At 39.0% G+C, this 288,358-nt stretch overlaps 4 protein-coding genes and 1 long non-coding RNA gene across 7 annotated transcripts; 2 read left to right on the top strand and 3 right to left on the bottom strand.

The window, feature by feature from the left end:
• Nucleotides 1-13,416: 13,416 nt before the first annotated feature.
• On the bottom strand, nucleotides 13,417-13,913 carry LOC143883678 (uncharacterized). Its single transcript, XR_013252477.1, has 3 exons — nucleotides 13,813-13,913; nucleotides 13,636-13,704; nucleotides 13,417-13,519 (listed from the first exon to the last, which is right to left on the bottom strand). It is a non-coding gene; the product is annotated as an uncharacterized LOC143883678 (long non-coding RNA).
• A 4,627-nt stretch (nucleotides 13,914-18,540) lies between these two features.
• On the top strand, nucleotides 18,541-42,349 carry LOC143885308 (myosin-binding protein 1-like). The gene is made up of 4 exons (XM_077389417.1): nucleotides 18,541-18,778; nucleotides 19,465-20,919; nucleotides 21,987-23,507; nucleotides 41,809-42,349. Exons 2-3 carry the CDS (start codon nucleotides 19,566-19,568, stop codon nucleotides 23,480-23,482), a joined length of 2,850 nt encoding a protein of 949 aa, XP_077245532.1. The 5' UTR covers nucleotides 18,541-18,778; nucleotides 19,465-19,565; the 3' UTR covers nucleotides 23,483-23,507; nucleotides 41,809-42,349.
• Nucleotides 42,350-48,976: 6,627 nt separating this feature from the next.
• Nucleotides 48,977-183,959, bottom strand: LNO1 (Nuclear pore complex protein). Of its 3 annotated transcripts, XM_077389413.1 has the most exons (18): nucleotides 183,884-183,959; nucleotides 183,475-183,693; nucleotides 182,921-183,129; nucleotides 181,585-181,753; nucleotides 177,001-177,147; nucleotides 174,631-174,755; nucleotides 133,711-133,823; nucleotides 113,992-114,131; nucleotides 112,766-112,931; nucleotides 111,608-112,574; nucleotides 82,404-82,556; nucleotides 81,207-81,264; nucleotides 72,684-72,817; nucleotides 72,482-72,603; nucleotides 66,705-67,056; nucleotides 52,138-52,369; nucleotides 50,490-52,040; nucleotides 48,977-49,284 (listed from the first exon to the last, which is right to left on the bottom strand). In XM_077389413.1, the coding sequence occupies exons 2-18, from the start codon at nucleotides 183,686-183,688 to the stop codon at nucleotides 49,169-49,171; spliced, it is 4,968 nt and encodes a 1,655-aa protein (XP_077245528.1). In that variant the 5' UTR covers nucleotides 183,689-183,693; nucleotides 183,884-183,959; the 3' UTR covers nucleotides 48,977-49,168. The 3 variants fall into 3 exon arrangements, with proteins under 3 accessions (XP_077245528.1, XP_077245529.1, XP_077245530.1); XM_077389414.1 differs by having other exon boundaries at nucleotides 72,684-72,793; nucleotides 183,475-183,924; XM_077389415.1 differs by lacking the exons at nucleotides 182,921-183,129; nucleotides 183,475-183,693; nucleotides 183,884-183,959 and having other exon boundaries at nucleotides 181,571-181,589.
• Nucleotides 103,358-105,675, top strand: LOC143885307 (uncharacterized). Its single transcript, XM_077389416.1, has 2 exons — nucleotides 103,358-105,170; nucleotides 105,254-105,675. The coding sequence occupies exons 1-2, from the start codon at nucleotides 103,499-103,501 to the stop codon at nucleotides 105,427-105,429; spliced, it is 1,848 nt and encodes a 615-aa protein (XP_077245531.1). The 5' UTR covers nucleotides 103,358-103,498; the 3' UTR covers nucleotides 105,430-105,675.
• Nucleotides 183,960-240,247: 56,288 nt separating the features above from the next.
• On the bottom strand, nucleotides 240,248-256,148 carry LOC143882949 (uncharacterized). Its single transcript, XM_077386326.1, has 8 exons — nucleotides 256,040-256,148; nucleotides 255,888-255,924; nucleotides 255,449-255,575; nucleotides 250,653-250,733; nucleotides 250,294-250,602; nucleotides 241,055-242,368; nucleotides 240,768-241,007; nucleotides 240,248-240,505 (listed from the first exon to the last, which is right to left on the bottom strand). The coding sequence occupies exons 1-8, from the start codon at nucleotides 256,146-256,148 to the stop codon at nucleotides 240,248-240,250; spliced, it is 2,475 nt and encodes an 824-aa protein (XP_077242441.1).
• Nucleotides 256,149-288,358: the final 32,210 nt, after the last annotated feature.

The raw sequence follows: 288,358 nt of genomic DNA, 5'->3' as shown, positions 1-288,358 counted from the left end.
TGCCCTCAACACTTAGAATTTCTAAATTAAGCGAAATCCCTGAGAAATTCTAAATTTAGCAGGTTTTCCAAAATTCAGGAAATCATTCATAATCTCTCAGACATATTTCGGGGATCAAAAGAATTATACAGGAAAAGACCAAATTACCCAAGGTGCTAGAATTTGGCAAGACTAGGGAAAACCTTGAGAAATTCCAAAAATAGCAGATTTTCAAAAATTTATGAACGGACTCAAGATTTCTTAGACACAACCTAGGGACCAAATATGATATATTGGAAATGTCTAAAATACCCCCGAAGTGCAAGACTAAGAGAAAATCTTGAGAGATCTAAATTTAGTAGGTTTCCCAAATCTTATGAAATTACTCCTAATCCATCAGCCGTACCATCGAGATGGTTTTGGATATATGAGAAATGATTGAAACATCCATAAGATGATGAAAATGTGGAAGCCCCATGAGTTTCTAAAAATAGTAGCTTTTTCAAAATTCATGTAATCGCTCAAGATCTCTCGGACACAGCTCGGGGTTCAAACGGGACACATCAGGAATGACCAAAATACCCATGTAGTGCAAAATGGGCAAAAATGAGGGAAACCCTGAAAATTCTAAAAATAACAGGTTTTTTCACTTGCTTGGAAACTTGATTTTACATCTTTCGGAGGCCAAAGGAACGCCCTAGAGACCTTCAGGATCACGAATCAACTTCAAAACTCACATAATGAGGTGAAATCTACCCTAAAATGCATGGATGCCTAATCTAATGCTGAATACGGACTCAAGACTCGATGATACTACCGAATCTTTCACTTTTTAAAGCGTAGAAAAATGGGGGTGTCTACGGGAATCCTGAAGTTACCAAGTGGATAGAATTCATTGCGTTTCTTGGATAAGTTAGGAGGAAGACAACTGACAATGGAATGAGTATTCTATGTACATACTCACAAATAGAAAGGCGGTCGCCCAACTATTTCTGACCTGCAATCAACTAGACAAAGGGCATCACATTATTGGATTACAAGCGACACTAAGTTATACTGTTTTAAAAAAATCTTGCTGTAGATTTTACCTAGCTGACGACCGTGAATGTAGGAGGTGGTCAACATCAACTGTGGGTCTCCTGATCGGATCATTTGCGCACCTTCGTTTGTTGTGGCCAAGTTGACCACAATTAACACATCTGTTATGTACTCCAGAACTAAACGCTGATTTTATTCTCTTTTTCTTCGGCCTTCCAGGAAGTCTTTCAAATTTTTGCGGATCGATGGCAACAATATACCTTCAAGTTGTTGCCACTGCAACCTATTTAGTGTTGTGTCAAGCACTTCTCTATGCATATCACTTAGAGTTTCCGACCAGTACCATTTCTCAGTGAAGTCAAACACATAAGCTTTTCTAAAACCAATGGCTGCCATAGCATGAGCACATGGTATCCTGAAAGTTTGGAACGCACGATGAAAAACCGATATAGGGGGTCCCAAGTTATAATAGAGATGGCAACTATGAGGAGGGAGAATACGGTTGTTTAAGAAAACTAGAATTTACCAATTTGAAAAACTTAAACCGATTAAGAGATCAAAAACAATATTTTAAGCATACAAGTTAAATCTAATGGTGCAATGCAAATGAAAGAGCAAAGAGATAGAAAGAGTGCACCCGAGATTTAAAGTGGTTCGGTCCTCAAACCCGAGGCCTACTCCACTCCACCAACCAAACCCGTTGATGGCTTCACTATATGATCTTCTTAACCTTGGCGAAGATCGGTGCCAATTACAATTGCTTTAACCTTGGTGGCAATCCTCACCACGGAGAAAAAAAGGCTCCGCTTCTCCGAATACTCGCCCGAATACAAATCTTGAAAGATGAAAGAAAGAACTAAAAAATCCCTTCACAAGGGTTACAAAAGATGTACAATTGAGAGCCTATGATCCAAATCCTAGAGTTGGTGATGAGAGGCACAATTGAAGCTTGATTCACTCTTGGGTATTCAAATGAAGTTTAAGAGTGTTAGGATTGATGGTTTGTATGTTTAGAACACCCATATTTATAGGAAAAACAAAATATGACCGTTCAGTGGCATTACGGTAATTCCAGCAAAATTCCAAACGGCTCTTTTTCAGACCGTTGGAGTGTTCTCGGAGTTCCGAGAATAATTCTCGGAGTTCCGAGAATTCTCGGAGTTCCGAGAAAAAATCTCGGAGTTCCGAGAAGCCATACAGAAATTGGAAAAAGTCTACTGGACCATTTCTCGGAGTTCCGAGAATATTTCTCGGAGTTCCGAGAATAATTCTCGGAGTTCCGAGAATTCTCGGAGTTCCGAGAAGCCATACAGAAATTGGAAAAAGTCTACTGGACCATTTCTCGGAGTTCCGAGAATAATTCTCGGAGTTTCGAGAATTCTCGGAGTTCCGAGAAAAACTCTCGGAGTTCCGAGAAGCCTATGCAGAGTAGATTTTCAATTCTGTTTTTGGGCTTCCAGTTCTCAACCAAGATGGGATTGCTATGTGGTGTGTGAGATTACTTTAATTATGCCTCTAAAAACCTAATCTAGGTTTGGATCAATTACATTAAGAAATGGTCTTCAATATTAATTTCTTCATGTCTTCAAGTCTTCATGACTTCTTGCTTGATGACTTTGGCCTTCCAATTTGTGGTCTAATGTGGGCTTCTTGGCCTTCAATCCAAGCATCCTTGATCTTACTTTATCAAGATCTACAACTTAGACAAAAAAACACATTAGTGATAAATGATCACTTGTGTATTGGAATCATCAAAACAAGATGGGAATGCCAAGGTAAAAACCATTGGGCTTACAATCTCCCCCTTTTTGATGATGACAAGCACAAGAGATTTACAAATCAAAGCATATACTCTTTTCACATTTTTCTTACACTAGAGACTTTACTCTAGATTCTTCTCCCCCTTTGTCATCAACAAAAAGAAGGGGTAAGAAAAATAAGGGTTTAAAATTTACAATTTTAAAGCTCCCCCTTTTTCAAAGAAAAATTCAATTTTAACTCCCCCTAGTTAAAATAATTTTACAATACAAGAGGGGTTATAAAAAAAACATACAAATGAAATATATTCAATTTTAAGTTCAAAAAACCCCTAATCTACACAATATGAATATCATCATATGGGGGTTTTGGGAACCCAAGATTTCTTGGTCCCACATCTAGCCCTACTCTTGGATGCACATTGGAATTGGTAATGACCATTCATTCCACAAAAATGGCATCTAACAAGAGGGTTAGATACACTAGTCCTATCATGATAAGCATGTTGAGGTCTAAGACTAGTTTTACTTAGAATTATGTCAATAATTTTATTTCCATTTAGAAATCCATGTAAACATAATCTAAGTCTTTCATTTTCATTATGAAGATGGGATGTTTGAACTAAAAGCTCATTTCTTTCATCTTCATAAGAATTGGAGGAGCTTGCCATATTTTGAAATTTTAAAAGTTGGCAAGTTTTCTCATCCAAGCTACCCTTAAGGGTATTAATCTCAAGTTTATGATTTTCAAGTATAACTTGCTCTTGAGATATGGAAGAAGATAAATCACTTTTCAAAAATTCAAGTTCTTTTTCTAACTTTAAAATGGATTTTTTAAGAACTTTGTTTTTGGAAATTTGGGTATGCAAGGTTTCACATAATTCATCATAAGGTATACTATCACTTTTACTACTAGATGAAGAATATGTGGGGTTAGAGTTTACCTCAACTTCATGGGTGATTGTCATGAAGCAAAGATCATCTTTTTTATTTTCTTCCCCTTCACTTGAGCTTTTGCCCGATGTGCTTAACGCATCCCAACCGGCGGCAAGAGCCTTATGCTTCTTCCAATCCTTCTTACCCTTGTACTTAGAGGAAGTTGATTTTAGAAGTGGACAATCCGGTCTTTTGTGTCCAATCTTCTTGCAATTGAAGCATCTTAAGGCTCTTTCAACATCACTTTCCTCTTTCTTCTTCTTATCTTTCTTATGCTTCTTTCTCCACAAGCTCTTGAATCTTCGTAAAGCTTCTTCTTCGTCACTATCCGCTTCACTTGATGAGTCTTCCTTGGAAGCCTTGAGTGCTAGGGATCTAAATTCCCTCTCCTTCTCCTTTGGCTTCTTTTCCTCTTGTCGGCTAGTAAGGAGCATCTCATGGGTGATGAGAGATCCTACAAGCTCCTCTATGGTTAGAGTCTTGAGATTTTTTGACTCTTGAATCGCGGTCACCTTTGGATCCCAATGGGGAGGAAGAGACCTAAGTAACTTACTCACAAGCTCATCGTTAGGATAAGATTTACCAAGATTAGCTAGTTCGTTAGAAATAATAGAAAAACGAGTATACATTTCCGAAATACTCTCGTTTGGACTCATTCTAAACATTTCATACTTGCTCTTTAACAAGTTTATTTTGGAATCCTTGACTTGTGATGTTCCCTCATGGGTAGTTGCAAGGGTATCCCAAATAGTCTTGGCGGAATAAAAAAGAGCAACTCTATTAAACTCCTCGGTAGCTAAGGCACAAAACAAGGAATTTATTGCTTTGTAGTTCAAATTAGCTTGCCTTTTCTCTACCACATTCCATTCTTCAAAAGGATTGGAAGATACATTGTATCCATTTTCAACAATGTACCAAAGTTCCACATCTATCGAAAGAAGATAGATGCGCATCCTTGTTTTCCAATGTCCATAGTTTGACCCATTGAAGAAAGGAGGTCTAGTTGTGGAATGGCCTTCCGGAAGTCCGGTTCCAATTTGGTGTGCCATTTCACAATTAGAAGTTGCCAAATAAAATCTTTCCCTAGTTAGATTTGGAAATAACTTTTACAAAAATTTTAAAATCTTTTAAGAGCCAAGGCTTTGATACCAAGTGAAAAACCGATATAGGGGGTCCCAAGTTATAATAGAGATGGCAACTATGAGGAGGGAGAATACGGTTGTTTAAGAAAACTAGAATTTACCAATTTGAAAAACTTAAACCGATTAAGAGATCAAAAACAATATTTTAAGCATACAAGTTAAATCTAATGGTGCAATGCAAATGAAAGAGCAAAGAGATAGAAAGAGTGCACCCGAGATTTAAAGTGGTTCGGTCCTCAAACCCGAGGCCTACTCCACTCCACCAACCAAACCCGTTGATGGCTTCACTATATGATCTTCTTAACCTTGGCGAAGATCGGTGCCAATTACAATTGCTTTAACCTTGGTGGCAATCCTCACCACGGAGAAAAAAAGGCTCCGCTTCTCCGAATACTCGCCCGAATACAAATCTTGAAAGATGAAAGAAAGAACTAAAAAATCCCTTCACAAGGGTTACAAAAGATGTACAATTGAGAGCCTATGATCCAAATCCTAGAGTTGGTGATGAGAGGCACAATTGAAGCTTGATTCACTCTTGGGTATTCAAATGAAGTTTAAGAGTGTTAGGATTGATGGTTTGTATGTTTAGAACACCCATATTTATAGGAAAAACAAAATATGACCGTTCAGTGGCATTACGGTAATTCCAGCAAAATTCCAAACGGCTCTTTTTCAGACCGTTGGAGTGTTCTCGGAGTTCCGAGAATAATTCTCGGAGTTCCGAGAAAAAATCTCGGAGTTCCGAGAAGCCATACAGAAATTGGAAAAAGTCTACTGGACCATTTCTCGGAGTTCCGAGAATTCTCGGAGTTCCGAGAAGCCATACAGAAATTGGAAAAAGTCTACTGGACCATTTCTCGGAGTTCCGAGAATAAAACTCCGAGAATTCTCGGAGTTCCGAGAAAAACTCTCGGAGTTCCGAGAAGCCTATGCAGAGCAGATTTTCAATTCTGTTTTTGGGCTTCCAGTTCTCAACCAAGATGGGATTGCTATGTGGTGTGTGAGATTACTTTAATTATGCCTCTAAAAACCTAATCTAGGTTTGGATCAATTACATTAAGAAATGGTCTTCAATATTAATTTCTTCATGTCTTCAAGTCTTCATGACTTCTTGCTTGATGACTTTGGCCTTCCAATTTGTGGTCTAATGTGGGCTTCTTGGCCTTCAATCCAAGCATCCTTGATCTTACTTTATCAAGATCTACAACTTAGACAAACAAACACATTAGTGATAAATGATCACTTGTGTATTGGAATCATCAAAACAAGATGGGAATGCCAAGGTAAAAACCATTGGGCTTACACACAACATGAACAAGTCTTCTCTCCTAACTCAACTCTGTCTTGGTGCAACTTGGAGGACACTTGAAAGAGAAGCGAATCGAGAGAACTAACATTCATCCTCCTTCCCGCATCACTGGCCGATTGGATGATCTTAACAGCGTACGAAGTCAGAGGACCTTTCCAACGATTACTGGCTTCTCTACGTTTTGCAAATGATTCAGACGCCTTCCGTCTCGTGTGCTCTACTAGTGTGGCAATAGGATATTCTCTAGCATTCTTCAGGACATCATTTGAGACCTCACATGCATTTGATGTATAAATATTGAATCTCCTCCCCTTCAAAAAGAGACTAGCCCAATTTTGCTTATCAATCTTGCATATCCATTCATATGCTTTTTTATTGGCTGCTTTTATATCAGCCATGGTCATCCGAAAAATATCCTCTCTTAAGGTAGTTCCTGCCTTCCAGAATTGATCCTCCACATATTCGTCCTTAAAGTGCTCCTTAATGTTCGCTTGGATGTGCCTAAGGCAATAGGAGTGATATGATTCTGGGAACACATCATTCACTGCTTGTATTATCCCTTTCTGCCAGTCGGAGACAAAAGTGATGCCCCATCTCCGATGTGGTTCATAGACTCACACGAAGCTGGCACAAAAACCAACCCCACGTCTCGATATTCTCTTTCTCAACAGCATCATACGCGAACGAAACTATCCCATTATTTCCATCCATCCCGCATGCAGACAACAGTACACCGGGATACTTCTCCCTTAGTTGAGTACCATCCACGGTGATAACGGGTCTGAGTGATTTATTCCAAGCCCGAATACAAGGACTGAGTGCCCAAAATAGTTGGCCGAATGAATCATCTCCGCTAGATAGCTCAGATAACTTGTAAACTTCCATGAAACTGCCAGGGTTTGCACGGCGAAACTCTAATGCATATGCCGATAGTAGGCAGTAAGAGTCCTCATGACTTCCAAGGAAATGTTGAGCAATCAATTCCTTCGCAATATGTACCTTTCGGTAACTCAGCGTGATACCCCATTCGGCCTTCAAGTAGTCAATAATAATATTGGCTTCTATTGGTCGACCAAATTTACCTATACAAGTCTTAGCTGCCTAATCCGATGTGGCTTTAGGATGATCATGTCCAGGTAGTTGAGGAGTACAAGTATGTTCGTCCACGAATGTTTTGACCTTCGCATTACCGTTCCACAGGGTTGCTCTTATTCTCCAGGGGCACTCTTTTGTTTTACACACAATTGCATACTTCTTTGTGTTGCTTACAACAACATAGAATGAGAAGCGCAAGCGTAGTGCATACTGGGCGACTGCTTTTTTGAATGTCGTGAGACTTTCAAATATGGCTCCAGCCTTCAATTCTTATTCCTCACTTCCAAATGCATCACCAAGCTCGTAGTTGACCATGTCATTGTCATCATATGCGTTCGGGTTGGAACCGTCATCATTGTGTAGAGATGAATAACATAACTGAGCATTTAGACAGCCTCATTCCCAGTCCCATTGTCGTCTTCGTCGGTCGCCTCATCTACGCCCACCTCAAAACCCATATCATACAAGTAGTTCATGCCATCATTACCGAGGTCAATTGCATCCCCCGTTGGATTATAATTAGCATCGAAAACTATAGGAGATGCCTCCTCCGCCACATATTCATTCAAGTCAAACCTATAGTAAGAACATATAAAACATCATGATGAGAGAGATTCCATTCCTAAGATGATACCTGCAAAAATAGAAATTATAATGAATCATGATATTTCACCTTGTAGCATCATCACATGCATACGAAATTGGGAGAATGGGACTGCTTGAATCAGGGAGGGATGCATCGGGCATCAGATTACTATCCTCCGGAAGATTAGGGCTTCATTTCAAATAGCTGCAGCTTACATTACAGAGTGGAGGAGAAGTATCCTCTTGCACATTGGGGCAGCTGCGGCGCACATGATAGACATTGGCCGATAAGTCTCCTCTTGTACATTATTGCTGCTTACGGTATAAGTATCATCTTCTACCGGATGATCTGGCCGGTAAGTCTCCTCTTGCACATTATTGCTGCGTACAGGATACGCTGGCTTATAAGTCTCCTCTTGCACATTATTGCTGCGTACAAAATACGCGGGCTTATAGGTCTCCTCTGTCACATTATTGCTGCGTACATGATACGCTACCTGATGAGTCTCCTCCTTCACATGTATAGGGGACACTGCATGGCTTGCAGCCACCCCAGTTATATATATATATATATATATATATATATATATATATATATATATATATATATATATAATGACAACATTCAACCCTTACATGTGAAACATCATTTTCCCTCGTTCGAATGATATTGCAGATTGCAGATAAAAATCTAGAGTATCGAACTCTGCGGTCTATGACTACCCGCCTTCACAGTACCCCCAATGTAATCAAACGATCCATCCTCCCTCAAACATCCATCATAGTATACCATAAGAATAATTGTACCCCCTCAATCTTCTTAACCCTGATTGTCAAGATTCAGTAGAACAGAAGCAAGGGAAAACACAACAATAACTCACAATAACAAATATGCCAGTGATGTGTAAAGAACTGTGTAACTTAAAGCTTTAATATTACTGTTCATACATAATAGAGAGCTTCAAACAGAAATTCAAGAGAGTTTCAAAGAGAACTTCAAATACCTTCTAACTCTCTGGGATGGAGATCAACTTTGATCGCAAACAAACTTCAAGGAGAGCTTCTTCAAGTACCCCTCTTACCTAGTTTTATCCATCACCACATTGCAAATATCTTCTTATGGAAGACTTGTAAGTCTAAGGAGATGTGCTTTTGTTTGCTATGCTTCACGTCACTATCAATGATTTCAAATTTGGCGCTCTGTACCTGTAAGCCCAATGGTTCCCACCTTGGCATTCCCATCTTCTTTTGATGATTCCAATACACAAGTGATTTTATATTACTAAGGTGTTTGAATGTCTAAGTTGTAGATCATGATTGTGTTAAGACAAGATTACTTGGATTGAAGCCAAGAAACACTCACTTGACCACATTCGGAAGGCCAAAGTCGTCGGAAATCCAAGACTCTAGAAGACTTGAAGCATTGCAAGTGAAGACCATTTTAAGTCTTTTTTAGTTTGTATTGATCCAATCCTAGCTTAAGTTTAAGAGGGATAAATAAGTATCCACACACCCTAAATGCTTAAGTGGTTGTCCTTGTGGTGTTCCAACAATTTGGAACCCTCATAACAATCCCACTTGGTGAAGATTTGGAAGCCCAAAACAAATAAGAAACAAGAATTGAAAATCTGCTGGAAATAGGCTTTTCGGAACTCCGAGAGAATTCTCGGAGTTCCGAGAGAATTCTCGGAACTCCGAGAAATTCCTCGAAGCTCCGAGATTTGGTCCAGTAACATTTTCCATCTTCTGTTTCAATTCCCGGAACTCCGAGAGAAATTCTCATAACTCCGAGAATTTCTCGGAACTCCGAGATCACTATAACGGGAAAAAATATATCCGTTGGGGAACTTTGCTAGAATTACGACTATGCCCCCAAACGGTCATATTTGGGTTTTCTATATATATGTGGGTTCTAAACTTCACATCTATCAATCCTAACACTCAAAAAACCTATTGGAACATCCTAAGAGTGTATTAAGCTTGTTTATGCCTCTCATCCTCTAGAAATTAGGATTTGGATCATAGGCTCAAATTTGTACATCTTCTACAAACCTTGTAACCCTTGTGAGGGATTTTTTTTGTTCTTTCTTTCTTTATCAAGACGATTGTATTTGGGCGAGTGTTCAGAGAAGCGGAGCCCACTCTCCGTGGTGAGGATTGCCACCAAGGTTAAAGACAATTGGAATTGTAATCGGCACCGATCTCCGCCGAAGTTAAGAAGACCAAATAGTGAAGCCATCAACGGGTTTGGTTGGTGGAGTGGAGTAGGCCTCATGTTGGAGGACCGAACCACTTTAAATCTCGGGTGCACTCTCTCTTATCTCTTGCTTTTCTTTTATTGCACTTAGGATTTAACTTGTGTGCATAATTTTTATTTTTGATCTCTTAATCTTCAAATTGGGTTAGAGTTTTCAAAAGATTAAAACTTGTTAGAAACCTAATTTTACTTCCTCATAAGTTGCCAATAGAATAGTACTCGGGCCTACCCTTGGAATTTCAGTACCTTTTCTGGACATTTTTTTATCATACAACCGCCGGCGTACCAACAAAGACGCCGGCGTATCTAAGTGAACGCCGGCGTCCTGTATAGGTATGTCAGCGTCTACGTTGGAAACGCTACCTTTTTTCCTAAAAACGCCAGCGACTTAAACATAGAAGCCGACGTCTAGTTATGGACGTCGGCGTCTATAAATGTACGCCAGTGTTTCCCCTTCTACTTTGTACGACGTGGATTATGCAGCACGTCGCCGCGCCATGCATTAATGAGGATGAGATGCGCATTAAATGCAGCGCCATTTTTTCCCGAAGAAGTGTATTTTTTTACTGAAAAAGCTAACTTCGAAGAGAATGACTGAGGTGCTGCGGAGGCAAAATAAGAAGAGTCCTCTTGTTGTCAAAAGGGTATTGGGGTCTTTTTCCCACCCGATTTTGAAGCTTAGCCATTTTTTAGTTCTTGTTTTAATAGGTGCCCGTGATCCGTATTTTCACGAAACATGGGCCCACATTCCGTACTTTTCTCTTCCCTAGGAAAGAAAAAGAGGGGACAAGGAGTCAATGTCACCATAGAAGCAATCATTACAAGAGTGGGATTAAAAAAAGGAACAATTACCAATGGGGGACAAAAATTAGGCGGAATTATCAATAGGACCCATGCTTTTCAGAAATTATCATCGAGGGACAAAAGAGGTCTTGTTATTAAAAGTTGGACGAAAATGCCCTTTTCTTAAGCAACACGTTTTGCTTTTCCACTTTTCCCTCTTCTCTCTTTTTTTCCTTTTTTTTTACTTTTTCATTTTCAACTTTGTTTTTTTTACCTTACCAGTGATCTTCTTCATCATTTAGCCACCATTGGAGGCGGGAAAGCTCAAAAACTTGAAACGTGAGTTCATTCCCATCTCTCTCTATATCTAGGTTTTGTTTTTCATTTCTTTTAAGGTTTTGCATTTCTGGTTCTCCCTTTCAATGGAGGATGAGGAAGATGAATCGTAGGATACAAAGAAAAAAAACAGTGAAAATGAACGAGTGAAAAAAAAGGAAGTAAAAACGTGTTCATAAGGGACTTGATAAGCCCATTTGGAATTTGGTAACCCCATTTTGATACTGGATAACCCCAACTCGAGAGACTTGCAAACCCCCTTCCAAAACTCTAGTACCGTTGGGCAATTTTAAGGGACTTGATAAGCCCATTCGTAAATTGGTAACCCCATTTTGATACTAGATAACCCCAATCCCAAATACTTGAAAACCCCCTTCCAAAACTCTAGTACCCTCGGCCAATTTTCAGAGACTTGATAAGCCCATTTGGAACTTGGTAACCCCATTTTAATACTTGATAACCCCAATCCCAGAGACTTGAAAACCCCCTTCCAAAACTCTAGTACCCTCAGCCAATTTTCAAGGACTTGATAAGCCCATTCAGAAATTGGTAATCCCATTTTTTATACTAGATAACCCCATTCCCAGAGACTTGAAAACCCCCTTCCAAAACTCCAGTACCTTTGGCCAATTTTAAGGGTCTTGATCACCCCATTCAGAAATTGGTAACCCCATTTTTTATACTAGATAACCCCAATCATAGAGACTTGAAAACCCCCTTCCAAAACTCCAGTACCCTCGGCCAATTTTCAAACACTTGATAAGCTCATTCGAAAATTGATAACCCTACTTTTGAGAGTTACTAACCCCCTTCCAGAGAGTTGATAAACCCCTTCTGCTACAAAACCCCATGTAGGGGTGGACATGGTTCGGTTCGGTTCTGGGATAAACCCAGAACCGAACCACCAACGGCCGGTTCCCAGGTTCTGGAACCAGAACCGAACCAGGTGAACCTGGAACCGGACCAGAACCAGAACCGAATTTAATCGGTTCGGTTCGGTTCGGTTCGGTTCTGGTTCTGCAACAGTAACAAAAAGAGACCATGTCACTTAGACAATGTAGACTTGTAGTCTTGCTGCAGTTATCATTTGTAATAGTAATACAGTTTAGAGATTTTATACTGTGTATGGCAGCACAAGCATGTGCTAGGCAAAATAAATAGTGGGGCACACATTATTTGGGTGATCTAAACCGTTCATTTGTTGGACCATGATGTAGATAGGGTGTGCCACTGTGCCCAGAATATCTTTTTTTTTTAAGATTCTATTGAGTTGTTTTAGCAGTTCACACTTCACAGTTTATATGTGCCCCCCGTAGGATGATAGTAACCATTGATCCGTGCAGGTTTTTATACTCTTCCGTCAATTTTAAAACCCCACAAATCGAAGGGCTAGGAACATCCTGTGGAGAAGATTTTTTGGGCACACCCTATCTACATCATGGCCTAACAAATGAATGGTTTGGATCACCTAAAAATGGGGCCCAATTGTTTTTGGGGCTGCATGTGCCTGCACAGACGTCCACCATATAATTTATCTGCAATTTAATAGTGTCGGAAGTGCCATTATCAGAATAAGTGTGTGCGGCATCATTTGAAACGGCCCCCAAAACCAAAGGAACAAAATCCGTGTTGTTTAGTTAGACATATTGAAACCAAATTAACCTGAAATACATCCTCATGGCTCATACTAAGCACTTAGACATATTGAAAGAGACCATGTCATTGAAAGGTTAAAAAGGTTAAAAGAGACCAACCATGTCAAATGCCACATTTATACAAATACAAACCTATTAGAATTCAAGAGATAAGCCATGTATATCTAAACCACCTTCAGGTTTGATTAATGTACAAACCTGTTAAAGAATAGAAACCAACCATGTAAAATAGTCAATGACCAACCAAAGGCCACCTTTATACAAATACAAACCTGTTAGAATTCAAGAGACCAACCATACAAATACAAACCTGTGAGAAGTACAACAAAATCCAAACCATCCAATTTCCAAACCACTTAAGACCCAAAAATAAAACAAGATACAACACCACCACCTCTTCTCCACCTAAAAGAATAGTCAAGACTCAAGATATAGTCACAACCCAACATAGCATCTAAAGTCTAAACATCCCAAGCCATCAAACTTCAAACTTCAAACTTCAAAGTTGAAACTTGAAACCACAAAAAGATATAACATGCACATGATCAAATCGAAAAGAGGGAAAAATAAAAAGAAATTCCATCCAATCCTCCAATGTCCAAGCTCACACTTCTTTGCATCATTTTTTCCTCGGATCCATAGATATTCTGAAAAAATAACATAAATTTAGTATATTAGTATCTGAATAATAAATTAAATATTGCAAGATAAACTTTCTGAAGCAATAAAATTATTTAAATTTAGTTATGTTGAAGCCATTTACCATAAAAAACATGAGTGAAGTGGCATTTCGACTTTCAAGGTCAATCCAAAGAAAATTCCGTACTATCAACTGCAAAGGTATAATATAAATCAAATGTTGATGAAAATGAAAATTTTTGTGAGCTTCCTACAATTAATTATAACATAATAATTGAGTTAACATTAAAAAAAATGTTACCTAATTCAAATTCTTCAAGTTCATCTAGCTTTTCTTCTATTTCAATAGGGAGTGGCGAAGCCCGTAACCAATCCTGTCCACAAATCAAGCACTCCACTAACTTAGGGGTTAGAGAACTGCGAAACTGATCAAGAATACGACCTCCGGTGCTGAAAGCAGACTCCGAGGCAACAGTGGATACGGGAATAGCTAGAACATCTCTTGCTATTTGGGAAAGAATTTTGTATCTAGAACTATTCACTTTCCACCAATTCAATATTTCAAATTTTGGGTCTTGAGTTTCACATCCTTCCTCTAAGTATCTATCCACCTCAGACTTAGCATCCTCACTCTCCTCTTCTTTTAAGAATGCAACAAACTCTGAGTCAACAAACTCCGATTCAACAACCTCCATGTCATTTACATTCTGAACTGTACTAGTAGTGGGCGGTGTGGAAATAGATTTGTAATGCACAAAAAGACGATGTAATGCTCCACCTACTCTATTAGTGAGTGCACTAACCTTATCCGAAGTATAAAGTCTAGAATAACAAAATTTAACATACTTCAATTTAAATCGAGGATCCAACACCACAGCAAGCAATAACATCATGTTTACTTTATCAATGTTTCCCCATTACTTATCAAATTTTTCCTTCATTTTGAAAGCCATATTGCTCAAAAAAACATCTTCACTTTTCAACAACTCATACAACTAACGTTCAATTTTAAAAACTTCATGAAAGTATGAGTTAGATGTAACATGCAAAGATCCAGATAATCGTAGAGTAGCCTCGTAGAAAGTTTTCAAAAATGAGTCAACACTCGAGCATTATCCCAATCTTCAAAAGTAGGAGACCCGTCTTTCAACTCTGTCACAAAAAGTACATCTTCATCTTCAAGCCTTTCAAAAGCTTTTCTAAATTTCAATGCAGTTTCCAACATAAGATAAGTAGAGTTCCATCTAGTTGGGACATCTAGGCAAAGAGAACTCTTACATGAGATTCTCTCTTTCTCCACACAAGACTTGAATCTTCCCAATCTAGATGGAGAACTCCTAATGTACCTTACTGCCCCACGAATTCAAGAAATCGATTCGATGACCTCATTTATCCCATCTTTGACAATTAAATTTAATATGTGTGCACAACATCTCATGTGAAAGAACTCACCATCTAAAATGAAACCATTTCTATTAGAAATTTTTTTCTTCAAATATCCAACAGCTGTATCGTTTGAACTTGCATTATCTACTGTAATTGTGCACACCTTTTCTATACCCCATTGTATCATGCATGACTCGACAGCTTGTCCTATTGCCTCACCCTTATGACTAGAAATGATACAAAAGTTTATTATTCTCTTATGCAATTTCCAATCATGATCAATGAAATGGGCTGTAAGGCACATATAGGAAAGATTTTGTAAAGAAGTCCATGCATCTGTTGTCAGGGAAACTCTTTGGTTTGTTTTATGCAACAAGTCCTTCATTTTTTTTTCTCACTGGCATACAATGCCAAACAATCTCTAGCCACTGTTCGACGGCCAACTAACTTAAATCTAGGTTGCATAACACTACAAAAATACCGGAAACCCTCTCGTTCCACAAACCTAAAAGGCAATTCATCAATTATGATCATCCTAGTGAGTGCCTCTCTACACAATTCTTGATCGAATTTCCATGCAACAAGACTACTATCTCCTCCCTCTTGTGACACTGATTGATATGAGGAAAGAAGCTTTTGCCTCTTGTCTTGAAAATTGGGATACTTAGGACAATTTCTAAAATGCTTCCATAATGTACTAGTCCCATAACTACTACTATATGTATAAGCACTTTTGCAATAATTACATATTGCCTTTTCAGGTTTCCCCTCTTCCGTATTCAGGACTTTAGTAAAGTGCACCCACACCTCAGATATAATAGCCTTTTTTTTAGTGGGGCATACCTTTGTAGATTGAGAGCTGACTTCCTCAGTAGGATTTGAACCTCCACCAACTTCGGCATTAGGATTGTAGGTGTCTCCCATACTTGACATCTAATAAGAAATAAAAACAATAAAAAAATTAATATCCCATACATGGGTACTACATAGTACATACAATGCTAGACAGTCGGTGTATGATCAATTTACCAATATGTGCACATTTTTTTCTGCAAGCATCACTTATAAAACCCTAAACTAGGATTAATAATGGTGTGACCTCAACACAAAACCCTTTTAGATTAGATGCAAAAGGGTTTGCAAAAGGCCCTGTTTTAGATTAGGTAATTTAACGGGTTGTGCGAAGTTGGTTCTGGAAGAAGATCGTAGTAAATGGGGAGAGGAGACCATGTGGTCACTGGTACCAGTGTCAATAATCCAAGAATGCGGATTTGAAGAAGTAGAACAACAAATGGACGTACCTGCAACGTGTCATAGGCTGTGCATTACCCCCATTAAGCATTGAGAAGATTTTGCTATATTGCTCGAGCATGAATGAAGCCATAACCAAGTAATGATGATTGATAAAATGATCAATATTCAAATAAGATTCAACGGAAGTGCGCTTGAGACTACGAAAAAGCGTGCCGTAAATGAGTCCGGAACGACGAGAATACGTCTTAATCTCCAGCCAAGTTGTCGAATATTGGTGTTGCCCGTCAAAACTGGATGATGAAGCGATCACCGAAGGAGACGATGAAATGACCATTAATGATGATGAAGCGATCACCAAGGAGATGATGGAATGACCGTCAATGTTGATCAATCGATAAACAAAGAGTAATGAGATCTCTTGGATGAGCAGCAGCGGATTGGCAATGCGTGACCAAAAGAAAAAGGAGATGGGCTGCACCTATCAAGATTGCAACATCAAGTACTGGATGTACCAATATGAGGATTAGCCGTGACACACCCAAGAAGGGAGAGGACGATGTGAATGAGAGGCAAGATTGAGAAAAAAAAGAAGAGGTCAGGAGCTTTGTCACTCTGATACCATGAGAAATTTTGGATGGATTGTTTCTTCTTGAATTTTATGCCTATGTAAAACTATACAATACAATGTGTAGAAGAAGAAATTGATATCCTGAAACAAACAGGGCCTTTTGCAAACCCTTTTAAGAAATAAAAGGGCTTCAATGTTTTAAAAATCAAAGAAAAAAAGGGGGATTTCAATCAGTTCTCAAAATCAAAACAAAAATTAAAGGTAGTATCATTAATCGGTTCTCAAAATCCAAAGAAAACAAATAGGGTTTCAATCGGTTATCAAAATACAAAGAAAACAAAATAGGGTTTCAATCGGTTCTCCTAAATCCTAATGCAAAGGAAAAAAAGGGGGTTTCAGTAGGTTTTGCAAATCCAAAGAAAAAAAGGGCTTCAATCGGAGGAAATGTAAGAAGAAAGAAAAATGAAGAAATTGACACATACCTTCCTCTTCTTCTTCTTTTTCTTCTTCTTCTTCTTCTTCTTCTTCTTCTTCGTCTTCACCACGCCGGTCGGACGGACGGAGGTGGGTGGAGGCGCAGCAGAAAGTCGAAAACTGGAAAGGGATGGGTTTTGCAAAAAAACAAATCTAGGGTTTTCTTTTGTCTAACACTCTAACTTAATTTCTTTTGAATAATATTAGCCTCAAAATTGATATCAACAACCCCCTTTTTGGTTAAAGAATTAACAAATTCTTAGCCTAAAAAATGATATCAACACCCCCTTTTTGTTAATACTAAAAAATGATAAATGAAGTGCCGGTTCGGTTCGGTTCTCGGTTCCTGGTCCCCAGACCAGAACCGAACCGAAATCCATCGGTTCCCAGTTCTGGGAACCAGAACCGAACCGAACCGAAGCAGCCGGTTCGGTTCGGTTCTTCGGTTAAAACCGGAACCATGTCCACCCCTAACCCCATGCCTATAGCAACTCTTCTAATGGCATTACAAATATGCTCATGATAGAAATAGCAAAAGAAATTGATGTTGTTTTCATTAAATGTGCTTCATGTATTACATCCCAATTTGTGTATTACAAAAAGAAATTTAAGTAAATAAAAAAATGTGTACCCATCCATTCATGTATTACATCAACTTTTTCTTATACAACCACTTGTCTTCCAAAAAAGTGAGTGAAGCCATCCATGCATTATCTCTAGAACACACCCTAAAATACAAACCGCTTAAACCCTAAACGAGATAAATTAGAAACAGTGGAATGAAAAATAGTGCAAAACCCTAAAAAAATAGAAAAACAAAACCTAGATGTAGATGGTAAGAACTAAACATTCAAGTTTTCAAGATTTACCAGCAACAATGGTGGCTGAACAAGGAGGAAGATGACTAGTAGGGTAAAAAATAAAAAAGGTGATAAGGGAAAAGTAAAAGAAGAGGGAAGAAGGAAAAAACAAGGTCAAAATGTGTTGTAACTGCCAAGGGCATTTTCATCCAGCTTTTACTGACGAGACCTCTTTTATCCCTCGTTGATAATTTTTTAAAAGCATGGGTCCGGTTGATAATTTCGCCTAATGCTTGTCCCCCGTTGGTAATTGTTTCTTAAAAAAATTCTACTGCTAGAAGGCAACCAAACATAGGATGGGACCAAAATTTTACTAAAAACTTCCTGGGACAAAAATTTACTGGCAACGAAACAGAGTTTAGAAAAAACTCCCGTCAAAGGATTTTGAGACAAGGACGTTTCGGTAATTCCCGTTTCGTTTTTAGACAAGATGTACACCTCAAAATCTCATTACCATTTCTCTCCTCTTTTCCTCATGGAATGTAATAAATTCAAAGCTTTATAAGGTTCTCTTTTGTTCCTTTTGATTGAAAATACAGTATCCACTTTTCGCCTTTCGGTTTTTCGTCGGTTTCTAACAACCGACTTTCATTTGTCGACATATGCTTTTTGAATTTAAGTGGAGATCTGGGTGAAAATTCCAACTTCCTTGGTTTGTCTCTCTCTTGTTCGAATTTCGCCCTAGAATCTGTTACCTGTAATGTCAGAAAGGAGAATAATCAAAGGTACCTTTGACGATCTGTTCTTCTATTTTTCTTTGTTTTCCTTTTTTCTATAATTGAATCTAAGGTTGGATTTATCAGTGGAACAGGTCAGAGTATTATTGCCTTTTCATTGATTTTTGTTTTCTTTGAATATTATATAATCTTTATTTGGCGCACTTGGGGTGGAATTTTGAATATTTTGATCTGGATTTGTTCTAATTGGGGCTCTACTAGGGGTTTTGATCTGGGTTTTTTTTTTGAGTCATGTTAAAAGGTTAGGTTTATTGTAAGAAAAGCACTGGTTTTATTGGGTGTATTCCCCTTATTTTCTATGTTGCTCTGATTCACCCTTTTAAGGATTTTTTATAGTATGTATTGAATAAAGGTTAGGTTTATTGTAAGAAAAGTACTGGTTTCCTTGGGTACCCTTATGTTGTTCTGATTCTCACCATTTAAGGATTTTTTATAGTATGTATTGAATCAAAGGTTTTGTTGTAAGAAAAGTACTGGTTTTTTTTTGTGTTTCCCCTTTTTTCTATGTTGCTCTGATTCATCCTTTTAAGGATTTTTTATAGTATGTATTTAATGAGTTTTTTTGTTGCCTTAAAAATCATTTTGGAGTGAAGAACAAAAATCTAATATTTCCCTGGTTATCGTTTTACCGAGTCATAATCTGTTTCTGTATTTAAATTGTTGGATTTTGGCAGAGAATTCCAATTTTGTAAGTTTGGGGAGAAATTGTGTTTAGGGAAGATTGGTGTGTATTTTGCTATCCTACTTTGTCAATTTGCTCCCTCACTGTGGGGGCATGGCTGCGAGAAGGAATTCTGTTCGAATACGAAGTGATTCCCAAAAGTTCACATCTGTTTTGGTGTCAGCTGTTCTCGAATGGCTGTTGATATTTCTGTTGTTTCTCGATGCTATATTCTCGTACTTGGTGACAAAATTCGCTCATTTTTGTGAATTGCAAGCCCCGTGTCTGTTATGCTCGAGGTTGGATCATATATTTGGTAGTGAAAAACCAGGATTTTATAAGGATCTACTCTGTGGGGCTCATAAATTGGAGATCTCATCATTGGGTTATTGCCGTATTCATGATAAACTTGCAGATGTCTGTGGGATATGTGAAGGTTGTCTCTTTTCGTTTGCGACGGAGAAAAAATCTAACTCCGAAACATACAAATCATTGCTAGGTAAGTTGGGGCAGGAGATTGGGTTTTGTGCTGATGATGACCATCATAGTTGTCTGGAATTGCCTGCAAAAGAGCCTTCACTGAAGAATCCTACTCTTGATTCTCGACCCAAAAGGCACTGTTCATGTTGCAATGAGCCATTGAAGAGTAAAACATATACCCATAGAGTTCTTGAGAGAAAATCAACTAGTCCGGAGGTTGCTGAGCTCGATTTTCCTTTATCGGGTTCGATGGGAGATAGTCTAGATGACTTAAAGAAAAGGAAAAAATCATCTGGGTCATCCGCGGTTTCTTATTTAGGAAATTCTGGTTTTGATCCCTTGTCTCATATTGGATACACTGAACTCAAGATTACATCAGATTCCGAGTCAGAGGTTATGATCTCAGATGATGAAGGTGGAAGTCTAGCTCGTGGAACCAGTGATCTCAAGCAACAGTTCTTAGCTCAATGTGAATCCTTCACCAGTAATCCAAACATTTTACCTAAAACACTTAATATTGATTTAGCTCTAGAAAAGTTGATCCATCAAGCTCCTATCTCTGAGTCTTCAATTTCAATTTCACAAGAGCTACTTAACATAGTTGAGCCTCGCGATGTTCCAAATTTAGAATCTGGTGTAGCTATCAGGCATGGTTTCGAGGAAATTAACTGGAATAAAGTTGAAGAAGGGACCAAGTCTCCTTCATTGTCTGGACTCATCTCTCCAACTTCACGTCCCTCATCACCCACTGTCAGTGAAGCTCCAGTTAAACTATCAGAAGAGAAACGTGAGCTTCACATAGTTGAGCCTCACGTTGTTTCAACTTTAGCATCTGATGTAGCTGTCGGGCATGGTTTGGAGGAGCTTAACTGGAATCGAGTTGAAGAAGTGGCCAAGTCTCCTTTGCTGTCTGGACTCATATCTCCAACTGCAATTCCCTCATCACCCCCTGTCACCGAAGCACCCGTGGAAGTATCTGAAAAGAAACGTGAGGTTTTTTTTTTTTTTTTGCCCCTTAGCATATGGTTTTTTGTCCAATTCTACGTCACAAATAACTTCTGGTATTTTCAAAATATCGTTTTTTTATTGCTACATTTTAATAAAACGACAACATCCTGAAATAATCTTAGAGATTTTAAGAAGATAGAGATATTTTCATTTTTATCAGAAAATATATCGCGATATCATTGCAGAATTTCGTTGCAAGAAGAAAGGCATTCGTTATCAGAGTGCGGGGCTGTTGGCCATTGTTCGCGTGGCCGTGCTCCGCCTAGCGGTCATTGCTAGCTTGGCAGTCGTTACCAGCTTGGGAGTACTGTGCGGTGTAATTCCTTAAATTACACCAAAAAAAATCGTTTTTTGGGTAAAATTCCTTAAATTTCGGCTGAAATTTGGGGGAAATTTCGAAATTTCGGTCAAAATTTTATACCGTTTCGGGTATACCCGATTTTGGTTTCGGTCTCGACGGAAACCTGAAATTTTGGATTTCAGTCAAAATTTAAAACCATGATGAGGAGCTGCCATAACGACAAAATCCCGAAATAATATAGAGATTTTAAAAATATAGCGATATTTTCATTTTTATCAGAAAATATATCGCGATATTTTTTTTGAATGGTAATACGAGTGGTCTTACTTATCGTGATATTATCATGATTTTTTATGATATTTTTAGGGAAATGATACCAGCACTGCAGTGTTTTGATATTTCCGCAATAGCTTCTTGTCGTTTAGTATTTAAAGGGTTTGTGAGAGCTTTTTGGGAACTTTAATGACCATTTTGACAGCCCTTTAAAATACTAAATGACAAGAAGCTTCCGCGGAATATCAAAAGTCAAAACATTGTAGCGCTGATATCATTTCCCTATTTTTATTTTATATTTTCCCTATATTTTATATTTTTTAAATATTTATCAGGTTTTTCCCTATATAAACTCGAAAAAATAAAAAAAATTAATATATCCCGGGATTTTCCCTTGCCAAGAAATTCCCGAGAACGATTTTTGTGACGTACAATTCTGTTGATATTCTATTGTCTGACATTGCTCTTTGCAGTAGATGTCATTGAAATTGGTGATATGGAACATGTATCTACTACTGAGAGCAGGCAAGTCTTCAAGCCAGAAAGTGACTTGACTTCGATCAAGTCGGTTTTAAAAGCGAACGAGACTCTAACAATCCCTGGTCCGTCGGTGCCCAGTTATATGGATCTAAATGATGCTTACAAGCTGGCTGTTGGTGATAAGGGAAGTCATCCATCTGGTAGCTTCACAGAACTATTTGGTGGGAAGGACTCCTCCAGAGTTCACGAAGATCTGAAAGTATTGCTGTCACAAATATCAGCTGCTCGAGGGTTTGAACTCTCATGGAATGATATGAGTCCCCGAGTACCACCAGCACTTGGCGATGACTCGAAGGCCTCTGACACATCTGGCTCTATTGATTTGCAGATGCTTCATAAGAGGCTTTCCATCGAAAGAAATGAGTCCGGCATAGAGTCTTTGGATGGTAGCATCGTTAGTGAAATCGAAGGAGAAACTGCGACCGATCGGCTTAAGAGACAAATGGCATTGGATAGGAAGTCCATGAGGGCTTTATATAAAGAATTGGAGGAAGAAAGGAGTGCCTCTACCATTGCGGCAAATCAAGCAATGGCTATGATTACTAGGTTGCAGGAGGAGAAGGCAGCTATGCAAATGGAGGCGTTGCAATACCAAAGAATGATGGAAGAGCAAGCAGAGTATGACCAAGAAGCACTGCAGAAATTAAATGACGTCCTTGCCGAAAGGGAAAAAGAAATACAAGACTTGGAACCAGATATTGAAACATATAGGAAAAGATTTGAAACTGAATCTATGGAGAAGAAAGACCTCCATGAAAGTAACACTGACTTTTCTTCTAATTCACCCCTTGTTAAGAAATCCGTTAGCAGCAACAATTTTGAGCAAATGGATGGGGATCGTGAAGGAAATAAAGTGGGGATTCTAAAGGATTCATTCTTAGATTTTGAAGATGAGAAGGTGTATATTTCGAAATGTTTGAAGAGGTTGGAGGAGAGGCTTCACCTGTTTTCTAATAATGGGGTTTATGTTGACATATCAAGGAGCGGTGCAGAGATAGATGGATTCTCTGATAAAAAATGTGATGATATTATGCACAGGGGATCTGATCAAGAACAGGACCAGATTTTGTTACAAGATAATATACCCGGAAATGATGGACCTTCTCGAAAGGAAGGTCTTAAAGGAAATCACATGGAACAACATCATTGGAATGAGCTGGGTCAAGGAAATAATCAGATTGAAGGGGAGGATTTTGATGGGAAGTGCCCGTCCATGGACTTTAAAGGGGAAGATTTAGTCTCTATTGAATGTGAAGTTTCACAGCTGAGTGAGAGGTTGCAAACCCTTGAGGCAGACCAAAATTTTCTCGAGCACACGATGAACTCGCTTAGGAATGGAATTGAAGGGATACAATTCATTCAGGAGATAGCTAGTCACCTACGAGAATTACGAAGGATTGGGATAAGAAGAGACCAACATGTTGCATGATCCTTCATCTTGTTTTAGCTCGAAGGTATTTATTCTAAAGACCAATCTAGTCAGTGTTAAATGTTTATAGTTTCTCATGAGTAAGCTGCCATTTTTTTATTTTGGTGTTCGATTTGACATGCTTCAAATTATTCTAGTGATTATTATTTATTTGACCACCTGCTAAAAAATTACATGGTATAATACGTTAGTTCGGAACTGCTCTCTAATGTAACTCCTATGCTATATCTACTGTCAATTTAAATATGATCTTTCCTGATGCACTTCTTGCCTATGCTTTGTAATATCTTGTCAGGCAATGACATTGCATATAGTTTGTTCTCATGAATCTATATTTTACACATTTCATTTGATAAGCTGGTATCATTGAATTCCGGAGCTAAAATACTTTATTTTTGTTAGGTAAGCTGGGATTGAACCCCTGCTAAAATACTTCCGTTGCATACAGTTCCATACAGAAAAGTCACAGATTTGTGTTAGAATAGTTTATCTCAAAAAAAAAGAAAAAAGAAAGAATAGTTTACGAATTGGCCATGCAAGAGAAATGAAAGTTATTGCTGCGATTGCTTTGGAGTTATGATTGGACCTATCATTTAAGTAATTAAGTTGTTTTTTTTTAAAATGACAAATAATAGTAAATTGTTATTCAAGTTTGTTAACTAATTAAGTAATTAAGTTCTTATTCACATTTGTTGAATAATATATAAGGGTAGATTAGGCATTACTTGTAGTGTAGGGGGTATTATAGTCATTGTACCATGATTGCCCTAATTGGGCCTACATATACATCATTTACATGAGGAGCTCCGTTAGTGGAGACTCTCCATCCTCTCTACTCCTCTTTTTCTTCCTCCCTTCTAACCCTAGCCTTAATTTCTAACATGTTATCAGTGCTAAGATCCTAGGGAAAGAAGGAAAGAAGAAGAGCCATCCCACGCATATATATATATATATCTCTCTCTCTCTCTCTCTCTCTCTCTCTCTCTCGTGCGGTTTGTGGGTGTTTACGGCAAACCCACAAACCCTATTTTCCCTCACCCAAAGCCCTAAATTCTCTCACGTCAACCTCCTCACTCTTGCATCCTTACTATTTGTTTCTTATTTTGGGATTTTGAGGTTTACGGCAAACACCTATTTTCTCTCTATCCCTAAAATCTCTCTTTCAATCTCTCGAACCTCATTATCTCTCTCTCTCTCTCTCATAATCTCTCTTTCTATTTTTGGCTGCGTGAAACCTTCGCCCTATTGTCTCTCCCTCTTATCGCAAATCTCTCTCTCTCTCTTGCAAATTTCCAGAGATTCTCTCTCTTCCCGTATGGCTGCCCCCCATTTGCACACAACCCATTTGGGTTTCCGTAGTCCCATACCTCCCTTTTTTTGTCGTCAAAACAAAACAACAACAAAAAAAAAAAAAAAACCCAACTCTCCTCTTGTATGTTTGCTTTAACCCCTATCCATTCTCCTCTTGTCTGTTGCTGTAAATCTCATCCATTCACAATGGCTTGAAAATCTCTCTCTCTCTCTCTCTCTCTCTGTCCCTTGCCGAAAAGCTAAAAAAACCAAAAAAAAAATATCCCACTCCTTTGCCGTATTCCAATCCATCCAAGACCCCCAATCTCCACCCCAAATCTTTTATTTCTCTTTTCTATATTTTTTTAGCTTCTATGGCCTTTGTCTTCGTTTAGATCTATTCCCCAAAATCCTTTTCCATTCCCAAAACTCCACACTAATCCTTTATTTTCTCTTTTTTATATTTTTTTCGCTTATATGTCCTTTCTCTTCATCTTTAAGGTGCACCCCAAGTGTTTGATGAAATGTCTAAGAGGGATTTTGTGCCTTGAAAGTCTTCTTTTCTTTGCAAGACGGGGGAGTGTTGTCATGTTGTCTTGGTATTGTCTTCTTTGTTGTCTTTTTTTGTCTTGTTATCTCCGGTCTCATGTAGTCTCGCCCTAGGGGGAGTGTTGTTGGTGATTCCTTTATATTCTTCGTCTTTCTTCATGCTGTCTTCTCTCTGTCTTCTTCGCATTGTCAATTATTCTTCGTGTTGTTTGTCCTTCATATTGTTCTTTACTTCTTCGCATTGTTAGTTCTTCATATTGTTCTTTACTTATTCGCACTGTTACTTCTTCATATTGTTCATTGTTTCTTCTTCACGTCTTTGGAGTTATTCTTGGTGTAGTTTTACTCATTCATCATGGTTTGCGTTGCAATCCACTTTTTATTGTTCGGCTATATGTCCGGTCGCTATCAGCCTTATCTCTTCAGGCAATGTGCTGTTGTTGACCTTGTCTTTTGATAATGGTGTCCCCATCGTTGGTTGGTCATCTTCAGGTGATGCTGTCCCCCGTCGACCTTGTCTCTAGACGATGGTGTCCCCATCGTTGGTTGCTTATTTCCATGAGGGTCTTCTTTGGTGGAGGATATCAATAAAATACTATTACACTATAATGTATTCCAACATATCCCCCCCACCCCCCACATCTCTTCCCTCCCTATCAAGTTGGAGAATGTATGTCATATAGTCATAGCTTGAAGCGTGTCCCCGACAAGACCAAGGTCCTGTTCGTTTAAGATTATGAGAACCGATTGTGACTCCCAAACCTATTATTGGACTCAAGGAGGGAATAGATTGAATGGGCTAACCCGTTGGAGAGATTGGAGTGAATAGTAGATATTGAGGCTAGCCAGGGCCTCCTCAATTCTATCAGTATCAGATTCAAGGTGTGGTGGTATCTGCATCTACCCGCCTTCGAATCCACTATATTTTATGTCCAATAATAAGTTTGGGAGTCACAATCGGTTCTCATAATCTTAAACAAACGGGCCTTAGTAAATAAATCAACTGGTTGATATTCAGACTTCAAAAAGGAGTAAATACATCTCCAAACAAATCAAGTAGTTGATCTTCAGACTTCACAAAGGCAGAAGATATATCTCCACTCATGGCTTTCTCTTGCACAAAATGACAGGCCAGTTCAATATGCTTGGAATGCTAATGAAACAGTAGATTGTAAGCAATGTGCATAGCTACCTGATTGCCACAAAACAACTACATAGGTGGCTTCATTGGAAATCCTAGTTGATCTTCAGACTTCACGAAGGGAGAAGATATATCTCCGCTCATGGCTTTCTCTTGCACAAAATAACAGTCCAGTTCAATATGCTTGGAATGCTAATGAAACACTAGATTGTAAGCAATGTGCATAGCTACCTGATTGCCACAAAACAACTACATAGGTAGGTTCATTGGAAATCCTAATTCCTGTAATAAATGCTTCAACCAAATCAAGTCACATGAAGTGTAAGACATAGCTCAATACTCAGCTCCAACACTAGATCATCCAACAAAACTTTAGTTCTTACTTTTCTGGGTCACTATTTTTTTAATGGCTTTCCGGGTCACCAAATCAACACCTAGAAAAGTGCAATAACCAGTAGTGGACCTTCAATTAGAAGTAGATCTTACCCAATCAGCATTTGTAAATCCTATAATATATAGGTTCCCATAAGTCTATACAGCAGACCACGTCCAAGGGCTCCCTCGAGATACTGTAAAACTTGTATTACTACTTCACAATGAGAAGCTCGAGGAGATTCCATAAACTGACTCACCTTGCTCAATACAAAAGAACTAACAGGTTTGGTAATGGTCTAGTAATTCAACTTTATTACTAAACGTGATTATCTACTTGGATCTTCACTTAACTCTCCTTGATCAACAGTGAGGTTAAATTTGGATACATTGCAGTCTCAAAATGATCCGGATTCGAGTGGAGACGATTTCTCCCTCCAAACGAACCTACCCGGATGTCGATCAAATTGCAAAAACAAATGGTTGTTGTTACTTATGAATGCACAAACTGATCTTAGGAGAAATACTCGTCACACGATTGACTGGTATGTAGAGAAACAATGCGGAAACTTGCTGCTAGTACACTACTGACTTCATTATCTTGGGAATGTTTTAAACAAATTAAAACCATATAAAAAATGAAAAGAGAGAGAGAGAGAGGGAGGGAGGGAGGTGAAACTTTTCTTCTCCCACAATGGAATAAAAAAACAAACCAGAAACTTCTTTGTTTTACACAATTTTAATCTCTCTATTACAATCTCCTACCCAAAACCCAAAACTAGACTCTTTTTCAAAAAAAAAGAAAAAAGAAAAAAAAAAGCATAATTGAAAACTCCCTGCTTCCTAACGATTTGCTCTCTTTTACAAATAGAAACAAGCAACAAAGAAATAGAAAACTGCTATAGCTATTCCTGTTATATATTTTTCCTTCCTAATATAACTATGTAGAATAAGTACACTTGATTATCAAGTTTCCATTTGGACAAACCATGGATTATCCAGTTTTTATTCCCTTCGTTTTCCTGAAGCTAGGTAGCTTCTAGAAACCCATTAGACCCTCTTTCACATAACCTGCTTGGTATATATAGCCAAGGTAAGTTGCTGCCCATGTTAGCAGCTGAATACTACTTACAATAGAATGATATGCATCTTCCATGTCCAATGTTGCAGTCCTAGCCACAATAGAAACCAGCAGCTTCACCTAGCCACCTCATACCTTGAAAATGGCAATTTGTCATGTACCTTGAAACGGCAATTTGCCATGTGGTGTCCAAAATTCAAAATAGTAATTGCACCAACAGCTAGCACATATGGTTGCTGTCCAAACTAAATAATATATGCACTTTTCAGGGGCTATATAGCCCGCCCATTTTCCGAATTCAAAATAACTGATGTGGGCCTTTGTCGCCCCCAAATGAGTCCCTTGTTCTGGAATCACATAGCCAAGATCCAGCCGGATCACAACATGCCTCGACCCCAAAACCTCTAGCAAGTCCAAAACATACTTCTGTAAAATAAGTTTAATCCAGTGATAGATTGAGCAACTTCAAAACCAAGAAAATACCAAGCTTTTCATAGTCGTTGGTGTGAAATCTATGTTGAAGGAATTTCTTCAAATCTACAATACTGTTAGCATTGCTATCCGTTGTGACTTTGCCATCGACATCTACCACTTGAATAATCATGCCAGACTTTAAATCATTACAAAACACAGAGTGATCAGATTGCCGCCTTTTCATTCCACATTCTAGTGCAACATCACTAAACTTGCCAAATCAGGCACGAGGAGACTGTTTAAGGCTATATATCGTGTTAGGTACCTTATCAATATGCCAAAAGCTCCAGAGATGATGGAACGCATTATGCCAGGTCCTTTAAACTTGTCCCATACCAGGCTAGGTCCCACCCAGTCCCCTACCTAGGCGAGGCCCCACTCAGGACCATAACATTACACCGCGCTAACGCATCCGCCGTCCTCGGCAGCCCACTCTGTGACGGCTTTCACTCTGGCCGTTTTTTCCAGGTAGCCCTTTCCACAGGTCTCGCCTTCGCTTTTTTTTACTATGTGGCCCTTCAGGTAGTTCTCTCCACAGGTCGCCCCTTCCGCGACTTGAACATGGGACGTGGTGGCTGCTCTGATACCAAATTTTAGGTACTTTACCAATACGGCAAAAGCTCTAGAGCTGATGGAATGGTTATATATTCATGTTTATATAGACCATTGTGATGTGCTCACATGGTTTATTACCTCCTTAGTTGTGCTTAATTTGAAAATCTTTAGATCAAAATTAAAAAAAAAACTTCTTATCATGCATCTTACTTTGTTTTCTATTTTGATAAGCATCATATGAGCTATAATGACATATCATATACCATATATATAGCTTACATAAGCGATCATTAATCTTGACACCCCACTTGCACTTTCACTTGCGTATCCCTACTTTTTTGCTGTTGCCAAAAGGAGGAGAGTCTTGGGAATTGATTAGGTAGTCCACATTGTATATACACCACATGCTTTACATTATCATTTTGTACTTGTGCATATAGTGAGGGGGAGCATTGCTTCATGGTTTATAGTATTTAATGCTTATTCATCTATTTGTTTAATATCTCCTTCCTTCCTAATCAATTTGTTTGCCATCATAAAAAAGGGGGAGAATGTAAGCACAAGGGTTCCCATGGGTCTAATCATTCACCTTACCTCTTGTTTGGATGTTAGCAAACTCAAATTGATTAGCATTTATGGACTAATGTGTTGCTTTGATGTGTTGTGTTGTGTTGTATACATGAATTGCATGTCATAATCGCCATTACACAACTCTTCACAACACATGTCTTGTGGATCAAGGAGCAAAGGAACCAAGAGCTTGCACCTACAGTGAAGACATCCTCATTTGAAGATGTTCAAATCAAGAAGCTCATCATGAAGATTCCACAAGTTCCCAACAAGTGTCATGAAGGAGCTTGGAGTTGAACATGCCATCGGTGACACCTCATGTACCATGCAACATGCATTGAAGATTGGAGGAGAAGTCACAAGAGCCAAACAAAGTCAAGAAGTTCACTCACAAGCTGAAGAAGTCCAAGAAAGTGCAAAAGAGCCTATACATTCCAAGAAGACTCAAGGTTTACATATTTTAGATTGTATTTGGAGTCCTCTTGATTTTATGTTTAAATGCACTTTCAAATGGTTTTTATACTTAATATTTTACATCTTTGAAAACCATCAACATACCCAAAAATGTGTTTGAAAACCTAGGACTTAAGCCCAAAGACCATGGCCCAAAATCCCTGATTTTTAATGTTAAAATGAAATTTTACATAGGGTCGGTCGCCCGGTAGATCGACTGGGGGTCTACCGGGCGACCGTAGCAAGGTAGCTGGAAACCCAGCACTTGCAGAAATTTATCGGGCCGGTCGACCGCGGAGTATGTTCTGTTGAAACAAAACATTCCGACATGGGTTTGGGCGGGCGACCGCCGTGGGTCGGTCGACCGAGCTAGGTTTTTGAGCCGAATTTTTGAGCAAACAGGTTGACCTCGCCGGACAACCGTCATGGGGTCGGTCGACCGCAGCGGTAAGGAATTTGAAAATAAAAAAGGGCGTCCGATAGGGGCGGGCGACCGCAGTGGCTCGGTCGACCTCGATGGTCGGGCAAACTAGCTGTTGGGGCTTTCGCAGGTTGACTTTTTCAATCCAGTTTTTTACAGTTTTACCCCCAAACTATCATATTTTCAAATACACTATATATACATCATTAAAACCTATCTAAACAAGCTTTTGAACATTTGAGAAAGATCAAATCCCATTTCTCTTTGAGCTTCATCTTTTCAAATCAAAAGCAAAACCTCTTTGAGCATGCATTTCTACATCTTATCAAGAGGCACTCCATAGGGCTTTACATTTGTATTTTCTTGGAGTGATTGTGAGCTTATAATGTTGTAATCCGCCTATTAAGAGGCATTCAGTGTTTTTCAATTTCTTTGTTCTTCATTGAGAGTCTTCTCTTTGGCCCGTTAATAATTGTGAAGATGAGGGTCTCCGATTCGGCTCGTTAAGAATAGTGAATCCGGCATATGAGGGTGTGTCCACTCGCTGAAGGCTTCGTGCAGATGGGCTTGCGCTTTGGCCCTTGAGAAAGGAAAAGCTTTGTCATTGTAAATGGCTCATTGATTCGGCCTTGAAGGAGGATCGAGATAGTGGAACTCACGCGTAGACGTGAAGAGTGGAGTAGGTCTTGTGATAGACCGAGCCACTATAAATCTTGTGTTCATTGTCTCCTTCTCCCTTTCTCTCCTTCTCTTGCACGTGTGGTGATTGGTAAACTCTAACCCTAACTTGTATTTGTGCTTTTAGAATGTTTAAACTCTAACATTAATAAGGGTCAGTTAATGCACTTGATTAGAATGTTTAGACCTAATTGCATTATAATGTATATTTAAACAAGGGTTAGCAAATGTGCATGATTAGAATGTCTAAAACTTAGCTTTTATTGATATACCTATTTGAACAAGGGTTAGACTAATTAGTGCTTAATTAAATGGATTAATTTTCAATCTTTGCCTAATTAAGCCTAAAATTTCTAATTGACCAATTCACCCCCCCTCTTGGGTTGTCACACCTGTATTTCACTTTCTATTCTACAAAATTTCTCCTTTTCTTCTATTAGAAGTGTATGTGCCTAAGGGCACTTTGGTCTTTGTACGTTTCCCCTATATAAATACTTAAGTGAGGGGGAGCCACAACTCTCCAACTCACTCTCTTTCACCGTCTTCTCTTCTCTTCTCTTCTCCATCTCTCAATATGGTATAAGAGCCCTAGGGTTTTTGCCCCATAGGGACCACCATTGATTCCCGTTCCATTCTCCTCCTCCTCATAACCCTAAGGCCTCAACCCTAACCCAAACCCTAGCCACATCTTCCACGGTAGCCCTCACCATCTCCCCTTAGTGGCGGTAGGACGATGCTTTGATTCACACCCTCTGTGGCAGAGCATGGCCCCCCATGTGGCTCGCACGCTGATGTGCCTGCAAACTTCTAAGGCCATCTAGCACCACACTATTCTTTATTCTGGGGTTGATAACCTCACTCACATCTGCGCCACCTACTCGGAGTATGTACGTCTTCAACGTGGCTTTAACCCCAACTCCTCCTTCTACAGTCAGTTTGTGTCACTCAGTCAGTAGCTTGATGTCTTTATGCCCCTCGCGACTGACCTGGCCACTCTCACAGGGCAACGGGACCAGCTCCGTGTTGTTCACTTTCTTGACACCTTGGGTTCCGAGTTTCTACATCTCTAATAGTAGATTATCGGCTCCGGGACCTTTCCCTCCCTCATGGAGGTTTATTCTCGTGCTCAGCAGTGTCTTTTAGGGAGCTCCTCCACTTCAGTCTCTATTAATAGCTCTGCACTTGCAGCTTATGATAGCCGTGACTGCTTTGGTCATGGCGGTGGTTCTTTTGGCCGTGGTGGCGGCCGTCGAGGCCGAGGTGTTGGTGGTCGTGGCTGACCATATTGCACTCATTGTCAGCTTGAGGGTCATCATGTTGATACTTGCTATGCTCTCCACCCCGAGCTCTGTTCCTCACGCTCGGCCCACCTTACCGCCGGTGATCTCCCTGATGGTTTGATGCCCCCTCCACCATTCCAGCAGCCACACCCTGTGATACTTTTACCCTTTCTAGGGCGGACTATGAGGAGTTCCAGCGCCTCCGATTGAGTAGCCGACCTCCTACTATAGGTTTTGCATAGCCAGGTAGTTCGTTTGCCTCTCTTCTTACTAGCTCCAGCTCCTGGGTCATTGATTCCGGGGCTTCGAATCATCTGACTGGTAATTCTGCATCGCTTAGCTCCTTTCGACCTTTTCACGCTTTTTCTTATTCCATTGCCCTTGCTGATGGGACCGCTGCTCCCAACTCTGGTGTTGGTACTCTTTCTCCTAGTTCTAACCTTCATTTATCTTCTATTCTGTGTGTTACGAACTCTCCCTTTAATTTACTTTCTGTTAGCCAGCTTACCAAAAATCTTAACTGCCACATCACATTTTTTCCTTCTTATTGTCTGTTTCAGGATCTCTCGACTGAGAGGACAATTGGCTCGGGCCGTGAGGCGGATGACCTGTACCGTTTTGACTGCACCCCTTTGCATGCCTTTTGCATGCTTCACTCGACGCCTATCACTAGCATTGTCTTCTTAGTCATCCATCTATTCAGTGCCTTCAGTGGACATCCATTGTGCCTGGTCCTCTTCAGCCATTTTAGTGTGAGTCTTGTGAACTTGAGAACACCACCGCGTGTCTTTTCCCTCCAGAGTCACTACTAGAGTCTCACATCCTTTTGATTTGATCCACTCGGATGTATGTCACTTTCCGGATATAAATATTTTATCTTTTTTGAGGACGATTTCTCTTGTGTGACTTGGTTATTTTTACTGAAAGATTGCTCTCAGGTCTTCTCTGTTTTTCGCACATTTCATGCTGAGATCACTACCTGATATGGTTGTAATATTAAATGCTTGCGCACTGATAATGCTAGGGAGTACTTTTCCGCCGACTCTAGTGATTTTCTCTACAGCCATGGCATTGCCCATCAGTCCTCTTACGCATACACCTCTCAGCAAAATGGTGTAGCCGAGAAGAAACTACGATACCTTCTTGATGTAGCCCCCACTCTTGTCTTCCAGATGAAGGTTCCAAAATCCTATTGGAGCGATACTATTCTTATAGCTTGTTTCCTGGCTAATCGCCTTCCATCTTTTGTTTTAGGTAGTTCCTCTCCCTTCTCCATCCTACACCCTCAAGGGGATCCTCTTCCTCTCACCCACCGGTCTTTGGTTGTGTCTGTTTTGTCCACAACCTCTCACCTGGCCCAGATAAATCGGATCATCGGGCAGAGCGGTGTGTCTTTCTGGGCTACTCTCGTACCGAGAATGGTTACTGTTGTTATAGTTCCGAAAACGAAATGAAATCTTCAAAATTTCGTTTCGTCCGAAATTTCGGTCATTTCGTTCGAAATTGACCGAAATTCGGGATTTCGGACGAAATGGACGAAATTTCGAATTTCGTCCGAAATTCAAAATAACGGCTAGTTTGACTGGATTTTGCAGAATTTACGACAATGCCCCTGGAACGGCTCTTTTTGGTTTCAGACCATTTTAACCTCAAAATGTGACCGTTTATAGCTGTTGGGAAGGGTATTTTAGTCATTTTTAAATGCACAATCAATTAAAAACTCTATAAATAGCCTTTTCCCTATCTTCTTATCCTCCACCTTCACATAAGTGATTTTCTTTCTTTCTCTCCTTCTTTCTCTACTTTCACTTACAAGTTACATTATCTATTCTACTAAATTTCCTACAACTCAATCCAAGTCTATTTTGGAGCAAAGGGAAGGCAATCAAGGCATACATTCAACTTACCACTACAAGAAGTCAAGAACTATTTCCAAAGGCTTATTTCAAGTGAGTGAAGGCTGATTTTTTCTTCTTCTCCTCAACTCAAGTTCATCCTCAAGGTTCTCTTTATTTCTTTCCATTTCTTTTCTTTTATTTCTTACTTCATTTGTCCCCTTATACTTCATTTTTTTTGTAATTTGTTTCAATTTTCTTTCTTCTAATTCATTTTTCCCCTTCTTCTACTTCATTTCAGAATGAGTGGGTCGGGCTCGGGACCTTCTGCAGGAGCATCCTCTATTGGTTCGGCACCCGCTAGATCGGATGACCCGGCATGGGCTTACGGTACATTGGTTCTTGGTCAAAAAAATATAGTAACTTGCATATTCATTGGCAAAGTCATATCGGGTGGAGGTATAATCCGCTTGAAAGAACATTTAGCGGCTGTTCCTGGTGAAGTAGTATCATGCAAAAAAGTGACTGAAGATGTAAAATATCGAATGAAGCAACTTTTAGATGCAAAGAGAAAAGAAAGGGCTAGGATGAGCCTATCCAGAGCAGAGGTTGGAGATTTTTATGGCACACCAGATGAAGAAGAAGAGCGGGATGAAGAAGACATTGGCACACAATTGCCTCAAGTCCCTCAACGAAGAGGTAAGGAAGTTCTTGTAGAACCGAGTGGTACAAAAAGGAAGAAGGGAATCACAGGAGGGATCAGGAATTTCTTTGCAGCACGAACAACCCCTGTAGCCCAGCCAAGCATTAAAAGTGCTTTGGCTACTAAAGAAACAATGGATAGAGCAGACATGGTGGTTGGCATGCTTTGCTACGATGCCAATCTCCCTTTCAATGTTGCCAATTCACCTTTCTGGCAACCTATGTTTGATACTGTGAATGCCGTGGGTTCGGGTTATAAGGCACCTACTTATCATGCTTTAAGGGGTCCCATTTTGAAGAATACAGTGGATGAGGTAAACAACTACTCGGAGGAGATTAAGATGTCATGGAGATACACTGGCTGTAGCATTATGGCAGATGGATGGACAGACACCAAACAACGTTCCCTAATCAACTTTTTGGTGTACTGCCCTAAAGGAGTCATATTCCTCAAATCCGTTGATGCATCTGGCATAGTGAAGAATGCCGATGAATTATACAATATCTTTGCAAAGATTGTCGGAGAGGTGAATCCGGAATATGTGGTGCAATTTGTAACTGACAGTGAGCCAAGTTACAAAGCTGCTGGGAAAAGATTAGAAGCCGCGTTTGGTACATTCTTCTGGACTCCGTGCGCAGCTCATTGCTTAGATCTCATCTTGGAGCATCTGTGCAAACCGACTGTATTTCCTCACATAGCAACCACAATTGAGAGGGCTCGAACGATTACAAAGTTCATCTACAACCATGGAAGCCTCTTGAATTTGATGAGGAAGAAGTTCACAGGTGGGAAGGAGTTGTGCCACCCTGCTGCAACCAGATTTGCTACAAATTTCATTAGCATACAAAGTCTGGTGTTGAATCGGAAAGCACTTCAGCAGATGTTTGTGTCTGATAAGTATAGTACTAGTAGGTTTGTCCAACACCCACTGAGTGAAGGGGTAGTTAGTACTGTGTTGGATAAATCTTTTTGGGACCAATGCAAGTACATTCTAAACATCAGCGAGCCTTTAGTGAGAGTGCTGCGCTTGGTAGATCGGCAGGACAAACCGGCGATGGGTTACCTATATGGGGCCATGGATAAGGCCAAAGAGAACATCAAGGAAAGGTTGAAGAGAAAATCAGATTACAATCCCATCTGGAGATCATCGACCAAAGATGGGATAGGCAACTCCACAGTCCCCTCCATGCAGCAGGATATTTTCTTAACCCTGCTCTCTTTTTCACTCCTACCTTCTCTAGGCACAGTGAAGTAACCATAGGCTTGTTGGCATGCATCACTCGACTGGTACCTGATGAAGGTACACAAGACCTCATCACCAATCAGATTGAGGATTATCGAGAGGGTAAGGGTATGTTTGGAATGAAGCTTGCAATCCGCAACCGAACGAAGTTGGGACCAGGTATATTTGAGTTTTTTGTTTAATTAAGTATAATTCATTTTAACTTTCAGTTTCTCAACAAATAATGCTTTACTATTTGTTACTTTACAGTTGCATGGTGGAATCAATTCGGAGGTGACGTGGAAGAATTACAGATCTTTGCGATCAGAATCCTCAGTCAGACCTGCAGTGCGACTGGGTGTGAAAGGAATTGGAGCACCTTCGAACACATTCACTCTGCAAAGAGAAATATGTTGGAGCACCAGAGATTAGTTGACTTGGTGTTTGTCCATTACAATCTTAAGTTTCGAGAAAGGTATACAACATAATATAATGTTTTCAACTCTCACCTCATCACTTTAAGCTTAAGTTTAACCTTTGACATTAAACTTAATGTTTTCTTTTTCAGGGACTTGTTGAGGAAATCATCTACCACTAGTGACCCTTTGAGCATAGACCATCTGGATGTCATGATGGATTGAGTTGCAGAAGAAGAAGATGTCATATTCACGCCGGAAGACATTGGGTGGGAAAATCTTGAAGCACCTACTGCTGTGGTTGGGGCCGACGACGACGACGACTTTCTCATGCCTCTTGAAGAAGATGTCCCTACTGGTGGTCCAGGTGGTGATCACGGCGGCGACGACGACGACGAAGAAGACATTGGGTATGATCATCCGGGTTATGATGACTGAGAGTTGTTGCTACTAGCTATTGTCTATGTTTCACTTTCATGTATCTTTTTTTTTAATGTTTTTCTATGTATCAGACTATCAGTTGGACTTGTGTAAGACTTTATGTGTTTAAGTAATGAATATGCCTTTTGGGACACATATTTTGGACTATTTATTAGTTTTTCATCTTTTTCTATTGATTTTTTATTTTTTTGGATTTTTCTTATATTTTTTAATATATTTTTTGTGTGAACGAAAAGTTTCGACCGAAATGACCGAAATCCCACCGAAATTCTGTTTCGGTGGCCAAAACGAAATGACGACCGAAACGGAATTTACAACTATGGCTGCGACGCTTATTTGTCTCAGCTGATGTCACCTTTGAGTCTGTGTCTTTCTTTACTACTCTTGCGGACAATAGTCCCCTTTTCTCCGACCCTCCAGTCCCTCTTCCCCTTGCGACGCTAAATGTATACTCAGACATTTGGCATTGACTACACAGAGACTTTTTCACCAGTTGCCAAAATTCCTTCTATGAGAATGCCTTCCTTCATGACGACTTGACTGAGGAGGTCTATATGGAGCAACCTTAAAGATATGTTGCTCTGGGGGAGATGTCCTCCTAAGTGTGCCGACTGTGCAAATCCTTATGTAGGCTTAAACAATCTCCTAGAGCATGGTTTGGGAGATTCAGTGATGTTGTTATGTGATTTGGCATGACACTGTGTAGTTGACCACTCAATCTTTAAGCGATATGATTCTGGGCATGTCCTTCTCATAGTCTATGTGGATGTAATTATAATTACAGGGAGTGATACAACTGGCATACAGAGGCTAAATGCCTTCCTTCAGAAAGAATTTTCCACAAAAGACCTTAGGCGTCTGAGATATTTTTTGGGGGATTGAGGTAGCTTATCTGGTAGCTGTCTCTCCTTATCACAGAGGAAGTATGTACTAGATCTGTTAGATGAGACTCGCTCTATGGGTATAAAGTCCGCGGTTGTTCCCATGGACCCAAATACAAAGCTACATTCAGAACAGGGAGACTTGTTAGATGACCCTGGCAGATATAGATGACTAGTTAGGAAATCGATTTACCTCACAGTTACTCTCCCAAATATCTCATATGCAGTGGGGGTGGTTAGCCAGTTCATGAGTACACGCACCCTCACTGAGCTGCCGTGATTCAAATTCTTCGCTACTTGAAAAGCGCGCCAAGCAAAGGCTTGCTATTCAAGAAGCATGGGCATGAGAAGTTGGAAGGATTTTGCTATGCAGTCTGGGCAGGGACACTACCAGACATGATGTCTACCACAGGATATTGTACCTTTGTTGGAGGTGACTTAGTGTCGTGGAAAATTAAGAAACAAGACGTGATAGCCAAGTCGAGTGCAGAGGCATAATATCGCGCCATCTCACCCACAGGCGAAGAACTTATCTGGTTGCGCTATCTTCTATCTGATATTGGCTTTCCTTCCTCATCTCCTGCTCAGCTCTACTGTGATAATAGGGCTGCTATTCACATTGCCATCAATCCAGTGTTTCATGAGCGAACCAAACACATAGAGGTGGACTGTCATTTCATACGCCAAAGGATCCAAAAAGGGGACATATGCACTGCCTTCACTAGATCAGTCGATCAGCTAGCTGATATATTTACCAAACCCTTGAGTAAAGCCAAGATAAATGATATTTGTAACAAGCTAGGAATGTATGATATCTACATTCCAGCTTGAGGAAGAGTGTTAGAAGTGTATATGTGCCTAAGGGCACTTTGGTCTGTGTACTTTTCCTCTCTATATAAATACATAAGCGAGGGGGAGCCACAACTCTCCAACTCACTCTCTTCTATCTTTTCTTCTCTTCTCCATCTCTCAACATCTTCTCTCCTGTTCTTTATCTCTTTTCTCTTCCTTCTTCCTATTCTACTCGAATGAGTTAATATGGAGGCATGTTTATCAACTTGTAGTGAGGTTATGTGGCTTTGTGCTCTTCTATGGGACCTTGGTGTCAGCTTACGTCTCCCATTTAGGAATTGAAGATCCATTTGGAGTCTTCTATTTTGAGTTGGTCTTAATGTGTATTTGGGACCTGATAGGGTTCTCTTAGGTGGCCAACTACTTGCATGCTTGTTGTTGTCTTCTGCAAGATCCCTAATCACATACGTTGGTTCCTCTTGTTTGTAAAAGAAAACTCTATGTTTTTTTGTGTGTTTTGTTCATGGGGTTTGCACCAAGTTGTATGTGCTACCCATTTGAAGTAGAAGAAAATCTCACCCTCCGTAATTGTAGGCCAAATACCAAACCACACATTGTGTTCTCTATTATTTTCCTTTATTTCTGTTTATTTTTCTCGACTTCCGGCATAATTTTTCAAATCCTTGGCTAGAGAACGGCACTTGTTTTCTGTGTTGGATGCTTTGAATACTCCCTCTTGGATCCATACACGACACTACCTACTAATGCATAACCTTGATATGCTTATTCATGAAGGACTTCATATGATGTTCCCTTCTTACTTGTCTTAAGTTGAAACACCTATGTGCTAATTTGGAGTTGTTAGTATCATTGTGTCCGTACGGGCAGTCCATAACATAATAAAATTTGAGTAAAAATGCACCATTGCCTCTTCTTTCACTTGGGGGACTGCATTGTTTATGCTCTTCCCAGGCTTGTTCACATTAGCACGACAATTGTCTCCCAATGCCCCTTTTGTTGATTTCGAGTTGTTACCAATCAATAAACTGGCTGTGCATTGACAATATCTATATTCTACCATATTCATGTATTTGTACAACTGGAAGAATTTCTGTACCTAGATGACAGTCCAATAATTGGTTGCACACAGGGACAACGATGAAATGCTGAATAGCTTCTCACATTACGCCAGAGTAACATGTCTCTATAGTTTTGACATTATTGAATGCATTGGTTAGAAACTCTTAGTCAAAACCTATGATTAAATGCATTATGATTGGAAGTGAATGTCTCCATTGCCTGCCACAAAGGATTTTGTTTTGGGTTAGGAACAGATCATTTCATTCCTTATGTAAACATTGTGTCAACCTTTAAAAACACAGATTAATTTGCATTGGCTGTATTCCGATTGAATATTTGGAGGGATGTAATATTTTAAAGTTCTTAGCTTTGGGTCAGGAACAGATCATTTCAACCCTCATGTAAACATCGTGTCAACCTTTAAAAACACGGATTAATTTGCATTAGCTGTATTCTGCTTTTATATATGGAGGGATCTAATAAGTTGAAGTTCTTAGTTTTTGCCAACAAATAACTTTCATGTTCTGTATCTCTGTCTCTGTGTGTGTAGGGAAATGATATCAGCACAACCATGTTTTAATAATTGCACTAAGGCATCTTGTCTTTTAGTATTTAAAGATCTGTCATCCTTTAAAAACACAGATTGATTTGCATTAGCTGTATTCTTCTTGTATATATGGAGGGATCTAATATTTTGAAGTTCTTAGCTTATGCCAACGATAACTTTCATGTTTTGTATCTCTCTTTCTCTCTCTCTCTCTCTCTCTCTCTCTCTCTCTATATATATATATATATATATATATATATATATATAGAGAGAGAGAGAGAGAGAGAGAGATGAAAAAATGTTCCTGTGCTGCAGCGCAGGGAGCTCCCTGCGCTTTAGTGGCTTATAAAGCCTCCCATTCGTCACTTTTTCTCTTTTTCTGGACCCGCTATACGAACCAATGGGCGGCTTTATAAGCCACTAAAGCACAGGGAAGCTCCCTGCGTTGCAGCGCAGGAACACTTCTCTCTCTCTCTCTATATATATATATATATATATATATATATATATATATATATATAGAGAGAGAGAGAGAGAGAGAGAGAGAGAGAGAGAGAGAGAGAGAGTAGCTGACTTAGCTACTCCGTCGGCTTAAAATACAGTGGGGGCCCACATTGTTTGGGTGATGCAAACCATTCTTTTGATGGGCCCTCACATAGATAGGGTGTGCCCAAAAAAATCAGCTCCATAGGATCATCCCAACCCTACGATTTGTGGAGGCAAAAATGGATGTGTATAAACCTTCACAAATCTGTCCATTTTTGCCTACATAGTTTGAAGGGTTGGGATGATCCAATGGAGCTGATTTTTTGGGCACACCCTATATATTTGAGGGCCTATCAAATGAATGGTTTGGATCACCTAAACAATGTGGGCCCACTGTATTTTAAGCCGACGGAGTAGCTAAGTTAGCTACTCGATCGAGTAGCTACACTTTCCTCATATCCTCATATATATATATATATATATATATATATATATATATATATATATATATATATGAGGAAAGTGTTTCTACTCGGTCCCCTAGATAAGCTTATCTACTCCTCCCTTTAAAAAAATACAGTGGGCCCACGCTGTTTGGATGATCCAAAGCATTCATTTGATAGGTCTTAACATAGATAGGGTGTGCCCAAAAAATCAGCACCAAAGGGTCATCCTAGCCCTTCGTTTTGTTGGGCACACCGTGTCCAAAATGGACGCATATAAACGTGGACGTTTATATGTGTCCATTCTGGGCACCACGAGGCACTACAAAACGAAGGGCTAGGATGACCCTTTGGTGCTGATTTTTTGGGCACACCCTATCTATGTTAAGACCTATCAAATGAATGCTTTGGATCATCCAAACAGCGTGGGCCCACTGTATTTTTTTAAAGGGAGGAGTAGATAAGCTTATCTAGGGGACCGAGTAGAAACACTTTCCTCTATATATATATATATATATATATATATATATATAGGGAAATGATATCAGCACAACCATGTTTTAATAATTGCGCTGACCTACCTTTTCTTTTCTTTTTTAATTGCATATTATTTCAGATGATCATTACCAAAACAGCAAATGGATTAAAATATCAGATGATAAAAAGTTTTGTGTAGATCTGGGGACGAAGGGTGAATCGTCTGTCGTGAATGGTTGCTTTAGAGCATTCGCAACGGAAGTTGAAGAGAGACGGAAAGATTTTCTGTACAGTATTACAAGCTTGGTTTCTCACCAGCAATGGTATTCACTACAAGTTGACATATCATGTCTCAATGTGTTATTTTGGCTTCTGCGTATTTATTTGGACGAATTTTTGCATTCTAACATTGTTTTGCTCCCTAGATTGCTTTTCAGATTTGGGTGAGGTTTTGGTTTTTATGATTGTTTTTCTCAATGAGTGAAGAATTGTACAAGGGGTGATTTTTGTATGTAACAATAACTACTCTTTTCTTTTTCTTTTTTTTCTTTTTTTACATTGCAATGTTGCAAAGATAGGTTGGCTTCTCTTTTGTCCATTTGCTGATTTTGTAAATTTGAACAGATTCAGATTGGCTTGGTTATGTAATGAATGGAAGTGCAAGTGTGCTTTGAAAAGGATGGAACAACTGTTAGGTTCTTGAAAATGAACATGTTGCGATTTAAAAATGAAAACACAAGAAACTATGACATACCAATATCACCTAACTATTGTTTCTCACCCGCCTCCTGAAACTTAAATCTAGCTAAATTTTAACTTCTAAAAAAAATAATATTTCTCCTGAGGGTTGCTATGAAACGGGATCCTGTGTTGTATCCCCGGTGAAAATTGCCAAATCCATCTGTCCTATTCACCCCACGAATACAAAAAGAAACTGTCTATATGATACTCTTCCCTTAGAAACTGTCTACATTAGACTCTCCCCGGCACGTATGTCTTTACAAAATGTTAGAATTCTAACTCTTTCAGAGTGGTATCTCACTGTGGCTCGGCCACCCTCCGCAATGAAACCTTTTTTGTCATCCACTTAAGATGGAATTTTGGTTCCGTTACTTTGATCATAAATTATTTCAATAATAAGTAGATCATGCGTTCCTTTAATGAATTTTGATATGTTTTACGGGTCATGACATTTACATGTATTATTGTCTGAACTTAGATTATTTTTGCCCATGTTAGAGATGGCTTTACAGGAGTCTTTATTGTTTTGCATTTGGTCTTTCTAAAATGAACTTCCTACTTTTTCGTTTTTTGAATGACAAGATCTTTCTTAAAACATAAAGGCAGCAAACCCCAAGATCAAGCAAATCTTGGGGAGAATACATGACGAGAGATAAAAAAGCACAGATAGCAATAAGGAAATCATGGGGGAAGATAGACAAAAATTTCCAAGGACGTCCTGTTCACCCCCTCTCTCTCTGGCTAGATGATTCGCCTCACTATTAGCCGAATAACAAACATGTAGAAACCGGACATCGTGGCCGTCCACATGATCACGGATCTCATCTATCAAGTTCGCAAATCTCCATGGATATTGCCAGCTACCATCCATCCATCTAATGGTGTTAAGAGAATCTTCTTCAACTATCAATCTATCAAATAAGCTATCATCAACGATCCTCATGCCACGAAGGGCTCTTACCTGAACCTCATTGGCATCCTTTACCCCAAGGGGCCCCGAGAATTCACATTTGGTTTCCCTCTTCTCATCTCTAGGTGAACCTACTGTTTGAGCCAGTTTGGGATTTCCCATACTGATCCGTCAGAATTTAATTTGAACAATCCAGGATCGGGCGGCACTCAAGTAGGGATTGCTGAACTCTCTCTTTCTACCTTGAAGCATATCTCCTTCCAACATCTATTGATATCACTACTAGAGTAAAATTTGAAAGGAGGACGAGCTTAACCCAAGAAATAACGATGGAAATGATCTTTTGTAAATGTAAAAACAGTACCTTTGGATTAGTTCTTGAAAAGCCTGGCATTTCTCTCTTTACATAAAATTCATATTGAAGCAAGCAATGTCGATCTCCATAGTAATCTACCTTTGATCTTCCAAGGCACTGAAAACCATCTATCCCCAAGATTTGCCAATCTGAGGGGGACATTCCAAACTTGTCTAATATCCACCAGACCTCCTTTCCAAAGGGACAGTGTAGCAAAAGATGATCGATTGTCTCACCACTCCTCACCCATAAGGTGCAATGGTCAAAGATGGTCCAGCGTTAGGATCTCATTCTGAAAGGCTAACGATCCAACGACACGAACTCTAGGGGGACTAGGATGCTCCAAACCTTGGTGCTCCACATGTGATAGTTGGCCCAAAGTGGGACCACATGTGCCACGTGTTTGCCAAGTGGGCCATACGTGCGGGGGAGTGTTAAAGTATAAAAGATAAATAACGCCTTTCTCCAACAGCTTAAGCTTTTGGAGAAGTTGGTAAGTTAACATGGTATCAAAGCCAAAGGTCTCGAGGTCAAGCCTCCCGGATAGCAAAAATCCACATGCATTGGTCGGCCCAAAGTGGGACCACATGTGCCACGTGTTTGCCAAGTGGGCCACATGTGCGGGGGAGTGTTAAAGTATAAAAGATAAATAACGCCTTTCTCCAACAGCTTAAGCTTTTGGAGAAGTTGGTAAGTTAACACTTGGATAGATGAGAGGGATGAAAGGCATTTGCAATATGGGAATAGAAAGATCTTACAACAGATAAACCAGATGTGTTCCAGACCCAAATCCTTTTGTCACTTTGTGGAGCTGGTTTTTCAAAATTGGGTGTCTACACACTCCCAGATTTGCTAAGGTAACGTCCAACTCTCTATCAAAAAATATCTTCTAAAATTGATGTTCCAAAAGATGTGACCATCAATCTTATCAAAGCAACCTTGTACCACTCCTTTATGGAAAAATTGCCAATGGGTGACATCAAAATACGAGAATTGCCAACGGGGGACACACTTTTGAAAAATTGTTAAGAGGGACGAAATGGGGGTTATCAAGTCTCTAAAAGGGGGTTATCAACCCTCTAAATGGGGTTATCAAACTCTCAAAAGTGGGTTATCAACCCTCTTTAACAATTTTTCAAAAGTGTGTCCCCCGTTAGCAATTCTCGTATTTGATGTCCCCCATTGTCAATTTTTCCCTCCTTTATTCACCACCACGGCATATAAATTAGAGAACATATCCTTAAGAGGAACCTCAAAACACCACCTACCCACCACAATCTAACTCTGTATCCTTTGTGAACTATGAATCTGATTCCCTTCAAAAAAATTTCCTTAGTCCTCATGATATCTCTCTAAAGGGTTAAAGCGGTACTTCTATAAGTGTCGTCTGAGATCTAATTCCCACAAGTTGACCCATATTTGCTTTCTATTACATTTGTAAGAGTTAATCTCTCTCTTTCTTCTCCGAACCTCCACAACCGCTTGCCCATAAATGCAGTATTTACCATTCTTGAATTGCTAATTCCCAGACCACGTACCTGATTTGATAGGCTTGCACACATCCTCCCAACGGACTAAGTGTATCTTATTCTTGTCATCTGATCCACCACATCCTGTGGCGGAGCTAGGATTTATGCATAAGGGGGGCAAGCTTATACAAGCTTATACATAATGGGGGCAGGCCTTCAAATTTTAAAGGGGGCTGGGCCCAAGTAAGGATTTGGCCCAAATCAACAGGGGCAACTGCCCCCTTATGCTACATGTAGCTCTGCCCCTAACCACATCAGAAGTTTCTTTGAATCTGCACAATTCTCTTAACTACAGAGATAGGACATCTCAAAAGAGAGAGGTGGTATATATGTATATTTGCCAAGATTACTTTAATAAGGATAATTCTGCCCCTCACCCCCACCCAGAAAAAAAAAAACTAGATTTCTTTTCCACGTATATAATTTCATCTCCACTCTTTCGACCATCACATCTCAAGTCTTCTTTCTAGGATGACTCTCATACAAGGAGAGGTAAAGGTATGAGGTGGGAAGAGTATCCATAGAGCACCCTGATAATCTTGCCAAGCTATCCCTCTCCTCACCATTAGTATGAATGCTGCTCAATCTTGACTTAAGAAAATTTGGTCTTTAGCTTGTATTGATCTCGTTACATTTTAACACCGTCTTTACCTTTAACAAATTGTCCCTTTTAACCTTGCTAAAGATGAGGTTATCGTCTGTGAACTAAAGATGGGTGACTTCTACCAGACCACATCTTCTACCTTTTTCCATCATTCTACGTAAAGTCTTTGCTACAAAGCCTACAATTAGGAAGAGGAAGGGGGAAAGGGGATAGTTTAATGGAGGCCATGAGAGGATTTGAAAAAACCCTTGTTGTTCTTTGGAAGATCTATCTCGTGTCTGGTACTGCATGGTTCCACTCTGCAAGAACTCCGAATCATTCTCTTGAAGCTCGAGAGAACTGTTAACTAGGAATGAAAACCAAGCGGAGGAGATGAATATTTTGATCTAATTGCACCATCGATCACAATACCCTATCTAACCCATTAAGCAGTCAAGGCATTCCCATTCTACTCTATCTAAGCCTTCTCCATATCTAACTTGCACGCTACCCCTTTCCTTGTCAACTTAGAATAGAAATCGACTATCTCATTTGCTATTAGGGTGCTATCCAAGATTTTGCCTTCCCTGGATGAAGGCAGATTGGTTCTGAGATATAATCTTGGGCATGACCTTCTTAAATCTGCCTGCCAGAACTTTTGGTAGTGATTTGTAAAGGCACCCAACCAAATTAATCAGCTTGACTTCCCCAATTTTATCTGCTCTATTCACTTTTGGGACAAGCACAATAAAAGTAGCTACGCTACTGTGCCCTATTCAAGTACACCATTCCTTCATGGAATTTCTCGAAAAATTGCAGTAGCTACGCTACTATGCCCTATTCAACAAGATTGGAAGAATGCATGGCAAAATCCATTCAGGCCCGATGCGCGATCACGACACAAGGAAAATAATCTAGCTTTGATCTCTTCTTCAGTAAATGTTTTTTCCTGGTTGAATCTGTCAGTCTCCTTAATAGCTTCAAACTCAATACCACCAGGTTCAAGAAGACCCCCATTTCAGATGAATAAATCTCTTGGCAAAACTCTACTATCTCCTTTATCTCCTTTATAATGACTTCCTCATCCTCGCATTTGTGGTTATTTATTTGAAAAGCACTGATCATATTTCCTCTTCTAGCACTTGCTATTCTATACAGTGGTTTTATCCCTCTCTCTCAACCACTTTAACTCTGGATCTTTGCCTCCAATGAATTTCCTCTCGTTGGATAATTAACCGGGTGTATTCCTCCCTTGAACATCCAAGCTCAGTTAATACTTCCCGGCATACTTCACCACTAACGCAGAGGATCAAGCGGGAATCGCAGCCGAAGCGTACGATCAGGAATTTCACCCTAGAATCCAGTAGGGAGAAGGAAAAGAATCCTAGAATCCATTAGGAAAGAACCTTAGAATCCACTAGGAAAGAAGAAAGAGATGAGAGAGAGACTTTTATTCAATTCCATTGTTCCTTTTTACATACATGCTCTCATTATATTGAAAAACAAGAAACAAAACAAGAAACTAAATCATACTGAATCAACAATACATCCTTTGCCAACTTAAGATTAACAAAATGGGAAACTAATGTTAGAAAAGTAAAATTTCCTAAGAAAAATAATATACTAATCCTATTGAAAAAAAAATAATTTCCTAACAAAACGGGAAACTAATCTCTTCTTCACGGCACATTTCAGGATTCTATCAAACTTCCATTCTTTCCTTTCTCCTGATTGATAATTTTCTTTTCTACTCCTTAAGTTTATTTTTGATGAACCGAAACTTTTGATTAATGATCATATCTGCCAATCCCATAGGAGATATTTTATTCCACCACTCAGCTAGCTTTTCTTCCATTTTAAGAATTTCCAACCAAGCAATTTCAAATCTGAACGGGGAGGACCTCAAGACTCCAACTGGGGATCCAGTAAGATCGGATAATGATCCGAGGTAGGATAACTCAACAGGGAAGAAGGGAAAGAAGCAGTTTATTGATCAGGTTAGGGTCAATTTCATTCGAACAGCTATGTGGGTCAGGAAAACCTCTTTGGAGTCGAAGATCTTGTACTCTAGACCAGAATTTCTCATAGGCATTTGGGGAATATTAGATGGAAATTGGGGTGGATTGACAAGCAATTTAGAATTGGCTGGAAGGTCTAGTGGGATAATGGGCTACTTGAAAATATTTACACCGTATGTACTAGAGGCACGGATTGTTGTTCCGGCATAAGTCCATATTCCGGATGTGATTAAGATATTGAAATCAAAGCATGGTTATCTATTTTGGAGGCTGGAGGGATGGGAGGAGAGGGAGAAATGAACTTCCTGCTTACTATTCCTAAATGCTCATATAGCCTCCTTCCATGTGCATCGCACATTATTTTTCACTAATATGTAAATGAGGTTTTGGTGTCCTTTTCAATAGATCAATGAACAATTATGGTTTTTCTTAGGTTTTGGGCTTCACCCTCAAGTTTATTAACCGTGAAGATCTATTACAGTTTGAATGATTATTCAATTCTCCATTAATTTTCTATCTCTGATGAATTCCTAATTAACTTACTAGCATAAAATTTATGAATTTAGTCAATCAAGTTGCAATTTTTATATGAAATCCAATCAAATCGAAAAATTATGACCGGTTTAACGCAATCTAAAGGTGCAAGCATGTCATGGCTTTCTTCCCAGAAATCAGTCAAACAGGTTTTTGTACTATTGTTCAACAAGAGATCTCTGTTCCTTTCAGATGCTATTTAGCATAATGTTACAGTTAGGAACCACCCTTTGGGGGATCTAAGCTGTTCATCTATTGGGACCCACAATGAATAGACTATATCCCCAAAATCCCCCCTTCCCCCTTCCCCTCAATCTCCCTTCCTCCTCTTTGGATGGTTTGGGAAAGAATTTTCATGCTTCACGTACACAATTTTCTTCACTTAACAGATCACAAAGTTCATTACAAAAGGGAAAAAGTTCACAAGAGTGGAAATTATCTTTGTGCAATCTATCACCATACGCAGACTGCCCTATCAAACACTGGTCAACCGCAGAAAGGAAGAGACCTACCCGAGTGTCACCCAAACTTCTGAAGAAGGCGATGAGCCAATAAGCGTATACCGATCTAATAACATATACACCATTATGTGGTATATAAGCCATCCTCTTGACCCTTATCCTCCAATATTCCCGTCTCTAAAACACACTTACATACACTAAAATATGCGCAAGATGTAACATTATGTTCTAATAGAGATACCATACATCTTTTGTAAACCTATCAGAGTGCAATTTTGATTAAGACAAAAGTACAAGATCTCAGTCGATGCTCTATCCGTTTTTGACAGTAACAGTTTTCGATCTAAGCCGTTGATGAAATCAGTGAACTATCTTCTCATCTGCGTGAAAAGCTCTGCTGGTTTTCCGGTTGCCATGGCATTGCTAACCCCAAATGAAGAGAACCCACCACTAACTTGGTTGTTACTAAAGGCTCCAAATCCACCTACATGGAAATAAGAGTCAGAATCACTGTTTAAAATAGTGACAAATATATACCAGCAATCCTAGTTACATCATTGTTCAAGAACGTGGGACTCTGCATAGAAACCTGTCTCTCAAAAACTTAGTTGGATTGGATGAGTCATTGAATGTCTTGTTTGTTTTGTATACATTGGCTGAGTCAACATTATTTGAAAGAAAAAATATATCAACTTCAAAAACTGACTAAACTAGGAATTTAGTCTCGATTTCTGATCTCAACTCAGCCAAATATTGAAATTATAAATAGGAGTTCACTTGAACTTAAAGCTGCAAACCAAATTGGCTTGCCGAGTTCCAAGTTGATAGAGTTAGTGAAAATTGTGTACAATAAAAATTTTTACTGACCAAAATGGAAGACAACTAGAAAGCCGTCAGTTCTAGAGATTGAGAGGATTCAATGTTTCTGTCTATTTTTTTAAAGCAAAATCGTATAGAACAGACAAGTCCCACGTATGGTCAAATTTAATAAGGTAAGCAAATTATGATATAGCTGATATAGGTGAGACACCGATAATTGAACAGAGGAAAAAACATAAGCATTTTTTTAATGGGAAAACATGGGAATGGTATAAGCAGGTAAAAGTTACGATTGCAGCTCAGCTAACTTGTTGAGTCACCAACTATGTCACAAATATCATTCTCAGGAATTTCTCAGCAAGGGAAAATCTCAGGAGATATTATTTTTTAAAATTTTTTTTGGGTTTACATTGGGAAAAAACGATAAAAATAAAATTATTTAAAAATATATAAGTATATAAAATTTAAGAAAAAAAATATACAATAAAAATATCATAAAAATGTCGGGATAATATCATGATTTTATTGTGAAATTTTAATGTAAAAATGAAAACATCGCTATATTTTTAAAATCTCGAGATTGTTTTGGGATTTTGTCATATTATCAAAATGTCATGATAAACAACGATATTTTGAAAATATTGGAGATATTTGTGACATAGGTCACCAATACCTAGATTAAAATCAGGAACTGAAAAATGAGCAACTACAGTTAAATTGGCCCTCACGGCCTGACTAAAGTGAGTCAATGTCAACTTGGACAAATTCACATTCAGTGCAGCTTTAGGTGACCTGGTCAACAACACCCAAGTATAGTTGATTCAGGAGATGGCCAAAGTTGCTGAGCTTAAGACTTAAATTGATATTTACCTGATGAAGCTGTTCCAAATCTGGTGCCTGGAGCAACTCCGGCAAACCCACCAGCACCAGTAGCAGCACCTGCAAACCCACCAGCACCAGTAGCAACTCCGGCAAACCCCGCTCCGGTAGCAGCACTTGAAAAACCACCTGTAGAGGCAAAACCGACCCCTGGAAGACCAGAACCCAGCTGTCTTGACTGTCCAAAAGAACCAAGAGCAGATCCGAGTGCCTGCTGCCCAGCTCCAATCTGTGCGGGCTGACCGAACCCACTTGCCGTCAGTGGTCTAGCAGCTCCAATCTGTGGTGGCTGACCGAAACCACCTGAAAATACACCCTGACTCATTGGCTGAGAGGGTTGTGATGAAGTAAAACTAAAGGATGGAGGTCGAAACAGCTCCCCGCTGGGAACCGTCAAAGTAAATGGAGCGCTTGGAGGTGAAACAGCAAATGAAGCACCGAAAGGATTTGGTTTCGGGGCACTTGGTGCAGGGGCCGATCCAAGACCAAATCCGCCAAGGGATTCTAAACTTAGTTCAGTTGTATCTGGAGCTTCCTCCTCCATATCATCCTCTTGGGAAATAATATCTAAAGATTCATCTTTCCGCTCAGTTGTGGTGCTTGAAAGTGGTGCTTGGAACAGAGGAAGTGCAGGAGAACTGGGCTGGCTCCCAGACAGCAATCCATCTGAAACTTTCCTTGCAGGTGCTAGTGATATAGCTGATCCCGACCATGAACTAGGTTCACTAACAGAAGGTTTAAGCGGTGAGGGTGTAGCCTCTGTTGTTGCATTCGCAGGAGGAGATAGAGTGGTTGGTGGGGCTGGTGTTTTTTGCGACTGGAGAGCGAAAGAACTAGGAGGAGGTAAAAGGGATGCAATCAAAGACACTGGAGATGGAACAGTTTGGTTGGCATTTGTACCGAGTTTGGTAGTGGGTAATGACTCTCCAAAAGTCATGGAAAATGTAGAGGCTGGTGATGGGGATGCAGTCGATAAAGTGAAAGATGAGGAAGATGGGAAAATTGATGAAGGGGTAGCAAGTGAAAATGCTGGAGTTGCTACAGTTGAAACTATTTCACCAGACGGGCTTATGCTTGTTGGTATATTAGATTGGGAAGTTTTTCCATTTTCTCCACTCAAATTCGAAAGTTCAACAGCTTGAGGTGTTACATTAGCTGTTCTTTTTGAAGAGATAGACTTTGTGGGTAAAGTGGAGCTGATGACTCCTAATGATATTTGACTTGGAGGAGTTTTGGACTGCACACTAGATCTTGTTTCGGAAAATGAATGAGCTAAGATTGGGGAAGGACCAGACTGTGGAACACCAGTTAGTCCCATATCTGAACTCTCAGCAGAACCCAAATTCTTCTTCACATTATTCCAGATAGAGCTTGATGATGATGACAATGAGGATGGTGGTTGTACATTACCTCTCTGTATAACTGGGATTGAAGGTGACATTGATCCTCCAGATTCCAATGCCCCTGATTGGTCTTTAGCCCATTTGAACAAAGTAAGTGATGGAGATTCCAAGGCATGTATTAAGGGTTTCCTTTGACTGTCTACAAAATTTAAAAAAAATGTAAGGCATGTGTTCACTTGAGCATAAGAGAGTACATTAACAAATTTTTCTTAAAAAGGATGCATGTTCACCATTACCTTTGTTTTCTGGGTATAAGTTTGTCTTCTCATTGTTTACAGATGGCACCAAGGATGAGAATTTATGTGCTTCGTGACCTTTCAGGCGAGCAAAAGCAAATCTCTCTTCCATTTGAGAACTAAAAGACTCATTCGCTTTCTCAAGAGACAACTTACTTGCACTAACCCTTGGACGCTCCTCTTGCAACATTCTTTTCACAGTGGTTTTCTGTGGCTCAAAACTAGCCCAACTCTGCATAAAGACAAACACAACTGTTACACCCACTAGTGCCTTTAATACTTGGCACAAGTATAATTAACAAACAAAAAAATAGTAAAGTTAAAATGCCATTAGCCCACTAATTCAAGAACTTGAAGAATGAAAGGTTTGCATTATGCTCTTAATACTTATGACTTGGGCTTAACAGCACATTAGTCATCCACTATGCTAACTAGTCTGTGTTCAAGATTGAAGGATCATGAAGCAGTAGAAGGCTTCTACGCATCTAACAAAGGATTTAAAAGATGAGAGATATAACATACAAATTTTACGGGCCATTTGCAATTCAAATGTTGATAGTTGAATGGAAATCTACCTCCTATGTGATGCAATGAAAGTTTATGACGAAGCCCATAATTGAACAGAGATTATTCAGGGGAAAAAGGCGTCGAGCTAGACCCAAAAGTAAGCCTAGAGCCAATCGAAACATTATGCTAGCCTATAATTCAGCAGAGATGATCCAGGAGAAAAAAATCGTCGAGCTAGATTCAAAAGTAAGCCCAAAGACAATCTGCTAACATCAATAGAAGGCCCTACAAAGATCCATTCGTCACAAAAGTCGGCATGCTGGGTCAATATAATTTATGGGGATTTTAGGTATTTTTTTTATTGAATCTACTTATGGTAGATCCCTAGTAATTTTCATGCATTAACTTGGTATTAGAGGAACTTCAATTCGGGAAATTCTTTGGGGATTTACGATGGCACTGGAGAAGGCTATTGATCCTCATACAAGGATTGGTCAATTGGAGCAAATTCTCTAAAAGATTTCCCGAAGGCTATATCAATTCTAGTAGGTTGTGGATTCACCATGTGGAGGGAAACCAAGGAAGAAAGATGATATTAACGAGTTGAAAGATGGACGATACACTGACCACAACTCTTTTCATCGGTGCGGGACTTCAACATGTGAAGGTTAAGATCGAGATCGAGATAACCGAGAACAATGACGAAATTACAACAAGGATGGATTTGTTCAAGCGTAAAAACGAAATCTGGACTAAGAACAAAGGTAAGAATACCCAAATCTCATGATGAATTGCATGTAGAAGCTTGACTAAACGAGAATCATAGACGAAATGGTTCTCATACCAAAAATCAAAGTGGAGAGTAATTGCTTATTCAAAATACTTTGCTATTACATCTAAAGTCTAAAGATCATCAATGAAGAGCCATGTCAAAAAGCCAACATCTTCCAAACAAGGTGTGCCTCGAGAGGAGAACTATATAACCCCATCCAATGAAAACATCATTTCAAGGGAGATGGTGGGAAAATTATAATTGCAAGAAGAAAAGCAACGTCAACCTTATATGATACAATGATTCAAGAAGTGAGGTACTTGTGTCTACACGTTGCTTAGTTTCATTTTCTATTGGAACCAAGTCCAAAGAGGAAGTGCGGGGTGATGTAGTCCCAATGAATAAATGTCTCATATTGCTAGGGAGACCATGACAAAATGATTGAGGTGCAACTCATTGGGGAAAGAAAAAGACATTTTTGTGAAAGATGGAGAAATAAGAATACCCTTTCCAATGGAGGAACTTTTAACACAAGCATTGTAAAGTGGAGGATTCTGAATGTAAAGAATTGGGAATTGAACATACAATGTATTGTAATCAGTTAACATCGATTCCCAAGCCTACGATACACTTTTTAAATAAATAATTAAGATGAATTTCGTCAAGTAAATGGTGATCCCATCTATGATAATGATAGGGAAGAAAATATAGAAGACGGAAGGGGTGTGAATGAAAGAATGAAGTTACACAACGTTCCAACTGTTTCTTTTGAAATTAGTTCTCTAAGAATAAAAATGTTATAAAGTAGAGCATAATTTTTTGCAAAAAGGTATTCAAATTCTTATATGATGGATGCACATATGTTTCCAATGGAAAACAAGAACAGCCTATAATTACACGTAGGGCCCACTTCTTCGATAATTTAAACCATTTATCAGTTAGGCCTTGTTGTGGATATGCCATTGAGCAAAATCCAGCCCCATTAAATGACTAACCCTTCATTTTTTGAGGCTTTCTTGATGAATACAAACCATTTTTTTCCTTTTTATTCTCACAATGATTACTAGTATTAGGTATCGTTCCACTAGTGATCATAGTACCAAGTATTTTCTAAGGAGCTCTAAGTGATCAGATTTATAAGTAAGCATCACTTGTGAAATATGACATCACCAAATCCCTCTAGAGCCCAAGATTCCATTTCTCCTACTCGTTGCCCCCCCTTCCTTGGCCCATTTGCTCACAAACACGAAGAGTCATTGATCATATTCGTGGGTGTTCCTATGAGGAAACACTTGTGCTACTAGATGTTATGCCTCGTCGAGCATCTTATACTCAATGCACTTCTTAAGACCGAAGAGGCGAAGTCGAGCATCTTATACGATTTTTAAATTGGTTTATTTTGCAGCAGCAAATGCCTGGATGGATTTTGCTCCATGGCCCCCATCCAAATCATGGCTTTATAGAAAAATTGTTTGGACCATGAACAAGTGGGCACCACATATATTCTAGCCGCTCATGTTTTTACTTAGAAAGATGTGCACATCCATCATATAAGAACCCAAGGTTTTTGAAGAAGAAAATTCCATGCCTCGCGTGAATTTTGATTTTTCGAGAGCAGTGAGTTTGAGCGTCTTTTTAAGAAAGATGGAGTGCATTTCATATGGTTGGAACGAAGTGAAGAGGTTGATCTTTAACAATTGGGAGACATAGTAAAGCATGAGGGTAAATCCAAGATCAATAACTTCTTACCTATGCTTGGTTGATCAACCTTAAATAAATTTGCAACATCATTGCTTATGAAAGACAATTAGTTATCATGAATTGGTAAAACATGAAAGAACAAGGCCACAATCAAAGGTTATGGTTTTCAAAGGAGGACTTGTGGAAGTGAGGCTACTATAAATTGTTCGTAGTTGAAAATGCAAACTCAAAGGAAAGTTTTTCCAACCCAAGGAGAATTGATGCAAGTAGAGTTCATGAACAAGCCCATAATTCAGCAATGATGATTTGGGAGAAAAAGAGGGTAGACCTAGATCCAAAAGTAAGCTCGAAGGCAACTGAAAGATCTTGATAACATCAATAGTGGGCGTTACAAAGATCCATTTGTTACAAAAATTGGAAGACAAGGTCAATATGGAAAAAGTTTTAAGTAGGTTTTGGTGGTAGTAAAAATGTTAATAGTGTTTCAGGGATAAAAAATAAGGCAATGTCTATTTTTATTTTGGGTTTATATAAAATAGAAGTTGAGGTTTATTAAAATTGATTTTAAGGTGTTTTAAGCTGATATATATGTATGTATGTATATGCTGTTTTGATGTACTTTTTAGGAGGTCAATGAATAGTTACAAGTTGTCCTAAGATTTTACTGTACTCTGATTATGTTCTAATTAAATCTAGGGAAATGATAAATTCGCACCCTCTGTAGGATGATTCGCACCCCTAGTACACGTGAAAAAGCGTTAAAGTCTGTCACAATTCACGTTAAAAGGGGTGTGAATCGTCATACAGAGGGTGCGAATTTATCATCGACCTTAAATCTATTGAAATTTCATCTCTCTACGATTGTTTGTCAAAGATTTATTAAATTGTTGCGTGATTGTTCATTCTCTAGCTACTTTACTACTTTTGGTTGATTCATAGTAGTTTACTTGAATCACCAATCACCATGATACTTCATGAGTAAGGGTGCGACTCAGGTTGATTTTTTAGCATTCGGGTTGAGCTTTTACCATAAAATCGGGTCGGTCTAAGGTTGTTTCCAATTAATTTTTTAGCAAAAGCTCAACCCGACCTGAGTTGCTCCCATATTCATGACAAACAGATCAAATAAAAAGAAACAAAAAGTTATAAGACTGGTAAAGATGTCGCAATTGTGTATATCATCTGGTCTTGAGGATGGCATAAACTATCACGTAGGAACTATTAATCACGTCACCTCAACAAGGTCAAATCTATTGCCACATAAAATGTTGACTCTCACACGTAGGCACAAGATCAAAGAGTAAGAAGAATATCTTTCTGCACTATCTTTAAGTGTTATAAGCACCAAGCCGGACTGGAATTGGTCACTATCTAGTTTACTTTAACAAAAAAAATAAAAATAAAAATAAAAAATGGTAAAAAAGTAGGTCAAGACCAGTTCAACCAAACAAAGTTCCCAGTCCATTTAAACTCAGTTGGAACCAACAACTGATTACGACACCATAAAAGGAGGGATGCTACAACTCAAATGTTCTGAATGCTTTGAATTTTCATTCCAAAGAGTAAATAAGATGAGTTCTCTCAGTAAAACTCATAAGTTACACGGCCAAATACCCTGGAAATCTTCTCCTTTTGCAAGAGAATAATCATGTGTTCATGCCGTAGCTCCAAAGGTTCAAGGTCTAACGTAGATCTTTGAAAGCATTTTGGCAAAGAATTGTGTTCTTTTCGTTCATGTGACTATTGCTACTTACTGAGTTCTTTTTTTTTTTTGAGAGATTGCTATTTACTGAGTTCTGATCTCAAATCTCTTCTCCATTTTCATTATTTTTTCCTAAAATTTATTTTTCTGGTTCAAACACCGCTCTAACTCAAAATAGCAAACTGACTTGGACATTTCTTTGGTTGGACAAACTGGTCCAGGTTTTATGACATTATTCTTTTGCCTCAATAGATCTTGTTTCTGGGTTTCTACTTGTACCACACACCTTGCTCTAGGCCAAATTCTGAAAAGAAAACCCCCCATCCTTGTTTTCTTTTCTCTTGTTTAGCTATCTCGCTGATAGTTGCATGTCTGCTATGCATATGTTAGATTTCATTGAATGTATCGTGCACGCTCCTGTTAGTAGGAAAGTAAATTACGATTTTACTATAATAAATTTTTCCATCAAGAATGATCACTAGATTTTTTTTTAAGGTCTCATTATCTCAAATGATGTTGAAAACTGGGAGATCTCTAGCTCTCAAAACATGATCAAACATGATGTGCAACCCGCGCCAAGATGAGATGCAAGAAACATACACACAAGCAAGAACACAAGATTTACGTGGTTCGACAGGGTGCCTACGTCTAGAAGAAGTGAGTTTCACTATTTTGATTAGGGTTACAAACTCTTTCCTTTCCACTCGGCCAAGAAACACAAAAACTTCTCACCATGTAACCCTTATATGTGTCTTATATATTAATGCCACTACGTAAAATAATTTCCGAATACAAGCCATTTGTACAATAGTCTACCTTGGCTTGAATTTTGCTAATACATGAGATCAAAGACACTGTGTACTCTCTAGAATATAGCTCCACACCTCTTGCTTATGAGGTGCCCACCTCATTCCATGGGGTGCTCCGTCAATTATCAACATCTGCTGATATTGGGCAAGTCCAACCAATGCTTGAATTTAGTCATTGTAACCATGGTTTTAAATTTAGGCCGAAATACTGAAATTTCGACCGAAATTTTGGATTTCAGCCAGAAACAAAATTTAAAACCGAAACCCAAATTTAAAAATTTTGGCCGAAATTATAAGATTTTCACCGAAACCCACAATACCCGGATTGAAGTTACCACATGTGAAAATATCTCGCTGTAATCAATGCCCTCTTTTTGGTCGTACTCCTTAGTGACTAGACGAGTCTTGTACCTTTCTCCACCTGTATCAAAAGATGCCTCTTCCTTCCCGTATATCTACTTGCATCCAATTGCCATCTTTCCCTCAGGAAGCTTCACAAGATCCCAAGCATAATTTCGATGCAGTGACACCGTCTCATCTGTTATAGCCATAACCCACTTGTGGTTCTCCCTAAAACACCGAGGTTCTCCACTAGTAATAAATAAATTAAAAGAGACAAATTCTTCAAATCCATAGATGACTGTTGCTTAGTATTCCGCTTTAGCTTTGACCTTGTTATGCTATGTGAAGGTTCTTGCTTAATATGACCGCTACCTGACAAGCCTTCCGTGGAAGACTGTATCATGTCATCCCCATTATCGACTATATCATGTCATCCCCATTATCAGATAATCTTGAATCATCAATATCAAACTGTGCTGCATTATATTTTTCACATCTATATCCACTGATTCTTCTACAAGCGCACTAGTTTTCAACATACTAGTCTTATCGAATGTGACGTCCCGGTTAATCAATATTTTTCTTGCAGTAGTTTCCCATAACCTATACCCTTTCACCCTTTTCTCAAACCTGAGAAATGCACACTTTTTGAATTTATCTAGCTTGCTCTTCTGTGCACTCTGGATATGCACAGAATCTAGACATCCAAAGATAAGAAATGTAGAGAAATCAATTGACTTTCTAATCCACACCTATTCTAGAAGTTTGAAGTCAATTATCGTAGATGGAGATATATTTTTCATGTAACACGCCATATCCACATCTGTCCAAAATGTCTTTGAAAATTTTGCATTAAGACTCACTCATAGCCTTGTCTCTCTCAAGAAGGGTCCTGGTCATTCGTTTACCTACACAATCTGTTGTGAGGTATCAGAGTTAGTGAAGAGACACTTGGTTCCCCGGTCTTTGCAAAAGGCCAAGAAACCACCATCCCTGCATTCCATGCCATTATCAGTTGGTAGATATTTCAGCCTTTTTTTCGTCTGATTTTCAACTTTTGCCAACCATGCTTGAATTTGGAAAAGACTTCATAATTTCTTCTCACGAAATAACCCATACCTTCTTTGAATAGTCATCAATGAAGTCAATAAAATAATTCATTTTTTTAATGGCGTCAATAAAATAATCCATACCGCCTCCTGATCTCACTGGCGATAGTCCCCAAATATCTGAGTGAACATAGTCAAGTATGCCTTCACTTCTATGTGTTGTTGTCTTGAACATGAATCTGCACTGCTCTGTATACACAATACTCGCAAAAATCTAAATTATAATTTTGAACTCCATTAAACAACTTCCGCTTATGAAGTTCCATTACTCCCCACTCACTCATATGTCCCAGATGCAAATGCCATAACTGCGAATCATCCTCATTGGCCTCAACTGACACAACCTCGCCTATCACAGTGTTCCCTAGTCTGTAAAAGTTTCCAAATTTATGCTCTTTCATTACAATGAGTGCTCCGTTGACTATTTTCATTACTCTTGCTGCATTGTACCAGCAACCACTAATATCGAATGCCCCAGATTATTTTCACTAAAATTTGGAACATGCTTGCCTCGGATAAATTCTGCACAATCCTGTCATGCATTTTGATTTTCACTGTACCTAACCCAATAACCTGGCAAGCCACATCTCCGTTGTATGGTTTCTTAAGTATCAAACCAATCTTTGTTTGGGCACATATGATGGGAACATCCTGAATCAAGAATCCAGGTATTTTTGGAAATAAGCCTTATCTGTGAACACTGATAAAATATCCAATTTATCTTCACCAAAATTTTCCGCTACAACACTGGCTTAATTTTAGGAAACAATTCTGAGACCATCATAGTGAAAGTGCTGAGATGACCAAGCAAGCTTGCATTTTTTTCCATCTGAAGAGCATATAGCTGCTTCTTGAGACATAGTTTATTAACAATTTCTCCACGTAGAGACTCGAGTTTGCGCCAAATCCCGATTGTAGTCTCTTTGTCGATCACGTTGTACACAACCTCATCCGCCAAACATAGACAGATTACGTTAACTGCCTTCATATCTAGCTCTTCCCAATAATTTTTGCTCATATTTTTTCATTTTTTTGGCTTTGCCTAATAAAGCCTTCACCATATATTGCTGGGTAAGAGATCTCTCACCCTAGTTAGCCAGAGGCTAATATTGCCTGCCCCATTGAATTTCTCCACCTGGAATGTGGCATTCATCGATTTAGCCTCCCCTGGAAATCATGGGTTAGTTTCTGTTCGCTCCCTGGTTTTTTATTCCTTTTTTTGTTAGTTTGCTAATAGAGTATCCTCTGCAATGGATAAATCTGATCTTTGTTGCCTAATCCTTGCTCAAGTCCCTGATCCCAGCTCTGTAGAAGTAAACGAATCTGTTGTTGCAACCCTTGCAACTACTCTCAATGTTTCAGAAGCTAATATTGCTGAAGATGAAGTGATGCATAACTCTGTTAGTTCTGAACTCATCCTTTCAGACCTCACTGGTTCAAAAGTTAGAAGCAATGACTTGGTTCCCTGTGGCTTAAAGCCATCCCAACCGAGGATGATGATGATTCTGCAGAAGTGAAAGCATTTGCTAATCTGAAGAATTGGTCCCCTGGCCTCCCAGCTGAAGGTCCTTCCCAATCCCTCCAAGTACCTCCTGAGGATCCGTGAAAGTATCGACAATGGGGAGTTTGATAATCTTGAAGCATCAGTACATGAAAAAATGAAATTCCTGAAAGAAATTGAGAAAGAAATTTCTCATCCTTCATCATCTTCAGGGAGCTCATCTAAAAGAAGAAAGGGCTCTAGGAAAAAAATATAAATCTCACTTGAATCATCTGATTGATGATGAGAAAGGCCTCTTCTCCATGATTATCAACAAAAGGAAGTCATCCTATTCCAGAGATGAAACCTCCTCCTTGGATCAAAACCACCTGTCAGATTCTGATACTGTTCTTCCTTGTGTAAAAACCACTGCTGTTGAAACCATTCCCACCTCGAATTTCGATGAGTCCGGTTTTCCCTCTTTGGTGATGACTGATGACATCGAAAGAGGAACTGCTTTTAATGCTTCCAGTTCAGGTACTGCCCCTCTGATAGACTTCTCTAAGATTCTGATTAATAAACCACCTTTATTGAGCCCAATCCCATGCTCATTAAATTCATCTGAGAGTCTAGTTTCCCGCCCTTCTTTGGTTCAATTTAAAGAGAAGACTTCCTCTCCCACAAATCACGTGAATCCTTTGCAAAAGAAGCCAGCATTTAATGCTATGTCCCCATCCATAGCTGTCAAGGAAGTCAAATCAGCTTTCCCTCTAAAAAATTCTTCTTTGTCAATTGAATTTTTTTTTCTTTCCTGCGATCCCAAGCTGAAAGGGCAGCTAGTGGGCCCATTGAACCCCACTCATTCGACCTCCTCCCGCCCATCAGGGTTACAAAAAGAAACCTCAAGTCCTCTCCCTCTTCCTGGTAAAACCTCTGAGAGTACATCGTCTCAAATCCCCCCCTAATTTTCCAGCCCAAGATCTCACTCATGGAAAATGGAAAGAGCTTTTCAGTCAGAGTTCCACCAAATCTATTGACACATCTGTCCCTTTCTTTTCCCCTGTTACCACTGAAGATGGTATTCAAAAGGCTGCCTTCATGGAAGGAGACTTTAAAGAAGCTAAAGTCAAATGGGAAAACTGCCTCCTTGGGTACTTCTTGGGTCGAAGACCATATTACATAGCTCTAAAGAACCACCTATCCAGGATATGGAAATTAAAGGGAGATTTGGATCTCATTGCTCTCCCCAACAGTTTCTTCCTTTTCAAATTTAACTTGGAGGAGGACTGCACAATAGTATTAGAAACATCCACAACTTATGGAGGGAGAGCTCTCATTTTGCAAAAATGGTCCCCGGGTTGCACCCTAGAGAAGATGAAACTCTCTTCGATCCCAATTTGGATAAAATTCCCTGCCCTTCATCTCAAATACTGGATACCTACAGGTTTGGGAAAATTGGCAAGCATCATTGGTAAGCCATTATACATGGATACGCAAACGGCAGAGGCCTCTAGGCTTTATTATGCTAGGGTTTGTGTTGAAGTGTCTGCATCCAATCCTCTCCCAGATATTATTCATATCCAAACCCCCACAGGTGAAGAAACCCAGGAAGTTCAGTATGAATGGAAGCCTAATCCTTGCACTCTTTGTAATGATTTTAGCCACACTACTGATAAGTGCTCCCAATCTCCCTCAAGTTGCCCTCAGGATGCTCTCCTTGTCAAGCAGAAATGGGTTGTTAAAAGATCTAACAATGTTGTTGATGGGGTGGTGGTTGCTGGCCCAAATCAGCAAACAGCTCATCTCAGGGATGATGTGATCAATCAAAAGACAAACCAACCTGTCATCAGAGATACTGCTAAAGAAATTGACTGTGAAATCAGCACCCCAACTCGTCAAATTAAAATCCATAGCAACAAGTTCTCAGTTCTCCAAAATTTGGATCAGCCCTCTTCCAGCCTTGAAGATATTCCTCTATCCGGGAGGAAAGAATGTTCAGGCATGACTGAGGATCAAGGATCATGGCAACTGGTTCAAAAAAGAAAGACTAAGAACCCCCTCCTCTTCCTAGCTTCCACTTCTTGCAGGCTCCCTTTCATGCCCAAGAATTCATAAGCAGGATCATTCTCTTTGTTTGATTTGAGCTGGGATATCGTTTTTTCGGTTTTGAGCTTTGTGTTTGGCCTCTACAGTTGGGGTTGTTTATTTTGTTTTAAGGCTTGCCTTGGTGCCTCCTCTTGTTGAGGTTGTTTATCTTTTTTCTTTTTGAGCTTCATGTAATTCTCCATTTTTATTTTTATCAATGCATCTGGTCGAGGCCCTGCCTAACCCCAGCTTACCCATTAAAAAAAAAACGTGGCATTCATCATCGCTACAATTGCCAAAAAAAAACACCAATCACTTTGATACCACTTTGTTGAAAAACCGAGAGATCTCTAATATCTCAAAATATGATCAAACATGATGTGTTTCTAACAATAAGATGAGATGCAATAAACATAAACACACAAAAGCAAGAACACAAGATTTATGTGGTTCCACAATTCGATTAGCGTGACAAATTCTCTCTCTCCTCAGCCAAGAAATACACAAAAAAACCTCACTGTTTGCGACCCTAATACGTGGCTTGTATATTAATGCTACTACAACAAGAAATTACCAAAATATCCTTTTAGCGCAAACCGAGAATTAGATTTTCCTTCTGGGATGCTGTCCCTTGTACCCTCAGCAAGCTAACAGCTCAGCTGGACCAGTATGTGCGTCGCACACATTAGTCCGCCAGGGCACGACCATGCTACAAGACAACTGCACAACAAATGATGAAGGATGGTTGCAAGGACTTCAAGAAGATAAATGATTTCGAATTTAATAAACAATCCTAATTTGCTTCTGATAAGGATGACTTCAGCTAATTACTTGAAGGATGCTCATAGTTGCTTTAAATATGAACAATTCCAACTGAATAAATAAATCTAATGGAAGATGTTCAAATCAACTTGTATGAAGAATGGAATTATAACTAACATATGTGACGAAAGGAATGATAAGTTATAGAAATGGGGATTAGGTTAATGAGGAAGAAGAAGAAGAGTAGAGAGATGGAGAGTCTCCACTAAGGAGTCCTCCCATGTAAATGGTGTATATATAGGCTGAAAGTAGGTCAACCTTGTACAAGGACTACAATACCCCTCACACTACAAGTAATGACTAAACTACCCTACAACACTATTCAACACTCCCCCCTCAAGCTGGAGTATATATACTATGGAACTCTAGCTTGCTACAAAGAGAACTACAATAACAAACAACTAAGATTACCATATAAAAAAAAGATAATAACCTCATACACAGCCAGTTTGGTACAACACTCCCCCTCAAGTTGGTGTGGTGAATACATAATGTAAAGCATAATAATAAAAGGGAAATGATTTCAACGCTACCATATTTTGATAAGATGCGTGAAGCATCTTATCGTTTAGTATTTAAAGGGCTGTTAGAAGATTATTTCAGTTCTCAAAAAGCTCTTACCAGCCTTTAAATACTAAACGACAAGATGTGTCGCGCATCCTTATCAAACCATGGCAGCGCTGAAATCATTTCCCTAATAAAAAGGCAATGACCATAAGAGTACAATAGCGAGATCAACGGCCATAAAAAAAGAACAGCTCCCCCTGAAGCAGCACTACGGCAAGAGCGATCACAACATGGCCTCCCCCTGAATGAGAACACGGCTAATAAATCTACAGACCACAAATGATCGAATGAAGATGAGGCAGGGAAATAACAACGATCCATCGAGCAAAATAAGCACCGAAGGCGCGCACACGAACAACGGTGAATTACCACGAGCAGAGACATCAGCTAAGTAGCACAACACCAATAGAAGAAGAGCAACCACCGGAAAGGTGATCAGAACCAACCAACGACGGGGAACACTGTCGTCTGGATAGACAAGGTCGACGTCGGACAGCACGTCGCCTGATGAGATAACCAACCAACGACGGGGACATCGTCGCCTGGAGACAAGCCGACGGCAACACAAAATCACCTGAAAAGATAACCAACCAACGATGGGGGACACCATCACCTAAAGATAGATAACCAGCCAACGATGGGGCACACCATCGCTTGGAGAGACAACCAACCAACGACAGCGGACAACACGTCGTCCAGGGAGACAAGGTCGACGAGGGACACCGTTGCCTAGAGAGAACACTGACCAACGATGGGGGACACCGACGCTTGGAGATAACCAGCCAACGATGGAGGACACCATCGTCTGGAGACGAGGTCGATGGCAGCACGTCACCTAAAGAGATAACCAACCATCGTAGGAGCATTCTCCTTGGCTCAAAAGAAAACCCATTACCCCTTACAATACCCAATAGCCTTAATTGTATCGAATCCAACAAAAATGCCATATTGTGCCCCCCCCCCCACCAAGTCAAGATCGTGACCTGCCACGTCACACCGACTTCTCCACTACATCCCGAATTCGATTTTCAAAAATCCCGCTCAAAAGCTCAGAGCTATCGTGCGCCCTCACTACACGATGGCCAACCATCGAGCAACACTGGTTCTCCGACAGCCTCCACCTCAAACCACCACCAATTACATCGGTCACCACCTCTAGTCCTACCTCCGTTTCCTCCACAGAAAACATCTCCACCAGGGGAGTCTCAAGATCCGGTAACCACCATTGCCACTGGCCACTTGCCACCACGCCCATCCTCAGGCCACCACCCATGATCTTGATTCCGGAGACTACAGCCTCCTACAGCCAAACCCATCCACCCCATTGCTAATCCGGCAATCCACATCCTCTGGTAATCCTCGGCCTGAAAAATAAGATTGCTCTGCCTATAGCCGGCCTTCCACAACTCCGGATCTAGGAACCCACGGCCTTACACGGTCTCCGGCAACCTCCGCAGTTTTCCCCGGCTCCAAATCCAGCATCACAGCTTCCACAGCTCTAGATTCGGCCTCCACGGCTTCAGATCCGGCCTCAACGGCCCGTTGTTTTGAATAGTTGTGGTTGATTTAGCAATGTTTTGATTTCAATCGAAACCTACATGAATTCTATTTAATGTAGCATTGAAGATCAAAGGAATAAAGCAACCATATGTGATTAAAAAAACTAGAACACCGATTGGAACATTGGCAATTGAACTGGAGTCTTCATCAATCATAAACCCAACATTTTAGGGGATTTTGCCTTTTGAGCTAGCTTTATTTGATAAATAGACAAGTACATTTTTTAATAACAATCCACTGACATGGGGCTGGTAGACGAGTGACAGGTTAGTATGATTTTAATAATTTTTAATATTTATGGTGTTTCTTTTTCTTTATGTTATTTTCATGTGATAATATGTCTGTATCTGGCACTAGATCTGTCAAACTACAGTGCCAATTAGTAATATTTTATTGAACTGGGACTCTACTTATTTGCATTTTTCATTTTTTTGTATGTCATTCTTTTTCATTGTTTTCAAATAATATACAAAACATCGCAGATGCATCGATTTTCTAGTAGATTGACTCCATACATACATATCAGTAGATTATGATACTTTTATATTATACTTTATAGTATATAATACATATGACCGATTGACACTATTGTTATAGAAAGTTTACCACTTTGAATGAATGATGATAATTTGCTGCATATACTGTGTTCCTTCACTATTCAGTCTTCATGAATGATGGTTATTGTACTTAATAGTTGGTTGTGGGCATTTAACAGTGAAATTGACGAGACAAACTAGAGTTGCAAACTATGCATAAAACCATAACAATGGTAAGTATTAAACAATACTGTATACAATGTATCAACTATCACCTAATGGTCACTAGAAGTTCTATTTATCATGTTAAATAGAATGTTTTTGCATTTTCCTTATTTTTGTTTTTGATTTTTGTTTTTATTTTTGGATTTTTGTTTGAGCTTGGAAATGATTTGAGTGATTCATCCGAAAGACAGTCATGTTCCAATATGAAAGGGTTCTGGTTCCCCATGAGTCATATACCCCAAAACCAACTCAATTATACATGGTCCCAACATATAAATATCAATATGCACAGAATAAAATGCATATCTAATATAACAGCACCAAAGAATCAATCTAGGGAAAATTATTACCCTATCTAATGAGTCTCTCCTCCTCCTCGCAGATTCTGGTTCAAAACCTTTGAGAACATTAGATGTGTTTCTTCTGGAATGCTCCTTGATAGAGCTAAATGAAGATAATGGAAATTTCCTGAAGAAATCACGAGTATGGTCACATTTCTTTACGTCAGGTGATTGGGAAATTTCACCATCATAGGCTAAACCGATCGTTGCAAACAACTCTTTTGCTATACGCTGTTGTTTTACAGGGGGTGAGTCGATATTCAATACAGCCATCTGCTTTAAGAGGCTCTCCGATAATTGCTCAGCTGCCGCTAACTGTGAGTTCATTGTGTTGTACAAACTTTGTAAAGAATGAATTTGTCTGCAGAGAAACATAGGAATAGGTAAATCTATTCAACCCACTTTTAGCAACTCTAATGGTACTTAAAATCAACAAAAATGCAATTGCAACATCACAGTCTATGCATAATGTTATGCTGATAAAATATGAATTTTGTTTTCCCTGTTCTCCTACCAATCTCGTGCTCTCCCCACTCACCATCCCTCAAATTTCTCTTTCACCATCCATCTCTACCCTTCTCTAACATTGGGTAAACAAATATTCCATGGATTTTTTTTCACGACAATATAAACTCTCTTGTAATTGCAACATCACAGTCTCATGCATACTGTCATGCTGCTTCACATTTTGCAAGGTTAGAAACACTGTGCATATTTCATGGCAGTATCAACTCCTTAGTTATAAATTCCGTTCCGGTCGCCGTTCCGTTTTAGCTACTGGAACGGAACGTTTCGGTGTTTCGGCCGTTTCGTTCGGCGTTTCGTTAGAAACTTTTCGTTCCGCTCCGGCGAGGGGAATTTAAAATTAAAAAAAAATAGTTAAAAATATGAAAAAAATCCAGTGGGTATGGTAAATTTTTTGGAATTTTTGTTCCACTTCGGCGAGGGGAATTTTTTGGAATTTTTTGAATTTTTTTCTAATTTTTTGCAAAAAGACGAAAATAGCCCTCCAAACAGCACCTCCACCGTCATAAAACGAGGGTAAATATGTAAAATACACTCCCCAACAGCCATAAGGGCATTTCCGTAATTTTTTGGATTTTTTTTGAATTTTTTTTATTTTTCCAACTTTCCAACCCCATTCCGGCCGGAATAGGGGGTTTCGCCCATTCCGGCCGGAATTCCGGATTCCGCCGGAATTCCGGATTCCGCCGGAATTCCGGCCGGAATGACCGGAACGGACCGGAATCTGGACCGGAACGGGAAATATAGGCATTCCGTTCCGGAATCCGTACCGGAACCGGAATTCCGGTGCGTTCCGGCCGGAACGGAACGGAATTGATAACTAAGATCAACTCTAACTTATGAGTGAGGTTGCAAGTTCTAACTCATTGAGAACCAGACCTAGTTTGTTTTGTTTAGTTTTTTTTTTTTTTGGTATGTGTGTGTGTTGTGTGTGTGTGTGGGGGGGATTTAAGCAGACCTAGTTTTTGACAATTCAACACAATAATGCCCAAACATTTTCGGAAACTGGTTTCCTTGACAATTTATTTTAACATGTGTACACCTGGTATGGACAAATGGTACAGGAAACGCATCGGTCCTTTAGTTCAGAAAACTCCTTGTTGGTAATTATTACTCTCTAATCTAGATATGCAGCCTGGGATCAAACAACGCTCCTGCAAGCAAATTGGATACTACCAAAAGATGAGCTAAGAAATCACTGGAAGATCTGTCCTCCTTTCATTGCACAACATCAGATGGGAAAAAAAGCTGAAATGTTAACTAAAGGATTGATAACCTTCTGTTAAGCATATGGTTTATCAGACCTAAAATGTACTTTGAAGATGAATGAATAAATGCATAGAATGGTTTTTCCAAAGTTTTTCTTCACCAAGGGTATACTAGATAATGACCTGCTGTACATTGGAGGGGTATATTGGGAATTGTACATAATTTGTAATTATTTGAACATATAGGTGTAGATTAGTAATTCTTTATTGAGGGCTGCTAGCAAAACGGGAACCTGTTTTGGTAAAAAACGTGGGTTCGTATTATCGTGACACATGTGCAAGACAAGGAAGAGGGTGTCAATCGTTGACAGTAACTTCCAGTTTCCATCCAATGATGAAAATACCCTTATAAGAGGGTTAAATTTTCACAGTGATACCAATCAAGACGGTTTTACTGTACCGGCAGTCAGAAACGTACATTTAGGATTTTTTTCCAACTGCCGGTGCACCACTTGTCCCCGGACAAACTTTCCTCTCACATTACCAGGGAAGAGAGTTGGCGTTGGCTCCTTCGGACGGCCGGTTATAGCTGTAGTGGTGATGGCATTTCAGAAAAAAATTAGCCCTTTAAGAAGGGTACTTTCATTTGCAGTGTCGTCTTTTTTCCCCCGAACGGAGCCCCGTTTTTATTTTTTTTGAAAGATGACAATTTCATTGATATTAGAAAGGCATTGGGGACCAGAAGTCCCGCCTTGCGTTACAAAATATCAATAAGATTGGACCGGGCAGCACTCCCAGAACCAGTAGGGACAAGATGGAGGATTCTAAAAATGCATCAAGTCAATCCTATGATTAGGTTGCAAAAGTATCACCAAAAACTCATTAGGCGAACGACCATAGTCACTCAAGCCATAATTGAGGGCAACCTTCTATCCCAAAACCAAACCTACCCACTGATCCATCAGACCCAACTAAAACATTTTCAAAAAGAATCTAAAACCTCTTTACATAGAAACCCCAAAAGGACAATACAGAATTCCATCACCATCCAAGTCGTCCTTTCATTTTTTTTGTTTTACCGACAACCAAAATTTCCAAAGAATTCCTTCATACTCCTTTACCATCTTCACAATTTCTCGATCCAGACATATAACTCCCAAAAAGTGTTTTAAGACCTTTTGAATCAAAACCAAGGAGCCTATGGCCAACAGCTATCATGCACAATCTCCCAACTCCACCGATAGAATTCCAATATCTAGTTCCAGTTCCATATCTTCAGGCCAATATTCTAAAGCGAACTGCGGAAACGGGACCTTTTCCACGGGGTTCTTCCGAATTGAAATCAGATCTGCTATTTTTCGAATACAAAGGCTTTTCTTTGCCTCCCATTCTAACCGCCTTAGGTCATTTGCAAACTCCAAGTAACCTTGAAAGAAAGAGAATTTGTAAACTGGTATACAAATATTCTTTATGTTGGAAGTACTAGTGACAAGAAAAAATTCTTCAGCAACCATCCTATAATCCGCCTGGAATTGCCGCTATTGTCACTAAATTATCCTTTTAACCTGTTCCGGGATGGTGGGAGCTTCCACCGAGGCTTTAGTCCTATTATATTGCAAGCTACAAACCCACCGGCGGTGCTGATACCACTATGATAGGTCCGGGATCTCTCTCCTTAATCTCTTGAAAGTTCTAGAATTCGCAGAAGAAGAAGAAGCAGGCATTTTCCATAAGCTAGGTGATTACACTTACCCTTACTGAGGAAAGCCAAAAGACTAGGTAAATCAGACGGCATAACGATTAAGTTAGATAGATAAGTACCACCCTATACACGTAACCATAGGCCCACTACCAATTCTCGAAGAAATGGTTATATCGAGACTAGGTTAGCCCAAAAAAGTAATCATAAAGCCAATAACAAGGAATCGCCACCACCATTAAAAGGCAGAGGGAAGCCACCTGAACCAAAAACCGAGGGAGTAATAATTCCTTTCCTTACTTAATCTTCCCCATACGTCATATCTGACACAACTTTCCAGAGGCTAATCATATTAATACTATTTATTAAAGAAAGACTTCTCATCTCAATCACCGACCCTTGGGAATTCAAACTAAGATGTCCTTCCTTTGAGTATTATTAGGTCTTAAGATAGTTCTGTATCTTACTCGAGCCACGAGCCCTCATGAGTGTCCCTATTTCCTATCTCACTTTACTCAAAATAAATACACAAGTATAATCGTAGCTATACTTAGTGTTTCCACAGAAGACATATTTAACCCTCCATACCCCACCCGCTGTAGACCAGGAGCCAATTTTTAACTAGTACTAGGGCCTAACGTGCCAGATCTGATAATCCCTCATCCGCAGGTGACGAGGACATTATGATGATGAGTGATCTTACCAAACCTCCCGCCTTTCGATATTGGTGCTTCTACTCATTCTGGAATTGTCTCCAATGAGGGCCCTACCTTTTCCTTTCTTCTTAACAGTGACTCCTTATTAAGTTCTGCGACAACCTCTTTTTGCTGGTTTTTCCTTACAACATTAAAACCATTTTCCGGAAGAGATCTGGTATTCCCCTTTGTGGCAGTCCGTAAGTATTTCCTTCTCTCTGTAAAATGTCCTTTCCTTGACCAAGAGCGAAAAGGGATAGCATATCCTAATTGTCTTTTCAACAGTGAGCCCTTCAATTTTGACCTTTTCCCCTTAATAGGGCTGACAGAGGCAGGAGCCAAATCAGGCAAGGAGAGGGAGATTTGAATTTTGAAAACGATGGGGCAGGTCTCGAGGATCCAACGGCTCCCCGGCCAAGAACTTCCGGTAAGGAAACAGGAAACGACGCCGACACCAAATTTTACTAGATCCGGGAACCATGGTCCAAAGGGCCACAATTCGGTGGGAACCAACTCAAAGGTGTTGAGCCCCTACTGCCTAGAGGTTCAATGCCAATTATGTAGATTTGACCGGAGATTTGAATTTGAATAGATGGTGGCAGAAACATCCACCATGAAGCAAGGATTTTAGCAGATACAAAGGTCATATATTGGTTGTGTTTCCCTTCCATTTTTACTTCAAGTACACGACCAGAAAGATTACCTAGAGCTTGAACTGTTAATGTGGCCCATACATGAAGAGGAATGCCATAAAAGTTGACCCAGAATTCCTCCAGACCCGGAGAGAAATCTTTATTCCAAGGGTGGAGGGAGTGGAGTTGATCATCCCACACCTCATTGCCTTTGCCCAAGATTCCTGCAGCTTCTTCTTTCGACTCGAAGATGAATAAGAATTCATCTTTTGAGAGAAAACATGGGCAAGATAGGAGGGGAAGGTTCCAAACTCTCCTGGCCCATGACCATAAATCGTGAAGAGTCCCACACTTATCTTTCACTTTCCCTATTAAGCAACTTGAGCGAAGATAATCTTGACTCCACCTCCTTACCTGATATAGAGAGGGCCGGAGTGTCTCCCCTAGGGAGTATAGAGATCGTCCCCGAGTCTGGCCAGCCACCATCTATCTTAGCATCCATTTCGAGATTCAGACTGTTGGGTTCTTCCCCTGAAGGCTGAATCCTATCCTTTAATTACATACGACATCTCCGACATCTGTCTCTAGCTAAAATTAAGGTATTTACAGGAGAGACAACACCAATCGTCTAATCTCCTAGTTAGGTCCCCCTTTACGTTTCTTTTTTCGACCCACCTCCAAGACTTTAGGGGAGTAATTCCAGATACATACTCCTGGTTGTGATGTTTTTCCCACCGACAGGACCACCTCCATTTGAAGTTTCGATAAGTGCATACCTCACAGTACCCATCTCCCGCACCCATCTCCCCTTTCGATAAGTGCATACCTCGCAGTACCAATCTCCCGTTTTGAAAGTGGTTTCCTTCTTTATTTATAAAGTTGTAATGCAATTAAACCCAAAGTGTTATAGAGTTAATCAATTATTGTTCTCTACCAAAATTCTATTCATTTGGTTTGTTCAAAGTTATCAGTGTGCTGGTTATACTTAGCATTCTGTTTATGAGAAAATACAAGGCATTTTTCATACCTTGAGGGCTCTAAACTTCGAGATGTTTGCCGACCCACGGGAACTCTGCTATTTTCACCAAATTTATTAAGTTCAAGAGTGTTGAAGTGCCTTTCCAGTTCTATAAGCTGACCCATCAAATTCTGAAAAAAAGAAAGAAAAGGGATACATGAGTATCAACAGAGAAAAAAGTGTCATGAATAACAGTAAGTAGGTTGCTTACCTGGTGTACTTTGAATATTTGACGCCGCTTCAGTTCAAATTCAGGACTCAATTTCCGGAGATTCCAGAGCTCCCAATATTGGCTATTAGAAGCTTGCTCAACTATTGCTTCTGCATAGCATTTCCTCGCCAAAACTTAAGAATGAGAAGGAATAAAGAAATTGTGTTAAATTACATGATGATCATATCAAAACACATGTTGTTTAAGATATATATGCAAGGAAATTGGAATATGTGGGTTTTTGTTGATATGAGGGCTAGGCAAATGATGGATGCATCTTATGGCTTCAAAGTTCAAAGTAAACTATGCCTATCAATTGAAAGTTAAAAGAACTATGATCCTAGTTTCCATTTCACACAACTAATATAACAAAGATAACAAAAGAAAGGATGCCAACTTAAAACGCAATCAGTGTGCACTGAATCTGATCCCAAGGGACAACAAATTTATGTATTGTTTGTATCCATGATGCAACAACGAGCAGACACAAACACATAAATGACATGTAAAGACAATGCCCACCAATTAGATTTATTTTATAGGACTAACCATAGTTGCCAGGTCGGGAAACGAAAACGTGAAACGGAAATGTGAAACGAGTGAAAAACATTCTAGGGGAAACGAGAAACGGGAAATGATAGATAAAGGGAAACACACATTTCCTCGAAAACTTTTTACCTCTTTTTATCAATTTCAAGTGATATATAAAGGGAAATGATTCACCCCTTTTGTTTCCCGGAGACAGCCCCATCTAGTGTAAAAGAAGAGTCATAAATGCACTAAAGGGGGCTGTTCCAAGTAAAAAATTGGGGTGAAATATCACTTAGCTACATAATGTCTTTGCCCCTTTTGTTTACCGGGTACAACCCCATCTAGTTTTAAAAAAGGAGTCATAAAGACACTAAAGGGGGCTGTTCCAAGTAAAACAATGGGGCGAATATATAACTTAGACACATAAAATCTTCGCCCCTTATGTTTACTCGGGACAGCCTCATTTGGTGTAAAAGAGGAGTCATAAAGACACTTAAGGGGGCAGTTCCAAGTCAACAAATGGGGTGTATATAAAACATAGCTACGTAAAGTCTTCACCCCTTTTATTTAATGGGGACAGCCCCATCTAGTGTAAAAGAGGAGTCAATAAATACACTAAAGGGGGCTGTTCGGAGTAAAAGAATGGGGTGAATATATGAATTACCTATATGAACTCGTTTTTCAACCTAACGCTAATCGTGAGAGTGCGATTTCTCTCCCAGCCGCCTCTCACTCTCTTCTCTCTTCTCAACCGAACCCTAGTTGATGCCTCTCTCTCTCTCTCTCTCTCTGGCCGGCCACCGGAGAGTTCAAGAAGAAGAAGGGGAAGACGGCGTCTCTCTCTCTCTCTCTCTCTCTCTCTCTCCCGTAAGTTTCCCCGCCGTTTCCGTCAAGTTTCACAGGCGTTTCACAATTTATTTTGGTCACGTATCGTTTCCGTTTCGGAAACGCGATCAGACTCCATACAATAGACACGGAAGAAGGTACAAGACTTGGTATAAATAAACATTGTAGTAGATAGTTATAAATTGCAAGTAGATTCAGCGGACTGAAATAAGTTACATTTATTGTAGACTTGTAGTAGATGGTTATAAATTCCACGTAGATTCAGCGAACTGAAAGAAGTTACACGAAACATAATAGGAATGGATATCTTATGCTTTTTACAACTAGGATGCTGCAGATATTTTCTAAACTAAATCATGAAAAGGATAATATCCTCATGCCAAAAAAAAAAAAAAACGCAAACTGTTAGAAGGGTTAAGTAATTATGTTCCCATTTAAGGGTATTTCAGTCTTTCTCCTTGTAATATCCACACACATAGTTGTCAACCCGTGACTCGACTTGTGACTCGATTTCTTAATTTTATGACTCGTGACTCGACTCGACTCGTGACTCGTAAGAGTTTTTGAAAAGAGTAGAAATGTAGTTGAAAAAAATATCATTATATCTCAAAAGATGAAACATGTAAAAAAAATATAACCCAATTGCACATAGATAAAGCATTAAGCCAAAAATATCCATCTATGCATCCATCCATCCATAATATATACTAAGCATGTAACTTTCCAAATGTCATTCACCTTTTCCAGAAAAAGTTTTTCTTGGAAAGTATTTTCCCCTACATCATGTTTTGATCTTTTGATGGGGTGGGGTGGAGCCCATATTCTATACCCAAGAATAGCATGGGTAAGGTCCACTATTTTACCTTTGATCCGATGAGCCCGTCAACTCTATCCAAACCCATGCATACATCGTAGGACCTACTTTTTTTTTTGAATGGTTTGGACTAATAATTTTACACCTCATGGTATGATGGGGTGGGGTCCAATATTTAATGACCATGCTTAGGATTGGTGGGGCCCATTGTCTCTACCCAAACCAATGCAGAAAGTGGGGCCCACCATTTTAACCCTAATGTTATTGACAAGGTGGTGTCCACCATCCCTACCGGCCTACCCAAACCTATGCATTTGAATGGAGCCCGCCATTTTACATCTCATGTTTTGATGGTGTGGGGCCCACCACTTTACTAGTAAAAAACTACATGCTTGTAACTTACAAAAATAATTAAGTTTTAAGTTCCAACTTCCAAGTTTTCAACCATCAAAGCAAAAAAGCCGAGGCCCAACGACTCGATTCGACTCGTAAGAGTCATAGTTTTTTTACTCGACTCGGAGCGACTCACAAGAGTCAACAAATGACTCGTAAGAGTTTTCGACAAAGGCGACTCGCATGGGCGACTCGACTCGAAAGCTCGGTGACTCGACTCGACTAGAGTTGACTCGTAAGAGTTTGACAACTATGTCCATACATATATATACATAAATATGTATACATATATTTATATTAGAATTTATATGGGGTAAAGCCTTACAACAATAAGGCCCTTGTACGGTTGAGGTACCACCCTTGATATTTGATCCAACATCAGCTTCTCAAAAAGTGAGCTGCTGTTGGATCAAATATCAAGGGTGGTACCCCTACCGTATTGTTGTAAGGCCTCATACCATATAAAAACTCTCTCTCTCTCTCTCTCTCTCTCTCTCTCTCTCTCTCTCTCTATATATATATATATATATATATATATATATATATATATCATGTTTATGAGAGGTCAGACTTGGACTCCCTCATTTTTCCCAACCATCATACTTCATCTCTCTCTCTCTCTCTCTCTCTCTCTCTCCCCCCTCCATTGATACCTTGGTATCAGAGCTTTAGGCTAAACATTCTCCATCATCTTCTTCTCTTCTTCGTTACACAAAGCAACCAAAAAAAAAAAGGAAAGAGGGTTGAAGGAAATCGTCGAACCGCCCCTAGGGCAAGCCATTGCTACCCCTAGGGATCAATCGCCGCCCCTCGGGGGCTGGCCCTCCTCCACTAGGGCGTCCGATTGCTGTGGCCGCCATGTCATGAGGCTGCTCAAGCATCTCGTGGCCCGCCACTACCAGTCCGTTGCCGCCACCTTGATGTCGTAAGCCTCCATCACTGTTGTTTTGATGCCGTAAGTCTCTGGTTTGTCAGGGCTGCCATGTTTCAAAAAAAGGTATCTGGTTTGTTTACATGGTTCTTCGTTTGGCCCTATAAGTCTGGATATAGGGCTAGTTTGGTGCTTCGCCCACATTTGAATAACGTTTTGTTGGAGTTTACATGGCTTGGCACCCCCTATGAATATCTGTTTTGGAATAATTCTATGAAGTTTCTCTTGCGATTTTATTCGTGTTGGTTGTCTATTGTTGTGTCTGGTTTCTTGTGGTTATTTGAGGACGGTGGGTAACATGGCCGCCTCTACTGGCTCTTCAACCATGAAGATTCAGAATATTCAGATGGCATCCATTAAATTATGGATGGTCTAAATTATCCTCTGTGGCGTTTGACTGTTGAAACCTTTCTCCTTGCCCGAGGAAAGGTTGAGTATATCAAGAAGGATCCCCCCCGTTAGTGAGGATATGTTGTATTGTAAGTGAGGCAGGAAGATGCTGTGATTAAGACCCTTCTTTGCAATAGTATGGAAACCAAAGTTGCTGGCCCCATGATGTATCTCATATCATCCAAAGACATTTGGAAATGAGCTGAAACCTTATATTCAAGGGTAAATACCTTGACTAGAATCTGTGACGTGTGCTCGGAACTCCCGAATTTAAAGCATGGAGACACATCTCTTTCTGAATTTTATTGTCAGTATGTAACTCCATGCAAGTAGTTTGATATGTACTTGCCATTCAAGACTTTGATGCCACTGTCTTAGCCAAGCATCAACAAGATTTGTGTGTTGTTCAGTTTCTGGATGCTTTAGGGCCAGAGTTCCTATACTCGGGCAGAATGTCGGTTTAGGGTCTCTTCCCTCTCTTGATGAAGTGTTTTCTCAGGTGCAGAGGTCTTTGAGAGTTACGGGTTCGACTGAGCCTTCTTTTGAGCGTGACTTGGCTGCTCAGTTGGGTAGTAATCGTGGTGGTCGATCTGCTCGTGGCAAGGTTTGAAATTTCGGTAATTTAAGTGTAAATCTTAAAATTTTGCCCGAAATTCAAAACCATGGCTCGTGGTAGAGGCCACCATGGTCGTGGCAAATGACGTTATTCAGGGGAGGCCGTGGTACTAGAGGTCGTAGAACTCACTTCTGCACTTACTGCTGTATGGAGGGTCACTCTATCAACTATTGTTATGATTTGCATCCGGAGTTATGGCCTTCTCGATATGCTAATCATGCTTCAGTTTCTGCACTTGAGGTCTCGGTTCCACTGTCATCTGGACAGGATGAGCAAGATGATTCCCTAGTGGTTTCTCGTGCCGAGTATGATGAGTTATTAAGATCTAAAGACAAAGACAAGCAGCCAACTGCCAATATAGCTCAACACGGCAGCGCTTCCTCTTGTTTCCTTATTGCTTTTGAGTCATGAGTTATTAATTCAGGTGCATCAAACCATATGACCCCATAATCCGATATACTTTCTTCCTTCCGGTTACATTCTTCACCGAGTCATAGTGTTACCTTGGATGATGGGACTACATCTCCCGTCTTGGGATTATGTGTAGCTTCTCATTCAGGTCTCTCATGATCTTCTGTCCTTTGCGTGCCCAAATTTTCTTTCAATTTACTTTCTGTTAGTCTTGTTCTGTTTCTTTCTTTTCTTCTTATTGTGTTTTTCAGGTGAAGACAGGGACGAAGAATCGTTCTGGCCGTAAGGTGGATAGTCTTTATTACCTCGATCAGAAAAGGGAAAGTGCACCCCTACGAAGCTCTATTGATTCCATTCAATAACATTGCCGTTTGGGCCACTCTTCAGTTGAGAAGCTTCGGAAGTCATTCCTAGTGTCAAGTCTAATTAGTTCTTTTCAATGTAAGTCCTATAAACTAGGAAAGCACCATAGGGTATCTTTCCCTCTAGAGCAGTTAGTTGAGTCTCTTGTCCATTTAAGTTGGTCCATTCTGATATATGGGGTCCTTGTTGAACTACAACTATGTTTGAATTTAAGTACTTTATTATCTTTGTTGCTGATTACTCAAGAATGACATGACTTTTTCAATAAAGATTGTTTAGAAGTATTCTCTGCATTTCGTAATTTTTATCCTGAGATTTGCAATCAATATCATTGCTCAATTTGAGATTTACATACTGATAATGCCACGGAATATTTTTGCACTTGTGATGGGTTTCAATCCTTATTGGAGTAGCATGATATTCTTCATCATTCATCCTGCTCTTATACCTCCTAGCAAAACGGAGTGGCTGAAAGGAAACTTCGATATCTTCTTGATATGGTTAGCTCCCTCATGTTTCATACGAAGGTTCCGAAACCCTATTGGAGTGATGTTGTACCCACGGCTAGTTTCCTTAGGAATTGCCTACCTACCTCTCAATTGGATAATCACACTCCATTCTCAGTGCTACATCCTTCTGGAAATCCCTTTCCTTTGATCCCACGAATCTTTGGTTGTGTGTTTTGTTCACAAATTATCCCATGGCGTAGATACATTAGATCCTCATGCTGCAAAATGCATTTTTCCTTGGTTACACACGTACTCGAAAGTTAGCCTCTTCCCATTCTGTCTTCCTCTTTGGATGTTTCACCTTTTAAATAGTAGGTTTATACTTGCGGCCCTCAAAGGATTTGACAGACAAATCAAGGTGCACCAACCTCAGATCCTTCTTCACACCCCAATTGCCCTTCTAGTCTGACAGGTCTACCTCAGGTAATCAATCATCTACTATTCCTTTTGATTCGGTTGTTGATGATTCTCCAGTTGCTTCTCAGACTCGTTCCCGCACTATTACACATACTATTTCTAACTTTGCCTCCTATGACCGTATTTCTCCCTCATATCTTCAGACCTTTCTCTCTGCTTTGTCTTCAGTTGTTGTGCCTAAATCTGTTGCACAACTTTAGCTCACTCGGGGTGGCATGCCGCCATGGATAATGGGATTAATGCTCTTCATTCCAATGGCACTTGGTAGTTAGTCCTGCTTTCGTCTGGTGCTCAAACTGTAGGCCGTAGATAGGTGTTTTCTGTTACGTATTTTCCAAATGGAACCGTTGAGCATTTGAAAGCCCGCTTGGTAGCAAAGGGCTACTACACTCAGACATTTGGGGTTGATTATACTGAGACATTTGTTTCCTGTTGCTAAAATTCTATCTGTTTAGATTCTTATCTCACTGTGAACTACGGTTAGCTACTGTATCAGTTGGATGTGAAGAATGCCTTTTTGCATTGGTGATCTGACTGAGGAGGTCCAAATGGAGTAACCTCCTGGGTATGCTGCTCAGGGAGAGATGGGATCCGTATATCGTCTTCGTAAGGTTCTTTTTGGACTGAAACAGTCTCCCTGAGCTTGGTTTGGGAGATTTAGTGAGGCTGATATGCACTATGGTATGAAGCAATGGACTGTTGATCACTCAGTGTTTAGCTCTAACACTGATGTTGGATACATTTTCTTGATAGTTTGTGGATAGTATTGTTATTACCGGAAATAACAAGTATTTGTTGGGAGTTGTTGTGGCATACTCTTGTGATGGTCTTTCCTTGTCTGAGAGGAAATATGTGTTGAATATCCTAGAAGAGACAGGATCCTTGGGAACAAAACTTGTTGAGGTACCCATAGATCCTACTGTGAAGCTCTATCCATATCAGGGAAAGTTGTTTGAAGAACGGGCAAGCATAAGAGATTGGTTGGCAAGTTGATCTACTTGACTATGACACGTCCTACTATCTCCTTTGCGGAAGGAATAGTTAGCCAGTTTATGAGTTCTCCACGGACCTCCCATTGGAGAGAAGTTCTTCAAATAAATAAATACTTGAAGAGTGGAATAGTTAAATACTCAAAGAGTATTCCCGGGAAGGCCTTATTCTTTAGAAAACATAATCATGTGAAGTTGGAAGGATTCACCAATGCGGGTAGGATCTCCAGCAGATAAGAGGTCAACTACATGATACTATACCTTTATTGGATGAAATTTAGTACCATGGCAGAGTAAGAAACAAGATGTGGCGAAGGCAGAATATCGAGCTATGGCTCATACTTGTGGAGAGTTGACTTGGTTGAGATCTATTTTGTTGGAGATTGGAATTCATTCCTCATCTCCAACGTCATTGTACTGTGATAATAGAGAAGCCATTCATATCGCATCAAATCTAGTCTTTCATGAGAGGACTAAGCATATTGAAGTGGATTGTCATATCATTCATGAGAAGCTCCAAAAGGGAGAAATAAGTACCGTGTTTACCTGAACTGGAGATCAACTGGTTGATATGTTTACCAAACCATTTGAAAAGTCTAAGTTGAGTGATATTTGTAACAAACTGGGGTTGTATGACATGCACTATATATATATATATATATATATATATATATATATATATATATATGTGTGTGTGTGTGTGTGTGTGTGTGAAAAGTGTTCCTGCGCTTGAGCACAGATAGCTTATCTACGCTTGAGTGCAAAAAAATCATGGGGGCCCACATTTTTGGGGTGATCCAAAGCATTCATTAGGAAGGCCCTTTCCATAGATAGGGTGTGTACCAGAAATCCGATCCATAGGATCATCCTAACCCATCCAAAAGTGGAGGGAAAAATGAACAGACACTGTTTGTCCAAATATCTGCCCATTTTTCCCTCCACTTATGGATGAGTTAGGATGATCCTATGGATCTGATTTCTGGTACACACCCTATCTATGGAAGGGCCTTCCAAATGAATGCTTTGGATCACCCCAAAGATGTGGGCCCACCTTGTTATCTTCGCTCAAGAGTAGGAACAGTAAGCCCTATATATATATATATATATATATATATATAATGTTTATGAGAGGTCAGGCTTAGACTCTCATTTTTGTCAACCATCATAATTCATCTCTCTCTCTCTCTCTCTCTCTCTCTCTCTCTCTCTCTCTCTCTCTCTCTCTCTCTTCCCTTGTTTAACACAAACAAATAAAAAGGCACTTTCACGCCGCAGTCTACCACACAACATTTCTAGAACAATCTATAACATACCTTGCACAGTTTTATCTTGAAGATTCTGGATATCCCTGAGCTGCTTGTCCATTTTGCTCTACAAAGTCAACAGGAAAGTGAACTTGGCACTTATAAACAATGCATAAAAAAAAAGGATATTCAATGAATAAATTAAAGTAACAGAAATGCTAAACCTTAGATAAGTATATTTTGAATACCATCATTGAATTATGACAACCATTGGAGAACAAACATGCGCAAGTGCATAGAAACATTAACATGTACTATGTTTCAGTACACCATAAAGAAGGGGGATCAAATCCACATGTTAATCGTTTTAATTTATTTTTTGCAATATTTTTAAAATCTTTGAGAGACGTGTATGCATGGGATACACTTTTGTCCAAATCAAATAACTTCATCGAGAAAAGTGAAGAACTAGATGATCTCGAATGGAAAACTACAAAGACAAGGAAATCCCTTGTGAGTTCCAAGGTATTCCTTTAAAGGGATTCATCATTCAAGGGGAAGTCGAACACACTATACTTCACATTAAATTATGGGAAGTGATAAATCCGCCCCTTTTGATTACTTGGGACACCCAGCAGCAGTGTATCAATTACTGCAGAGGGGCCGATGTACTTCACGTCAGAAGGATTCAATGGGGTTGATTGCCATGTACACTGCTGCTGGGTGTCCCAAGTAATCAAAAGGGGCGGATATATCACTTCCCCAAATTTTATGTAAGCCATAATTGACTGATGAATAAGTAACCCATAAAAGAAACAAGTCATAAATACAAATGAGGTTGGACCTCACTAGAAATTTGACCAAGGACAAGATCTTTATGGGTTTTTTAGAGCAAAATCTGGAAGAGTGAGAACTAAATCTTTATTGGCCATTTCTTTTGTCAGATTGATACAACAAGAATTGTAGGGTTATGATTTTTCTCATTCCATCAGATACACCAAACATTTTCAACAGGGCTAATCATAGGTATACAAGGGATCATACACCTTTTTCAATGAAACAAAAAAACCACCATCACTGAAATAGAAAAACAATAACAATATACAAATTCTATAGATTTCAATGTACAAGTTATTGTAATATCAACAATATGATTAGTGTAAATAAAGCTAAAGAAGTAACTCTTTGAAAGGTTCAAAGCTTAAACTATTATATCAAATAAATTAAAAGCATGCAGTGAAGAAGCACAAAATATGAAAAGGATACCTTACACTGTGTGCAACTCTTCCAAAGGTTCTCTAAACCCTCCTCTAATTCCAAAACTGAACTACTCAGGCGGACAGTGCAGGCATCCCTGAAACCACCGTCTTCTTCGATGTATGATAGAAGGGTATCCAGTTCCTTCGCCATCTCAGTCACCTGAGAATAATTTGTAACATCTGAGACACTGACAAGGAGAATATACAATTTAAAAAATAATCACTTCAACCTTCGGCAGAAGTCGAATATCTGAATTTTGGGTATCCATAACGAGTAGTTAGCATCAAAATAACAGAAACCAGAAGGCAAAACTAACATTAATATTGTCTAAGTGAAAATAGGACTCCATGACTCAAATGAAAATTTGAATGCAAACCCAATGGATAAGGATAGGACTGATAAGAATATCACATGTAAGACAAACCTCTCTAGAAATTAATTCTCATTGCTAGCCTAGATGCATTAATAGTAACATGAAATAATCAGACTACTGTATACCAATAAACACACGGATGGAGGTGTCTGCACGTACAAACTGGAGTCCAGAAACATTGCACATGAAGTGTATGTTAGAAAAAAGCCACATATGGTTATTTTGGACATTTGCAACCTAGCATAAAAGTCAAGAAGTTTATGTTAGGAAAACCCACATAAGGGTATTTCGGTCCTTTGCAACCTAGCATACAGGTAATTGTAATCAAAATTTTGTAATGATTAAATACATTATCTCCTTCACGTGGGTTTTGCACTTCTCTTCGAATATTTTTTTTTTTAATGGTATTCTCCTCTTTGAATATTATCTCCTTGAAGTGAGACTAAATGCCAAGATCTAACATCCCAAAGAAGAACACCATCTCCTTCCATTCTATTGCTGTGTTTTTCTGTTTATAATAGAAACACCCACATAAGGGTATTTTGGTCATTTGCAACCTAGCATACAATTCATTGTAATCAAAATTTCGTTATGATTAAATACATCATCTCCTTCAAGTGGGTTTTGCACTTCTCCTCCTCGAATATTATCTCCTTCAAGTGAGTTTAGACTAAATGCCAAGATCTAACATCCCAAAGAGGAACACCATCTCCTTCCATTCTATTGCTGTGTTTTTCTTCCATTTCTCCTCTTCTTTCCTTTGAAACTCTTTCTTTTTTATCTTCCCCTTTACTTTCATCCTTGAAGAACACAGATACATCCATTTTGCTTCTCCAAAACCCGAAAGCACTCTTTCCAATCCAGAAATACTTCTGCAGAACTTCCACTAGTCCATCGCTGAGAGTTTTTTCTCCTTTTGTATTTCTATTCCTCTCTCACTTGTTAATGTGCACCTCATTTAAAGTTCATGTTCACTTTTAACTTAAATAAGAGCTTATAAATACTGGGCTTGGCCCTGTAGCTTAATGGTTGAGGTTGCAGGTTCAGTCCCAGCTTACCTACCAAAAAAAGAGCTTATAAATATTAGATAGGGCACACCTTCTTTTAAATTAGGTGCAATTTAGCTACACAATTAAGAAAAGGTGCATGTTAAAACCCAGTCACAAGTTTCAGCCTCAAACTCCTCTTCCATCAATTAAAAACCACCGAAACCCATATCCCAGCCCTCTTTCACTCGTCAATACTTTCAGCCTCAAACTCCTCTTCCATCAATTAAAAACCACCGAAACCCATATCCCAGCCCTCTTTCACTCGCCAATACCTATTACTCCTCTCCCCAAATCACAAATCAGCCCTTCTCATACACCATCTTCTCATCCACTATTATGCTACCTCCTGTTTCTCTTCCACAACCTCTAATTTCGCATCCATATATTTCCTGTGGCATCTCTTCCCTCTTCCCTTCCTCCTTGCCTATCAAATATGAGCACTCAATTCACTATCCTAACCCATCTTGTGCCCATAAAACTAACCAATGACTATATATATAGAGAGAGGCTGATTGTTCCCCATACAAAATCCTTTTACACCTACTCATATTCTCCCCTTTTAGAATTCCTCTCTCTCTCTCTCTCTCTCTCTCTCTCTCTCTCTCTCTCCACAAACCCTAACCCTAAAACCACTTGGTATAAGAGCATCAAATCGACCAAAACTTCATGGACTATCTGTCCATTCTTCTAGGATTGGAGTCCGACTGAGAGAACAGGTATCTGTTGATGTAGATCTGTCCACACCTTCACTTGTACGGTCAGATCTACTCGCACAACATAATCTATCCATATGGCTAGATCTATGGGATCTCAACACTGTATGCTGTGGATAGTTACAGCTGTATATAATTTACACCAGATTTTTAAAAAAAAAATGATTGTTATTTGTGTGGAAGATTCATTGTGTTGCAATGTATTTTCTATCCCTATTCCTTCGTCCTATAAGTGTCCTCGTATGATTAGATGCTTTCAACTTCAGTAAATCCCCTGTATGTCTGATAGTAGTGTTCTTAGTGAATCTCCCTTTGTTTTCAGTCACACGGGTGTATCACACATTAGCAAGCATGGCAAAACAACATGGGACTGCAGACTACACCAGTAGTGTTAGATGGAAGTAACTATTTGGAATGGGCACAATCTGCCCGGATGTTTAGGCCGGCCCTGTTTGTTTAAGATATGAAAACCGATTGTGAGTGCCAAACCAATTATTGGACTCAAATTTAAACATAATTTTGAGTCCAATAATCGGTTTGGCACTGACAATCAGTTTTCATAATCTTAAACGAACAGGGCCTTATTGGTGGACAAAGAAAGTTGGAATACAACAATGGATGACTACAACAACCAAGCAAGGTGGACCCCGTTTAAGAGAAATGCGGAGTAGAAAACTAAAATGTAATGCTGTGGTTGTTATGTTTGATATAGTCGACAATCAGTAAAGGTTTTCTATTCTTGAAGAGAGCAAAAGAAGTTGGGGACTTCGTAGACCTAATATATTCTCAGGTGGGAAACTTTTCAAGATTGTATGAGCAACAATAAGAAATCTGTCATTATCATCAGAGGGAGATTCCCTTAGAAGCGTACTATGATTACTCGCAGAGCATATGGGAGGAGTATGACCAGTACACTCTGGTTTGCCTTACTAGCGCAGCAGCTTGTAAAAATTTGGTGGAACATGGATATTTGAGTTTCTGCCTGGCCTAAATCAAGATTATGAGCATGTCACTATACAGATCCTTGGTCTAGACCCTCCCCCCACATCGTTAGGCCAGGTTTAGTGGTTTTCCCCTACATAAATAGTAAAGAGCATGGTGGTCTGGAATTATTTTACATCCCAGCAACCGTGCTAGACTCATGGGCTGGATCCATTCCTAAGCTATAAGTACTTTTCTTTGGAACCACCATTTTAAAAGAAAGAGGTTTCTCGTTTTTTATAGTTGGCTGTGAAAGACATGTATTGTATTGTTCAAAATAAATCGTTCTTTCTATACATTATCTATATCTATTCCATATTGGATGCTTCCTTCATATCAAGCTGACATTATCACTTCCGCTTCGTCCATACCTGCTCGCGTGGGAGCTTCCATCTAAGCGGAACGCTCCCCTACCGATGCATTTTTACATCCCACAGCTTCGGTAGATCGCTTAGCCCCATTCATCTTCGGCGCAAGAGCGCTCGATCAGTGAGCTATTAAGCAGCAGATCCATTTGCAACGCCTTTGGAAATATTACCTGAATGGTGCTTCTTTCCCGTATTTCAAATCCTCAGTACAATACCCAATAAGTCATTGGATGTTCTTTTAATGGTTTCAGTGCCAACGGGATTATTGACAGTACCCTTTTTGGAGAATGTTAATAAATTCCAAAATCCATTTCGTCGTCCAGTGGCTACAACAGTCTTTTTGATCGATACTACAGAGGAATAGATACTATGAAAATCAAGGGATTCAATTCTTCAAAAACATCATTAGAAACAAAGGAATGGAGTGGTTTTAAACATCGGATTGAAGCAAAGGATCCGTTTTGTCATTTATATGAATCAAATATTCTTCTTATGCTGACTGGATGAATTTCCAACCATTATGTTATGGAATGAATCCAGAGCACATGGAGCCATCTCGTTTTCTTCCTGTCAAGAAAATATATGGTGGACTCATTGATCTTTATAACAGTTGATGTCATTGGGAAGTGCATTAACATAAATACGGCAATAAGAAGAGGTAATACAAAAGTGTGTAAACTATAAAAACGGGTGAAAGTGGATGACCCACACTAGCACTTCCATGTAATAACTTTACCAAAGGCGATCCTATTACAGGAATACAGTCAGGTACGCCTGTCACGATTTTGACTGCCCAATAACCAATTTGGCAGCAGGAATCGGATTTTTTGAGGAAGTTATCGAGAGAGAATTTGATTTGGTTAGACAATGTGCGGTTGGTAAACAAGGATCGGTTTTTTTAGCAAGGTACAAAATGTATCGTCAAATATTCAATATGATTCCACAAGATCTATTTTCGTTCAAGTAACGAATTCTAGTCTTCCAATATCAATAGGTTGATTGTTTCGCTCCTGTATCTTCGAAAATGGAAAAAGATCTCTGAGAGTTGTTTCATGGATCCGAAAGAGAGTACTTGGGTTCCCCAATAACTAAAAAGGGGGTGGTGATTTAATGGCAGTAGGCGGCAAAGTCGCTTTGTTACCTATTCAATTAGGAACCGTAGATCTTTTGGTACATCACATTCATGCATTGACGATCCATGTGACTATATTGATACAACTGAAAGGTGTTCTATTTTCCCGTAGCTCGCGTTTGATCAGTGTTCTAAAAGGCGGCCTGGGCGGCCGCCTAGGCGCTGGGCGTGGAAAAAACGCACCGCCCAGGCCCTAGGCGTTTAAAAAAGCGGCCTCACCGCCTGGGCGTTATTAGGCGGCCGCCCAGGAGATGAGGCGGCCGCCCAGGCGATGTGCGTGGGCTTGGGCGGGGCGGGTTTGGGCGGTGTGATAAAAGAGGGGGTGTTTGAAGTAATAAAAGGGGTGCCTTTTTAGTTATTTTAATTTTTAAAGAGGGGTGCCTAAAGAAATAAAAGGGGTGCCTTTTTTAGTGTATTTTTTAGTTTTTATAACCTAAAACCTAAAACGTAAAACCCTCACCCTCTTCTCAAACCTCAACATCGACTAAAACTAAAAGTCTAAAACAGTAAAACCCAAAAACTTCAAAACCCTAAAGCTTTAAACCCTAAAGCTGTAAAATTCTCTCGGATGCTTAACAAAAAATGCAAGAAATTATGAAAATATATTAATATCTAAAAAAAAATGAAAAACGCCTAGAAACGCCTGGGCGCGGCCTGGGCGCTGGGAGGTCAGTCAGCCGCCCAGCTCCGCCCAGCGCTTTTTAGAACACTGCGTTTGATACCTGATAAAGTACAGATATGGTGCGATTTGATTTATTTATTTTTATTTATTATTTATGATTTACTATTTACCGACCTCAGTCTTACGAGAAAGAGACACGATTCGTAATCTAGGAAGCACGGGTACTCTCCCGGGGCTCCCGTACCTGTACCCAACACGTATGGGGTGCGGGTAGGTTTGGGTACGCCCCGGATACGTGCCCCATTTTTTTTTTTTTAAAAACCCCAATTTTGGTTGCTGAATGCGTGTCGGGTGCGCACCCACACGTACCCGACACCTCCTGCTTCTCTTATCTGGTGTAAATCCCTCATGTGCTTCTTCTCTCTCCTCTCCTGTACTTAGTATTTACATGTAAACCACTTAAGTAAATTACTTAAGATTTACATGTAAATAACGGAATACCCCCCATTTGGATTTATTAAAAATAGTTTCAAGACCCAAATCTAAATGGAAAAAAGTCAACTCTCCTGTTCTAGTACTAAATCCGAAGAAAAAGGGTCGGGTCAAAATTTTAACTTTCTTAACTTCCAAACGGTGGGGTATTTTTCAAATTTTAAAAATTAATAAAATCTATCATGTCCAAACATTATTAAATCCTAAAAGTTCGGTATAAAAAATCTCATAATTTGGTCTCTAAAACTTATTCATTTTGTCAGGCACTGATCAACACATCGGTCAACACACTGGTGACAAACTTTTTTTCTAACGAATGATGTATTGATGCCTCATGTTATGAGAAATATGGAACTTAATCTCTTATGAAATGAAGAGTAATATTAGAATTTTCCATTTTGGTGATGTTATTGTTATTTGATTGCTCTCTAATTATTTTTTAAAATTTTTATAAATATATAATAAAATATTAAAATATATTATTATATTCGGCATACCCGAACGTACCTGCACCCGGTTTTTTTTGGAAAATCACGTACCCGTGTCGTGCCGTACCCGCACCCCGTACCCGTACCCGTGCTTCATAGTTTGTAATACAAAGCGTTTCTAATTGAATCGTTAATGCGGTCTGGATTGAGGTAGATACACTTATTGGACGAATTCCACTTCTGTATCAGAAAGACTAGTTCAGAATTTTATATACCGAAATCATCATGAATATATGGCCCAATAGGCCAATATCATGGGACTCAATCTGCAGATCGAAGAAAGAGGGTGGGCTGGGAATTCACAAACTGAGAGATATCAATCAAGCTTGCCATCTAACGCAGTTTTGGCACCTTATTTCTCATCATAGAACCCCATGGATCGAGTGGATTGAAAATAAATATATGAAAGGCCCGAAGCATTTGAGACATGAACATGCCGTCCAATCCTTCATGGGGCTTTCAAAGCCTTATGCAAGTCCGAGACACTGCAAAACAGCACATCTGCTATGCAATTGTTAAAGGAGACAATCTCAAGACAAAACATTCATTCATCTGCTCCTAAAATCAGCCTCTGTCGCTAGTTTTCTCATTGATGGAGATTGGAACCCAATTCTGAGATCCTCTCAATACTCCCAAATCAAGCCGCTTCTTGCTGAAGCAATCCTTATCCCGGAATCGGAGGATCTTCCAATTGGAAGCCAAATCCTCACGGCGCTTTAACTTGTAGAAGTGCGTGGGAAGTCAGTCGAAGCCACCACCAAAATCAACACTGGTCCACTGTCATTTGGTTTCCGGGTAACATTCTGAGACAACCCTTCACTCTCTGGCATGCATTCCAGAATCGTCTTAGCACTAGAGACCGACTCCTCCTCCTTGGCGGTTGCAGAGAAACCATATGCCCTCTGTGCAATGTCTAAAGAGAAAGTTTGAATCACCTATTTTTCAACTGCTCCTATTCGGCTGGGTCTGGTCCTCTATTCTCCGGAGGTTCAAAAGTAGGAGAAAACCCAAAAAATCAATTCAAGAAGGGGAATGGATTGCGACCCACTTCCTAGGGAAGGCCAAACAACAGCTGCTATGAGACTTGCTTTAGGAGCCACTGTCTACTTGAGCGAAACTCTAGAATTCATGGAAATCCTCCCGTGCACAAACGAACTGTCCTAGAAAACATCCTTCAAGTTATTAGATCCGGCCTCCAATTCCTAAACCCCCGTGCGATCCATGTGGCAAACCAGTTTAATCTTACTCTGCTCCACGAGAATAAGCCTCCCAGAACATGCATTTGGTCCAAACCTCAACCTGGAATCGTCAAGACAAATTCAGACACCTCATTAGATGGAGACCAAGCTGCTATTGGAGGAATTCTTAGAGACCATAATGGAAAACTCTTGGGTGCATCTCCATCGAAATAAATCCGGAAGAATCATGGCCTATAACTCAAAGCTATCTACAAAGGAGTCCTTATGGCATACTCTATGAATGCAGAGGAAATCTGGATTGAATCAGACTCCCTTAAGGCAGTCAATGTTATCAAAGGAGTTTATAAATGCCCCTGGAAGAACCTGAAAACCTATGCCAAAATCAAAGAATCTCTCTCTAATTCTGCTAGGTGGAGCATCTCTCATATCTGGAGAGAAGCAAATTATGTCACTGACTTTCTCTCCAAGACCAACTGCCCATGCAAAGGAGAAAATATTCCTCCGCCTTCCTCCTGTCCTCCTGCATTGAGCTTATTGTAAATGACTCTTCGGGTCATCCTTATACTTGATTGTAGCCTTTTTATGCTTTTGTTTCTGGTGGGGGTCTTGCCTAACCCCAGCTTACTGATAAAAAAAATAAAAAAATAACCTAAAAGTCAGGACAATAACGATCAGTCCTTCCAAAAATATCACAGAGAGGTAATAGCCTAGAAGCAAGAATCGTAACTCATGGGTGCCGCTCCAGCGTTAGAACCGCGATTCGGCATTCATTGGAAGGAGCGACCAAGGGATGTGAAATCCTCCAACTTTTCAAAGTACTTCATTGGAGCAAGCACAAAGGCGTCTTCAGAGGCACGAGGAAAGAGGAAACGAAAATGAAGAATATTAGAAATTACTACCTTTCGATATACTTAAATTTTGAAAGATATATATAAAGATAGTTAGAAATTAATATTTTTTGATGTACTTGAATTTTGAAAATATAAAAAGAAGATATTACATAAACGCTCTCATGATGCTCCCAACCTTGGACTGTTCTACACCCCACGCTTCCTCGCCCCTGCTTCGTGCTTCTAAGGGTAATAGAGGAGGTGGAAAGAAGTTTGGCAAAGCTCCATATGAGAAGGATATTGGGCATCTTGACAAAATGAGGATATTGGGACTTGCATGGTCAGACAACTAAATTCAACAACAGATCAAATTCACTAAGAGGTCAAATATCATTGTTGCACACACAATCTCCACACTGTATTCTACTGGCCACAGTCTACAGTAGTATCCCAGGATCCATCTCATCAAGTCTCTAATCCTTCTAGGGATATGACAACAGTTGCTAAAGAAGATCTTGAGAGTTTAAGGCCTGTGATAAATCAACTTGAAGTATCATCGACTACATCCACCTCCACACTTGCTCACACAGGTACTTCTACATCATAATGTTCAGTAGCAACTAGCACACAATAAACCTCATCCACAATTGAATGAGCCAATAAGCGTTTAATATATACCCTTTAACATCACAAATTAGGTATATAATGGGATAACATATATCGAAGAATGAAGACTGTAATACCCCCGCCAAGGGTCGGTAATGTAAATAAAGAATTAAATAAAAAAAATGGCTGAATATCGGGTACGAAATTCCATTTAAGGGGGGTAGAATGTAATGCCCGACCCCGGGTCAATTGTATTTGCTAATAGTTAAATTTGACCATAGATCATCCGATCAACGGTTTTGATCGTAAAGATCTCCTTGATCAGAGATCGAAGGTCTTGATCTTGGTTCGGAGCCTTCCGAACCATTGGATCAATCTTTGGGTCCTTTAGTCATCTATCGAACTCGTGTAGATTTGAATCTTCTTTTTGCAGTGTCGATTTTCCCCTTGATCCTTCAAGATCAAGATATTGGGGAAATCAAAGGTTCGTATTGTATTTTCGTCATTTTGTTTGAAACCAAATCTTGAGGCGTCAAATCTTGTCCGTTTGACTTGATTTTGTCTCACTAGATGAATTTTTCAATTAACAATCCAATTGGCCCAAAATCATGCGATTTGGACACGATTTGACGAAGTTATGGCCCATTTATCATTACGGTACGGGCTTATTGCAGGATGTGTTTTAAAATTCTTTTTAGGCTTTCATTTAATCCCTTAAAATCCAAAAGTAATATATATATATATACCAAGAGATTTTCCATGAAACCTTTTTCTATGAATAATATTCACTTTCACCGTGGGCTGGGCAAATTTTCCCATCAGGGAAAGTTTGCCAATCATGGGATTTGCCTTAATGGCAAATCTCCCATAGGTTGACCCTCCTTCTGTTTTAGTAACTTAATATAAGCCTAAGGGTACAACCCTCTCTTGTTTTGCTAATGGCTTCTCTAGTGTTGTGATTTAGACAGGTTTCATTCATGTCAACACTTGAAGCTAGAAGAACAATGGCTAGTCTTGGAGAAAGTCAATTCTTGGTGGTCATCGTTCAAGCCGTACGGTGTATCGAAGAATCAAGGAAGCCACAAGTGCAAAAATGTATTTGAAGACTATCTCAACATAAGGAGAAGTTCACGCAAGCGCCCAACAAGATTGAAGATCAAGAAGACTCGAGGTTATAGTTTTAGAATGCATGGGAGTCCTCTTGGCTTTTAATGTTTGCATGTTTTAATGTTTTCAAATCACCCTTAAAGCTATTTTTCTAAGTGCATTTATGTATTTGAAAAAACATATTTAAAACCCAAAGACCATGGCACAAAGTCCATTCCACAAAATATTTAAAATCAAGTTTTTAACACAGGGCCGGTCGACCAGGCTAGGCCAGGCGACCGCGGGATGTAGGTAGAATTCTAGGGTATCTAGAATTTTATTGGGTCAGTCGACCGTGACAATACCGGTCGACCTCAGAATGATTTCTCAATTTTGAGAAATCATCCAGGTTGGTCTCGGAGGTCGACCACTACACCCTCGGTCGACCGCTTAATATTTTTGAACTTAAAACTCTCAAATCTTAAATTAATCTAGGGCGGACGACCGCGAGGGTTCGGTCGACTGCGATATTGTTTTCGTGCCAAAATATTTTTCGAACAGGTAGCCCTAGGCGGGCGACCGCGGTGACCCCGGTCGACCGCGGCGATTTAGAATTTGAAAATAAAAAAGAGGCGTCCGATAAGGGCGGGCGACCGCGGTGGCTCAGTGGACCGCGCCGATATCGTAAAAGAGCCGTTGGGGTCTGCAGAGGGTAGGGGCAACCACCCAGCTTTATTACAGTTTTGCCCTTGATTCTTCTCAAATGAACTAGGGCTATTTAAACCCCATCAAAGACCCTCATTTACACCTTTTGAATCATTATCAAACCCTAGAGCTTTTCTCTCTCAAAATCAAAAGGATTTTTTATTAAATCTCTTGAGCATTCAAACTTGTATTCATTTCTTGTCAAGAGGTACTTCCCTAAGCATTTAGTTTCAATCATTAGGAGTCTTGTGAGCCTTGAGAGTTGTGTTCGCCTTAAAGAGGCTTGAGAGCTTTTCATTTTCTTTCTTCCTTCTTCTATTTGTATTTGGAATCGGAAAAAGAAGTGTCTGGCTTCAAGGCGCGGTGCAACGAAGAAGAACGTCCTTGGAGGCAGAGTTGTAATACAAGGGTGTGGAGGCTGTGATCGCTTGTATAAGCTTTGTGATGCGGCGTGGAGGAGCCTTGGCATAGTAGAGAAAATCCCAAGGAAAGACCAAGTACTTGGGTAGTGGAGTAGGTCAAGTTGTGACCGAACCACTATAAAATCATTGTGTGGTCTCCTTGCTTCCTCTTCTCTCTCTTGTGGTGTGATTGGTAATCTCTCTCCATTTTCTATTTGAATATAATTTTGAACAAGGGTTAGAACTAACTAGGTTATTTTCATAAGCCCTAACTTTTGGAATAGAAAAATTTTAAAATACCCAATTCACCCCCTCTTGTGTGTTACCCATTGGGATTTCACTTGGTAGTAGAGCTAAAGGCTCTTATAGAGATTTTAGATCCTAAAATCTACAAGAGAAAGATCCAAGGCAACCGATCCTCCTCCATCCTCATCTAACCCCCTTCCTCCTCCGGTAGCTCCCTCGGGCATATTGAGGGTCATGCCTCAAATAGACCTCCGTATTTTAATGGACATAACTACGGATATTGGAAAATTAGAATGGCTTTTTAGTTAAAATCCGTAGATTTTGAAATTTGGGAGCTAGTCCAAGATGGGTACATTGAACCCACAACGGATAGGAAGGAATGGAGTCCCGCCGACAAGAGAAAGGCTGCATTGGATGCCAAAGGAGTGACATTACTATTTTGTGATCTATCTCCCGAGGAATTCAATAGTCTCAACTTGTAAGTCGGTTAGGGAAATTTGGACCACACTTGAGACAACCCATGAAGGGACAACTCAAGTAAAGAAATCTAAAGTTAATATGCTTATTAGTGATTTTGAGGCCTTTGAGATGCATGAAGGAGAGTCTATCTCCAACATGTTCACAAGGTTTACTAATATTGTAAATGAGTTGAATGCCCTACACAAATTATGAATTGGTCGAAAGGCTCCTAAGATGCTTCCCGGATTCGTGGGATCCAATTGTCACGGCAATAGAACAATCTAAAGACTTGGACACCCTAAGACTTGATGACCTCATGAGGAATTTAATCACCCATGAGATGAAGATGAAGAAGAGGGAAGGCAAAAGGAAAGGAAAGAAGGAAGAAACAAAGAAGAGGGATGTAGCATTCAAAGCCAAGGTTGACAGTGAAGAAGACGACAGTGAGAGAGAGTTAAGTATGGAAAACTTAACCTCGAAAATAGCTCCTCTCCAAAAGAATCTCTAGATTTGGAAGATTCAATCGGAAAATAGGAGCTCAAGAAGAAGCACCTCTCCAAAGAGAGATAAAGACAGAAGAAGAAAAGATAATGATGATGATCCAATTCAGTGCTTTGAGTGTGGCAAAAAGGGACACATCCGTCCCAATTGCCCATTATTCAAGAAGGATTCCGATAAAAGGAAAGGAAAAGATGACAAGAAGAATAAGAGTTTCAGCGCCAATTGGGATGGCTTAAGCGACACATCACAGAGCAACTAAAGTGGAGATGAAAAATCAAACTTTGTATGCTACATGGCAAGCGGTCCATCTCAACTCAATGTAAGCCAAATTCTAGACTATTTTCTTCCAAATAGTGATAGTGATAATAGTAGTGGTAGTGAAATTGATAATGAAAATGACCAACCTACCATAAATGAACTAATTGACACATGTCAAGAAGTCAAGAAAGCATTGCTTCTAGGGCTGCACATGGTTTGGTCCGGTTCGGTTTAAGGGAATTTCTTGAACCGAACCGATCCCATCGGTTTGGATTTTTTCCAAACCGTAACCGAACTGATTGGCAGTTGAACCGAACCGGTTTTAACCGGTTCGGTTTGGTTCGGTTCACGGTTTATCTGTATTTTACCTATAAGTAATGGGCAGTCATAAATAGAAAAAGACATAATGGATTACTATTGGATGAACCGTTTGATTTTGGGGATAATAGACAACTTTGGACCATTTGATTTTGGGGATAATGGACGAACCGTTTAAAGTTTGAAGTTGAACGGCAAAAAATACTAAAAAGAGATATCTGAACTGGTTCGGATCGGTTTTCATATCAATTGCGGTTCGGTTCGGTTTTGTGGATTAATTTTTCTGAACCGTGAACCGAACCGATTGGATCGGTTTTGTGAAAATCGTAACCGCAACCGAACCGGTAGATATAAAAACCAAACCGAACCGAACCGAATGGCCCGGTTCGGTTCGGTTTATCGGTTTGAGCGGTTTTGTTGTGTAGCCCTAATTGCTTCTTGAAGTTTCCAAAAATCAAAAATTGAAGAAATCTCTTGAAATGATAACCAAGGATTTTGGAAACTTGAAGAATGAGCTTGATGAAAAATCTACTACAAATGATAAACTTTTCATGGAAAACACATTGCTCAAAGGAAAATATGAAAATCTAAAGTGTAAGTTTGATCATTTAAAAGAAGAAAATGAAAAATTATATCTTGACATTGAAAACTTGTATGTTGAGAACAAAAGACTTACTAGTGAAAATGATAAACTTGTTCTTAGACATGCATGTGGAAAGGACAAACTTGATGAGATTTTGGCAAGCAAGGTTTCTATTGGGAAATAAGGTCTTGGTTACCAAGATTCCCAAAAGAAGGTTGCTCATAAAACCAAGTTTGTTAAGTCCAAAACCCCTTACAAGAATTTTAACACTTATTCTCCTACATGTTATTATTGCGGAAAACTTGGACATGATAATTATCAATGTAGATTTAGAAAATCATCTAACCTTGTTTGGGTAAGAAAGGATAAGTCTTTTGATACTAACAATGGAGGACCCAACATAGCTTAGATACCTAAGGGCAAGACTTAAATCCTTTTGTAGGGGTGCTTGAGCTCAAGAGCCACAACGGATAGATGGTATTTGGAAAATGGATGCTCAAGGCACATGACGGGAGACCCCACCAAATTCTCAAGCATTGTCGTGGGAGACCAAGGACATGTTACAATTGGAGACAATGGCAGAGGGAAAATCAATGGGAAAGGTACTATTAAATTTAAAGGCTTTAGTATAAAAAATGTTTTTCTTGTTGAAGGCCTATATCAAAACTTTCTAAGTATTAGCCAACTATACAATGTTGATTGTGAAGTTTTATTTAAAAACAACAAATGCATAGTTAAGAAAGAAAATGAAAGTAAAATAAAATTTGTAGCGGCTAAAGACGGAAGTCTATATTCTTTGGTCCTAGAAGAGCTAGATGACCAAGACGCTTTCCTCCTTGGGAGACAATTCATGGATTTGGCACAAAAGACTAGGCCATGCAAATATGGATTTAATGTCGAGGCTTGCTTTAAAAGAGATTTTTAAAGGTTTACCCAAGTTGAAATTTGAAAATGATCTTGTATGTAGAGGTTGTCAACTTGGTAAACAATATAAAGATTCTTTTAAACCCAAGCATGTCATATCTACTGCAAGACCATTACAATTATTGCATATGGATTTGTTTGGTCCCATGAAAACATGTAGTCTTAATGCTAGAAGATATATGTTTGTGTTGATGATTTTTCTAGATTTACTTGGATTCATTTTCTTGCATCCAAAGACGAAACCTTTGAAAAATTTTGTACTTTATGCAATAGATTACAAGTTGAAAAAGATTGCAAGATTTCAAAAATTAAGAGTGATCATGGAACTGAATTTGAAAACATCCACTTTAGTTCATACTGCAAAGAGCATGGAATTGATCACAACTTCTCAACACCTAGAACCCCACAACAAAATGGTGTAGTGGAGAGGAAAAATAGCGTTCTTCAAGAAATGGCTAGGTCTATGCTTCACGACAAAAAATGTGCCTAGAATTTTTTGGGCGGAAGCCGTTAATACGGCTTGCTATGTCATTAATAGAGTTATGATTAGGCCTCACACTCACAAAACACCTTATGAGCTTTGGAATGATAAAAAGCCTAATATTAAATATTTTAAGGTGTTTGGATGTAAGTGTTATATCTTGAATATAAAAGATAACCTTCATAAATTTGATGCCAAATCCGATGAAGGTATTTTTCTTGGATACTCTACTAGAAGTAAATCGTATAGTGTATTCAATAGAAAAACACTATGTGTTGAAGAAGCCATTCATGTGAAATTTGATGAACTTAGTGAAGAAATGAAAAGATCACATGACGATGAAGATTATAAGGTTACTCCCCGAAACACAAATCTAAACGAAATTGAAAATGAAGTGCCTGTTGATAATATTGGCAAAACCCTAGAGACAATAGAGCTAGAAAGTCCTCCTAAAGAGGTTGATGATCAAGGGAAAGGGAATCAGATTCTATCCGGTCACCCAAGCACCCAAATCATTGGTGATACCTCTCAAGGAGTCAAAACTAGGTCTCACTACAGAAATGTGTGAATTTGCTGCACTCTTATCACATATAGAGCCTAAAAGTATAGATGAGGCGGAGAAAGTTGATTTTTGGATTATTCCCATGCAAGAGGAACTAAATCAATTCGAAAGAAACAAAGTGTGGAAATTAGTTCCTAGACCTAGAGACCACCTGTGATTGGCACTATATGGGTCTATAGAAATAAGTTGGATGAATAAGGGGAGATTCAAATGAACAAAGTTCGATTGGTAGCCCAAGATTACAATCAAGAAGAAGGAATCGACTATGATGAAACCTTTGCACCCGTAACCCGGTTAGAGGCCATTAGGATGCTTCTTGCATTTGCTTGCCATAGAGGATTCAAGCTATATCAAATGGATGTCTAGAGTGCATTCCTAAATGGATACATAATGGAGGAAGTTTATGTTGAACAACCTCCCAGATTTGAAGATTTCAAATTCCCTAACCATGTCTATAAATTGGACAAAGCCTTGTATGGATTAAAGCAAGCTCCTAAAGCTTGGTATGATAGGCTTAGTTCATTCTTATTAGACAAGGGCTTTGATATAGGTAAGGTTGATAAAACCCTTTTCATCAAACGTCAAGGAAATAACATACTCATTGTACAAGTATATGTTGATGATACCATCTTTGGATCAACAAATGAGAGTATGTGTAAAGAGTTTGCTCAATGCATGCAAGATGAATTTGAAATGAGCATGATGGGAGAACTCAAATATTTCCTAGGTCTACAAATTCATCAATTGATAAATGGTATATTCATTAATCAAGAAAAATATACAAGAGAATTGCTTAAAAAGTTTGGGATGGATAGCTCTCCAACAAAGCCTACTCCAATGAGTACATCCACTAAACTAAGCAAAGATGATCTTGGCCCATCTATTGATCAAAATAAGTATAGGGGTAAATAGGAAGTCCACTATATTTGACTGCTAGCCGATCGGACATTATGTTTAGTGTTTGTTTATGTGCTAGATTTCAGTCAGACCCTCAGGAATCCCATTTGCGAGGTGACAAGAGAATATTCAAATATCTCAAGGGGACTCCTAGTCTAGGTTTGTGGTATGAAAATTCCAATGACTTTAATCTAGTAGGGTATTCGGATGCTGACTTTGCCGGATGTAGAGTCGATTGAAAAAGTACAAGCAGCACTTGTCAGTTCCTAGGTAGATCCCTTGTTTCTTGGTTTCGTAAGAAGCAAAATTTGATCGCCTTATCCACTACAGAGGCCGAACATATTGCTGCAGCACAAGTCCTTTGGATGAAGAACACCTTGGAAGACTATAGTCTAAAATTTGAATGTGTTCCAATGCATTGTGATAACACTAGTGCGATCAATCTAACCAAGAACCCTATTCAACACTCTAGGACAAAGCATATAGAGATAAGACATCATTTTCTTAGAGATCATTCACAAAATGGTGACATATCAATTGAATACATTCACACTGATGCTCAACTTGCAGACATATTCACCAACCTCTAAGTGAAGAAAGATTTTGTGATCTTAGAAGTGGTTTGAATATGTGGTCACTTCAACAGGTAAAAGAATTTTGAACTAGCATGAATATACATATATTCTATGTACTTAAATGGTTGCGTGCTATTGAATGCATGGTCATGATGTCAATTTAAGTTTAAAAACTACTCAATTGGTACTCTCAATCCTCTTACATAGTAAGATGGAGAGTGTACACTCACCTTTTAATTAAGACATCTAATCATTTGGCTCCATACCTCACCAAGACCATGAACATGTCTACTTACTTGATTAATACTATATTTACTTAGGCATGTATTCTATAAAACAGGGGGAGAAAAGGTTTTCTACAAAAGTTTTCTTTTTACAAAAAAAATAATAATAATATTTGGGGGATTTTCAATTGTTTTATCTTTCCCCATTCTTTTTTATGTAACGAAAAGGGGGAGAAGAATGGTAAATTGATTATGTATGCATGTATGCTCTCACTTGTTTCACTTTAGTGTTCCATGCATATGATTTCCCTAGTCACCATATTAGCTCTACTTATGCTTATCTTGTGCTCATTGTCATTTGTTCTAAATTGTGTCATAAGTCTTTTAATCTTCATATTTATGATAAGCATATATTGAGGGAGAGGCAAAATTTGCATAAATGTTTTACTAAGGGGGAGCCACCGCACAATCAATTTAGGTTTGTCATCATAAAAAATGGGGAGAATATAAGCCAAAGCGTCCATCCCTCTCTTGTTTTGATGATCAACAAATTGATGGTAGTTTGCTAATAGCTTCTCTAGTGATGTGATTTAGACAAGTTTCATTCATGTCAACACTTAAAGCTAGAAGAACAGGGGCTAGTCTTGGAGAAAGTTAAGTCTTTGTGGTCATCCTTCAAGCCGTACGGTGTATCGAAGAATCAAGGAAGCCACAAGTGCAAGAATGTAGTTGAAAACTATCTCAAGACAAGGAAAAGCTCATGCAAGGGCCCAACAAGATTGAAGATCAAGAAGATTCAAGGTTATAGTTTTAGAATGCATGGGAGTCATCTTGGCTTTTAATGTTTGCATGTTTTAATGTTTTCAAATCACCCTTAAAGCTATTTTTCTAAGTGCATTTATGTATTTGAAAACACATGTTTAAAGCCCAAAGACCATGGCCCAAAGTCCCTTGCACAAAATATTTAAAATCAAGTTTTTAACACAGGGCCGGTCGACCGGGCTAGGGCGGGCTACCGCGGGATGCTACCTGGAATTCCAGGACATCTCGAATTTTATCGGGTCAGTCGACCGTGACAATACCGGTCGACCTCAGAATGATTTCTCAATTTTGAGAAATCATCCAGGTTGGTCTCGGAGGTCGACCGCTACACCCTCGATCGACCGCTTAATGTTTTTGAACTTAAAACTCTCAAATCTTAAATTAGTCCAGGGCGGACGACCGCGGTGACCCTAGTCGACCGCGGCGGTTTAGAATTTGAAAATAAAAAAGAGTCGCCAGATAAGGGCGGGTGAGCACGGCGGTTTAGAATTTGAAAATAAAAAAAAGGCACCAGAGAGTAGGGGCAACCACCCAGCTTTATTACAGTTTTGCCCTTGATTCTTCTCAAATGAACTAGGGCTATTTAAACCCCATCAAAGACCCTCATTTACACCTTTTGAATCATTATCAAACTCTAGAACTTTTCTCTTTCAAAATCAAAAGGATTTTTTTTTAAATCTCTTGAGCATTCAAACTTGCATTCATTTATTGTCAAGAGGTACTTCCCTAAGCATTTAGTTTCAATCATTAGGACTCTTGTGAGCCTTGAGAGTTGTGTTCGCGTTAAAGAGGCTTGAGAGCTTTTCATTTTCTCTTTTCCTTCTTCTATTTGTATTTGGAATCGCAAAAAGGAGTGTCTTGCTTCAAGGCGCGGTGCAACGAAGAAAAACGTCCTTAGAGGCGGAGTTGTAATACAAGGGTGTGGAGGCGGTAATCGCTTGTATACGCTTTGTGAAGCGGCGTGGAGGAGCCTTGCCATAGTAGAAAAAATCCCAAGGAAAGACAAAGTACTTAGATAGTGGAGTAGGTCAAGTTGTGACCGAACCACTATAAAATCATTGTGTGGTCTCCTTGCTTCCTCTTCTCTCTCTTGTGGTGTGATTGGTAATCTCTCTCCATTTTCTATTTGAATATAATTTTGAACAAGGGTTAGAACTAACTAGGTTAATTTCATAAGCCCTAACTTTTGGAATAGAAAATTTTTAAAACACCCAATTCACCCCCTCTTGTGTGTTGCGCATTAGGATTTCACTTAAGTTAGCATTAATTTCAATTAGAAAGAATCTTAGATTTGAAAAGTTGAAAATAAGGGAGGGAACCCAAATAGGCAACACTTCATTGTTGTCTTATTCTAATCAATCAATCTAACGTAATTAGGGCAAGTGTATTAGTCAATTTTTTAAGGGGGAAAGATTTATATTAGGCTTAAAGCTCTCCTTAAGGGAGAGAAAAATCCGTCTCCTATCCCTTAGGAAAAAAGTGAGAGGGAGAAAAGAAGAAGAAGAAGAAGAAGAAGAAGGGAGAGAGAGAGAGAGAGAGAGAGAGAGAGAGAGAGGAGGCTTGTCACTTCTTCGACTTAAGGACTTAGCACTGTTCGGTTTTAGTCTTCATCCAAGTAGGTGCTGTATTATCCCCTTTTCTTTTGAAATTTTATAAGCAAGTGTAAATGTATCCAATGTTATTAAAATCGTACGATTTGCGATTCAAATCGTACGATTCAAATCGAATCGTATGATTGAATCGGTTTTAGATTGAATCGTACGATTCACACTTGAATCGTACGATTGAATCGTGAATCGTACGATTCAAGTGAATCGTGCGATCTATGATGGATGTATTTTTTTGGGAAAAAGTGGGCCCCACAGCAGTGTATAAAGCCCCAAAATCGTTTCTTTTCTCATTCTCACGAGACAAAAAAAAAACCCTCGAGCTGCTTTCTTCCCGACGAGTCTGGGTTTGCAGAAACCCTCTGCGAATAAGGGTTTGCAAAAAAATCCTCCGTACGGTCCTCCTCCTCCTCCAAAGAAGAAGAAGAAGAAGAAGAAGCTGACCAGGTATGTTTTGTTTTTTTTTTTTCTCCTCATTTCTGCTTTCTTCCTTTCCCCTTCTTTTCTTTTTCATTTTTTCACCGTTTGTTTTGGATTTTGAGAACCGATTGAACTGATTGTCCAATCAGTTCTTAAAATCCAAAACGAATAGGGCTGGGTTTCTTCCTTTCCCCACAGCAGTGTATAAACCCTCTGTTTTTTTTATAAATTGAATGGGCTCTGTTTTTTTTTTTTTTTTTTGGATTTTGAGAACTAATTTGGAGTCCAAAACTGATTATCAGACCCAAATTTACGTTTAATTTTGGGCCAAATAATCTCTTATGGACTCGCAATCTGTTTTCAAAATCCAAAACAAACATACCGTTAATTTTGAGATCAAAATCATCATTTTTTTGTAACTATTTTTGGGGCTATGTTTGTTTTGGATTTTGAGAACTGATTTTGTGTAATCAGACCCAAATTTAGGCTTTGTTTGTTTTGGATTTTGAGTACTGATTTAGAGTCCAAAACCAATTAAAAGCCTCTGTTTGTTTTGGATTTTGAGAGCTGATTTTGAGTACAAAACTGATTATTAGACCCAAATTTACGTTTAACTATTGGTCAAATAATCTGGTTATGGACTTACAATCTCTTCTCAAAATCCAAAACAAACATACCGTTAATTTTGAGATCAAAATCATCAGTTTTTTGTAACTATTTTTGGGGCTATGTTTGTTTTGGATTTTGAGAACTGATTTTGTGTAATCAGACCCAAATTTAGGCTTTGTTTGTTTTGGATTTTGAGTACTGATTTAGAGTCCAAAACTGATTAAAAGCCTCTGTTTGTTTTGGATTTTGAGAGCTGATTTTGAGTGCAAAACTGATTATTAGACCCAAATTTACGTTTAACTATGGGTCAAATAATCTGGTTATGGACTTACAATCTCTTCTCAAAATCCAAAACAAACAGAGCCCTTAATTTTGAGTCCAAAATCTTCAGTATTGGATTGCTTTAATGTGGGGCACTGGGGCTATTTGATTGCTTTAATGTGTTGCTGTTGGATTGGTTTAATGTGGGACTATAAGGCTATATTTCCTTTTGTCATCTATTTTTATTTCAGGCATTGAATTTACAAGTTTGTATTTCCTTGAGAAGTTTGAAGTGCAGTATAAAGAAGGATGGTTAAAGCTAGAGAAGTGGATGTGACATGGGAGCATTGTACGACGGCCGTTCCTAATAACAAGACAAGATTACGATGTAATTATTGTGGGAAAGAGTATTCTGGAGGTGTATTTAGAATGAAGCATCATTTGGGACGTACAAAACAGAATGTAGCTGCTTGTACACAAAATCCGGATGACGTTGTTGATAAATTTAAGTTACTATTGAAGGAAAATGAAGAAGAGAAGGAGAAAAGAGATGATGCAAAGTATGATGTGGGGCGGCCGGACTTCTATTATCAAGATAGAGAGGAAATAGAGAATGCACGTGTTGCTAGAGGGAAGAGGAAAATGGATGATTTTGTGGTGAGGGGGGACAAAAAAACCGGCAAGCAAGCAACTATCAATCAAATTTGGAAAAAAGGGGATAGGGATAAAGTTTGCCAAAACATAGCAAGGTTCTTTTACTCGAATGCATTGTCTTTCAACCTTGTTAAATGCCCGTTTTTTGACGCCATGGTTGAATCCATAACCTATTTTGGACATGGATTAAAAGTCCCAAGCTACCATGAGATGAGGAATACATTCCTTAAAAGAGAAGTAGAGAACATAGAGTCTATGATGGATGAATATAAGAAAGAATGGAAGAAAACGGGTTGCACGCTCATGTCAGATGGTTGGACGGATGGGGTGAATAGATCCATTACTAATTTCTTGGTTAATAGTCCAAAGGGGACAGTTTTTTTGAGATCAGTAGATACCTCTGATATCTCAAAAAATGCAGATAACTTGTTTGCTCTACTTGATTCGGTTGTGGAAGAAGTGGGAGAGGAAAATGTAGTCCAAGTTATCACGGATAGTGCGGCTGCATATGTGAGAGCAGGGGAGTTGTTAATGGAGAAGAGGAAAAAATTATTTTGGTCTCCTTGTGCCGCTCATTGCATAGATTTGATGCTTGAAGACGTTGGAAAATTACCAACCCATGCAGAGACCATCGCAAAGGCCAGGATGATCACAGTATACATTTACAATCATAGTTGGGTTTTGCATCTAATGCGTAAGCATACGAAAGGAGAATTGACAAGGCCAGCTGTGACACGTTTTGCAACGTGCTTCCTGACATTGAAGAGTCTAAGAGAGAGAAAGGCGGGCTTGATGCAGATGTTTGCCTCGGATGATTGGCAAAAAAGCCCATATTCCAAAAAAGCCGATGGGAGCAGGATATGCGGAATTGTGTTGGGCGATTCCACATTTTGGCCCAGTGTGTATTATTGTTTGAAATGCACATCCCCATTGGTGAAAGTCCTACGCTTAGTAGATTCAGATGAGAGGCCTGCCATGGGGTACATTTATGAGGCTATGGACCGAGCCAAAGAAGCCATTGCAAAGAATTTGGGCAACATAAAGAAGAAATATGAGCAAATTTGGAATATCATTGATGAACGTTGGGACAGGCAACTTCATAGGCCCTTGCACGCAGCGGGTTACTTTTTAAATCCGCGGTTTCAGTATGAGACTTCAAATGACGTGGACATTGAAATTAAGGTGGGGCTATTGGATTGTTTAGAAAGAATGGTTCCAAGTTCAAAAGAGAGGGTGTTAATTGGTAACCAAATTGATAAGTTCAAGAAAGCAGAGGGTCTCTTTGGACGGGAAATGGCAAAGTTAATGAGGAAAGAACAGTTACCAGGTAAATTCTTTAACTAAAAATTTTTAATTGAATTCTTATCTTATGTATTTAGAAATTATCATAATTATTTTTTGGAAAAATAGGTTTATGGTGGGACGCCTTTGGAGATGAATGTCCCGAGTTGCAAAAATTTGCAATTCGAATTGAAAGCCTGACGTGTAGTGCTAGCGGTTGTGAGCGCAACTGGAGCACATTTGAGCAGGTAAATGTTAGTAAGTCTACTTTTTTTATTCATATCTTTTTATTTGTATCCCTTTAATTTTTATTATTAACTTTTTTTATTTTAGATACATTCAAAAAGAAGAAACCGACTCGAACAAAAAAGGATGAATGCACTTGTTTTTGTCAAATACAATCTTCAACTTCGAGTTCGCAATTCAAAGAGGAAGGACAACAAAGGATTTGATCCTATTTCGTTATCTGACATGGATTCGGACGATGAGTGGATAACGGAAAAGGATGGACCTGTGCTTCCAGAAGACACGACTTGGTTGGATATGGGTGAATGTTTTGTGGAAGAAGCTACTGGAGATGAGACGGGCGCCGGCTCCAGCCATGCGTCTCAACAAAAGAAAAGACGTAAGTTATTTGTAATTTCTTTTCTTAGTAATAAAGAGTTAAAGACATGATTTATTGATATTCATTCTTGTAAATGTAACAGGCGTTAGAAACCTCAACAAGAGGAAGGACAAGCGCCAATTGCAAGATGAAGAAGAATTTGGTTCTGCTTCCGACACAGATAATGGAGATGAGGGTGTTAATATTGAGGGAAGAACTACCGATGCCGATGACGAAGATAATGATGAGGATGTGAATGGGATCGACGACATCCACGATCTATATTTTATACAATCATGATATGTTTCATGTTTTGTTTTGTGGTTCATATGTGAGACTTTAAGTTTTTTTTTATCTTTTTGAGATCGTTATAGAGAGAATGAATGGATTTTGCCATTTTGGTAATGAATGGTTAATTAATTTTAATCATGACAATCGGTTAAGTGGTTATCAAGCATTTCATGTTATTTATTTTAATGGTTTTGAATGGAAAATTGATAATTACTCTTTTTATTCTTATTTATAATTTTTCCTATTTTTTATTATTTTTTTCTGATTTTTATATATAAATCTGAAAAATCTTACGATTTACGATTCGATTTACGATTCGATACGATTCGACCCCTCTTACGATTTACGATACGATTCCGATTTTCAGAACATTGAATGTATCTAATCTAAAAATTTGTGGTTCAGATATACCTACATGGGAAAAGTGTTCGTGAGCTAGAGCTCATATAAGCTTATGTGAGCTAGAGCTCACAAACACAAGGGGGCCACATTATTTGGATGATCCAAAGCATTCATTTGATAGGCCCTCATATAGATAGGGTGTGCCCAAAATATCAACTTCATAGGATCATCCTAAACCTTCCATTTGTCGAGGTTAAATGGACGGGTATAAACCTCCATAAATCTGCCCATTTTAACCTCCACAAATAGAAGGGTTAGGATGATCCTATGAAGTTGATTTATTGGGCACACCCTATCTATACGAGGGCCTATCAAATGAATGCTTTGGATCATCCAAACAATGTGGGCCCCCTATGTTTGTGACTTCGTGAGCTCTAGCTCATATAAGCTTATATGAGCTCTAGCTCACAAACACACACACACACACACATATATATAGAGGAAATGGTTTGTGTGCAGCTGCACAGATAGCTTATCTGTGCATGGCTGCCACAAACCATGGGGGGGCCACATTTTTTTAGGGATCCAAAGCATTCATTTGGAAGGCCCTTCCATGGATAGGGTGTGTACCAAAAATCAGCCCTATAGGATCATCCTAACCCAATCAAAGTTGGAGAGGAAAATGGACAGACACTGTTTCTGCCCATTTTTTCCTTCCACAAATGGCAGGGTTAGGATGATCCTATAGGGCTGATTTTTGGTACACACCCTATCCATGGAAGGGCCTTCCAAATGAATGCTTTAGATCCCTCCAAAAATGTGGCCCCCCAATGGTTTGTGGCAGCCATGCACAGATAACCTATCTGTGGAGCTGTGCAGCTGCACACAAACCATTTCCTCATATATATGTGTACGTATATAGGTAAAAATACGTACATACACACACACACACATATATATATATATGTGTGTGTGTGTGTGTACGTATATAGGTATAAATATACCTAAATCTGTGGTTTTTAATCAAAAAAAAAAATATATATATATATATATACACACATAAAATATTTATAAATTCAGAAATTTTGGACCGATTTTATACACGTATATAGTGTATAAATCTGGACAATTTTGACCATTTTTTTATACACATACAGTGTATAAATCTGGAAATTTTGGTGCAGTTTTATACACGTGTGTACAGTGTATAAACCTGGAAAATTTTGACCCATTTGGTACACGTATGCAAGGCTGCGCAGATCTAGCCCTCCCCAGACCCCGCAATGGCAGGAGCCTCGTGCACTGGGCCACCCTTTTTTTTGGTACACGTATGCACAATGTATAAACCTGGAAAATTTTGACCCACTTGGTACACAATTATAGTGTAAAAACATGGAAATTTTGGACCACTTTTATACACGTATATGCGGTGTATAAATCTGGGAATTTTGAACCAGTTTTGTACACAGATATACATATACAGTGTATATACATAAGTAAACTATTTTGAAACTTTACAAGCAGAAAATTGTACATATGCCTAAGTATTATAAACCCAATATTTTTATCAGTATAGACTAGGACACATGCTTAAGGTATAAATCCAAGATCCTTATCTGTAAACACTTGTGCATAGGCGTAAGTTTATAAATCCAATATTTTTATCAGTATACTCTAGTGCAATAAACCTATGTATAAAGATCTAGGATTCTCGTCAGTATACTTGAGTGCTTACGTATAAGTGTAAAAATCCGTGATTTTCTTCAATGCTTATAAGAATAGACCTATATATATATATATATATATATATATATATATATATATATATATATATATATATATATGCGATTTTCGTCAGTATATTTATGTGTATATGAAGATGGAGATAAACTCCATGATCTTATTAGTTTACTTACACTCATATATATATATACATCTTCATATACACATAAATATACTGACGAAAATCACATATTAATATATACATATATATATATAGGAAAAGGATTGTACGCTCGAGCGTACCAAGCTTATGGTACGCTCGAGTGCCCAATCACATATGGGCCCACTTTGTTAGGATGATCCAAAGCATTCATTTGAAAGGCCCTATCATAGATAGGGTGTGTACCAAAAATCAGCTCCATAGGATCATCCTAACCCTTCTATTTGTGGAGGGCAAAATGGACAGACCACAAATCTGCCCATTTTTGCCCTCCACTTTTGGAGGGGTTAGGATGATTCGATGGAGCTGATTTTTGGTACACACCCTATCTATGATAGGGGCTTGGAAATGAATGCTTTGGATCACCACAAAAAATGTGGGACCCATGTGATTGGGGCACTCGAGCGTACCATAAGCTTGGTACGCTCGAGCGTACAATCCTTTTCCTCATATATATAAACTCATGATTTCATCATTTTACCTAGACGTACATATATATGTATAAAATCTGTGAATCCCATCAGTATGATTATAAACATATACTTAGGTATCAGTGGTTTTCATCAGTATGCCTATGCACGTATACTTACGTAAATTAATTTGAAACCCTATCAGTGTGTGTATATATATATATATATATATACATACATATATGTATAAGTATTCAAATTTGAAACCTTGGTCAGTGTATATATGAATACCTATAATGTGTATTTATAATCTGAAAAGTCTGGGATAATTAAAGTAGGGGATTCATGGGCAAATGACTTATATAACTGATAAAGCAGAACTTAAAGTTTTGAAAATAAATAAAGATCTTAGTATGTGTGATTCCTTACTCTCAGGTTGATCGCTCCTCACTCGCACTTAGGGGCTTTTCAGATTTCCCCACATCTATGGTTTGTTAAGGCAAATGACAACTAGACTTAAATCTCATATGGTTCTCAATAAAAGGGTAGATGCATGTAATATAGCTTTTCTTGTATTGATGCCATTACAAATGCCTAACTTTGGTAGAATACTTCATCTTGTTCATTTATAGTTTAAGCCTGAAGCATGTCAAGAATGGAAACCTGTTAGTTATCTTAAAAGAAAAGCAATGTTCTATCCTTCACATGATATTAGACTGTTAGTTCTCTTAAAAGAAAAGCAATGTTGTATCCTTCACATGATATTAGTCAACTGGTTGAAACAAAAGGATTTATCATTATGCTGATAATTTGAAATACAAGGAAATTGCATGGGCATAACTATATGGGATGGAGTTGGGTGGCCGTTGATGTCGTCCCAAGACTCTTAAGTCTAAAGCCAACACGAGCAACATGTACAGCCTTTTGTTGGTAATCTTCCGAGGGGAGTGGAGATCCCTGAGGCGGTAGGATCTGCCATAACAAGACCTCACGGTCACTACCTATGGACGAGGGAGTGTGGTAATTCGTGCAGGCAAAGGTAACAGGCTATGGAAAGCTGGAGGACTTTAGGTAGCCATTCCATATTTCATACATAGAATACATTGTGCACTTAGATATCCTGTTGCACTTAGCTTCTATACTGAACACTATGGTACTTCATGTCACACTGCACACTATTTACGATTCACTCTTGTTTATATCGTTATATTATTCTCTTGAGTTCTATTTATGCCTATCTCAAAACTGTTGCGCTCTCTAGTAAAATGTATTACAGAACCCAACTCTTTTATTGATTTATGCTACCTATCTAAGTCGCTGGAGGATCCTGCTTGGTCTAACATTGTTTACACCGCAGGTATTGCGACAGTGGACGATGAAACTAATGCCATGGAGAGACCTAAAAAGGGTGTGTGCAAGGACAAGGACAGTGAAGAGTCAATGGCGGACCACATCATCTTCTATCTAATTTGCTTTCTAATTATGTTTGATGTCAGAACTTAGTAGGACCTTTGAGTTTTAATGTTGACAGTTCATAATTCCAAAGAAAAGAATTGTTACACTCGTGAGTTTTATCTTGTTCCTTTTTGTGGTAGTGATTCAGATTTTGGGATTGATTAAAAAGAAAAAAGAAAAAAAAATGTCCGAAAATCCGGGTCATTACAAAGAGAGAGCAAACAATCATGGGAATGAACAGAAATGGCGGCCCAGTGCACGAGGCTCCTACCATTGCGGGGTCTGGGGAGGGCTAGATGTACGCAGCCTTACCCCTGCATTGCAGAGAGGCTGTTTCTGTGAGTCGAACCCGAGACCACCAGGTCACAATGGAGCAACCTTACCGTTGCGCCAAGGCTCGCCCTCAACCTTGGCAATGAACAATCAACCCAAAATGTTCCATCAGAGAAAAAAATGACTATAAAATACTCGTTTAGATTCCATAATAATTAAGAACTTGACATAATAATGGTCCCCCAAAATCATGGAAATGAACAACCCCAAAATCCTGAGTAAAAGAAGTTTGACTTCTTTGGTAAAGAGAGAATCAACAAACAGTTCCAAAATTGCATGGAAATAAGATAATCTATCGCAAAGTCTCCACATGAAGATGATAGTAAAATTATTTTTATACATATGAAATTCAAATGAAGAAATTATCCCCACTACAGATTCCGAAAACTTTTAGCTCTCTCTCTCTCTCTCTCTCTCTCTCTCTCTCTCTCTCTCTCTCCCTATATATATATAGGGAGAGAGAGAGAGAGAGAGAGAGAACAGCCTCTAAATATTTAACCATTAATATTCACGCACATAAAACACACCTGAATATTCGTACTTTTCTAGTAAGTGTGATGAATGTTGATGGCAACACAAAGAATTTGGACTTGTCTTCCAAAAACCATGTCCATGTAATGATGTAAAAAAACAAATTGGACAAACATTTTGATAAGAAATTCAACAAGCGCAATGAAAAAGCACAAAAAGCGGTCGAGAATTGTCCCAAGCCATCATGAAATTATTACATATGACATTCTGGCAGTGAGTGATACGAAGCAACAAAATATTAACAGAAACTGCAAATAATTATGGGAATTCCCCAGTGGTGGTAAAAACTTACTGCATATATTGGATGCTAACTAATATTAACAGCTGGGACAGCAAACAGTTTTAAAGCATTTGAACTAACCATAGTGGACGCAACGGGAAAAGTAACTGTAACAGCTTAATCAATATTTTATTAGTATTAGCTATTAATGAAACAAAACTGCATAAAGCCAAGATGATTAGAAATGGATAAAATGAAGATAACATAAAAATACAGTAATAAAACACTAAGAGAAGTAGAACACAACAGATCAGCATTTTGGTGCAAGCATGAAAAGTGAGATGTTATGCCTTACATTGAAAAAACTCTCCGATGACTCCAGATTGGAGCTTGACAACCCTGGATGTTGGTGAGCACTGGAATTTTTAGGCAGAGGACTCCTTTGGGAGCTGTAAGATTTTACCAACAGAGAATTGTCTGATGGTGAACTTTGATGGCTATGGATGGCAGACATAGAATTAACATTTCCTGGCACGGTGAAAGAAGTTCTCTGCCCTTCACTTTGAGTAGCTCTTCCCAAAGAAAACATTGAGTCCTTCAAACTCTTACCACCAAACTGAATAATAGATGGAGAGCTCTGGTGGGCAGGAATATATGAGGCATTTCCAGTCCCAGTACCAACATTTTTATACCCATGGGCTTGAGATGATCCGATAGAAGCAAACGGCGAAGATCTTGCATTATGTTCATTTGAAAATGACAGTTTTCCACTGGACTGTGATCCAGACGAAATACTGCTAAAGTTATTTGATCCAATCATTTCTTCGAATCCTTTACCCATCTCATCACTTTTAATGGAATCTTTATGACTTGGTTGCCTGGTGGGAGATGTCTCACTTGCTAAGACTCCTACCAAAGAGCCAGCATCCACAACCGTTGTGGTTGGAGAGAAAGAAGGCATCTGAGTTCCTGTTTTGGTGGCACCGCTAAATGTTGAACCAAGTCCCTGAACAAGAGATAAATTCATAGGCATTTCTGTTAAATTTGAGCTTTGCCTACCAGAAAGCCTTAATTCTTGACTACCAATGCCATGCTCTTGTCTTGTAGGAGAGGCCTTGTCATCTCCTTTATCTATGTCCAGTGGCTCTTCACTCATTTTTTTCAATTTACCATCTGAGACCACCATTTGTACCCCATCGTTCTCCACACTTTTGGACAACTCACATTCCAATGGCACAACAATAGAATAATCCTCTTCCACACCAGTTACATTGCCAGAAGAGCCAGAGTGAACTAGAGGCAGAGCCAAAGTATCTGACATCCTACAAAAGAAACTGATTTCAAGAACAAACATAGAAATATGATATGGTCATAGAAGATACTAGTCCAGTACAATCAGAAAACACATCACAGGACACTACAATACTTAAAAAATAAAAAAAGATTTCATAAAAAATGCTTAAAAGCATAGAGCATTTTAAAAAGCAATAAACAAAGATCCTTAGAGAACTACCTTGCAACATGGAACATTGAAAGCTTCCCTTCAGATGTTACACACATCAGAATACAATATGGTGAAAGCTCTTTAAACTCTCCATCACTAATTTTGATTTCAAGTTTCTCATATAAGGAGACTTTGTCGACACCAAACCCCACAATCAAATTTTCCTCCCCACTGGCTGAAATAAAGCACACATATTGTGAGAAAAACTTGCAACGATGTGTAAAGAAATATCACTCATGTTAATTGAAAGATAAAACACAGAGATACAACAGGAAGTTTTTATGTTAAGACTTTGTCAAATGCTAAGACAACCCAATTACAGAAAATCGTACTAGGTATACGCTAAACCAGTAAATAAATTAACTGAGGTTGCTCAGAGACGAGGAAGAATGTAATGTTGAGTGAAAACCATCATAAACTGAGGCATATTCAAAAGTCAAAAACAAAAAGGGAACACAAAAGGAAAATGGAAATGGGAAATACTTTTGTTCAACTACTCACTTGGAAATTGATGTCCAGAGGACATACAGCGAAGTTTTAGATACTTACTCAACACCACCAAATGGGTCCAAAAAAATATTAGGTTTTTATAATATAAATGCAGAAGCATAACTGAAAATGGAAGCAGAAACAAATAGCAGACATTTTATTTTATTTTAACCAATAATGATTTGAGTTACAAACCAAAAAAATATACAAGTCAGATGACCGAGACAGTCCATCACAAATGAAAACAAAAACAGCCTATCAAAAAAAAAAAATGAAAACAAAAACAGACACCAACTATATAATACAACAGAAGCCGACTTCCAACAACCAGATGCTGACAGTCCACTCCCTCCCTGGCTAAGGCATTTGAGACCTAATTGGCTGGTCTCAAAACATGAAATATCCAAAGATGTACATATATAAATAGCCTCCTAGATCTCAGTCACAACAACCAAGGGTATATGAGACCATTAGACATCTACCTATCACATTCTGGGAGTCGTTATTTCAATATTAAACATAGGCACTGCAAATATCCCAACGATTGCATTTGAAATCTTCATCAATTGTACAATGAGCCCATTAAACGTAACCCCATGGCTAATGCAATCGAAATCAGTTAGAAGCTTAAAATTAGTACAAATAGAACCAATAAAGTAATACAATGAGATAATTCTTAGTTTTAAACCCAAAGAAAAAAGAAATCAAGGGTGATTATCTTCAGTACATAGAGTTCATATTTGCACCTTGAAGCTCAATCCTCGGAACATCTAGATCGTGTTCGAACTCTACAGCCACTGGTAATCCCTCATTATCATCTAGCGACCACCCTATAGAAACAATGTGCTGATCTGTATTCCTTCGGTTGGCAGCAAGAGCAAGCTCCCTGTCATGAGAGGCAGAATTAAATATCAGCTATCAATTGCCAAATGGAACGCTGAAGAGAAGCACATGCATTGTAGAAATAGCAACTCTTTCGAAGTGCCCATTCCACCCATAAAGACCTAAGTAAAAGGGAAATTTGTTGCCAAACTTTACAAAAGGCAAACAAGACTGCCCAGTCCAACCCAGATTGGTAAGAACCCGTAGCTTGAGCAAATTGGATAGCTCCAAAAAAAGGTCTTCAATTTCTGGGAACTAGAAAGGCCACACTGGCCCGTTCTGTATTTATCGGTCAATACAACCTGTTAAATGCACACATACCGGTCCATCAAAATTTTCAGATGAACTGTATGCTAACAAAAACTATTGTTTTTTAAGTAGAGAGAGAGAGAGAGAGAGAGAGAGAGAGCCTCTTCCACAAATCAGGTGGCTTTTCAACATTCCAGTCATAAAAAGAAACCAAAAAGGAAAAGAAAAAAAATGCTTGAATATGAGATTCGTCTTATGGTTGATCAGAGAAAAGTAGTCTTTCCATGTTGTGTTGGTGGTGCTTTCAATGAAATCAGATCCATAATGGATAGACTTGGTCGTAGAAATTCGAGTCAGAACATGAGGGCCTATGCAGATTTAATTGCGAAAGTGAATTGATTGGGCGCAATTTATAATCGACCAGTTTCTTCTATGTCCCCTGTGGTTATCTTAGTTCCCAGAAGTTCGTCAAAAGGCAGTAGTCCATTCTGTATCGGATCACTGCCCCTTGCTTTTAGATCCTAGATTGGAATCCTGGGGTCCCTGTCCGTTCAGATTTGAGTTGGCATGGCTTGAGCAGCCAAAGTTAGACGATATTATTGGGAATTAGTGGGTTAGTCACAAAGTTGCCAGGCCGGCATATTAAGTAATTGGGGAAAAGCTTCATTTTGTAAAAAGAAGACCAAAGGTGTGGAATGTGGGAAGGCTAAAAGATTCCTCTGAAAGGAAGGTGTGGTTGCATAACAGAATAAGGGAAATTTCTTTGGCAGAAGAGAATGGGCCCGCATCAGACTTGGAGAGGGAAGAGATGGGGAGACTCAAAGAGGAACATAAACGCCTTCTGTTGCAGGAAGAGATTTCTTGGTGGTAAAAGTCTACAGTAAAATGACTAGAGGGGGACAAGAATACAACATAATTTCATGGCATTGCAAGTGCTATGAGAAGAAATAACAGAATAGAGGTTTTAGAGATAAATGGAAGACCCACTCAAAATAAAGAAGAAATCATCGGGGAAATAGTGAACGTCTATAGGTCGTTGTACTCTTAAGAAAGGATTGTTCGACCTGCTTTACAGGAGGTGGATTTCACTTCTATTGGAGAGAATGACAGAGAAGCTTTGGAGAAGCCTTTTGGGGAAGAGGAAATTGGGAAGAATGTTCTCTCCTTGAGCCGTGCTAAGGCCCGAGGCCCCAGATGGCTTTTACCAAGCTTTTTTTCAAAGTTGTTGGGGTTATGTAAAGGAAGATCTCATGAGATTCTTTGTGGAATTCCATGAGGGGATGGAGTTGGATAAAGGAACTGATGCAACTTTTATAGCTCTTATTCCCAAAGAGAACAGCGCAGTGAAGGTTTCTTATTTCAGTCCGATTAGCCTAGTGGGCTGTCTTTACAAGGTCTTGGCGAAGCGATTAAAGGTGGTTCTCCCAAAAATCATCTCAGTAAATCAATGTGCTTTTGTTAGTCAAAGGCAAATATGGGATTGTTCCTTTGTAGCAAATGAAGCGGTGGATTTCTATCTAGAACTGTAGACATGGGAATTGTGTGTGAAGTGGATATGGAAAAAGCCTATGATTGAGTAGAATGGCAGTGCTTAGATCATTTGCTAGGGAAGATGGGATTTGGCTCGAGGTGGCGAGGATGGATTAGAAGTTGTGTATCATCTGCTTGGTCCTCTGTTCTTATTAATGGGACACCAAAAGGATTTTTTAAATCCTCAAGGAGATTGCATCAAGGAGACCCTTTGTCTCCTTTCCTCTTTGTAATAATGGCTGAGACATTAAGTCGGCTGATGGAGTTGGGCCGATCGAAGGGTTTGGTTGATGGGTTTAAAGTTGGACAGAATGGATTAGAGCTCTCCCATATTCGGTTTGCAGATGACACCTTGTTATTTTCTTCTCTTCATAGTTTGAAGGTAACGAACCTTAAGGCGATTCACAGGTGTTATGAACTAATCACAGGGCAGAGATCCAACTTCAATAAGTCTAGAGAGTTTGCTTTGAATATGGGGGATTCAGAGGCGCTCGGTTATGCTACTTTATTGGGATGTCCTTTAGAGAAGTTTCCATCCACTTATCTTGGTCTTCCTTTGGGGGCGAGGAGACCTCATAAATCTGCATGGGAACCTATGGTGGAAAAAATTGATAAGAGGCTAGATACTTGGAAGCGAAATCTGGTCTCAAAGGGAGGTAGGGTAACGCTTCTCAACCTATATACATATTTCTCAGTTATCTTTGGTTAAGTGCCCTAAGAGCGTTGTGAAGCGTATAGAACAGATTCAAAGAAGGTTCTTGTGTGGGTTGCGGGGGTTTTGGCGCGGGGGGGGAGGGGAGAGATGTTGGTAAAAGAGGGATTCCTTTAGTAAGTTGGAAAGATGTTTGCAAACCAATTAAAGGTGGTGGATTGAGCATAAGGAAAATTAAGGAAGTAAACCATTCACTTTTGGGAAAAGGGTTATGGAGGTTTGGTGAGGAGCAATCCTAGTTTTGCGCCGAGGTGATTGAAAATAAATATGGGGCTGAGCCAGGTCATTGGAAAGCCACAGATGGTTTCAGAAAACAAGGAGTCATGGTTCGGCAGGATATAATGAGTATAAGCGATCGATTTAATCAAGGTATCAGATATAGAGTTTACTCAGGTGACAGAATTAGCTTTTGGAACGTGTGCTGATGTTCTCAAGTGCCGTTGAAGGAGCTATTCCCAAATTTATTCGTTGTTGCAGCTCATAAGGATGCTATGGTAAAGGATTGTTTTGAAAGACAGGGCCACAGGGTGATTTGGAAGCTAGCGTTAAGAAAGAATTTTTTCGATAGAGAAATTCCTTCGGTGGAAAGGTTGTTAGAAACACTAGAAGGAATCTACATTAGTTTATCGGGGGTGGATAAGAGGGTGTGGATTACAGGGGTCGTTACAGATAAATCATTTTATAGTCATCTGGTGCCTTTGTTGCATGGATTCTTTGCCCTCCTATGCCGAATCCGTGTCGGCATGTCTCCACATGCGAATCAAACATGGATTCACATGAGACACACCCGGATTCTTGTTGTAGCCGCGTTCCGCACGGATCCTGTTTTTTTCTGGCGAATCCGATTCATCATTGTCTCTTTTCCACACGAATCCTGTATTTTCGGGCGAATCCGATTCATCGTTGTTTAAAATTCGAATCCTATATATTTTCCCTTTAAATGTCGTTTCTTAACTTTGCTTATATGAAAGCACAACTCGTACTCTTTTAATAAAAACCCCAGTGCACAACCCCTTCATCCTTTGACACTCTTAATACAAAACTCACAGCAGCCCTCTACCCTCAAAATTTTCATGAATATATATACATATGCATACACACACACACACACAAACACACACACACACACACACACACAATATACATACATATTTAAATTTTTTATTTTGAAATTTTTATTTTATTTATTACCGAATCCGAATCTGAATCCTACTTTTGGGGGCTTGCTGAATCCAATACCTCGAATCCGTGTCGAATCCCGACACGCGAATCCGAATCAGTGCAACATAGTCTTGTGCCTAGTCTTGCGCTCCTTATTGAAGCAAAATTATGGAAGATTCAAGCCCCGCCAAGAGTTTGTATGTTCATTTGGGTGGCTCTCCGTGGTCGAATTCAGACAGTTGATTTTCTCAAACATCGTAAGATGTTGATAATTGATCATTGTGTATTATGTATTGCGGCGGGGGAGTCTGTAGATCAGATTTTTATTCATTCCAGAGTAGCTAGAGAGGTGTGGAGTGGTATTCTTTCCAGATTTGGAATTTCTAGGGTTTTCCCTTCAGCCTTGCAAGAGCTTTTTGAAAGTTGGTCAGTAGTTCCTTGGAAGAAAAAAGGAAAAGTTCTTTGGGCTTTATCTTTCCTAGCAACCATGTGGGTTCTTAGGAAAGAGAGGAATAAAAGAGTCTTCAAAGGAGGCTCAAAGTCGCCTCATTTTCTTTTTTTTTAAGTAATTGCCTTAACCATAGCTTGGGCAAAATCCCTTCATTTATCCCGCTTTGTATCGGCCTTTGACTTATGGGAAGGATGGAAGAAGATTTACTTCGATGTAGAGCGTCGGCCATTAATTGCGCAACAGTGGCAGAGGATGCTGGGAGTCTTGAAACTTTGATGGCTCTAGGATGGATAATCCAAGACCAGCAGGCATAGGAGGCGTCTATGAAGCACGGGTACGGGGTGTGGGTACGACACGACACGGGTACGTGGGTAAGTGATTTTCCAAAAAAACCGGGTACGGGTACGTTCGGGTACGCCGAATATAATAATATATTTTAATATTTTATTATATATTTATAAAAAATTTTAAAAAATTGGAGAGCAATCAAATAACAATAACATTACCAAAATGAAAAATTCTAATATTACTCTTCATTTCATAAGTGATTAAGTTCTATATTTCATAACATGAGGCATCAATACATCATTCATTAGAAAAAAAATCTATTGCAAGTGTGTTGACCAATGCCTGACAAGATGAATTATTTTTAGAGACCAAATTATGCGATTTTTTATACCGGACTTTTGGGATTTAATAATGTTTGGACATGATAGATTTGATGAATTTTTAAAATTTGAAAAATACCCCACCGTTTGGAAGTTAAGAAAGTTAAAATTTTGACCCGACCCTTTTTCTTTGGATTTTGTACTAGAACAGGAGTTGACTTTTTTTCCTTTTAGATTTGGGTGTTGAAACTATTTTTAATAAATCCAAATGGGGGGTATTCAGTTATTTACATGTAAATCTTAAGTAAATGGACAATAAAATAGTAAAGACATTTACTTAAATGGTTGGGTACGGGTACAGGAGCCCCGGGAGAGTACCCGTGCTTCCTAGGGAGGCGTTAAGGGATTCTAGGGGAGAAGTCATTTGCATAGTTGTCAGACTTGTCCGACTCGTACAAGTCGACTCGCGAGTCGAGTCGAGTCAATTTCGAGTCGACTTATATGACAGACTTGTAGTACTGTAAACTCGTACGAGTCGACTCACGAGTCACAACGACGCGGCTCGAAATCGCACGACTCGTACAGGTTGACACCTTACGTTACATTAAGAGAGGCTGTCCGAAGTAGTAAAAGGAGGTGAAATACACTTCATAGAAAAGTGTTTATAAAATAAACTAGAGCAGCAATTCAAAGTAATTTTTAGGGCTTAAATTAGAAGTTTTAAAATGATTTTGCCATTGAGAAGAAGAAGAAAACACAAACCCTCGCCGGCGCCGAGGAGGAGGAGAAGAAGCTCTTAGTCGCCGACGCCATGAAGAAGAAGAAAACGAAGACTCTGTGAGGTACATTTTTTTGTTTTTTTTTGTTTTTTTCTTATATTTCTTTGTTTTCCAGATCCTCTCTCTCTGTCGAATCAATTTCTAGGGTTTTTTGAAACCCTAATCAATTTTAATCTTGTATTTTATAAACTAAAACCTGTATTTCACAATCTTGGATTATAAGATCATGGTTTTAGCTGATTAATTCCATGTTTTTGCTTATAATTTTATAAAATTGTAATATATAATAGGGATTTGCTTAAAATCCAGTTTTTTTATTTTAAATCCAAATTTTTTTATTAAAATTCAGTTTTTATTTATAATATTATAAATGGGATTTTCTAGGGATTTGCTTATGATATATAAAATCAAGTTTTCTGCTAGGGATTTGTAAGACAGCCTAGACTCACTTCCTAGCAAATTTTGTCATATTCATGAGTTTTATGCAACTTATTTCATTGAAATTCATGATGGTTCCTAGGCTAGCATGCATAATTAGCTATTTAGCTCTTTCATAGAAATTGGTTAGACTTATTTTTATGTAAATTCTTTCATTGAAATAGGATAGAGTTATTTTTACGTGTATGTTCTCTCATATGCATAATTGCATACATATTTTACAAGTAGAGTTATTTTTATGTAAATTGCATACATTTTTTTTTTAAATTGTAAATTGCATACATGATACATGCGTAATTTAGCTCTTTCATAATTGCATGCATGCTTAATTGGCTCTTTCATAGAAATTGGTTAGAGATATTTTTATTTAAATTGTCTCATTGAAATTGGTTAGAATTATTTTTATGTGTTTGCTCTCTTGTTGAAATTGTAAATTGGTGCTTTTGTTTTAACCTTTGTTGGGCAGTTTTCATTTGAAAAATCATGAGCAAAAAGCGTACTAAAGATATTACGTGGAAATATTGCGCCATGATGGCAACCGGAAAGGGGAAAAGTACATACTTAAATGCAATTTTTGTGATAACAGCTATCATGGTGGTGTGCATAGGATAAAAAATTACTTAGCATGTACTCATCATGACGTAAAGCCTTGTGCCAAAGTTCTTGATGAAGTGAGGGATCTTTTCATTAAGGTATTGAAGGATAGTGAAAAAAAAAGATTGATGATATTGAGGACTTTGATGTTCAAGAAGATGGTTAAGGGGTGGAGGTTTTAGAGGGTGCTAAGAAAGGGACATTGGATTCCTCATTCAAATAAAATGGAAGAAATGATAAGAAGCAAGTGACCCTAAATTTAATGATGAAGGACCGAGATGCCGTAGTTCGGTATATTAGTCGATGCATTTATGTGGAGAGCTTACCCTTTAAGTTAGTTAAAAGCCTCTTATTTATAAAGATGATGGAATCGGCAATAAACTTTGGGAAGGGATTGAAGCTCCCTTCCTACCATGAAATAAGACCGACTTTCTTGAAAAAATAAGTGGAGGCAATGATTTTTAATTTAGAGAAGTATAGGGCCAATTGGAGGAAGTATGGATGCACTTTATGAGTGATGGTTGGGTGGATAGTCGTGGGAGATCAATCACAAACTTTCTTGTGAATAGCCCCACTGGAACCGTACTTTTAAAATCAGTAGACACTTAAGGTATTTATCACAATGACGTCAATTTATTTGATTTGCTTGATGAAATTGGAGAGGAAAATATAGCTCAATTTGTGACGGATAGTGCGTCCGCTTATGTTAGAGCCGGTGAAATGCTTATGGATAAGAGGAAGTAACTCTTTTGAAATCTATGCATAAGAAGGTAAGGCAAATCACGGTTAGTGGATATTGGAAAGTTGCCCGTACATCATGACACGCATAAGAAGGCAAGGCAAATCACGGTTTTTATTTATGCACATGCATGGGTGTTAGATTTAATGAGAAAATACACAGGACTTATGGACTTGGCAAGTCCAGGTACGACTAGATTTGCAACGTCATATCTCCCTTTGAAATCTTTTCACAAAAAGAAGGTGCAACTTGGAGCTATGTTTGCTTTGGACGAGTGGGCTAGAAGCACATATTCAAATAAAGCCGATGCGACTTTAGTTTCAAAGATTATTTTGGCGGATGATAGGTTTTGGCAACCATCAAGTTTTGCTTCAAGAGTGTGCTCTCATTGGTGAAGGTGCTTAGAATTGATGGAGATGCTGCACCACCTATGGGATACATTTATGAGGCTATGGATAGGGCTAAGGAACACATTCAAGAAAACTTGAAAAACAAGGAGCAAAGGTATATGCCGATATGGAAGATAATTGATGAGCAATGGAATAAACAAATTCATTGACCTTTTCGTGCAGCGGCTTATTTTTTAAACCCCAAGTAAGTTTTAGATTTATTGTTCTTTATAGATTTTGAATCATTTATCATTTTATCATTTGTCATGCGTCATGTGCACAGGGTCGCCCTTTTTTATCATTTTTTATAGGTTCCAATATGCAAAAAATTTCAAGCCAGATAGGGAGGTGATGAAAGGGTATTTTGATATTATTCAGAGGATGATTCATGATGATGATACAAGAATGAATATTGATAAGCAAACATATGTGTTTAGAAAGTCGGAGGGTGATTTTAGTCGGAGCATGGCAGTTTCGGCAAGGGAAAAAAGCAACCAAGTATGATTTATCAATAGAGGGGTTATTTTTTATTTAAATTAGGGCGCATTTGGATACCTCATATTTTGTATTTGGATTTGGAATTGAGTTTTGGATACAAAATGAATAGATCCGCCAGCTCATGTTGAGGGAGTCAGAGAGGGAAGGGGGTACTTCCTACTGGAGGGGAGAGGTTGAAGAGCAAAGAGGGTAAAGGAAACTGCCAGATTTGTGGATTTCCAATTACTTATTTCCACAACATACTTGGAAATCTGTTTTTTTTCCACTATCAGTCGTTATTTGGAAATCCAAGGATTTGATCCGTATCCAAATCACAACGCAAAAAGGGTTGCAAATGTGAGAAATCCAAATCAAAATCTTCTCGACACCCAAACATGCCCTTATATTATTTAAAGATGATTTTATTTTTATTTTTTACTTTATTTGTGTAGCATTATGGTGGGAAAGTTATGGATCTCAGGCACCGGATCTCCAAAGCCTAGCTATCAAGGTACTTAGCCTTACATGTAGCCCTTTGGGTTGTGAAAGAAATTATAGCATCTTTGAACATATACACTTGAAGAAGAGGAACCGTTTGGAGCAACAAAGACTCAATGTGTTGGTGTATATTAAGTATAACATCAACTTAGAGATAGGGAATTTAAAGAGGAGGCAACAGAGAGGTGAGACATATAATCATATTTGTTTGTCGGATATGGAATCCGATGACAAATGGATCACAGAGAACCCCACTTCACTATCCGAGGATTTTTCTTGGTTAGATATGCAAGAATGTTTAAATGAAGAAGAGGGGATCCTAAGAATAGGAAGAGGAGAGATAACAAATTAACTTTTGGCTTTTTATGTTTTATTCATTTATCATTATATATATGTATCATGTATGATTCCCTATTAATATTAATTTTATTGTTTTATAATATAAGACCAAGAGACTTAAGACTCAATCGAAAGAAGAAGGCAAGATGTTAATGGAAAGGGGAAGGAGAAACTTGATGTTGATAATAAAGAAGAATGGGAAGAGGGTGAAGACTCTGAAGATGTCGATAATGAGGAAGTTTAGTTGGAGGAAGATGATGAAGATGATTCAGATGAAGATAATGATGAGGGCCTTGACTTCGGAGATTATTGAGTTGTCTTTTTTGTTTTATTTTTTGGGAACTTGGATGTTTTGAATTTTGACTATTTTGATGAATGATGGTTGAAAACTCAAAAGCTGGAACTTAATTATTTTTGGGCAAACAAATTGCAAGCATATAGTTCTGGACTCCGTGTGCAGCGCACTGTATAGACCTGATGTTGAAAGACATTGGAAAAAAGAAGGCGGTGAGGAAGGTAGTTGATGAGGCTAGATCAGTGACTAATTTCTTATACAACCACGGGTATATAATGTCCATCATGAGGAACATGTGTGGAGGAGACTTGGTACGCCCTGGGCTTACTAGGTTTGCCACCAACTACATTGCTCTGCAGAGTATGCTAGACAAGAAGGTTGGTTTAAAGCAGTTATTCTCATCCAAAGAGTGGTGGAATAAGTACAAGGAGAGCAGGAGTGTAGCTGGAAAGAGGGCTGAGGAGAACGTCGGTAAACCAAGCTTTTGGGATCAACGCAGAATACTTGGTATATTGGAGCCCATTGTAAAGGTATTGACGATGGTTGATGGGGACAAAAAGCCTACTATGGGTTCTTTGTATCACGCCATTAGATTGATGAAAGAGGCAATAAAAGCGGTTGTTCCTCGGTCCTATCAAGGCTATCATACCATCATCGATAATAGATGGACAAATATGCTCCTCCATCCACTTCAATCGGCTGGTATGATCACAACAGACAACACCAACATAGTCTTATTATCTCTTATATCGTAATTTATGATATACTAATGAATTATTTCTTATTAGAATATTATCTCAATCCAAAGTACCAATACACCCAGCAACTTGCTACTCGCGCCGATCTCATTGAAGATTTACAGACTGTGGTCGCCAAGTTGGAACCGGATGCGACTGCAGAAGCCACTGCTTAAGCAGAGGTAAACATTGCATTATTTCACTATAAATAGATGAGTATATATTGTAATTTTTAACTAACAGCTATTACTGTTAATTCTATTGTAGATCAAGAGGTTTAGGGATGCACTTGGATCCTTTGGACGTCCAGCTGCCATAGTCGGACGACATAAGACACTACCAGGTATAAGCTAAAGCTAGTAAAATTATTAGTTGTCGATTGAGCAAGCAATTAATTAATCTGTTATTGCTATTTTGCATCTGAGTGGTGGGTGTTATATGGGGGAGATGCTCCAAACCTGAGAAAGATAGCCATAAAAGTGTTATTTCAGACAGCATCTTCTTCAGGTTGTGAGAGAAATTGGAGCACTTTCAACCTCATCCACTCTAAAAGGAGGAACAGGCTTGGACATGAAAACTTGCACAAGCTCGTATATGTCCACTATAACACACGATTGAGGATGAAACACACCTCTATAGAACAAAGCCGAGAGGACTACACCGATCCAATTGATCTTACAGACATATTCTGTGAAAATGATGAGGATGACCCTCTCTATGAGTGGGTGAAGGAGGTTGGAGAGCCAGTGCTGGATGCACCGGGAGGTAGACCGAATCCTATAATCGCTGAACAGATGCAAGACGATGATACATTGCCGCCGAATACAGAGGGCCTCACTTAACCCATTGTCGTTCCGATACAGGGTAGTGGCGATGATTTGTCCATAGACTCCCCATCGGATGATGATACAGGTGGGAATGCAGGTGGTGGTGAGGCAGTGTTGTGGGAGGTGCTGGAACTTCTGGTGGTGGGGGTAGTAAGGGAGGTGATGAGCTTTATAGGCCACTTAGCCCATTCACAGCGGAGCTGAGGTTTGATCACGTTACACAAGATGAGGATCATGGTGCACGACCCCCAACCAAGGCAAAGACAAGTATTCCAACGATGAGGGAAGTATCATCCCACTGATGAAGAAGATGACTCCTTAGATGCTCATTCTCGTTATGGAGTTGATAGTTTGACAAACACATTCGAGAGTTTGAGCGTTGAACGTGGGATTCCACATAGTTATGGTTAAGGACCGGTCGATGCATCTTCCGAGAATGGATGGGGTTCGACTACTTCTTATGGGTATGGCTATGGGCATGAGTATGGATATGGGTACCCATATGGCACTGATACACAGACGCAGTCACAAAGCGGGTCATATGGGTATGGGATGTTATATGATTCACATGCACATGCACATGCACATGGCGAGGCATCATCTTTGTTCGGAGCAGCACCGATAGTGTGTAACTTCATCTAAAAAGATAACATAGAAATGAGATCCAGAGAAGAAGCAACCAGAGTAGATCCCACACATCTTAATTGGTGCAGACCCAGAGGTTAGCAGTTGATTATGGAGAACTTTAAGTGCTAAAATTACCGATCCTCGATAATAAAATAGGAAGACCAGTCCCAATTCCATAAGAGTTCAGATATGTAATCAATGTGTGTTCGGGTTTGCCTCAGCTTGGCCGTTGTGAAGATTTCACCGATAATACACCCCAAAAGAAACCATAAAGATAACTATGGCAGCAAGAAGTAACAGGTCTGAATACAATCTCAAAATGAAACAAATAAGGGAACTAGGGCCAAACTAACCACCTATAAGGCTCAAGTGATCTCATGGATGAAATAGGTGCAACTTGCGAGGAGGGTGTGGCTAGAAGAGTAATGGTGAGGCAGATAAGGAAAGGAAGGACTAAATAATAACAGTCAGATCTCACCGGTAAGAACGTGTGTCGCCCTCTGATCCCAACCATAGGAGGCCCAAGATGTAAGGTGGAGAAGCCCGGACGCCCGATCAGCCCAAGGAAGCAACAACCATCACCAATAGATTGAGCCAGGGAGGGGAAATATGATGAAAATATGTATGCGCGCAGCCCCGGACAGCAAGGCACGATGTTGGGAGTTGGGCCAGCGTAGGACCAAGGAGAGACTAGCAAACGAAGGGAGGGTGGACTGTTGTGATGACCAACACCTAAAAGATTGCCATACAGTCCTAGAACTACAGAGGCAGCAAGATGGAAGGAAGAGGACAGCTGAATAAGGATAAGGGTCAAGGAACAGAAACTATGTGAGAAGAGGGGGAAGAGAAAGGGAGATGGTAGGCGATTGTTGCATCTGATGCAACAAACCAGTCATGAGGACTGATTTAGGGAAAGAAACACAAAGATGAGGAGAAAGTAAAGAGAGGGAATCCAAAAAGGAAGAAAGAAGAATAGCTAGAAAAAGAAGCCCCGATGGTGGAGGAGAGATAGGAAGAGGAAGACAGAAAGGAGGAGGAGAAGAGAAGAGAAGAGAAGAGAAGAAAGAAGGGGAAGGAGAAGAAAGGAACCCTAACTTGGGCGTCCAAGGGCTGCTCACGATTTTTCTAAAACTTGAGATTTCCATCACCTCAAGTCCTTTTAAATGAATTTTAAGCAAAAAAGTGGGCCCTCCTCCATAAACCAATGGGATGTGTTATAACTCAGGTAACTTAAGTTATAACAAATGACCTAAATACCCCCACACTTAAAATAAAACAACTCGGAAATAAAAATCCTATCGTAAACACATACTCCCCCCTTAAATGACCCATAACTTCCTCAAATCACGTCAGAATTGTGTGATCTTGGTCTCGTTGGATAGGTAATCGAAAAACCTTTCTAATGACACCAAAATCAAGGGCAATGGACAAAATTTGATACCCTACAAGTAAGCTAAAGGTCAAAGTGAAAATCATGGTCAAGGCAAAGGGGTAGTGGTGAGGTGGTGTGTGAGTGGCATGGGCCTTAGACGATGCGGACATCCCCATATTTAAGCGCTAAATTACTAATATGCACTTTTTATATGCTGAAATATAAAGTCCTCCGTGAAAAATAAAAGCTAGATCAATAATGAGTGCCTCTATATATATGGTGAAAAAACGAGGTCGAATCACATCATTAATGAATTAAATCAAAGAGGAAAGTACTATTCATTCGATTTTATGATGAAATAGATAATTCATGATGCTCCTAAGTGAAAATTATGATAATGTCTTTTCGGTGGCTTTATCACATAGCCAAATGGAAGACTGGGACATTAAGATTGAAGGACTTGATAATTGGTGTGGAATAGAGGATGATGCCCCACTATTTTTTTATTTTATTTTATTTTTGGGAAGGGGGAGGGGGGGTGCTGAAAAGACTTATATGCGGACTTTGGAGGACGTTCCACATGGTTTTAAATTTCGACCGAAATCGACTGACACCAAAATCAATAAAAACAGAAACGGTATTTTATTTCGGCCGAAATTTCAGAATTTCGGTTGAAATTTTGGTTTTTCCGAAATTTGACCCAAAAATTTTCACCAAAATTTAATATTGAATAAAATATTGGTTTCGGGTTTTGTACCAAATTTCAGGGTCCGAAACCGGTACCGAAATTTTAACCCTTGGTTCCACAATGCTGAGTGAAAACTATGACAATGTCTTTATCCCATAGCCAAATGGAAGACTGGGACCTAAAGATTGAAGGACTTGATTAGTGTGGAGTAGAAGATGATGCCCCACTTATCTGTTTTTTTGTTTTACTTTTTTTGTGTGTGTGTGGGGGGGGGGGCGGGGGGGGGGAAGCTTCGAAGACTTATATGCGAACTTTGAAGGAGGTTCCACAATGCCTTGCGGTGATAGGAGATATAGATTGTCTAAATGAAATCATTTATCAAGGAGTCCTTACGAAAACATATCCGTCACAAAGATAAAGCGGGGAGCAAAAATAAAATAACATTGTAACTATGTGGACAAAAAAAGAAATTGCGTTGAATGATTGGGACAACATACACACAAAGGAAAATGAAAATGAATCGATCTTTTGTGTGATGTGTAAAGAGAACCCATCACCCGTGACAATTCTAGAAGACCTAGAAAATGAAACTAAGTAGTTAAAGGGAGAGTTTTGTTGGTCCTGAAACCCAGTATATTTCGCATGTTAATCAATAAAAGTTTCTTTTCATGACAATTAATGGGTAACTATAAGTTAAATATGTGAAACATGATACTTGTTATTGACACGTATTTGTCCTTAGGTAGCGAAGTAGGAAACCCATGCTCATGGATTCACAGATCATAGGGAGCAAAGAGATATGGGATTCCGGTTATTTGCAGACCTTAATAGTTCCTAGTTGGGGTTGAGGTTGGACACCCCTTTCTGTATACAACTAGCATCTATCTTGCCAACATACACGAGATGTGGAATGACTTATCTCAATCACTCAGGTAGTGGACCCTAAGCAAGATAGAATGGGTATGACAATGAGATTGCGTACTGAAAGGGATAACATTAGAATAGCTTGCGGACAGGAGATAGTTGAGCTATTCTTCCAGACAGGACCCTTTACATATCCTTTGACCTAAGGGGTCATATTAGTCTGTTGGCGAGTCTCTCATTCTTGGTCTATCTAACCGTAATTCTCTTGGAGTCACTAGAGGGTACTACTAGAGTGTTGGAAAAACCTTCGAGATTAATAGTGATACCCGGCATGGAATTCTCCACCTATTTTATAGGATAACATCTACGGTTTTAGTCAGAGCAGTAGGCCTGGAAAATTACCTAGCAAGGTGGATTTGATAAAGTGTATATCAAAAAGATTTCACAAAAATAAGTTTTAAAATGGTTTTTAGCAAATGCATTTGCAGGCCGGCACTACTTGACTGAAAGGTATACCGTGAGTGAGTCCAGGGGGTAGTTGATGTCCACCGCCCGTAGGACTTAACTCAGTAGATGTGGGCTTCGAGAAAGGACTTGCACATTTGATGTGATTAAGGGTATGGTGATTTAACGGTTATCTTCAGGGTTACGTCTCGATGGAGGCCACTGACTCAATGAGATTGTAGAATTGGCTACGGAGCAATAATCGTAGTGGGGCCCACTTGTGGGTTCTCTAGGATCTACCGTTGAATCCCTGCTACTATCCCACTCACTACTCGATTGACCTATTATTATCTATTAGATATAGGTCCCGCATTTATTTGGTTGCTTACACGAACTAGTTTTGTAGCATTGGATGCATTGAAAGGATATACACAATGTATATAGTGTATATGCACTATGGGATACACTGGGAATACCAAAATGGTTAAGTATAAACTACTAGGGCCCGTTTGGATACCCCTTGGATTTGGATTTGGATTTGGAGGTGAATTTGGATTTTTAAATCCAAATTCGGCGTTTGGCAAGCCTTTATGACATGTGGATTTGGATTTGAGTGAAATCTACAAGATTTACAAATTCCTCATGTTAGAGTAATTTTTTGGATTTATAAATCCTTTCTGCGAGAGGTTATTTATAAATCAAAATCTGACCCGTAAGGGGTTAAAATGACCAAAATATACCAAAATAGTGTTAAATGACTTCAGTACCCACATGACATTAAAAATTGATCAAAATACATCGTATTAGGTAAAATGACTAGAAAAGCTCAGAGTCAGGTAAAATGACTGAAATACCCCTATACTAGGTAAAAATGACAAAATACCCCTGAGTAGTGCAAAATGACTAAAATACCCTTATGACATAAAAATGATCAAAATAACCTCATACAGGATAAAATGACTAGAATACCCCAATATCATGGCAAATTACTAAAATACCCCTAGATCAAGTAAAAATGACCCATGGCTCATAAAAAATGACTAAAATAACTAAAAATACCATCATCAGATAAAAATATGCCATATTAGGTAAAATAACTAGAAATACCCCTATACCAGGTAAAAATGACAAAATACCCCCGAGTCGTGCAAAATGACTAAAATACCCTTATGACATAAAAATGATTAAAATAACCTCATATAGGGTAAAATGACTAAAATACCCCAAGATCATTGAAAATTATCGAAATACCCCTATATCAAGTAAAAATGACCTATGGCTCATGAAAAATGACTAAAATAACAAAAAATACCCTCATGAGATAAAAATGATAAAAATACGTCATATTAGGTAAAATGACTAGAATACCCCGGGTCATGCAAAATGACCGGAATACACCTATACCGGGTGAAAATGACCAAATACCCTGAGTCATGGAAAATGACTAAACATAAAAATATGGATGGAGTTTTTTATCCCATTGGATGGGAGAAAATATGTTTATTTAATTAAAAGAATTAAATAAATAATTGTAAGTTTAGCTATAAACTAGTTTTACTAAAACAGTCATAACTTACTCATCTCTGGTCAAAAATTAATGTGAAAGTACTCGTTTTGAGGGATTTTGAAAGATCTACAACTTTGTAGTGTATGATTTTTTCTAACTCGGCCATTTACTTGTCCAAAAATGAGGTCGAAATTTGACCTACAGGCTTATAGCAGGAATGTTGAAAAAAGAAACAATGTGTGAGATATTTTTGGGATTGTTTTTATCCAATAAAGCAACCACGTTTTTTATTTGGAAAAAACTCAATTTAGGGATTTCTAAAATTCCAAGAATTTCTAAAAACACCCCCATATTGTTTGGTTTCTATTTTGAAAAAGCCAACTAGCTTGTTTCCAAATTGAAGCTTCTAATTGTGGCTAGGTTCCATGTTTTGTGAGATTTCTCTAGAAGCTTTGGGTTTTGTATATGGAAATTGATAACTTTAAAAATACAAGACAAAGGAATAGAGTTTAAAAGAGCTTTTCCATAATTCCATGTGTTGGAAATTGGTAGAGACATCCCAAAGTCTCTCTTCTTCTTCTTCTTCTTCTTCAATTCCATCAGCTAGTTTTGTCTTTTCTAAGTTAAAGACAAACATCCAACAAAGCTCCATTGATCTAAATACATATTCCCACATTATAATCTGATTTAGATCAGGTTATAAAGTAAACAAAGAGTTGTTAACAAGATCCGTTGTGCAAAGAAAGGAATCCATCTGTTCAACTTGCGGTTTCGCATCGATTAGATCATTGGAGGATTTTCGAGTAGATCACACAGACGTTTTTCTTCTCATCAGCAAAATAAAGTATTTATATTTATGTTTATTAAATCACATTAAAATCAATTAGTCCTTAGGAATCCTGGCTAAGAGCAAAAAAATTGTTCTACACGGTTTATTCTTCCGCAACGTGTAGCGATTTTGCTCAGGGTTTTACAACCAATCTAACAGGTCCTAGGCACTAAAACGATGATAGCAGTTCATGGTTGTATGATTCATGCGCCCCCAAATACAACAGCTAATGGAGTACTGAGCCGACCATGAAATAGTAGTGGAACATGCACTATGAGGATAAGGCGGGCCCTGTTGTGTGTAAGTGGGCAGAGAAGGTACAGGCAGCAGCCCACAGGAAGGCTCCCCTTGAGGAGGTCAACCATGATTCATGTTACATGAATTCTTCTAAGTGGGTGAAGAATACATGTCGGACACATCTCGGATTCCAATACTTCAAGATTCTCTGATAAACTTCTAGATCTCTTTTATCTGTTTTTTTCAAAATATTGCAAACACAACTTTACAATTACCGCATGTTTTGAGTTGTACACATCTTAATAGTAAGTTTATTAAATGAAAATAAAACAGTGGGATTTGCTAGAGTCCATCACAGAAAGCATTTCACTGATGGTCATTTGCATGTGAGAGCAGCCACACAGGCTCACTTTTCAGCAGTCTTTGTCCTCATTCATGAGGTGGTTGCTCTCACATGCAAGAGACCATCCGCAAAATACCTTATGCGATGGACGCTAGCAAATCCCTAAAACATTATATCTAAGTAACCTATCAAAATTTTCAACATATTACTTTTTATAACAATATTATTATGTAAAAAAAAAAATTGAGAATTGATTAAAATATTTTGGCGAATTCACGAATCGTTCTTTTTGTGGTTTGCCGAATCCGATACTCGAAAACCATGTTGGATTCCTACACTCGTATCAATATTGATGCAACATAGACCATGATCCTTTCCATGATGTTGACCACGGTGTTGATTTTGGTGGTACCCTGCTGTGTTTGATTGGGGGTTGGGAGGGTGTATATCTGTGTTTCTGATTGTAGTAGTTTCCATGTTCCCTTGACAATGACCACGTCCAAGGCACCTACCATGTTAAAGGAACTAACAACATTGTCTCAATGTAGTCTTGGGAGTTTTGAGTATGGCGTGGCTGGCTTCACAGATCCCTTTGTAGCAGATATTAGGCCCTCTTATTGAAGGAGAAGGACATGCAGCTCAGCAAATGCGTGTGGCTTCCTTTCGAGTGCGAGGACTGAAGTGCTAAACATTACATAATCGTTTCCAAGAGCCAACCGAGTAGCAGCAGACCATATCATGCTCATCAAGTGACATCTAGATTGCAACAGATTGGTCAAAGAGGCCTTTCATTTTATTTAGAAATGCGGCAATTGAAAGGTTGACTTTGAGCTTTGAGATAGTTCTGAAGTTTCATGCAGATTTGCATGATACGAAATTCATACTCTTGCGAATGGAACTCGTTTAGTGCGGTCCACAAACTGCGAGTACAAGAAGTCAGGTACTCTGTGTTCGTAAGGCAGTAAATCCGGACACAAAATGACTCGTGGGTGGATTCAAACTTTTTCAATTCGAAATTTTGGCTTTTGCTTAGGGCTTTCCTTAATAACCATAATATAAAAGGGTGTTGGGCCCTGATCAATTCTTTCAGATTCAGATGAATTAGATGAGGCCAAGGTAAGCCAAGACCCCTCACATTCCATGAAAGAATCTTCATAACAGAGAAGACGGGTGTCATGGGCTTGCAATGCCAAAATCATATCTCAGGTCACAGATGAAAACTGGTGGAGGAACCAAAACAACAAGATTTGAGGAAGATTATGTTCTCAAAAATTAAAGTTCAATTCCCTAAATGAATGAAAAATCTTTCTTGAATCCCAGATTGCCTTGCTCTTGAGAAATAGAAGATATCTTTCTTGAATCATTAATCACATTGCACTAAACAATGTAGAAGATCTTGCAAGCTTACATAGGAGAGAGGGAGAGGATTTTCATGGAGAAAAGAGAATGCTCAAAATTTACGGTGTATTATATTTGTCATTGTAATGTACAGCCATAATCACGTACTTATATAAAGTTAAGTTACTTAATGAAGAATTACACAAGAAGCTACTAATATATGCACCATACTTAAAACGGTGTCTTGTTTGTTACTTTTAAGACATTGCGGTACCTAGGGAACAAGTGAATATATAGGACTAGTGAATAAATTTATACCGAACATGAATGCGATTAGATAGCCTTTTAGCCCAGCACTAAAAAGTTAGATTTCGAAGGGAAACTATTTCGATATAAAAATATCACATGCTAAAAAAATTGATACCATAACTCAACTCAACTCAACTAAGCCTTCGTCCCAAACTAGTTGGAGATACGATAACAACTTTATGAAAATAATATTCATCCATACCATCGATCCAAGTAGCTCACGAACAAATATGGTCCACTTCCATTGGGTAATATACTATCAACAACACCTGTAAATAATTCAGTGAAGGAAAGCACCATTGGCTTGGATGAAGCCTACAAAAAAAATGAATAAGTAAAATTGATGTGCAGGAAAATGAAAATCCAACATTTTGTAATCAAAATTAGGGCCTCTGCTTCAAAAATGAAAATTGTATAAAGCATCTGGAAAGTAAAAACTGCCTTCTAAACCAAAGGTGTACTACTACAGTTTAACAATAATATGTAATATCAATTACGTCAAATGAACAAGAAACACTTAGAAAAAAGAAAATGATCATAGCCAAAAAAGAGGGAACCGACAATTTAAACACAGAAAAACCAAAAATGCAAAGGAAAAAACTTCTAGAATATGAAAAAGTGTCTGAATGGATTTGTCCGAGAGTGTCATAAACACTAACTATTATATTCTTCAATTGCATCACTTAATTGAATTTGTAGGATAGGAGTGAAATAAGAACTTATTCTTGGTTGAATTTCTTTGCCTATGGATTAAACCAAGATACCCTTTCTAAAACCACAAAGGCTAAGTTTGGTTGCACGGGGGTGGCTCGGAGAGTAGTGGAATAAGAAGTCAAAAGGGAGGAGACAAGCATAGATGTCTAGAATTATCACTCGGAGAATAGTGGAATAGTGGTAAGTAGTGTTTGGTTGCGCCGCAGTCCTCTCGGAGAGTAGTGGAAAAAGTAGGAGTGTCATTACCAATACAGAGAGTGAAGAGAGAGAGAGAGAGGGGAGACAAAACCTTTTCCACTATTCTTCTACCAAAATTTTACCATTTTGGTGCCAAATAAGGAATCGGCATTCATTGGCATTTGAGATTCCAATGAATGCCGAGAGTTTGTGCAACCAAACATAGCGAAAAGATAAGCAAAAGAGTGGCTACCCTCGAAGCCAATACGTAGATGAACTTATGGTGACGCTCTAATGCCCTATCATTCACCTTTCTTAGAAGTTTAAAAATACATTTCTATTGTTCCACCAGCGACAATTAAGACTTAATTTTGAGGTTGTCAACAAGTGGACTCCAAAATGAGAATTGAGGTCCCTAAATTTAGTGGTGGTGAAAAGTGAAATGCAAGTGTGACAACCAAGAGGCGGGGTGAATTGGTCAATTAAAAGTTTATTGGCTTAATTAGTTGGATTATTAAAATTGTTTTTCTAATTAAGCATGAATTAGTCAAACCCTTGTTCAAATAATCAATATAATGAAAGCTAGGGTTTAGATGTTACTTTATGCTTATATGCTCTAACCCTTGTTCAATAATCAATAAACATAAAAACAAGTAAAGGGTAGAGTTTATCAATCACCACAACTGCAAGAAGAGGAGAAGAAGAGTCATCCACAAGGAACACATGATTTATATTGGTTCAGTCTATCACAAGACATACTCCACTCTTCCAAGTTTATCTCCTTGGGTTTCTCCATAAAAATTAGGTTCTTCAATGGCAAACCTCCAAGCCGTACAAACGCCTTCTCCACTCTCCAAGGGGGACAAACCCTTTCTTCACGAAGCCTTGTGAGGGGATACTCCCTCTTACAAACGATTCTCCTTTCTTACCGGGCCGAATCTGAGACCCTCAAATACAAATGAAGAAAATAAAAATAAGAACTCTCTTTGCCTCTTGATAGGCGGATGACAACTTTGTAAGCTCACAAACTCTCCAAAGATAGAAAAATGTAGAAGCCTAATAGAGATCCTCTTGATATAATGTGAAAATACAAGTTCAAAGAGGTTTAGCTTTTGATGTGAAGGTTTTAGCTCAAAAATATGGGATTTGATCTTTCAAAATGTTCAAAAACTAGTTTAGAAAGGTTTAGATGATGTATATATATCCCATTTGAAAATATGACCGTTTGGGGGTAAAACTGTAAAAAAGCTGGGTTGAAAAAGTTAACCTGTGTAAGCCCCAACGGCTAGTTTGCCAGACCGGCACGGTCAGCTGAGCCACAGCGGTCGCCCGCCCCTATCAGGTGCACTTTTTATTTTCAAATTTCTTACCGTCGCGGTCGACCGGCCCCATGGCGGTCGCCCGGCCAAACCATGACAGAATGGTTCTGTTTCGACAGAACCTATTCCACAGACGCCCGGCTCAACCTGGTCGACCGGCCCGCTAAAATCCTACAACTGCTGGAATTTCCAGCTACCTTGTCGCGGTTTCCCGGAGTCACCCGGGACACCCCGGTCGACCAGCTTTGTATAAAACTCCACACCCCGGTCGACCAGCCTTGTATAAAATTCCATTTTAACTTTAAAAATCAAGGGCTTTGGGCCATAGTCTTTGGGCTTTAGTCCTAGGTTTTCAAACACATTTTTGGGTGTGTTGATGGTTTCCAAAGATATAAAAAATTAAGTATGAAAACCATTTGAAAACCTTTTGAAAGTGCAATTTACATAAAATCAAGCGGACTCTAAATACATTATAAGAGTAGAGAACCTTGAGTCTTCTTAGAATGTATCGGCTCCTTTGCACTTCCTTGGACTTTTTCACTTGTGAGTGAACTTCTTGACCTTGTCTTAGCTCTTGTGACTCCCTCCAATCTTCAATGCATGTTGAAAGGTGCATGAGGTGTCACCATGTTGGTTCATCTCCAAGCTTCTTCTTGACACTTACTAGGTATGCTTGAGGGATCTTCACCTTTAGCTTCTTGACTTGAACATCTTCAAATGATGATGTCTTCACTGTGAGTGCAAGCTCTTGATCATTGTAAGTGTGGATCCTCAAGCCATGTGTTGTATGAGTTGTGTAATGGCAATATGGCATGTGAAATTCCTGTATGCAACACAACACCCCAAAGCAACACATTAGTCCATAAATGCTAATCAATTTGGTTTGCTAGCATCAAAATAAGAAGGTAAGGTGAATGATTGAACCAATGGGAACACTTGGGCTTACAAAAAAGAGTCATTGGTTCAATTGGAAAGTCAACTAAATCCATGAAAAGAAGCCTGAGGTAGTTAATTTAATATCCACCTGTAACTATCAGCCGTAGGTGTACGAGTAAATTTTATTAGCAACGACACTAATGGAGACTAAAATTTAATCTGTTACTCTGAAAGTCAATAACTTTGTATGGCAAAGAGCTAAAGGTCATATGATCCTATCCATACGCCTAACTAAGAGAATGTGGGATTTATGGCACCCTATTGTGATAAGCTACAACCATATTAATTGTGGTAGGTATTCAATTTCGGCGCACTTAACTATGGATTCATTTCAATGGTTAATGTCGACTCTTTATGCTCCATTTGATTGTACAAACAGAGAAAGCACATGGTTGGAGTTGTCTTCCTCCCAATGATTAGACACCAGCATTTGGTGCATCTTCGGAGATTTCAATATTGCGAGGTGTCCTGAAGAGATATCTAGTGCAGAATGTATCTCGCTCACGATGTCTAGGTTTTCATATTTTATCTCGTCATGACCTAGTTGACCTTTCAGTTTGTTGGATATATGTAATAAGCCTAAGGGGATAGTTGTCATTGTACTTATCTCTCTTTAAAATAAATACATTAGTGATGGGGAGTTTCTTCCCTAACTTTTTCTCTTCTCCAAATCTCTCAACATGGTATCAGAGCCCTAGGGTTTCTGATCCCTAGGGATTCCTTCTGGCCTCTACCTTCTCCGTCCCTCAACCCTAACCCTAACCCTCTCATCTCCCTCATCTTTCTCTCCCTCGTTCCTCGCAACCCTAACCCTAAACCCACGCCCCATCCCCATCTCTCCCTTGTCCCCCGCAACCCTAACCCTAAACCCAAGCCCCATCTCCCTCACGCTCCGCCTCCCTCTCGCCCCTCCTTTCTTCCCCCTCACTAGTAACCCCCCCCCCCCCCCCCACACACCCAACCATCCCCCCGCCCCCTCCAGACCCCTCATCCCCCCCCCCCTTCTCTACCCTTCCCGCCCCCACCAGCCCCTCTCCAGGCCCTTGCCACTCCCTCCCCCACCCTCCCCGCCCCCACCAGCCCCCTCGTCCTCTTCCTTCAACCCCTTTCCCTCCCTCCAGCACATTTCCGCCCCTTTCCGCCCCCTCCACCTCCCATTATAACCCATTCTCTCCTATTTCTTTAAATCATCTTCGCCTATCTCATCTTTTCATGTCCTTCTAATTGTTTTTCTTCAGCAAAACACTCTTCTCCACCATTATGTGCTGAGTTAGTTGGGTTTCTCTTTCCCTTCTTCGCGGTCTCTCTCTGTCTTTCATATGGCTCCCACCATCTCGTTTCGTTCTCTCGTAAGGCCGCGCTATTTGTTCTTTCCTCGAGTAACTGGTTCTTCTCTTTTCATCTCTTATCTCGCCATTGCGTGTGGGTTATATTTTCCTTCTCTTTCTTATGGATCCTCCTGTCATTGTGGATCCCTCTCTTGGCATGACTACTGAAGTTCGTGCAACCCCATTTCCTTCGGCTCCGTCTTTATCACCTTCTCCGAGTTATGCACCTGTGGATGGATCTTATCAACAGTTGAATATTGCGAAGTTTGATGGATCCAACTACTTGCCATGGAAAGTTGCCATAGAGACATACCTCCTAGGTCGTGGCAAAGTTAGCTTTCTTCGAGATGACCGCCCATCTCTCAAGGACCCTTCCTATACTAGGTGGTAGCAGGAAGATGCCTTGATTCGTAGTCTACTCTGGCAGAGCATGACCCCTGCCATTTCATCCACCATGATTCTCCTTCCTACTGCAAAGGAGATCAGGGATCACACAGCTGTCACCTACTCTGGGGTTGAGAACCTCAGGCGTATCTGTTCCACTTACTTTGAGTGAATGCGTCTGCGACGTAGTGACATGTCCCTCGAGACTCATTATGGGCAGTTTATCTCATTATATCAGCAGCTTGACATTTTCTTACCTCTCACTTTTGACATCACTGTTCTTCATCACCAGCGAGAACAAATTCGGGTTGTGCACTATCTTGAGAGCCAGGGCCTGAGTTTACTCACATTCGCCATCAGATTCTTGGCTCTGACACTATTCAATCATTACAGGAGGCCTATTCACGTGCGCAGCAGTGCCTTGATGAGTCACCATCCAGCCTTCCGTCTGATAGTTCCGCTCTCATATCTTCTTATGGTATTGGTGGTTCCAGACCACCCAGAGGAGGTGGCTCTTTTCCCTGGGCTCGTGGTAGTGGCCGTGGAGGTGGCTGCATGGGTGGTGGCTGTGGCCGTCGTTACTGTACTCATTGCCATCAGGATGGCCACCAGATCGAGACATGATACACGCTTCATCCAGAGCTTTGCCCACCTCGATCAGTTCATCTCACTGCTCCTAGCCCATCTGACAGCTTGACCCCTACGCCCGGTTCTACTTCGGTTGATGAGTCATTTACCTTCACGAGGGCAGATTATGAGGAGCTGCAACGGTTTAGACAGAGTGCTTCACAGCACATTGCCGGGTTTGCCCAGCCAGGAAGTTCACCCACAACCTTACTCTCTAGCTCTGGGTCCTGGATTATTGACTCGGAAGCCTCCAATCACATGACTAGTAACTCATCTCAGCTATCCTCTTTTCGCTCTTTTTCTTCTGGCTCGCAGACCATTACCCTTGCTGATGGGTCCACTTCCCCCATCACTGGTATTGGTACAATATGTCCCTCACCTAATATTTCATTATCAACTGTACTATGTGTCCCTAAATCTTCATTTAGTTTACTTTCTGTCAGTCAATTAACAAAAAATCTCCAGTGCTCCATCCCATTTTATCCCTCTTATTGTTTGTTTCAGGATCTTTCGACTAGGAAGACGATTGGATCGGGTTGTGAGGTGGATGGACTTTACCGCCTTGACTGCAGCCGTTCTACTACAGCTTTGCATAGCTCTGTTGACGCCTATCAGTGGCACTGACGTCTTGGTCATCCGTCTCTTCAGCACCTTCAGCAGACGCCATTTGTTCCTTCTTCAGTCTCTTCGATCCAGTGCGAGTCGTGTGAACTCGGGAAGCACCATCGGGTGTCCTTTCCTTCCCGAGCCATTAGACGAGTCGATAGTCCTTTTCTCTTAATTCATTCTGATGTACGGGGGCCCTCTAGGGTTGCGTCAAATAATGGCTTTAGGTATTTCGTTGTTTTTATTGATGACTACTCGCGTATGACATGGGTATATTTGTTGAAAGACCGCTCTCGGGTCTTCACTACTTTTCGGAATTTCCATGTTGAAATAAAGAATCAGTTTAATTGCAATATTAAATGTCTTTGCACTGATAATGCTCGCGAATTTTTCTCTTCCACACATGGGTTTCAGGATTATCTTTCATGTCATGGAATTCTTCACCAGTCCTCTTGTGCCTACACGTCACAGCAAAAAGTCATCTTGTGCCTACACGTCACAGCAAAATGGTATCGGTGAAAGGAAATTGAGGTACTTACTTGAAGTTACTCGCACAATCATGTTTCAAATGCGAGTCCATAAGTCTTTTAAAGGGATGGTCGTGTTGACATTCTGTTTTCTTGCGAATCGCCTTCTCTCTTCTGTCCTTCGTGGCTCTTCTCCCTTTCAGGTGTTATACCCTCAGCAGGATCCATTCCCTCTCGCCCCTCGAGTAATTGGGTGTGTCTGCTTCATCCACCTTCTTGGTCCTGGTCGGAACAAACTCAATCCTCGGTCGGAACGGTGTCTTTCTGGGTTATTCTAGAACTTAGAAAGGCTACCGTTGTTATAGTCATCGACTACGCTGATGGTTTGTCTCAGCTGATGTGACCTTTTTTGAATCTGAAGCTTTTTTTGGTCCTTCATCTCCTCCTATTACAAGTCCCTTGGAGAATGAGGTCCCATTGTTTCTTCCTTCGATACCTGACTCGGTTCAGGTACCCTTACAGCCTGTTACGATAACAGATCCATCGCCATCTTCATCAGTCCCAGTGGCTCCACCACCAGTTATCAAACAATATCGGCGACGCCTGCAGAAAGACGGACCTCCACCTCCTTCACACAATCCATCGCCTTCATCTATTAAGGTCCCTACCTTGTCTACTCAAGTATCTTCTTTACCCTCCTCTGACATTGCTTCTAACTCTCCTATTACATCTCGCACTAGATCTCATTCTACTGCACATCCCATAACTCATTTTGTTTGTTATGATCGTCCGACGTCTTCTTTCCAAGCCTTTGTCTCCTCTTTGTCCTCTATTGTGTTACCAAATTCATTACAGGAGGCGCTTCAACATCCTAGCTAGCGAGCTGCTATGGATCTAAAAATGGGTGCGCTCCGATCAAACCAAAGATGGGATCTTGTTCCACTTCCTGCTGGGGCTCGACCAGTCAGTTGCCATTGGGTATTCTCAATCAAGTATTTACCTGATGAGACAATTGAAAGGTTGAAGGCCCGTCTGGTTGCCAAGGGTTACACTCAGGCATTTGGGGTCGACTATCATGAGACGTTATCGCCAGTTGCCAAGATTCCTTCAGTTCACGTGATACTCTCCACGGCAGTTAATCATGGTTGGACACTACATCAGCTAGACGTCAAGAATGCCTTTCCACATGGCGATCTCCAGGAGGAAGTTTATATGGAGCAACCTCCAGGGTATGCTGCTCGAGGGGAGATTTCCTCCTCTGTTGTTGCCTTAAAAAATCAATGTATGGCTTGAAACAGTCTCCACGAGCATGGTTTGGTCGATTCAGTGATGTCGTCATACGCTTTGGACTTAGAAGTGTGCAGTAGGCCATTCAGTGTTCAGTCATCAATCTTCTGCAGGGTACATCCTTTTGATTGTGTATGTTGATGACATCATCATTACAGGTAGCAACTCAGGGGGAATTCAGAGATTGAAGAGTTTCTTACAAAAAGAGTTTGCTACAAAGGATTTGGGTCAGCTCAGATACTTTCTTGGGATAGAGGTGGCATATTCCTCTCAAGGGATATCTCTATCACATAGAGAAAGTATGTGTTGGACTTACTGGAAGAAACAAGGAATCTTGGAGTTAAACCTGTATTTGCTCCTATAGATTCCAATGTAAAGCTTATTCCAGAGGAAGGAGATCTGTTGGAAGACCCTGACAGGTATAGAAGACTGGTTGGTAAGCTCATATATCTCACGGTTACTCGCCCAGATATCTCTTATGCAGTTAGAGTAGTTAGCCAATTTATGAGTGCTCCTCGTACCTCTCACTGGACAGCAGTAGTTCAGATTTTCCGCTATTTGAAAGGGGCACCAGGGAAAGGACTACTATTCAAGAAAAATGAACATGTCAGGGTGGAAGGCTATTGTGATGCAGATTGGGGAGGATCTCCAGCAGATAGGAGATCAACCACGGGTTATTGCACCTTTGTTGGTGGCAATCCAGTGTCACGAAAAAGTAAGAAACAAGAGGTTGTTTCGAAGTCTAGTGTCGAGGCAGAATACAGAGCTATGTCCCATACGAGTGGGGAGCTTCTTTGGTTACGTTCCCTCATGACAGAGATTGGCTTTCCTTCTTCTCCAGCTCAGCTTTATTGTGATAATAAAGCTGCGATTCACATAGCCACCAACCCCGTCTTCCATGAGAGAACCAAGCATATAGAGGTTGATTGCCATTTTATTCGCCGGAGAATCCATAAGGGCGAGATACATGTTTCTTTTACTCGATCTGTGGACCAGTTAGCAAATATTTTCACCAAACCCTTGCCTAAGTCGAAGTTGAATGATATTTGTAGCAAGATAGGAATGTATAATATCTACATTCGAGCTTGAGGGGGAGTGTTGGATATATGTAATAAGCCTGCGGGCATAGTTGTCATTGTACTTATCTCTCTTTAAAATAAATACATTAGTGAGGGAGAGTTTCTTCCCTAACTCACTTTTTCTCTTCTCCAAATCTCTAACCACACTTCATGACAACAAATTCACGCCGTTGAACGGCAAATCGATCTCATTCCTTTGTCCACTAGAAAGAGTTCTCTTTTTTCCTCCGAATGTGAGGAGTTTTGCACCAAGTCCTACGGAAAATCCTTCGACACCCCATCTAGAAGCATGCTCCTATCTTGTTTAGTTATGTTGATGATTTGAGGCACGAACTTCCTTTAGATTTGAGCAGATCTGACATATCCACGTGGTTTTTCAGACCGTTCATGTGTGAGTGCTGCAAGTAAAATCATGTTGAGGGTAGTACATAGGTTCTCCAATTCAGAAAGTTGAAAGCTCTCAAAAGGGCCCTCCAAAAGTGGAATAAGGTCCATTTCAAAAGCCCTATTCTTAGCAAATGTATGATGAACAGAATGATTGAGACCGCTAACGTAAAACAAGACGAACAACATGATTGAGGACACTAACCGAAAACAAGAGGTTGGTCTCCTGGCAAATGACGATCGGTCCTCTAGATTGGATCTGAGTAACGAACTGATAAAATCAATGATATGGAGGAGATCTTCCAGAGAGAGCGATATGGGGCCTTTTGATACCAGTTGGTGATTATAACTAAGTAATTTCCATCATACAGCCAAGTTCAAGGGCTGGAAAAGAATTAGGAAATAAGTTGAAAGTGAAAGGTCAAGGGTTTGAAGCAAGAAATGGTCCTACAGAAGACATGGTAAAGTACTTTTCTTCCATATTCCATTAGTTCATACCTTGGATTTATGGGTAGCTCTCACAAATCCCCGTGGAGGAAATTCTTCTTCACAAAGAAAGATTATAAAAAGAGGAGGTTTGTAAAGGTTGTAGTAACGCTCCTAGCACTGAGGGTTTTCACTATATTTTTTCCCATAGTTTTCGGATTTTGTAGAACCTAACACAGTTGAAGTCATGGTAAAGTAAAGCCTTTAATGCCACATTTATCTTCCTTATTCCTGAGGTCAACAATGAGGAAGACATAAAGGAGTATAGGCCAATTAGTCTAATCAGCAGAGTTTATAAAATCACATCTAAAGTTCACAAGATCAGAATGTTATGACTCCTAGTTGCATTTAATCAAAGTGCTTTTGTATACGTAGACAGCTGGACAGCATTCAACAAAAAGATATGGCTCCTCTAATATGCTTTTGAATCTAGATGTGAATAAATCAAGTGATAGATAGTGGAGGAGGTGGGGAATGTGGTTGTAGATTAGGACAGTTTGTCGGACAAGGGTTTGGTCGATGAAGATTTTTCTGAGGTGGGAACTTCAGAAGGAGGTCATAGCAGCGAGGGTCTGGGTGGTGGGTTGGAGGAGGGGTTATTGAATGATGATAATTCTCAGGTTGCAGTGGTGCCCCAAGTGGAAGAAGAAGTTTACGATAGCATGGTATGCTACCCTGCGCTGCATGGGGCGCAGGATAGTCCTCTAACATCTGGCGGAAATTTTGAATTTCAAAATAGCCTGTCTCCCTTAGAGTACAGGTGGCGGAGTGTGTGCGACTTTCGGCCTATCTCATCAGCTCTGGTGGCCCCAATTGCCGTATTAACAGCTATTGTGATATTTATGAATCGCTTTCTCCAAGATCTACTTCAGAGAACATTTTTAAGTCTCATGGGAGATGGATCCGAGTGTAAGTCCGAATGGGCTTCGGGAGGTAGGCCCTATCGAAGAAATCCTTATTCCTTTTCAGGTAGTGGATCAGGAGCTTGGTGATGATGGGCCTGGGATGGTGGGCTCCCAATCGCCCTCAGTGGTTTCTGGAAGAAGGGAGGTGGCCCATCTTCAGGAGAGTATTAGCAGTGGGCCCTCTTCATCTATTTTTGGGCCTATGGCCAGTTGTGGAGTATGAGGTGCTTTGGAATCCCCTGAGTGTTACTCGAGAATTGGGATCTCAATTCCATTACTGTCTAATCAATTATTCTTTAGGAGTGGAATGGGATGCCCTTATTCTGTTGCTTGTCTTTCGTTCTCGCCTGAGGTAAAGTCTTTAAGATCAAAGACCTTATCTAAAGGTTGTAGCACGGAGCTTGAAGATCTTTCTGAAGATTTGGCGGATGTGGTTAGGCATCTAGATTTTGAATCAGTTTCAGAAGATGATTTCTCTGTGGAGGTGGATAGAATACAGAGGGATGCTGTTCAGCTCATTGAGGGTGCCTCGGAGTCCCTAGAATTTTTCCGTTTTAGCGTGTGCTCTGGGTCCAGGGCTATGGTGGTAAGAGAATGTATCAATCCTTGGGTTTTTAAGCAAGTAGGGCTGGTCTCTTTGAATCTCGGAAGTATTTTCTTAGACAAATCAGTGGAGCATTTGTGCCCTTCGGAAGTGGTAAATAATTTTAAGGCAAGTATGGTGCGGTATAATTATCCATCAGAGGCTAGGGAGCTAGGAAGGATCGAGGGCTGTCCTATGCCAAAGTTGGGGCTAAGCTACTGCAGAAAGAAGAGATCTTGTCGAGAGAAAGGAATAGTTTTATCTGCAAATCTGGAAAAGGTTACAGACGGTGTCATGCTTGTTTCTCCAAAGCAGCCTCTGAAGCCCATTCTAGAGATAGACGAAGTTCCAATTGGGGATACTATTGGAGATTCTTCATTTGTGGTGGTTTTTGAGGGTGAAGTAGCAAGTAGCCTTGAAAAAATGGATGTGGAATCAGATAGTGTCCCATATGATATTCAAATGAAGCCTCTGAAGGCTCTTTCGGAGTCGGTAGAAGGGCTATCTGGGGATGAAGTCGGGGAGGCCGTTATTATGGAGGACATTGATGGTTTGGCGTCTCATACTCTGGGAGTTAGCAAGATTCTGGGATTGGTTTTCGCTGGGGAGGAGGAGGATTTCATATCTAAAATTAAATGCGCTGAGTTAAGAGATTCAAAGGAACAAGAGTCTTTGCACAAGGGCTCTATCGAGCCTTCAAGGAGAAAGCTCAGGGAACTTCAGAAGCTGAGGATGGACATTAACTTTGGTCAAGATTTGGAAGAAGACGGGGTTTCTAAAAAAAAAACCTAGCGGGAGGAAGGGGAAGCCGTCTGCCAAGTTAGATTTATAATGAAGATTGTATCTTGAATTGTCAATGGCCTGAACCATCAAGACAAAAGAATTCAAGTTAAGGAGCTGGTTAAGAAGATGAAGCCGGATCTTATCTGCTTGCACGAAACCAAAATGGAGTCGGTTAATAGGGGAGATCTTAGAGGGTTGGGGGTTCAGGCTGAGTGGGAGTTTTCCTTTGTAGGATCTAATGGTGCCTCAGGTGGTATTCTAGTAGCTTGGAATGAGAACGTTTGGAAAAGACAGGAGGAGTGGATAGGAAAGTATTCTTTGTCGATTGCTTTGAAAAATGAGGCAGATATTTCGATGTGCTTGTTCTCCGGAGTTTATGGTCCGGTTCTTCGAGTGGAAAAGGCTCTGTTTTGGAAGGAACTGGAGAAGGTCAGAGATGCTTGTTCTCTGCCGTGGTGCATTGGAGGTGATTTTAATGAGATTATGAAAGTAGGGGAAATATTAGAATGTGTAAGAACCAATTCTCAGATCAAAGCCTTTACTGATTTTGTGGCAAAGTTTGAGCTAATCGATCTTCCTTTAGCGGGTGCTTCCTTCACGTGGTCGAGAGGTCCTAGTCGGAGTCGTTTGGATAGATTTCTTATGTGCTCAGGGTGGCTGAATTTAATTTCTGACAGCTCTCAGAAAGCATTGGTGCACTCGGTTTCGGATCACTGTCCCCTTCTTCTTGACCCTCATCTTGAGTCGTGGGGTCCTCCCCCCTTTAGATTTGAGTTGGCTTGGCTTAGTTTCCCCCAGATGGATGATAGATTGGGGAGTTGGTGGTCTTCATGCCGTTTTGAGGGCCCGGCGGATGTGGTGATTGGGAAAAAACTCAGATTTGTTAAAATAAAGTTAAAAGAATGGTCTAAGGAGCAAAATCAGTAGGTAAATAGTAGAAAGTTTTGGTTGGAAAATAGGTTAAAAGAATTACTAGCTTTGGAGGAGTGTGGTTTAAGTTCTGAGGAAGATTGGCAGGAGTTAGGGAAAGTTAAGCAGGAACACAAAGGGCTATTGCTGCAGGAAGAAATATCTTGGAGGCAAAAATCAAGGGTAAAATGGCTGGTGGAGGGTGACAAGAATACTGCTTATTTTCATACGATGGCTAGTGCTCGAAGGAGGTCAAACAGAATTGAGTCTATTTCAGTAAAAGGTGCTGTAATTAGCTCTAAGGAAGAGGTATCTTCAGCCATAGTAGACTTTTATTCTGCTCTGTATGCTTCAGAAGGAGTTCTTCGCCCCATTCCTGAAGAAGTGGAGTTTTAAGAGTTTGAATCTGGAGGTTAGCTCAAATCTGGAACAACCATTTTTAGAAGAGGAAGTTGAAAGAGGTCTTTTTTCGATGCCTAAAGATAAAGCTCCTGGTCCCGACGGTTTTTGCCTAGGTTTCTTCCAAGCTTGCTGGCCGGTTGTGAAATGTGATATTCTAAGATTCTTTACAGAATTCTATGAAGGGTTGACTCTTGACCAAGGCATAGGGGCTACTTTTATAACTTTAATACCCAAGATCAAAGGTGCTACTAAGGTGTCTGATTTTCGTCCAATAAGCTTGGTGGTGTGCTTGTACAAGCTATTGGCTAAGGTGTTAGCTGATAGAATTAAAGTGGTCTTACCTCATATTATCTCGGATAGTCAGAATGCGTTTGTCAGTAAGAGGCAAATTTTGGATTGTTCTTTAATTACGAATGAAGTTATCGAATCTTACTCGAAAAGTGGAGCCGGAGGTGTGCTATGTAAGTTAGACATGAAGAAAGCTTATGATAGAGTGGATTGGGATTGCTTAGATTTTTTGCTTGGAAGAATGGGTTTTGGAAATCGCTGGAGAGGTTGGATGAGAAAGTGTATTTCCTCTGCGTGGTTTTCCATCTTGGTAAATGGTTCTCCAGAAGGTTTTTTCAAGTCTTCTCGGGGTTTACGGCAAGGGGATCCCCTTTCTCCTTTTCTTTTTGTCATCATTGCGGAAACTCTTAGTAGGTTGATGAGTAAAGGTTGTTGCTTGGGTTTGCTTACAGGTTTTGTTATTGGATGTGATAGAGTGGAAGTTTCTCTTCTGCAATTTGCTGACGACACCATTCTTTTCTGTGCCCCTGATAGGAAGATGATATTAAACTTGAAGGCTACTCTAAGATGCTATGAATTGGTTACTGGTCAAAGATCAAATTTTAGGAAATCTAGCTTGTTAGCTATTAATCTCCCCCCTCCTGAAGCTGATGAGTTTGCTAAGGTGATGGGGTGTAGGTTGGATTCCCTGCCTTCCTTGTATTTAGGGCTTCCATTGGGGGTGGGAAAACCTGGAAAAGAGCTCTGGCTCCTATAGTGGAAAGGATAGAAAGAAGGTTGGAAACTTGGAAGAGGAATCTTGTTTCTAAGGGTGGGAGATTCATCTTGGTCAAAGCAGTGCTAGCTAATATTCCAATGTATTGTTTATCTTTGTTCAATTGTCCGGTTAGTGTAGTGTTGAGAATAGAACAGATTCAAAAAAGATTTCTTTGGGGAGGTGACGATAGTAAGGGTGGTATACCCTTAGTGAAGTGGGAAAATGTTTGTATGCCGTTAAAGAATGGTGGTTTGGGGATAAGAAAGTTGAGAGAGTTCAACTGTGCATTGTTGGGAAAGTGGCTTTGGCGTTTTGGTATGGAACAATCTTCTTTGTGGGTAAAGGTGATTGGTAGCAAATATGACTTCTTAAATGGGAATTGGTGCTCGGATGATTCATATAGCAAGAAAGGGGGGACTGTTTGGCGAAACATTTTGAGGTTCAAGCACAGATTTGAGGAGGGTATTCAGTTTAAAGTTTACAAAGGGGATCGTATAAAATTTTGGGTGGATGCTTGGTGCTCTGAGGAACCCTTGAAGACTCTTTTTCCTGATTTGTTCTGGGCGGCTTTGAAGAAGGATGTGTTGGTGTGATTGTTTTGAGAGGGTGGACACCAAGGTGGTTTGGAAGCCTAGCTTCAGAAGGAATTTTTTTGACAGGGAGTTAAATTCCATTTCTCGGTTACTTCTTTTGATTGAGAATTGCTATATAAGAAGAAGTGGGTTGGATAAAAGAACTTGGATCTGGGACTAATCAGGCTTCTTCTCTGTGAAGTCATTTTACTCTAGGTTGGTGGATGCTTCAAGCTCCCCTCTCACAGCTGACGTTTGGAAATTCCTTAGGCCTCCATCAGTTTCCTTTTTTGGTTGGGCAGTCTGCTAGGGGAGGATTCAGACCATTGAATTTCTTAGAAGAACGGAAATGTGGTTGATAGGATATTGTTCGCTTTGTATGGAAGATGGTGAATCTATTGATCATCTGTTTATTCATTGCAAGGTTGCAAGGGAGATCTGGGGCCTCATTTTGGATAGGTTTGGTATCTGTTGGATCTTCCCAAACTCTATACCAGAACTAGTGTTGAGTTGGGATTTTGTGCCTTGGAAGAAGAAAGGGAAATTGCTTTGCAAGTTGTGTTTGATAGCTTTGTTGTGGGTTATTTGGAAAGAAAGAAATTCGCGAGTTTTTAATGGAGTGGCTAAGTCAACTTACTGGTTATTTATGAAAATTATTGCTTTGGTGATTTTTTGGGTGGAGAGTCTTCCTCGGTTTCAATTTGTTTCAGCTTTTGATCTGTGGGAAGGTTGGAGAATTGTGTGTTGGGAAGGGCTGAGGAGAGAGAAGATAGTTCAAAGATGGGAGGCTCCTCCTGAAGGGTACTTGAAAATAAACTTTGACGGGTCTAGTTTGGCTAATCCGGGTCCGGCAGGTATTGGTGGCCTTGCTAGGAATTCTGCAGGTGTGGTGTCTTGGGCTTTTGCTGGCCCAATTGGTAGAAGCGACTCATCTGAAGCGGAAGTTAAAGGGGCTTTTCAAGGAATAAAACGTTTGAGTAGGGATATGTTCGATAAGGTGATTGTGGAAGGTGATTCTTCTAACGTAATCAGTTGGCTATCTGGGAAAATTACACCTCCGTAGCGCTTTCTTAGCTTCTTTGAGGAAATCTCTGATCTTGTTTCAGGTTCATCCATAGTGTTTAAATTTGTTAGAAGATCAGCCAATGGTGAAGCTGATTCCCTTGCGAAAGCGGGTGTTCATAAAGAGGGTTTGGAATGGTTTAATCATCTCCCTCCGTGAAATGTATTTTTAGTCTGTTTTGATGTAATTTTTCTTTTCTTTGTATTTTCGTGGACCATCTCGGTTCCATTCTTTCAATATATTGCCATTTCAAAAAATAAATAAATAAATCAAGTGATAGATTTGATTGGTCATTGCTCCTTTGGATGCTAAAGAAAAAGTGTTGCGGCCTTCCGCGTAGAAAATATATTGAGCGGGGCCTGGTTCACTTCTCAGTCAATATTAACAGTAATCAAGTTGGCCATTTTTTCGCTTCGAGACATCTAAGACAAACGAACCCTCTATTTCTTTTCATGTTCATATTGGCAGCAAAAAACATTGGTTATATTCTCTATAAAGTTGTGGAAATTGGTTATATTCTCTATTAACAGTAATCAAGTTGGACATTTTTTCACTTTGAGACGTCTAAGACAAAGGAACCCTCTATTTCCTTTCATGTTCATATTGGCAGCAGAAAACATTGGTTATATTCTCTATAAAGTTATGGAAATTGGTCTTCTTAGAGGCCTTGGAGCAGGTTATGGCACCCGTCTATAACCCACCTGCAATGCATGGATGGTACTATTTTATTTGCAGAGGATTCATTGACTAAAGTTGTCCATATTAATAGCATAACAGCCTTTTCCGATACCACATGCCAAATAGTTTAAATGAAAAAATCTTTTTTTTTAATGGTAACATTTCATTAAACAGAAACGGGACGACTGAGGAAGTGGACCCCAAAACACAAAGCTCAAAATACAAATAGAAAACAAAGACGAGCGAGAAATGCAAAGAGAAATACAAAGCCCAGACCCAATTATGGAGGAAAAAAATCAAACAACTCCAAACTCTGTTTGTCCTTCCCTAGCTAATCTATCCGCTATTCCATTGGCTGATCTTCTTACATGCACAAAGCATAAAGAGGAGACGATTGTTTTATCTCGAATCTCATCAAAAAACTGAGAAAATCTCCAAGGGGGAACTGATGACCCTCTAAGCCATCGAATAACATTTAGGGAGTCGCCATTCACTATCACGCAATCCATAATATCCTTTTGGAGGCGGCAAATAACATGGTGAGTTGCCTGTACCTCCGCTTCTCTCGTGTCTGTAACTCCAATAGGTCCTGAGAAAGCTCAAATAACTTCACCCGTTGAGTCTCTAAGAACACCTCTTATTCCGGCCGGCTCTGGATTACCCATACTAGAGCCATCAAAGTTAAGCTTCAGAACTCCAAGGGTAGGGGCCTGCCACCGTTGCACAATAGGAGGCCTATTCTCTACACTGTAGCAGATCTCCTTCCAACACTCCTATAAAGCGAAAGCCGATACAAAGCGGAATAACGATAGGGATTTTGCCCAGGCTATAGTTAAGGTAATGACTTTAATGAAAAGAAAATGAGCCGATTTGGAAATTACCACCAAAAACCCTATTGTTTCTTTCTTTCCATAGAACTCACATGATTGCTAGAGAAGATTGGGACCAGAGAAGGGACCAGAGAACTTTCCCTTTTCTCTTCTAAGGCACCAACGACCAGTTCTCAAGTAACTCCCGGAGGGTGGAAGGGAACACCCAAGCTATCCCAAATCTGGATAGAATGGAACTCCATACCTCTCTAGCTACTCTGCAATGAATGAAGATATGATCCACTGACTCCCCTGTCGCAATGCACAATGCAAAATGATCAACTATCATCATCTTGCGATGTCTAAGAAAATTTACCATCTAAATCCGTCTGCGAAGAGCCGCCCATCCAAAAGTACAAACTCTTGGAGGGGCTTGGATCTTTCAAACCTTTTATTCAATTGGGATTACGGGACTAGGATCCAGATGGCTGTCAAAGGATTTAACAGTAAATACCCCGGTAGAATCCCATATCCACACGCTCTTGTCCACCCCCATAAAGCTAATGTAGCAACCTTCAAGCAACTCCATCAATCTTTCCACTGACCAGATTTCCCTGTCAAAAAAATTCCTTCTGAAAGATGGCTTCCAAATCACCCTGTCACCAAGTCTCTCAAAACTGTACGATGGTATCCTCACGCGGAAGCTACAGCAAATAAATTCAGGAATAACTCCCTCAAAGGCGCATGGAAACACCAACTCATCTGCCAAAAGCTGATTCTATCACCCGAGTACTCAAATTTGTTACCTTGGTTAAATAGATGACTTAACGGCATAATGTCTCACCAAACAGTAACACCTGCTTTTTAAAAATAATCTTTAGCTTTCCAATGGCCTGGCTCTACCCCATATTTATTTTCAATCACCTTAGCCCATAACTGAGAATGCTCCTCCCCGAACCTCCATTACTACTTTCCCAATAGTGAGCGATTGACTTCCTTAATTTTCCTGATGCCCAGACCACCACCTTTGTTAGGCTTGCATACATCATCCAAGCTCACTAAAGGAATCCCCCTTATATCTTCTGCGCCCCCCCCCCCAAACACAAATATCTTTTTTGAATTTGTTCAATCCGCTTCACTACACTACTAGGGAACTTAAACAGAGATAACTGATAGATATGAATAACCAAAACAGCCTAGATTAGCGTCACCCTGCCTCCCCTAGACACCATGTTCCTTTTCCAAGTATCTAGCCTTTTTTTCCATTCTTTCCACAATGGGATAGCAAGAAGATTTACGAGGTCTCCGCCCTCCCAAAGGAAGACCTAGATACGTGGATGGAAACTTTTCCAAGGGACAGCCCAAAGACAAGCTAATTCAAGCGCCTCCGACACCCCCATATCTATTACATACATTCTTCATAACATCCAAGGATTGCCTTGAGATTCATGATTTTCGACAATTGAGGGGAACAAAATAACAGAGTATCATTAGCAAATTGAAGATGAGAGACCTCCATTCCTTCATTACCAATTTCAAAACCATCAATCAAGCCCTTCGATCTCCCCTTTTCCATGAGGCGACTCAAAGTCTCCACCATCGTTACAAAGAGGAAGGGGGACAAGGGGTCACCTTGGCACAGACCCCGCGAGGATTTAAAAAAAACCTTTTGTTGATCCATTTATAAGAACCGAAAACCAATCACTTGCCGAGCAGAGAGACCGCCACCCCCTCTTCCTCTAGCGTGCCCCAAGACACGGGCGACCCCTCTACTGACCCATGATTTCCACCGGTGGTGCCCGACTCCAATTGAATCCTCCTCGATGTCCCTTCATAATTAACATCCGATTTTAGTTTTGATAATTCTCGCAGCATCCTTTTAATTCCCTCCCAGCTAGATGTATCTGAATAATTTCTCAGATCCAGTTCCCTTTTTTCAGCAGTTCTGAATATACTCTTCAAATCATCCTCTAGTCCTGAATACACCAGCCCAGTGCTTTGCTAGTTGAAAGAATGTGATTCACAAAGATGTCCAAAATTTCTTGTTTAGGATCTTCCCAAGCACGGCATAACATCTTCTTCTTCCTGCAGAACCAAAGCCATACTATTGTTCTTTTCTGAGATAGACAATTTTTTTCCCGGGAAATTTCCTCTACCATTTCATTTCTATTGTTATCTGCTTCTTCTAGCCACAAACAGTTCGGCTCCTCCTGGGGAGTACAACTTAGGAGTGGATCTGAGCTTTCAACCAGGGCTTTATTAGGGTTATTGCAAAAATATCTGAATACTAGCCCTGTGTCCTGCAATCCACAGAGAAGAAAATCCAAGCAAATTTTCAATACAAAAATATTGTTACCTGGGAGGAGATTTTCAATTTTCCAGAAGTTATTCCAACCCTCCTTGACTGGTCCATCATACAATGAGCTTGATACTGGATTTACAGCTATCTTTAATTGAACCTCCGACGAAAAAGCCACTGCAGAGAAAGAATGGAACAGGTTCAGGCACAATGGATGCCTATCCAAGGCCCCCAATTCCTAAGCTATCCTTGATGATATCCTCCCTTGCGATACCTCTAGCAAAGAGAACTCTGCAATAATCAGCGCAGGACTTCTCCTTGACAGGTGTGGCTCTTTTACCCGTACAGGTGTGGCTCTTTGGCTTAAAGTCTTGGGTATGCTCCCCAAGATAAGAGTTCGAATCCCACTGTGCTTACCCGATGCATGTGGTTTACGGGTGATTGCGCGCATCCGGAGGGAATTAGTCCCACTCAACAAAGTGGGGTGGGGACATCCTACGTCATAAAAAAAAAAAGGACTTCTTCTTGACGGTGTTTCTTCAGGAGAAAGAAACGACATCTGAGGCACGAGGGATCCTGAAATAATCTACTTGATATCGGGAGGCGAGCAAGTGAAGACGAAGGCCACTCGTGCGAGTCTACTGGACATATCTGAGGGCCCCACATATTACTCATGGCTCACACGAACTTTCCCACTAGTGAGTCCGACCCATACGAAAATGTCCAGTAGGCCTCGGCGAGGGCCTCATTTAGAGATCCAAAGGAAATCGTATCATTATCGCTTTCCAGCTGAGTAGGCAATGCCACATGGCTCAACGAGGAGAAATCTCAGTTTGAATAGATATTCCCGAAGGTAGCTGTCTGCCTTACTTCCTTTTGACGCACACTACAACACCCAGCTGTATCCACGAAATTGGTGGCAGAAAAGGTGAGTTGGGCACACGATAGAATTTCAAAACTCACGCAATCATGCACCTCACCACTATCTTGCACTGGAGAGTCCTCCGCCTCTGATCTCTCGCCTCCGGCAATCGAACCAGACCGAGAGAGCTTAAATAATGTCGCCGTCGCCTCTGTTTCCTGTATATCTGATAGCATCAGACGGTGGTGAAGTCTCGATCCCACCACCCAATAGACTGTTTCTTCTATCGAAATTGGGACACAGATTACGTTCACAGCTTCCTTTGATGCCATCAACATGATGTTAACCTCCTCGTATACCCTTCCTTCTTCACAAGATCCATCCGTAGCCAATACTCTTCCCAGGCGACATCCTATCTTACAGAAGTTTTCCACTGCCCAAGCAAATGGAGGGAGGCCCTCATCGACCACCATAAAGAAATAAACTTCCCTGAGAAACGTTCATGTCATTCCTCTAGCTCCTCGAAAGGGTTGTTTCCCACCCTCTTCCAAGACTATTTGCACAGACCAGAATTTGGTTCTGGCAGTGGAATGATCGCAAACTCCCTAGGGGCAATTTGACAAACCAAGGTTTCTCCCTTCTCCAAAGAAGTGCTTTGCAATTTTCAGAGGAAAAAATCTCTCTTTCGAGGAATCAATATTGACCAATTGAAGTGGCTCCTTCCCTTAGGTTCTATATTTCTAATCAGCTACCACTCCCAAGTAAGTATATTGGCTTTCCTCTCAAAGATGTGAACCTTTACCCTCATGAGTAGGTGCTAGTGGTGGAAAGAGTTGAGTCTAGACAAGGGGCCTGGAAAAGTAAGTACTTTTCCTTTCCTAGTAGAATTACTCTGTTTAGGGCATTTATCTAATACCCTCATCTTTTTCCTAATCCATGTAGAGGATACACCCTCCAATTGCAGAAAAGATAGAAAGAATCCATCAGAATTTCTTGTGGAATGATGATATAATGTTTAGAAGACTTCACTTAATCAACTGGAGGCAAGTGTGTATGCCAAAACTTTTGGGTAGCCTATGAATGAAAAGCATTAGAATGCAAAATACGATTCAACTAGCCAAGTGGTGGTAGAGGCACTTCAACAATAAAGATGAATTGTAGGCTAAGGTCATGGTACCAAAAAAACAGAGAGAGAGAGAGAGGGCGGGGGGTGGCTGTGCATTGGAGATTGAGTTTCTGATGGCCTTTTACCTCTCATCAGTCCTCTTGTGTTGGTGTTGGGCACTTGGGCCTTTGGACGGATAAGTGGATGTAGTGAGCCATGTGCTTCTGCTTTGCCAAACATATTTACAAAAACAGTTAATTCGAAGGCCTTAATATTGGATTATCTGAAGAGAGAGGGAACTTATTATGTGGGTACACCGATCTTAACAGAAGATATGTCTCTAAGGGCTTCAAATGAATGGGTATCATTAACCGAAAAGCTAAAAGACCTTTTTGTCCAGTGATAATTCAAATGACCTTTTTGTCCAGCTAAAAGACCTTCATTACCCTAATCCCAAAGATAGAGGGGGCTTCAAAGGTGTCGGGATTTCGTCCGATAAGCTTAGTCGGTTGTTTATATAAAGTATTGGCAAAAGTTTTGGCGGATCGCCTCAAATTAGTTCTTCCTTCAATAATATCAGATAGTCAAAGCGCTTTTGTTAATAAAAGACAAATTCTGGATTGTTCTCTCATTGCAAACGAAGCTATTGATACCTACAGGTGAAGCGGTCAAGGAGGGGTCTTGTGTAAACTTGATATGGAAAAGGCTTATGATCGGGTTGAGTGGGAGTCTCTGGACTATAGTCTAGGCAAAATGGGTTTTGGTTCTCGGTGGAGAGGCTGGATCAGATCTTGTGTATCTTCTGCTTGGTTCTCAGTTCTCATTAATGGCTCTTCTAAAGGTTTTTTCAAATCATCTAGGGGATTGAGGCAAGGGGATCCTCTATCCCCCTTTCTCTTTGTGATCGTTGCGGAGTCTCTTAGCCGGCTTTTGAGAAAAGGTAGCGAGTTGAGTCTTTTTGAAGGGTTCTTAATTGAAAGTAATAAAGTGGAGGTTTCGCTCCTTCAATTCGCAGATGATACGTTGCTATTCTGTGCCCCAGTGTTTTCTCAGATATTGAATCTTAAAGCTATCTTAAGGTGTTATGAGATGGTCTCGGGCCAAAGATCTAATTTTTCAAAGTCAGGGTTATATGTTATAAATGTTCCTTCTTCTGAAGCTTCTGTCTTTGCAAGGATTCTGGGGTGCTCTTTGAATTCTCTGCCTGCTTCTTACCTTGGCCTTCCTTTGGGGGTGGGAAGACCGAATAAACTATTTTGGAATCCAATCATTCATAGAGTGGAGAGGCGTCTTGACTCCTGGAAACGTAATTTGATATCTAAAGGAGGGCGGTTAGTTCTCATGAAAGCAGTTTTATCAAACATTCCGATTTATTTTCTCTCTTTGTTCAAATGTCCTGTGAGTGTAGTAATTAGAATTGAACAGATCCAAATGAGGTTTTTGTGGGGTGGCTCTCATTCCTCTGGTGGAATTCCCTTGGTTAAATGGAGTTTTGTCTGCCTCCCTCTGAAAAATGGAGGGTTAGGAATTCGGAGAATAAAAGGCTTTAACACGGCATTGTTGGGAAAGTGGTTGTGGCGGTTTGGGTCAGAACCTTCTGCATTATGGGTAAAATTATTAGGGAGCAAGTACGAGTTGAGGGAGGGGAACTGGTGTACTGCGGATAATTTTAAGTTCAAGGGTATAACTGTTTGGCGGGATATTTTGAAGGTTGAGGTTCTATTCTCCAAAGGTATTCGCTTTAAGGTTTATGTTGGGGATAGAATTCGCTTCTGGTCAGATCCGTGGTGTTCGGCAGTTCCTCTTAGGGCATTATTCCCTGATTTGTATCTGGTGTCTTCTCAAAAGGTGGGATGGGTGGCGGAATGCTTTGAGAGGGTGAACTCGGTAGTGGTTTGGAAGCCGCTGTTCAGAAGAAACTTTTTTGACAGAGATCTGAATTCAGTCCTTGAGTTGATGGCCTTGATTGACGGGTGTTATATTAAGGGGAGAGGCGTTGATTCCCGTGTATGGTTTTGGTGTTCATCCGGTTTTTTCTCTGTTAAATCTTTCTATCATCATTTGGTGTGTAGCGAGGTTGAGTCTCCTTTTGCTTCGATCTGGAAGTTTCCTTGCCCGCCGAGGGTTTCTTTTTTTGCGTGGGCAGTTTGTTGTGGTCGTATCCAGACAAAAGATTTTTTGCGGAAGAGAGGGATGATTTTGGTCAACTATTGTCCTTTGGGTTTTTGTCCTTTGGGTTTTTCGGACGGCGAATCCATTGATCATCTATTAATTCACTGTCAGTTTGCTCGAGATTTATGGGGTTTTATTCTATCTCTCTTTGGGGTATCTTGGGTTCTCCCTAACACCATATCAGATTTTATTAAAAGTTGGGAATGGTGTCCCTGGAAAAGAAAGGGTAAGTCGCTGTGGAAGATGTGTATGGTGGCTTCATGGTGGTTCATTTGGAAGGAAAAAAATTCCCGAGTATTTGACGGTGTGGCAAAATCGTCTTACTGGATATATATCAAGATCATCTCAGCGGTTATTTCTTGGGCTAGAAGCCTTCCTCTGTTTCATTTAGTCTCAGCGTATAATCTTTGGGAAGGTTGGCAGAGTATTTGCAAGGAGGGAATTAGCAAAGACAAAATTATCAACCCTGGCTCCCTCCTCCTAAGGGAATGTTAAAGCTGAATTTCGATGGTTCCTCTCTTGGCAATCCTGGTTATGCAGGGATTGGGGGTTTATGCAGAGATTCCAAGCGGGATGTTCTCTGGGCTTTCTCAGGCCTCATTGGAGTGGCGGACTCTAATGAAGCGGAAGTGAGAGCAGTTCATTGTGGGATTAAGTTTTTGGATCCTTCTGTGTTTGATAAGGTGATAGTGGAAGGGGACTCCTCTAATGTTATTCTCTGGCTTCTGGGTGCGGCTTCTCCTCTGTGGCGTTTTTTATCTTTCTTTGAGGAACTTGATGATTTAGTTCTTGACTCGTCAATAACCTTTAGGCATGTGAGGAGATCAGCTAATTCAGATGCTGACTCCCTAGCAAGGGGTGGTGTATTTAGGCCTAGCTTGGAGCAGTTTGATTATCTCCCTCCTTGATTTTGTATTTTCTTTTTCTCTCTTTTTCTGTAATGTGTTTTGAACCAGCTCGGTTCGCCTCTTAATATATTCTCTTTTTACCGTCTCTAAAAAAATTTAAAAAAAAATTCAAATGACCTCTTATTGCCTGGCCTTTATGCCACCATTTCTATACATCCATACATTCTCTAAATAAACCAAATAAATAGCTCTATATATGATGCACTTTGGGGCATTGGATGAATAGATAAAAGGAGGGAGGGGGATTCTATGGGGAATCCACAAAAACACAATCACGCTCAGGAATTATAGTCCTTCTGACAAGCTGATCGTCAGTAAGAATTATATCATGAATGACACCACAGAAAGGTCGTGGACCTAGGGAACGCAAGAGAATTCCAAACAATAGGAAATCTCAGACTCAAAGCGCTAGCACCAAAGAGGACATAGGAGGACTTTACAGAATTGGAACCATTTTGTTCAGGCATTCAAACCAACTCATCAGCATAGTCCGCAATTGAAAACTGTTGATAAATATTCATTGTGGAGAGCATTGGAAACTCGTCGAAAAATTCAATGGAGCTTCCTTTCTGCAAAAGCGCTATGATTTGTAAACACGGACACGGGTGTCGTGTGTCGACACGGACACGGAGTGTCGGACACGGCAAATCCAAAAAATGTAGAAATGGGGACACTGCGACATGTGTGATCCATAGATCAGTGGTCCAATTACACAAGCGCTAAAAAATCTATCCATTAATTTCTTCTTAAACTAGCATAATCCAAATTAGGCTAATTAACTCTTTTTTACAACTGCCAGTTGAAGGCTACACTTTGGATGGTTAATTGGTCACAGTTATCCAAGTTTGACTATCTGGATCACAGTTATCCAAGCTCTTCTACGGTCTTGATGATAGTTTCTTTTGACAGGGTCATTTTTAGTATATTAATATATTTTGGTTTCACAAATAATAGACCTCAGCTCCGAACGAATCATATATATATAAAGGGCGGCACAGTGCGTAAGGCTCCAGCCGTTGCGGGGTCTAGGGAGGGCTAGATGTACGCAGCCTTACGCCTGTTTTGCAGAGAGGCTGCTTCCCTGACTCAAACCCATGACCACCAGATCACATCATATATATATATATATATATATATATATATATATATAGAGGAAAGTGTTTCTACTCGGTCCCCTAGATAAGCTTATCTACTCCTCCCTTTAAAAAAATACAGTGGGCCCACGCTGTTTGGATGATCCAAAGCATTCATTTGATAGGTCTTAACATAGATAGGGTGTGCCCAAAAAATCAGCACCAAAGGGTCATCCTAGCCCTTCGTTTTGTAGTGCCTTGTGGTGCCCAGAATGGACACATATAAACGTTCCATTTTGGACACGGTGTGCCCAACAAAACGAAGGGCTAGGATGACCCTTTGGTGCTGATTTTTTGGGCACACCCTATCTATGTTAAGACCTATCAAATGAATGCTTTGGATCATCCAAACAGCGTGGGCCCACTGTATTTTTTTAAAGGGAGGAGTAGATAAGCTTATCTAGGGGACCGAGTAGAAACACTTTCCTCATATATATATATATATATATATATATATATATATATATATATATATATATAGGGAAATGATTTCAACACAAACATGTTTTGATACAAGACGCTCATGTTTCTTGTCTTTTATATTTAAAGAGCTGTAAAAGGGTTTTTCCGGTCCCCAAAAAGCACTTAGGTGACAATTAAATGCTAAGAGACAAGATACATGAGCGACGTATCAAAACATATTTGTGCTGAAATCATTTCCCTTAATATATTCTGTTAACAGTGTTTCAGATACTTTGTCATCTCACTGCCATATCAAATCTGTCTTGAAAGAAAACAAATAATAAAAAGTGAAAAAGGCTTGCTGTCATCTAAAATCTGTGCATTGACAGTAAATAAATTATAAAAACTGAAAAAGACAAACCTGACTTACAATATGAAAATAAAAAACTAAAATCTGGCTTGCAAGTTACAATATAAAAAGGCAAAAATGAATTCTGTTCATTTTCCATATCTGTTTCAGTAAACGTCATTTCAATCTACTGTTTGCATTTCCCAACATCTGAAATTAATATTTCTTTTCTGTAACTGAGAAAATAAAGTAAAAAGCTTTGATGTTTGCCGTGTCTAAAGGTGTCGACATGTGTCAACATCCGTGTCCGTGTCGACACGGGTCTAGGCTGGAAATTTAACCTGTCTACGAATCATAGATAGTAGCAGCCCGCCGCGGACTCTCCCCTTCAATATTGTCAGCAACTGAGGGCCTAGTGTTGACAGCACAAGCATAGAGGCTGTTAACAGGTATTTATTGTAATGCCCAAGGGCATACTTGTCTTTGTACTTCACTCTTTATTATTTATATTACATGAGTGAGGGGGAGAACCCTAACTCAATCTTTTCTCTCACTCTTTACTTTCTCTCTTTTCTCTACCTCTCTCAACATGGTATCAGAGCTCTAGGGCATGGATTCCTAGGGCCATTTTTTCTTTTTCTTTTTCTTTTCTTCTTTTTCCTTCTTTTTTCCCTAACCCTAACCTTAACCTCCACCTCCATCTTCTCTATCCCTAACCCTAACCATAACCCCTCCATTCTTTGCTACAGCACCCGCTACAGTAAATCGCTACAGTATTGCTACAGTACTGCTACAGTACATCGCTACCGTTCCTGCTACAATACCCTCTTTTCCCCACTCTTCCTTGCCCTAATCTGATTCATCATAATCTCTTCTTCCTCTTTTGGGTCATAGCTATGCCCTAGATTTTCTTGTTCGACTTGATCACTATCTTCATGGTGTTGTTCTTGATTTGTACTTACATCGTTGCGATGTTTGTAGCTCGGAGTTGTCTCGACTTTGTCTTTATGTCATGAGGCTATCTCATGCCTCCCTTATGCATATGTTGTCCTCACGAAGCCGCGGTCTATTAGCTTGCTTATAGTCTTCATCCTTGTCTCTACTTGCTCGTTGTTGGTCCTCTTCAGTCTTCTTCCCGGTCTCTTATGGAAGATACCCCTCGTATTGAGGACCCTATTATTCGTACTCCAGCTATGGCTGCTAGTTCTCAACCGTGTCAGGCTGCGTCGTCGTCTTTGTCTTTGGTGGATGCGTCATTCCCACCGATTACCACTTCCCGTCTTGATGGATCCAACTATTTGACTTGGAAGATTGCTGTGGAGACATATCTGAAGGCCTGACGACAGATTTATATTATTCGTCGTGATCCCCCTCCTGAGACTGACCCTACCTTTGATGATTGGGATATAGATGATGCCCTTGTTTGTACACTTCTATGGCAGAGTATGACCCCTGTCATTGCTAGCACCATGATGGATCTCCCTACTGCCAAAAAGGTATAGGAGCACACTGCGGCATTATATTCTGGTGAGGGGAATGTCTCCCGTCTCTGCGACACTTATTCGCGCTAGATGGGTCACAGGCGCGGTGATTCTACAGTCCATGATTACTACAGACAGTTTGTCTCCTATTGCCAGCAGCTGGATGCTCTTATGCCTCTCACCACTGATCTTACCACGGCAGCCAGACAGCGGGATCAGCTCCGTGTTGTTCATTTCCTTGAGGGTCTTGGATCAGAGTTCACTCATCTTCGACAACATATTCTTGGGTCTGGTACTGTACCCACTCTTCAGGAGGTATTTTTTACGAGCTCAGCAGTGTGCACTTGGCATTACTGTTCCAACTCCCGTGAATGTCTCGACTACTGTTGCTTATGGAGTCGCTGACCGCCCTTCCCGAGGAGGAGGCACTTTTGGTCGCGGCTATGGTCACGATACTAGTCGAGGCGGACGTGGCGGCAGCCGAGAGGGTGGCCGTGGAGGTCGAGCTTGGCCCTATTGTACTCATTGTAGGCATGAGGGTCACTATCACGAGACATGCTTTGATCTCCATCCTGAGCTGCGTCACACTCCAGATCCTCGTCAGGGCCGAACTGCACATCTTGCCCTTCCAGATTCACTTGCTCCTATTGACAACCCCTCACACACACCACTGGCTACTCCGACCGATCAGATGGTCGTCTCTCGTGCCGACTATGATGAGCTACAGCATTTCAGGTCTGCCAGCCGCCCTCCTACTGCTGGTCTTGTTCAGCCAGGTAGTTCTCCTGCTTCGTTCATCTCTAGTTCTAGCTCCTGGATTATTGATTCGGGAGCATCTCATCACATGACAGGTACCCAGTCATCCTTACATGATTTTCATCATGTTGTTTCACGTTCTATTACTCTTGCTGATGGGAGTACCTCTCCTATCACTAGTGTTGGCAGTTGTTCCCCTTCACCAGGCATTACATTATCATCTGTGCTCTGTGTTCCCAAGTCACCTTTCAGTTTACTTTCTGTTAGTCAATTAACAAAGCATCTTCATTGTTCTATCTCATTTTTTCCTTCATATTGTCTTTTTCAGGATCTCTCGACTGGGAAGATGATTGGCTCGGGCCGTGAGGTGGATGGCCTTTATCGTCTCGACTGCACTCTGTCCCATCCGATTCTACATGGCTCGGTCGATGCATACCAGTGGCATTGCCGTCTAGGTCACCCGTCTATGGAGCGTTTACGCAGGATTCCCTTCATTCCTTCTTCATCTGTTAGGTCTTTTCAGTGTGAGGCCTGTGAACTTGGGAAGCATCATCGTGTGCCATTTCCCTCTAGGATTGTTAGTCGGGCTTCACACCCTTTCGCTCTTGTTCATTCTGATGTATGGGGTCCTGCGAGGACTACCTCTTTATTTGGATTTCGCTATTTTGTGGTCTTTATTGATTACTATTCACGTATGACATGGACTTATTTAATAAAAGATCGTTCTGAAGTTTTTTCTGTGTTTCGTAATTTCTATGCTGAAGTTAGTAATCAATTCTCATGTGTTATCCAATGTCTTCGCACTGACAATGCAGAGGAATATTTCTCTTACTCAAATGGTTTTCAGGAATTCCTCTCTTCGCGAGGCATTCTTCATCAGTCCTCATGTGCTCATACCTCCCAGCAGAATGGAGTGGCTGAGAGGAAGCTTCGCTCCTTATTAGATGGGGCCCGGACACTACTCTTTCAGATGCGGGTCCCTAAGACCTATTGGGCTGATGCTGTACTCACAGCATGCTACCTGGCGAATAGGCTTCCCTCTTCGGTCCTTGGTGGCGCCTCTCCGTTCTCGATTCTCCATCCTACCTCTGACCCTTTCCCTCTTACACCTCGAGTTTTTGGCTGTCTCTGTTTTGTCCACGTTCTTGGGTCAGGATTAGATAAGTTGGATCCTCGGGCCGAACGGTGTATCTTTCTAGGTTACTCTCGGACCCAAAAGGGTTATCGTTGCTACAGCCCTCGCCTGCGACGATCCTTAGTCTCGGCGGATGTTACATTCTTTGAGACTCAATCATTTTTTAGTCCGTCCATCTCGTTGGATCCCTCCCCCTCTACACTTCAGGAGGATTCCTTGCATCCTCCTGTTCTTCCTCTTCCGATTCTTCCTGATCCCATCCCTGTTTCTACACCTCCGATGTCCAGTTACTCCCCTACAGTTGATTCTACTGTTATGCCGACGTCAGCGCCTTGTGCAGCCCCTCTACCTCGACCATTGAAGTAGTATCAGCGTCGGGCCAAATCTGCTGCTCATTCAGCCCGCCCGAGCCATCATCATCTCAGCCGGAGATCCCCACTTCTGAGGTACATTCTGACTCTCCCATTGCCTCTCGCACTCGGTCTCGCAGTACTGCTCATCCCATTTTCTCTTTTGTGTCTTATGACTTTCTCACCCCTGTATTTCGTAGTTTTGTTTCGTCTTTGTCCTCTAGTTCTCTACCTAAGACTCTACAGGAGGCACTTGATCATCAAAGCTGGCGGGCAGCTATGGATCTTGAGATGCAGGCCCTTCAGGCCAATCAGACATGGGATTTGGTCCCTCTACCATATGGTGCTCGCCCCATTGGTTGTCGCTGGGTTTATGCAGTCAAGCACCTTCCTGATGGCACAGTTGAGCGCCTTAAGGCTCGACTTGTTGCCAAAGGGTACACGCAGACATATGGGATTGATTATGGCGAGACTTTTTCACCAGTTGCGAAAATTCCTTCTGTCTGTGTCCTGCAATCCCTTGCTGTGAATCATCGTTGGCATCTTCATCAGTTGGATGTAAAGAATGCCTTTCTTCATGGTGATTTGGAGGAAGAGGTCTATATGGAGCAACCTCCTGGATATGTTGCTAAGGGGGAGAGATCTTCTCTTGTTTGCCGTTTGAGGAAATCCATTTATGGTCTCAAACAATCTCCGAGAGCCTGGTTTGGGAAGTTCAGTGCTACACTTATTCGCTTTGGCATGAAGCAGTGCGCAGTTGATCACTCCGTCTTCAGTTTTCAGTCTCAGGCTGGTTGTGTTCTGTTGATAGTATATGTCGATGATATCATTATTACTGGTAGCGATACAGGTGGCATTCAGAGGCTCAAATCCTTCCTTCAGACAGAGTTCTCTACTAAGGATTTGGGTCGTCTTCGGTATTTCCTGGGCATTGAGGTTGCCTATTCGACTAGGGGTATCTACCTCTCACAGAGGAAGTATGTTCTGGATCTTCTTGATGAGACAGGTTGTTTGAGAGTCAAGCCTGCCTCAACTCCTATGGACCAAAATATGAAATTACTCCCTGAGGATGGAGTCCTGTTAGAAGATCCAGGGCGATACAGACGCTTAGTTGGTAAGCTCATTTATCTTACTGTTACACCTCCAGATATTACCTTTGCAGTTAGCGCTGTTAGCCAGCATATGAGCTCACCTCGCACTTCACACTAGGCTGCTGTACTTCAGATATTGAGATATCTGAAGAGTTCGCCAGGTAAAGGGTTGTTATTTCAGAGGCATGGGCACCAGAGAATTGAAGGATACACTGATGCAGACTGGGCAGGATCTCCGACTGATAGGCAGTCTACTACAGGATATTGCACCTTTATTGGAGGTAATCTTGTTTCATGGAGAAGTAAGAAACAAGATGTCGTGTCTAAATCCAATGCCGAGGCAGCATATAGAGCTATGTCTCATACGAGTGGCGAACTCATGTAGCTATGTTCCTTACTTTCAGAGATTGGATTTCCTCCTTCTTCTCCTCCAGCTCAGTTATACTGTGACAACAAATCCGCCATTTACATTGCCACGAATCCAGTCTTCCATGAGAGGACCAAACATATTGAAGTGGATTGTCATTTCATTAGAGATTTGATTCAGCAAGGCTACATATCTCCTGTGCTTACCAGATCTACAGATCAATTGGCAGACATGTTCACGAAGCCTCTAAGTAGAGCTAAGTTAGTTGATAATTGTAACAAGCTATGAATGTTAGATATCTACATTCCAGCTTGAGGGGGAGTGTTAGCAGGTCTTTAGGTCTTTATTGTAATGCCCAAGGGCATACTTGTCTTTGTACTTCACTCTTTATTATTTATATTACATGAGTGAAGGGGAGAACCCTAACTCAATCTTTTCTCTCACTCTTTACTTTCTCTCTTTTCTCTACCTCTCTCAACAGAGGCTAATGTAGAAGGCTAGAAACGATTGGACCCCACCCCACCACGCTTCTTCCCCCCCCCCCCCCCCCCCCGAGGGGCTCTCCATCCCCCTATCAAGCCTCTTGAGGTTTGGGCTCCCCCAGTTGAAGGACGGATTAAAATGAACTTCGATGGTAGAAGTAAGCTAGTTAACAGGACCGACGGCGTGACCAGATCAGCCTGTGAAGGTGGATTTTCTATGATCCTAATTCTGAGGTTATTCTCTCCCTTGCAGGCTCCTACAATAGTTGTAATGTGACGAAAGACTAAAATTCGTGTGTGTGGAACAAATCCAGACTGGTCTCTTACGTTACAGCTTCGAAGATGTAGATTAATAAAATTCGTTGGCTTCAGAAGGAATTTGATCCCAATTGGAGATGCAGACAATTATTTAGAGAGATTTACAGACGGTTTTGAGCGAGGTGGAGTTTTTTTCTCTTATATTCATTGAGAAGGCAATACTTTAGTAGACCGCCTAGCAAATTTTGTCGCATCTTGTTCAAGATTGTTGATCTAGCACAAGATGCTTATCTTGTAGTGTTTTTGTTTCTTTTTGGCTTTTGTATGTCTCGGCTGCTTTTGGGCTATTGGGCTTTCCTTTTTTAAAACAATTTCATAAATGAGCTAATTTGGTCCCTTGAGCAGAATGGGAACTTCTCAGTTAAGTCTTTCTATTCTCTCTATGTGAATCCCTTTAATAGCAAAAGGCTACCCAATATTTGGCAATCCCCAGCCTAAAGGTAATTGCCTTTATGTGATGTCTTCTTCATGGGAATTCTATGAGAGGCATCAAGACACAACTATTAAAGTAGTTGGGTATCCAGAAGAAGCTATGGCATATCCCAAATGGAGGAAAGCTATAGAAGATGAGGCGCAAGCTTTAGACAAGAAACAGACTTGGGACTTGGCCAAGTTACTTAGAGGGAAATTGCCATGCACAATGCAGACAGATCAACACCATAAAGTACAAGCCCAACTGGGAAGTTAAAAGGTATATATATCTCGTTTTCATGCTAAGGGTACTTAGATGTGTAGAGTGGATAATCTAGAAGCATTAGCCCCTCTAGCAAAGTCAAAGTATATAAGAGTCATCATCACCATAGAAACTAATTTGAGCTGGCATTTTCATCAGTTGGATGTTAAGAATGCATTTCTTCATGAAGATTTGCAAGAAGAAAGTGTATATGACTCCTCTACGTGTATATGACTCCTCTACCCGATTTTGTTCCTCAAGCGAGGGAATGGAGAGTCTATAGACTGGGAAGTCCATCTATGATCTAAACTCTAAAGTAAGTGCCTCAGGGTCTGGTTTCAGAAGTTTAGTAGCACATTGATGCAGACTGTGTATAGAAGAAGAAGTGCTGCCACACTTGGTGAAATGAATGCAAGAAGATAATATTGTTTTGATTGCATGTAGATGATAAGAGATGATAATGCCGGGAAGCCAACAATTAAAATAGTACTTGCAGAAGGTCTTTGATCTGCAAGTATAACCTAGATCTTCTACCAAACACAGGTAATATGGGGGGTGAAACCTATTGATACACATGGAAGTTTAATCACAAGTTATCTACTGATGCCAGTCAACCTTTTTGACAATCCAAGGAGATTCCATGAAATAGTGCGTAAGCTGATACACTTAACTATCACTCAACCAGATCTTGCCTACACTATCAGTTAGTTTAGGCACTCTCCAAGAACTCCTCGCATGGAAGCAGGTCATCGCATTCTATGGTATCTCAATTTTTCTCCAGGTCATGCCATTTTATAGAGATGTGGATTGGGAAAGATCTCCAGATGATAGGAGATCTGCCTCAAGATATTGCAAATTTGTGGGTTATCTAATTAGTTGGAAAAGTGAAAAAAAAAAAACGGAAGTGTTGTAGCTCTTTCTAGTGCAGATAGAGTATAAGGCAATGGCTGTGAATCTTGTGACCAGTAGTGAAATATATGGTTGAAAAAATCACTATGGGGCCATTTGGATATCAATATTTTAAAATCTTGGATTTCCTCAAAATCCTGGATGGGTGACAAGAGAAGGAGACCGTCCGTCGTTTTCCGATTTCTTGCCCCTCTTGTCATCGAGCGAGAGAGCAGAAGATCGTCCCATGTTTCCAGGTTTTAGAAATCTCGGGATGGAGGAGAAATTTCTAAAACCTGGATTTCTTACTTAAAATCCAGGATAATAGATTGTAAAATCCAGAATTTTCCACCGCTTTCAAACTAAAACATCCACGTATCCAAACAGCCCCTATATGATCCGCGGGGGGGTCGTCCACATAGCCTCCAATCTTATATTTCACGAGATGACAAAGCCTATTGAGGTTGATTGCCACTTTGTGAGCAAATAGATGGTACTGAGAAAAATCTCTATTCCCTACATCCGTTCAGGGACCAGTTGGCAAGGATTCAACATCAATAGCTTTCAACCAAGTTGGTTATGCACGGCAGTATTTAATCTGACTGGCTAAATTAACATAAATGTGATTAATTAACTGCTTGCTCGGCTCAAGATCAACATAGAAATAGTGCCATCCGAGCAAGTAATTTTCAACAGGACCACAGATCACTTCAGAACCAGGATACTGTATTGCCAATGATGTTGTCATCTGTTGAATATGGTTGTATGTGTGCGCACCCCCCTTTATAGGGGTATTTATGTCTTTCTCTATGTATTACGCATATGTATACATATATATGCTTGTGCGTGAGAGATAACTCTCTCATTCACTGTTTTCTCCCCAAATCCTTCTCTTCTCTCTTCTACATTTTCAATGTAGTGATAAAATGGTATCAGAGCGATTGTGTTGAAGATCGTGATTAAGATACCTCACCCTAACCCTCACCCCACAAACCCTAATCTAGTGATCGCACCATAACCCTAACCCTAATCCATTGTCGAATACCCTCCCTTGCCTTTTCTTCATTGCTGCACCCTAACCCTAGCTCTACTCTACAGATCGCACCCCCTTCCCTTGATCAAACCACCTCTCTTGCCTTTTCTCCATTGCCGCACCCTAACCCTAGCCCTCATCCATTGATCACACCCCCTCCTTTCATCCATTTTCGCCATCATATCCTAACCCTAATCCATTTATTTATACAAATCAGTCCCTAAACTTCCCTTTCTTCACTTTTACTCATGTTCTAAACAGCTGTTAGTGGATCTTTTTCATTTTGTAGACGGTTCCGGGTGTTGGTGATTCGTTTTTATCATGATATTAGCGTTGACTCGTGGAGTGTGCTATCACATCTGTAGATGCATTTGTTGGTGCGTCTTATGTCGGTGGTTTGATAGTAGTTGGATGGTGATCAATAGTTGTTGTTGGTTTCTTATTATTCGGTTGTGACTTATTTTGTGGTTATCTACATTGTGATGATTGTTGGAGATCTCCGTGCCCTAATTGTAGTTCGTTGTGAGCGGGTTGGTTGATGTCTCTGTGGGTGGCATAGTTTTAAATTTCGGCCAAAATCCGAAATTTCGGCCAGAATATTTCGGTTTCGGTTAGGACCGAAACCGAAATTACATTGAATCGGATTTTTACATGATTTCCCCGAAATTTCGTTTTTCACCCTTATTTACAAAATTTCTACCGAAATGTAAAAGATTTCCACCGAAATTTCCACCAAAATGGCCGAAATTTCTACCGAAATTTTGTACTTTTCGGTGGAAATTTTAAGGAAACCGAAATTTTTGTCAAATTTTTACATGATTTTGGCCGAAATTTCCACCGAAACCGAAATATTTCGGTTTCCGTTATGGCCGAAACCAACACCGACATTTAAAACCTTGGTGGGTGGATGGTTCTTTGTTGGTTATTGTTATTGGCTATGGTTATTTGTTTGTGCTACAGTAGCAAACTCACAGATTCAGGATAATGAGATTCACTTTAGGATTTGATATGTCCATGCCTTCCACCACTTCTACAGTATCTGGCTCGTTTCCTGTGACTTTTATGACGTCCATCAAGCTTGATAGTTCGAACTATCCTGTCTGGAGTCGATCTGTTCAGCTTTATCTCTGTGGGCAGGGCAAGTTGAGTTTTATTACATCGGAACCCCCTAATCCTAAGGAGTCCTACAACAAGTGGAGTCAGGAGGATGCCCTTCTTCAGTCACTCTTATGTCAAAGTATGGAGCCCAAGATTGATAGTCATATGTTGTTTCTGAATACCTCGCATGCAATGTGGTTACGTGCAGAGACACTTTATTCGGGGACTAACAATCTTGCTCGGATTTGTGATGTTTACACTGATTTCTTCAATGTTAAGCAGGGCAAAAAATCTGTTTCTGAGTACTATTCTAATTTCGTTGGCCTATGTGTGCAGACGGATGTCTATCATCCACCATCCACCGATCTGACTGTGTTAGCGCATCAGAAAAATGATTTATGTGTTACTCGGTTTTTGGATGGATTGGGCCGTGAGTTTTTACCTATTCGACAGCAAATCTTAGGTCTTGGCACATTATCAGATTTGGATAAGGTGTTATCTAGAGTGCAGTGGGCACTGCCTATTGATGCTGTTGAAGATACTATTCGTGAGCAGTATGCCCTGTCTGTTCAGTCTAGTTACAGTCGAGGCACACGGGGTCGGCAGGGGTCATGGTTGTGGTTTTGGCCATGATTCAGGAGGAGGATGTAGCACCGGTGGTCGGGGAGCCCGTTATTGTTCTCATTGTGATATGGAGGGTCATACTGTTAATTTTCGTTATGATTTACATCAAGAGTTGCGACCTTCTCGATCTACGCATCATGTTTCAGAGACTCCCACTGCTGCCTCTACCGATTCTTTTCACACCTTAGTGGTCCCTCGTTCTGAATACGAGTCTCTTCTACACCTACAGGACAAAGGGAAACAAGCAACGGCCACTCTTGTGATGGAAGATAGCACCCCATCCTGCTCTCTCAGTTATTCCAATTCATGGCTCATTGGCTCTAAAGCCTCACATCACATGACTGGTAACAGTAGCCTCCTTAGCCCCTTTAAGCCTCACTCGCCTTCTACTTTGGTTACTTTGGATAATGGGGCGAAGTGCCCCATTTATGGTACAGGGGACACTTCTGTCAATTCTCATTTATCTCTTTCTTATGTCATATGTGTAGCTAGTTTCCCCTGTAATCTTCTATCTGTTAGTTAACTTACTCGTCGTCATAATTGTTCAGTGAGATATGTCCTCATTGTTGTTTTCAGGATTTGGCGACTGGGAGGAGGATTGGTTCAAGTCATGAAGTGGATGGTCTCTACTACCATGACGGTGATCCTTCATGTACTGCACTGAGTACTTAGGTTGATTCGTTCATGTGGCACCGCCGTCTTGGTCACCCTCCAGCTGATCGTCTTTAGTATTCTTCAGTTGTGTCTGATCCGGTTAGTCTGTTTCAGTGGAGTGTTGTTAGTATGGAAAAAACCATCGTGTTTCCTACAAGTCACGTTCAGTGAGTCGTGTCCCATATCCGTTTGACCTGGTTCATTCTTACGTTTGGGGTCCACGTAGGACTCCTATATTTGGTGGTCGGTATTTTATTATTTTTGTGGACATTATTCAAGGATGATTTGGATATATGTAATAAAAGATTGTTCCGAACTTTTTAATATATTTCGCTCTTTTTATGCTGAAATATCTACTTAGTACGCCTATTCCATTAAATGCCTGCGCACATATAATGCACGTGAATACTTCTCTATTTCTAATGGTTTTCAAGAATTTTTATCTAGTTGTGGAATTATTCATCAGACATTGTGTGCCAATACCTGTCAGCAAAATGGTATTACAGAGAGGAAGATTCAATATCTTGTGGACATAGCTATGAGTCTTCTTTACCAGATGCATGTTCCTAAATCATATTGGGGTGAAGCCACCTCACAGCCTATTTTTTGTCGAACCGTCTTCCATCATCCGCTCTAGATAATCGGTCGCCTTTCTCTATCTTGCATCCCTCTGAGAATCCATTTTTGTTAATTCCCAGAATGTTTGGTTGCACGTGTTTTGTTTATGATCATACTCCGGAATTAGACAAATTGGAACCTCGAGCGATTAAATGTGTTTTTCTGGGCTATTCTCGCACTCGGAAGGGCTACAGATGTTATAGTCCTCAGCTTCATCGTGCTTGTGTATCTGCTGATGTTTCATTCTTTGAGGACGAGCCCTATTTTACAGGACCTATTTCTACCCAGGTTCCTGACCCTAAGGTTCCGTAGCCATTACATGTCCCAATACTAATTTCATCATCTGTATATCAACCTAAACATATGTAGGTTTATTCTCCTCCTCGTCGTTTATTCTCGTTGTCGTCAGCAACTTGCATCTCAAAATGCCACTTCATGTCCTCCAGCCCCCTCACAGCTCACCGGACCACCTGATGCTCCTAAGGTAAGTGATTCTCTTGTTGAAGCTCTGATTGCCTCTCGTACACGTTCTCATACTACTCATCATCCTATCACTGATGTGGTTTCTTATGCTCATGTGTCACCCTCTTTCAATTCTTTTTTGTCATCACTATCTTCAGTTTCTATTCCTAAATCTGTTGTCGAGGCTTTGGCTAATCTAGGTTGGCGAGCAGCTATGGAAGCAGAGATGGGTGGTATGAAGGAGAATCACACATGGCAGCGGGTCTCTCTTCCACCAGGGACTCAGGTGGTTGGCTGTAAGTGGGTATTCACAGTGAAGGATCTACCGGAAGAGACGGTAGAAAGACTGAAGGCTCGATTGGTTGCAAACGGGGTATACACAGACGTATGGCATTGATTACATGGAAACATTCTCTCCTATGGCCAAGATTCCTTCCATCATAGTTTTAATATCCCTTGCAGTCAACAGGTTGTCGCCTCTCTATCAGTTAAGATGTCAAGAATGCCTTCTTGCATGGTGATCTACAGGAAAAGGTATATGTGGAGCAACCTCATGGGTTCATTGCTAAGGGTGAAATGAAAAATGTTGTCTGCAAGTTACAAAAGGCAATATATGGTCTAAAACAATCTCCTTGTGCTTGGTTTGGGAGATTTAGTGAGGCAGTGATACGATTTGGAATAAAACAGTGTGAATTAGACCATTCAGTGTTCAGCTCTTAAGGCAAAGATGGTAGGATTTTTCTGATTATGTATGTTGATGATATCATAATTACAGGGAGTAATAGTGTGGGTATACAAAGGCTGAAGGAGTTTCTTCAGAAGGAATTCTGCACCAAAGTTCTTGGTCGTCTGAGATACTTTCTAGGGATAGAGGTAGCATATTCACGTGGTGGGCTATCTTTATCACAAAGAAAGTATACACTGGATATATTAGAGGTGACTGATCTTCTAGGAGCAAAGCCAGCTGAGACTCCCATGGACCCGAATGTCAAGCTTTCACCTGATCAGGGGGAGTTACTAGAGGATCCAGGCCGATACAGACGTTTAGTTGGGCGGTTGATTTATCTCACTGTCCCACAACCGAATACCGCTTATGCAGTTGGCGTGATTAGTCAGTATATGAGTGCACACATACATCTCATTGGTCAGCAGTTATTCAAAGAGTGAAATACCTGAAGAAAGCTCTTGGTAAAGGACTCCTCTTCAGAAAACATAGGCACATGAGTATTGAGGGATACTCTGATGCAGATTGGGTAGGATCTCCTAAGTCCATCAAATGGTTACTGTAGTTTTATTGGAGGTAACTTAGTATCTTGGAAAAGCAAGAAACAGGAAGTTGTATTAAGGTCAAGTGCAAAAGCTGAGTACAGAGCCTTGGCATATACAGGTTGTGAGTTTATCTGGTAGAAGTCATTCATGTCAGAGATTGGGTTACCCTACTCGTCACCTGCGTCGCTCAACTGTGACAACAAGTCCGCCATTCATATAGCCATGAATCCAATCTTTCACAAGCGGACAAAACATATAGAGGTGGATTGTCACTTTATTCGTCATCAGATTCAAGAAGGGCAGATTTGCACTGTGTTTACAAGATCAAATAATCAAATAGCGGACATGTTTACAAAACCATTGAGCAGGGCTCGATTGAGTGATTTATGTAATAAGCTAGGAATGTATTATATACATACTCAAGCTTGAGGGGGAGTGTTGAATACGGTTGTATATGTGCGCACCCCCCTTTATGGGGGTATTTATGTCTTTCTCTATGTATTACGCACATACATACGTACATACATACATACATACATATATATACTTGTTCGTGAGAGATAACGCTCTCATTCAGTGTTGTCTCCCCAAATCCTTCTTCTTTTCCCTCTTCTACATCTTCAATGTGGTGAAAACATGATCATCTCAGCCATGAGTTTTTTTGTTGCATTTGTTGCTTTTTAATAAGTTATCATTATAGTTAAAAAATCAAATTCAACTTGAAAAGAAAAAAACATTTAATTGGTTTTGGTTTCATAGGGATTCCAATAAAAGCATTTATATTAAATCGCCTTCACCAACCTCTGATGTGTAAGGTCATGCGTTGATCTCAAATATGAAATAAATAATGAGCAAGCATTGTGATGATCAAATAAAAATACTACCTTCTTCTGAGCCATATCATCTATAAGTTTCAGTCATTATGTGTGTCATTGTCACAAAAAATGAAAATATGAAAAATATATTCGAAAAAATTAAGAAACAGAAAGGAAACAATGAAAGAAAAATGTGTTACTTAGCATATAGTAATTGGCAGACCATGCAACTAACCTCAGTAATGTCACAGTTGTTTTTGGTGATCACTCGAACCATGTACCCTTCCTCTTTACCATCCTTAGTTAGTTGTATACATCCTATAATGATCGTATCACATCTCACCCACTTGATGGCATCCACTGATGAAATTGGCAACAAAAGGCTTAGCTTCTAAAGCTACTAGAGAAAGACAACTCAAATACTAATATATCGCAATATTAAGCAGCCTAAGTAACTAACAACTTGGGAGGTAGACACATCCAGCAAACGTTCATCAGAAAATATATACATCTAGTTAATAATACATCAAACTGGTCAGAAAAACCATGGTGTTTCTGGTGCAAATTAGGGCTTTGCTGGAGAAATAAATGATCAAAATGAATCTCCACCTCACCAGACTTTTAGCTTTATTATTGTGTTCTGTTAGGTATGTTGAGAATTGACCATGATACGTAGACCCACGGACTATTTTGAGTGTTGTGAATTCCAAAAGTGTTATATCTCTATATACTTATTTTAGGAAACATGGCAAAGATTTTGAGCAATCGAATCAAATGTCATTGAATTACATTGTTCTCCTACATGGGTCAGTAGTTCATTACTTCATTATTTCCCAATCCGAATTAAGTCGAGGGGGAGAGACCTATAAGCAATTATTTTGGATGGAATGAACTACCATAAAAGCTTGGTATTGGATGTAAAAAAACAAGTAAAGTGAAGTGTTATGGAGCATCCCTTACACTTAAGGAGAATTTGACAATGCCCAAATTCCTCGAGTTTTTAGTGCGGCCATCTCTGCACTAGGCACATAAGGACCAATAGCGTGGTAGTCCAACACCAATGAAAAAAGAAAATAAGGGTATGCATACTTGAGGCCACACCTCTAGGGTTTTTAAGTTGTTCTTTTCTCCAATCGGGGTTCCCATTGAAGTTCATCAATGACAAGCATCCACATGATGAATAAGAGAGATCCAAGAAGGAATTTTGTTCAACCCTATTGCAGGCAATCAATTGATTACGATATACTTTTATTCATATAGTAAGTTCAAAAAAATCCTGGGAATTTCTTGTTTGCGATCGAAATGACCCCCTGTTATGTGGGTGTTAGAATTTGAAATTGTACACTCGAGATCCAAAGGCACACAACCAACCTACACAGTAATCAAAATAGAAAAGTTTGGCGCTGAAATTTTGATCTGATGACTGTATTTGCGGTGTCCCCGGTGAAATCAGCATATTTTGATTCATGGCATCTGATCTATCCAAATTTGGAGCAACTTTTTTGGATTTTGTAAACTTTAAAGTGATGCCAAACCTTCGCAATCGCTTAAAATTAATGACTTTTGGCCTGTTGGTGCAAGCCAATTCCAGTAAGAAAACTTTCCGATTGTGGAAAATTTTATTCCCATAGCCCTATAATTTAGAAAGAGAGGAATTATCAGGTCTTCAATGGTAAATGTAAAAACTGGGGGGCATGCTAATTTAAAATATAATAGAATAAGTATCAAAACGTGCCTCGAGGACTGAAGTCCTTGATTGTGTTCCTACTCAAGTTAATGTGTTTTTTTTTTAAGGAGGTGACTATTTTTTTCCCGTTAAATTCTTTAGATCTTCTCTGACTTTTTCCTAAGAAGTGCAGCTATCTCCGCCTCACAGCATCAGGGAAGTTTTCAACCCATTTGCTCTAGGCCCCTGCCTCTCCTTCATCTCGTAGCTTGCTTCCAGGCATGATTTTCCCTCTATTACACTATGGTACCTTGTAGGGTACACAGCACACCCTGCCACTCTCTCAAGAGATGGACTCACTACTCAAGATAATCTTGGAGACAATTTTTTTAATAAGCACAGATTATCCTCCCCAGAGAAAAAGAAAACTGACACAAAACGAGAAAAAAACAGATTCTCCTCTCCATTCCCCTCCACAACCCTACGATGCTTGGGCAGCTCCTCCATTAGGATGCATTAAAGTAAACAGCTCCTCCAATAGGATGGATTACTAAACAGCTCCTCCAATGGGATGGGTTAAATTAAATTTTTACGGAAGTAACAAAGACTCGTTTTGGCAATGTTGGGATTTGTTGCAGATTGTTTCCCAAAGAGTTGGCATCTTGCCCCACACCCTTAGTAGTTGGCATTGTTTCATCACCATCAGATCTAGATTGAAAGCAAGTCTCTTAAAACTATGAAATAGCTTAGTGAAGAGTCATATCCTCCTTGAAGACTAAGACCTTTGTTCAAAGAAGTGAGAGAAATTTTATTGAGTTTTGAGAAGTGTTCCCCAAACCACATTCACCATAAAGGAAACACTAAAGAGTATTTTCTGGCAAATATTTTCACCAAGACATAGAGAGATAAAATGATCAGAAATGATTCCTAACAAAATACCTTTCATGATGCAGTTTGTATCTGCACCATCACTCCAAGATTGGAACATGAGTGACATACGAAACTGTTCCTTGAATTCAGATGACAAGATGCTAATGTTACTCTTTCTTGCTACAATAATATAATCTCCTTTCAGGCTCCAGTCAACTACAGAAAATGCAAAAGGCAATAATTAAATGTAGTTGCAAAATAAGAATTATTCAATTCGAATCCAAGAAAAAATAGAATTGTTAGAAAAACAACTTTAACTATGATATACACGATAAAAATATAATTTTATCCTAATAACCAACCAAATAATTATTTGTATGCCTAAATTAAATAACTTACCAAAATTACAAGGGGTTTTTAACTACGCATAAGCTGAAACATAGAAAGAGGCGAAAAAATGACTACCATAAATACATAAGCCACACAAGCCCAACAAAAGAAAAGGACCCTTTTCCATTCTTTTGTTAAGTGTTAAAAAATTGAAGCATATTTTTATTCATTAGTTGGGAGCATAAAGGCCTAAAATTGTGTACAAATAAAAGTATTTCAATATTGATATACATGAAACGTGAAGATGAGAGCAACATATGGCATTGTTTCAGAGAGAAAATAGCAGCAAAAACAAAAAAAAAAAAAAAAAAGAACTAGCTTGCATAAACATTAAACCATGGAATTTATTAAAAAAACAAAAGAAGTGTTACATAATATAAATACTCTTTTCACCTCCAAAACACTTCCCATCCCAGCAAGCATCCTAGACCTTTCCCAAATACTGTGTAACTTTAAAAATGCTCGTAGAACAGTCTTTACAAGCTAGAATTCTTTAAGAAAAAAAATACAAACTTCCAAAGAAAGCTGACTCAAATCTCCTTTAAAATGTAACTTTATGGGGCCTTCCATCCTTTTATATCCTACATTGTTTTTAACTATTAACAGTCCTAATTCAACCTTTCTACTTCAATTTAAAGCACATCAACTGGATACTCTACAAGCTTCAAACAACCCAATCTCAACCTTTCTACTTCAATTTAAACTAATCAACTCAAAATAGAAACTCTAGAAGCCAACCCAATCCTTTTCCAAAACACCGGACTTTCTAAAACTCAGCTGAACTACTCAGAAAAAATAATAAAAATCACCAAAATTCACTAAAAAAGTTGCTTCAATGGTCATCCTTCTCCAATTTCTGGTTTGAAGGATTGATGGATTTGTCAGGCATCAATTCCCTCCATCTGAAATAAATTGAACTCCACCAAATTAATTAACTTATAGGATTGTTTTCAAGTTTCAGACAAAAAATTTGGAAATATCTTCCACTCGTATGAGGTATTTGGAGAAGAACCCATACGTTTAATGGGCGCCAAGAAAAAAATGATTTCCTTCCGCCCTAACTGAATATGGGTTATTGTAATAGTCTCTCTTGGATTGTATGTGTGTCTTTGTTCTGAAAGGGGGACCTTCTCAGTCTTCTTTTAATGAATTCTGTTACTATTCAAAAAAAAAAAGAACCCATACGTTTATTTACAATCTTTCCAGAAATTGAAGAAGGAAGGGTGACCTTTGAAGCAACTTTTTTTTTATTCTTATAGTGCTAAATCATTAAAATTGAATGTGGTCCAGAAAATTAATTATGTGACTTCTCCATCATATCATACTCCTAATCCTCTTCCATGGCTCCATCAACGTCTTCATCAAATGATTCATCAAAAGTATAGTATATATCCTCATGTTCATCGTCATATTCATTGAAATGGAGTAAAACCATTGGCCTCTTCTTTTGAATACTTACTGTAGTCAAGACCATGGATGCCTGATTACCTTTCTTTCATAACTTCATCTTTAATAGCAAGTTGGCTGATTTTGAATTCTTCTTAGTCAATGGTTATGGTATCATCTTCTCCTCTGACGCGATGAGTTTAGTTCCTTGAAACTCCTCCATGTTGATCCCAACCAAATCGAGCCTCGTTTTCACCTACCAGTTTGGTGGAATTCTCTCCAGGACTTTCAGCCTCCATTAGTATGACTTCGGCCACTCGAAGCAAAATTGATTCTCACATATAACTCTCATCTTTTCTTTTCTTTTTTTTTGGATAAAAATAACTCTTATCTATTTGTCTCATCAAGATACCTACAGGTCTTGCCATGTCATTAAGAGCTTTGAAACATTGATTGGTCTTCCCTCATCAAAATTATCACAACAAAGACCCCCGCAGTCATTTTACCGAATACATCCTGGCCTCAAACTTGCTCTATTACCAATTAATGAAGGGATTAACTTGATCTAATGCCAAGTACGTTGCACCAAAAATAAAATAACAATAACAAGTGTTTAACTTAAATTAAAACATGAAATGAAACCAAACACATGGCCTAGTAAAAGCAATATAGAGAGAGTAGGATATGATGTTGTCTCAAAGAGAAAACATCACAAAGAGGAGGATTTGGTGTTCTCTCAAGAGAAAACAGCAGATAAAAATAAAACTAACTTGCATAAACTTCAAATCCCAAAATTAATCAAAACTCACCAAAGAGTGTGTCTTCATCACATAAATAAACTCATTTCACCTTCAAAACACTTCCATTTATGGTGTTCTTTCAAAGAGAAAACAGCAGATAAAAATAAAACTAAGTTAAAAGAACTTCAAATCCCAAAGTCAATCAAAACTCACCAAAGAGGATGTCTTCTTTTATGGTTGGTAAGCTGGGATCGAACCAGAGACTCATCACATAAAGAAGGTGTCTTCATCACATAAATAAACTCATTTCACCTTCAAAATACTTCCATTCCTAGACTGTCTTCATCACATAAATAAACTCATTTCACCTTCAAAATACTTCCATTCCTAGACTGTCTTCATCACATAAATAAACTCATCTCACCTTCAAAACACTTCCATTCCTAGACTCAAGCATCCCAGACATTTTCAATACATATTCTAACTTCAAAACACTTCTGAAAAATCCTACACAAACAAGATTAAAAAATCCTAAACAAACTAGATTTGTTTAGAACAATTACAGAAACTTCCCAAAGAAAAATGTGCAAATCTCCTCAAAAATTGTAACTTCCTATCCTAAATTGTTTCTAAGTCTAACTATAAGTCAATCCTGATTCAAAGATCCTATAGATTTGTCATGGACTAAATAACCAGAGCAAACTAGAACAAAAACATATTGATGCTGTCAATGTCTAGCATCACACACCAAGAAAATTACCTTCTACAAAAGGTGTCTTGTAGAATCTCTTTTACTTAGTCATGTTCATTGGACAGGTAGATAAAATTAATGTGTATATAGATAGATAGATAGATAGATAGATGGATAAGATGGATAGATGAACTAGAATTAAAAAATAAACCTAATGCAAGTTTTCTGGCCATGACAGCTAGGTTTAGCAATCCAAAATGAAATATACCCCAAAACAGTGTGGCCATTATTTTGGGTTCATTCCAGATTGCTTTGATCAAAATAATTTGGTTTCAATCAAACAACTCGTGCAGTGGGCCACCCTTTTTAATCAAACAACTCGATTTCACCCGCTGCGAGTCATAACCCAAAACCGAGTTTTTAATTATTGCATACTAACAATAAGAAAGACCTATGAGGTTAATGCAAGTAGGGCTGTAAAAATCTACAGCCAATTTTTATAGATAACCCACCCCTAAAATCCCTTAAGACTTGTAACTCCTAGGAAAAAAGTTGTAATATCAACTAACTGCTGATGATTTATCTGAGCCAGAATCCAAAAAATCACACTTTTCCACAATGAAAACAACTTATGAACCAACTAAAACTCAATAAATCCTCCAATACTAGTTCAGCTTGGACTCTTTAATTGCATGTCCAAACCCAACCTAACTACTTCCGAAATCTGCTGAAAAAACAAGTCTGTGCTTGGATTCTTTCAACTTCTGGGCGTGCAGTACATACACTGCTCCTTCAATGCTCCTCCAATAAGGACTCTTTAAAACCAGTCCAACTGGCTCCAGAAAATTCTAGAAAAATCAAATCAAATCTAGCAAAGGAAAAGGTGGGTGCTGGATGTTTGACAGCATTCTGACCAGATATGCTACCTGCAAACATCCGCAGGTTGTAAGCTGACATAATGCTAATGCCAGCTTCCTGTTCCTGAAATAGGTTTTATGAGCTTTTGAATTGTTTTGCACATGAATTTTGTTTTTTTTTTTTGAATGGTACTATGTGAGATGAAAGTGCATGCATTACAACATCAGAGATAAAGTTGCAAGATGAAAGAATTTATGAACTTTTTTTTTGTTTTGAAAATGAATTACAACATCAGAGATAAAGTTCATGCATTAACATCCATAACTAATCGACAAATCCCATAACATACTTGTGAGGTTTCTTAATTTAACTGCGAGCATCAGAATCTGTACTACTATATATCACATATCATAACTCTTAATATCCTGCATCGATTGAAATTTAAAAAAAAAAACCAAAAAAAGAAGGAAATCCTGCATCATTTGGGGATAAGGCCAGAGACAGCATATCTAGATTAAAGATGAAAGAAAAAATACGTGCAAGTCAATTGTGAAAAGAAAATGAATAGATTTACAAGGTCAAACAAACCAGCATCAACATTTTCCATTATGTCCTTGAGAAAGCCATCCAGGTCCCCATGATATAGAATACCATCACTTGAAAGAACGATATACGAATTTCCCACATCTTTTCTCCATCTCAATTCCTTGGCATGGCTAGATTTGGGAAGCGAACAACAAGATAATGGCTCGCTCTCCTAAATAATAATACAAAAATAAACAGTTTAAGCAATGCGCAACAAAAAGCGATTGGCAAGCATACAAAACTGTTTAGCAGCAAGTTGCATTCATGTTTATTTGATAATTGAAACGGTTTAATGATAATTAAATCCCTAAAATATCCTATCTTGAAGACAAGAAAACTCATAGGGTGAAGAAATAAAGCAACAAATCATGTACCAATTCCCCGCGAATTTTTATTTAACATTAGGCATAAGTTTAACAGTCTAACCCATAGTAGTTGCCAGAGTGGAAAGGGAGTGCGGGAAGCGAGGGTTTTAGAAAAGAGAAAATGTGGAAAGCAAAAAGCTCTAAAGAAAGTAAAGAGAAAACGTGCGGGAAGCATCATTGAAAGTCAGCGTGAAGCATGTAAGAAGCCTCGTTGGAAGCAAACAATAAATAAATTGAAAGAGTAGGATCGTAGTTGGTTAGGGAGGAAGGGTTAGTATAGGTAAGGGTTACAAGTAGAAAAGAAGACTTCTCGAGTAATAAGAATTACCAATTTTAGGAATTTACAGTTTCATGTGTTTTATTCATATATATTTAATGCTGAGATTTTGGAAAAAGATTCATATAATTTTCATTTGAAATTTAAGATGAGTTTTCAAGTTTTAAATGTACTCTTTTTTTAAAACTCATTCAGCAATATCAAAAGGAGAAAATATTCATTTAGAAAGAAATAAACACCTAAATAGGAAGCGTACTCTTAATTAATAGAAAATTTATATGAAGCAAATGGGAAGTGCGCTTCCCCTAAGGCCCTGTTTGGATTGCATGAAAAAACATTTCTGATGGAAAAGAGTTTCTTGGGAAATTTTATTCTTTCCACGATTTAGAGGGAAATGATATAATTATGGTTAATTTGGATGAATTTTATCATAAATTGTAAGTCCCTATAAATAAAATTCAATAGAGTTAGTTCCAATTATCTTTTTTCGTGTGTAACTAAAGTAGAAAATTTTAGAAATATTTTTCCTTTCCAAACTTTTCCACAAAATTCTTGCCATCCAAACAGAGCCTAAATTTTAGAAGCGAAAAGAACTTAGCTTCCGAAGCGAGTTTCTGGGGAAGCTTTCCCGTAACTCTTTAGCCTTTTGAATGAAACCTATGAACACATTTGAAAACCATCCGAAACAAAATAATACCTTTCTAAGAAGCGAAGGGACGGAGAATAAATGAATTTGCCCACCAACAGTAGCAGCAAGATTCGAAGAGTCCAGGGACAATGCCAGAATAGAAACCCCACCGATTGAAACATCCAGAATACTTGATTCCTCAATACATGAACATTGACCCTTTTCTTTGGGATTTTTGGCCAATTCAATAACATCTTTCGTCTTCACAACGTAAAACCCTAATAACCAAATGCAGAAACATAAATTAAAAATTTTAAAAACAGAAATACATATAGAGAGAGAGAGACAGAGAGAGCTTAACAAAACAATTAAAGGCCGTTCACATAAAGGGATTTTATAATCCTAGATTTTGCAATCTAAAATCTGGATTTTAGAGGCTAAAACCTAGATTTAAGAGGTAAAATAAGAACAATCCAAGTTTTAGCTCTTAAAATCTAGGTTTTAGCTTGTAAAATCCAGCGTTTAGCTTGTAAAATCCAGCATTTAGCTTGTAAAATTCAGGATTTTACAATCCAGGATTATAAAATCCATGAATGGAGAGAGAGAGAGAGAGAAAATCTAACCATCGGAATGGGCGAGAAATAAGACTCGAAATCGTTCGCTGATTGCCAAGGCCTGAACTGGAGCGTTCTCCAAATTGAAAATAGAATCCGAAGATTTTAAAGGGACGGATTGTCCGATTTTCCTAAAGATGAAATCGCCTGTGCCAACGAGATTTCCTTCAGTTTCTTCGTCCAATTGAATGAGATCGCCTCTAGTTTCCGTGGATTCCGTCATTGGAGCTGCAGATAATCAATTCCTTTTAGAAAATCCAAAACCCTAACCCTAGAACGATGAGAGCAAAAAAAGGTCCGGGCTCTAACGAACTAAGCTTCGTTAAACCCTAACCCTAGAAATTGGGTTACTGACTTATTGTGATTTTTAGAGGGAGAAATGAAGAAAAGGATTTGGGCGGGAATAGAGAAACGAGACCTAGAAAATGGGGTGCGTGGCCCGCGTGGGTAAGAAAGATGCCGCTCACCCGTGTAAAATGGGGTGCACATGTACAGAGACGGTGGAGATAATGCGCTCCAGACTTTAACGCTTTCTGACGTCAAATCACGTTACAAATATCAGCCTTTTACTAACTCACGCTTAGGTTTGTCAATGCGCACCCTCATACTAACCGTCCATTTTTAGGTACTTTTGATAAAATGTTTAGGAATGAGATAACCGTCCATTTTTTTGGTTATTTGATCAAATGATTAGGAATGTGAAATATGAGTGAGATTTCAGGTCGTATCATCAACATTGTGGGACCCCCTAGATGAAGGGCTCAGATTAGACCCGGCAAACGGGTAACTCGCGCAGGTACCGGTAAAAAGTGCAAGTACGGGTAAAAAATACCCGCGATTCTACAGGTAGGTTTTACATGTACCCAGACCCAACCCGCGAGTGTTAGGTAAACCCGCGGGTAACCCGCAGCTTGATTAGGGTTGGTTCTAGTTATCTCTTTATGCGTGTGTGTGAAAGTTAGAACTTTTAAACAGTTTTCCTTTCCAAACTTTTTCAACGAATTCCTGCAATCCAAACAGGACCTGATGGAGTAAGAAATGAAAGGAATTTGAAGGCGGTACTCACATTAGGGCAGTACCTGGCTATTGCTATACAGAGGGATTTAACGATACCGGCGTTAATGTTGAAGAGATCATCACGCGTCATTCCAGGCTTACACAGGACGCCGACCAGGATAATGACGACATCATATCTTGCTAGAGCTTGCCCTAGTTGATCCTCTCCCATATAGCCTGCTACCTGAAACAAACAAAAATAGTTGAATCAATAAAAGAACGGGAGAAAGAAATCCTAGAATCGCAATTCAAAGGAAAAAGAAACCCTAGAATAGAGAATACCTAGACCTCAGATCTGGTGTTGATGTGGCTGACATCGGCGGCAACGCCAGGGGTTCCAGCAATATCTTGGATTGTGACCTGTGGTCGATGGTAGGAGAGGTGGTGGGTGGTGGTTGGCGATGGGAGAGGATTTTTGGGCTAGGGTTTCGACTTTCGTGGCTGCTCCTCAACTCGAGTGGAAGGGAAGAAAATAGAAGAAAAAACAATGCGATATTTAGTCTAGACTCTCTATTGAAAAAACCCACGAAAAAAACCTTACCCTAGTTTTGCGGGTAACCCGCGGGCACCAGGGCCCGACCCAAACCAAACCCACCCGTTGGTCATGGGTGCGGGCCGGGTGCTGGTCATTTGTCTTTGATTTTCTATTAAAATTTAAATTTGTGGGCTCTTTAGGCAATGATATCCCCCCTGTAACAGATATCGTTAGGATATCCAAAGGGGTGGAGGAGCCACCGTTAAGTCCAAAAGGCTTAAAAGTTAACGATTTCTGTTAAAGGGGGGAAAACATCCATTAGCGTTGGGGGGGGGGGCATCCATTAGAGGGGGGAAATATCACTGTTAAGTCCAAAAGGCTTAAAAGTTAACGATTTCTGTTAAAGGGGGGAAAACATCCATTAGCGTTGGGGGGGGGGGGGGGGGGGGCATCCATTAGAGGGGGGGAAATATCACTGCCCGCTCTTTATTTTTGTCATTTTTACATTACAACATCTTTTTTACTCATTTTTCATCAAAATTTATGAAGAATCTTCCTCTAACTTAGAAGCACAAGTTGGGCAGGTTGAAGAAAATAGAAATATGTTACATAAAAAGGGAGGTGATTTTTTTTTTCACCCCCACCCCTGTAGGATGGTACAGCCCCCTTTTACGTGAGTTGTTGGCAGACTTTTAACGCTTTTTTGACATCGAATCACGTTAACAGGGGGGTGTATCCATCCTACAGGGGGGTGAAAAAATCACCCCCCTACATAAAAATACAAATTAAAACCCCACATACTCTTGATGTTACTAGGGGTGCAACTCGGGTCGGGTTGTATCTGGTTGAGGCCAACCCTAACCCAACCCATCTACCCGAAATCGGGTCGGGTTGCTTCGGGTTCACCTTTCGCAAAACAGAAAAATACAGTAACCCAAAGAAAATTAAGATAAAATTACATGACGGAGGTCAGGTTTGGGTCGGGTTGCCAGGGCCTCAATGCTAACCCAAACCGATTTACCTTAAACAAACCCGAGGAAATGCCAACCCAACCCGAGCCAAAATCGGGTTGAACCTGTCGGGTTCGGGTTGAGCCCAACCCAAGTTGCACCCCTAGATGTTACAAAGGCTTAAGGGCATATATACTAACACGTGCCAAATTTACTGAATTATAGTACTTGATAACGGGCATATATACTAACACGTGCCATATTTACTGAATTATAATATTTGATATAACGAATGAAGATAGGGGTCACGAAAAAAGGGCCAGATATTGGCACCACCATATTTGATAACAACAATACTCACTACTACTCTGTTCGACACCTTTTAAATTAGCTTTTTACGGCCATTACAATTCTCAATATTGTATCAACAAGACAACAACTAGGCCTGTAAATGGACATTCGAAAATCCGATTACCGTCCGCAACCGAATCCGTTTAAAGCGAATATTATCCGAATCTGTTTGAAGCGGATATTATCCGAATCCGTTTATGAGATATCCGGCTCTTAGCGGATACGAATCTGGTACATGGTACATCCGATCCGTTTAACATCCGAATCCGAGAAGTACATCCGTTTATCCCGAATATCCGGATCCGGATCCGTATATCCGAATCCGTATCCGAATATCCTGAATATCCGTATCCGTATATCCGAATCCGTATCCGTGTATCCGAATCCGTATCCGAATCCGTGAAAATAATTTTCTTAGAAATAAATCCAAAATAACTACAATAGAAACAATTTTCGTGAAAATTATTTTCTCTTCACATTCTAGAGGGAAATTAAATGAATATGGTTACTTGCTTGGAGCCTTGGAGGGCTAATTATTTAATTATTTTCTATCTAAAGTTAACTAGCTTGGCCCTGTTTGGATTGTTGTAGACTTGTAACTTTGTGGAAAAGTGTATAAAGAAAATATAAAATGAGATTTTATATGGTGTAAGCCACTAAGCGCGTATTTTTCAAAAAGTATTGTACTGACATCATAGGATGATCCAAAACTTACATGTGATGGAACACAACATAAATAGGTTGTTCCCCCAAAACTTCTTCCATAGGATGATGCTAGCCCTTCGATCTATGGAGGTTTCCATAATAGAGTGAGCCATTATAGTCCCATAAAATAGTGGAAGATTGTGTTTCTCGGGCTAGTGTTATATGGTGTAAGCCTTTATAGTCCCATATTTTTCTATAAGTATTGTACGGACCACAACATAGGATGATCCAAACCGTCCGTGTGATGGGACACAACGTAAATAGGTTGTTCCCCAAAAATCATTTCCATAGGATGATCTCATGATCCTATAGATCAGAGTGCTAGGATCATCCAATGGAAATATTTTTGTATACTTAATACATTAATACATGTAACAGTAACAGTGCAACACAATGTAGACTATGTAGTTATGTTTACATCCTCAGCTCCTCCCCTGGGGTTGACCATCCTTAGCCCGAGGCTCGAGTTGGGTTGGGTTGGGTTAGGGTTAAGAGAATGCAATCTCGGGTTGGGTTAGGGTTGGACCCAGCCTGACCCGAGTTGCACCCCTACATATCATACGGTTAAGATCATCTTATGGAAATGATTTTCAAGGTATGGTCTTTTTCACCTACCATTAGTGGGCCCATCATTATACAACAAATGTTTTAATAAGGTGAGGCCCATCATTTTTCACCTAGCATTCATTGGTGGGACCCACCAAGTGAGAGATCTGTTTGTACGAGTGGTGTGTCCATTGTGGCTTCACAACCCGTAGGGACTAGGGGATATCACTCCCCTAAATAAATCTTGGAAAAGTAATATATTAGTCCAATAGTCCCTTTGTCTTCCCTGGCCCGGCCTCCTCTGCTAGCCGGTTTTCTTTATGGCCCATCACATGGACGGTTTGGATCATCTTATAGTGTGTCCATAAAATACTTTTTAATAGAGGGAGGCTGCCTGGGGAAGAAAAGGGGGCAAAATATATCATTTGCTTCATCTTATCAACTAGGGTTTTTGTTTTTCGGAGAAAGTAGAAACACACAAAACACACTAAAAAGGGTGGGCTAGGGTTTTCTAACACAACACACACACTCGCCGCCACCGACCTCGCCACCGGCATTCCACCACCAAGCGAGAGAGAGAGAGGGATTTGTGGTCTTGTGGGGAGAACCTTAGTTGTAAGCTTGCAAACAAAGAGGGTTTTTACAGGTATGGCTTTCTTTTCCCTTTTTTCTTCCTTTTTTGCCATTTCTTTTGATGTTTCTTTGCTTTCTTGTGTTCCTTCTAATATTCCTTATGTTTTTTTGTGTAGAGGAAAAATCAACATATTTAACACCATTTTATCATCTGCTTCTTTTTCATCTCAAGTTCTTATTTCCAACCCAACTGATGAGAAATAAGTAATTTCTTCTAGGTTTTCTTACTTTTTATATATTTTTTTGGGTTTTCATTTTTTTTCTTTTCATATATCCTTTGATGCTTTGTGCAGAGAAATAATTGGCATATGAAAAACGTAGAAATGGTGTTTGAGGCATGCAAAAGAAGGCAGAACTCTTGATTTTAGTAGATGTTTCGTGTGCACACGAATTGCTTGATGTAATGTCTTAAAGAAAATGGTTTCCTTTCTCTTCTTTTATGATTTTGTTCTTAAAGTTTCCATGTGTCAATTATCTTCTTCTTTAAATTGAAGGTCTTTGTTCAGATTTACTCAATTTGTAGTGCTTTCTTGAAGGAGAGACCCACTGTTGGGTATGTTATTTGCTTTCTCAATTTCTTCTTGTTATTATTTTTGCTTGCTTGATTTTTCATATTTCTGATATTTCTCTTTTAGTAGCAATCACAAGAGCTGCAAGAGAAGACAACCATAGGATTGTGCCTCATCATCATAAGAACTGCCCATTCTTGAAGGGTTTCTGCTCCTGCTCCATAAGAACTGCCAATTCTTAAAGTTTTTGTGAGTATGTTATCCTATTTGAATTTACATCCTCAATAATAATGAAGCTTGCTTGAATAACTCAAGGAATGCATGAACCTGTCCTTGTCTATTAGGTCTGTCTATGGATGATTTGTCTCTATTATCTTAATTAGTTTCTCATTATCTTTGAGTGGTAATAATTGTGTGGATGGTAGTTCAATTATTGAAACAGGGTAGTGCTCAACTCTGTGCCTTTTAGGCTGCTAAGAACAACCTTACCCAAGATAACAATGTCTGGACCTCAAAATTTGGCTACTCCTGTGCCTAGTAGTGGTGATGCTACAACCCCTAGTTCAGTTGGTGTTAATACCATACCTCCTAATCATGGTTCAAGTATTGATTCCCCTAGTAGAAGTGTTCCCCCACCTGACACTGATGATTCCGATCCCAATCCTGAAAATGAACTAAAGCGTCGAAAGACTACATCAGCTGTATGGACAAAATTTACTAGGGAAGTAAAGGGTGGTGGAGTTATTGATGCCACTTGCATGCATTGCAAGAAAAAATTTGATGAGTCAAGTTCAAAAGGAACAACTCATTTGAAGAATCATCTCAAAACGTGTATTAAAAAGAAGCAAACGAACGACCTCACCCAATATTATCTTGGAAAGACTACCAGTAGTAATGACCCATCTCCTAAATTAGCAATACATAAATTTGACCCAGCAGTTGAGAGGGCCTTGTATGCTAAGATGATTGCAAAACATGACTTTCCTTTTCTTATGGTGGAGTATGAGTACTTTTGGCTTTGGATTTCATATTGCATGCCTTCTTATAAATTTCGTTCAAGAAACATTGTTAAAACTGATTTGGTGAGTGTTTATAATGATGAGAAGGCAAGGATTTATAAAGAAATTGAAAACATATCCTGCAGAGTTAGTCTCACTACTGATGGGTGGACAGCTGAACATCAAAACCATGGGTATTTTTGTGTGACTTGTCACTACATTGATGAGGAATGGAAGTTGCAAAAAAAATTAATTTCTATTCATGTTGTTGAATATCCGCATCGTGGTGACCGATTATGTGATTGGTTGAAGAATCAGATTTTGGAATGGAACATTGACAAGAAGTTATTTAGCATTGTAGTGGATAATGCTAGCGCGGATGGAGGGATGTTGGATGATATTAGAACATGGTTGAATGGTAAGGGGTTACTTGTCCACCATGGTGACATGTTCCATATTCGATGTTCGGCCCATATTGTGAATTTAATTGTGGAGAAGGGGATGGAGGTCATTCATGGGTTAATTGAGACAATTCGAAAAAGTGTCAAATATATAAATCACTCTCCATACAGAGATGAAATTTTTTGTCTTGCATTGAGTCAAACTCGGTTAACTACAAAAAAACGTGTGGGTTTGGATGTTGAGACAAGATGGAACTCTACATATGAGATGCTACGAGATGCTTTGGAGCTCAAAGAGGCATTTGTGCGTCTAGCTGACTTAGATAATGAGTATAAGCTTCTACCCACTGAGGATGAATGGGAAATGGGAAAGAATATATGTGAATGTTTGAAACTTTTTTATGAAGTGACTAAAAGACTTTCTGGTACTAAATATCCAACTGCCAACTTTTACTTCGTTGAGGTGTGCAAAATTCGATTGACATTGAATGAGTGCCAATTGAGTGATGTTGACTACATTCACAGGATGGCATTTTTTATGCAAGATAAGTTTGATAAATATTGGGATGAATGTAGTTTGGTGCTAACAATTGCAATTATTCTTGATCCTTAGTATAAGATGCATATTGTTGAATATTTTTATGAGAAAATCTATGGTAGTTGTTTTGAAGTGTACAAAAATAAAGTCCGTAATGTCCTCCTTGAACTTTATTCAGAATATGAGGACTGTTCACTTGAAGCTCCTTTTGGCTGTGGGGTTGGGGATCAAGTTGAACGCTCATCTGGTTTAGTTGAAGCTTCTACTCAATCAAGCTTGGATTTTGGAGATTTCAGGAGGTTTGTTAGAGAGCGTTCTACTTTGTCATCATTTGCTAAAAAGACAGAATTGGAGCAATACCTAGAAGAATCTTTATTTCCATTCAACGAGGACGAAACTCTTTCATTTGATATATTGCAGTGGTGGAGCACTATGGAAAAAAATTTCCAACACTTTCAAAGCTTGCTCGGGATATTTTGGCAATCCCAACTTCCACAGTTGCATCGGAGTCAACTTTCAGTAAAGCACGTAGAGTAATTGAGGATACACGTGCCTCATTAAATTCTGAAAAGGTGGAAAGCTTACTTTGTACGAAAGATTGGTTGCCACCACTAGACAGGCAAGTAAGTAAAGTAATAATTTATTTTTTTGTCCTTATTTTATAAGATAATTCTAACAATGACTGATTTTTTTCTATTTTGTAAACCAGTTTCAGGCTCTCACTCTTAATTGATGTTTTCGTCCATGCTTTTGGCTTTTGCAAGTGAATTTGGACATGTATATTCTACATTTTTACCTTTACTTGTTATTTTATAAAATTGCTACGATGTGTTATATTCTACTTTTATAATCTGTTGTGTTTAGTGAACATTTTATGCTATGAGTCTATGACAAACATCAACAGTGTTAATTGTACGCTATTTGTTAATTGCTATAAAAGGATGAGTAAGGAAATAAAAGAAATTAGTACTTGGACACAATTGTATGATGTTTAATACACGTCAATTAAATACCTTTCCAGATCGATGATAACAAGTGGAATAGACGCATTTTATGTACTAGTAAAAATGCACGTGCGTTGCAATGTGCCACTAAGATAGTTTACAATATATTTTAGTATAGAAGTAAAATATTGATCACTAAAATCACTATATAAAAATTCCATCGAAAATAAGTTTATCAAATGCTGGAAAATTAATTTTCCATGGAAAAAATTCCATACATTCAAACAGCCTCTTAGTTTCTATTAGTGATCTTTTTATTTCTTGATATGAGAAAATTCATCTCATTGTTGGCGGCTTGTGTAATTTTTTGGTCTAGTCTTTAAGGCATCTGCATGTTGGACTTCAAAGCAAGCCCTTTGTAGATATTTCATGACTCTTAGTTTACTAGCCTTTGGTTCATCTTTCTCAAACTACAATTTCTAATTAATTGCATAGGTTCTAGCTTCCATGCTTGCCGTATGGTTTGATGCTTTGTTGCATTAGTGCTTCAAACACTCTTGTGTCGTGTCAGAGACTCTCAGACATGTATTGGTTTTGGTAGCTGGTTCTACAATTTTTTTTATGCACATGTTTCCTAGGACTTAATAAGTTGTGAGATCTCGTGTGACGATTTGGATCTCATGTTGAATTCACTCTCGACATTTCATGCTTTTGGAGCTTGCTTTGGATGGCTGTATAATCTTTTTTTAACTCTTATGTCATCTATAAATGGAATTACCTTCAGGGATTTTGTTACTAGAAGAGGTGGTTACTGCTTATGGTGCTGAAGGAGTTGATGCAGTAATAGAAGCTGCTCAAAAGCGATTTAATGAATCTTGTCAAGCGAAAATTGCTGGCTCCACAGATTGGTGGAGAGTGAGTATACTCGATTTAATTTTTTTGAACATTTTTGCAATGCATTTGCAAAAGCTGCATTTATAGCAAGGAAACTAAATTTATTCATCCAACCATCCATACATACATAGATATATAAGCGAAAAGCCGAAAACTACATAATACAAAATGAGAATCCTGTGGTCTTTTCAGTAGGTGTCTCTGCAATGCATTTGCAAAAGCTGCATTTATAGCAACTGTAACATATCAACTCTTAATTTCCTCAAAAGGCATGCTTTCTAATCTCAGCCCTTTGACAAAACAGTGAATGGCTGACTTCTAGGCAGCACGAATAAACGGTGGTGAAACTGCCTCTAGAATTTAAACCCAAATTCCTATGTGCTAGACACGTGGTTGCCATCAATCTAATGGATTCAACTATATACCTGTGACATGCCCACAGTTACCCTTTTTTTTTTTTTTTTTGGTTCTCTTTTGTGACCAAATATCCTTGGATTTAGACTATGGGATAGTTTTTTTTTTGTTCTCTTTTGTGAACATTTCATATCAATGGTGGTATCTCTCTCTCTCTCTCTCTCTCTCTCTCTCTCTCTCTCTCTCACACACACACACACACACACACACACACACACACAACTTAGCTGCTCTGTTACTTCTTCATGGCTATCGTGATTTGTCTTCATTCATTGAAAAAGTTCTATTTATTTTACCCATTGATCTCTCTACTAGTGGGATCTGATAATTTTTGCAGTGGAAGAAGAAGCACACGAGGAGGCTCAAGAGGAAGCGCTGAAAGATGAGGGCCATGAGGCAAAGATCAAATACATGAACATGTTTTGCAACTTTATGTGTTTTGAGAGTTGACCTTTTGAGTTTTCATGGTTGAACACTTGAACTGCTATTTTTTTTTGTTATATTGATTTGATGATTTCCGTAAATGATTAGAATGCAATGTTGTACTAAAGAAAGTGATGGGCGCAGGGTATCTGTAATCTCTTGTTTTTTTTTTCAGAGTGGTTGAATCCTCCTCTTTTATTAAGAGTGGTTGAACTGAATGTTTGTACTTGGTGTTCGGATTCTAGTGACAGCAGGAATGAAATTCATGAGTTAAAGGTTGTTACTTGTTTCTAAGTATGAAAAATAGGGAAAAATGAAAAAAAAAATAGCACAGGGCAGCAACTGTACTTGAAACTTGATGAGTGACATTGATTTTGAGGATGCCACTTATATGATCTTCATAAATAGCTTGATGGAGAAATTGAAATGAACTCATACACCTTTGAATGTGCAGGTGAGAATGTGGATGCAATTATGCAAATACCACGGTTGACATGGAAATGTTTCTTTTTGATATTGGTGATGGGCAATACTTGAGCTCATACGTTCTTTATAATTGATGTTCGGATTCGGATACGGATAATATGAATTCGGTAATTCGAATTCGAATTCGGATACATTTTCGGACATTCGAATATGATTTATTCGAAGGGAAATGATATTTACGCCCCTTTTATCACCAGGGACACCCATTTGCCAGTGTACTTTGCAATCAAAGCCACTAGATTTTTCTGACATAAAGTACATTAGCCCCCTTTTTGCCATTGATACACTGACGCTGGGTGTCCCTGGTGATCAAAAGGGGCGTAAATAGCACTTCTCTTATTCGAATTCGGATATGGATTTGGATACTGAACTCGAATTCGGATATTCGTTTATGAATTTGAATTCGGATTTGAATCCGGATAAATGGATACGGATAATATCCGAATTCGAATAATATCCGTCGGATGCGAATTCGGTAACAAATTTTAATTATCCGTCGAATTTGGATACGGATACGGATACGGATACGGACAATTTTAAACTAATTCGAATTCGGATATAGCACTATCTGATTGGAATTCGATCCGTTTACACCCCTAAGCGCAACGATACTTATGCATGATGAACAACCTCCCTCACCCTAATCCCCGCAAATCTTTAATATCATTGTAGTTGATCTTGTCTTGAAAATCAGGAAGAGCAAGTTCCTCTATTAAGCTAGAAATCAGGCCACAAGATGAACACTGAGATTTTACATGGTTTGGCCAAGATGCCTACGTCAACGGGTGAGAAAATGATCTTCACTATGAAAAAATAGTATACAAAGATTACAACGTATTGACACAAAACCCGTTGTAAGCCCAAGGGTACATCCCTCTCTTGTTTTAATGATCAACAAACCCAAATTGATGGTAGTTTGCTAATGACTTCTCTAATGTTGTGATTTAGACAGGTTATGTTCATATCAACACTTGAAGCAAGAAGAACCTGGCTAGTCTTGGAGAAATTCAAGTCTTGGTGGTCATCCTTCAAACCATATGATCTATCGAAGATTCAAGAGAACCACAAGTGCAAGGACAAGGTTAAAGACTATCTCAAGATAAGGAGATGCTCATGCAAGCGCCCAAGAAGATTGAAGATCAAGAAGATTCAAGGTTCATATAATTTAGAATGCAGTGGAGTTCTCTTGACATTTAGTGTTTGCATGTTTTGATGTTTTCAAATCATCTTGAAAATCATTTTTCATAGTTCATTAAAATATTTGAAAACACATATGTAGAGCCGAAAGACCACACCCCAAAGTCCCTTGCACAAAATATTTAAAATCAAAATTTTAAAGCAGGGCCGGTCGACCGGGATAGGCCGGGCGACCGTGGAAGGATGGCTGGAATTCCAGCATCTTCGAATTAAGGCGGGCCGGTCGACCGGGGAAAGCCGGTCGACCTCGAATTGGTTTTCTGGAAATCCAGAAAATGTCTGGGAAGGTCTTGTGAGACCGCAATGAGATGGTCGACCGCGGAATATTTTGAGCCCAAATTTTTATCAGACAGGTTGCCCTCGGAGGGCGACCGCGGTGACCCTGATCGACCGCTACGATTTAAATTTTGAAAATAAAAAAGGGTGCCCGATAAGAGCGGGTGACCGTCGTAGCTCGGTCGACCGTGCTGGTCTGGTGAAAGAGCCGTTAGGGCCTGCACAGGGTAGGTATACCCACACAGTTTATTACAATTTTGCCCCTGAACGGTCCTAAATGAACTTGGGCTGTTTAAACATCATCAAAGACCTTCTTTTATGCCTTTTGAACATTAATCATTAAAATCCTAGAGCTCTCTTCTATGAAATCAAAAGAATTCTTCTTCAAACCTCTTGAGCATTTAAACTTGAATTTTTCTTGTCAAGAGGATCTCCCCAAGCATTTAGTTTCAATCATTGGAAGAATATTGTGAGCTTGAGAGTTGTATTCGCCTTTAAGAGGCTTGAGAGTTTTTATTTTTCTTCCTTCCTTGTATTTGGAGTTGCAAAGAGGAGTTTCTTTCTTCAAGGTGGTGGTGCAACGAATAAGAACGTCATCGGAGGCGGATTGTATACAAGGGTGTGTCCCCTTGTGGAGGTGGTGATTGTTTGTAACGCTTTGTGAGGCGGCGTTGAGGAGTCTCACCGTAGTGGAGAAAATTCTTAGGAAATACCAAGTACTTGGGTAGTGGAGTAAGTCAAGTTGTGACCGAACTACTATAAATCGTCTTGTTGTCTCCTTGCTCCCTCTATCTTCTATTTTGGTGTGATTGGTAATCTCTTTTCATTTTCTATTTTGATTATAATTCGAACAAGGGTTAGAACTAATTAGGTAAATCTCATTTGCCCTAGCTATTTGAGTAGAAAAATTTTAGAACACCAATTCACCCCATCTTGGTTGTTGCCCTTTGGGATTTCACTTGGTATCAAAGCTAAAGGCTCTTATATAGATTTTTAATCCCAAAATCTACAAGAGAAAGGCAACCAATGTCCCCTCCTCATCCCTTTCGGTAGCTCACTCCGGGTATACCGAAGGTCATGCTTCAAATAGACCTCCATATTTCAATGGATTAAACTATGGATATTGGAAAATTAGAATGGCTTTTTATCTAAAATTCGTAGACTTTGAAATGTGGGAGCTAATTGAAGATGGGTATGTCGAACCTACCACGGAAAGGAAAACGTGGAGTGCCGCGGATAAGAAAAAGGCTATGTTGGATGCCAAGGGAGTGACACTATTATTTTGTGCACTATCCCTTGAGGAATTCAATAGAGTCTCAACTTGTAAGACGACAAAAAGAAATTTAGACCATTCTTGAGACAACCCATGAAGGAACAACTCAAGTAAAAAAATCTAAAGTAAATTTGTTAATTAGTGATTTTGAGGCATTTGAAATACATGAGGGAGAATCTATCTCCAACATGTTTACAAGGTTTACTAACATTATTAATAAGTTGAATGCCCTAAGAAAAACTTACGCAAATTATGAGTTGGTTCAAAGACTCCTTAGATGCTTTTCGGACTCTTGGGATCCAATGATTACCGTAGCTGAGCAATCAAAGGACTTGGATACTCTACAACTTAATGATCTTATGGCAAACCTCATCACCCATGAGATGAAGATGAAAAAGAGGGAAAGCAAAAGAAAAGGCAAGAAGGAAGAAGGATGTGGCTTTCAAAGCCAAAGTGGATAGTGAAGAAGAGGACAGTGATAGAGAGCTAAGCATTAAAAATCTAACATCGGAAATGGCTCTTCTCACCAAAAGGATAAGTCAATTTGGGAGATTCAATCGAAAGAATCATAGTGGTAGAAGGAGCAACTCCCCAAAGAGAGATAAGGATAGAAGAAGAAGAGAAAATGATGATGATCCGATCCGATGTTATGAGTGTGGGAAAGAGGGGCACATCCGTCCCAAATGCCCTCTACTGAAGAAGGACAAGGATCGAAGAAAAGAAAAAGATGACAAGAAGAAGAAAAGCTTCAGTGCTGTAGACACCCCATTTTGACCGGACCCTAAAGTCCCCAAAATTGAATAAGAACTTCAAAAATCCAATAAAATTCCCAAATTCCAAGTCCCAAAATATTCCGAAATTAATCTAAAAAATTCCTGAGGACTGGGCCCAAAATGAGAAGAAGGCTCGGGTTTTGGGTATCTTGTTGTGCACATTTGTGGGTACAAATTCCCCAAGAGATTGTTAGTGTTCTTAAGGATACCCCTGCAAAATTTCATGACAATCGGGCGAAAAATGTAAAGAAAGACAGGCGAAGTTTGTGCAATAATCAAAACGGGTTGTGATAGGGTATGGATTATCAAAGCTTGGTTGTGTAGATATCACCCTCCTTTTTTCATAAAAGGCAAGATATTTTTTTGTTTGGTAAAATGGTGATTTGCCATCTTTAGAAGGGTGATGTTGTAATTCTGATATTACTTAAGGTTTAAGAAATCTCTAAGAGCCATTGGATCAAATCAAAAGGCTAGGATTGAGTAGGAGGAAGATAATCTTTCTCTTTATTTTTACCTTGTTGTCTACTCGGACCCCCCCTGTTCACCAAATGAATAAACATAAATGCACTAGATGGTGGTTGTCCATGGAGGGTGGGGGGGGAAGAAAATTCATAATTTTCCCTTATATATCATCGGATTAGGGTTTGAAGAAAAGAGGAGCTCATTTTTTCGTTTGAGAAAAACAGACAGAGAGAGAGAGAGAGAGAAGCAGAGAAGAGGGAAATCCACAGCCGCCCACCTCTTCGACCTCCGGCCACCCTCCAACCTCCGGCCAAGCCGCCTCCATCTCAGCCTCTTCATCTTCTCCAAACCCCCATCCACACCCCGGATTTCTTCTCCACCCAGCCACCTTCTCTACCACCCCAAAACCCATTTTCGAGACCAAACCCACTTCGAAAAAAACCCAAAACCCAGCCGCCCACTGGAATCCGAGCCACCACCACCTCCTCCGTCCATCTCCCACTCCATCTTCTTCCTCCACTCATCTGCCATCTCCCAACTCCGGCTATTTTCCATCATCCGAACCCCATCTCCACCACTAGCCACCGTAGCCATCGTCTTCCCCTCTTCATTTTCCACCTCGAACCCACATCCCCTGTTTTTACCATTTTTCTATTTTTATAAAAACCCATTTCATTTCATCACAAACCCACCTCCATTCTCCACCTCCATTCAACTCTCTCTCTCAGCCACCTCCAATAAACCCATTTTTCATCTTCTCCATTTTCTCCATCACCTCCCCCATCTTCATCCTCTTCACCACCACCGCCAGCCGGAATCCGGCAAGGCCAAACCCTTCTCCGTTAGCCATCCAAACCCTCTTCATCCATTTCATCATCATCTCCGACATGCCCATTTGAGAGAGATTTGAGCGGAGAGAGAGAGAGAGAGAGAGAGAGAGAGAGAGAGAGAGAGAAGGAGAGAGAGATGCTCAGGTCTCCTTCTCCGGCAAACTTGCTGGATTCCGGCCAAGCCTCGTTCGCAGCCACCCATTTTCCTCCCAACCTCCATTAAACCCATCTCTTTGATTCCTAGATCTAAAACCCATTTTCATTTTGATTTTCCCCATTTTCTACCACCAAACCCTCTTTCATTTTTGCCCCAGCCACCACCTCTGCAACCTTCTTCTCCGGCAAGCCTCCGGAATCCGGCCGAGCCACCATCAAGCCATCCACCTCATTACCCCATCATCCACCTCCCTCATCTCTTTTTCTCCACCATTAATGCTACCTCCACTCCCACCTTGAATCCAACCCAAACCCCCATTAAAACCCTCAGCAAAACCTACTTCATTTCCACCATCAGATCTGCTACCCAATCTCCTTCTCCGGCCATTAATTCCGGTAGCCCCCGATCCCCACGGCAACATCGGCAACATTTCCACCCTTGGATTCAGCTACCATAACTCATTATCTTCATTACCCTTGCTTCATTCACCTCTATTAAATCAGCACTTCACCCCCCATCAGATCCTGTTTCTCTGATCCACACCCAAACAAATCCTCATTTCCATTTAAGTTACAAAGAGAAATTGACAAAGACAAGGAGTCAAGAAAGAGTAGATCCTACTCATAAGCGTGACGCAATTGCGATCTTCTATATCCGAAGCTCAGCCAACCTTGTTGGAATTCAGGTAATCTCCTCGATTATTCTAATGCATGATTAGAATGCTAGTTAAACGATGAACTTGGGAATCGCAATTTTGATGATTCTTCTTGCTGTGAGTTTGCATTTATTTCTTGCACTCTCTTTCTAAGTCGAAGTAATCCGAGTAGAGGCAGACCTTAATCTGATAAGGGAATAAAATGAGGTTTATGGTGATGATCAAAACAAGGTAATGCCCATGACAACACTGTTGCTGACTGATATTTGCATTACCATGTTTTAATATTGTGCTAACCCAATTTCATTTGCTTGTTAGTTGAACTTCCAGCATATTGACTTTAGTCAGGAGGGGTGGGTATAATAAAAGATGTTTCTATTCTTGAATTTGCATGTGCCAGGTGCTATTCAATTCTCTTTTCTGTCAATCAAAGGGGAAGTAGTGTCCATTAAATGGAAAATTTCTAATAGGTCGAATGAGTAAACAGATGCTGGCGATGTTCAATCTAGCTCGTTCAATTCATTTCTTGTATGTTAGGAGTGGCAATTCGAGCACCCTTTGTATATAGGACCAAACCTCTAATAGTTCATCCCAACCCAACAGTTGATATCATTGTTGGGACGTCTATATGGTTGGCATTTCGTCCTATTCTTTCCCTTCAAAGAATGTGTATTGTATGAGTCCCGCAACTTCATTCATAATTGGACCCTATTTCTTGTTTCTTTCCCCTTCTATGATCCTTATAGAGTTCAGGGTTCCTTTTGTTTTCTGGCTCCCCTTCATTATCAGATTTTGATAGGGCTCAGGCTATGACGGAATGTATCTTGAGCCAACCCCCTCCCTTCCTGCCTTAGAGTCTTCGTAGGTTAAGAGATTTCTTCCTCTTTAGAGTCAGTCATAGAGAGTTTAAGAGTCTGTCCTACCATCCTAGGGTTTAGGAGTCCATCCTACCCTTATAGAGTTTAGGATTTTGTCCTATCCCTTCATAAAGTTTAGGATTCCGTCCTTCCATCTTTCAGAGTCAGTCTTCAGCATAGTGTAGACACCCCAATTTTGCTACGCTTTAAAAAGCAAAAGATTCGGTAGTATCATCGAGTTTTGAATCCGTATTCAGCATTAGATTAGGCATCCATGCATTTTAGGGTAGATTTCATTTCATTATGAGAGTTTTGAAGTTGATTCGCAATCCTGAAGGTCTCTAGGGGGTTCCTTTGGCCTCTGAAAGATGAAAGTTCAAGTTTCCAAGCAAATGAAAAAACCTGCTATTTTTAGAATTTTTAGGGTTTCCCTCATTTTTGCCTATTTTGCACTGCTGGGGTATTTTGGTCATTCCCGATGTGTCTCGTTTGACCCCCGAGTTATATTTGAGAAATCTTGAGTGATTTTACAAATTTTTGAAAAAGCTGTTATTTTTAGAAACTCATGGGGCTTCCACATTTTCATCATCTTATGGATATTTCAATTATTTCTCATATGTCCAAAACCATCTCGAGGGTACGGCTGATGGATTATGAGTAATTTCGTAAGTTTTGGGAAACCTGCTAAATTTAGATTTCTCAAGATTTTCTCTTAGTCTTGCACTTCTGGGGTATTTTAGATATTTCCAAACATATCATATTTGGTCCCTAAGTTGTGTCTAAGAAATCTTGAGTTCGTTCAAATTTTTTTGAAAATCTGCTATTTTTAGAATTTCTCAAGGTTTTCCATAGTCTCGCCAAATTCTAGCACCTCGGGGTAATTTGGTCTTTTCCTGTGTATTTCTTTTGATCCCCGAAATATGTCTGAGAGATTATGAATGATTTCCTGAATTTTGGAAAACCTGCTAAATTTAGAATTTCTCAGGAGTTTTGCTTAATTTGGAAATTCTAAGTGTTGAGGGCATTTTGGGTATTTTCAGGGGATACCAAATGATTCTGTTTAATATTGCTCACTGAAAGGACAATTTTAAAAGTTTCTATTTTTGAAGTTTGGCCACAAAGACTTTCCATTTTTAATTTTTCCCTTTAGGGGTGAACCAATCTGAGGGTATTTTGGTCGCATTTGGATGTCTAACAGTCAAGTAGGGGAATTTTGGTCTGAAAAGTTATTTTCCAAAAAAGATGGTCCGATCATGTGTGAGGGATGCACCATAAATATCAAATGGGTTGGGTCCATTTATAGAATGTTGAATTTAGAAAGATTTTATTGATTTTTTACGAAAAACCCGAACCCGTGTGAATGGCCCATTGGGCTAAAGCCCGCAAAGATGGAGCTCATGTGGGTTCACCCATATGGGTCAACCACCATGGTGGGCGGCCCACATGGGTGACCCACATGAGTTGAGCACCCAACCTTGATGATGTCACAATGGTGACATCATATTTGTTAAAAGAAAAATAAAAAAATAAAAAATGAAAAGAAGGAAAGAAGGAAAAGATGAATGATTGCTTAAAAATGTTTTCTTCCAAAGAAGCAATGTGGAATGAGAATAACATGTCTTGATTGACAAGAAATTAAGATTGGAATCAAATCCAATTTGGAAACAAGAAAGAAAAAAAGCAAGAAGGGAAAATTGGAAACAAGCCAAAAAGGGAGCTCTCACATTGGAAATTACTATTTCTCTCTTAACCCTAACTTTTTTTGTATAAAAATCAAAGCAAACAATCCAAAAAAGATTGGGGGAAAAAATCCAAATTTGTCATTTTTCTCTCTCTTCCCAAGAATTTTTCTCTCTCTTTATGTGTGATCTCTCTCTCAAGTGTTCTTCACAAAAGGAATTCTTGAATTCCTTCTTCTTCTCCAAGGCATCACACAATCAAGAATTATTGGAATGTTCTTTCTACCTTTTTTAGCGTATAAAAGGGTTGGACAAAGCGTATATCTTGGATCACCAACCCTAGAGACAAGGATCGCGATCAACGGTAAGGATTCCTCATCTTTGTGAAGTAGAAAAAACATGGTAGGGTTTTAATTTTGATGGATCAAATCAACGAGTTTTTCTTTGAAATTCCAGTATGTTATAATATAGATTATGAGTTTTCAAAATCCAAAATTTGATCCAAAAATTAATTTTCCTCCATTTAAAAATGGTTTTCTTTTGTTTTTATTCAATATGGATTTAAATTAGATTATCGAAGCAAGTGTTTGAAAACATGGTTCTTTTTAAAATATGATATTTTTTGGGTTTTATATAAAATACAAAACTACTGGAAACTTAATTTCCAACCGCGGTTCAGCCGTTTTATTTTTCATTCTATTTTTCAAAGAATAACCCCGAAAAGGGTTATTTCTTGATGAATGGAGCCAAACTTATATCAAATCATGTCCAAATTTAGTGAAATTTTGTTTCCAGTAGTTTTACAAGGTTTTGATATCACCCAAAAATTTTCATATTTTTTGGAGTTTATTTAGTCCGATTATTAATTATTTTAAATTTTGACTATTTTTAATAAATACCAAATCATTTTAAAAATTGATGAAACTTTCTAGAATTAAAGCCTAATAATAAATTTAAGTTTCCATTGAAAAATATTTTTAAAAAAATATGGTTTTTACTGTTTTCTAATTGCTTCCCCGTTTTACGTGCCATAATTCCTTTTCTTATTAAATTAATATATTTTTAAAATTTTTCTTTACAAACCAGTAACTTTGGTTACTGGAATGTTAGAGAAATATTTTCAATTAATTTTGCAAAGATTTAATAAGTTTTTATAATTTATTTTAATGAACGGGTTTTAACGCCTAGGGAACAAATTGATCTCTTATATTTAAAAACCAATTTTACGGAGGATATTTAAGTTTTAAGTTTTAAAATTTTGGTAATAAATTCTATAATCTATTGTATATCTACTGGAATTTTTCATTTGATTTTAGGATACCATTAGGTTTACTTTTTAAGTAATTCTTTGGTTTCATCTGATTTTTATGTGAATTTAAATGGGCATCAAATCATCATAAAAATCCATGAAAGTCATAGATTAGTCTAATATTATGATTATCTTTATACTGTAAGAGTTTAAGTTGATTTGAAATTGATATGCTATAGGTTACTGTGTTAATCTATAATCTGATTTGGATTTTGAAAAATCGGGAATTGATATCAAATCTTAATGGTAATTCATGAAATTTTTCCAGTATGCTACAATCATCCATATCTTGTTACTGAAAAAGTTTCAACTGATTTGGAATTTGATTGCTTAGGGTTACTGTGTATTCCTAACAATCTGGTCTTAATGATATTAAATCACAATTTAATAGCAAATCAATACAAAAGTCAGTAAAAATCTCTAAAAAACCTTAAGTTTTTATCATAAATGCAATTCCTAACTTTTTTGAAACAGAAACCTTAGGGTTTATAGATTGCCTTTGTAAATTGGCTATTCTGTGACAATTTTACTGCCGAGATCGCAACCGTAATCGTATACTAATTGCGATTAATCCTGCATAATTGGAGTGCGTAAATTATAGTATGATATTGGCTCTAAGGTCCACTGTCCACGAAAATCCTGAGAAATATGCCAGGCAATAAGATACTATAATTTACGTGCTAAATTATACAAGGTTTCAGAGCAGGATTCCCTTCCATGGTTGTGATTCGAGGCCGAAACTTGCGAACCATAGAGCTTTTGGTATTCCTTAGATGTTTAGGAATAAAAAATCTTCAAAAATTAAAAATCATTAAGTTCAACAAATCAAATTAACTCGATCCGTGTCTTAGGAGCCGTTGGATTACGGTCTCCTATCGTAGGAACCTTTAGGGCCCCTTAGGAACACTTACGTCACGTTGTGTCCTAGGTTTTAGGGAGTCCTAGAGTTAGGAGTCCAGCCTCATCACCGGCGTTTGCTATGGATAGCAACCGTGCCATAGATCTAGTTACACTAGTCACCTTACTTTTTCCCTAGGACAAACCTAGTTACCTAGGATGTAGGTTAACATGCATTAGTCTAAGGGACGTCTTGCACATAGATAGGACCATATAACATCTTAGATGAAGTCCTAGGATAATAAAATCTTCAACTTGAATTAAATAATTTCTCTTAAAACTGTTGAAACAGTCAATCCAGTCTAGATCAGTGTCCTAGATGAGTTAGGCATAAGTAGCTTAGTTCAGGTGCACCGAACTACGTCGACACTGATCCCAGTGAGGCTTGGGTACGTAGGCAGCTTGGATGCTTGATGGCATACCAATCTCGAGTCGGCCCCACACACAAATGGTGGGATTTTGTATATTAGTTTTCTTATAAATTATTAATTAAAATATGTAGGATTTCCCTCAAATTAGCATTTTAGGAGAACTTTCACTTAGATTGAATTCAAACAAATTAAGAGAATCAAGATACACATTTAGGAATTACATTGAAATTAGATCTTAGGATGCATGTCACATAATTCACACATTAATATAGAGTTAAATGAGCCATTTAAAAGAAATTCAAAAGAGTTAACTTTTGAAATTGAAGACCGATTATCGGGCAGGGATGGTGCATGTGGTGGTAACTCCCCATACCTTCCATTCTCGTAACCAGGTAACGAGTCTAGATTTCTGGTCAATTATGGGTCCTAGATCCCACATCTAGGTGGCGACTCTGTCACTCTCTTTTGTGTGGAATTCGGATTGCCTTAGTGATCCCAAGTTCACGGAAAAGATGAATTAAATCACACCCTACTAGGCTCGGCGGCTTACCCCTGCCCTTATGGGTACTGGGTTGCACGTTTGTTTGCACCCTATGGCTTAGTTGCTGCCTGCTTGGTTGGGTAATTAAAATAATTAATAAAAAGCACACGCCATTCGCGTGGGTACGAGAGACCAAGAGAGAACGTGGCGGCACGCGCCCCACCCCTCTCGCAGGATCGGGTCCCACACATAAGAGTCAGTCCTTCAGTCTTTCAGGAGTCAGTCCTATAATCATAGGGGTTAGGATTCGGTCCATCCTCTCATCCAGTCATGTGATTTTTATCCGCTCTTGCAAGGTATATGATGCTGTCCAACCCTTGCAAAGTCGTGATTTTGTCCAGTTCCCTCGCAAAGCATAGGATCCTGTCCAACCTTTGCGGGGTATCAGGAGTTTGTCCTACCCTTATGATGATAGGATTCTGTCCTCTTGTGTCAAAAACATCAAAAATATTTGAAAAATCAAAAATCTCAAAAATCTCGAGTTATTAGGAGAGTAGTTAGGAATTCTGGTCCGAACTACAGATGGCTTGATCCCTAGCTGAGGGGTACGTAGGCAGCTCAGGCGTGCAGCTGGCATCCTGAGTTCAGTCACAACTTTCACAACTTCAAAAACTTCTACAAGCTTCAGAACCTTTCAAACTTTTCAAAACTACAAAAATTCTTCAAAAAGAACCTTGCAATTCATTTTTTTTCGAAAGATCTTCCCATTGAGTTAGGAGTCTGTCCTAGGCGTTTGGGGTGTCTTAGAATTAGGAGTCTGTCCTGATTGTGTTGATATACTGTATCTGGTCGTATGAGTGTCCCTAGAGTTAGGAGGCCTCGAGTCGTGGTCGGCTAGACACTTAGTCGATCCGATGACTAGACTAGAACGCGCTTAGACAGCCCATGGTTTTCCTTAGGACGCACAGCCTAGTCACACATAGGGTGTAGGGTCCACTTGCATTAGTTAGGGCATATAGGGAGTCCTAAAAATTACCATTTAGTTGAACTTAAGTAATAGCAAGAAGCTTTAAAAAACTAGTCAGGTCTAGTTGATCGAGTCTAGGATAGCGGTCCTAGAGGGTTAGGCATTGTAGTTTAGCATAGGTCACCGAACTACGTTGACTCTGATTCTTCCCGAGGGCGGGATACGTAGTGTAGCCAGGATGGATGGCCATCTTGGTCCGAGTCAAGTATCGCATTAGAGTCTAGGGTTTGTCATATTGTATGTTTTGCTGTGTTTTCTTACTTTCATGTACAGACCCTATACCTTTAGCTTTAGCATGCATGTGTTTGCCCATCAGAACTTAGACACCAATTAGGCATGACACCCATAACCTAGCTATTCTTAGGTGCCATGTCTTTCATTTCTTTTGTATGTGCTTCTTATTCATCTCCGAGACATGCATGATTAGCTAGACGTTATCTCGGAGATATTCGTTCCCATTTTGCATGATTTTCGCCCAAAACTCTTCAAAGTTAATAATAAATGGCATAAGAGACCAGGTGCTTGCACTTGGGCGAATTGGGGGCGCCTAACTCCTTCCCCATTCGTCATCACGCACGGACCTTTTGTATCTCTAGTTATCTATTGCGACAGAGCACAGCATGGGATCCAGGGCCTACTTCCTTGGATGACGACTCTTTCTTTGCTTAAGGTACGCCTCGAATCCGGGTTAGTCCCCGAATCGAGAGGTATCTCACTTTACATCGCCGCTCATGCTGTGAGGGACACTTTTTCGAGAGTTCCTTGGCGGAGCTCTCCTTCACGTGGATGATCTAGAGACTCTCTGGGGGGCTTGCCCCCCCGCTTCTCTCGGATCGGGGTCTACAAGTGCAAATTAGGATGGATTGAGTGACTCTTCCGAGAGTAACTCAAGTGGAGATGAAAAGTCAAACTTCGTATGCTACATGGCAAATGATCTATCTCAACTCAATGTAAGTCAAATTCTTGACTCTTTTCTTCATAGTGATAGTGAAAGAGGTAGTGATAATGATAGTGAAAATGAAAAACCTACCATTGAAGAACTAATTGAAACATGTCAAAAAGTTAAGGAAGCACTACTTCTTGAAGTTTCTAAGAATAAAAAATTAAAGAAGTCCCTTGTAATGATAACCAAGGACTTTGAAAACTTGAAGAATGAGCTTGATGAAAAATCTTCCTTAAATGATAAACTCTTTATGGAAAACACCCTACTAAAGGGAAAACATGAAAATCTAAGTTGCAAATTTGATCACCTCAAAGATGAAAATGAAAAACTTTATTTTGGTATTGAAAAGCTATGCATTGAGAACAAGAGACTATCTAGTGAAAATGATAAACTTGTTCTTAAACATGCATGTGGAAAGAACAAACTTGATGAAATTTTAGAGAGTAAGAAGGTTGCCTTCAAAAACAAGTTTGTTAAGTCCAAAACACCTCATAAGAATTTTAACAATTATTCTCCAACATGTTATTATTGTGGAAAACGTGGACATTATAATTATGCATGTAGATTGAGAAAATTATCTCATCTTGTTTTGGTAAGAAAGGATATGTCTCATGATACTAACATTGAAGGACCCAACATTGCTTGGGTACCTAAAATCAAGACATAAAAATTTATTTTGTAGGGGTGCTTGAGTTAAAGATCCACAACGGACAAATGGTACTTGGATAGTGGAAGCTCAAGGCACATGACAGGAGATCCCACCAAATTCTCAAGCATTTTCATGGGAGACAAAGGATATGTCACATTTGGAGACAATGGCAAAGGGAAGATTGTCGGGGAAGGCACTATTAAATTTAAAGGCTTTAGTATTAAAAATATTTTTCTTGTTGAAGGTCTTCATTTAAATTTGTTAAGTATTAACTAACTATGCGATGTGGATTGTGAAGTTTTATTTAAAAACAACAAATGCATAGTTAAGAAAGAAAATAAAAGTAAAGTCAAGTTTATAGTGGCTAGAGATGAAGTCTATATTCAATGGTCCTAGAAGAGCTTGATGACCAAGAAGTGAAATGTCTTTCCTCCTTGGAAGACAATTCATGGATTTGGCACAAAAGGCTAGGCCATGCTAATATGGACCTCATGTCGAGGCTTGCTTCAAAGGAGATTGTAAAAGGTTTACCCAAGTTGAAATATGAAAATAATCTTGTATGTAGCGGTTGTTAACTTGGTAAACAAGATAAGGGTTCTTTTAAGCCCAAGCATATCATATCTATTTCTAAACCATTACAATTATTGCAAATGGATTTATTTGGACCTATGAAAACATCTAGTCTAAATGGTAGAAGATATGTGTTTGTGATTATTGATGATTTTTCTAGATTTACTTGAGTTTCTTTTCTTGCATCTAAAGATGAAACTTTTGAAAAATTTTATACTTTATGCAATAGATTGCAAGTTGAAAAGGGATGTAAGATTTTAAAAATTAGAAGTGATCATGGAACCGAATTTGAAAACATACACCTTAGTACATATTGTAAAGAATATGGAATTGATCACAACTTCTCAACACCTAGAACCCCACAACAAAATGGTGTGGTCGAAAGAAAGAATAGGGTTCTTCAAGAAATGGCTAGGTCTATGTTTCATGACAAGAATATGCCTAGAATCTTTTGGGTGGAAGCCGTTAATATGGCTTGCTATGTAATTAATAGTCATTATTAGACCCCATACACACAAGACACCTTATGAGCTTTGGAATAATAGAAAGCCAAATATTAGATATTTAAGGTGTTTGGGTGTAAGTGTTATGTCTTGAATATAAAAAAACAACGTTCATAAATTTGATGCTAAATCCAATGAAGGTATTTTCCTTGGATATTTTGCTAAATGTAAATCATATAGAGTATTCAATAGAAGAACAATTTGTGTTGAAGAAGTAATTCATGTAAAGTTTGATGAACTTAGTAAAGATATCAAAAACTCATATGATGATGATGATGATTATGAAGTAAACCCCCAAAACACAAACCAAAATGAAATTGAAAATGATGTGCGAGTTGATAACATTAGTGAAACCTTAGAGACAGTAGAGTTAGAGAGTCCTCCTAAAGAGGTTGATGATCAAGGAAAAGGGAAAATGATTCTATCCGGTCACCCAAGTACCCAAATCATCGGTGATACCTCTCAAAGAGTGAAAACTAGGTCACACTATAGAAATGTATGTGAGTTTGCTGCCTTTTGTCACACATAGAGCCTAAAAGTATAGATGCGGCCGAAAAAGATGAGTTTTGGATTATTGCCATGCAAGAGGAACTAAATCAATTCGAAAGAAATAAAGTTTGAAAATTAGTTCCTAGACCTAGAGACCACCCAGTGGTTGGTATTAGGTGGGTCTATAGAAATAAGCTAGATGAAAAATGGGAGATTCAAAGGAATAAAGCTCGATTGATAGCCCAATGTTACAATCAAGAAGGGTTCAACTATGATGAAACCTTTGCACCCGTTGCCCAGTTAGAAGTCATTAAGATTATGCTTGCATTTGCTTGTTATAGAGGATTCAAGCTATATCAAATGGATGTCAAGAGTGCATTCCTAAATGGATTCATGATGGAGGAAGTTTATGTTGAACAACCTTCCGGATTTGAAGATTTCAAATTCCCTAACCTAGACCCTGCTAAAGTCAAAGCAATCTAGGAGATGCCGTCTCCAAAAAGAAAAAAAGAAATCAGAGGATTCTTGGGAAAAGTTCAGTACTTGAGCCGTTTCATAACCCAGCTTACCAGTACATGCGAACCAATTTTCAAGCTTCTAAAGAAAAAATGCTTCCAAACAGTGGAACCCTGAATGTCAGCAAGCTTTTGAGAAGATCAAAGCTTGTTTATCATCGCCGCCAGTGTTAACACCTGCAGTCGCCGGACGACCCTTCCTCTTTTATCTTTCAACCACGGACACATCTCTCAGATGTATGTTGGCACAAGAAGATCCTGAAACTAGAAGAGAAATGCCAGTTTATTATCTCAGCAGGAATATGTTGGAATATGTAATGGATTACACTCAATTGGAGAAAACATGTGTAAGTCGGAAGGCTATCGATCATCAATGTTTTGATTGGAACCAAACCCATATTGATTGATCATGCCGATGTCGATTGCTTATGAGATGAACATGTTCAATACATCGAAGACAATCAAGACGACTTGGACACTACAAGCGACCTACGGAACCTTGACGGACACAATTATAAGGTCGATTGAAGCCTAGAAGAGAAGATGTTAAACATGAAGCTTAGAATGTAGAGTCTATCTTGGTTGTTTGACTGTATTTGGCACTTAGGGAGGTTTAAAATGAACTTAAACATATCTAGGAATCACACTCCCGATAATAGACTCAAAGTCCGTAGTAAATTTTCTCAAGAAATATGATTTTAAGTATTCAGAGAAATTACGGACGTCCGTCTGAAACTCGAATAATTAAAACTGGATAACTGAGGGAATTATGGATGCCCGAGACATTTGAGGACGTCCGTCTGAAACCTAAAGGTTTGTATGAAATAACTGAGAAAATTGCGGTCGTCTGGGATTTTGCGGGTGTCCGTTTGAAACCTAAGGGTTTGAACAATATAATTGAGGAAATTGCGGTCGTCCGGAACATTAGCAGACGTTCGTCAGAAACCTGAAAGGATGAATCAAAATAACTGAGAATATGGCGGTCGTCCGAGATATTGCGGACGTCTGTGGTCGGACTTTGACACGCGCGTTGAATTTCAAACGGCTCTATTTGCCGGTCCTCCAGACTTCGTCCGCGACGTCCTAAAAGCCAAAAAATTAGGATTTTTGGTTCTCTTGCTTATATATGCACCATGTTGAGAACCCTAATACAATCTCTTGCACTCTTGAAAAACCTTAGCCACAATTTTCAAAATCCTAACTCTCACCTACTATTTTATTACCATTTATTGTGAGAATAACTTGCACTAATCTCTCTTTGGTGCCATTACATTCACTCCTTCAAGAGAGACATTTTAGGGTTTGTACTTTGAGTGATACAGGAGTTATTACTTGAGCTATTACCTTTGTATTTGCCTTAAGAAGAGGGCTGTGAGCTTTTATTTTCATTCTACCATTGTAAGAGAAGGGTGGTGACCCTTGAAGAGTTTAAAGACTCGGTGCTTGTAAAGAGGCCTTGGATCTGGACTTGGTGTGGTGTCCGGATAGTGAAGAATCCCAAGGATGACAAACTTGGAAGAGTGGAGTAGGTCTTTTGAAAAGACCGAACCACTATAAATCTTCGTGTTCTTGTGGTGTGCTTTCTACTCTCTCTCATTTTTGGATTCCATTGGTAATATCCTAACCTCTTTATGTTACAAGTGCATGTGTAGACACCCAATTTTGTCAAGATAGTATTAGTGATAGGTGACGCGAGGAAGAATCATATGACGAGTTCTAGAGCACCAGTTGTGTTTCTCTCAATCTCTCTTTAGGGCAACAAACTATTTCTGAAAGCCGTTTCACCACCACCAGAAAGCCTGTTTCCACACAGCAACTGCCTTTTTCGGCAAACCAAAAGCCTGTCTACACAGCACCTGCCTTTTATGGCATCCGCCAGTAAGCTCGTCTGCACGCAGTATTCCCAATCGGTAGGTTAACTTTGGATCTGAAACTCTCTTTTTGCGCCCAAAGGACACCCTGTCACCCGAAAGCACTCGATTTCTGATTTATTGAAAAACCCTGAACACAAGGAATCCAACGGACCTAACCGCGTGTAAATCGGAGTGCAATCAGAAGAGATATGGACGACCGAATGCATTGATAAGAGACGAAACCACCGTCACCCGATAGCCCGCTTTAACACGGCAAATGCCTTTTTGTCGAACCAGAAGCCTGTCTACACAGCGCCCATCATTTACGACATAAACCGGAAAGCCCGTCTGTACACGGCATTCCCAATCGGTAGGTTAAATTTGGGTATGAAACCTTCTTTTGGCATCCAGAGGACACCCAGTCTCCCGAAAGCACCCGATTTCTGGCTCATTAGAAAGCCCCGAATATAAGAAATCCAACGAACCTGACCGCGTGTGAATTAGAGTCCAATCGGAAGAGATATGGACGATCGAACATATCGATAAGTGACGAAAAACACTACAAAACAAAACGGAGAAGAGAGGAACTATCGCGGGAGCTGAGGATGACATCATCACCTTATGGGGATGATGTCATCCCAGAATTCCTCCCAGACGAATTCTGGTTCAAACAAGATATTTTTACCCCAGGGAGGTAAAGGTTTTTTTTACACCTTACCTCTTTCTCTGTCTCTCTCTCCCTCTTGGTATATACACATTCTCTCGGTGTATTTCCCCTCTTTTTCTAAACTTCGAACCTCTGCATAAAATCAGATAGCAACCCTAGTTAGCTTGTTTTAGAAGATAAAGTAGAGAAACACTAGGTAGCTCTTTTCGGACGTCGGCACTTCGCCGAATTTCTGAAGGTTCAGAACGTCTTTTCTTTTTTACGCCGTTATTCTGCCGAATTTCATAGAACTACAAGCTACTTTTCCATAGTAGCATCGTTGTTCTGCCGAAATCTCGACAAAACTCTGAAGTATTTTCGGCTATATAGCGCCGTTACGCCACCGATTTCTCCACAGCCTTTGATGCTCCTTTTTCCACACAAGTGCAGTTATGCTGCCCAACTCTCTCCAGTGGTAAGTTAAAAACTCTAAAAAATGTAATTCCTTTACTTTTCAGTTGTGTATTTACAAAACGGGTAGGATGGGTTTCATCATCTTGATGTCAAGCCCCTCTACCTGCCCCTTTAATACTTTCTGCTATTTTGTGCTTTCATCTACAAAACTGTTAGGGTGGGTTTCATCGTCTAGATGTCAAGCCCCTCTACCTGCCTTTTACTAATTCTAGCACTTTCCAGCTTTCATTTACGAAATTGTTAGGGTGTGTTTCATCGTCTAGATGTCAAGCCCCTTTACCTGCCTTATACTAATTCTAGCACTTTACAACTTTCATTTACGAAACTGTTAGAGTGGGTTTCATCGTCTAGATGTCAAGCCCCTCTACATGCCTTTTACTAATTGTAGCACTTTACTGCTTTCTGCACTTTTACATTTCAAAGTAAGGTACGAGGTTGAGGTATCAAAGAGACTTGTTCCGCTATGGCCGAGCGCTTGTGACATTATTCCCTCTGACTTGCTTTTACTTTATGCATTTACTGCTTTATGAAAGTAAGATATGTGGTGGTGAATAAGTTCTACGGCCCACGTTGAACTTATATAAACCCCGCTATCTTTCTTTTGTTTTACTTTCTGTACAATCATTTTCCGTTTGATTTAAGTTAACCCGCATTGTGAGTAAGTTGCGATGTCTGGATCTTCCCTAAGCAACTTACAATATCAATCAGGTTAACTATCATTTATTTTTTATTTCTTTCATAAATACACTTCAGTTATATTCGGAATTAAGCATAATCTAACATGGGAAATAAAATCAAATTCTTTCATTTTAAATCCTTCCAAAATGCCAATCTAAGTTAAGAGACCGGATTAATCTGGGCAAGAGAGGTGCCTAACACCTTTCCCAATTGTAACCACAACCCTGACCTAGATATCTGTAAGGATCATGCCTTAAGCAAACATAGTAAAATATAAGGTTCTAGGCCCAGAGCAAAGAAACCCTTTATTACTCTTACGTGAATGGAAGGTATGATGGATTACCACCATATGCATCATTCTCGCTCGGTAATCCGGTCTTTAATTCCAAAAGTTAACTCTCTTGAATTTCTTTTAAAATGCTCATTTAAACTCTCTTGATGTGCAAGCTACGGGGACATATATCTTAGATGATCTAATTTCAATGTGATTTCTAAATGCATCTTTTGATTCTTTTAATTCAGTTTGGTTCAATCTATGTGAGAATTCTCATAAAATCTAATTTTGGGAAAATCCTAAGTGTTTTAATCAATTCAATTAAGGGTTTGAAAAGTGATAAAGAAATAAACAAAATAAAATTCTAAAACCCTACTGGAGTGTGTGTAGGGTCGACTTGAGCTTGGAATGCCATCCAAGTTGCCTACGTACCCAAGCCTCACTGGGATCAAAGTCGACGTAGCTCGGTGGCCTAAACTAAGCTACATGCCTAACTCATCCAGGACACCGATCTAGAAGGACCAGTCCCTGAAGAATCGGGTCGAGTAGCTCGTCTGCGAGACACTCAGGCATGAGCTCTCGGTACAGCTGGTGGGCGAAGAGCTGTCCTCGCCATAGAAGTAGACGACGAAGAAGGCGCCATCACTATTTCTTTCCCCCTACTACGAGTAACAGGCCCCTCTCTCTGGTGTTGGTGCTGTTGGAGCAGGATCTTTGATCACTAGACTACCTCTAGCCGCAACGGTTGTGGCCTTGATGGCAGCATAGAAATCCCTGTCCTCGTCGTAAGGCTCATCTGCGGGCGCAGGAGCCTCAGGGGCATCATCTGTCTGCGGATCCTCCTGTAGAAGATAAAGAATTTGCCTCAGATATTGCATTTCAAAATCAAAGTAATCCTAATTAAAAGGAAAGAGGAAGGTATAAAGGAATACCTCTCTTGAGGTCAAAGGACCCATCAGCTCAACAGAGGCCCAAGCTCTGTAGTCTCCTGATTGGAAGTGGTCGTATGGGACGATAAATCCCTGTGCTCGTAGGACCCCTCGCCGAGCCTCAAGCACCCAGTCTATGGTCCTCAAACTGCCAGCAAGATCATAGGGAATCCTCTGACTCTCGTGCCCTAGCGACTGTCGGGCAATACTATCAGGAAGATAGATGGCTAGTCCCATGTGGCAAACAAACGCCACCATCCTTCGAGTAATGCTCCTCGCATAAGCATATGCATCTCTCATGATCTTTGGGTGATCATCCAAGCGTCTCCACCGAACTTGCCAATTCATAAGCCATGCATCAGAATCATTGAATATAATTTAAATTAAGAGGATGCAGTACTGAAAATAAAAGCACTTTAAAGTACGCACAGTATCCAGCTGAATCCGGTCTATAGCTCGACGAACCTGATCTGCTGATGTGGACCTCGATCCCGAGGACGGTGGTGAGGATACGAGATCCCCGTCAATCCTCTAAGATCACCACATGTGAAGGAGAGCTCTACCAAGGAACTCTCGAAATTATGCCACTACAGCATGGGTGGCTATATATGAGATACCTCTTGATCCGGAGACCGAAGTCTCGAAACCAAGACGTACCTAAAATACGAAGAGTCGCCATCCAAGAAAGTCGGCCCTGGACCCCATAAGACTGTCGCAACGGATAACCAGAGATACAAAGATCCATGCCTGATGACGAATAAGGAAGATCCGAAGACCACCCCACCCGCCCAAGTGCAAGCACTCGGTCTCTTATGCTATTTTCATTATCTTCGGAGAATCTTGGGCGAGAATCATGTGAAATGGGAACAAGCATCCCTGAGAGAAGACGTCAACCTAAGCATGCATGACCCAAGGATGGGCAAATAAAACAAACAAGTCCTAACTCATTACATTTAATCCTAACTCAACACATCTAAGAAAGCCGTAAACAACCACATGCACAGCTACATCTAAGCAGATAGTCTAAAAATCTCCAAAATCATTTCAAATCTCCTAAAAAATAGGGGAGGGGAAAGCAAGTCACGTTTTCCCAAGCTTGGGAAAATGTGTGGTGAGAGGAGAGAGAATGTGAGGAGAGAGAAAGTGAAGGAATTAGAGATTTGGAATTTCAATGAGATCTTGTTGCTAGTTTTCGTTGATCATTTTGAATTCATATTCCCTTATTTTTTCTGATTCTTTTAAGACTAATATTGCCAAATAAATTCCAAATTTAATTTTTTTTCGTCCAATGAGAGCCGTTGGTTTTTAACGGCGGATCGTTTTCCCACCATTGATCAAATTCATGATCCGATTGGATCAACCAACTTGATCAACTTTGCATCGATGATCCGAACCATAAAACCACCAATTGATGAGTTAAAATCTATTGTTGATCATAGGATTGAATAATTTCGACGGCCCTTATTTGTTCGTATTGATCCATCGGGTTTCACAGGGATTTTCTCCAATACAATGATCTTATGTTCGATCAGATTGGAGGCTGACCCTGATTGATTTAATTGTTAAAAAAGCAAATTAATATCACCCCTTGATTTGACGATTTGATAAAAATCGGATCTCATAGTAGAATTAGGGCTCGGGCTGTGAAGTAGCCCTACCTAATTTTACCCCGATTGATGATCCGTACAGTCAGATTATGATTTTGATGACTTTAAGTATATAAATTTATAAGAGAAGGTATCTCACAATATTTAGTACTCATCAAACAAGGTATTTTCCAACGTTTCGGGTCAACTACGTCTTACCGGGCAAATCTTGCCGTACATTTTGGACCTTGGGAGTGTGAGATTGAGTAATTTAGATGGAAAACTCCATGGATCAGTATTAGGTTATCATAGGTTAAAGTGTAGAAAAATGAGGGTGTCTACAGGCCCTCAGATCTAATGATATAAACCCCTCTGCCTTTCTTTTACTTTCTGCACTGTCTTTTTCCGTTTGTTTTAAGTTAACCTGATCGTGAGTAGTTGCGAGTTCTTTCGAGAGCCGTACACAACTTACGTTGAGAGTTCTTTCGAGAGCCGTATACAACTTACAACATCGATCAGGATAACTATCGCTTATTTTCAGTCTTTTTGTAAATTCATCTTTATTTACATCTTGGAATTAAGCATAACCTAAATAAAGGATAAAAAGATAAGTTATCCTGGTTCAAATTCTTCGAAAAATGCCAATCTAAGTTAAGAGATCGGATTCGTCCGGGCAAGAGAGGTGCCTAACATCTTTCCCGATTGTAACCATAACCCTTACCCAGATATCTGTAAGGACCATGCCTTAAACAAACAGAGCAAAATATAAGGTTCTAGGCTCAGAGCAAAAGAACCACTTTGGTTATTGTTCTTCCAACGAAATTCGAGTCGTTACTCATTTCATTGGAAGAACAGACACGGGTCCTAGGCCCTGACCTAGGTGGCGACTCTGAGTTTTTCTATCTTGCGAAGTTAGGATTTCTGTCTCGAGTTTGCAAGTAACGCAGATCAAATATACACTCCCTTGAGAACCCGATGTGGTGATCCCCTACCGTCCTACGCAGCATGGAAAAAACCGGCTCCCACAGACTGGCGACTCTGCTGGGGAGAACTTGATTTCCTTCCAGCAGACTTGTTATCAAAATAAAAAAGGTTATAATTCTATATAACTTACCTTGACATTCTTGAAGAATTCAACCAAATAATTTGACTTTTTCTCTTTTATTAGGGTTATCTTAACCCGATGTAGCCTTTAGGGGTACCCGCAAGTTGCGAACACTTCGCAAGTTGCGAACACCCCTAAAACGCGCAAAATAGAACAAGTGTTAGACTTACTTTCCAGTACCATATACTGGTTATGCTTGTTATGCAGGGATTGCCAAGAGCCAATGCTCAAAATTTGTCGCCAATTGCGTGAAAATGGCCCGGGAGGTACCTAGGCTTACCTATTTATTTTATGTAAACACGCACACACCATTTGGGATTTCATCACCCGCTTGCATACCTATTTACCCTCGGGAGTGACTAGCACTTGGAACGGATTCGGTAACTTTTGGGATTTCATCACCCAATTGCCGCTTGTCTCGCCTCTAACACCACCTCTTTGCATGTTGCCCTTGTGGTGGCGTTAAAACGATGCTGTATTAACTTCCCGCCAACTGGGGCACACGTGGAAAGGGTTGTTTAATCACTTCGGCAAGAGGAACCTTCAAGCCTTCGACACAATGCAAAAGCCTAGCATACGCATGTAGATGTTACCATGCCCGCATAAGGCATGCTGAGCTTAGAGTTAGGCAAGCCTACCAATTACTCTTGAGAGATGTGAGCGTCTTCCAAAATAGGAATACACTAAACCTTTGGCCTACCTTGAGCTTGTCGAGCATGTTTAGAAAGGTGTCGCCGGGTTGCCATTTCTTGCTAGGGATGTCATTACTCTAGGCCGATGTGCAAACGGTCGCAGTTTATCTTACCCCAAACTAGAGGTTATTGTCTAATCTTTATTTTTGTCCAGAGTCATGTTTGCAAACCCATATCATCACATTCCTTGGATAAGCAACCATTATACCATGGAGGGATGTTCATCCTATGGTTAATTCGCTTAACCAAAAGACCCCCATCTCAGTCCTATCTTTCAAAGGTTATTGTAATTCCTCAATCATCTTCTTGTCCAGACCGTCTTGGTCTCAGCTTGATCAGGCTCTACTTTTTATAGAGTTCAGACCCATCCTGATCATTGTTATGGTCAAAGTGGCGAAGCTCTGCTCAAATAAATCTATCTCTTCACATAGAGGTAGAAATGTCTAGACCATATTGGTCTCAGCCTCGTCAGGCGCTACTGCTTTTGGTGTCTCGACCGTCTTGACTATCATTATAGTTAAGACGGCAAAGCTCTTTTCGAGTAAAGTCTATCTGTCCTTAGGCTTGTCCCGACCACCCTGATCAGATCCTTTTTTGGAGTCGTCTTCTCACATGGAGATAGACCTTCCCCGATCTCTGTTATAGTAAAGAGCGGTGGAGCTCTACCCAAATAAACCTGTCTTCCTGTACGAAGATAATCTTGTCATAACCACTGTTATGGTCACAATACCCGAGTTCTGCTCAATTTAAGACAATCTTTCCGAAAGGTTAGACTCATTCTGACCTCTGTTATGGTCAAGAGCGGCGGAGCTCTGCCCAAATAAACTCGTCTTTTGGTACGAAGATAATCTTGTCATGACCGTTTTCATGGTCATAGTACCCGAGCTTTGCTCAACTCAAGTCAGTCTTTCCGAAAGGTTAGACTCATCCCGACCTCTGTTATGGTCAAGACAGCAGCATAACTCTACCTAATTTGTCTTCATCTTTCTCTGGGAAGATGACCCCTCTCTGACCAGTGTTTCGTTCATAACTCAGAAATTACACCCAGGTCATGTTGTCCTCACTTTTGAAGACAACCCTACCCGATCATTTTTCATGGTCAAAGCGTTAGGGCTCCGTTCAAATGAATATATTTTCTCGCGAGAAGATATACCCGGTCAAACCATTATCATCCAAAATGTAAGACCTCTGTCCAGCTGTCATCTCAAAATTAGGGTTACGTCTCAACTCTAATCTGTCTGAGGGTGTCCTCCCAGTTCTCATACCAAAGGGGCAGACTTTGCTCTCAACCCCTCGCTTGTCCAGGATCAATCCAAAATTTGAAAAAATTGTGAAAATTACATAAGAAAAACTTTTGAAATCAGGTTAGCACAGGCCTCTTGTAAAAGTTAATCAGACATAAAAAAGAAGAAGATGATAATTCCACGAAAAAACTTGTTCGAACTCTTAAATGTCTGTATGGTTTTTCCTCCTTTAGTGAAAAAGCTCTGAAACTAGTGTATGAATATTCCCATCTGCAGGTAGAAAGTTCTTACCACTTGAAATAATTGCACCTAAGAAATCAAAAGCCTGGGCCCATACCCAAGCTTGTTTAGAAAGAACCTTGGGTCTACCTAGTCCTTCAATTCCTACTCCTTCGGTAGAAATTTTAGAACCATCTAGTCCTTTAACTCCCCTTTGCCATCATGGAAGAACCCACGGATCAGTCTCAAGACATTCAGGATCTGCAACAGCCAGTAACGCCAATGTTGGATCTGTTTCTGCAAGAAAGAATTCGGATGAGGCAACAGAACCTAACCCCCCTCCCCCTACGTCACATGGCCGTTCATTGTTTCACAAGTCTAATGTGCTTCATAGACACCGAAAGCAAACTAGAGGCCCACATGGTTCATAAATGGATTTCTGAGGCTCGACTTTATAAGAAGACCGTTGTTCAGAAACCTCCTGTACCCAAAGAAGTTAACACAGGGAAGGAAGTCACAGAAGCTTCTGATTCACCTGTTATCTGGAAACATAGCAATGCACCCCGAGGGCTTACCATCATAAAAAAACCTCCAAGGGAATTTGCTCCCTTGCCTGCCAGCCTTTCCACTATCATGATAATTATTCTCCAGAAAAATGAGTTGTCCTTATTTGCACCCCGTCAGCCTCCAAACCCTCTGCCAAAAAGTTGGAACAATGGAGAGTATTGTGAATACCACCAAGGTAGAGGACACCCAACCAATAGATGTCTCGCTCTGAAACACGCTATCCAAGACCTCATTGAAAAGAAACAAAGTAAACATGAAGAAATGGCAAAGTTTAATCAAAATGACATCTTGGCCCATGTGCTGCTAGAATCCCTGCTCATTGAAGATCTTCCAATCGTCGGTATGATCGAGGAATCCGTTCTACCTTTTTCCTGCAAAGTATGATTACTGATGCTGACAATGCAGAACTCTCCTACTAAACCGATACCTTCTTCCCATTGCTCACTTCGAGTATCCCTTCAAATGCAAACTTCTCGTCTTTGGAATCAAAATACATCTCATGTTCTATTTCTTCTTTTGAAACAACATCAAATGTAAATGAGCCCGACAAGGGCACGTCAGTCAGTTCTTCCTCTGATGTATTTCGCAAATCAATAAAAGAACTTTTTCTGTACTCACCTATATGTCTCAATTTTTCTGAAATAAATGCTTCAAAATATAAATGAACACCCTCCTCAGACGAGGATGCAGACGAAACTCTCCTCAAGGATAAGTAATTAATCAAATGAGTGAAGGAACGTCGAGCAAGAACCTTTAGAAAATGAGATTGAAATTATTAACATCGGCGCTGAATCCCTGCTTCAGGAGATAAAGATTGGCAAAACCTTATCTCCCGAAGAGCGTGCAAAATTAACCAAATTGTTAAAAGAAGTCAAAGATGTCTTCGTCTGGTCTTACAAAGATATACTAGGATTATGTGAGAAAATTGTTAAGTACCATATCTCTTTCTACGCAAAAGCCAAGACAAAGAAGTAGAAGCTCAGGAGAATAAAACCTGAATGGGTCCTCAAAATCAAAGATGAAGTGATCAACCAATTGAGAGCAGGATTTCTAGAGATTATCACATATTCCAAATGGTTATCAAACATTGTTCCTGTTCCTAAGAAAGACGGAAGAATACGGTGTTGCGTTGATCTTAACGAAGCCTATCCGAAGGATGACTATCCAAACAGTGGAACACTGAATGTCAAGAAGCCTTCAAAAGAAATCAAGAGTTGTTTATCATCTCCCTCGGTGTTGTGGGACCCGATCCCGCGAGAGGGGTGGGGCGCGAGCCGCCACGCTCTCTCTTGGTCTCTCGTACCCACGCGATTGGCGTGTGCATTTTAATTATTGATTTTAATTCATCTTTTATGTGAACTTGGGCTCACTAAGGCAATCCGAATTCCACACAAAAGAGACTAACAGAGTCGCCACCTAGATGTGGGATCTAGGTCCCATAATTAACCAGAAATCTAGACTCGCTACCTGGTTACGAGAATGGAAGGTATGGGGAGTTATCCACCACCTGCACCATTCCTGCTCGATAATCGGTCTTCGATTCCAAAAGCTAACTTTTTTAAATTTATTTTAAAATGGCTCATTCAACTCTCTGTTAATATGCGAACTAAGTGACATGCATCTTATGATCTAATTTCAATGTAGATCCTAAGTGTGTATCTTGATTTTTTTATTTGTTTGAATTCAATCTAAGTGAAAGTTCTCCTAAAATTCTAATTTCATGGAAAATCCTAAGTGATTTAATTAAGCATTTACAAGAAAATTAATATACAAAACCCCACAATTTGTTGTGGAGCCGACTCGTGATTGGTATGCCATCAGACATCTAAGCTGCCTACGTACCCAAGCCTCACTGGGATCAGAGTCGACGTAGTTCGGTGCACCTAAGCTAAGCTACTTATGCCTAACTCAACTAAGACACCGATCTAGACAGATTTGACTGTTTCAACAGTTTTAAGAGGAATTATTTAATTCAAGTTGAGGATTTTATTATCCTAGGATTTCATCTAAGATGCTATATGATTCTTACCTAAATGCAAGTTGTTCCTTAGACTAATGCAGGTTAGCCTACATCCTAGTTTACTAGGCTTGTCCTAGGGAAAGATGGGGTGACTAGTGTGACTAGGCATATGGCACGGTTGCTATACATAGCAAACGTCCGTGATGAGGCTGGACTCCTAACTCTAGGACTCCCTAAAACCTAAAACTCCCTAAAACTTAGGACAAGACACGACACCAGTGTTCCTAAATTGGGCTCTAAGGGTTCTTATGACAGAAACCGTAATCCAACGGTTCCGAAAGACACGAGATGAATCGATTTCAGTTCTTGAGGATAATCAATTTCAGATTTCAAGGATTTTCAGTTTCTGGACATTTAAGGAATGCCAATGATTCTAGGGTTCACCAATTTCGGCCTCGAATGACATCCAAGGAAGGGAATCGTGCGCTCTTTCCTTGTGCAATTTAATACTTAGGTTATAGCATCTTATTGCCTGGCATATCTCAGAATTTCCGTGGACAGTAACCTCGGAGCCAACAACATGCTATAGCTTAAATATTCAAATTGTCAAAGATTGGTTGCAATTGGGATACGATTATTGATGCACTGGCCGTTTTTCCAGGGAAATTTAAAGATCCTAAAATTTCTGCTTCAATGGATTAAGGAATTAATACGTGACAGAATTTTAAGGTTCTTTAGAAACTTTTGTGATGATTTTTAATTAATTTCGGATTTTCAATGAATTTTATCAATTTTAAACCATATGAGTGATTTTACAAGTGAAATTATTGTAAACGAATTCGAAATGAGTTGAAACTTCTACAGCAGCAAGATATGATGAGATGTAGCTTACTGGAAGATTTTTACAGATTTTTACATTAAGCTCATTTAATTTTGATTTAACAATTAATTGACCAGATTGTAAAAATAACACAGAAACTACTAGAAATAGAAATCTAAATTCAATGAAATTTCTACAGTAGTAATACATAAGTAAAAGTAGCAAGGTGTGAGATTTTCATGAATTTTAAAAATTATTTACTATCAATTTCGGATTTTTCAATTTTCTGACCAGATTATGAATTAACACTACACCCCATACGAAAAAAGATCTAAATCACTTGAAACTTTTACAGAAGCAAGAAATATGAAATATAAGACTACGGTAAAAATTTGGAGAATTTTATCTGTGATCTGATGTCAGTAACAATTCTCCCAAAATCTGATAATTTTCAAAGAAAGCATAAAATAATATACCAAACAAAATCCAAAAATTCTCAAACATTCATGGTAGAATGTATCAATATCATATTATTTTCCCACGAAATTTCATTATTTTTGCAATCTGTTTAGTATATCTTTTATTTTTCTTCGTCGAAAAGATATTTTTAAAGAGTTTTTCATTTTTAAAACATGATTTTCGAGAAAATTATGACTCCGGAAAACATCCTCCAACCTTATTCTGATGTGATGAACACAAGAAAAATTTAAAATTCCAAAAAATAGATTATCCTGAGATGGCTATTTTTTCGAATTTCGTAATTTCTCAGCCATTATTTTAAATAAAATTCTACTCTTCACTCAAATTCTAAAAAACCTTTGATCCAATGTCCGATCCGATCCGATAGTTATTTTACTCTATTTAGATAGATCATTGTATTAAATTTTGGGATGGAACGGAATTGAAACACTCATGCAGATCATGATTTTAAGCACACACATTTAATATTGAGTTAAAATCATTTAAATGCTAAAAAACCATGCAAAATACATAAAAAATACCAGATGATTCGGGAAAAATCCGAGAATAGGGTACCGACCTGTGATAGAGTTCCTCGCCAAATCCAAAAGCCGCAGAGTCCGAAAAATCCCGCCGACGTGCGATCCGCTCCGTTCTTTCTTTTTATTTCTTTGCTTTTTTGTTTGTTTGTTTTGTGATCTTCACTCAATGACGTTCGATTCCTCTACTTTGCCATAAGGATTTATTTCCTTAATATGATCTCCTGTGCTCAAAACATCTCCTTCTAAGGCTTTCTCCTCAAAAATTAATATCTGAGTCTTCTTTTTCTTGATTTGCAGAGGCATATAATAGCTAAAGGAATCCGAGACCCATAAAACATGTTTTCCTCGTCACGCCCTTCATTCTCCTCAAGAGATACAATTCACATCCACATTGGCTATTAAGAAGAAAGTTGATCCATGGATTAGACACTTCTTCAAGTAACTCGGACCCGTAAACTATTCTACGCAACGGACATGGTTTAGCTGACTCCCAAACACAATTAGAACCGTCATCTAATATGGAGTGGATTTATGAGTGCAACCCAATTCTATAGTATGTGAACACAACGATGGTTGTGTTTCGGTTGACACTCAAAAATAAGGTTGGGATGCTTTATTCATAACAGCAGGCCTATTGGAGAAGTAGCAACCACAACTGACCAAAAGGCATTAGCCTCTTGCGCATGGGTCTATATATGAGAGATTGAAGGAGATTGAGAGAGAAACAAAGAGACTGAGAGAGAGGGATCTTCAGAAAGAGATTGACAGAGAGAGTTGACAGAAAGAGATCGACAGAAGGAGATTGACGGAGAGAGTTGAGAGAGACAAAGGGATGGTGAGAATAAAAAGAAGGTTGAGAGAGACAGAGGGTAAGATAGAGAGAGATGGAATGTGAGGGATTAAGGGAGGGAGAGGGAGTATGAGAGGGAGAGAGGAAGAGAGAGTATGAGAGGGAGAGAGAGAGAGAGAGAAAGAGAGAAAGAGAGGAAGTTGAGAGGAGAGTGATAGAACGTGGGAAAAAACAGAGCATGCAATGCTCTGTTTTTTTCACGTTTTTTTTTATATATATATTTTTAAAAAAAGTATTGAATGGGAAGAGAGATAGAGAGGGAGAGTATGAGATGGACAGAGAGTGTGAGAGCGAGTGAGATGGGTGGGGAGTCGAGAGAGATGGAGAGATGGGAAGGCCGAGAGGGCTGCTGTTTGGAAATAAAAACAAAGCCACGATATCTTCTTGTTTTTCTTGTTATAACGGAGAAACCAGAGAGAGATAGCTGGGACAGAGAGAGGTTTAGAGGGTGTAGAAGGACACAGTGTAGAAGGACACAGAAACAGAGAGCCGCGGATGCTCGGAGATATTCGGGTGAGAGTCGATGTCCCCACCCTGCTCCTCTCTTCCCATTCTTTCTTTTAACAGCGCCTCTGCTCTCCTCCTGCCAGAGAAGAGACATTCCACCCTTTCAAAAAAAGAAACTTTTCCTTCTTTTTTTTTCTTTTAACAGCTTGCTCCTTTCTTTCTTTTTTTTTTTTTATCGATCCTCAAAACTGCAGTAATTCCGTAAAAAAAAATAGAGGGCTGGGTTGCTGCCCTCCTTTTTTTTTTTTTTTTTTTTTTTTTTTTTTTTTTTTTTTTTTTTTTTCCGATTTTCTTTCCTCCAGCCACATCCTAATTGCCATTATATACATATATATATCAAAGGTAATTATTGCCATGCTGGGTAGGTTGCTGTTTTCATGATCTCTATCTTTAGCAAAGACATTCATCCTCTTGACACTAATATTGGAATGACCTTTGATGGACTCAACTGTTTTGATCAAAACCCATAATTATATGAACGTCCATATCTCCCCATTTTGGCAATAGTGGACCCTACTTCCTTTATTTAATAGATGATCCAAATCGTCCATTTGCTGGGCCGCAAAATAATTCGCATTCCCCTATCCCATCCTTAGGAACTGATCCTAGCCATCTATTTAATACCCCACAGCAAATTGGGTTGCGCCCTCGCAAATCAATCCCATGGATTGATCCAAACCGCCCACATGATTAGCCACAATATAAATTGCATCCCAAAATATTTCCATTGAATGATTCAAACCCTCCAATTAACAGGCTTCAATATAAATAAATCATACCCTTCAAATTGCCTCCATATTAGTTAATGGGTGCCCCACAAAACTTTTCCATTAGGTTTAAATATGGACTCAGAAGAAGAAAAATTGAATCGCTTTGGGTGGGCCCCACGCATATTGAGTAGGCCACTCGATTTTGAATCCCACAACCAAATGCTAGGCCCATTCCTTGGCCGAATTTTCCATGAGATCCACTCATCAAGATTTTGGTGGGCCCGCTTGCTTTAATTTAGTGAACTCCATTCCAGGTTGGACGAACTTATTTTTTTCCTAGTACTTGATCTTTGAAAACCATAGTAAACCCTACAAATGACTTGAATGCTCTTTAGCTGGACCAACTTACTTGGTCCAAAGCTAATAAAAATGCATAATGCGGCCCCACCAAATGGGTCCAAATTCTCTCTGGTTTGGATTCTTCTGAATAACCCTTCTCAACACTTAGCGAAAAGAAAAATACGGAACATTGCGGAAATGATCGGAAAGATTGAGAAAGCATAAGGGACAGACACGGGAATGGGAAACACCGAAAAATGGATAACGAAACACTAATCTCTTTGTTGATTAAAGCGGAGCAAAATGGGGGTGTCTACAGGTGTTATCACCATCAATCACTTGACCCACTCATCAAAATTCAACATCATGAATGTTACTCTAAAGTTTGTCAAAGACAAAGTTGCTACAGAGCAGTTAGCTGATGCACCTACTAAAGATACAGAGCTGAGCCGTGAATTTTCAGAGAAAGGGATATGGTGCTTAGAGAATTCTGAACTCCTGTCTTCAATCCTAGGGGAAAGTTTAGACCAAACTGGTCTGGCCCCAACATCGTTGATGAAATCCTATCCAAAAAAGCCGTCAGACTTCTTGACCAAAATGGAGATAGAATTTCCGAACCTACTAACCTCGATCAAATCAAGAGATGTTACTCATAAATATCGAAGGCCTCCACGTGCCGATTAGAGCCTAAAATGACTCACCTACAAAACCCTTTTGAAGATGCCTTCAAGCCTCGTACTACGAGGACTTGATCCTGACCTCTTTGGTATATGTAAGCAGCTTGGTAAAACTCAGGTTTAGTCACACTTTGGCAACGCCAACAAAATCCTTCGTATTACCCCATTCGATTTGTTTCCCCATAGAAAAGCCTCAAACTACGCTGACCTGATCCCAACCCTTCTTTGAGGTACGTATGCAGCCTGATAACTTCAGGTTCGGTCCCATTTGGTGAAGCCAAACTACCAAATTAGGTCTCCTTAACAGAAAGCCTCAATTTACGCAGACCTGATCCCAACCTTTTCTTGGGGTACGTAGGCAACCTGACTATCTCAGGCTCGGTCATCGTTGGCAAAACAAACAAACCTTTGCTCAGAATCTCCAACAAGTCTTCCCAATGTCTAGAATAAGAAAATCTAAAGACCCGCTAAGTCGAAAATCTGAAAGGCGGCTTAGGCAAAAATTAGGGTCATTGTGCCCACAGAAACAGAAACCCGAAATGGCATTTCTAGCAAAAATCAGGGAAAAACGGTCCACCAAGTCAAAAACCTGCAAAATGGCGACTTGCTTGTTGGCAATGCATGCCTTCAATAAAGACCGGGTGAAGCACTCTTTGGTCTAAAACAAAATGCGTTAAAACTCTGAACAATCTAAAGGGTCTTTGAACCATGATTGAAAAACCAGGATCAGGGAACACTGCCCATGCACAAATACATCCAAGCTCATCTTCTAAGGTTCGACCATTTCTCCAACTTAGCTATTACCCAGCAAAGGTAGTCATACGTTGAAGGAAAGACACAACGAATCTCTCCCCGATTAGAAGACATCAGGATGCAGCTCAGTACTCTGCGTACAGAAGAAGAATGTTCAGAAAGACGTAACCTCATGATCAGGAGCGCTCAGAAAGAACCCTCTAGTCGTTGCAATGAAATTGCTCTCTCGTTTCTTACCTTGTATTAACTTTCTCTTGTTTATGGGAATATATACACTAGGGTCATTTTGTATTATTAGCCATAGAAGTATGACTAATAATACAAAATGTATGATCAAATCATTAAGGAAACCATACTAGGGGCATCTTGCATTGTTAGTTGTCACTAACAATGCAAAATGCTCAAAATCAAATTGTTCAAAGAACTAAACTAGGGGCATTTTTGTATAAATATCCACCTAGAACGGGTGTATATTGATAAAAAAATACACTTTATTTCAAAGCAAACAACAAACAAAGTGCCAATAAAAGGCAATCAATCCCCGGAGAATCTATTAACTGATCACACCAAGATCCTTATCAGATTCAACCCTATCAGTTTAGATTGGCCCTGGCACACTCGCACGCCAAGCTAATTCCTGATCTACCCAGGCTCACTCGCTCCTCTGGTCGATTCCATTGGCCCTGGCACATTCGCTTGTCAGGCCAAATCCCCTACCCACATAGGATCACTCGCTTGCTTAGTCGATTCCATTGGCTCTAGGCAAACTCGTGCTCCAAGCCAATCCCAGATCGACATAGGCTCACTCGCTTGGTTAGTCAAATCCATTGACTCTAGGCACACTCGCACGCCAAGCCAATCCCAGATCGACGTAGGCTCACTCGCTTGCTTAGTCAAATCCATTGGCTCTAGGCACACTCGCGCGCCAAGCCAATCCCAGATCGACATAGGCTCACTCGCTTGCTTAGTCAAATCCATTGGTTCTAGGCACACTCGCGCGCCAAGCCAATCCCAGATCGACAAAGGCTCACTCACTTGCTTAGTCAAATCCATTGGCTCTAGGCACACTCGCAGGCCAAGCCAATCCCAGATCGACATAGGCTCACTCGCTTGCTTAGTCAAATCCATGGCTCTAGGCACACTCGCACGGCAAGCTAATCCCAGATCGACATAGGATCACTCGCTTGCTTAGTCAAATCCATTGGCTCTAGGCTCCTTCGCTCGTCAGGCCAATCCCTGATTGACATAGGCTCACTCGCTAACCTAGTCAATTCTATTGGCTTTAGCCACACTCGCGTGTCAGGCCAATCCCTGATCGACATAGGCTCACTCGCTTACCTAGTCAATTCCATTGGCTCTAGGCACACTCGCACGCTAAGCCAATCCCAGATCGACCAAAGCTTACTCGCTCGCCTGGTCAAATCCGTTGGCCCTAACTCACTCGCTTGCCAGGCCAATTCCTAACATTTTGGTTCATTCGCAACCAAGTCAATGTTTAGGCGTAACCCTCGAAACCCGAGTAAATCCGTTTGTACGCTGTATTACAGCCAATCAAATCAACCTATCCAAATCCAAGAGAAAATGCCGATCATGCATCTACTCTATTCAATCAAATCTTACGTACGATCAGTCGTACCAATCAACAGGTGTCACTTCGGCATTTCTATTATCGGTGTCCGCACTGGATGTCATAATGACACCCCCGAGGCCCCTCCCCAAGTCAGGTGTCTTGAATCTGACTTTCACTGACCTAGAGGTCCCTCCCCAAGTCAGGTTCTGAACCTGACTTCCAATGACCCTCCCAGCTGTTAGTAACGATGCCCACCCAAGGCTCATTTTGACGGTCGTATTTTCAAAACCCCAAAAACCGTCAGTGAGAGGTTTCCACTCGATGACCTGATAGCAAGATTCCTCAGTGAGGGCTGTACACCCTAGGATCTGATGTGATTCTTGCAAGCCTATTATTAGTCTCCAGTGACAAAATTTTGATGTCTCCTTACTTTGGCATTCAGGTGCCTCACACCCTCTACCAAAGAGGGGCATCTATAGACACCCAATTTGGTCAAGGTAGTACTAATGATAGGTGTCGCGAGGAAGAACCTTATGACGAGTCCTAGAGCACCAGTTTAGTTTCTCTCAATCTCTCTTTAGGGCATTTTCAGAAGAAAGTGATTTTCAAAAGCCATTTTAAAACAACCGGAAAGTCTGTTGTAACACATCACCTGCCTTTTTTGCCAAAAGCCTATTTTACATGGCACCCGCCTTTTATGGCATAAACTGGTAAGCCCGTTTGCACATGACATTTCAATCGGTAAGTTAACTTTGGGTCGGAAACTTTTGTTTTCACCCAAAGGACACTTTGTTTCCTTGAAAGCGTACGATATTAGGTTCATTGGAAAGCCCCAAGAATGAGGAATCCAACGGACCAGACCACGTGCGAATCGGAGTTCAATCGGAAGAGTTACGAACATTCGAAACTAACCGATAAAAGACGAAAAATCGCATTTTTTGAGAACCGATAAAAGACGAAGCATCACGCCAAACAGGGATGATGTCATCCAGATGACATCACTAATTTTGCCTAGGCCGAAATTGGTTCGAACCACCAATTTTTTTACCCCCCAACTCCTACAAATCAGAGGGGGGGGGGGTTAAGAGTAAAACAAAACTTCCCTCTCCCTCTCTCTCCTCTTTTTTTTTGGTTTTCCCCCTCCCCTCTTTTGGTGTATACACTCCCCTTCAATGTATTCCTAGCACCGAACCCCTGCCGAATTAAAAAAAAACCCTAGTTAGCTTTATTTCTAGAAGAGAGAAAGTAGAGAAACTCTAGGTAGCTCACACTGGGCATTGGCGTTCTGCCAAAATTCTGAAGTTTCGGAGCGACTCCTTTTTTACACAATTGTTCTACCAAATTTCGCAGAACTACGAGCTACTTTTTAATAGTAGCGCCGTTGTTCTACCGAAATTTCGACAAACTCGAAGTCCTTTTGGCCACATAGTGCTGTTACGCTGCATCTCAACGATTTCGGAGGCCTCAACTTCCAAACAGTGCCATTACGCCGCTGAAATTTTGGCAACTTCTGAACGCCTCCTTCCAAACAAGTGCAGTTACGCTGCCCAAATCTCTGCTTGTAAAATTACATTTATTTAAACTGCTTTAATGTAATTTCCTTTACAAAGTAAGGTACGAGGTGGTGACATAAGATCTTTGGCTCCTGCCCTCAGATCTAAATATAAACCCCTCTGCCTTTCTTTTACTTTCTGCATTGTCTTTTTCCATTTGTTTTAAGTTAACCTGATCGGGAGTAGTTGCGAGTTCTTTCGAGAGCCGTACACAACTTACGTTGCGAGTTCTTTCGAGAGCCGTATACAACTTACAACATCGATCAAGATAATTATCGCTTATTTTAGGTCTTTTTATAAATTCATCTTCATTTACATTCTGGAATTAAGCATAACCTAAATAAAGGATAAAAAGATAAGTTATCCTAGTTCAAATTCTTCGAAAAATGCCAATCTAAGTTAAGAGACCGGATTCGTCCGGGCAAGAGGGGTGCCTAACACCTTCCCCGATTGTAACCATAACCCTTACCCAGATATCTGTAAGGACCATGCCTTAAACAAACAGAGCAAAATATAAGGTTCTAGGCCTAGAGCAAAAGAACCCCTTTGGTTATTGTTCTTCCAACGAAATTCGAGTCGTTACTCATTTCATTGGAAGAACAGACATGGGTCCTAGGCCCTGACCTAGGTGGAGACTCTGAGTTTCTCTATCTTGCGAAGTTAGGATCTCGGTCCCGAGTTCGCAAGTAACGCAGATAAAATATACACTCCTTTGAGAACCCGATGTGGTGATCTCCTGCTGTCCTATACATCACGGAAAAAACCGGCTCCCACAATGACCCAAAATATCAATGTCCTACTTTGTACTTATAATTAAACCAGACTAGTCTAACCTCTCATTCACAAGATAAACAATACCATTTCCTCAACAGCAAGCACTGTAAAGAAAACTGAGGTGGAGCATCAACATATATACCCTTTGGAATTCTAAGGAAAGAACTGTAATTTTCAAAGAACCAATGCTTCTATGGGAATATAGACCAACACCAATGATGAATCCTTATCTATTTGAATAATTTCACTGAAAATATCTTAAAATTCCTTTGTAAGCCAATGGTACACAACATGACCCTATCAAAGATCCAAAATAACTCCAACAACTAGCATTGAGGAAATCTTCTCAACTGTTTTCTCAAGATTAGTGAGTTTGTACCTATGAAGATCAATATACATATAATCAAAGGAAAAGGCCAAACTCATCTCTAAAGAATCCTAATGACCTTGATTTTCATAGAATTAGGACTTTCTTAAACAGGGATTTTCTATTTAGAATCCTAATAGGATTGAGGTCAAGGGAATGAGAATAGGATATGCAAATCTGAGCAACACTTTAAAAAACCGCAAGGGAAACCATTTAAGAGACAAGCACAATTGAAATTTCTGGATGGAAGAGCATTCAATAAGGGTCATTTGAAGATTGGATCCCACCAAACCGATGACATATAGAAATTTATCAAAGTCAATGTAATGGTCTATGCAAAATTTCACAATGGGGAATGACCCAGATCACCAATTCCTAAGGTAAAGTACTATGAAGCAAAATGAAATACCTTTTCTGGAAATGTCCCAATCAAGATTATTTGCTTCTATTAAAACTTCTTAGTAACTCACTGAAGCAATTTCGAAATAAGACTCGAAACATATGAATGGAACTTCTAATCAAAGTGCCTAAGCAATAAGATTGTTAATCTACAAGAGACTTTGACAAGATGAAAGGAATTATACCAACATCAGTGGGACTATAGTCTAAAACATATGCATGAAAAAGAATACGAAGTAACAAACAAGCGAACTGACTGATCAGAGGTTTTCTGACCGAGCATGATTTTGTGCAGCTGTTAAAAATTTGGATAATGACAACATCAATGACTGGAAACTAACATCGGCACTACTTCCTTTTTCTTGTGCCATTACCATCTTTGTCACACATTAATCTCATCGAAACTGATTATGCTTACACATTCTATGTATGCAAGGTAATTGTTATATGCAAAGAATGAAAGCAACAGTTGTTCCATCTTCATAAAAATAGTACAAATATCAGTTACCTAAGAACTGATATCACCACAATCCTATCTAATCCATGGTATAAAATTTCATTGTCTTTTACTGGTTAAAACATAGATTACCATCTCCAATCATAAATTGATAAGGCAATTGAAAAGATTCCGATCAGGATTATGAAGTCTAACCTCTGATTTTTATCTTTTTCAACAAGAAAAACATTACAAATAAAAAATGTGTGATCCAATTACTCTATTGATTAACATCATGACTCAAAGAGAATCACTAAGAAAGGACCATTGACATCAAATCAATACTATGAGATCCAACATATATTTCTACCATATCCTAGAAGAAGATTAATAATACAATTCATACAATTGACACAAGATCATGAGACAAGATCCCTGATTACTGCTATATTTTAAAGAGATTTTTCATTAAAATTTCTGAAATTTAAACAACATTTGTAAAACTTCTTATCAATTTTCACCACATCAGAAAAGCAATTAAAAGAATAGATCAATGAAAATCGAAATAATATTCATACAATTGGTAAAAGACCCTTCAATCTACCTGATTAAAGAGAGGAAAACAAAATTAAGCAAACTCATCCATACATCTAGCATTTTAATCAACAACTCAAAGTCATAGACAGAGTTTTAGGAAAGATGATTACCTATATTGCTGATGGAGCTTATCTAGAAGAAAGGTAACTGGAGCTCAAAGAAGCATGCCAAAAAGTGATGAAAATCACTGGATCTAATTGGAGTTCTCCGAACTTGAGATTTGGATCGTCAAAAGGTAGCAGAAACAAGCAAATCTCAGAAAATGAAGAGGATCTAAAATCTGGATCTATGGAGATGAAGAGATAACGGTCAATGACAAAGCTTAGATATAGGGTTTCCAGCTTAAAAAAAAGTAGAAGCTCTATGGTTCGAAGTGAGGGCAATGGAAGAAGAAAGGCTAGTACATGAAGAAATAAGGTCACTGAGTGAAGAGAAAAGCTCCGGCAAGATTGCCGGAGAAGATGATCGGAAGGAAGAAAAATATCTTTTCTCACACTCTCTCTCTCTCTCTCTCTCTTCTCTCTCTCCCTTTCTCTCTTTAGGATTAGAAAACCCTAATTTCTTCCTCAAATGAGAGCTTTAGAACTCTATTTATAGAGTTTCCATCTAACTTTTAGCCCCTTTATGTTCCTGGTCAGCCCCTTTATGGTTTTGTTTTAACTTAACTTTGTTAAGGTGGGTGATCAAAAGGGAAAAACTCACTAAAACTATTGAAGGATAAAATCACCCCCCTCTTCCAAGGTAGCTTAGATCTTACGCTAAGGTGCTCTTCATTCTTGGCTAAACTCACTCCCCTTCTACCGTAGTGTATTAGTTAACAGGTTAACTAGATAAATCACTCCCCTGTTAACACTATGATGCAAACTTGGCTCGTCTTATTAGATAATTTTGGTCTGATTTCGATGAAATTTTGCAAGGAATTTCTTGGGATCCTAACCTACCCTATGGGTGAATTTTGAAACCCTAATTCACTAATTTAAGAGTTTTTTATTCAAACATGATTGTTTAGGGTTCGGTCAAAATGGGGTGTCTACGGTATTCTACCGAATTTCTGAAGACTCGGAGCAACATCCTTCAATTGGCGCCGTTGTTCTTCCTAATTTTCGGAGTACCGAAGCGCCTTTCTCGGAATAGCGCCGTTGTTCTACCGAATTTTTGGAAAATCCGAAGCCCCTTCGCCTGAATAGAGCCGTTGTTCTGCTGAATTTTTGGAGAACCCGAAGCCCCTTCGTCTGAATAGCGCCGTTGTTTTGCCGAATTTTTGGAGAACCCGAAGCCCCTTCGTCCAACTAGTGTCGTTACACCGCCGAATTTTCAGAAAGCATCCCTGCTGCTCTCGTAAAATTACATTTATTTTCCGGCTTTCAACACTTCTATTATAAAACCCGGTATAGGGTAGTTACGGGATCTAGGGTTCCTTTTGCCCTGGGTCCTGTAATGTAAACCCCTTACCCTCTTTATAAATAGGGCTAGGTTCTCTATCCTTATCCCGCCACTCTGTCTCCAATCCCACCATAGACAAAAGAGATAGAGACGAGAGCCCTGGTGCTCCACGGTGTTGGACAAACGGAGGAAATCATAAACCCAATGTTTTATTCTGCTTATGTCTCTTCATTTTCCATTTATTTTAGTTATCATGATTGAAGTCAACTGAGAGATCCTTTTGGGACTCGAAATATGCAATATACGACTTCAATCCGGATAACGCCAAAATTGATTCTTTTTCTTTTCTTTGTAAATCCACTTATTTTACGCACAGGAATTCAGCCTAACCGTAATAGAGGATAAAAAGTAAAGATTTCTGATAAATCTCTCCAAAAATGCCAAATCAAGTCAAGAGACCAGGTTTATCCTGGGCATGAGGGGTGCTTAACACCTTGCTCGAATGTAACCATAATCCTTACTCAGATTTCTGTAAGGACCAAGCCTTAACAAATAGAGCAAAATTATGGGTTATAGGCACCCGGCCTAGAGTACAACTGCGGTTACTGTTCTTTTAATGAAACTCGAATCCCTTTCCATGTTTCATCGAAAGAACAGACACGGGTCCCAGGCCCTAACCTAGGCGGCGACTCTGAAATTCTCTTTCTTGTGAAATCCGGACCCCAATCTCGAGTTCACACGAAACGCAGACAAACAAAAACTCCCACTCTTTCAAAAAGAGCACCCGACGTGGTGATCCTGCGCCTTGCAAGATGAGTGATTAGGGCGGCTCCCACACTTGCACAAATATAGATTCTTATACATATGAATTTTTAATTTAACTTTCTAAATAGATAAATAAAGGAACAATAAAAAATATATACGCATAATACTATTGTACCTAGTATAAGTGTATAGATGAGGTCATTACATCTATAGTTGAAAGAGCTACTTCAGATGAATCATCATGTTCTTCTTCGATAGAGAGAAAATCACTCTACTCCTCAATGCTCTCATACATTTGGGAATCTTCAGACATAGCAGTATTACCTTCTTCTTTCTTCGTCTTTGGTACATGACAATCTCTTGCATAGTGGCCCGACTTACCATAATTGTAGCACATCCATCTTGATCCTGAGTTCGTTTCTCAGAATCACTATCACTTGAGGCTCTTCCTTGGTCAGAACTTTCTTGCCTTTTATCTGATCTGGCCTTCGGCTTACCTTTCTAATTCTTTCTTGAATTAGAATTCTGAAAATTCCTCCCCCAGCCAGCGAAGAGAACCTCTTCGTTCTCTTTTATCATAGATACTGCCATCTGATCGGTTAGCTTCTCTTGATTAGCCAAGAGACTCTCCAATTCGATTAAAGTTGGTTGAGATGGCCATCCTTAGATTGCCGTGATGAAACCACTAAACTCGTGTTACAATCCTCGAATTATAATCCACCGTATCCGCATATCTGAAACCTTGGACTCTTCGTCGAGCTGCGATATTTCATGACAGATCTTCTTCACCTTCATGAAATATTCCGAAGTCGTCATATTCCCTTCAAATACTGCGCCTATCTTGTTTTCGAGCATATGTAGTATAGCGTCGTTTGTTTTTTAAAACAAAGAGGCAAAGACATCCCATGCTTCCTTTGGAGTCTTGGCCTCCTGAATATAATCAAGAAAATCCTTTTGAATGGTAACATTCAATACGAACATAGCTGTGCCAGCTTTGATTTTCCACTTTCTTAAAACCTTTGTGGTTTCGGCACCTCCATTAGGAGAAGTGGTTTCCGAACCATTCACTATCTCCCATAAATCTTGCCCTTGGAGATACGATTCTATGCAAGATTTCTAATATTGATAATTTGTGTTGTTCTACTTCTCAATCCCATGACTGAATTAGCGAAATCAATATCTTTGATTGAGCTTCTGATGAGCGGCAAACTTGAAGTTGGATCCTAAATCTATAACTTCTACGTCTACTCTCCGAGCGCAGTCGTGTCGTATCTCATCCCTGGAGGCTTGAACAACCTTCGATCGACTACTTACACTAGTCACTGACCGGTGGCTCTGATACCACTAGGAGAAAACAAGGATCAAAAGCAACAAGGCTTTGATACAGCACTTGCTTAATATGAGATCAAAGCAAGAAGCAAAAACTCACAAGAAATCACAAAGGAGATAGAGAGAGAGAACTTTTCTTAGTTGAATATAACAAGCAATAAAAATTACACCAACGTCAATTCACGTTCTACTCTTCAAACTGCTAATGTGACTCTCCTCTATCAACTGACGTTGTCTCTCATTTTATAAAGCAACAAAGATAAAGTCTTCTTTTATGAGGCAACAAAGATAAAGTTTTATTATAATAGTAAGATCCAAGATTCCACACTTTCTAAAAAAAATTAGAAACAAAAATCCTATTCCTAGACAAACTCAATCACTTTCTAAAAACTAACCACTTTCCAAATCTAATTAGAACTTGTTTACTGTCAAATTAAGACCCTACTTTCCAAAATCAAATTAATTTCCTAAAACCAGTAGACTCTTATTTTTTAGAAACTAGCGAATCCTTAAACACTACAAACATCAATAAAATAGAAACTTCTAAACTGACCCACGTGTGGGCCCGCATCATGTTGGCCCACGTTGGCCCGGCCCCTCCGTTGCCGTGTGTAGATTTGGAGATGACTCTCAACACTATTGTGCATAAATAACTTCCCGCTTGTCTTATATTTTTTAAATTTCTTCCTAGAGCTTTTTTGGGAGCTGACAGCTGTGTAAGTAATAAAAGACGAGCTGAGTTTGTGCAATTATTAAAACTTTGTGGGTCCAATATCAATAGCCTATATCGTTTCTTAGGAGAAAATTTGGTTGTCAACTACTCCAGCTCTAAGTTGGAGTTGCACTGATCTCCCCTATTTTTTTGGGTATGTAAGTGAGGGCCAACGTTGGATAAGATCCATGCCCCATGCAAAACAACCCTTGGAGTATCCTTGGATAATCAAGCGGTCTCAAGATCATCACCCAAATCCAATTTCCCAAATGACTTCTTTACTTTATAGATACATATCAAGGGCCAATTTTTTCTTTTGGAAAGAATTCACTTTCGATTGATCGCCAACATGGCAGGAGACCATACATTACACACTTATGTTCTGCATGTATGTTGAGAATGGAAGAATTGTAAAAGAGAATGACGAAAGAGACATGGCAAGAGACCATACATTACACACTTACGGGATTTTCCCCTTTTTTAGGGGGGGAGAATGATGAAAGCCAAAAAAATCTCAAAAATCTTGTTTGGCTGCGTGACCCGCTAAAGTCTGATATGTACCTCTTGAGAAGAAAATGACAATACTACCAATTCAAAGTAAACTCCCACATCTGGGGGGAAACCCTCTGCAAGTGAATTAAGACTGAAAGTAGAGATTTTATCAATAATGCCAAAACAGAACAGCAGGTCTCATTATTTACGGCTAGACTTTCCTACCGATCAAGCCAATCTAACTACCTGCTACAAAATAGGGACCAACTCACGACTCCCTACAAAACATCAACCAATTTGATAGACTCTAAAACAGATAAAGATAAAAAAAGACAAGGATACGCAACATCCCCCATTCCTTGGAAAGAACCTTGTCCTCAAGGTTTGAAATTAGGATAGTGCTGCTGCAGAGTATACCAAGATTCCCAAGTAGCGTCTTCAGGTGCTCGATTGGACCATTGAACCAGTACTTGAGTGATGGCTCTATTGTTTTTCTTCACAAATCGACGTTGAAGAATAGCCACTGGTTCCACAAGAAATTGCCCGTCTTCATGCACTGCTGGTAGCTCTGATTGAGGCATGGTATGCTGTCCCAACTTCTGTTTTAGGCATGAAACGTGAAAGACCGGATGGATTTTGGAATCTGCAGGTGATTCCAGCTTGTATGCAACAAGCCCAATACGTTGGAATACCCTGTATGGTCCATAGAACTTGGGTGCCAGCTTCATGTTTCCCCGAACTGCCACTGTAGATTGTCTATTAGGCTGTAAGCGGAGAAATACCATATCGCCTACCTGAAATTCCCTTTCAGAACGGTGACGATCTGCTTTCTGCTTCATTATGTGAACAGCACGATGTAGATTTTCTCAAATTAGCCTAATAAAACTATCCCGTTCTTGTAGTTGCTGGTCTACCGCCGCTACTGAAGTCGCACCAGGAGTATACAACGTAAGAGGAGGAGTTTGTCCATAAACAACTTCGTACGGTGTGGCCCTAGTTGCCGAATGGAAAGATGTATTATACCACCATTCCGCTAGTGGTAGCCATTGAGCCCATTGTTTTGGCCTGTCACCAGTAGTACATCGGAGATACATCTCCAAACAACGATTGGTAACTTCGGTCTAACCGTCTGTTTGGGGGTGATAAGCTGAGCTCATTTGAAGCTTGGTACCATGTAGCTTGAAGAGTTCTTGCCAGAATGTGCTCATAAATATCGGGTCCCTGTCACTAACAATAGAAACAGGCATGCCATGAAGTTTAAAGATATTGTCAAGAAATGACTGAGCCACTGTAGAGGCGGAGTAAGGATGACTCATAGCTATGAAGTGTGAATATTTGCTTAGACGATCCACTACAACAAAAATAACACTCTTGCCCATAGAAACTGGAAACCCCTCAATGAAGTCCATTGAAATCTCCGTCCAAACTCGTGTGGGTATCGGCAAAGGCTGAAGTAGGACTGGATGAGCCACGGCTTCTCCTTTGTTACGCTGGCACACTTCGCACTCGGCCACAAACCTTCGTACATCCTTTCTTAATCCCTTCCAATAAACTGAACGACCGAGACGTTTTACGGTTTTGTGATACCCACCATGTCCTCCTGTGGGTGTGCTATGCATCTCGTTCAACATTAATGCACGTAATGTAGATGCACTTCCAATAACCAATCACCATTTAAATCTTAGCTCGCCAGCTATCCAAGTATAGTTTTTCACGGCATTAGGGTTCTCTAATAAGCATTGAATTGGTTGTTGTAACTTGGCATCAGACTCCCATTCTGCCTTGATTTTCTCCCACCAATCTGCCCGTGGAGAACTGATAGCATGGAGTGCTCCTCCCTCTTCATATTGCCGAGATAATGCATCAGCCAACTGATTTTCCACTCCCCGTTTATAAATAATCTCATAGTCATAGCCAATCAACTTCGTCAACCACTTCTGTTGTGTTGGAATGCTCACCACTGGCTGATCTAAAAAATACTTGAGGCTGTGGTGGTCAGTGCGAACTTTGAAGTGTCGTCCAACCAAATAGGGACTCCATTCTTTAATAGCATGCACTGTAGCCATCATCTCCTTCTCGTAGGTAGAGAGGCCTAAATGGGTTGGAGATAAGGCTCTACTTGTAAATGCAATTGGGCGGCCCTGCTGCATCAATACGGCTCTGATGCCCACGCCTGAGGCATCACTTTCAATGACGAACTCCTTGGTGAAGTCTGTAAGGGCTAAGACTGGAGCTGAACTCATGGCTTGCTTCAACTGATCGAAAGCGACTTCAGAGTTGGAGTTTCAGTGGAAGGCGTCCTTCTTGAGCATATCAGTCAATGGTTTACTTATTTTCCCATAATCACGAACAAACCTTCTATAATACCCTGTTAAGCCAAGAAAACCTCGCAAGGCTTTTATAGAATGGGGTTTTGGCCAATGAAGCATATTCTCAATTTTTGCAGGATCCGTAGTGACCCCATCCCTGGATATTATATGCTCCAGGTACTCCAGTTTAGTTTGCCTAAAGGAACACTTGGATTGCTTGACAAATAGGCGGTGCTGCAAAAGCAACTGGAAGGTGGTTAGAAGGTGCTTAATATGGTCTGACCAATTTCGGCTGTACACCAATATATCATCAAAGAAGACCAAATTAAATTTTTGCACATAGGGTCTGAAGACGTAGTTCATTAGGCTTTGAAAAGACGAAGGTGCATTTGTCAAGCCAAACGGCATGACAAGGAACTCATAATGCCCCTCGTGAGTGCGAAAAGCGGTCTTTGGAACGTCCGGCTTGTGCACTCGTATCTGATGATATCCAGACCGAAGATCCAATTTTAGTAAAAAATTCAGCCCCATATAATTCGTCCAGTAATTCATCTATGGCTGGAATTGGGAAATTATCTTTGACAGTTGCCCGGTTCACAGCTGTATAGTCCACACAAAACCTCCATGAGTTGTCTTTCTTTGTCACTAGTAGGACTAGCGAAGAGAAGGGACTAGTGCTAGGTTGGACTATACCAGATTGCAACATCTCCTGTACTAACCTTTCAATCTCATTTTTCTGCATATAGGGGTATCTATAAGGTCTGACATTGATAGGAAAAGTACGTGGTAGTAGCGGGATTTTGTGGTCATGAGAACGTTCTGGAGGTAGTTCGTTGGGTCGTTGAATAGGCTGCTGAATTCTTCTGACAGTTTGGCGAGGTCTGGGTCGTCCACTGTCTCCTCCACGGCAGACACAACAAAAAGTTCGGCTAAAGCCCCTTGTCCTTCTTTCTTCAAGATCTTTTCCATCTTGTTTCGATCTACATGAAGCTCGCCACTTGTACCTCCCCTGAGAACATGTCTCCTGCCATCAACGCAAAACTCCATCCGTAGGTTGGCAAAATTCCACACAATATCTCCGAGTGTGGTAAGCCATTGAATGCCGAGGACAACATCATATCCTCGTAGAGGCAATAACCGTGCCTCAGTAGAAAACTCAAATCCTTGCATGAGCCAGCGAAAATCTCGGCATACCGCGTCGCTCAACAGTCGGTTTCCATTAGCTACAGTGACTTGCAAACGTGGTGTTTGCTGAATGTTGCAACCGGTTCTTTTTGCCAATTGGGGGTCCACAAAGTTACGTGTACTCCTAGAATCTATCAATATCACAATAGGTCGGCGCTTAATGTACCCTCGAATTCGCATAGTCCTTGGTGCCAAGGTGCCAGTCAGAGCGTGTACGGATATCTGCATGCAATCTCCTACAGTTTCACCCTCGTCACTCAGTTCCTCTACCTCATCATCCGATTCTCTCATCTCTATTAAAAAAAGTTGCTTCTTTTTGCACTGATGGCCGGGAGTATAGCCCTCATCGCAGTTAAAACAGAGGCCCTTGGATTGCCTCTCATTCATCTCTGTTTGGGTGAGGCGTTTGAAGGTGGATGGGCTTTTGCTATTGCTGAGCATTGGGCCAAGTTTGGTTGCTGGTGTTGCCTTTGGCTGTTCACTCCTTACATGAGCCGCCCGACTTCGTCGTGACATGGCCTCAGCGTTCTCTTCTTGTAAGCGGGCCATCCCCGAGGCTTGGCTTATTGTTGAAGGTTTGAACAACTGTACGACACTGCGTATCTCCTCTTTCAACCCGCTGGTGAAACAACTAATAAAAAATTCATCTCTCAACCCTTTCGTTCTTGCTGCCAGTTCTTCAAACTGCTCCTGATAATCTTTGACTGTTGTTTCTTGTTGAAGATTTGTCAATGCTCCGGTAAAATCCTCCAAGGCGTTTGGGCCAAAGCGTGTGCACAGGGCTGCAACTAGTTCGTCCCACCTGCCTTGAGAACGTTCTAACCATCTAAACCACTGGAGTGCCTTTTTTTCCTTGTGTATAGATGCAAGAGGGACTTTCTGTTCCTCTAGAATCTGGTTGTAGTCGAAAAACTGTTCGACCCGATACACCCATGAAATCCAAGTAGTGACTTGGTTTGGCAACCTAGAGGGGGGGGGGGGGTGAATAGGATGTTTATAAAAATTTTGCCTTTTAAAAACTTTTCATAAAATTTCACCCAAGACTTATCTCTTGTTTAATTAAGTTTGAAATATTTGAATTTTAAACAATATTACAAATTAATTTAGTTCAAAAAACCTTGTTGATTAGCAAACTTAATTAGGTGATTTATAGCATAGTTAGCAAGGTACAAATATTCAATCAAAACCAAAATGCTAACTACTCACTCAATTCCAAATATGTAAAAATGCAAGCACAAATAAATAAGAGGGTGAGAGGGAGAGAGAGATAGAGAAATACTAACACAAGTGACACAAAGATTTATAGTGGTTCGGCCAACGGCCTACTCCACTCTACTCAAGGTCGCACTTGAGGATTTCCACTATTTAGACCTCTACGATGCCCGGCTCCGAGGCTTTTACACTCCAAGGGAATTAAATGAGGATGCCCTTCCACCTTTACAAAGACTCTCATACTACGCCGAGTTCTAAGCGCTTCTCCAAGAAAATGAAAAACGGATGCCCTCACCACCGATACAAACTAAGAAAAAGATAAAAGCTTTGCATCTATGTAGGCTACAATGCACAATGAAGCTCCTAAAATACTCTCAAAGATAAACAAGTTTAAGCCTAAGCCAATCTCAAATGATTTTCTCAAATCAAGGCACAATGAGTTTGGTTGGTGAGAGAAAGTAACCCAAAAATGGTTCACAAATTATTTTCCTGGGTTTGTTGAAGTTGGACAATGTTCATCAAGTGTTTTAGACCCATTAGATGAGTATATATGGTGTCCCAACTCAATATGACCGTTTTAGGGGCAAAACGGTTATTTTCGGGTCAAACAGTCAACTAGCCGTTGGGCCTCCAACGACTATATTTTTTTTTGAGTTTGTAGTGTTCTCGGAGTTCCGAGAACATTTCTAGGAGTTCCAATAAATTTTCGGAGTTCCGAGAAAACGGCCAGAGTATAAAAATTTACTACTGGACAATTTCTCGGAGTTCCGAGAAAATGTCCAGAGTATAATTTATACTCCCTGGAACATTTCTCGGAGTTCCGAGAAGCCTATGAATCAGCAGATTTTTCTTGATTTTGTTGCTGATTGCTTTTGGGCTTTTGAAACTCATTTTCTATGAAGATTGAAATGTCATGAGGGTTCCATAATGATGGAACACCACATGGTCATTCACTAATCCAATTAGGCTCTAAGGGTGTGTTGTAGTCTCTTTGGAATATATTATTTTCACTGTTTTAAGGGTTTAAACAATGTGCCTTGACAAGAGAAAATGCAAGAGAGATAGGAATACATTCTACCATTTATATCACTCTCTTGAACTCTTCTCTTGAGCTGGGATCTTCTATGGTTGATGCTTGACATCTTCAAGTTGTGGTACAAGCTCCTTGGTCCTTTGCATTGGTTCTTGATCCTCTAGCTTTGGCCTTCATGATCTTCTCTGTATGTTCAATGCTTGATATGGATGATGTTGAGCTTCTCCTTGGTAGATCCTCCAAGGTGTGGTTTGTCCAAGAATGCTCTAGCTCCTTTGTCCAATGGTTGGCTCATCTTCAAGCATAGGCCAACAAGGTGTGTGCTAGTATGATTTGACTTGTGTACGACCTGTCTAAAGTACAATACTCAAGGCAAATGATGAGTCCATAAACGACTAATCAATTTACGTTTGTTAATCATCCAAACATGGTGATTGAATGAACCCATGGGGAACCCTTGCGCTTACAATCTCCCCCTTTTTGATGATGACAAACCAACTTGATTAGATAGGTGAGAGGAACCTCTTATGAGGATTAGAAAAATAATTTATTCATTACTGCTCCCCCTCAACATATGCATGAGTTATATTTAACAATTTATAATACAAGAATGCATATGATAATGGATCTAATCAATTATATAACTTCTCCCCCTTTTGGCATAAGCAAAAATGAATGATTAAGCAGTTAAGCACAATTACATAAAGCATCAAAGATATTCAATGAGAATATGATGCTCCCCTAGCTTCTTATCATGATTAGCCAATGAAATCAATTATATATGGCATGACAAGAGATAATCAACATAGGAAAGGAAGATACTAATACAATTCAAGCCTATGTTGAGAAAACAAAGAGACATTCCAATTTTAGCACAAATTTTTAGGGTATATCTTAGTATACATATATAAATCCAATATAAATCTACCCTATGACCCGTAATATAATAATAGATTAGCAAGTTAAAGCTTATATTTTACTTATCATGAAAGAAAACAAGCAAGTTCAAAGTTTAGCATGATAAGCCCTCTTTTATTTTTAAAATTTCTATTAGAATCTTATCATGAGGTGATGTGTAGTTATAGACTCATCATGATAAGTAAGAATATATATTTTTCAAGTTAAAAATATTTTCTTAAATTGTCATGCATAGAAATGGACATTTGATCATAATATGGCTAACTATTAGGATATATGGCATGACAGCTAGCTCTATCATGGATGCAAAGATAGTCAAGTGAAAAACACATGATAGGCACTCAAATTCATAGAAAATTGATTAGCAAGTTTAATTTTCTCATATGAATGTACATCTAGAAAGATATGTAATTTTTTAGCACAATTACTGGGGAAATGTTTGAATGGATAGTGTAAGCATCTTACAATGATCTATATAAAGATAGCAAAGATTAGGCCAAAGATTTAAGGCATGAGATGACACAATAGGCCAAAGATCTGACAATGGAATACTTGGCTACCAAAAATTATTCTTTGAATAGATGATATCATATTAGACCATCCAAGATAAGTCAAAAAGCCTAAGGAATATAACACTAAGGTCTAGGCTATGGACTTTTTGTCTATAAAAAAAGGAAATGATAAAAAAAAAGACCACAAGACAAGCCCGGACAACCCATATGGAGCAACCATGCTCTAAATGAGTGTACTTATCATATGTGAGGTGATAACCACATTAGGAATCATATGATAAGTAACTAAGGACAATTTACCTTTAAGTTCCCTCTTTAAAAATGAATCAAGCAATGCATGAATCCAAAGGGATGTCCTTGCATAAACTCCAAAGGTTTTGGAATATATTTTCCAAAAAATGACATGTTAGACTCAACCCTTGGGCTACAATGACACTTACTCTCCAAGTGTCGGTTTATCATGATAAAATGATAGCCATAGTCTAGCTCATCATGATAACCAAGCATAGCACAAAAGATTTTCAATCTTTGGCTCATGCTCCCCCTAAATGTGATATAATATTTTTTTTAATTCAAGCTTTACTTTCCTAAGTATGTAACATACATAACTAGCTAGGGAGATCACATATAAATGTATACCTATTCGTGTTTGAGATGTTGGCACAAGGCCAATTTGTTAGATATTTTAATTAATGTGAATGTACCATCTCCCTCTTAGAATCTAAGAAGGCTAAGGGCACCAACTGAGTGACTTTTAAGATTAAGGTTTAACATCTCATACGTGTATATATTATCAAACAAGGGGTGATAACTATAGAATATGTATATACCAATTTGAGTTCAATTCTATAGGACTAAGACATAGTGAGAATGATCAATAAAATACCATGTCTTAGAGAGGCATCCATGATTCATGAAGGTGACAGTATACCTTATGAGAAAGATATGATCATCAAGGTTTCCATGGATAATCTACCATGTTTGGACACAAAAGGGATGACACATAATGTGCATGGTCCAAACATTACATCTACATCCACAATCACATGTAAAATGATAAGGCATTAGGCACAAGGTGCATAAGTCCTATTGAAAACTAAAATGTGTGGGAGACACATGTTCCAATCACAATCTAATGTATACAACCACCATAGTGAATTTTAATTTTACTCAAGTGAGTAAATGCCCAAATATTATTCTAGATTCCTATGATATTTTCATTTCAAGTCATTCATTGAATCTAGATTCATGTTTCAACTTTCCTACATATTATATCCTTTCATGTTTCTAGGGAAAGATCCAAGGATTTTAGAGCATATAATTATATATATCACATGATAAAATCCACCTTGGATACACACATTTCAACATGAACTTTCATGACTATTTGAACAAAATACATGTAACATTACCTATACATTTCAAGGTTCATCTAAGTCATGAAAAGATATCCAATCAAAGCTCTTTTGGAAATACACAAGATTTGACCCATCTATGATTTCCTATTACACTTTGTAATCACATAAAGCATGTTATAGAATAGATATGTGGGACAACTAGGTGCTAAGTAATAAACATGTTTATTCATGTAGGGCACATAAAGATGTCTAAGAAAGAATTTGAGTTGATTTCTTTAGACAGGGCATTAAATACCATAGTTTTGCTAGAAATGACAATGTAAACAAGTTTAGGTACCCAATTTTCTAGCAAGTGCTATATTTGTCCAAAATAGAGTTTAAAGAATAATATTTTGGCATATTCACAATTCAAATACCATTTGATGCCGTAAATTTCCATTTGAGTTCAAGTCTTTAAACCTATGTGTTTCTTCTCTTTTTTGTTTTGCTAGAGAGATGTGATAGATCGTACAACCTAGCTTCTAGCAACTACTAAAATAATGTTCAAATATGAGGATATACTTGTAAGTACAATTTGAATACAAGGGCAAATGATGTGGTTGATTTTCCTATTTAGCACAAATTATGATTTTCACATTATATGCTCTATTGTGGTTGTCATATGGATGAATGACATATTCTATGTGCATAATGATTTTTAAGTATATGTGGACACTTAGACTAGGAAACTCAAAATGATATTCAATTAGGCTCATCATATCAAAGTCTCATATTAATTACATATAAGCATATAGACTTTGAATTATAAGAAGATATATAGATACATGTTATTCAAACAAAGATAGGCATATAGTATCTATACACTCATATTTTGAAAAGATTTTCAAATTAAGTTCATTGAATATTGATACAAAAAGGTTAACCAACCATAAGCATACTGTATCAAAAATCTATTTTCAAATGATATTTCATTTTAAGCTCATTACCCCTAAATCTACTAATCATATGATGTGATTCAAGTAGGGGATTTTAGAACCCAAACCATGTTGGTTCCAAGCAAGTTTGTTCTAGTTGATGTATATTTTCTAACCCAAACAAACTTACTACTTTTTACAAATCTAAACTTGCATTTAGATTTGTAATGTCCAAATCTACCACAAAAATCACAAGACATATATGAGTAGGTAGAAGGACGGGATGAACAACAAGATGAACTACAAGAATGCATATGCGAACAATCATGTTCTATATTTTCTTGTAGTCTAAGATTTTTCAACACTAATGTTTAATTCTTAAAATTTAAAACATCTATTTCTGTTTTAAAATTCAATGATTTAAGAGATGAAAATATTTTGATTTTCTCTTCTTCTTCTTTAAGGAGTTGGTTTTCTTCTCTTAGTGATGTAATGGTTTCACCTTATTCAATAAAATTATTTTTAAGCATTTCATTTTCTTCACTAAGATGTGCATGATCTATTTCTAACACCCTAAACTCTTTTTTAATACTAGCAATATGATTTTTCAAGTTCGAATTTTTAGCTAGTTGATCCTTAAGTTTCTTATGTAATTCTTGGACATTTTCAATTAATTCTTCAAATGTGAATTCAGCATTATCCAAGGGGTTTTCATTAGATAATCCCATTAAGCACATGTTTTGATTTTGAAGATTTTCAATAGAGTCCAAAATATTTTTAGCATTTTTGCAAGATGATACTTTTTCATAAATGTTAGGTGGTAATGCACAACATATTGTAATTAGGGCTTGTGTGTTTAGTAAAGATAATTTTTTGTTATATTCATTTAGTCCTTTAGATTTAACATTTAAAACAAATCCATTCTCAATTATCTTTACCATATCTTAATCTAGACTTTTTAAGTATGTCATCATATGGATCAACTATGATCCATAATCCGAACCATCCAAAATAGGTAGTTTAGATCCCATATTTTAAGTTGCCAAAAAATTTGATCTTTTAACTCTTAACCGGTTAGGGTCTTAATCAAGAGCCCAAGCTTTGATACCAATTGAAATCCAAGTACTGACTTGGTTTGGCAACCTAGAGGGGGGTGAATAAGATGTTTATAAAACTTTTGCCTTTTAAAATTTTTTCCTTAAATTTCACCCAAGACTTATCTCTTGTTTAATTAAGTTTGAAATATTTGAACTTTAAACAATATTACAAATTAATTTAATTCAAAAAACCTTGTTGATTAGCAAACTTAATTAGGTGATTTATAGCCTAATTAGCAAGGTACAAATATTCAATCAAAACCCAAATACTAACTACTCACTCAATTCCAAATATGTAAAAATGCAAGCACAAATAAATAAGAGAGTGAGAGGGAGAAAGAGATAGAGAAATACCGACACAAGTGACACAGAGGTTTATAGTGGTTCGACCAACGGCCTACTCCACTCTACTCAAGGTCGCACTTGAGGATTTCCACTATTGAGACCTCCACGACGCCCGGCTCTGGGGCTTTTACACTCCAAGGAAATTAAATGAGGATGTCCTTCCACCTTTACAAAGACTCTCCTACTACGCCGAGTTCTCAGCGCTTCTCTAAGGGAATTAAAAACGGATGCCTTCACCACCGATACAAACCAAGAAAAAGATAAAAGCTTTGCCTCTAAGTAGGCTATAATGCACAATGAAGCTCCTAAAATACTCTCAAAGATAAACAAGTTTAAGCCAAAGCCACTCTCAAATGATTTTCTCAAATCAAAGCACAATGAGTTTGGTTGGTGAGAGAAATTAACTGAAAAATGGTTCACAAATTATTTTCTAGGGTTTGTTGAAGTTGGACAATGTTCATCAAGTGTTTTAGACCCATTAGATGAGTATATATGGTGTCCCAACTCAATATGACCGTTTTAGGGGCAAAACGGTTATTTTCGGGTCAAACAGTCAACTAGCCGTTGGGCCTCCAACGGCTATATTTTTTTTTGAGTTCGTAGTGTTCTCGGAGTTCCGAGAAAACGGTCAGAGTATAAAAATTTACTACTGAACCATTTCTCGGAGTTCCGAGAAAATGTCCAGAGTATAATTTATACTCCCTGGAACATTTCTCGGAGTTCCGAGCTCGGAGCTCCGAGAATAATTCTCGGAGTTCCGAGCAGCCTATGAATCAGCAGATTTTTCTTATTTTTGTTGCTGATTGCTTTTGGGGTTTTGGAATTCATTTTCTATGAAGATTGGAATGTCATGAGGGTCCCATAGTGATGGAACACCACATGTCATTCACTAATCCAATTAGGCTCTAAGGGTGTGTTGTCGTCTCTTTGGCAAACATTAATTTTCACTAGTTTTAAGGGTTTAAACAATGTGCCTTAACAAGAGAAAATGCAAGAGAGATAGGAATACATTCTACCATTTATATCACTCTCTTGAACTCTTCTCTTGAGCTGGGATCTTCTATGGTTGAGCTTCGATGCTTGACATCTTCAAGTTGTGGTACAAGCTCCTTGGTCCTTTGCATTGGTTCTTGATCCTCCAGCTTTGGCCTTCATGATCTTCTCTGTATGTTCAATGCTTGATATGGATGATGTTGAGCTTCTCCTTGGGAGATCCTCCAAGGTGTGGTTTGTCCAAGAATGCTCTAGCTCCTTTGTCCATTGGTTGGCTCATCTTCAAGCATAGGCAAACAAGGTGTGTGCTAGTATGATTTGACTTGTGTAGGACCTGTCTAAAGCACAACACTCAAGGAAAATGATCAGTCCATAAACGACTAACCAATTTGCGTTTGTTAATCATCAAAACACGGTGATTGAATGGACCCATGGGGAACCCTTGGGCTTATAACCCAGCCCAGTGGATCTACACCGTCAAACATTGGAAATTCCACCCTGCTGAATTTTGTTTCGACAGGTCCATCTGAGAAGGCGGCGCACGAAGGTGTGTTGTGACTAGATCCCTGATGTTCAGGTCGATTTATAGAGATCGAGGATGCTAGCTGATCGTACTGCGTTTGGTACTTTAAATCCATGGCAGCAATCAAGTTCTTGATTTCTTTGAGGCCTTCCTCATGCTTTGCAGAACTATCCCTGATCCTGGCAAGTTCTGCTTCCATCTTCTTGGCTTCTTGCCCTCTAGTTCCCTTTGACATGTCGCCCTATACCAGGTAGCCAAGAACGTGTGGCTCTGATACCAGATGATATGTACCTCTTGAGAAGAAGATGACAATACTACCAATTCTAAGTAAACTCCCACGTCTGGGGGGAAACCCTCTGCAAGTGAATAAGACTGAAATTAGAGATTTTATTCAATAATGCCAAAACAAAACAGCAGGTCTCATTATTTACTGTAAGATTTTCCTACCGATCAAGCCAATCTAACTACCTGCTACAAAATAGGGACCAACTCACGACTCCCTACAAAACAGCAACCACTTTGATAGACTCTAAAACAGATAAAGATAAAAAAGATAAGGATACACAACAAGGTCCGTTTCCAAAATTTCTGCTACTTTTTTTACTAAAAAATAGGATTCCTTGAAGCGATAAATAACCGTTTCTAAAGTTTCTCATCACTTCGTTTCCGCCGAATTCTTTAGGCGAGAATGAGAAGTGTTGTCGAACATGCCCTAACATTTCTCTTACATCCACTTTGAGTGGCAACACTCTCAAGAGCTAAACAGAAGGGCACACTCACAAAAACCAGCCTCAAGGGTGCGTCCCATCCACGTCACCAATGTATATTAATTATTTCTTTAGTTTTACAATTTTCAGGCTATTATAATTGCACCTTGATGACATGGATCCAATGGGGGCACCCTGTTGCTATTTATGCTATGAGGCCCTTAATATGTTATCATATAATGTAATTATCTATTATAATATAGTTGGATGGGGGTTTCACTGTTCACGCTCACGTGGACAGCGCCCCCATCCCGCTTTGGATCTACGTGGCATTAGTTTTTTCATAATCGTAGACATAAAAAACAATTTCAAAACGAAAAAAATTGATTATATTATTAGAAAAAAATCTCGGACTATATCCCACGTTTTTCAGCAACTACAAAAAATAAAGTCATAAACTTCTTCAAGTAAACAATTAGCAAGGCCGTTACATATTTACTTCCAATATCATTGGCCCATTTCCAATTCCAACGTCCTTTATATCTTTTTAAATAAGTAACTTGCATTGAAACCGCATTGAAAAAAGAAAATAGAAAAAAATCCCACGTTTGTAGGAAAATTGATTATATTATGAGAAAAAAATCTCAGACTATATCCCACGTTTTTTAGCAACTATAGAAAATAAAACCATAAACTTCGTCAAGTAAACAATTAGCAAGGCCGTTACATATTTACTTCCAATTCCATTGGCCCCTTTACAGTTCCAACACCCCTTGAATCTTTTTAAATAAGTAACTTGCATTGAAACCGCATTGAAAAAAGAAAAAATAACAATTCATCACGACTCCACCTAGCTTCCCATAAAGTGGAAAAAAATCAGCCTTTCTTTCCTAAAATATCTTTTGGTTCCCTTTTATTGTTTGATTTTGGAACGGCATCATGTTTCTGTCTTTCTCTCCATGGATAGCAATGTTCCCGAGCATAGAGATATGTATTTTGTATTTCTTGCTTTCCAGCTCTTAGATGTGAATTTTGTTGATATTCGAGGCTTTGAGGTAATTTTTAGGGGCTGGTTTGCCGATATTTTTTACTGAACTTGGGGAATCTGTTTATTCTTTGAATGAGTTGTAGTGGTTATTGTTGCTTGATTTGTCATTTTAATGCTTCCTGCAGAGAATATGTTGATTTGTAGTTTCTACCCTTTCAGCTTCTTATTATAAGTAGAAACTCCAAAACATGCAGAGGAAGAAAATACAGATTTTTCAAGCTGATACTCCCTGAGAAAAACGTTTTGTAACTTCCAATGAGTTAAATTTGCCATTTTGATTTTCCCCGCTGTAGGGCATGCTCCAAATGTTGTAATGTGACCATTCTAACCGTCTACAACATTATAGTTGACTAGACACTTCAAAGTTAAAATAACCTTATAGCTAAGATTTTGAATTGAATACAACATTATAATTTTTAGTCATCCAGATTAAGAGGGAAATTAATTTTATTCTTTTTTGTTTCTTGGGACTAACTAAAAATTTGCTTAAAAATAGCTATGGATCACAGTTAACATGTTTTAATGGAAAGAAAAGTAAAGTTATCAAAGACCTCTTTGATTAGATGTTGATAGGTTCTTGGGAATTGTTACTATTAGATGTTGATAGTTTAAATAGAAAATTGCAAAATGGAGTGGAGAGGTCTGCTATTCAGTAGCTACAACCAGTCTTATATTTTGTATTTCAAAAGGCAAAAGTTCTCCTATTTTCTTATCCTCCAATTTATCCCTCTTGAAGATTATAGGGTTTGTTTTGGCACAATATTGCACCGACTACATGCACTAGGAGTGTAAATTTGTGGTTTATGCATTATTCTTGCAAACGGATCATGCCTATTTGATTGGTTTAAGCTTTTTATTTGTTTCTATGTATTCATAAGAGGATTCGTACAAAAGTTTCTTTTATTCGTTTCTGGGCTCTTTCATGTCTGCTTCTTTCGACTTCTTTCCACCTGTGACATCCTTTTTCCTTCATTCTTATACTTAACTAAGAGTTCCATGTGGTCTAATTTGTAAGATATTTGGAGAACAGTGGAAGTTCTTTTCACTAATTCTATATTTCTTTTCTTTTTTTGACTTAGGGTGATAGGTTCATATCATGAAATATAAATTATGGTGGCACATGACTAATGGGAGTGTGCTATTTCTGCCAAATTGTTGATTTTCACTTATATTTTTTAATAGCTATTTTTTGGCTTGCAATATTTTTAAATGAACTTATTGAAATGCACTTTTGCCACTTAAATGAATTTATTTGGTATTCAAATCAGATTGTTGAGCTACCGTGAGCATGGACAACAACATCTTTTTATCTTTGGTAGAAGAGACAATAGCTATTCAAAATCAACTTCATGAAGCAAATGTAGAGAAGCTTTCTGCGTAGTATCCATATCAGTTATATTTCAATTTATTATGCTTTTTCAGTGCAAGTTACATATGTCACGATCTGTTCTTCTTCTTTTTGTTCCTGGAGCTGGTTGCCTTGAGAATTGGTGTTTAGATTTACTCTATATATCAATGCGTTTTTTGTATGTAGAAATCTATATATGAAATTTCAATTGTTTATCAATTGTCTTACATGGATATAGCTTAAATTTTCATCTTTTAAGATAATATACTAGATCATATACTTATCATTGTATTGTTAATTCTTTTTTCCTTCACTGTAGTTTCTCTAAGGTGGGTAGGGATTCTGACGTCAAGACGATATGATATTTTGTCGTTTTCGAATCTTTGGTTTCTACACATGAGTTTCGATGTTAAAAAATGTGTATATTCAAATACAAGGTGACAATCCAAGAGTGGGGTGAATTGGCTAATTAAAAATTTGGAGCTTAATTAAGTGGATTATTAAAATCAATTTGCCCATTAAGTCTTAACAAGTCTAACTCTATGGCGGTCGACTGGACCTATGGCGGTCGACCTCCAAGCCCAACCTGGATATTTTTTGGATTTCAAGAAAACATATCCGCGGTCGCCCAGCTTACTCTGGTCGACCGGCCCGATAAATTTCGAGATGCCCTAGAGTTCCAGGTAGCATCCCGCGGTCGCCCGGAATAGTCTGGTCGACCGGCCATTAGTAAAATTCCATTTTTAACTTTAAATTCCAGGGGCTTCGGGCTTTGGTCTTGGGCTTAAGTCCTAGGTTTTCAAACACATATTTGAGTGTGTGTATGGTTTTCAAAGATGTAAAAAATTAGGTGTGAAAACCATTTTAGAAACCTTTTGAAGGTGCATCTAAACATAAAATCAAGAGGACTCTAAATACATTATAAAAATAAGAACCTTGAGTCTTCTTGGAATGTTTTTCCTCTTTGCACTTCCTTGGACTTCTTTAGCTTGACTGAACATCTTGAACTTTATCTTGGCTCTTGTGACTTGTCCTCCAATCTTCAATGAATGTTGAGGTACATGACGAGTCACCATGGCATGTTCAACTTCAAGCTCCTTCTTGACACTTGTTGGGGAACTTGTGGGATCTTCATGTTGAGCTCCTTGACTTGATCATCTCCAAATGGTAATGACTCCAATGTAGGTGCAAGCTCTTTGTTCCTTCGTCTCTTGATCCATAAGCCATTGTTGTGAAGAGTTGTGTAATGGCAATTATGACATGAAATTCTTGTATACAACACAACACCTCAAAGCAACACATTAGTTCATAAAAGCTAATCAATTTTATTTGCTAGCATCAAAACAAGGAGGTAAGGTGAATGATTAACCCATGAGAACCCTTGGGCTTACATTCACCCCCTTTTTGATGATGGCAAACAAATTGATTATGGAGGAAGGAGATGTTAACCAAATAGATGAGTATGAATGATATGATGTACACAATAGAATATAGCTCCCCCTCACAATATGCTTAAATATGATTAATGACTACAAAGCATATGGTGCATATACAATTGAACTACCTAATCAATTTCCAAAATTCTCCCCCTTTTAGCAACAACAAAAAGGTAGGTATCAACAAGTGAAAGTACAAGTGGGGTGTCAAGATGAATAATAGCTTGTCTAAGCTATGTGCCTTGTATATGATATACCATTCAAGCTCTAGAAATGCTTATCAAATAGAAAACAAAAGTGAAATGCATGATAAGCCTCCCCCTTTTTTGATCAAATGATTTGCAAGTTAAGCATAAGAATAGGGGCAATAGACCTTGTGAGCACATCAAAATAATCTATAGAAGCATGAAGATATAATGATTTGGCTCTCCTCCTATGAATTTGTCATTAGCCCTAGGTGAAACCTATGTTGTAGGGCATGATATGGTAGAATGATTTGAATACTTGGACTTCATTTGCAACTTTTTTTGATGCAGATAAGTATCTACCTGAGCAAGGATATGCTCAGATCTATAACTTAACCTTTCAAGTTTACAAGTTGCATTATGTAGGGGTTTTCTTGTCATAGGGCATACATTTGCAAGTGAAAGCTTCCCCTGACTATGTGCATCAAATCTAAATGTAATAAGTTCTAAGCAAATAGGCCATTGATTTAATTGCCTTAATCATTCTAATTTTTGCTCCATTCAAATGAGAAGTATAATTTGAATTAGAATGGATGATTATCAGACATAGGATTTAAAAGTTGAGGCAAGTACAGTCCAATAACCACATGGATACTAAAATAATGAACAAGAAGGGAATACACATCCATGGCAACCAAAAGATCATGTATATATATAGGAAAACATAGAACTCCATATACATGAGCCAATAGATGAGAGAGACACACCATCTTCTCCTTATGTCAAAAATCATCAGAGATACATGAATACTGGGTGTGAGGAACAAGAACTCATCACCACTACAATGGGGAAAATCACATAATCTTTGAACATGACTAACAAAATGAACCATAGCGTACAAGGCCTTTCTGACCACCATCCATAATATTCAAAAGCCCATACTGGGCATCTAACCAACAATATCCACAAGCCCATCTAGGGCAACATCCACACAGTCATAAAGCCCATACTGAGCATATACATCCAGACATAAAATCCCATATCGGGCATAAACGACATCCATGAAGAGAGAAAAACATAAACATAGTTCAAAAGCCCAAATTGGGCAAGAAGAAGGCTAAACAGAAAATATGATAGTCAGCAGTAAGATGTGATCGTCTGTGTCTGCTGTAGTGAAGGTGCTGTCTATCGATCAGTCCTGAGGTGGAGACTGGTGCTCCTCGCCAGGTGAAGTCCTGGAGGTGTAGTATTTGGTGACCCGACTCCTCTGATAAGTTTGCACCATCTCCCTATGCTGTCTCGCCATAAGCTCCATAAGTCTCTCATGATCAGAGGCTCTCTGACTCTCTGCAGTCGTAAAGCCAGTAGAGAGGGAATCAAAGCCAGTCGTGAGGGCATCCATCCCAGATTTTAATGATGCAATACCTCTGGCAAGAGTCTCATATGAACCAGTGGTAGGGGGCTGACGCTGTTGAGCCTGTGTCTGTTCATGTGCTCTGATCTGCTTCTGCATCTGAGATACGCGTTCAGCTTCAGCTACCTTCTCATCAACCTCATCAGGTGTGACTCCACTAGGACCACCTACTCCTGGTATAGAAATTCTCATAAGGGTAATGGTGGAGTGGTTGAGTGGTGGATCAGGGTTTGTTGAGAAGACTTTTTCAAAATTGAACTTATTACACCTTAGGAGCTTAGTAATTTGGACCCCATAAGGAAGACCACCTTGTTCTCTCTTGACTGCCTCATCCATATAACTCATCATAATGAACCTAGGTTTAGCTGGATCGTTTCCATAATGCAATGGATTATGAGAGCTTTGAAGGGCTTTACGACATCAAAGTTTCCTGCTCCAGGGGTGATGTTGTAGGTCACAATTTTGTGAATCAGTCTTGCAGTGTAATTCATCGAGCTGGCATTGATGTTCAGTTTTTCTCCAAAAGGGGGTACAGTTCCTAAGGTTTTATAAACATCTGTCCTTGAAAAATATTTTTCTATTTCATCCTTTTTTCAAAAGAAAATCCTTCTCCCGTCATTAGGTATATTAAGCCACGTACAGAAGTCCTTCAAACTCAATCCAAATTGTTCTCCTCGAAGGTGGTGTTCATTACTACTCTTTCATGGCTAATTTCAAAATTGGCATAAAATACCTAACTGTTTCAGGATAGACCACAACGGAATAAATGAGGAAAAATGACCAACCTTGGAATTTGAAAAGCGATAGAAAATCGAACTTATTAAAGTCTTGGAAAATCACTTTTCGCCCCGCGATGACACCTCTCTGTTGAAAAACTATGAATAGATTCATGGTCTTTTTGTTGAAAAAGTGTTCGGTGGGGAAAACCTCTTCTTCTGGTTCCATTCTTGCTCGCTTCCCTTTTTGAGCTAAGGTTTTCCTTGACATTTCGTTTCTAGGGTTTTGAGAGAAACATGAAGAATCAAAATGAAAATCAAGAGGGTTTTGAGAGGGATGATGAGAATGGGAACACGTGGAAAATGAGTGATTTGTAGGAGAAAATGACGAGAGAAAAGAGAAGAAATGGAATGGAAAGATTATAAGGATGAGAACAAGGAAGAGAATGAGAAATTGAGAAGGAAGGATGGATCAAAACTCACTTGAATGCTTTAATCTTGATTATCTTCCACAGAAAATGGCTTGGGAGCTAGGAGAGAAGAAAACTCTAGGAGAAGAGATGAGCGGCGGAAGTTAGAAATGACTCGCGGTCGCCCTTTAAAACACAGTTTTCGACCGTAGCGGTCGACCGGGCTATCACGGTCGCCCGCCGCGACCCGCCTGTCCCTTTTTATTTCTCCCATTTTGACCATCCGCGGTCGACCGTGTTCACGAAGTCGTCCGCCGTGTCTCACCTGTTTCGATTTTATTTTTGTCCATGTTGCCTTCCAAGGTCGCCCTCTGAGGCTCGGTCGACCGCCACACCCTTGTTTTTTATTTTTCAATACTTTTCAAGGGTTTTTGTGATCTAACCCATTTTCTTTTATTTTCTTGTATCTATGAGATTTTAATGAACATTAAACTTGATCCCTAGGCTATGTGAGGACATCTAAAAATTCATTTCTATTTTTCTAACATTTAAGCTCACAAGAATGAATGGACATATGTTTTCAATGGAGCTCTTTGTGGATGTGTTTATGATGAATTTTGCTAGATACAAAATGTGATACTTGTTAGATCTATGTCTAGCAATTTTTGACATGTTAGCTCATCTAATTTGTGGATGCTAAGTGCACATGTGTGTGTTTTTGCACTTAGATGGATTTTACTAAAAGATTTTCAACAAAGCACAACATGTTGTCTAAAGAGGTAATTTCTTATTTTCTTTATAGACTATAAGTGATATATGATGTGATCATGAAGCTCAATAGGCAAAGATACATTCTATTAAAAATATGACTAATGATATATATATATATATATATATATATATATATATATGAGAAAACGGTTCCTACACATATGTGTAGAGAGTTCTCTACACACTAGCTTAAAATACAGTGGGGGCCCACATTGTTTGGGTGATCCAAGCCATCCATTTTAAAGGCCCTCACATAGATAGGGTGTCTACAAAAAATCAGATCCATAGGATCATCCCAACCCTACGATTTGTGAAGGTAAAATGGATGTCTTTAAACCTTCACAAATTAGTCCATTTTTTGCCTCCACAGTTCGAATGGTTAAGATGATGCTATGGATCTGATTTTTTGTGGACACCCTATCTATGTGAGGGCCTTAAAAATGAATGGTTTGGATCACCCAAATAATGTGGCCCCCACTGTATTTTAAACTAGTGTGTAGATAACTTATCTACACATATGTGTAGGAACCGTTTTCTCTATATATATATGCTTAATTATAAAATGATATATCATTAAAGCACAAGTGATCTAGATACATTGAATGCAACATTGAAATAGTATTTAGATAGAATTCAAATGATATAACAATTAAAGCACAACACCATATATTAATAATTTTAAACAATGAATTGAGTGGGGGATTTTGGAACCCAAATTAGTTTGGTTCCAACCAAATTTGTGTGTGGAAGTGAATCTTTTCTTATCCACACAAACTTGTTTGACTTCACAAATCTAAGTCTACACATAGATTTGTGATGTCCTAATCTACCACAATATGAACATGAATATGAGTGGGTAGATGAGGAGCAACTAGAATCACAAGAATACATATAAGAACATGTATGTTTGTCTTTATCTTCTTGTAATCTTTGGTTCTTTAGAGAGAGTTCTTTATCTACTAATTTTATCTCATTCAATTGACTTTCAAAGTAATTTGTTTGTTGAGATAAATTAGCTTTTAATTGTTCTTCATTTACACAAACATTCTTATATTTTTTATTTAAATCATTGTTTGTGTTTTCAAGGCTTTTATTTTCTTTTCCAAGACTAATGCACTTTTTAATTAAGTCATCATTTTGTTTATCAAAATTTTGCTCAAATGACTTAATTTATCATTTCTTTCCAAGCATTCATTAACTTCCGATTTTAAATTTTCAATTTATTTTTCCAAATCAGAAATTGAATGTTTGAAAGAATTTTCATTTGCTTTGATTTTTGTAGAGTCTCTTTTTCCTCAACAATAATATTTTTATCATTTGAAGAGAGACTACTATTTTTCTCATAAAAATTTTCAAGAATAGTCCAAATCTCTTTTGCATTTGTACATGATGATATTTTCTCAAAAGTGTTAGGACATAGTCCACAACATATTACAATAATAGCTTTTGAGTTTAATGAAAATAGTTTTGCATCAGTTTTAGTGCATTTTCTTGGAATAAAAAATCCCCCTTCAATGACATCTAAGATATCAATGTCTATGGATTTGAGATAGGCAAACATCTTTACTTTCCAAGCTCTATAATTTGATCTATAAAAAAATGGAGGAATTATAGCGGATTGGCCTAACTCAAAATCCATTTGGATTGTCACAGATCTTTATCTCTTGTAGATTTTAAATTTAAAAATCTCTTTTAAGAGCCTATGCTCTGATACCAAACGAAATACAAGGTGACAATCCAAGAGGGGGGGTGAATTGGCTAATTAAAAATTTAGAGCTTAATTAAGTAGATTATTAAAATTAATTTGCCCATTAAGCCTTAACAAGTCTAACCTATTATTAGTTATTAAATATAATGTAGGATATTGATTAAATATGACTTTTATGCTTATATACTCTAACCCTTGTTCATTGAAACATCAACACAAGTAAAGGGTAGAGATTACCAACCACCAAAGTGCAAAGAGAAGGAGAATAGAAAGCATCCACAAGGCACAAGTTTTATTGTGGTTCGGTCATGACTTGACCTACTCCACTCTTCCAAGTTTTACCTCATTGAGATCTTCACTGAAAGATGAGATTCTTCAACGGGCGAATCTCTAAGCCGTACACCAACTTCTCCTTCAAAGGGATCACACCCTTTTCATACAAAGCCTTGCGAGGGCACCTCCCTCTTACAATGATTCACCTTTCTTAACCGGCCAAATCAGAGACCCTCACAAACAAATGAAGAAATAAAAGAAAGAACTCTTTTTGCCTCTTAGATAGGCTGATTGTAACTTTGAAAGCTCACCAACACTCCAAGGAAGATAAAATGTAAAGCCTATGGAGTACCTTTTGATAGAATGTACAAATACTAGTTCAAAGAGGTTTTAACCTTTCATATATAAGTTTAGGTTCAAGAAGAAAGGATTTAATCTTGTCAAAAGGTTGTTTAGAATAGTTTTGGATAGTGTATATATAGTCCACAAGGAAATATGACCGTTTGGGGGTAAAACTGTAAAATACAGAGTTTAAAAAGTCAACATGCGGAAGCCCCAACAAATCTATTTCCATGTCGCGGCGGTCAACCTAGGTACGGCGGTCACCCGCCCTTATCGGGCTCTTAGTTTGAATTTCAAATTTCATACTGGAGAGGTCGACCGGCACTAGGGCGGTCGCCCGGCGAGGGCTCCCTTTTTGAAATTAATTTTTGCTCAAAAACACTATCGCGGTCGACCGGACCTATGGCGGTCGACCTCCAAGCCCAACCTGGATGTTTTCTAAATTTCCAGAAAACATATCCGCGGTCGCCCGGCTTACCTCGGTCGGTCGGCCCAATAAATTTCGAGATGCCCTGGAGTTCCAGGTAGCATTCCGCGGTCGCCCGGAATAGCCCGGTCGATCGGCCCTTAGTAAAATTCCATTTTTAAGTTTAAATTTCAGGGGATTCTGGCTTTGGTCTTGGGCTTAAGTCTTAGGTTTTCAAACACATATTTGAGTGTGTGTATGGTTTTTAAAGATGTAAAAAATTAGGTGTGAAAACCATTTTAGAAACCTTTTGAAGGTGCATTTAAACATAAAATCAAGAGGACTCCAAATACATTATAAAAATAAGAACCTTGAGTCTTCTTGGAATGTCTTTGCTCTTTGCGCTTCCTTGGACTTCTTTAGCTTGACTGAACATCTTGAACTTTATCTTGGCTCTTGTGACTTGTCCTTCAATCTTCAATGCATGTCGAGGTACATGAGGAGTCACCATGGCATGTTCAACTCCAAGCTCCTTCTTGACACTTGTTGGGGAACTTGTGGGATCTTCATGTTGAGCTCCTTGACTTGATCATCTCCAAATGGTGATGACTCCAATGTAGGTGCAAGCTCTTTGTTCATTCGTCTCTTGATCCACAAACAATGTGTTGTGAAAGTTGTGTAATGACGATTATGACATGAAATTCCTGTATACAACACAACACCTCAAAACAACACATTAGTTCATAAAAGCTAATCAATTTTATTTGCTATCATCAAAACAAGAATGTAAGGTGAATGATTAGCCCATGGGAACTGAAATCCAAGTAGTGACTTGGTTTGGCAACCTAGAGGGGGGGTGAATAGGATGTTTATAAAACTTTTACCTTTTGAAAACTTTTACTAAAATTTCACCCAAGACTTATCCCTTGTTTAATTAAGTTTGAAATAGTTGAACTTAAACAATATTACAAATTAATATAAGTTCAAAAACCCTTGTTAATTAGCAAACTTAATTAGGTGATTTATAGCCTAGTTAGCAAGGTACCAATATTCAATCAAAACCAAAATGCTAACTACTCACTCAATTCCAAATATGCAAGCACAAATAAATAAGAAAGTGAGAGGGAGAGAAAGATAGAGAAATACCAACACAAGTGACACAAAGATTTATAGTGGTTCGGCAAACGGCCTACTCCACTCTACTCAAGGTCGCACTTGAGGATTTCCACTATTGAGACCTCCACGACGCCCGGCTCCGAGGCTTTTACACTCCAAGGGAATTAGATAAGGATGCCCTTCCACCTTTACAATGACTCTCCTTCTCCGCCGAGTTCTAAGCGGTTTCTCCCAAGGGAATTAAACACGGATGCCCTTGCCACCGATCGAATAAAGAAGAAGATAAAAGCTTTGCCTCTATGTAGGCTACAATGCAAGTTGAAGCTCCAAGGATGCTCTCAAGAATAAACAAGTTTAAGCCTAAACCAATCTCAAAAGATTTTCTCAAATCAAGGCACAAAGAGTTTGGTTGGTGAGAGAATTTAACCAAAAATAGTTCACAAATGATTTTCTATGGTTTGTTGAAGTTGGACAATGTTCCTCTCTTTTTTTAGACCCAATAGATGGGTATATATGAAGTCCCAACTCCATGTGACCGTTTGGGGGGTAAAACAGTCAAAACTGGGTCAAAAAATCAACTAGCCGTTGGGCCTCCAACGGCTATAATTTTTTGAGAAAATACACTTCTCGGAGTTCCGAGAGTTTTCTCGGAGTTCCGAGCTCGGAGCTCCGAGGGTTTCTCGGAGTTCCGAGAAACCAAACAGAGATTTAAGTTTAAGAACCTGGTGCATTTCTCGGAGCTCCGAGAATTTTCTCGGAGTTCCGAGCTCGGAGCTCCGAGAATTTTCTCGGAGTTCCGAGCTCGGAGCTCCGAGAATAATTCTCGGAGTTCCGAGACTGGTTTCCAGCAAACAGTGTCGAACTTGTAAAATTCATATCTCCCTCATTTCTCTTCGGATTTTGACGTTCCTATACTCTACGGATATGAGAAAAATGAGAGCTATCTGTTAAAAATATTTTCAAAAATATTTGAAAATGTTTTAAATAAGTTTTGATAGGATTTAGTTGCTGGTCCAGGTTGTTGCTTCGGAACTCTGTTTTGTTCATTCTTGTGTTGAATGCCATATGGGTCCCAACATGTTGGTACACCACCATGGCCATTCACTTATCCATTTAAGTCCTTAAAGGGTGTGTTAGTCTCTTTGAAAAACATATTTTAGGGGTTTTAAGATGTGCCTTGATCAAGAGAAAACACAAGAGAGAAGGGTGATACATACTACCCTTTTGAACACTCTCTTGAATGAACTCTTGAGCCAATCTTCATTTGATCTTCAATGTGGTTCTTGGATTGCTTGTGGGATCTTCACTTGAGCTCCTTGCTTTAACATCTTCCAAGGATGATGCCACCAATGTGTTCAAGCTCCTTTGCATGTTGATCCTCAAGCATGTGTTGTGTTGCATTGTGTAATGGCGATATGACATGTCAAGCTCCTGTCTAAGACACAACACTCAAGGCAACTGATCAGTCCATAAACGACTAATCAATTTGTGTTTGTTAATCATCAAAACAAGGTGATTGAATGAACCCATGGGGAATCCTTGGGGAACCCTTGGGCTTACAGGAACCCTTGGGCTTACATATATCAATGTGTTTAGATGAAATAAGCACTCAAGTCGAGGCTTCTGAGGAGGTTGCTTCACCGTTGAGGGTTGTTCAGATTGAGGGGCTGGTAATTTTTATTTTGTTTTTATTTCTTCATATTTGGAATTGTGAGTGTTTTTTTTAGTAGGTTATTACTTGAATTGATTCTTGCAATCATCTTCCCTTTTTGGAAATTTTTAGTACATAATTTGGATTATCCTTTTGATGCGTTTTTTTGTGGGTCTGAGTTTTTTTTTTTTTTTTTGATTGATGGGAAGGTAGTTAGATGGAAGTCTTCAACTGGGTATAGGCTCTGGTGGAGAGGGTAATACAGGGTTGAAGAGCTTTAATATGATATATCTTATTACTATGTTAAATTGATAAAATTTTTGTGTCTTTGATGGAATCATATTACTATCCAACGTGGAAGATATTGCCCTGCTGGTGGAATGATTTAACGCCTTCTTTCCAGCCATGGTGTATACACGAACTTCTAACAAATTTGGTTCCTCATGATCCTTATTCGTCATATGTATGTTTTGGTAAGTTTTTCTTGATGGATCCTTATTCGTCATATGTATGTTTTGGTAAGTTTTTCTTGATGGATCCTAAATATGTAACTTCCTTATGCTAATTGATTTCTCTGTCATTTGATTGAGAGTGACACTTACTAAACATTTGATTGGTTTAGATCAACTAATTATATGGGCTGCACCATACATTTACCATACATTTTGGTTGCATGTATACAACCACCATATAAATCTCAATAGTAAATTCTAGCCTTTTTTCCCATGTTTGATATTTCGTTATGTATTATGAATGCTTATTAGTGAAAAAGATCCTCCATAATTTTGTTGACTATTGTTTCCTTCTCCACAATTTATATATCAGTTTTGAAGGAAGCTAAAGAGGTGATTCCACCTATTGAGTTTTACATATTTTATATCCCAATTCCTTTTAGTGCCTGCAAATCTGGTTTAAGATATATGGATTCCTTTTTCCATCTTTATCTTTTTTTCAAAAAACATTTTTAAAGCTCATTTGTTTCAACCCTCCGTGCATCGGACGGGGGTTTCACTGTTCACGCCCACGTGACAGTCTCCCCATCCCGCTTGAGATCTACGTGGCACCTATATATAAAACGTAAAACGCAAATATGCTTTGTATTAGAAAACAGAAACTCTCTAAAAATCAGCATAAAATTAGTAAATTCAATAAGAATCTTTTCTTTTTCTCTGGAGTGAAGAAAAATATAAGGAATGAAATCAATATAGAAGGAGAAAATCTCGACTTAGAAGGAGTGAAGAAAAATCTAAGGAATGAAATCAATTATAGGCGGAGAAAATCTTAGTTTAGAAGGGGTGAATCTTTTGCGTTTTTGGAATCCAGAGAAAAAGAAAAGAGTCTTATTGAATTTTTGTTGTAATTTTATTCCTTAGATTTTTCTTCACTCCTTCGAAAGTGGTTTCCTAACATCTCTTCCTCTTTCTCAGTAACCCCGAAACCCCTCTATATTAAGATACATTTAAATGGTTTCTTCCATTGTAATTAAGCAGAACCTTTGGTATTTATGCTTGAACCCATTATTTTTATAAGGCACTGGTTATTTATTTCTGACGTTAATGAGAAAGATGTATATTTTAGCTATGTGCAGGCTTCTTCTGATTTTGTGCAACCAATTTAAATGTATCCTTCTCGACATCATTGGTTTTTGGCATGTTTCAGGACCTTCATCACTGCTCCTTTGGTATGTTACAATTCGTATTTGCAGTTGTTTGTTCAACCTTTGGAAGATCTTTTTACCCGTATCATTTTTATGCCTCTGTGAATTTCTTGGGGGTCTAATGGGTTTTCAACCATTTCTTTTATCTATTTCCTTTTCTTTTCTCACTTTTTGTGTCTGAATATGATTTTATTTGATGCACACCAGATGTTTGATGGAATGCTTCAAAGAGATATTACTGATGTTCAGCCATATAGTCGACACTGGAAGCGTCCCCAAAGCCATCAGGACGAGATCATCATCGATGGTCCGTCAATAAGAGGAAGCAGTGCTCTGATCTATATGCTTTAATGAGCACGATGACAACTGATCTTGGATATAAGGTACATGAATTGGTTTTTGTTTTCTTTTTCTTGAAAATGGGCTTTGCCTTTATTTTATTGCCTTTCAATTTCTCTCAAATATATCTGATTTGTAGTATCTATTTTTTTCTTCTTCTCCCTGGTTGTCTATGCGATGGGAAAGCTAACTTTGTTTATCTTTTTTTTGTCTGCATATTGGGGTGTGCTGTTCATCCAAAAATTAGAAAAACTTTTTTTGTTCATGAATTTTCCCCTCTCTTAGCAGAATTCTTTGTCTTTTAATTGTTCTGGATTTGGATAATGAGGCGAGATAGGAACATCACATGCGTTTATTAGCTTTCTCTGGCCAGAGAGTCAAAATGGTCAATTTCAATGGCATTAGAATTGAGCTTCCAGGATGGGCAAATTAATCTCTTCTAAAATATTTTGATCATTGATATAGAGAGGATGCTGATGTTGTGGTCATTCATTATTCGTGCTATGGAGTCTCAACGACTTAAATGTGATTGCACTTTGACTGTTGTTGATGATTTCCATCACTGAGCTTGATATTGTTCACCATTAGCCACTAATGGTTTTCATTTTAAAATTGCACATACAGTTCTTTGGCTAAAAACAAGTATGAATTTACAAGTCATAAAACCTCTAGAAGCTTAATGAAGTTTCTTCCAAACTTACCATTTCCTTCCCAGATCTGTGTGAAGGCTCACCTGCACTAACAGATGAAGCATTCATCATATGTGTTTCAAAAAGGATAATGATTAATGCTTTTACCGGTATTCCTCTAGGTAAAACATGCAGCATTACACTAGCTACATGGCCCAAAAATATTAGCTTTACTCAGGTAAAATGCATGTTAAATCAGCAATACTTTCGAGTTTTGCCTCACCCCCGTGCATCGCATGGGTGTCACACTAGTATATATAAGTAAAGCTGAATGTGGGACAATGTGGTGCTGCCACGTGTCCCCCTCTATACACGCATCTTCTGTGTATAGCTCATTTCAAGAGAAAGAAAAACATACACCACAATTCTATGTATAGGAAAGGAATTCCACAAGTTTAAATTGGAAGAGATGTGTCCCCCTCTATACACGCATCTTCTGTGTATAGCTCATTTCAAGAGAAAGAAAAACATACACCACAATTCTGTGTATAGGAAACGAATTCCGCAAGTTTAAATTGGAAGAGATTAATTTGGGAAGATCATCTTTAAAGACGTTTCCTAAAAAAACAGATACTCTTTAGTAGAATCCCCTTCTCTAAAGATGTTTCCTAAAAAACTGTATTCTTTTGATTGATCTGAACCATTCATTTGATAACCCTTTCCAAAGAGATTATTTTGGGAAGATAATCTTTATAAATACTAGAATCCCCCCTTCTTTAAAGACTTTTCCTGAAAAACAGATACTCTTTTCTTTGATCATTTGATCTGAACCATTCCTTGGAAGAGATTATCTGATAGCCGTTTTCCATAACGGATGATAACCTTATTAATTGCGCCGATATGTATCAAAGGTTTGAAGAGAACACGCCTCTTCCCATTCTAATCATTATCTCTTCCCATTTACCACTCTAAGACGTATTTACTGTTTCCCAAACGTCCTATATTTATCAGGCTCACTATTCATGTCCAAAACGCATATAACCAAAATAAATAAATATTTATGGCAATCTTTCCCACAATAAATATTTATGGAAACCTTGATTGAACTTACGTTTCCATTGCTCCCATCTTAAATCTGGCGATCTGTTTCAATTCACCTTTTCAATCGATGATATTTTAAAGCAGCATTCCTGCTTGGAAAGGTATCTCTCTCCAGATCCTTCACTAATTTCCATTTCATTTTTTCATCAACAACATTTTTTTCATGAAGGTTAGAAAGGGAAAAATCTGGGGCGAGAGGAAGAAGTAGTATTTTCTTGGTCAATGTCTGACTGCCCCAATCCTTCTTTTAATTTTTTTTTTTGATATGTTAAACATCCAAGAAATAGAATAAGATCGATCGCAGATTAGTTGGCGTCCATGGCAGAAGGCATTTTGCGGATGGGCTATTGCATGTGAGAGCTGCTACACCGGCTCGCTTTTCACCAGTTTTTCTCTTCATTCATGATGTCACTGGTCTCAGGAGCAACAACCCATCCGAGAAATGCCTTTTGCCATGGACGCTACCAAATCCCAATTTATTTTTATATTGTACTTATTTTTTTCCTTTGTTATCATCCAACACCAAAACAATGTTCCAAGCATGGTATTAAATTGACAAGCATTATTGTCAACCAAAACAATGCTCCAGTAGGTGGGGGTAATGTTTTATTTTTGATGCACTATGATATTTTCACTTCCCTAAATTTATTGTCATATTTTATTCTTTTACATTCAATGCTCTCTTAGTAGGGGATGAGGTATTATCAGTCAATGGGAGACACCTTACGAACTCGAATCGGTTTGTAACGTGATTGATCTTCTTAGAGGGAAGATCAGCCTCTTGATCCACTTCGAGGGAAGGATCAATCCTCCTTTGTGCAAAAAGACACAATTCTAAGATAATTTCTTCATTCCTTTTCATTAATGATAACATATGCTTATATAAAGCACTTAATGATAAACATAGAAAATGAAAGATCTAGAAAGATCTTATTATAAGAATAGAAATAGCTAATTAGAGACTATCCTAATCTAACCTAACTACTAAATATATCAAGATGTGATCTTATTCACTAAAATATCAAATTAATCTATTCCACTAAGTGGGATCCATCTAGGTACGTATCATTCCACCCCTCTTGGAATCAACCTTGTCCTCAAGGTTGGAAATTAAGCGCTGGCTTGTTGGTGATATATTTGCGTAGAACCTTTCAAAATTCTTCCATCTTCTTTTTCTTTTCCTTCTCGCTCCCTTTCTTCTCTTCGTCTTACGATTAGCTACCACGTGTTGAGGAAGCTCCATTTTCAAATTGATTTGATCGTGGTTTCCATCAAAGCTACATCGTCGTGCTTGTTGGGAATAGTTGGGATTTTGACGCACGAACGGTCGTGGATGAGGATCTTCTTGATGATGTTGGGAAGGTTGAGAGGAATGACGGATTTTCAGACGACGAACACGACGAAACTGAAAATCAAAGACGACTTTCTTTTTTGGCTTTTTCAATTGTTTTTTCTATCTTCTTTCTTTCTCCATCCTTCTTTTCTCTTCTTTTTCTGTTTCTTCTTCTTTTTTTCATCGTGCAAGACTTATCGATCGTCATGCCGATTTCGTTGAAGCCTTCCACAAATTGTCGATTCCATTCCTTCAATTCCAAAACAAGTGTTTTGATCTTCTTAAAATCCTCACGCATCGAATCCAAAATCTCTGAAGATATAGTCATGGCGTAGGATCGACCGCTTTGATACCAATTGTTACGAACCCTAATCGGTACTTAACGTGATTGATCTTCTTAGAGGGAAGATCAGCCTCTTGATCCACTTCGAGGGAAGGATCAATCCTCCTTTGTGCAAAAAGACACAATTCTAAGATAAGTTCTTCATTCCTTTTCATTAATGATAACATATGCTTATATAAAGCACTTAATGATAAACATAGAAAATGAAAGATCTAGAAAGATCTTATTATAAGAATAGAAATAGCTAATTAGAGACTATCCTAATCTAACCTAACTACTAAATATATCAAGATGTGATCTTATTCACTAAAATATCTAATTAATCTATTCCACTAAGTGGGATCCATCTAGGTACGTATCACACTTGTGACTATTGAGGCTGCGTAGGATGTTCTCAGACATACTGAGCATTAACATGCATGAGTCGACCCGATCACTATTGCTAAAATCTGTGTTGGAATAAACATAAATCCGACCCAATTTTAAGGTTAAATCTCAACCCTAGTTGCACTGCTAATTAACTCTCTTAATATTTGATCCATATGATTTCACACATTTATCTAAACTGGACCTCATTCTGGGGGCACCAAATGGGCTTATCTGCTTTTTTCTTTTGAAAAGTCAAGTATATTTGCAAATACGCTTGTGGGTATTTTTGCTTTAGCCCTTCATCTGACAAATATATTTGCACATAATTTTGAAAATTCTAGCTTATGGAAAGCTGTTCTTCAATGGGATCTCTATGCACACCCATCGTATGTTATCCATCTCTGTAGAGGATGTTGTGTATTTTCCATATTTTATTGTATAAACAATGAGATTCTCAGTGAGTATTATTAAGCCTTTGTTGTTATTTCAATGAAATCTCATGAGTTGCTCATCTTTGGAGCTCAAAAACCACATGCAATTGTTTTTTTCCCTCTTACAGAATCCGCGGTTTTACTTCCTACATCTATGTGAGTGCCTCCAAAATTAGAGCCTAAGTGATATCATCTATGACCATAGAATATAGATGTAGGAAGTAAAGCACTTTTTTGGCGAGGATAGCAAATTATTTTTTGTTTTAGCTATTGTCTTTGGATTAAAATCTGGCCATCCATTTTGACACCCAGATCAAGCTACATGTATAATTGCTCCTCTGCCTTCATCTTCCAATATATTGTAAATTTTCTCTACCTTGATTAATAATTGAGAAACAAACAAAAAACAAGGTTATGGAAATTTGTTTAATGACATTTTCTTTCAAAAAGAACATGTATGAACAAAAAGGATATATCTCAAAGATTAAAAAAAAATGATGTCAATGGATTTTGTTTTCTTCTTCTCATTTTCAAACCCCTTGAAAATATTGGTGTGTGATGTGTTTGGGAATAAGGTGAATAAAGGTATCAGGCTATTTTTTTTTGTGAATTTAGTGTTGTATTTTATTTTGGATTTATATTTATATTTATATTGGTAATTTCTCCCTAGTTTCGGCTTTATTATTAATTTTTAAAGGTCTTTTTATTTTGGGCTTTAAGATTTGGCTGCATTTTTATTCATTTTATTTTGGCTTTATTTTTGCTATAAATTTCTTCCTAACTTTGCTTTTATTTTTATGTTTTTGATTTCTTTCTATTTGGGGCTTAAAGTTTTAGCTGCTTTTTTTTGGCTTTTTATTTTTTTTAATTGTTGATTTCTTCCTAATTTGGGCGTTATCTTCTACTCAATTGTGTAATATTGATTTCTAATCTTGATATTTTCAAATATATCTTCCTTATGAATGTTTCTCTTTGTTTTCTTTTTTCCTAAAAAAAGTTATAAAGTATTTTTTTTGCCGTATTTTTTTGCCGTCCCGTGTATCGCACGGGTCTGCAACTAGTCTATATATAGAAGGGAATGTTACACACCATGGTGCTGCCATGTGGCACCCTTCTATACCCATATCCTGCTATATTATAATAGATTATGGTCTATTCGTAACTATTTCCATTTATTTCAATAATAATTACTCAACAATCTCTACATACCGTTATAGTTTAAGACGTGGAGAAAAATAGGAAAATGAAACGCCTTCTCACACTTATTCCTCTATCACACGAAACCTTAATAAAGTAACGTTTTACTAATTCTTTTCTAAATCCTTTAGTTTTCCAAGATTTTAGGCTATTGCCTTTCCAAACGCATACTACACCTATTCAATTTAGCAATAAACCTTACTAATTTCTTTAATGGATAAGCCGATTTGTCTTCCATTATTGCATTAAATATATTAAACATATATGTTTCATATCTTTAGCATATCCATTTTCTAATTAAATCACGAACAAACCTCTAATTCGTTTCATATTCCGTGCACCGTTTACCGTTATTTGGATGATTCATTTCCTTCCCAATCACAAATCAATGTTTGGCCTATAGATTTGCTCCAATAATGCTATCGCATAGCCATGTTCTTGGAAAAATTAATCCGATAGAAACCCTGTTTTTTGACGGGGTCGAGGCGGAAGGCTTGAAGGGTTGCCGTAATAGGACTGGGGTGGATGGGACAGAGTAAGGGAAAATTGGGAGGAAGAGAAAGCTCTCATCTTTCTTCTCTTTTTTTGTGATTTGGGGAGAGAAAGGGTTTTCTGTGGCAAGAAGAGTGGGAGGTTAAGGGTTGGTGTCTGTCCTAATCTTCAAGATAGAATGAAAATGAAAAGGCTGGTATGGTGTGGAATAAAGAAAAAGCTACTCTGGTGACGCTCTTTCCTTTGATCTAACACTTTTTCCTTATTTTCAGATTTATATTCCGTTTTTACTTCTCTTTTCCAATAGAAGGTTATAAGATGCTCTCTCTCTCTCTCTCTCTCTCTCTCTGTGCCAATGGTAACGGCTGATTAAAACTAATGGGCATATATACAGATTTTTGAAGCATAAACAGCCTAGGTGTAACAGGGATGCTGGTCCCAAGTCATTTTTTCATTAACTATGTCTTCAAAATCATGGTTTCTGATATGGGGTGATGTTTCGCTGATGCCAAAATCCTGGCTGTCCATGCAATAGGAAAGGTAACTATGTTCTAACTTTCTGTTCACTCTAATCTTTTTGTTCATTCTCATCATGGCAAGCTCTTGGTTACACATAATATTCTGCAAACATGTTTCCTGGCTATAAGAAAAGATTTTATTGGAGAGTAACATGGTGTTTTTCGGTCATGTTTAGTATTGCTTTGGATGGGTACCATCCAAAAAAAAATTATTGCTTTGGATGGGTGTTATTTTGAAATCTTTTTTCGTAGGCTTGGATGATAATTTCTTTTTGGAAACCTGTTTGGTGTTTGCCTTAATTGGTGGCAGGTTCTTCCCATGATTTTGAACCTATCTGTTCATCCAAATGTCTTCAACATAAAAACAGGTAAGAAATAATAATGTTTTTTGTTTTGATTGTCATAAAATTATTATTCAAAGCTTTTTATTTTTTTTAGCATTTCATAGATTCTTCTTTATTGTTCTTTAGATTTTTTCTATAACACCTGCTATTTTGTTCACTACTTTTCTAAGCCGACCAGTGATAAGAATCTTCATTAATTTGTCATTTGCTTCATTTGATTCTTTGTTTTTTGATTGTTTTTCATCCCGTACAACGCACGGGTCTGCAACTAGTTATTATAATTATTTGATGGGCAAGCTGAGTTTAGCCGAACCCACCATAATTCGTTTTTGTGAGGAAAAATGAACCAAACAATGCATTTTATTTCTAAAATGACACTAGACTAGCGGATAGTTTAGAATTCAATTCAAAATTGTTCCATATGAGAAAAAAAGACGACGCAAAAGCCTTTCAAGTCGATTTTACCTCCCTTTTCCCTCATTTCTCACATTCTGGCTTTGGTTTTTTTGATAAGTAAGCTGGGATTAGGCAGATCTCGACCAGATATATTTTAAAAAGAGAGAGCGAGAGAGAGGAATTACAGCAAAGAAAAGGGGCTACAGAGGCCAGTGCAGGCTACAAAGGCCAAAAACGAGCAAAATATAACATAGAAGCACAAGAAAGAAACAAAAGGAAAAACATAAGAACAAAAACCAACTACTATGCTCTGTAGTAAATGTACCCCTGCCGGTCATGGGAAATCAGATCCAGAAGCAAAGGAGGAGTGATGCAACCCACATCCATGTGGCTGACAAATTTGAAACCCACATAAACCATCACAAGCAAGTGAGAAGATCATCCCGCATTCAATCCCATCACAAGGCCCAATCCCAACTTGAATCCACCAAGCATAAAGGCCAGCTCCAACCCAAGATCATGGACACGCCAATTCAGGCCTGGTCCAGTTGCATTCCCGTCATAATGATTATAGTCATTTTTAAAGTACGATTTTGGACCTTTCGATGAATGAATCATGGAAAATGATAAACTAAGAAGTTGTAGATCTTTGAATTCTGTTTCCAATAGATATTTATGGTCTTCATTTGTTCAATTGGTTAGAAAGTTATGATCATTTTTGTAGACTGTGTCTGTAGGACTTTGACTAGTCAATCGGTTTGAGTTCATAACTCATTTATGAGTTTTGTAAGTGTAGACACCCCATTTTGACAGAACCCCTTTACACCTTGTTTTGAATAAAACCTTTCAAATGAATGAACTAGAGTCCCAAACATCATCATAGGGTAGTTTAGGATTGCAGGTAGGTCCTTGTAAAATTTCATAACAATCCGTCGAGGTTTGCCTCATGAGACAGGTGTAGTTTGTAGCATAGTTTAGCATAGTGTCATAGAATGGGAGTGATCTATCCTGTTGAGGGGGCGGTTTAGTTAGTATATATTGTAGTAGGGGGTTGTACCTAGATAACTAAAAGGCTTAATTAATATTTTTAATTTTTCCTTAAAACTTTTACATTGGACCACCCTACTCATCAAAGACAAGTTATAATATACACATAAGGGGGGGTGTCTTGTAACATAATAGGGTCTAAAAATTAGTAAACACATCTATAAATAGAGACACAAGTCTCTCATTTTTCAAGGAATTTGGGTTTTCATTCGTCCATTTTAGAGAGAGAGACAGAGAGTGAGGAAAAAGAGAGGAGAGAGAAAGTGAATCTCATTTACAAACCCTATTCCCCCCCCCTTCTTCTCCCACTGAAACCCTAACCCTAGCTTGATCTACTTTTTTCCAACCAAATCCAGTCGGATTCCGGCAAATCTCCGGTGGCGTTCTGTGAATCTCGTTGATAAAACTTGTGTTGCTATTTCCTTGGTTTCCTTCAATCTTTGGAAGAGCTCTAGAACTGTTGTTGTGTCTTTTAAACCCTAAATATTCTTTTGAACCCTAGCTCAGAGCTTCATAAAACCTTAGATCTGTAAGTCTCAGTTTAAATTCGAAGTTTATCATTTAGATCTGTAGAAAAAGTAGTAGAAATTGAGAGGAATTTGAAGCGATTTGAGGAGCAGAAAAGGAAATTCGCAGAAAAAAGTAATCTGCTTAAATTTCATCAGCTATATGTTATATTCTCAAGCATTGTAAGCTTTCATCATATTTTACTCGACTGTGACCCATTTTCCAATAGGTAATCCTCTGCTTATAATCTAAAGTAAAACCTATGCAAGCGTTTTTTTTAGATTGCAATGATTTTCATGATAAATTTCTTTAAAAGGATGATAAGAGCTGGAGAAATAATAATCCTATTCCAGTTGGTGATAATTTCATGAGTTTACTTTGATTCAGATGATTAGTGTATGATTAGAGTTTGGATTTCATAGTTTTGACTTGATTACGTTAGTTTTATCAAAAATTCTTTTAAAAAAATAGCAATTCTTAGATGCTTGATTTTGTAACCTAGTTAGAATGACAATTTTGATAATTTTTGGTAATAAAAATTTGAGATATGAGAATCAAGTGTATGTGTGTTCTATGAAATTTGCAAATGCTCCATAGAATTGCTTTTCTTTGATACTTGTTTTGAATAGTTAAGAATTAATTTTTTTTTATGAGTAATAGTTAAGAATTAATGAACTCGTGTGTTTCTTCTATATGATGACAAATCATTTTAAATAGGATAAAGGTTTAATTTATCACTGATTTTACCTTTTATGTATGAGTTTAAGTTATATTGTTGTTTGAATTTTATTAATAGAGTATTAGTGATAGCAGGGCAGATGTTATTCCGTTAAGGACCTGTTTAATTTTAGTCACTTGATCATTTCTTGATATCTGAGTTTATGGTTCATGCCATTGGGGTTTTAATCTCATGATTAGTAATGACGCGTTTTAAAAAAAAATATATAAAATATATATTTGTGATGGTTTTAAATTCTTAGTATACATAGATTGCTCACACTCATAGTATACACTGATGGTTTCAGACTATTAGCATACACAGATTGTAATTATAGTCCAGTTGATTAGATGAGATGGGTCTATATGTATCATTGGAAAGTGAAATGAATGTCCCAGTATAGTTGCTCATGTTTTTTATATTTAGTCCAATGTATTTGCTAATTAAGATTTCGTGCAACAGTTTTGTTTTACATTAAGAATACACGACAGCTCATTTGTAAGTGGGATTTACAATTCCTGCTAATATTATTGTATTAAAATGTTCCTTGCTAAAATGCTGTGAATAGGTTGTTATGATCATAATTGTTTTTATAGGCTAAGAGTGTGACAAGATAAACATAGGTTTTAAGAGCAAAAGAGCATATACGAGCTCAACTGTTATTTTATCAACTTCGAGATTTGGAAAATGCAATTGCATTCACCTTGTTGACCATTTATATCAAAACTTGTGATGAAAATCTGCATGCTTAAAGGTCTTTTGATTGTTATCAAATAGTTACAGAGATGTACTACTTGAAGATGTTTTAGGATTTTTCTATTGATATGAGTAAGTGTCATTCCAACTCACTTAAAAATCTATTCGTATGCATCGTTTGTTTCAAATAGTTTTCTAGTTAACTCAGGGTAGTTGTATGTTACCTTGATCCTTTATTGATTTTTTTTAACTGGTCCGTATACTACTCAGTTTGTAGTGTAGTTTATTGATTTTCGAATGTGATTAGTGGGAGTTTCACATAATGCAATCTGACTTATTTGAGGAAAGGTTTTGCAGAAAACTTGGTGAATTGGTTATAAAACAAGGCAATAGTGACATCGTTTTGAAAATTGCTCTATTATATTTTGATGTATGTGTTTCTATATTTCTTTTCTTGATGGTAAAGGGTAAGGTATCTTAATGTAGTAAGCAAGACATAATAGTGATGTGTTCATTTTTTATTTTTTATTCAGTGAGACTATTTGTTTGAGATTTGGGTGTTGACCGGGGAAGAATTAACACAAACTTTTGAACATGATAGTATTAATACTATTTTTTAGCTGACTTAACCATGTTTTGGCAACCTCGAATTCTTTTATGTTCTGAACTGTTTTGGAGGAGACTTGTTTTACTAATTGTAGTGATATTTCCTACAAATTTCTGGAATGATTAAGTGTAATATATCGTGTAGAAACCGTTTTCTCTCTCTCTCTCTCTCTCTCTCTCTATATATATATATATATATATATATATGAGAAAAGAGAAGGTACTCGCTGGAGTAGATAACTCATCTACTCCCTACCTTAAAATAACAGTTGAGGCCACATTGTTTGGGTGATCCAAAGCATTCATTTGATGCGCCCTCACATAGATAGGGCGTGTCCAAAAAATCAGCTCGATAGGATCATCCTAACCCTATGAATTGTGGAGGCAAAAAATGGACAGATTTGTGCAAGCTTATACACGTCCATTTTTGCCTCCACAGTTCATAGGGTTAGGATGATCCTATCGAGCTGATTTTTTGGGCACACCCTATCTATGCGAGGGCCCATCAAATGAATGCTTTGGATCACCCAAACAATGTGGCCCCAACTGTTATTTTAAGGTAGGGAGTAGATAAGTTATCTACTCCAGGGAGTACCTTCTCTTTTGTCTCTCTCTCTCTCTCTATATATATATATATATATATATATGTTCTTATACTCTTCTTTGTGTGGGATGAGTGGCTTCAATTTTCAAGTATAAGTGAATTTCAAAAAGGTTTTTGATGATTTAGCTTAGTTCCTATTTAATTTTGTGTCTCTTCTAGTTTTCATAAATGAAGTTGCAAGAGGGTTTTGATGGTTTAGTTCTACTCTTGCTTGATTTTGATCCGCAATCACTTTGACATCACTTGTGTTGATATTTCCTATTCAGTTTTGGTGTTTTTCTTGGAGAAATGGTATTAGTTCAACTATGCCTTGGTTAGTGCAAAGCTTGTTTAGTTATTTATTTCATTTGTCTCATGAAGATTTTATGCAAGGTGATGGTATTATTATAGATTATGTTGGAGCTTGTCTGAATTTGTCACACTCTGTTTGATGGTCTACAAGGAAAAAGTAAAGGATTTCATCAATTCCTAAAATTTTGCTTTTATTTAGTTTAAATGTGCTTGGTTTTAAATGATGGTACAACTCACACTTGATTCCCATTATATACACAACCCGTGAGTGTCGCACGGAATTTATAAACTTTGTCTTGGTTTTGATCAGCTGTATGTGATTTGCATGAAAGCATTGGATGCATAGGTTGGTTTCGGAAGAGTCTACATTGTTTGGTTTTAATAGGGATAGTCTTTTGAATGATCAACTCAACATAGTTATGATCAAGACATTAAAATTTGCATGTTATGTTTTTCACAATAGTATGATGTTTGTTCATTTTAGTTCTGATCTCTTGTGTTATAGTTGATCTCAATACCATTAGATTTTGATAAGATAATACGTAATCTGCTTTGTTGAGGCCTGGTGAGTTATATGTAATACTTTGAATGGATTCAATAGTTTGTTTACTTTCTACCTTGTTGAGGTGTATGAGAGGATGTCTAGGTTGACTGAGCATTGATGGGTCTATTGCTGATTGGTTGAGAAATAGCATTAGTTCACTATTCTGTTCTCGAAAAAATCTTATATGTTCAAAGAAGAAACAATGCATTTGTATGAACAAAATGATTTCTTTCAAAAAAAAACAGTTGGACTAAAAAGTTGATATCTCTAATTGTTGCGCATCTGAATCATATCATCGTGACCTCTTTTATCTTTATGAATTCTCAGTTTGGTTTTAATGCTTTGTTAATCCCACATGTTGAATCATACGGGTATAGAACTTATTATTTTCATGTATTATCTGATTTTTCACCTAGACAGGGTTAGCCAAGTGACATAGAGTAGGAAGTTATTGATGTTATCATTACTTTAATAATAAAGTTTGGTTTGTAAGTGCCCAAAAGCCTCTTCTTATAGTGCATATTATATCAATTGAATTTCCTTTGAATCTTTGTTGAGAATGGCTATGACGACGACAGCTGGAGCCTCCCTTTTTAGGAGACAAATTTTGTCTCATTTAGAGAGTTTATCCTTAGAAGACTATCTCAAGTCTCATAAGTTGTACCCCTACTAGTTGAAGACCAACTTGGTCTATTAGTTGCCTTAACTTCTTTTTTTTATAGCTAGGGCTATGATGGCGCTAGCCAGAGCCTTCCCTTTTTGGAGACATGTTTTGTCTCGTAAGGTAGTTCTCCTTTGGAGACAGGCCTTGTCTTGTTAGTAAAGCGCCTTTAGGAGACCATTTTGGTCTCATTTGAGAGTCATCTAGCTTTATTTATAGGACAACGCCTAAGTTAGGAGACCAACTTGGTCTGTTAGTTGCATATATCCCTTATTTATCATTGCAAGGGCAATGATAGGAATACTTGTAGCACACCTCTATGTTTAGGAGACTTGCCTAGTCTCGCTAGCACCCTTGTTTATTGTTATTTTCATTTAGGAGTCATGCTTTGACTTATTTGCACCCCCTCATAGAGTGTTAGTCATACTTTGACTTATTTGCACCTCTTTTAGTATTGATTGTTTAGGAGTCTATCTCATAGACTAGTAGTCTATCCTCTAGTTAGAATTTTATCTTTTAGACATTGTTCTTCATCTTTTAAAGACTATATTAGTCTTATTAGAGTTCACCTGCTTGGGATCTTATCATTTCATTTTATTGGAACACTAGTTTACATGTTTAGGGATCATTTCACTAGTTTACTTGTTTTAGGGTTTCCCCTCTAGCCTTAGGGTTTTGCCCCAAGGTGTTGGTTGTGTGTTCCCTTTGGCCTATGACCAAAAGGGTGAAAATATTTTAAAAATCTAATAACACTTGAACATTTTAAAACATCAAAACATTTGAAAAGTTAAAAGATTTTAAGAGCGTATTAGGAAAGTTTGTTTCTGAACTACGTTGGCTTGATCCTCTTCCACGAGGTACATAGGCAACTTGGGATCTTTATCCCAAGTCCAGTCAAACTTTAAAAAAGAAATCATTTAAACATTTCAAAAATATAAAAATCTTTCCAATAAAACTTTTCAAAACTTATTTTTGAAAAGATCTTCCTCTAGAGTTAGGATTTTGTCCTAGAAGTAGAGAGTTTTAGAGTTTAGGACTTTGTGCTAGAGTTAGGAGAGTCCTAGAGTGAGGAGCCCCTGTGCGGTCAGTTTGACTGTATAGCTTAGCACATAGTCGGCTGATGGCTAGATTTAGGATTCACTTAGTGAGCCTACTTGTTTTCCTAGTATACAACCTAGTCGCACATAGGATGTAGGAACCACCTGCATTAGTTTCGGACTAAACTTACATTTAGTTAAGGCATATAGGGTGTCCTAAAATACACAATCAACTTCAATCTAAATAATCGCATTCAAAAAGTTTTAAAAACCAGTCCAGTCTTGTAGGTCGAGTCTAGTTAAGTGGTTTCGGCACAATAGGCATTGTAGCTTAGAATAGGCCACAGAACTAGGAAAACCTTGATTCCAAAAAGGAGCTTGGATACATTGGCAGCTTGGATGGCTGGTCATCCAAGTTCAAGGGGTACTGTTGCACGTTTTTTTATTTTTAGAGTTTTAGGAGTCTGTGGTCTTGGTTCTATTCATTGCATAGGTACATGTTAGTGTGATTTCTTCCTTTATCTTGAGTACTTATTCTCTTTGGATATATCCCTGGTGTGTTCTTACTTGCTTATTCACATGCTTAGTTATAATATACTTATTCTTTTACTGCCTTACTCGTTTATTCACATGCTTAACTGCAGTATTTTCATTTATTTATTACCTTACTTGCTCACTCACATGCTTATCTATGGCGTTCATTCACTTGCTTATCTCATTTATCTGTTTAGCTGTAGCTCTTTTACTGCTTTCCTGCTTATTCTAGCTTATCATATCTGCTCATTATCTGCTCAGTTGTAGATGTGCATGTGTTTGTTTACTGCTTTCTTAGATATGATGAGTTAGGAATAGATGGATATATGGAGTCTGGTAGCAGGGTTATCTGTTATCGGATCGACACTAGTCGCTTCCGCCTCTTCTTTATATCGATGTACTTGTTTCAGCATTGTATATGTATTTTCATTTTATGAGGAGATGGTGGATTCTAGTATTCATTCTAATGACAGATGATACTGTTTCCAACTCTCTTTAGGAATGGATGTTAGATGTGATGGGTGGAGATAGGTAGAAGAATTGTCCGATATTGGATTAGCTCTAGTCTTCTCTGCCTCTTTTAGAGACGGCAGATTCTAATGTTCTTTCCAATGTCAGAGGACGCTGATATCAATTCTCTTTAGGACTTGTTTGTTTTCTTTGCCCATCCCTGGGTCATGCATGTTTAGGTAGATATTTTCTCGAGGATGCCCGTTCCCATTTCACATGATTTCGCCAAAAATTCTTTGAAAATAATAAATAAATGGCATAAGAGACCGAGTGCGCTCGGGCGAGTAGGGTGCCTAATACCTTCCAAACTCGTAATCAGGCACAGACTCTTTCTTCTCTGGTTATCCGTTGCAAATAGAGCATTTGTTTTTTGTTCCATGGCCTATCAATGGATGACGAACCTTTGTCAATTTAGGTACGTTTTGGTTCCAGACTTTGGGTCTGAATTAAGAGGTATCTCATTTATCGCCATATGGCGCTTGAAATCCAAGTAGTGACTTGGTTTGGCAACCTAGAGGGGGGGTGAATAGGATGTTTATAAAAACTTTACCTTTTAAAAACTTTTCCTAAGATTCCACCCAAGACTTATCCCTTGTTTAATTAAGTTTGAAATAGTTGAAGTTAAACAATATTACAAATTCATAGTTCAAAACCCTTGTTGATTAGCAAACTTAATTAGGTAATTTTAATAGCCTAGTTAGCAAGGTTAAGATATTTATGTTGATTATCAATGCTAACTACTCACTCAATTCTAAGCACAACTAATCAAATAAGAGAGTGAGGGGAGTGAGAGAAATACCAATCACACAAGTGACACAAAGATTTATAGTGGTTCGGCAAACGGCCTACTCCACTCTTCTCAAGGTCATACTTGAGGATTTCCACTATTGAGACCTCCATGACGCCCGGCTCCAAGGCTTTTACAATCCAAGGGAATTAAATAAGGACGCCCTTCCACCTTTACAATGACTCTCCTTCTCCGCCGAGTTCTAAGCGCTTCACCCAAGGGAATTAAAAACAACGGATGCCCTTGCCACCGATCGAATAAAGAAGAAGATAAAGCTTTGCCTCTATGTAGGCTACAATGCAAGTTGAAGCTCCAAGGATGCTCTCAAGAATAAACAAGTTTAAGCCTAAACCAATCTCAAATGATTTTCTCAAATCAAGGCACAACAGGTTGGTGAAAGAAATTACCCAAAAATAGTTCACAAATGATTTTCTAGGGTTTTTTGAAGTTGGACAATGTTCATCTTGTGTTTTAGACCCTTGGAATGGGTATATATGAAGTCCCAACTTCATGTGACCGTTTGGGGGGTAAAACAGTCAAAACTGGGTCAAATATTCAACTAGCCGTTGCACCACAACAGCTACATTTTTTTGAACAAAAACACTTCTCGGAGTTCCGAGCAGAATTCTCGGAGTTCCGAGCAAATTCTCGGAGTTCCGAGAATTTAAACAGAGTATGGGATTTTATTCCCTGGACCATTTCTCGGAGCTCCGAGAAAATTCTCAGAATTCCGAGACTGGTTTTCCAGCATTTAGTGTCTAACTTGTACAATTCATATCTCCCTCATTTCTCGTCGGATTTTGACGTTCCTGTACTCTACGGATATGAGTAAAATGAGAGCTATCTGTTAAAAATAGTTTCAAAAATATTTGAAAATTTTTTAAACAAGTTTTGATAGTATTTAGTTGCTGGTCCAGGTTGTTGCTTCGGAACTCTGTTTTGTTCATTCTTGTGCTGAATGTCATATGGGTCCCAACATGTTGGTGCACCACCATGGCCATTCACTTATCCATTTAATTCCTTAAAGGGTGTGTTAGTCTCTTTGAAAAACATATTTTTAGGGGTTTTAAGATGTGCCTTGATAAGAGAAAAACACAAGAGAGAAAGGTGATACATACTGTCATTCTAAGTACTCTCTTGTTCTCTTGAGCCAATCTTCATTTGATCTTCAATGGTGTGCTTGGCTTGCTTTGGGATCTTCAAGGTTTAGCGTTTTTGCTTGACACATTCCAAGGATGATGCCACAATTTGGTTCAAGCTCTTTTGAAAGTTGTTGATCCACAAGCTTTGGCCTTCATTGATCTTCCTTTGTTTGTTCAATGCTTTGAGATGGTTGTGTGGAACTTCTCATTGGTTGATCCTCCAAGGTAAGGTTTGTCCAAATATGCTCTAGCTCCTTTGTCCTTTGTTTGGTTCATCTTCAAGCATAAGCCATCAATGGTGTGTGCTAGCATGGATTGACATGTGAATTCCCTGTGTATAGCACAACACTCAAGGCAAACAATTAGTCCATAAATGACTAATCAATTTGTGTTTGTTAATCATCAAAACAAGATGATTGAATTAACCCATGGGAAACCCTTGGGCTTACAATCTCCCCCCTTTTGATGATGGCAAACCAAATTGATTAGATAGGTGGGAGGAACCTCTTATGAGGATTAGATAGACAATTTAATCATTACTACTCCCCCTCAACATATGCATGAGTTATATTTAACAAGTTATAATACAAGAATGCATATGATAATTGATCTAATCAATTATACAAATTCTCCCCCTTTTGGCATTAGCAAAAATAAAGGATTAAGCATTTAAGCACAATTACATAAAGCATAAAGATGAGAGAATATGATGCTCCCCCAAACTACTTATCATGAGTTACCAATTAAAATTAAAGTATAATCCAAAGTATAGTTGCATGATAAGAGCATATCATCATAAGAAATGAATAAACTAATATAAATCAAGCTTATGTTAGAGAAACAAAGAGACATTCCAATTTTAGCACAAATTCTTAGGCTATATCTTAGTATATATATTAATCCAATATAATTCTACGCTATGACTCGTAATATAATAATAGATTAGCAAGTTAAAGCTTATATTTTACTTATCATGAAAGAAAACAAGCAAGTTTAAAGTTTAGCATGATAAGCCCCCCCTTTTTAAAAATCTAATGATATGCAATTTTTAGCATAATTAGTGAGGAAATGTTTGAATGGATAGTATTAGCATCTTACAATGATCCATATAAACATAAAGATAGCAACAATTAGCTCTCCCCCTTAGTATTTGTCAATGGCCTTAGATAAACCTAAGATTTAAGGCATGACATGACATAATAGGTCAAAGATATGACAATGGAATACTTGGCCACCAAAACTTATTCTTGGAATAGATGATATCATATTTGATCATCCAAGATAAGTCACAAGCCTAGAAGGATATGATTCTAAGACCTAGGCTATGGGCTTTTTGTCTATACAAAAAGGAAATGATACCAAAATAAGAACACAAGACAAGCCTAAAACAACACACATGGAGCAATCATGCTCCAAATGAGTGTACTTATCATATGAGGAATGATATACACATTTCGAATCATATGATAAGAAATAAAGGACAAGATTTGCCTTTAAGGCTCCCCCTTTGAAAATGAATCATGCAATGCATAAATCCAAAGGGATGTCCTTGCATAGACTCCAAAGGTTTTTGGATATATTTTTCAAAAGATGCCAAGTTAAACTCAACCTTTGGGCTACAATGACACTTATTCTCCAAGTGTCGGGTTATCATGATAAAGTGATAGCCATAGTCTAGCTCATCATTGTAAAAAAGCATAGCACAAAATATTTTCAATCTTTGGCTCATGCTCCCCCTAAATGTGATATAATATTTTTTAAATTCAAGCTTTACTTCCCTAAGTATGTAACATACATAACTAGCTAGGGAGATCACATATAAATGTATACCTATTCATGTTTGAGATGTTGGCAAAAGGCCAATTTGTTAGATATTTTAATTAATGTGAATGTACCATCTCCCTCTTAGAATCTAAGAAGGCTAAGGGCACCAATTGAGTGACTTTTAAGATTAAGGTTTGACATCTCATATGTGTAGATATTATCAAACAAGGGGTGATAATTATAGAATATGTATATACCAATTTGAGTTCAATTCTATAGGACTAAGACATAGTGAGAATGGTCAATAAAATACCATATCTTAGAGAGACATCCATGATTCATGAAGGTGAGAGTATACCTTATGAGAAAGATATGATCATCAAGGTTTCCATGGATAATCTACCATGGTTGGACACAAAGGCCATGGCACATAATGTGCATGGTCCAAACATTACATTTACATCCACAACCACATGTAAAATGACAAGGCATTAGGCACAAAGTGCATAAGCCCATTGAAAACCAAAAATGTGTGAGAGGCACATGTTCCCATCACAATCTAATGTATACAACCACCTTAATGAATTTTAATTTTACTCAAGTGAGTAAATGCCCAAATATGATTCTAGATTTCTATGATATTTTCATTTCAAGTCATACATTGAATCTAGATTCAAGATTTAACTTTACTATATAATATATATCCTTTTATGAATTTAGGGAAAGATCCAAGGATTTTATAATATATATGTATCAAATGATGCAATCTACCTTGGACACATGTATTCCATTTATGAACTTTCATGACTACTTGAACAAAATACATATAATATATCTATACATATTAAGGTTCATCTTAGTCATGAGATTATCCAATTAAAGCTCTTTCGAAATACACTAATTTTTAACCCATCTATGATTCTTATTAGATTTGATGAAAATCATTAAGCATGTAATAGAATGGGTTTTGATAGGATAACTAGGTGCAAAGTAATAAACATGTTTGTTCACCTAAGGCACAAAAAGATGTCTAAGAAGGGATTTGAGTTGTTTTCTTAGACATGACATTTAATACCTTAGTTTTGCTAGAAATGATATATTAGAACAATTTAAGTACATAATTATCTAGCAAGTGCCGTATTTGTCCAAAATAGAGTTTAAAGAATGATACTTTGGCATTTTCTCAATCTTTTGTAAGTATTATTTGATTGCTAAAAATTTTCATTTAAGTTCAAGTCTTTAAACCTATGGGTTTCTTCTCTTTTTGGTTTTGCTAGAGAGATGTGATAGATCGTACAACCTAGCTTCTAGCAACTACCAAAATAATGTTCAAATACGATGATATATTTGTGAGTACAATTTGAACACAAGGGCACAAAGGTGTGGTTGAATATCCTGTAAGCACAATTTATGGTTTTCACATTAATGTTCTCTAGAGTGGATTTCTTTTGTAGATGATCATTAAGTGCAAGAAGATCTAAATCATAATGTATGCACTTAGAGAGATGTTTCTAATTATGATATTCAATTAAGCTCAATATATCAAAGTCTCATATTAACTACATTTAAGCATCTAGACTTTGAATTACAAGAAGGTATATAGATACATGTTATTCAAACAAAGATAGGCATATAGTATCTATACACTCATTTTTATTTTTATTTTGAAAAGATTTTCAAATTAAGCACATTGGATATTGATACAAAAAGGTTAACCAACTATAAGCATATTGTATCAAAAATTTATTTTCAAATGATATCTCATTTTAAGCTCATTACCCCTAAATATACTAATCATATGATGTGATTCAAGTAGAGGATTTTGGAACCCAAACCATGTTGGTTCCAAGCAAGTTTGTTCTAGTTGATGTATTTTTTCTAACCCAAACAAACTTACTACTTTTTACAAATCTAAACATACATTTAGATTTGTAATGTCCAAATCTACCACAAAAATCACAAGACATATATGAGTAGGTAGATGGACGGGATGAACAAGATGATTTACAAGAATGACAATGATGAAAACTATGTTTTGTACTTTCTTATAAATAATGATTTTCCAACATTAATGTTTTATTCTTGATGTTTAAGTCATTGATTTCCGTTTTAAAATTTATTAATTCAAGAGATGAAAGCATTTTCATTTTCTCTTCTTCTTCTTTAAGGAGTTGATTTTCCTCTCTTAGTGAAGCAATGGTATCACTTAGTTCAATAAAATCTTTTTTAAAAATTTTATTTTCTTCACTAAGATGTGAATGATCTATTTCTAGTGACCTAAACTCCTTGTAAATACTAGCTAAATTATTTTTCAAGTTTGAATTCTTAGTTAGTTGATCCTCAAGTTTCTTATGTAATTCTTGGACATTTTCAACAAGTTCTTCAAATGTGAATTCGGCATTATCCAATGGGTCTTCATTAGATAATCCAATTAAGCACATGTTTTGATTTTGAAGATTTTTAATAGAGTCCAAAACATTTTTAGCATTTTTACAAGATGATATTTTTTCATAAATGTTAGGTGGTAATGCACAACATGTTGCAATTAGGGCTTTTGTATTTAGTAAAGATAATTTTTTATTATATTCATTTAATCCTTTAGATTTAGAATTTAAAATAAATTCATTTTCAATTATCTTTACCATATATTTATCTAGACCTTTTAAGTATGTCTTCATATGGATCAACCATGATCCATAATCCGAACCATCCAAAATAGGTAGTCCAGATCCCATCTTTTAAGTTGCCAAAAAATTTGATCTTTTAACTCTTAACCGGTTAGGGTCTTAATCAAGAGCCCAAGCTTTGATAGCAATTGAAATCCAAGTAGTGACTTGGTTTGGCAACCTAGAGGGGGGTGAATAGGATGTTTATAAAAACTTTACATTTTAAAAACTTTTCCTAAGATTTCACCCAAGACTTATCCCTTGTTTAATTAAGTTTGAAATAGTTGAAGTTAAACAATATTACAAATTAATATAAGTTTAAAACCCTTGTTGATTAGCAAACTTAATTAGGTAATTTTAATAGCCTAGTTAGCAAGGTTAAGATATTTAGGTTGATTATCAATGCTAACTACTCACTCAATTCTAACAACTAATCAAATAAGAGAGTGAGGGGGGAGTGAGAGAAATACCAATCACACAAGTGACACAAAGATTTATAGTGGTTCGGCAAACGGCCTACTCCACACTTCTCAAAGTCGTACTTGAGGATTTCCACTATTGAGACCTCCACGATGCCCGGCTCCAAGACTTTTACAATCCAAGGGAATTAAATAAGGATGTCCTTCCACCTTTACAATGACTCTCCTTCTTCGCCGAGTTCTAAGCGCTTCACCCAAGGAAATTAAAAGCAACGGATGCCCTTGCCACCGATCGAATAAAGAAAAAGATAAAGCTTTGCCTCTATGTAGGCTACAATGCAAGTTGAAGCTCCAAGGATGCTCTTAAGAATAAACAAGTTTAAGCCTAAACCAATCTCAAATGATTTTATCAAATCAAGGGACAAGAGGTTGGTGAGAGAAATTACCCAAAAATAGTTCACAAATGATTTTCTAGGGTTTTTTGAAGTTGGACAGTGTTCATCTTGTGTTTTAGACCCTTTGAATGGGTATATATGAAGTCCCAACTTCATGTGACCGTTTGGGGGGTAAAACAGTCAAAATTGGGTCAAATATTCAACTAGTCGTTGCACCACAACGGCTATATTTTTTTGAACAAAAACACTTTTCGGAGTTCCGAGCAAATTCTCAGAGTTCCGAGAATTCAAACAGAGTATGGGATTTTATTCCCTGGACCATTTCTCGGAGCTCCGAGAAAATTCTCGGAGTTCCGAGCTCAGAGTTCCGAGAATAATTCTCGGAATTC

The sequence above is a fragment of the Tasmannia lanceolata genome, unplaced genomic scaffold (genome assembly GCF_043159265.1).
Source record: "Tasmannia lanceolata isolate RefF3 unplaced genomic scaffold, GAP_Taslan_0.1 ptg000008l, whole genome shotgun sequence".
Lineage (NCBI taxonomy): Eukaryota > Viridiplantae > Streptophyta > Magnoliopsida > Canellales > Winteraceae > Tasmannia > Tasmannia lanceolata.
This window is presented reverse-complemented; position numbering and strand designations above follow the sequence as displayed.

What these genes read in the sequence shown, in the direction of transcription:
- LOC143885308 (XM_077389417.1), top strand. Translation starts at nt 19,566, where the DNA reads ATGGCTGCGAGAAGGAATTCTGTTCGAATACGAAGTGATTCCCAAAAG. An exon ending in GGAAGTATCTGAAAAGAAAC is followed by an intron (nt 20,920 to 21,986) that starts GTGAGGTTTTTT and finishes TGCTCTTTGCAG; the next exon opens with TAGATGTCATTGAAATTGGT.
- LNO1 (XM_077389413.1), bottom strand. Translation starts at nt 183,688, where the DNA reads ATGACGGAATCCACGGAAACTAGAGGCGATCTCATTCAATTGGACGAA. An exon ending in ACAACTGTGACATTACTGAG is followed by an intron (nt 133,824 to 174,630) that starts GTTAGTTGCATG and finishes TTTTTTTTGTAG; the next exon opens with GCTTCATCCAAGCCAATGGT. An exon ending in TCAAGATAAAACTGTGCAAG is followed by an intron (nt 72,818 to 81,206) that starts GTATGTTATAGA and finishes CTCATTCTTAAG; the next exon opens with TTTTGGCGAGGAAATGCTAT.
- LOC143882949 (XM_077386326.1), bottom strand. Translation starts at nt 256,148, where the DNA reads ATGGATGTCGTTTATGCCCGATATGGGATTTTATGTCTGGATGTATAT. An exon ending in CTGAGCATATCCTTGCTCAG is followed by an intron (nt 250,734 to 255,448) that starts GTAGATACTTAT and finishes CTCTAATTTCAG; the next exon opens with TCTTATTCACTTGCAGAGGG. An exon ending in GTGTAGATCCACTGGGCTGG is followed by an intron (nt 242,369 to 250,293) that starts GTTATAAGCCCA and finishes CGGGTCGAACAG; the next exon opens with TTTTTCGACTACAACCAGAT.
- LOC143885307 (XM_077389416.1), top strand. Translation starts at nt 103,499, where the DNA reads ATGGTTAAAGCTAGAGAAGTGGATGTGACATGGGAGCATTGTACGACG. An exon ending in GAGGAAAGAACAGTTACCAG is followed by an intron (nt 105,171 to 105,253) that starts GTAAATTCTTTA and finishes TTGGAAAAATAG; the next exon opens with GTTTATGGTGGGACGCCTTT.